At 41.7% G+C, this 243793-nt stretch overlaps 7 protein-coding genes across 17 annotated transcripts; 5 read left to right on the top strand and 2 right to left on the bottom strand.

Annotated features, from left to right (window-relative positions):
* Positions 1-2060: 2060 nt before the first annotated feature.
* Positions 2061-81413, bottom strand: LOC309720535 (signal-induced proliferation-associated 1-like protein 2). 5 transcript variants are annotated; one of them, XM_082557546.1, is made up of 22 exons: positions 81280-81413; positions 48753-50524; positions 44351-44484; positions 43111-43299; positions 38768-38942; positions 38443-38546; positions 36523-36680; positions 35316-35892; positions 29772-30046; positions 24156-24407; positions 21221-21367; positions 19620-19723; positions 19356-19444; positions 17820-18193; positions 14940-15212; positions 13814-13867; positions 11547-11685; positions 8298-8517; positions 6866-6997; positions 4583-4700; positions 4364-4439; positions 2061-3925 (listed from the first exon to the last, which is right to left on the bottom strand). In XM_082557546.1, exons 2-22 carry the CDS (start codon positions 50260-50262, stop codon positions 3779-3781), a joined length of 5247 nt encoding a protein of 1748 aa, XP_082413672.1. In that variant the 5' UTR covers positions 50263-50524; positions 81280-81413; the 3' UTR covers positions 2061-3778. The 5 variants fall into 5 exon arrangements, with proteins under 5 accessions (XP_082413672.1, XP_082413673.1, XP_082413675.1 ...); XM_082557547.1 differs by lacking the exon at positions 81280-81413 and adding an exon at positions 63525-63884; XM_082557549.1 differs by lacking the exon at positions 6866-6997.
* Positions 81414-81954: 541 nt separating this feature from the next.
* On the top strand, positions 81955-84665 carry map10 (microtubule associated protein 10). Its single transcript, XM_082557551.1, has one exon. It carries the CDS (start codon positions 82058-82060, stop codon positions 84530-84532), a length of 2475 nt encoding a protein of 824 aa, XP_082413677.1. The 5' UTR covers positions 81955-82057; the 3' UTR covers positions 84533-84665.
* Positions 84666-85815: 1150 nt separating this feature from the next.
* Positions 85816-90674, top strand: ntpcr (nucleoside-triphosphatase, cancer-related). Its single transcript, XM_082556990.1, has 5 exons — positions 85816-85923; positions 86327-86489; positions 86576-86681; positions 87320-87535; positions 88033-90674. The coding sequence occupies exons 1-5, from the start codon at positions 85890-85892 to the stop codon at positions 88108-88110; spliced, it is 597 nt and encodes a 198-aa protein (XP_082413116.1). The 5' UTR covers positions 85816-85889; the 3' UTR covers positions 88111-90674.
* A 4684-nt stretch (positions 90675-95358) lies between these two features.
* mymx (myomixer) lies at positions 95359-122192 on the bottom strand. 6 transcript variants are annotated; one of them, XM_082558184.1, is made up of 34 exons: positions 121526-122192; positions 120908-120997; positions 119531-119674; positions 116831-116977; positions 116168-116359; positions 115362-115430; positions 115181-115264; positions 114843-114961; positions 114626-114740; positions 114467-114544; positions 114250-114365; positions 113049-113211; positions 109497-109642; positions 109312-109405; positions 108843-108992; positions 108440-108589; positions 107682-107938; positions 106486-106621; positions 105625-105819; positions 105147-105299; positions 104059-104276; positions 103544-103727; positions 103304-103459; positions 102762-103118; positions 98710-100641; positions 98150-98284; positions 97982-98056; positions 97815-97901; positions 97618-97709; positions 97429-97514; positions 97286-97349; positions 96984-97198; positions 96385-96531; positions 95359-96282 (listed from the first exon to the last, which is right to left on the bottom strand). In XM_082558184.1, exons 1-34 carry the CDS (start codon positions 122015-122017, stop codon positions 96017-96019), a joined length of 7104 nt encoding a protein of 2367 aa, XP_082414310.1. In that variant the 5' UTR covers positions 122018-122192; the 3' UTR covers positions 95359-96016. The 6 variants fall into 6 exon arrangements, with proteins under 6 accessions (XP_082414310.1, XP_082414309.1, XP_082414311.1 ...); XM_082558183.1 differs by having other exon boundaries at positions 109312-109408; positions 121526-122191; XM_082558185.1 differs by having other exon boundaries at positions 109312-109408; positions 113049-113166; positions 121526-122191.
* Positions 122193-134986: 12794 nt separating this feature from the next.
* On the top strand, positions 134987-155949 carry klhdc3 (kelch domain containing 3). Of its 2 annotated transcripts, none has more exons than XM_082557169.1 (11): positions 134987-135257; positions 136769-137024; positions 138061-138237; positions 138452-138567; positions 138655-138726; positions 140076-140289; positions 140571-140657; positions 142004-142112; positions 151390-151463; positions 153137-153215; positions 155465-155949. In XM_082557169.1, exons 2-11 carry the CDS (start codon positions 136871-136873, stop codon positions 155529-155531), a joined length of 1149 nt encoding a protein of 382 aa, XP_082413295.1. In that variant the 5' UTR covers positions 134987-135257; positions 136769-136870; the 3' UTR covers positions 155532-155949. The 2 variants fall into 2 exon arrangements, with proteins under 2 accessions (XP_082413295.1, XP_082413294.1); XM_082557168.1 differs by having other exon boundaries at positions 136766-137024.
* A 6504-nt stretch (positions 155950-162453) lies between these two features.
* LOC309719878 (uncharacterized protein) lies at positions 162454-167780 on the top strand. The gene is made up of 11 exons (XM_082556279.1): positions 162454-162539; positions 162699-162820; positions 163757-163920; positions 164112-164257; positions 164361-164460; positions 164815-165076; positions 165156-165265; positions 165541-165679; positions 165769-167205; positions 167309-167406; positions 167695-167780. Exons 2-9 carry the CDS (start codon positions 162720-162722, stop codon positions 166988-166990), a joined length of 2244 nt encoding a protein of 747 aa, XP_082412405.1. The 5' UTR covers positions 162454-162539; positions 162699-162719; the 3' UTR covers positions 166991-167205; positions 167309-167406; positions 167695-167780.
* A 207-nt stretch (positions 167781-167987) lies between these two features.
* On the top strand, positions 167988-172237 carry LOC309719880 (uncharacterized protein). The gene is made up of 7 exons (XM_082556280.1): positions 167988-168121; positions 168397-168535; positions 168625-169538; positions 169644-169743; positions 170306-170463; positions 170655-170800; positions 170905-172237. Exons 1-3 carry the CDS (start codon positions 168046-168048, stop codon positions 169082-169084), a joined length of 675 nt encoding a protein of 224 aa, XP_082412406.1. The 5' UTR covers positions 167988-168045; the 3' UTR covers positions 169085-169538; positions 169644-169743; positions 170306-170463; positions 170655-170800; positions 170905-172237.
* The last annotated feature ends 71556 nt before the right edge of the window (positions 172238-243793 follow it).

Genomic DNA, 243793 nt, shown 5'->3' with positions numbered 1-243793 from the left:
TGAAGATGGCTCTCACACACAGAGACAGACTCACTCCAAACCCCCGAAAACGGTCCAACTTATTTGTGCGTCAGCTATAAACACTTTATTCAATTTCTTTCAGCCATTTAGAAAAGAATCAAGTAAGGGGGAAACAGAAGTGACTAATCTCTCTCTCTTTCCCCCCTTTTGGTCAACAATGCCAAATTACAAAAATCAGTAAAGATCAGTCGTTATATTAAATGTGTTCAACCAAGTGAATTAAGAGAGAATTAAGATACAAAGCACAAAAGCTGCTACAATGGGTAAACTGGATTTAACATAGTGACTCATCTACACAAAAGGAGGTACGTACATCTAGCTGCACTTTTTAAAATTGTTGTTGTCGTTTTTTAAGCAACTGGTTAAATTATGCAAGTTACTTGTGGGGTTCATCAGTGCATGGGAAACAACTGAACAATCTGAGAATAAATGTTCTTAACATAAATATGTATGCTTATAGATAAATAATAATAGTAATCACAGGATTTCATCATCTACAAGAAATGATAACATGAAACGATTAAGAGAAACCTGAGAATTTCTGACACCGAGCACAATAGCCAATAGTGAATGGCCATGATGATGAGACCCAATTGTTAAGTAGAATTTTTTGCACTGACTCAGGAATATTTCACAGTTGGATCTGTTGTAAAGAACAATACAAATACAAAACATGATCCAGCCGTCAGACCAGAGCAGTCAGTGGTGTCGACCTGTCAGCCACCTCAAACATTTGGCCCATTAAGAAAGAAAAAAGTACATCAAATAAGAAGAAAAAAAAAAAAAAAAGGAAACACCCTGAGCTGCTGAACCCCTTTTTCCAAGCAAGAAATACAGAAACATTTTACTTTTCAACATACAAAATGTGTCTCTTCAGTTCCTAAACTCTTACTTAGTGTTGCTGAAAAAGGTGATGCAACACAACCATTATTACTTACATGCAGCATACATGTAAATAATGATTTTCATGATCTGAACATAGATCCACGTAGAGAGCTTCGTACATAATTTAATACTATACTAAGTGTGTGTTAACACTATGACAGTCTGGGAGTCAAATTCATCCCAAGGACCACGCTATGCTCAAAGAAACTAAAAACCCAAGAGCTACATCTCAGACGCTACAGGCCTCAGTTAGCATGTTAAATCTTAAAGTTCATGACACTTTTTTTTTTTTTTTTTAAATCACCTAACAAGTACAGCTCGTTTTGAAGGTTTTTCCAAAAGACAGCTTCTCCTAACTAAAAAGGACATGACAACACAGTTTATGTTTGCAAAAGTGCATCTGAATAAGTTACAAGCTTTCTGGAAAAATGACCTTTGGACAGACGAGACCAAACTAGAGATGTCGGCACAGCACCACGTTTGGGAAAAACCAAATGCAGCAAATCAGTAAAAACACCTCATACCAACTGTCAAGCATGGTGGTAGAAAGATGATGATTTGGACTCACTTTGCAGCTACAGGACTGATGCACATTACGATCATTGAGTCGACCACAAACTCCTCTGTATACCAAATTATTCTACACAATCATCCCAAGCACACCACTAAAGGTACAGGAGAGTGGCTAAACAAAAAGAAAATATAATCAAGGTGTTGCACGGCCTAGTCGAAGTCCAACCAGAGTCTGACTGAAATGCTGTGGTGGGACTTTAAGAGAGCTGTGCATACATGACTGCCTGTAAACCTCAGTGAACTGAAGCGACTTCCATCAGTCATACAGGCGAGCATACAGAATGAGCACTTCACGTTGTTGTAGAAGCACCTTTGGCAGCAAACTACTGAGTCATGCAGTGTGTTTAGCTTTTCACAGGACTGCAGAGAGTCGTGTGACAACTTTCTTTGACTGTAAATAGGTGGCATGCATCTTCTCATCTAACCCCTGGCAAGAGGCTGAATAAGTTTCTCTTATTTCCTGAAACCATTTCTTTGAAACAGACTTCAAACAGCAGTAGCAGTGAACCAGACTGAAAAAACTCAAATCGCTGCTTTGGTACCGAGGCTGGGAGAAGAAAGACTGACGAAGCACAAAAGACTTATTTTTACAACTACATTTATTTAAAAAAAACAAAAACAAACAAAAAAAGCGCCCAATGTCTCACCAGGGATGAGACAGTTCATGGAGAGAGACAGTTTTTAAAAGCATACAAACCAGCAAACTGTTAATCTAGCAGCATCCAAATGTTGGAATCTCCAAAATCATCATTTATATATTTAAATATATAGTTTTGTTGTTGTTTTTCTTTTTTTTTTTGCCCCGGCAAGCTACACACTTTACAACATACACAGAGCTTCATCTCTCCTTAGTGGAGAAAAAACAAAAAACAAAACAAATACCTTTAATAAAATAAACAACTTTAGGTTAAATAAGCTTAAATAATAGTGTTAAATACAAGACACTTCTGTGGCAGGTATGTACAGAAAATAAACACATTTGGCATTGTAAGTGTGGTTCACTGGCGCTTGCTCTAATGCTCTAGAAACCACTGCATAAGAACACATTTTCCTGTGATAAACTACACACACACACACACACTCACATAACCTCTCTCTCTCTGACACACACACATTTTTTTTTTTTCTATCAGTGAGCCACAGACAAGGCGTGTGTTTACAAAAAGGACTAAAAGCAAAGAGAAACAATCCACCGACAACCAAGAGTTTTAGGCACAGTCTCTTCCTCGTTTCATAAATACACGTCAAATACAACTGCGACTCGACAGGAACTCTTCACGCTTGTGGTAACTTCTTTTATTAAAAAACAAAAAATTTAAATAAAAAAACCAAAACAAAACACAGTTTTGTAACTACCACTTTGTTATTGCTAGGACATTGTGACAGTGAAGGGAAACTAGTGACAAATGTGCGTAGGGAAAAGCACCTTTAAAACATCAAAATTACTGCCATGTGACCCTACATTACAACACAGAGGAAAGGAAAATGTGGAATTCATCAGAAACAAAACAAAAACAAAGAAACAAAAAGTCTGAAAAACAGCAAACCTCAAAACTTTTGCGACTTTGGAAACCAGAAAGCAGGAGAAGAAAGAAAGAAAAAAGATCTCAGTTGAGCTACATTCATTTCCCCCCCTCCCCGCCGTACGTTTCAAGAGCGCCACATGTGGATTCCTCTTGGTGCAAGCAGACAGTAAGTACCACTTCATTATGTCCAGTACATTCCTCCCCTCCTCCCTCTCGCCTCGCCCCTCTATACTTTCCTGTGTCCGTGACGGCCGGCACAGAAACAGCTGTGTGACAGTGTGTGCAGTATGATACAGTACGGCTGAGTATACAGTACAGTAGACCGATGCGACATACGTAGCTAGGTAGATTATATGTTCACTACAGTAAATGAGCTTTACATTCCTCTACTGTAAGAAGATCCCGTGGACAGGCGGGGCCCTGGGTCGTCTTTCTTGATTCCTCTTTAGTGCTGGAGATGGAGGTGGGGGTGGTGTTTCCCCAAGAGCCTCGTTCACCAGTTAAATCAGACACGACCCTGCGCTTCAGACAGAGGACGATCCCAAAAGTAAAAGTCCAGATCGGGGTTTCAGGTTTCTCACCCAGGACTGCACGATAGTCTCCAAAACATGGGGTTGTTTGAAAGCGTCTTGATTACTCTTGGGAGCTGGTAATGGTTTGTTTTATAGTTTGTTTGCCTGTAGATCATCTGGGAGTCTTAAGTAGGAGTAGAGTGGGTGCCCGTGAGGAATAAAGGCCATCATGCTTTCTCTCTCCCTCCCTCGCTCTGTGTCTTAGGGTTTCTTGTCGATGGTGTGAAAGAACCACTCTGTGAACTTCCTGAGCTGCGCCGCTGCGGTCTGGCTCTCCTCCTGCAGTCGCATGTTGTCCTGTCTCAGGTGCTGCACCTCTTCCTGTAGCATCGCCTTATCCTCTTTCTCCTGAAAACAGGGCACACACACACACGTGAACACACGCAATCAACGCGAAACACATGAGGCAAAAAATAAATGGATACAAAAGAGGCTGATAAAAGCCCCGCTATTACAAGAACATCCGTCTTTCGTCAGCGTGGTGTAAATGGGAGGCATTAACATGGCAAAGCAGCCCTTCCTCTGTTCTGATAAAAGCGCATTTCCTCTCTCCATTTTAAGCACATTAGTGTAGGTGGGGAAACGTTGGGCTGGGACACAATAAGAAAAGGAAGCGGGATATTGAATTAAGTGGATGAGTTTGTATTACACAGACCTCGGGGCACGCATTACTCAGTGTCTGTTCATCTGAGCTGTGGGACACCGACATGTGTCGTTTGCTAATGTGCGAAAGGAGCGCACCAAGGTGACAAAAACATAATCGACAAAAGGATGACGCGGACTCACCTTTCTGAGGTCGTGCTGCAGCTGCCTCAGGATCACCTCTAACTGGTTGACTTTGCCAGTGAGTGTGGAGGGGGAGCTGTTTGTGGGGTAACACAGAAGAGGACGGTGCCAAGAGTCATTTATTTACACGAAATGAAACAATAATGACAGTTTAGCTAACAGTCAATATTCACTTAGTTCTTGTGTGTGTGTGTGTGTGTGTGTGTCAGTGAAGCTTACTCTGCTCCCAGCGCCGCTCCTTCCGCCTCCACCACCCGTCTGGTCAGCTCTCTCGAGATCTGCAGAGCCTCGACCCGCTGCATGTCAGTCATGGTGCAGAAGGACGCCACGCGCTGGTCTGGGAAAAGAACAGGTGAAGTAATGGGTCATGATCTGCCTTTGACATCGAAAACAGGAAATCTGTTAAACTAAAACAGAACAGATAAACACACTTGCACACGCATTCCCAAGTGGATGGGACGATTCATTCATGGCTTGTATGAATGGATGGCTCTGGTTTAGTGCACTTGCAAAAGCAGTCCTGCTTTGCTGAGAGATCTATAACCGGACAGCAGGGAACAAGGTAGTAAACAGAGCATTTCTAGACTACTACAGATAAAGTCAGTCCCTGGGGTGTTGCTCCAGTGCCCTCACCCCTCCAAGTTTCCTCTGACAGCTGTTTGGCTCATAATGGGCTGGATCCCAGGGAGCTGTAGGACACCAGTCATGCTTGTTTTACCATATCAGGCCCTTAAGCTTTGTCAAAGCTCCATGGAAAACCCAAACTTGGCATGTTACCCTTGGGGCCTGCTCAGTTTTAAGGCCTAATGCTTGTTTCTTTAGAAACCTGTCTTTCTCAAGCCCTTATCTGAGGCTAAAGATGGGGTGGGGGTGGGGGGTGGTTCTGCATATTCATAGAAAAAGATTAAGGAAACCCTTCCATTAATTTAGCCCCCAAATGAAAGCTAATCCACTCGAAGACAAAAGCTGGCCGAGCCCAAAGTTGGTTTTTCAGATGAGTCAGGGACGGGAGAGCAAGTCTTCATTTGCATATGAATGAACATCTTCCTTCATATTCGATGGCTGCATCAGAAAGATTAAAGACTTCTAGGAAAAGCGGAGACAAGTGCAGAAAAGCAGCTTGCCGTTTTTGCGTGAGCCGGGGTTCATACTTACTGGACAGAAAGACAGATTACAGAGAAGAGAATCTATGCTGCACACTGCATGCGAAAGCATTCAGCGACTGCACCAACATGCTTTGTTGTTCAAATCTACAAAAAAAAAAAAAAAAAAGCCTATTTTCACTTCCATCTGCTGCTTCTTGCAAAAGTCAAAGAGAGCACAGTAGTTTTAATTTTTTCAGTTTGTTTGTTTTTTTTATATAGTGCAAGCCAATCCAAACTGTCTTTTTGCATCATAAAAATGAGCCGTCTCTCAGGATCCACATGACTAAGGGTTATGAATGTCGTGAATGCTTTACATCTAAGCCAGCCTCTTTCCCCACTGGCTCTAAACAAAGCTGGTTAAACATACATGACACAATGGCAGCCCCGAGCCACTTTCTGCTCGGCAACAAGGCCCCTGGTTTACACAGCGTTTTTTCTGGGCCAGCGCGGCTGCCGTGACAACTGCCTCGCCGCTGCCACTCAGACTGTGCATCAACTCTGCTGATTCGTCTCTCGTTAAATGACAAGACTGCGGGCCGTGCGGCAAGAAATGCATCAAAGGAGAATCTCCACAAAAGACTTCGTTAATTATGACAAACAAATGATTACATGCTATGTTGCCTGCTCACTGGTCCAGGGTCAAGGTGGAAAAAAAGAAAAAAAAAATACTCATGGCATGTGCGCAGGTCTGTGATAAATGGGAAATACACCGGCATGAGACTGGTCCAAAAAAGGTATTTAAATTAGAAAAGAGATTACGATGCAAATGAGTGGTTTAAATGTACGATTGGGGGGGGGGGGGAATAATCAGCTTTAAGTTTTTGACAGGAAGACAACCTATAAGTCTACATGAAAGCTTCATATCTAAATTTCTCGTCCCAGAGCTGAATACCAACAAACCCCCCGAAATGGAAAAGTCTGTTTCTTTCAGAAGATCACATTCGGACCTGGTGGTCAAGAGGGGAGCATAAATCATCCCAAACTTAACAAACGAAACCTTAACCATAACAGAAAAGCAGCAACACTCTGAAAACCCGAATGATGACTTGCTGGCCTTATGGTGGGAAGATTAGCTCCATGTCAGTGCTGAGAAATGATGGCTTTGTTCTTAATAGGAAATTGCAAAGGGGCCTGGGGTAGAGGTGCAAAAAGCAGGAGGATTCCCAAAAGTAAGCTCCGGAAGCACTTAGGAGCAACTAGAAGAAAACACATAGCTCACACAAATCTGCACATTCAAGCAAGCGGGCACTTGCAGATTACAAAACACACAGTCACACATGCTAAGCAGCCAGGAGGAGGGGGTGGGGAGTAGAAGTGGATTACACAAGGTGCCAGCAGCTTCATCCAGGCTGGTTACCTTCGAAGGCTCGTGCTGCATCAACCAGGTGAGACCAGTCCAGCCCAGAGGCAGTGTCAGGGAGGGGCATGAGGCCCGGGTCGCTGAACTTGGACCTGTCCGCCAAGGAGCCGTCAGAGAACCAAAACTCATCTGCAGAGACAGGCAGGCACGCCGATCAGTGTCTAGGCCTGGCCTGAGTTTAGGGCTAATCGTTGAGTCACCCATCAGTTTGCATCAGACAAAAGGGGTTAGGGGAAAGGAATGGGGAGGGGGACGTGAGGGGGGGGGAAGCCAGAGAGACAATTTGAAGCGGGATGGCTTTTGTCTAGCCTAACTCCTGCCAAACGCCTAATCTATATTCGCTCATCTGGCGAAATCCTCCAGCAGGTTGGGAACCTTTTGAAAAGCCAAGTTCTGGATTTGTGTAACAGCATGATAGGCAAGAGTCACATTAAAACCACCTTCTCTGTGTGGCACTCGCGAGTCGCTGTCTTAGGGGCGATAAACCACTTGTCTAAGTGAATGTCTTCATGTTTCAATCAATAACTCCTTTCCCTCCCCTCTGTCCCTCCTGCCCCCCCTCAGCCCTGAAAGACAGAGAATGCAATAAACAAGCTCCCACTCTGCAGAGAGGCATTTAGAAAAGCATGAGTGGAGAAGCAGAGAAGAGACACAAAGAGCTTGAGGTGACGCTGACACTCTCCTTTCAATTTACCCAGCGTCTTGGAGCTTGAGTAATTCACTGTTTACCAAATTGGGGCTGCTTCAGTACGGGAAAGGGAGAGCCTGTGCTCTCAACTACCCTTCAAAACAATCAGGAATCCATCAGACTGACAGGCAGAAGAGGCCGAAGAGAAAAAAACCATCTTTCCAAAAGCCATTTTCTATCTAAGGACAGCAGCGGGAGATGGAAAAGGGATGGTACGAAAATGAGACAGGAGGGACAGAGAGGGGTGGCTGGCAGGGACTGATGAGTGAATGAAACATTATGTATGACAGACATTGTGACATTCCTCATGGAAAAATAGGCATGTTCATGTCAGAGATCCTAAAGCAGCAGGCAGGACGTCACACCTCTCATCGCTAATACATATTCAGTGGATGCTGGGAGACAGTGGAGCAGGGAATATTAGCCAGCAGTGACAGGTGTCTGCTTAATGCAGACGGAGCGGCAGGTCCCTTGCAAGTAGTGAGCAGCCTCACCCATTTCCAATTAGATGACTATATTGAGGAGTGCTGCTGGAGTGTGTACCAGTTGTGCTTATGATATCAGCAAGGACTCAAGTGGCTCTTTGAACGAGTCTCGATATCCTGGCTCTTATCCGGTGCCAGAGAAGAGGATTGATAATCCAGCAGCGTCACTGAGAAAAGTGTGTATTAGCCTTCCTGTCTTCTGTTTGTGTGTTTTTTCAGCGAGCCGGCCCGTCGAGCGTTTCGTTGGTGTACTTACTCCGCAGGTTGGACGCGCCCTGGTTGTGGATCATGCGAGGCGGCAGCGTGCTGTGGTAAGGTGGGGTGGTGCTGAATAGGATGTCGTTAGGCATGGCTTGGTCCAGCATGGAGCTGTGCGAGCTGGCGTACGACGAGCCTTTCCGGTTACTGGACACGCTCTCGTCGGACAGCGTTCGGTACAGCGAGCGTCTGGGGGACAAGCTGTCCACTGCTGATACCTGAGAAGATCAGAACAATTTGTCAAGCATTACTCATAACAAAGAAAACAATCCTAGATGCACATTCCCCATGCTCTGCCTTTCCTCGGCACAGGAGGCATACACGATTGGGCGACTGGGTGGGCTAAACGGGGAACATCCGGGGGAGAGGTGGCAGGAATCATTTACAGTCTATGCGTTCAGGAAAATGCAGTTGGATTGAGCACAGCTGGAGAACGTCTGGAAGACGGGGAATAACAGGGCTGGAGGAGGTGGTGACAGAAGCCACTGCACTGTGGCAACAAGTAGTCGCTGAGTTTAATGCTAAAGCAGAGTGCAGGTTTCACAAAGCGAGACGGAAAGGAAAAAAACATGAGGAGGCAGTCGAGAAGTCTTTAAGATGGTGAGGAGGATACAGACAACTGGGTGAACTAACCACAGTGTCGTATACATGTGTGAGACTGACATCTGGACAATTACAAGGATAATTGTGGGTAATTTAACTTAAACAAAAAAGCAAGTATAAAACAATATTCTGTCTTGTGTTTGTCTGCACATCTGAAGTTTGCCTGCCTTCCAGTATTTTGGTATAATAGTGCAATTAGAGAGCTCATATAGCAGAGACAAGCAGGGGCCAAATCAGAACGATGCATGCTGTGATCAAAGAGAGCATGAGGTCAGAATAAACAATTATAAAAGCTGTTAGGGCTTGAAAAGTAGCATCACCCTGAGGGGATGTCTTTTGGAGAGAGAATTACATGGGATATCACTGCAAAGACACCACTGTGTTACAGCTGGCCACAGTTTTGACAGAGCATCTCCTCTTTAAACCCAGAAAACCACAAAGCCAGATCCCATCCGTTATGTTGCTGTTCAGCTAACATAAATGCAGCAGCAGTGACATCAAAAGTAGCCACAAATGATATGCGGAGCATTTGGCCAGATGGGTAAACGTCTCCCCTTGCTTCCCAGCTGTAACCTACACTAGACTAGTAAACCCGCAAAGCCAACACCCAGCCATCTCCATTTCAAAGACAAATCCCACGGTGAGAATTTAACAAACATCTTGTCTGTCTTTAAAGTGAGAAATATATACAGGAATTCAAAGCAATGCACATCTACTGCCTCTAAAGACCACCTCAGAGGCTTTAGCTTGACAAGGTTGTCTCTTATTGCAAGTTTTCCCACCCAACTTTACAAGATTAGACTCCCGAGGCTCTCGCTCATCAAAACAACTTTAAAACAGGATTTGCTGATCCTATATAAAGCATAAGAGCGCAGATTTAGAGCACCCATAAATGGAGTCACGGCAAATGAAAGCAATTCCAATTGGGCTTAATGTTTTTCTTTATAAAGCAATCTATTTAGTACATCAAAACAAGCTCTCTGAACACATCCTGGCACTGGTTAACTGTACCTGCTGTGCACATTTGGAGAAAATACTGTATTAATAAAACCTGCAAGATTATTGACTATTATAGTATGCCTAAATCCACCTCAGCTGGCAACAGTCTCAGCCTGCTTCGGGGCTGTACGGGCTTTGAATTCTTTTGTAGAGCAGCAACACTCTTATCAGTCAAAGCAGCAGTGGCACATCCACCTAGATTTTCCTGATTTTCCCGACTTTTTTTTTTTTTTCCTTCGCTGCCCGCACCAAACAAAGACCCAATGACGTGCCACTCGGGAGGATGTGTTGGACAACCACCTTTTCAGATCGTTCTTCTTTCTTTCCCACAGGAGGTTCAAAAGAGGAACACTGTGGGCAAATAAGCTGTGAACGGCCTTTCCTTTACGTCAGCCACACAATGGTCTGCCTGTCCATAGAAGGTCGTCCCAGCGGACACTGTGGCTGGCAAGGAAAATCTGTCTGCACCTGCTCAGCCACACAAACAAAGGCCACGGGCGAGTACCGGAAATGACACATGCGTTAACCTTTACTATAGAATCTGTTTCATTAACTGACAAATCATCAGTTCAGACTGTTTTATATAAGAATTAGAAATAAACCAACCGTGTTTCCAGCACCATATAATTACTGTGATTTGATGACTTTATGTGCCAGCTGATGACTGAAAACACAGTGAAGCTGCTCCCAGAAAAGAACAGTATGTGTTTATTGGGAACATATGTGTATATGCTTTGGAGTGCCTGGCCCCCGTGCCCTCCCAGATTGTTGCTCCGCGCACTACATTATCACACCGAATCTGACAGGAGAGTGTGACAGCAGAGGTCCTGTTGCTCGGTGAATCTGACAATCAGTGCACCTTTGTACTGGCTACTTTCTTTATTCGTGGGAAGCAAAGTTACATCAATATTATGTGTATCCAAACAAGCTCAACACGCATGCTTTCATTTGAGACAGGTGCTGACGCTGCCTAGTTGTCTTGCAAGCGCCAGATTTTGTAAACCATAAGCTCGATGGTTGGAGGCAAGACAAACGAATCAGTGGACTGCTGCTTCGTGTTAGGGACGAGGCCTGTCTGTGACAGAGGACATGCCCGTCTTCTCCGGGGAACTGAAGTGCATTTGTATTAGAATTGAGCAGCATCCAAGAATAACCCATTTGTACATCTCCAGAGTCCCTTCCTGGTAGATAATGGATGGGGGGGATGGTGCAGGGAACTCGAGATGCAATTAATAGAGACTGCAGGACCCAGAAACATCAAACATCGATGTGCTCTCTGGAACTTCCTGCCTTTAATCCATGACATCCCGACTGAGTAAACTCAGCCCCTTGTTAGAAATTAAATTAACCAAACACTGTGCCAGTCAGTGGTGACTGAAAGGGTCCTGTGTCCAGAGAGAGAGTGAGAGGGAGGAATCCTATCAGCAGTGCCAGCATATGTTTGTCCTGCTTTCACTGGATTCCCAGCAAGAGATTTTCAGGTCTGGTTCTGCACTGGATTTATTCAAAAGGAGGAAGTCTGAGGTTTTTGTAGATACATCGTGTCAGTATAATAACAGAATTGTGAAGTGACATTTATTTGCATATTACACAGGACATCATAATAATGATAAATTAGAGGTTAGGGTTTCATTAATGCCCTCACCTTGCGACTCCTGTCTTCTCCTGGCGGGCTGTCGGGCAGCATCATTTTAACGTATTCCTCTTTCGAGAGTCTCTGCAGAGATTTTCCATCCCGCTCAGTGGCCTGGAGCCGGCATGCGGCCTCTTGTGCGTACAACTGCCTGTAGATGACACAGAGGGCAAAGAAGAGCATGGCTCATCACTAGGGTCACACAAAATACATCCCAAGGGGGGCAGCCTTGGAGCCATCACAGCTTGGGTTCAGAGGTAATCCCAGCTACTTAGAGAACAGGGACAGGGATCCGTCTTATCATGCCAACATCAGGCGCTTCCCTGCTCCATGCTAGTCAGGTGAATGCAGGATAACGGGGATGGAAAAGGACCAAGGGAGGGAACTTATTTCCAAATCTTACCCTGTTCCACATCACTGTGCCAAAACCATGATTACACAGGCTGCAAATAAAATCCAGCCAAGCACTGTGAGAGGTAGAAGGGAAAACAAGGGTTTGGGACAGAAATGACTTCCAGAAACAAGCGGAAAGCACCAACTAAAGGAGTGTTCACAACAACAACAACAACAGAGGGAGACATGAGAGCTGTTAGACAGGGCTGGAGAAGGACCCACAAGAGGTGACATGTTTTGTTAGCAGTGTGGTTGTCAGCAGGGTTTTTTCTGAGAACATTTAAATGATTCTGAGGGTGTGGAGAGTTTACGGGAGAGGTTACAGGGCACGGAAGATGTGCCCGACCAGGCTGGTGAAGTCATGTGGCTGTGAGACCTCTGCTTTAAGTGAGCAGCCTGAGCTTGACACACTGAGTGCTGTTGGCAGGCTGTTAGGTGGCCGCAGGGAGATTCGCTAGATGGTTAGACGATGGGACAGCCTAGTTATGACGGCTACCTCCAGACACTGTTGCTGAGAGCCGCACTGTATTAAGCTTTTGGCAACACGGAGAACAGTTCCTAAATATATGTACCGTGTTTGCTCTATTGTGTTTGGCAGAAAAACAAGTGCAGTTAACTGAATTTTGTACACTCGTTGTTTGATGCCAAAAACTGCAGCAAAAAGTCCTCTGTTTTCCCACTCTACCTTGACCTGTCCATTTTCGCCTGAAGTAATTGAGCCATAATTATGAGAAAACTGGAACAACATTAAAGCCCTCATCTTTGGAGTTAAATATTACTCTGCTGTGCACTGGCATCTGTTAAATGCCTACAGTATATAATTAACTTCTCAAGGGGCAGTGAAAAAGAAAGAATGTACGTTTTCATCCACCTGTTTTTAATACAAAGTCTGAGAGCTTGTGAAAAAGATGATAAAATTATTTTAGACTTAGTCCAGTTAGAAACAGCAGAGAGATCCAAAAGAGAAGGAAGTATAAGTGTTAATAGCTGTTTGATGCTTAATATTGTGATGCCTTCTTTCGTTTCTCCTATCATGGACAAGCCATAGATGCAGTGGTACACAAGATTCTTTGTTTTTCTTTTGGGCTAAAGACTCTTAACAGTGGAGAAAAATTTTAAGGACCCCACACATAATGTAACCAGCCATCCAACCATTCAATTCATTGTCTGTCATGCCAATGTGAGGTTGTCATGGGGTACACAGGGTACACAACCTGGGCAGGGCGCTAGTCTGTCGCTCCGCTAACAGAGAGAATGACAATTTTTACACCTACAGCTATTTAAGAGTTTGCTCTGGATTTGAACGCAGGGCCTCATTCTTGATGTGAGGTGACGCTGCTAACCGCCACACCACCATGCCTTCCAGTATCTGGACTGACTCAAATATTTCTCCACGCTCATAGGTTAGCTGGCTAATATGCCGAGCTAAAATGTAGCAGAAATGGTTCACAGCACTCATAGAGAAGCAAATAGTTTAATCGCAGATAGAAAAGTGTTTCTATTGGCCTTCAGATAATGTGAGGTGGAGTCATAGCTATAATATGCATGTATAAAGCTGGGAATACTCTGTCCCAGACGAAACATAACCAAAGGGAAGCAATTGTGATGATAGCTTTGGTTGTGGTTATTAAAATTAAACTTCTAATAGAGATTTAAGCAGAGAGACTGAGAAGATATTAGATGGACAGTACACAGCAGTATGAATCTGTAGTGGAAATGTCACAGTCACTCATGCACAGCTGGTTGCTGTCCACTTTGAGCATGGTCCACAAGGCAGAACCAGCACTTGACACCGGAGGAGTGGGGGTACAAAGAGGGCGGGGCAGTGTGCGGGGTAAGCAGGCGGTGTCAGATCAGGACCACAGGGTTCACTCTTAACTGTGTACCTTGAACGCTCAGACAGCATTGTGAGAAGGAAGGTTAACAAGCTTTCCGCTCCTCTGAAACAAGAAGCAGAAGCAAGAAAGAAAGAGCCCACGGTTAGAAGCACCGTTACACATCCAGCCTCACACACAGCGTTAGAACAAATGAGAAAACTTTTTAGAATTGGGGGGAAAGAGAAACTTCATTATGTTAGGACAATATCTGTGAGTAATATTAGGCCATTTATCACGAGGCGCTGTTATGTAAGATGAAATAAAACGGTAGGAATATATAAACAAACAATGGGGTGGGTAAACTGAATTACGGAGCTTTTTCATAAGTCGGCAGAAGATGACTTCAGTGCATGCGATCAATCACACAACCGTAAGTAGCAAATTTCACAGCCTAAATGAAATTACTTGGGAGCTGGAGCACGGGGTTCCTTCCAGGGCAAAATCTCACACTCTCTCTTGCAAAACACGCCCCGCTCGCAAACATCCTCCAAATCAGTGCACACAGACAGACACACACACACAGCTACACTCACACCGTAAAAGCTGTTTCGCTTTCACCATCAATGGCTCTCTGTTCTCTACAGCAAAACCATTTAATCACCCGACAGATACAGTCAGTCATCACTGCTCACACAGACTGAGGATTGCATACATTCCTCTTCTGTGCGATACAGGCTATTGTGCAGATGGGCGTCCTCAGACTACATGTGCGACTGCGTGCGTGTTCCTGTGTGTGTCTTGATGCTTGGCTCCCAGCAGAGATGGTCGAGCCTGGCGATCCACAGGGACGCGGCTTCACGGGAGCGATCATAAACCGTAAGTGACATGTGCCAAGTGTATTATGTCCGCAGCTTCACTGAGCTTATTTATTTTGTGGCTGTCTGCTTCAATCAAGGCCACTCTGTGTAGGCTGATCGTGGCGTTGGGTTTGAGGTGGAGATGCAGCAGTAAGACGGAGAAAAATGTGCTGACAAGAGCGCGATTAAAGGGTGTTTTATTTAAATGTGCCTACTAGCTAGTGATAAAATCGCTGTGAAGCACGTGAGCTGAAACCTCTTTGTTTTTGTAGTTTTTTTGCACATTTGCTGATGTTCTCACACATGCTCTTCTTGCTTTCACCCTCACATACACTCACCCACACTCTGAAATGTTGGGAGGTTCCTCAGTGCTGTGGGCGGCATCATCATCATCATCATCATCATCAGTCGCCTTCGCGCCCACTGTGAATTTGCAACTGGACTGTGTGCGTGCCTGTCCACAAGCCTCTGAGCCGGGCCCAAGCCCGGACCCCTGTACCAGCTCTGGCCCTGAGCTGCTGGTCTGGGGGATGGTGTACACCTTGGAGGAGTCAGCAGACATACAGTATCTGGCACCACGGGCCAGGGGACTGCCAGAGTGGTGTGAGCCACTGATCAAACAGCAGAAAGAAAAAAAGAAACAGAAAACAAAAAAAAAGGCATAACATAACTCAAAAGTGACCACAAAATGAATGAATTTAAAAACAGAGAAACAAAAAGAGGCAAAATCATAACAAAAACATAAACAAGCATTAGCAATAGAAATGGTGCTAGAAACATGTCAGACGTAAAGAAACGACCTATTAGGATGACTTCTTTAAACGGAAAATGGTTTATGAATGGTCTCCATGCTGCCGGGGTCGCTACGCTTTTCCTTATTCTCTGTCATTTGTATCCTGTTACAAGGGTGAACACATGTAGGCTCAAACTGTGTTTCTGTGGGGCAACAGAGAAAGGAAGGAAGACTTTGGCTTTTACAGAGGGAGGAGTTCAAACAGCTCAGACAGAGGATCAATTTAAAAGGCACTAAGGCCCGATATAAGATAAGTACTGATTATGAATATTTTGAATCATGTGAATCACGCAAAGATACTTGCGTAGTTTCCTAAAAAATATGGAGCTGTTCATGAGGGCAATAAGCCCCCTTTTAATCTAAAAACATCAAATTGCCCTTCAACCTACACTGGAAGAGGATTCGGCTGCAGTTTGTCATGTGAATATTCCCCCTGAACTTTGTCCTTTCAGTATTTAGTCAAATATCAACTGACAAAACACATTAAAGGGTCAGTGCACTCAAATCACTGGAGGCATTTTCTGCTTATTTACAATGCTGTGCCTTAGGCTGATTTACAGGCTTACTTACGAGCAAACACAAAATAAAATAACTGCATGCCACGAGGAAAATACTATTATTTTTGTTAACTGGGGAAGGTGACCCTTGAAGTTATGATCAAAAGGTCAAATACACACAGCTGTACAGCATTCATCTCGACTGAATGGTGTTTTTATATCACTTTACTTTATGTGATTCCTCGAATGTGTAAATGCTTTGCCTCTATCCAAATAATAAGCAAGATGATAAAGGATGGCGATGTCACACTCTGCAGTGATGTGAAAATGAGCCATGCATCAGGTAATGAACGCTGCCTTGCTTTGCTTTCTTTGCTCCTTTATCTTCCATTGGCCTTTCACATTTAAGCACTCCCCCTCTCCATACACAGTCTCACATCTGCTACAGCGTCCTTCATTATTTCCATAATTAATATGAAAGTGAATCGTTTGTGTGTGTGTCTGTTTTTTTTGTTTTTGCCTAATTAGGATTCATCTATTAGCTGCAGAGATGGACCTCAGATTTAGGTCCATAAAAGACGTTAGGGTTTTGCTACTCAAACATTCTTCTAAAACACCCTAAAGACATGAGAGCTCGCTTTGGCTGGAGGCACAACACACTGCTTTTCCATATTCATGCCCATCTGTGCCACACCCTGCAAATGTGCTCCTGCTGCTTCACTGTTTGCTCAGATGACACTCGGGTGTCAAAGACCATTACATAAAAGGTGGGAAGCATCAGAGCAGTCAAGGTGATGGCATGGGCTCTTTTCTCATTTCTGAGTGATATCCTGGCACGGTTACTTCTTCATACCCCCAAACAGGTCAATGATCTCAACAGACTGGGGGACCATAATCCTATATGACATCAACAAATGGTCACCCGTGCTGCTTCATACAGACAGACTGAGTGGCTTCAGGGCCGACCTTCAATGACACCATTTCTCTTTCCCAGATGGTCCCAGGTCAGGTAAGGAGGACTTAAAGGATAGTGTGATGAGCCTCCTGATGTTGCCTCGGCCTGACAGCAACACCAACCAGGAGCTTTCAGCACAACTGGATGATCCAGACTGTGTGTCAGCAGAGAGGGGGCACGGCTGGGTGAAAAGGTCAGCTAACAGCCAGAAACCTTCCTTTTGTGCACGTGTTTGTCTCTGCATGTGTTCAACAGATAGTGGGCCTGAAAACATCTACGTGGTGGAATATAGTGGATTTTGCCGAGAGCCATTTAAAAAAAGGGGGTGTTTGAAAGTTCACAAAGGCAAATCAATGACCCCAAAAGATGGAACTAAGCCACACCAGGAAAAACTATTTGACCACAGCAAAGAAAAACAGAGTGCTGTAATTGACTGTAAACTTTTTACCCCTTGAAAGCCTACTAGGAGCTTCTGGACTGAGAGGTTTTAGGTCATATTTCAGGCCTGCTTATAGAACAAAATGACTGTTTGCATCAGGAGTTACTGAGGGTAGTCTCTGCTTATGTAGCTACTATTGGGAAAACCCAGAAACTACTCTAATGGTCATAAAACCACATCTTTATTGGTATGCACGGCGGTGTGAAAAGGTCATCAAATGTCGTCTTTATGGGGGAAAGCGTTAAAGCCTGCTAGGAAGGTGTTCATGCTCCAGAACAACTTCAGCGCTGCGGAGCATGAATCCTTGAAGTCTATCAGACGCTCTGTGTTTTTCATGATGGATTTAGAAAGCACATTTTAAGACAAGCATCCAAAAATCTCACTTAAGTGCTAAATTTGTTTGAGATCTAATAACAGTTAAGGCAAGGTTCAGCGCTGCATACTCAACAACTTCCATTTAAAGTTATCCTTTAATTTGTAACTCACTCAGCCAAAGTCAATTGTTTTGTACAAACGAGGACAAAAATGCTGTACCTGGAGTGGGACGAGATCTCGCTCAGGTCCCCGATACTGCCCTCTGTCACATGGCTAGACAAAATGGCAGAAGCATAGCCCTGCGGTAGGTACATTTTCCCATGATCCTCTTCCGACGCTCCATCCTCGTGGTGCTCCGACACCCACGGGTGTCCCTGCTCCCCGACTCTTCCCTGCAGCAACACTCGGGCCCCGGGGGCCACGCAGGGATTAGTGTCTATGCCGCTGTCAGTGGATGCGCCTTTGATGTACGTGAGGCCGAGCATCTCGGGGTCCATCAGGTCCCCAGAGCCAAAGTGCTTATCGTCACTGTTGCTGGAGGCGTTGCTTGAAAGAGTGTTGCTACTTGAGTGGCTTGAGTTTTTATCACCCGCCTGGCACAGAGAGGGAGAGAGCGAGAGGGGTGAAGGAGAAAGAAACACAGTAAATCAAACAAGGTCAAACAGCAGCTGCAAATAATTCTTACGGATGCTTTAACATTCTTGCCCTACCAGGCAAGGAGGGGGTTTACCCATCAGGCTTCCTCACACGGTCATGTGTCCCTGACTGAGGCAACAGCTTGTTTTCTTGAGGCCCATTACACTGTCAAGTAGTTGACAGTAATATGTAGGCAGGAATAAAAACAGACTATGCTGAATGTCACATACTTTGCGTGCAAACTCTGAAATTGTGATACTTATTTGAGGAATCCAGATGATCATAAGCTTTGTTTTTTTAGCTCTTTTATCCCTCAAGCTCAAATACATTTAAGGTCACACCAACTTATTCCAATGTGCATCATCAGTTTCAAACCATGGGGATCAACAGCTACGCCTTATTTTAGAACGTAAGCCATGAATTGCAAAGGTTTGTTCTGCGATGTCACCTTTACTATGATTTACTGCTAAATTATTGATGCGGTTTTAGTCACAGCATAGAAAAAACAGTTGAAAAAGCAGGCTCAGTACATTAGAGATGTACAGTGCCAAGAAAATGGTTAAATTTTTTATCCACTTCCAACAGTGGTGGAAAACACCAAAACATGTTGTTTAGGTGCATTAGCCGGCCTCCAGCATCTGAGGAGAAAGAAAAAAGGAAGGCAGTGCTGGGCAAAATAACCATAAATCAGAGGGAGTGGGGAGAATATAGAGAAAGGAGAAACGAGGGGCTAAAACACTTAATATATTCAACCTTCAAGGAAAAGGTGTCCTAGAAACGCATGAAACAACCTGAAACAGTGATGAGATGAGATTTCCTTTAGCATGCTGATGAAGGGAAAGCGATAACTGCAAAGAGCGTCTAGAGGGGACAACATGAACATCTGCCCCAATTGAACTGATTGCAGCAAAGCCCAGAAACAAGGGCAATCTGAGCTCAGCCTGAAACAGTTGTGGGATATAGCAGGTCTTACACAGACTCTAATGCCAGCACAGCACACTTCAAGGCTGAATCAGACCAAGTATACGAAGACCTTCCCAAAAGTCGCAAATAGACTTCCAAACTATATTCAAGTCACCTGGTCGGCTTCAATAAAGTGAAAGTGGATCAGACATTTACCCTGGACAGCTTGTTGGGCGAGTCCTTTCCTCCTTCTCTTTGCTTCAGAGGGTTCAGGATCTTGGTGGAGGGGATGTGCCATTTGGCCTCTGTGGAGCCAGAAGTTACTGTTACTATAGAAGCAGATGGCATGATTCACAGACTGTATGTAAAAGATGGCAGCAAGATATGTGGACAACAGTTTGTGAGATTTGCTTTGGTTTCAGGATTGTTACACTCTTGCTATACAGACATGCATGTTAACAATGACTACTTCAGACTAACCTGCAGACCTAGTCCTCTCCAGGGTGGGCTCTCTCTCTCTGTGGATCTCTCCATCCCCTCCCTGGATGTCCCCTACCCGCTCATGCAGGATAGGGGAGGGACACCTGATGGGGGGAGAAAAAAAAGAAAAAGGAGAAAAAGAGGGCAGGAGGGGGAAAATGGGCCATAAATTCGTTTTTCTATAGAGTGTGCTCTCTATTCAATTAAGAGAAAGGCTTCAATAGATTCACCACAGATGTACAGCAATTAGCTCAACATCATTTAAGGTCAAAACACTTGAGCTCATAATAGAATAAAGAAGCTGCCAGACAACGCTGACAAAAGACCTTTTTTCATTGGACTCAGCTTGCCGAGTGCTTTTTACCTCTTGACAAAAGGGTAAGAGCAGCAATTTTTTTTCAATGCGCGTCTTAGTTAAACCTTTTAGAGCTAATAAAGTTTACAGCAGATGAACAGAGGCCGCATTGTCTCCTGATCTCCGACAAAGCCCGGCAGATCAGTCGACATGTCTGCCGTTCTGCATCGGGGCAGCTCTGACAGGGCGCAGTGGTCCTCGGGTGTTCAATGCACATCTGAGGCCTCTGACAGAAAAGGCAGCAGTGGGGAGCTAAGCCTGTTGTCATGGTCTGTAACCACTTACAGACAGACGTCGGTCTCTCATGGATTCTGCTCATGTACAAGAATCAGCCTGACAGATGTTACGCCTGCGCAGTCTACAGTCTGGGCTGCTCCGTGACATCGTTATATAATTGACGAAATGATAAAGACCAACATGTTGAAAAGAACATTGTAAAAAAAAAAAAAAATTGAGTAAAATAAGTGAACTGGAAAATTTGATGACAAGAAAGAATTTGTTGTGGCAATAATTAAGTTGACAGATGATACAAAGCCAAATACTCTGACTCTGAATAATTTCTCTCTTTTGATTATTCATTAAACCCTTTAAATTAAATCGTTCTCCAAAATTCTGTCATAGTTTGTTAGATCGCCACGTCAGTCAGTCAGATTCCTTAAAAATGATTTCCAATTACATTTAAGTGCCACCCATTCTTTAATTTACTGAATAGCATGAGAAGTACGCGCCCAAAGTAAGAAAAACACTTCACTTAGGTGGGATTTTCAACAGCCTTTAACCGCATGCTTCAAATTAAAAAGTGCCCATTTACATTCGAGGTAGCTTTTCTGTTCGTCTTTGAAAGACATCTTGAAAGTAAAGCTTTGAGATGACTTCACGGAAACTATAATAATGCATGTTAAATAAAACTCATCTTCCATCTTCTCTCCATTATGTTCTGGATGTGGTATTAGACCATGACAGGTGTAATTTTATTGTTTTGTTAGATTACTTCCTAGAAGAAAGAAAAAAAAAAAAAAAAAAAAAAAAAAGCATGACGACTGGCCAAAAGTGCACTGATGATTTGGTCATTTCATGTGGAAAAATTGCTGTCATTTTGCAAAATTGCAAGTTCTCAGAAATAGTGCTGGGACTGATTGGAGCTGCATTCATTACTGTAAAACCGCATAATCCTGGAGGGACTACTTAAAGGTTATTTCCAAAAAACTAAAAAAAAAAAAAAATTGACACTGCTGTGGTCCTGTACCCATCATATCCAGGCTGCTGGGACCATGTGCTGCTGCCACAGGGCCCTGGATCACTGGAGGACGACTGGTTGCTGGGGGAACTGCGGTAGTGCTGGTCTCCCTTGTTACATGAGGTGACCTGGGGATTCTCCATATCCTGCACAGTTCTGCAGAAAAAAAAGAGGGACAACAGACAGGAGTGGTTAAAAATGATTACAGATAGCCCATAATATATATACAGTTGTAGTTCTAATACCAACAGTTTATTTGTTTATAAAGTGCAGATAATATCCTAAAATTGCACTTTAAAACAACAAAAATAAAAAGTCCACAATGTATAGGGACATAAATAGAGGGGGGTATTATCAAATGATTGTTAAATGATCATCATCAAATTATCATTTGGAAGGACTGAATCTTAAGGGCATCATTAAAGGCTTTCAAAAAAAAAAAAAAGAAGAAAGAAAACTCAATGTGAGATAATCAAAGGAGCTTGCAAAGAAAAGCGTCTGGACTTCAAGAAGTCCAGACGCTTTTCTTTGCAAGCTCCTTTGACTACGATGACCTGGATGACTGAGAACCTTCACAGACAATGTGAGATAATGTTAGAGGAGGTAAAGGTGTCTCATTTTCAAAGGCAGAGAAAGAGGTTAATTATGGCATTAACCTCATTCAGCAATCCAGATGATGATTCTCTGTGCGATTCCTCATGCTTAGCTTATTACTGAAGTTTAGTCCTTTCACCTAGTTTGACCATCACAGCCTCTGAGCTAATACCTTGAGATAAGATGCTTTGCTTGCTTTTGTCTAGCCAGGAAAAACTTGTGGACGATACAGTGAAAAATACACACTGAATGTGACTTATGTCTGCTGCCTTCCCTTTAACCAGCACGCCAAATGAGGTAAGATGAGCGGACGGAAATAAGACTGCAATAACACAGGCAGTATGGCTTTCACATTAAAGCGTAAGCCAAGTCTTGTCGGTTAGCCTATACTCCTTATATCTGCTTCTTTTGTCCTTATACATTAGTTTGGAACCAGGTCTGAAATGACTAAATCTTTATTAAATGCAAAGCCAAGAGAGATTGTCACCTGGATCAGGTATTCAAAGATTGGAAATTTGCAGATAAGCGACTGAAAATGATCCGGTAGAGCTCTGATTCAAAAAATGCAAGTATAAACATTCACAAGGCGACCCAAATTAAACATCAACACTTTCTGCTTCCTTGTTCGGTTTCCTTTTTCCCCCTCCACAGGGAAATAAACTGTCAGTATCTCAGTTGTGCCACACATCATCAAACACTCTGGCCGGATCGCTGTTTTCTCTCCGGCTGTGTTAGTCAAGTGTCCAACTAAGTCCAGGCACTTCAATTTGAGACAGAAGCGGCTGCTTTTCGTTCTCCTTTTTTCTTCTTCTCCTCATGTTAAGGAAAAAAAAAAAATTTTTGAGGTGAGCGATCAGAGGGTTGGTCTCATTTGGCTGTGAAGCAGTCGTCATATTTTATGGTTGCAAGTCTAAATCCAGCTATACGTGTGATGAAATGGCGCTTTATCCGAGCTATAAAGATTCTCGCGCGGCCTTGCGAGACAAATGGGTCCATGCCCCCTCAAAGCCTCGTGAGATGAGTAATTTAGTGAGACCACCTGTCAGGCTCCATTTTTGTTCATTTAAATTTAACGGGAAGGTTAGTGATTCGGTTTTTGTTCAGACCTCAATCAGAGTATGTGGATTTTTAAAAAAGGTGCTTTTTAAAAATAAAATTAGTTGAGCAGCACAAACAAATGTCCGGCTAACTCATTCTGATTTATTCCTACAGATCCTGCGACTTTATGACACAGTCTCGTCTTCCTCCCTTCCCCTCCTCCTTCTCTACTCCCACTCCCTCTGGGGCGCTTCATATCGCGGTCTAGGGAAGAGCACTCTCTTTGTTTCTGCAGTAATTGGATGAGATGAGCGGAGCTGTGTCAGTGTCCCCATCACCACCTCCTCAGCAGGGTGCAGGAAAAGGGAGGGAGTGGGGGAGTTGGAGAGTGAGAGAAAGGAGGAGGGGAGTGAGAACGGAGAGCTCCGACTGCTAGGGACTCCAGGCAGAGAAGGCGGCCATTATCCCAGTATAGTCAAAACAGGCAATACTGGACGGGCGGGTGGGTGGCGGGGAGTCGGTGTGACACACTGGAAAGGTTATCGTGACTGTAGGGGTTTCATTAGAGTGAACAAATCACTGCTTTACATGGCTCAATGGAGATGTCCAAAAGAGACAGAGCCGAGGACGGGAACAAAGTCTGAGCGCAGCCTTATCATCCAAAGGGAGATGAAAGCGGAGCCATGAATTCATTTAACTAAAATGCGCCATTTATATGTATGCAAATAACCGAGCACAATAACAGCTCCTCAAAGTGTAACTGCAGCTCTTTTCTAAATAAGAAAGGCTGAGAGTTCAAAGATTTCATCTGAAAGGACGCCGTCTTTACACTGTCGTGTTTGATGACGAGCCTCCGTTTCTGAAAAACCTTGAGCAGAAAGTTTGTGTGTTAAAAAAAAAAATTAAAAAATGTCTCACAGGATCATTTCTTTTCTTAATTTGTTTAGTTAATGTTTTTTTTCCCTTTGCCTTTTTGCACAACTGTGACATTATGTAAATTTGTCCTGGCATGTGTGCAATGCTTACACATGAAATATATGATAAAACCATCAGTGGATAACCACATTCATAAAGACAGAGTGGAGAAGCTATTTTCTTTCAGCGTGGATAACCATTTAAGCTCCTTTATTTGTATGTGACTCAATATTAAGCAGTGAACAGTGTTTTTTGTCATTGTGCTTTTGTAATGCAGCCTCTCTACCGTACAGTTATTCGATCGCCCATATTCAAGCGTTGCTTTCAACCCTTAATAAGTGCCAAATTGGGCATAGGCAAACAACCGAAGAAAACTGAAGTGGAGAATAGTGAGCACCTGGAACCATCTGGCAACTTCCTATCAAAGGAGGTGCTTCGCGGGATAGCTGCCTGGTGCTGCTGGAGGATCTGCTGACACTGCAAGCGGTCGGGGCCCTGAGTGGGCGAGCCTCGGGATAGCGCTCCGGCAGCCGTGGGCACACGATGCCAGGTGGTATTTCTCCTGAAGGGCGTCTTGTACTCACACGGCGTACCCTCGCTGTCCACCTTGTACTCCACCATAGGTATGCGGTAGAGCTCGGAGCAGCCCCTGAGAGGAGAGGGGTGAGAGGGAACCAAGGGTCAAAGTTCATCAATGAACAGAAAATGACAGGAGATGACGTTTTAAGTTATGCGAATGATTAATTAGCAGGATTGAACCTATTAATTTGACCTATAACCTCACATCACAATATGTTAAATATTTTAATATTTTTCAGCCATGAAACTGAAAATTTCATAATAATCTGTGAAAACCAGGGTGAAGTGTTCTCACGTTGCCTCTCCAGGACCCTGCTGAAGCACACAAATACTTTTATTTACCCTGAACCAGATCTTTAGACTTATATAGTGTTTATTTCTGCACTACTGACAACAACAGACCCACAAACATGTTCACACACATTTGCAAGTGTAAGCGGAGCACTAACATCACTTAAAATAGTTTCCCACCATTTCCGATCATTTTCACAAAGCTAAAAATCTGAGCTCGCCCGTCGGCCAGTAATGGGTATTCCCCGAATTGCTACACACTGGTAGCTTTTCGGTGCACCGTCTCCATCCACTTACTGCTAACATCAGTGAAGATCTCTGGGATGGACAAGGCCTGTGATGCCATTTCATGCAACATTAATCACCGAGGCAGCGGCTTGGTGCGTATGTTTGGAAAGAAGGGGAGGGATGGGGGTTAAAAAGTGGGTCAGGGTTAAAAAGTGTGAACACTCTGCTCACTCTCCAAAGGCATATCAAGCATGACCCTAATGATTACACTTGCCAACCCCCCTCCCCCCCCCTCCCCACCCCCTTTAAAGTCCATTTTCCAGCATCCACTGGGGAGTGGAAAGCTCTGTATACTTTTGCTGTGGTCATAAATGTATACATAGAAGGGTTTGAGGAGGGTGCACTGAAGGAAGGAGGGGGGAGTAGTAATCCTTCTCAGAAGGACCCTTTCATCAGTCTGGGCCATGGGTGGCTGGGCTGTTTACACCAGACTTCCCACTGGAGCTGCGGGTGTTATAAGATATAACTAGAAGATCATCCTTTGCTTCTTCCTCCGTGTCCTCTCACATCTGGTTGATGTCACCGCCAGCTGGCCTCATTCATGATGAAGAACTACATCCTGCACATCTTACGGTGTACATACTTAATTGTTTTCACAATATGCATGCTGCATGCATCACTGGTTTGGTATATAGGACAGTGAGAGTATTGAGCACAAGTGAAGCTGTTGTATGCGTAAAAAAGCTTAGAGATGAGAACATTACCTCTTTACACTCAATTAGCTCGCCGAGGTCTTTCAATTATTGTTCCAGACACAAAAAAAGACCCAAAAAATAAAAAAGACTGCTGGTCAATTGTTTTTCAACATGGTTGGCACTAGCTTGATTAACTGTGTGTGTATATGTCTGTGTGTGTGACAGAGAGAGAGCACATGTGTGTGGTCATAATAGGTTGCCACACATCATTACTCTACAAAGAAAAGAGCTATCCCCCAGCTAACAGCTTGTCAACAGTGAAGGTCTCAGCTTTATTCTCTTGCTGTGCTTTTTGCTCCAGAATGACCAAGAAGTGACAAAGTGATTTGCCCATATGATCCAAATAATCTCCATCAGCAGTACAACTGCAGACTTAATGGGAACAGCCTTCATATTCATGTATAAGGAATGTGCCTCTTGTATAAAGGCGACCCGAGACTGAGTGTATAAATCATAAGGAAACGGCAGGAAACTGGTGTTTGGTCAACAGTTAGAAAACTTTACCTGGAAGCTGGTGTTGCAGGAGAAGCTGTCGGACATGTCCAGCCAGGCATGAGCAGAGGAGGAAGCGAGTGACTGGTGAGAAAAATAATAACCGTCTTTTTCCTCTGATTCCAAAAAGAACTGCTGCGCCTCTCTCCCAGTTTAATGTGAGTGGCTATAAATTATGCCACAATGGCCTACATAAGCTTAGAGAAAACTACACAACTGGAGACAATGCACAACTAAAAATAAAGCTCCGGGGGGGGGGGGGGGGGGGGGGTACTTTGACAACAAAATCTGTTAGTGGGTGATTGGTGGAGAACATTCAGCTCCTTCAGCCATGTCACAATAGATCAGTGTGACAACCGGACCTTAGACCTGAGTCAGAGAGCTGTCAGTCCAATGACAGGGCCAGCAAGTGAGGGGGACATGCTAATCCATTCCCACAGTCATAGTCCTTGTCACGGCAAAGAGTCACAGAGGTCGTGACCTCCACCAGTGCTGTGCAGACTGTTGTCAAAGGGTTCATTAAACGAGGTGTGCTGAAGACTTAAAGATGGAAAAAAAACAGACTGATCTTTGCAGAACCCCCCCCGCCCCAGCTCCTATGAAGAATGCAAGGGGATTAAGTAGGACAATTTGTGATGCAGTTTCTAGTTTCTTTGGGTTTAGTGGTGCTCCATCTTGGGTGGGTGCTGGCATGGGAAGTGAGAAATCCAGCTTTGCTTCAGTCCATATGAAAATCCACAATGACAAGTCTGATGGCACTACAAAGGAAAGGTCACAAGTGGCCATCTGAATGTCATCGTCAACACTGTGACACAGGCTGAAGACACCATTTCAAAAGTAAATCTTTGCAATTAAAACCTAAAACGACAATATGATATTAAAAAAAGAGAAACAAAAAGCCGGGACTCAGCCGGAATAAATTTCAGGGGAAAAAAATCCTTACTGGCCACGTAGCAGTTGATGTTCTGCTTCTATTTGTATGTCTTGTAATGAACATACATTTTAGTCCATATTGTACTGATCCTTCTGTTTATCCTTACATCTCTGATGACCGCATACCAAAACATACAATCTCTACCATGTTCTGTACATCGCATTCCTGTTTCAAAGAGCTAATCTTTTTCATCTTTTTCTCATTAGTTTTGATCCAAAGCTAACATGCTGAACTTGTTTAAGGCTTTTCAGAGTGATGATGGAAAAGCCTCTGGTACTGTGCTGAGCTATAACCACATCCTGCCCCCCAGTGTAAATAAATACAGTACTAGGTAAGGCTAATATTAGAGACATCTCACAGCTTCAGGCAGAGCAGGGTAAATCCATTTAGGGCATAAACAGCTTTAGGAGGTTTGCCACAAAACAATGCTACACTGTATAAATGATTCCTTGTTGCAATCTAATGTGACATAATCTTAGCAACAAGATGACAACATCACTCCTCGCCGAATCACAAAAATAGGAAGCCTAAACAATATTGGAGCGATTTAAAAAGAATAAAGAGGAAGCTCCTTCCAGCCACCGCATGTACTTATGAAAAATTTTTCCTTGTCATGGTAGCAGCGTGGAGCCAGGGTACATTGTTTGAAGGTCATGAGACTCTTGTCCATTGTTGCTAGATTAGTCCTCATCTCTCTGGCCACGGGGGACTGACTGGGGCCTTCGGGCCCCCTGCTGAATTCCTTTCCTTTGAGATAATGCCAGAGAAACTGGAGCACTTATTGTTGACTGCAACACTTTAGCAACTCCAAGACGCAGCAGCGAAAAGTGTTGAGGGCCCTCGAGATTCTTCACCTGACCTCTCACCTCTTGATTTGTTGGGAGTCTTGGGAGAATATTCAGAGGAGCTTAGATGGAGGCGTTTGGTTCTCATGGGGGCGGCGTTGAGGAACTGTGTTTCAGTGGGGACGGGGAAGGCTCAGCAGCACTGACCAGTTTGCCGTTCTGCTGCTACTAATGCTCACTAATCTGCCAGATGCCTCTATTAGCAAATGCGATATATATGGGTCACACTCTGTTCATAACGCGTCACAACACATATTATACACATTTAGTATGACGTAATCACTGCACAAGCTTCTGTTCATTTATGTTTATTTCTAACCCCATTTCTTATTGGCTGTCCAGGCTCCCATTAAACAGTCACTTCAGTGGTTTCAGCTAAACCAAGCCAGAAGTCTTCACCTGGCACAGATGCCACACCAAAAGCTCTCTCTATCTCCATCCTGTAAATACTGCTCTGATAAGCTGGACACATTTGTGGAGACAAAACCAGTTTCGGAGGATGTTCCGTTTTATCTGCTTCTTCCGTCCCCGGACCGCGACTATGATTGCATCGTCGTGTATCATCACAGATCGTGGCGAGAGGCTTAGACGCCGGTTCTGCCAGAGAGGCTGCTCTGTCGGCTTCAGAGACAACACACGTTAGCTCGCCATCTGGGGGAGCAAAAATGTTGCTCCTCTGTTGCCAGACCGGAAAGCAAAAGTTAACTACTATGCATGCTTTATATTTTGATGCACACATACACACAGCTGTTTAATCATATATTCATTCAGAACATTAAGCAAGGCTTGTCATTATCATTATTTACCAAAACACTCACCCATCAGGGATTTATCAAGATATTCACCAATCGCCACTTTACTTCATGCGTTTAGAAAGCACACAAATACAGTCAAAGAATGAAAATACACAGTGGTTCATTAATTGCTGTTATCTATGTGTTATTACCTTTAACGATTAGCTGGTATATTAGCATTACCTGTAACAACACAAACAGAAAAATGGGTTTGTATTGAAATATTCTTTCTGCACATTGTCAAGCCATTCTGTCGTGGCTGTCTGTGACAAAGTGGAACCAGCATTTTCCTGGTACATAAATCTGTCAGCCTGAAGCCGAAGAAAAACAAAGATGTCGAAAATGTGAGTGTGAAGGAGTGTAGGATACGATTTCACAGTGCTGTCTGTCTCGCACAGACAAAACAAGCAGATGTGCTTTCAGAACAAGCATTTTACGCAGACCTTCGTCTCTTCCCATCACGCACACACAAAGGAAAAAAAATCATTTGAAACACGCTCCCTCATTTATTTCAAGGGCGGTGGACTCTCTACGTGGGAGTGTGTCCCTAAAAAAAGGCACACACTCCCATCCTAATTGCTGAACAGAACGTTGAGCGAGGTTAGAGAAAAGCCATCTACAAATGTGAGCTGTCAAACAAAGGCAGCGAGAGTTGAGCCATTAATCAAAAGCCTCTTCTCATTATCATTAGTGGGAAATGCTGACTGTCCGTGTCTGCGGCTCCGCAGGCCTGCTGAAGATTTCTCTCGCAACAAAGAAAGACTATCTCCAGAGAAATCAGTGGAGGACGACATCATCTCCGGTGCAACACAAACAGTATGTAAGCATTTCTTTATGCTAATCGCCTCAAACACGAGAGCAAATGTCAAGCTAATTTACACCACCTGCCAGGAAAAAAGAAGTAAACCAAACTACTTTTCTGTTATGGCTTCATTAATTTTGGGGGGAGCACCTGCTTCTGTCTCGCTAACCGCAGGACAACAGGAAACAACAACAGGAAATCTGCATTTGATTTTAAGTCATTTTGGCTTAATTGCTGTAACAAAAGTGTTTGCACCGAGGTGAAAATGAGACGACCAAAGAGTGAGGGTTTACCTTCGGGGAGTGCCATCTTCATAAGGTTGAATTATAACCACTTTGACGGTGACTGAGGTGCGCAGCAGGTCAATCATCTGCTCGTGAGTGAGGGTAGCAACGGCCACCTTGCAGATCTCCACCAGTCGGCTGCCCTGTCTCAGTCCTGCCTTCCAGGCGAAACCAAAGGGCTCCACGTCGGCTACGATGCCCTCGAAATTGACGTGGAAGCCGAGCTGGCCGAGGCCATTCCGGCGAAGTGTCATCTCCGTGGTTTCGCACCCTCTGGTGGCGATCTGGAAGCAGAATGAAAACGGCCGTTTTTATAATCTACGATAAAAGGCAGGTGAATTTGTATTTCACGGCACAGATCCTGAGCTTTAAAAACCGAAGGACTTAATAGATACTTTAGCTGGAAACAGAATGCAATACACATGACAGTGAGGAGATGAGACAGAGAGAAAAATGAATGATCTTAATATTCTTTAATAAGAGCCTTCAAAGCTAACAGAGTATATTCCAACAGCGAATGGTTTGCATCATTTGTAAGATGTGTGTGGGTTTTATTACACATGCATGCACAAGAAAAATACTACCAAAGCCTCCAAAGCAGAAGCAGAAGTCCTTAGGCAGCAAGCCTCCAGCATGTTTGTTTGGCTAATTCAAAGAACCTTTCAAACTTGAAGTTAATAAGAGGCTACATCGCACGGCTAACCGTCTTGCCAAAGAGCCGCACACAAATACACACCTGTCTCTGTGGACAGTAACTACAGTAGCTCTTTTCTTCATGCTGCACGGGGAACGCAGATCTAATTGGCCCCTGAGACACGGACATGTCCACAGAGCCGAGTCTATTAGGTAAAGTCAGTGTCAAGGGAGAAGTTTGGAGCGTAATATTTATATACAAATACATAATCTGCATCAACTGGCAGTTAATTAAAGCACTTCCCCCCCCCACACCCAGCATGAAAAGATGACTCACTCACTTCACCCTCTCTCGCCATTGTGCAGACTGCTGCCAGAGACGTGACACTTTCCCTAAGGATTCTTGGTGGACAGTCTCTGCTTGTCCAGTTGTGCTCTTGGATGAAAATGAAAGTTGGGTCTTGTCCAATTATGAGCTTACATGCAAATTAAGCTGCTCGCTTTGCTCAGTGGCGGCTTGGCATCATCCTTCGCTTTAATGCAACTCCAGTTCAGTAAAAGTTCAGGCAACCTACTTGCTTCAATGGTTTTATTTCAGCACAACACAAACACAGCAAAGTAAGTGGAGTAGTGGAGCACCTATTTGCACACTGATGACATAAAATGACTGACTACATTATAGCTACACTGCGAGAACACATTAGGACTACACGGTTTATGACAACGAATGGGGAATAAAACCTCACGCTACATCCAACGAGCTTTAATCACCCATTGGATTAGTCTCGGTTCAGTTGTGGGTGACTGCCTCCATTTGCTTCAGAGTGGCAACTAGCTTCAGGGACACATTAACACAGACTATGGATTGTCAACACTCCACACCAGATTCTCACGTCAGCAGAACCCCATTATGAACCATCATGCAATAACTGTCCTCTTAATAGGATACAACTGTAAAATTTCAGCAAAGGAGCCCATCCAGTAATTATACACAAACACAGTCCCTGCTTTATGTGCTAATAAATAAGAAGCCAAAGATACTTCGGGTTCAAAATCTAGAGAAAAGACGCCAAAAACTTAGCAATCATTTTAAATTTCCAAAAAGAACTGGAAATATGAAACATAAAAGTTCTCCGGGGTAAAGTCTGGACTAAATGGTTTGTGTATGAAGGCTTCTGCGTTTGGGACCATGAATCAAACACCCCTTTTTCAGAAATCCATTAGGCCTAAATAATAGCTTTCTAAATGCTTTCATTAGAGCCCTTTATTCAGTCCAACCACCAAATTAATCTGCTCAGGTTCTCCTACGAGCTGCTCAGATTCATAACGCTTGACTCTAAGAGTGCATCCATCATCTCACAGGAGGTATTTGTGGCCTATGAAGATACTTGGATGAGAAAAGGGACATAAAGTCAACATGTGTGCACGTCCTGCTGGCCAAACCAATAACAGACTAATAACCGGCCATAAAAACTACAACAAACATTATCAGCCTCAAATCTGTTGTAACTACTGTTGCCAAACAGTGTTACTGGCACTGTTCCTCAGTGATAGGTCTGACAGTCGGACACTGCTCTGACACTGATGGCACCGTCTGCATGTTTCTCAGACATGACAAAACCTTGTCATTCTACTGGAAGTGCGGACTGGTAAATCTGTGGCCGCTTTATACTTCAGGAATCGGCATCAACGTCATGTAGCTTCTTGTGTGATTCTGAATATTTTAGCTTAACGGAGCTCAGCAGCACTGTGGGACTGCAGGAGGTTATCAAAGCTTTTACTTGTCTGTAACAAGATGTATGACCTCAAAATGGTGCTAATGAGCACTAATTAAGAAGCTCTTTTATTGATCAACATGCTGCTTCTCTCTGTTATATGTGCCAGTAAAATTGCTTGTTGCTTTTTGGATTGTTGTTTGAATAAAGAAATAATCATAAAGGCTACCATGGCATTTTACTACCGACAGCATAAATGATAAGGAATCAGAAAATTGTTTACAAATACAATTACAAGTGTTTAAAATGTCATCATATATCAAATAGAAAAGCAATATAATTGCAAGGTTTGGAGTTAGGAGAATGATTAAAAACTTATAACTAATTTAATACATATTTAATCTAGATAAACACAATATAGTATTATAAAACTATTCCAAATTATTTAGTTCCAAAACATGCAAAACAAAACCCAACCAGACAAAAGAAAGTGGCATATGTGGCACCCGAGCAAAGAGAACATGCATCGTAAAAACTGAACATGCGGCCAACCAGCTCCGCAACCCGGAGAGCAGGACGCTTTCACAAAGCTTTTAGTTGCGCTCTCACACTGGGCTCCTCTGTGTGTTACAGTTGGCAATCTGTTCACATTACATCACAGGTCGGGCAGCCTGTAAATCCCACCAATGAAATTTGATTCGAGTCAACCTCCAGGACATTTGGGAAAATGCAGACACCTTTGGGAACAAGTATGCCTGGTCAGCTTATACCCAAATAAATGTGCCTACAGCTTGCTGCTCCATTGCCTGTATCACAACACAAACAGAGATCCGTACTAACTTTATAATACTTTATAAAACTGGGCTGTGGAATATTAATCAGGAATTCCTTGGAGAAGTGGACAGAAAATGTGAGGGGAAATTAGCATAGCGAATGAGGAAGTGATGTCCTTTGGCTAATCACGAATGCTAATATATCCCGCTCTGTCCTTCCTTAAGATGAGTGTGTGTAGACGCTGAATGACATCCGTGTCCTTTAAAGAGTAATTATGGGAAAGACTTCTTCAGGTTCTGGTGTGGCTGTTTTTTTTTTTTGGTAAGGATATGCAGAATCTTTGTGCTCAGGTGCACATTTATTCATTCTCATTCAGAAGCTCTTCTGAGAGTCTCAGTTCATTGCAAGAGGTGATAATAAAAATTATCCGAGCCTCCTTTAATCCTCAGAAGAATCTGATCCTCATTCAGGTTTTTAGCAGGAAATTGGTTGTTACTTGTTGGCTGAACAACTGATTCGCTGGCTAGGGTCTGCTGCAAATTTCAAAACTGCTGATGCAACTGCCAAAAAGGGACTGTGCAGGATAAGTGCCGGAAAGCACACAGCCAGGCATGAAAAAGGTCAGGCACAGCTCAGGTTTGGATTTTGGGATTCAACCACGATGTTATTTAAGGAAAACAAAAGGCTGCCTGATTAGAGCTTCACTTAACAAATCATGGAAACTAGAATAGGAAAAGCAAGAACCTGCAGGTACACAGGAAGCAGAAACAAGGTGTCTGAGGACAGCATCTGGGCTGTGTAGCCAGGTGTACACCATTTTCAAAATTTCAAGACACCTGGACCCACATAGCCCAAACAGTAACACAATGTAGCTAAGCTAGAATTACAAAATAGGGATGCGAGGACTGGGACTAAGTGGGGAGCTCTCAATAGGAGTAAAGTAGTAGTATGAGGCCACGTGTCCTCTATTCTTAGTCTGCCAGACCCCCAAAAAATAAAACAAATTGCCTCCGTTTCCAGCCTTCCCCTTCAAAACTGGGTTGGTGTCCTGCTAGAAAGAGTCTCCCTGTAAACCTGCACCCAGACAGTCCCCATTTCAAGAACGCCCCAAAAAAAAAAAAAAAAAAAAAAAAAAAAAAAAAAAATCACATTTTCTCTAATCTTTCAATCCATTAAATGAACTGTCTGCGGTACTGAGCTGCTTCGGCTTTATTTATTTGGTCAGTTTTTGTGAAAATTGCGTGATATGTCATAGTGGTTTATCCTGATCAAGGGCAGGACATCTGCAACTGTGTGACCCGAACGGTCGCCTGTGCACCTCTGCCGAGTCTGTGATGAGCCAAAGAAAGCTTTCAACAGGAGGTCTGTAATCCTCTCTGAACTCTGATGGCTCTGCTTTACAGTTTCACATTCCCGTTAATGCACAATCAGAAAAAAGAAAAAAGAGGGAGCCGCCTGAAAAGCAAGTGAGGTTCGGGTTAATTTAGTGAGATATTTTCACTGCATGTGTGTGAGGGAGTGGAGGCCAAAAAAAAGGGGCCATTAAATCTCTATTGCTCTGCAACACATGAGAATTGACGGCACGAATAAAGGTTAAATGAGCAACAGTTTTGCTGACCCAACCGTGAAAAACAGAATTAAAAGGTTTGTGGTCAAGCATTAAAGCTGCAACTGCAAGAGCAACATTTGCTGAATGCACCGTTTCACCGCAGAGCCCACAAGTATCCAAAGTACAACGCTCCACTGCCACATTAAAAGTAAACTTTCCTTCACATGCACTTCACTTTTTAGACACGTGGATTAACCACAGTCGCCCAAATAATGTATTTTGCAGGCAACAACATGCAGGTGAAAGTGCAGTAGCATGCACGGGGGCGGGGAAGAGGCCCTGATTGTGTTTTATGTGCATTGTTTACAACATGTTTAGAAAATGTGAACCTGTCTCTATTTCTAGTAAAACCCAATAAGTGCCATATCATCATTATTTTTGGTGCTGCTGATGCTTGGCTTTTATTTTTTAAATCTTACTGTAATTTTTTATGTTTATGCATTAGCGCCAACAGCTGCACCTTTCCGCGGAGCTATTAAAACTGTGTTACGCACTAGTAGTAGACAGCATAATTGTTTTTACTGTAATGTGCTCATTATTTCACAAATAAACTGGATGTCAAATTTATACAAAAACCCCTCAATTAAACAGACAGGGCAAACAGAATGAATTACTAGCTCTGTGAGGGGGGTGTGGTGTTGGAAACTGATTCATCTAATGTCTTTTGTTCTCTCAAATCTCTACATATGGTATGATTAGTGACACCGAAGACGAGGTGCTACAAAAAGGATCATCCCACTGGCCTTCTGTGGTCTAATCCAGCAGTTATTGAGAGCTTTGGGATGACAGAGATTATTCCAATGCAGACACGAAGAGATTTACCTCTAGTCTCTGCACCATCTCCCGGATGTCTTCTCCGCAGTTGTCGTGAGCAGACAGCATGACACACTCGCCCCGTTCATAGAAAATCTTAATGCTCATAATCCCTGAGGTCCACCCGATGACGTCGCGGCACGAACAGTTGAAGATCACATTTTTTGATTCCTCCTCAATGAGCACAATGAACTCATTGGATATACCAAGCAAGCAGTCAAAGTCCAGCGACTGGCCAAAGTCCCGGGCACGGACGCTCCAGGTGATCGCTCCCACGCTGAACAGATGCGCGTCCTTCCTGGGTTTCACCTTCTCCTTCTTCTTGCCTCCGAGGCTGATGAAGCTGAATTTGACAGCTGAGTCGATAGTGGCCGTGCTGACGAAGTTCTCGGCTAGGTCCTTCAGGTACTCCTGCCGCGTACGAGTCGCCATGGCCCGAAACTTCTCCGACTTGTGTGCTGCGTTCTCCCCGTTGATGACCTTGGCAAGCAGGAAGTCCCTGAAAACCGCAGACTTTGGAAAAGTTACAGACTTGGGAATAGGGGGGCCAAATGGAGGCACGTCTTTAGATCTGGACACAGCCACACTGGAAAAAAATAAAATGCGGGAGTGACAGTTAAGAAAAAGAGGAGCGTAGATATTGAAATGAATGAATAATGAGCAGGCGCTGAAATTATATGCCTTTTGGTAAAATTATTTCTGCTGAGACTAATCTTTCTCCCTTCAACAAATGCTATGTTATTAGCAAGAGTCGTCTTGACTTCAGAAACTCTTGAGTCGTAATTCATAAGTCATAATTTCAAGGTGTCTCTGAAGATAATAACTGCATCATCACTGAGCAGATGAAAAGAGCCCTGTGATTCTGGCGCATTACTATGAAGTCATAAGAGAAACCACAGAAATCACTGAGCAAGCTATTATTATTATCCTTTTAAATTAAGTGCTCTTAAAAGTTCACGCAGAAGAGCCACTTGACACAAAGACATCTATGAAAAACACATCAGAAGATCAACACGTTCGCCTAAACTGTCTCGAGCACACCATTTCGCTTCTTATCCCGTGGTGTAGCACTCTAATATTTAGTGGTTTGACTCAATGCCACCAAACTCAGATGTTTTTCTACTTTCTTCTACCCTGCACGCTTTTCTTTACCAACCAGAGTAAAAAACAGTTTTGGGAGTGCCTTGCAGGCGTGATGCATGCTTGTTCCATTTACCTGTAGCAGACGTTATCAGTGCACGGGTTGTGGACTTTGACAATGACAAACACATGCTGGAAATGAGAGCGGATGTTTTTTGGAGTGAAAGGAAGGGCCCCGGGCTCCTGAAACACTATGGTGACAATGTCATTGCCAATGTGCCTCTTCCTTAGCAACTGCAAGAGAAAAAGGAGAAATGGAAATTAAATTAGATAAAAGATGAACACAGTCAGGTTAGTTTAAGAGTACAGAAGTTTGGAAAACACATTATCGCTTTAAGATTTCAATTCGAATGAGAGCATGCGAGTGTTTTTCTGAACAAAGGCCAGCCGTGTGTCAGTTGCAGTGACTCAACAGTCACACAAAAACTTCTTTCTCAACTTAGCAAACATTTGCTAACATTAACCATGATAAGCCACCGATCAATACCAGACAAACTAAGGTGTAGCACCAAGTGCTCATATGTACTGGCCCTTTTATTACTTAGAAATTTTCCCAGCAAACCTTAAAGTATCATGCCTATATCCAAGAAAAACAAAGAATTTTGGGTGGCAAAAACGTCCTCATTAATGGACAGAATGGACATCTCTTATAAACCAGGAAATGATACAAAAGCATTTTTTTAAATGCAACAAGATATGATTGACAGCTCTGATAACAGCCATAAACCACATGTCACAGGACTTAAAACAATTGGGCCTCTGCACAATCTTGTGGCGTGTACGTCACGTTCTCAGTAGGACATGGTGTGGTAATTGAGAAAATGAGGTTGTCACCGTTTATGTTTCCTTCCCACACGCCTTTCCTTTGGAAACAATTTTTCAATCATAGACTCATGGGTTGCAACAAGCTTTGATACAACTGATGGGACAAAACATGTTTAGCATCATTTTCCTGGATTAACATTTGAGCATCTTTATTACACTGAATGCAGGGACGGGGGGCATCAGTTCATCCCCTGCACGAAACAAAAAAAAAAATCAATCCTTTGAGTAAGCTCTCACATTTTGCCCTTCTCCTCGACAGAATCACTGTTCCCGGTTTGGATACAGAAACTTTACTGGACAAAGGGATTTTTGGGTGGTAGAGATATCAACTAACTCAATTTAGGATTTGTGTGTGAAGGGCACATGTCCACTCAAACCCAATTTATACTGCTTGTATTGTTGGCCTGTGCAGGTCATTAACCCCCATTCTCTGGTTGGTGTGAGCCTGTCAGTCAGGGTCGGTGAGAGCCCGAAACAAGCAGGATTAGAGGGTGCAGGGGTGATTTGGAAATGATGAAGGGATGAACAGGTCAAGCTCTGCTTGGCCCTGCTGGAATATTACCACCAGGGATTAAATCAAACAGTCCCACTTTATGAAATACAATTGGATGAAAGGTAAAGAGAAAAAAAACACCACCAATCATATGTTTCTACGCTCACTTGTTAGATGTTTCTGATGTTTTAGACTGTACATCCAGCCTCCATCAAGGTATTCTAATCTCTACAGGGTGGTGCCCACAGGTTGTATTATGGACTCAAAAAGTACAACCATGTGATCGGCATAGAGATTAATACAGTGAATGTCTGTAATCTTATCTTTAGAGGGCCATTGTTCAACAGTCCACTGCTACATCCACCTAATTCCACTTGTTAGCACGGACAGACAGAGGTCCATCTAATACCGCGTCTGCTTCAGCCCCTGGGGAAGCACTGATTAAAGTCCTACTATGGGGTACCGTCACTATGGCAATGCTCGTGCTTTCAACTGATAGGTCATTACCGTGTCGAAATGAGTCTCTGGGGAAGATTGGCAGTAGTCAGGATAGGTGATATCCTAAAAGGAACTTGCTCAGGGATTTATTAAAGCTATTAGACATCAACTGAGTACACAGAAGGGCAAGCATGGTGGTGTGCTGCAGAAGATAGAGCCTGAAGGGTACAGTTTACTCACCTGCTGCCGGTTGTTGGGTGTGTAGGGGAGCATGGTGGACACGTGAAACATCAGTTCGTAGTCTTTATAGGTTGTGTAAAGAGAGTGCGTGCCTGTGGAGTCCGCTATAAGAGAAGACAGGGAGGTCAGGGTCTCAGGCCAGATTGCAAAATGTAACCGAGTTAGCTGATCTGATGATATCATAGAACAAAAATTAAGATTGAAGATGCACTACAGTCCCTGTAAACACATACAGCGGAGCATCTGCACTCAGCAGGACTGGAAATGTGTGGGTTAGCATTTGTGGATGTTTAGCTTGGCGAGTGTGTTGTGCATTTTATCTTACTCTTGTTATCCAGCTGAGCTCTGTACTTGGTGAAGCCTTTGAGGCGCACCCTCTGACCAAGCAGATCCAAGAACTCATCCAGCGCTGGGCCGGCACTCTCGTTGTTGTACATCTCTTCCTCTGTGCTCTGGCCAGCCTTGCAGTAGAGTACTCCCACCTTGTGCTGGAAGCTTAGCTGGAATGAGGAAAATAGACATAGACACTCAGTGAGTACCATTTCCTGTTGCTGATCGGTATCACGCACACCACACTCATACATACTGTATATTAAGCACTGAAAGCATGCAAGTGCCCACTTTCCATCATGTCACAGCTAATGTGAAGGCCTTCATAACCCTTCTTGGGGGGGAGAGAGAGCTGAAATCCCCTTTTGTGAAGCTAGGCTATGAACTCTCAGGAGCACTGTGCAGAGTATAAATCAACCTGAGCTATTAGCTGCTACTTAAGAGCAGCTGTGGGGCGACAAGGGAGTGGATTACAGACATACAGCAGAACAGTTTCGGTTTATGAAAGAAAACGGCATAATCTGCCAACAACAGTATTTCAATACTTTCTAATGGACCTCTTCCTTAGGAGATACTTTTGTAGCTGTGAAATACTAGGAAGATTGTTTAACAAATGTGTCTACATACAGATGTCTTGTTTATTGAGAAGACCATCTAAAGGCATAGAAAAGGGAGCCAAATCTCTCAAGTTTCCACCACAAGCGTTGCTGTAATTCAGAAATGTCTGATATGAACTCATCTCCTCAAGAGACAGGAAGAAATAAAACATCTGGAGTGATTCTCTTGTGAGATTAGTGTGAGAGCATCTCTCCACTACATGAGTTCTAAGGCTTACACCCTCCCAATGATAGCAGAAGATGGAAAGAAAAAAAGGGTCAAGGGTGGAAACAAATAGATGAGGAGGCAGCCCCTTGCGTTTGGCACCTGTTGCCCTTTATTCACAGCTTCACCTTCATCTTGACCCAGAGTCAATGTGTCGGTACGGCGGGAAGAAAGGGTTTCTCTGAATGTGAATGCTGACAAATGGTCTATATACTGAAACAAATTGGAATTGTCTTTTTCCTCCATTACAGGTTATGATTTCCCGGTGTACTCCTGACACTGTTGTCATGGTGACTTCCTCCCATCAGGCAGTCTGTTCTGCACTAAAGCTCCTGCGGTTACCAAAAGCTATTATACCATCAAGCCCCATGGAAATGGCATGATGTGCAATGATGTGGCCTTCTGTCTTTTATCCTGTGTGATATGGACTCGCTTGACCTCCAGCTCCTCTTAACAGCCTAACCGATAGGGAGGGTAATCACATTAACCTTTGGGGCGAATTTGAAAAGTGCAAGCACACAGGACATATAACAAAGATACAGATGAGTAGTGCTCCTTCGGTGAAGCTTGTTGCATCACCGTCTGTGATGGCTCTTTTTGGAGTGGCATTAGCTTCTGTTAAGGTGGAGCTGTATCCCATTTAACAGATCTTGCCAAAAATCTTAGCAAAGAAAGCATCTCCAATTTTTCTCCATCTGTCCAGAGCTGCAGGGCGTTGAAAACTGAACTCCTGCTCATTCATTTAAACAAAAGCTGAAACTAAAATAAGAACGCACAAACAACAAAAGACACATAATGAGTGGAGAAAGAAATTGGGACAGTGTTTCCCCCGGAGAGCTCTGAGTGGCTCCTGAGGGATGGCGTGGTGTGACATATGTCTGCGCTGCAGTGTCCTGATGCAGCAAAAATCCAAAATGTGGCTACTTAAACCTGGCTACAATCACCACGCACCACTACACAAACATCTGCTGGGGTTATTGCATTAAAGTGTCACTACAGAAACTTCTCCAACTTTCAATGTAAGGCCAGGGGATTTTAAAAAACGCAGTGTTTGTAATTGCAAAGTTTCCTGCACTTATTCTTTGTTTATGCTATGAATGCGATCACTGCAGGGAGATTAGCTTTCTAGGTTAGGGAGAATATCATCTGTCAAACATAACTTAGAGGAAAAGGTCAGTAACTGTTCTCTGACCTCCTCAACGTTGTCATTACTGTCATGACACACTCATATTTTCCTCTCACTTTCAAATTTATGAGTATTACCAGTGCTTGTAAATTCACAACTTTCATTTTCTAACTGACACAGATAATAATAAACTAAAGAATTTTAATTTTCCAGATTTGAGTCTTTAGATTGAAACAGCAGATACGCATTGAAAAATCAATGGCTTACAAAAAAAACAAAACCTAATTTGTAAATTTCTTACTCAAGATCGCATCTCTAAATCTCATTAGCTGCCAACTCCTTTTCCACAGTCCATCTGCGCACAGTCAATTCACTGTGATCTACAAAGAGATCTAAAATACATTCACATATGCTCTCTTCTCTTCTTACGTCCTAGGCAGTCTACAAGGCCGCTTTCAGGGATATTCTTTTTGCAGATGCAGGAGACCCTCTCTGACTCTGTTCACAGCAAGAGGAAGCATTTAACAAAGAGACTAACATCTAACATCTCCAAAGAATTGCGCGCGCGCACACAAATCCTCAAAAATATGCATTTTAGGGGGGAAAAAAGTCAGGCAGATCATCAGGCTGCAGTTCTTCCTGTCCCGTATCAGCTTCCTCACATAAACACATTAGAGGGGCGGTCAAAGTCCAGCTTGGTTAAAAAGCAGATTAAGGAGTGCCTGACATATTGAACATTTGCCCGGCAAGAATAACATTAATGATTATAACAGGAGTGTGCAAAAATACTGACATCCAAATATAAAACTGGCTTCCACTGGGCTTTTGGTTTGAGGTCTGCGCAGAGGAGTGCCAACTGGAAGAGCTTCAAGCCCCACTTAGCCTGGGCTCTCCTCCTCTGAAGGCAGTTTCTTGAGATTATTTTATTGCTTTTTTTTTTTGCCTCCCATGTGTCAGTTTCATCATCTATCAAACTCTTTATCTGCAGACATGGGGAGTCACATGGCAGGTGAACAAACCCCTGTAACATCTGGTGGGAAGAACTTCCTCAAAGCACTTATTTACAAAGTTACTTTGACATAATTGGACACATAGAGCCTGCCACCGTGAGTGCATTTAACTTGCTTTAGAGAGGACACTTCATTGCTCTTGTTTATGTGTGTAACGAAATCCTAACACAGAAAAGGGTCTTGGCTGACACTTTCTATTATAAGAACCTTTCCCCTGTCAATTGGAAGGATGGGCGCACGCTAACGAATGTAATTAAACTAATAAGCAGACAATTCTCTGATGGTGAAACAAGTATCACCCCTGGCTAATCCTTCCGCTCTCCATTCCATCTTTTTTTCCCCAGTTTCATTACATGAGAAATTAAAGGCCTTCCGATCACGCAATGAATCTGTGACAGCTGTGAATATAGAGAGCCCATATCACTATTAGCAATTTTATTCAAACAGAGATAATGCAAGATGACACCCTCCACCGTCTGAGCAGCATACCAAATCTCCTGCTCTCAGGCAAAGTAGGCTGTCAAAAGTAAGTTACTCTAACTTGTGTGCAAGTGTCCTATCAGCACAACAAGTGTGCCAAAAACAGATGGTGCTGGCTACAGAGAGTACAGGACTTCTATTGATTCTATTTAAGCGTGATATTGTCTGCACCTCGGCCCAGGAGTCTGTGTTATCTATCTATAACAAGCAGCCCGTATATAGGACAAAGATTCCTGCTATTTGAAGTTAATCCCTCCCAGTTTCCTTCTATAGCTGAGGTAAATGTCACAAATAGAGACACATACGCCTGAAATATGTAGCGTGATGTGCTAATGCAGTCAAAACAATCTTTCGTTTCTGATATGTGGCTGCGGTGGCTTTAAAATTAAACAGCTGGCAAATCTCTGGACAGACGAGGCTTTCTTCCCTCCTCAGAGAAAGATTTCACATACAGAGACGCACGTTTGTTAACCTGCTGTACCTTGTTAGCGTAATCTGTCTAGGTTTTGTGAAGAGGTTGTGTGATTCACTATTGTTTGTCCAGATGCAGTGACCTCCTGGAGTGCTGGTTGGCAGCCTCACAGTTATGACTCCACAGTGAGTCACTTCGTCTCAACAAGTAGTAGTCCTGCATGTAATGCATCACCCCGTAAAACTACAAATGGTAGTATTTACGCAATTTTTTTCTTTTTTCCCTTTCTTTTTTTTGGGGGGGGGGGGGGGTTGTCTTAAAGAGAAAAAGGAAGAACCATATGTATACATATCTTAAAATGCAAGACACCAAGTATTAATCATCAAGGCACTGAACCTCAGATTACCCCGTTAAATCAGCAGCAGCAGCAAAAATCTGTGGTAGCACTCAAAACACGGTTCAAGAGGACATCTCAATGTATTATTCACCCCTTGCTCATCCAGCTTGAGGAGCTGTTCCGCGACTTTGGGAGAGTTCATGGCCAGCCTCAGACACTGGATATTCAGCTCAGGGATGACGTATTCAAGTACTTCTTTGAGCGGCAGCCCGCGGGCCGTCCCGTGTCTCGCCGTGGATGGAATGGCATCCTCCAGGATGGCACCACGGAGGGTGGTCAGCTGGCAGGAAAGACAGATGGTGAGGATTTGTCCAGTAAAGTTAACAGTCATATAAACTCCTACTTGTACAGTGTGATAGGGTTGGGTCAGGCATGCTTCCATATGCTGACTGGTGTTAAGGGTAATGACTACATTATGACTCTGGACAGCATTAGGGAACTCAAATTCTAAATAATTGAGACAGGCTAACTGAATACTAGATGTTTGTGTGCCAGTAAACACTTTCAAAACAACAACATCCAAATTTCCATTTGCACAGCCTGTTAACATGTCAGCAGTCAACTGCAGTCCAATAAAAAGGCTTTCCGAAAAGTAGACTTATATAGCAGAGGAAGGAAGAGAGAGCGATGTGGGGCAGGTCGCGCAGAGAGAGCAATGAGGCTAAATGACAGGAGTACATGCAAATAGATGCTCCAGCGGTCGAGGAGTTAAAACACTGCCTGCGTGCCACTTGCAGGGCTACCATGACCCAGATACATTGTTTTATCGTGGGAGTGGTGCTTTAAACCGAGAAGGGCACTGGATATCAGTGACATTTTCCTGCCTGACGCATCTGTTGCACCTGAATTATTCAGTGAATGAGACAAGCCAGCATCAATCAAGACGATACGGTCCCACCAGGGACACCAGGACTCTGCCTCTCCGTTTTTTAGGATTAATCAGGTTGTGTGTTCATCGGGGTGTGTGAAAGTGAGCGAAGGCAGGCAACTACACACCTCTGATACACTGTATCAGTATTTGCATTAATGGCCAACTGAGTCACAACTGGCACCGAATCACTGGACACATTAGTGCAGATTTAAGAGGGCAGAGAAGTTTCCTGTTGTTTTCGGGGGTACTGAAGCATTCCTGGACTCTTGTACTGCTTGACTGAGCCGCAGGCCGAGTGACCTTAACGTGTCTCACTGAATGTGATATGAGAAATATGAAAAATCCATGTTCGCGCTAGTAAACAATTCTTCAATAAATTGACAGGTCATGAAGGTTCTCCAATCATGCATCCATAATGTAAGCAGTGAGCGAAAAGTGCACATCAGTGTATTATCGTTACCTGACTGGTTCTAAAGGTGACCCGATAGTTGTACTGCGTCCCTTCCTTATCCCTTCCATCGTCTAGCTTCTCCCTGCGGATGCTGACTGCCACGGGTCCAAGATGGTCGTCTACACCGAAATAATTCTGATGCTCTGGAGGGAGAGAAAGAGATATAAAATTAAATGAGAGTTATGCATGTTATCAGACATTATGTTAGCTGGTGAAAGAAAGAAAGCTTAAATATAAGTAATAATAAATTACAGATTTTTAATAAAACACGTAATCAAATTACTGCTGTGGTTTCAGTAGATTATCTGTTTACCTATATACACTCACAGACGAGCTGATTAGTTACATCTGTTCAACAAAGATCTCATCAGCCAGTCACATAGCAGTAACTCAATGCATTTAGATATGTATACACGGCAAAGACGACCTGCTGAAGTTGAAACTAAGCACCACGATGAGGTAAAAGGTGATTAAAGTGACTTTGAATGTGGCATTATCAGAGCTGGGATGTGTATTTGTCAAATTATCAATCTACTGGGATTTTTTCATGGCCATCTCAAGTGTTTACAGAGAAAGGTCTGAAAAGGAGGGGGAAAAACATCGAGCAAGCAGCAGTTTCTGGGTGAAAAAGCCTTCTTGATGGAAGAGGTCGGAGGAGAATGTTCAGAGCTGACAGGAAGGCAACAATAACTCAAACAACCACTTCTTACAACCAAGCAATGCAGCAGAGTTTCTTTGAACGTACAGCACATTAAACCTTGAAGATGGGCTACAGCAGCAGAACACACCGAGGGCCACTCCAGTCAACATAAAACTGAAGCTACAGCCTATTACGCCATCCTGCATTATCTCAAGTGGTTCAGGCTGGGGGTATGTGGTTATTTTCTTGCCATATTTTGGACTCCTTAGTACCAACTGAACATCATTTAAATGCCACCTGAGTGTGTTGCGGATCATGTCCATCCCTTTATGCCCTACAGCGTATCCACCTTCTGATGGCTGCTTCCTTTAGGATAATGGATCATGTCACAAAGCTCAAATCATCGTAAACTAGTTTCTTGAACATGACTGAGTTCATTCAAATTGTCTTTACAGTCACCAGATTTCAATCCAGTAGAGCAAGAGCAGAGTTCACATCATGGATCTCCAGCTACTGTGTGATGCTGTTGTGTCCCTGAGCCTGAGTCTGCCAGCAGTCTCTTTCTGATAAAAAGGGATTTTTTCTTCCCCAGCATCACCAAGTACTTGCTTATATAGAGTCATTGGCCATTGCTTTGTAATAAAGCACTGATAAGACTGCTGCTGCAATTCGGCACTAAATAAATAAAACCCACATGCTCCACGTGGCATTGAGTTTTGCACAATGCAGACACATGCAGACTGAAGTACAGACATGACATAATGTCTTAATATAAGTCTGCATCAATACATTTATGAGCTTAATAATCAAGAAATTTAATTCAGTTTTCTATTCTGAAGTGAAGTGCATGCATGACGCATAACATTCATAACTGAATGAAGCAGACGCTCAGGACGCCCACAGAACATGCAAACTTTTTTTTTCTCTTGTTGTTGTTCTGTCATTTTAAATTAATGGACTGTTCTGCCCCATAAGTGATGTTCTCACAGCTACTACTACGACTACTACTACTGCAGCAGCAACCCTTGACTTTGTTCTCATGCTAGAAATGAATGATGCAGAAGTCGAGCTTTGCACTTTATAAATGGCATGTACTCGTATGCATATTAGATAGATGACCACGTGGGTAAGAATGGTGTTAGAAAAACACCGCACCAACATTCAATACTGGTAGAGATTGGATCACATGACTGGGGGGGGAATCACTGCGAAGATGTTGGTCTATATATCCATCAGTTATATCAACAATCATGGCATGAAAACTAGTAAATCTGGTGTAATCCCAGAAAAACATTTATTGCGTGCACACTCAAAATTTCATGTTTCGATCTACTTTGCTCAAAAACCCAAGGCAAGATTTTCAGGAAATTTCCAGGGGATTTTCATGGCTTTGGGTAAATCTGATGTTTCCAGTAACCTCCTCACCCCTCCAGTGTGCTGAAAATATCAAAATGTGATGGGCAGATTCTCATTACTTTTCCTTGCCCTCTTTATGGCCCCTGAAGGATGAATACTTTTTTCATTTATGGACAGTCTGTGGTTGTTTCCCCTTTGACACCCTGAGGTCTAGACATAAATTTTCAGAGTAAATTAATAATAATAATGATGGGCAGAATGCCAGCTCTACTCCTTATAGTATCGCTCCAAAGGAGTTGAGTCTTTTGGCCAAATTTCTTATACGGTCGTTAATTCTTTCCATCAGTTATTGTGCTGATTTAATGAAAAATTCACTACACGACAAGGATTACTAGCTGGGCTTTAGTCTTTTCAGCTCTAAGCACCATAAGAACCAGTACTAATTTCTTTGTTGACACACAATGCATGCGTGCGTACATGTGCATGTGTGTGTGTGCGCATGAGTGTGTGTAGGCACACATATAAGAGGGCCTTGAGCAAACACTCCCTTAATCCAGGCTAAAGCTGAGGAGAAAGACCTGGATTCAACAGCTAAAAGAAAAACCTCAGCAGGGTCCACAAAGCAGTGACATTAACAAAGAGATTTCTGCAGAAGTTTTCGATATTACATCCACGCCATGCAGTGCAAGCTGTGTTAAATAGCGTGGTTCTTGTCACTGTAGCATAAACAGTGGAGCAAAACGCACATCGGCATTAATAATAAATTATCTGTATGGAGGGAAAGTAGGGTTAACTGTCTGACGAATGCTTGTCAGGGACAGAGTTCTGCAGGGAAATGTAAGGCATATGGTCAAATGGTGGTGGGGGGGGGGCTGTGTAGCAATGGAGGTCTCAAGGCATCCAAATACCAGGAGCACAGTGAGTCAGACAGTGCTGACTTTAGAGGAAAGCTTTTTGTCAACACATTTCTTTAGCATGTCAGCGGTGCCCATCACATGGTGCTGACAATTTGCCAAAGGTTGCAAATTGGATGACTTTAATTTTTCATGTCAAATAATGCCCCCTTCTCGTTTTGCTGTTAATCCACACCACAGAAACACCTTAAAAAAAAATCTTTGAAAGTCCAACACTGTGAGCCCCTTCTTCTGTACATTTAGTGCTCCAAGCTTAATTTCAAGCCTTGCATGTCAGTAAGAGATGGTTTACATTGCCCTCTGCACATCTCAGTGTCAACCCAAACACCTAATGTGACCATGACCTGTACATAGTGAAGCTTGACCCATTTTGTGTGAAGGAAGCATTGTGTCCATTAGGGGAAAAACCACTCCGGTTGCTAAGGGAAGCAGGGCTTTAGGCAATCAATTGGATCAATGTTCAGTCCAGGTTGATGAAAGCCTGCTGAGAAATAGTGACACGTAGTCATGTTTGTGTGAGTGTGTCTTTGCTGTGAAGCGCAGGTGATGACAGACCTGTCTAGTCAATAAAACACCTTATTTTAAAAAAATGAAAAAGGCAGTGGCTACATTTCCATACTGTGAAAGAGGCATCCTACCCTAAAGACTAAGGTCTTCATGAAAATGCCCTGTTATACACAGGCCTGCATTGCTGTGAATGCAGGCTAAATAAATGCACAACCCAAATCCAGAACCCAGCTTTGGTGTGAGTATTAGCAAGGCATTTGAGCAATTATAAACATGTCTCTCAGAGACAGATTTTTATTCAGAGTGTCTTTTTGAAGAGGTTAAGGCATCTTGGAGTGTGAAAGGTGAAGCAGCTGTTTTCTATGGTGGGGGCAGGCTTAAGACGGGGTAACTCTATCTGCTGAGACCAGCGAGCACAGATTGCACAGAGAAGTGGGAAAAACAGATATGTATAATGCGGCGATGGGTCGGGGTCAGCACGGTATTTCCAGCATTCGTCTCGTAGGTGTTTTAATGAGGAGAACTGGGACCTTGGCGTAGCTCTGCTGACCCTAAAGTTTCATATGAGGAGACCTCGTACTCTCTTAGTCCCTGCAGGGAACAGCTGCAGTACACCCTCTCACTCACCTCTCTCTTTTTCACATGACTAATCGCAGTTTCTCCGCAGGGTTCGGAGTAATATCAGAGGGAGGACATGACCGCTCCTCTGCTGAGGAAGTGAAACACACGCCCTCGCACCCAACACAAGCCTGCTATTGTTCTGGACTTCATTTCATGTGCTTGTACAAAAAACAACTGGGACGTTGAGATATTTGACCCTGTGAGATGAGGCTGTTCCATCTGGGAACTAGCTTCCCCACAGGTGACTGAAGAAGTCTTACTTTATAAAAATGTAGCTGGCCTGGAAAGTTTAATAGTCCTCAACAGTGAGTCACACAAATCCTGCTGCATCATCACTTTTAACTATCTGTAAAAACAGAAATTAGCTCCTTACCTCTCCCGTAGAAGAATTTGTGGTAGTAGTATGCTCCAAGGTCAATGTGCTCGATGATGTAGCGTTTGACCTTTTCCCTGTGGATTGGCTGGTTTTCTCGAGGCACCTCCAGCACAGAAACTCCTGCGTTGGTGCAGTGTGAACTTAGGGATGACTCGAAAGAGCAGCTCTCTGACAAACCGCTGTAGTTGACACTGTTGGCTCTGGAGAGGGAGATCTTCCTCTCGCTCTCGCCACCAATCTCATTGCGAAAGTGCGGGCAACTCAGCACCAAGCTGTTGCTCTTCCCGTCCCCCTCGTCTGCATCCAGGTTCTCCTTTGGGTTCAAGTCCTCTCTGCTGCCCAGTGGAGACTCAAACATGGGGGTATTGGCACTGTTGCATCCTGCTGCTCCACCATCGGCTCCTGCTCCAGGTCCAGCACCGCCTCCAACTACGGACACTCCACCAGCTCCGGCTCCAGCTGAGGCGGCCGAGGCACCGGTAGTAGTGTTTTTCCTCTGGCTCAGGTTAGCTCTGCTCGCCACCGCCTCGCTGATGTTAAAAAGCACACTCTGCACATCGTAGTGGGCGAAGCATTTTTGGAAGCTGAGTGGTCGCCGGTCGTCCTCGATTGAGAGCCGCAGTGCGTCACTTTCACTCTTTATGGGCCGAAGTTTCCTGAACAGTGATGTTTCTGACGACTCCGATTTAAGACGTCTCATGAAGGACTTCTCCCGTTCCCGGCTGTAGAGTAGGGAGCTGTCTATGTAGTCATAGCCTGGAATGTGGACTATCTCACCCCTTGCAATTTGTGCTGCTGTCTGCAAGCTGGGGGACAGCGAGGCATCACAGCGCAGCAACTCGGGGAAACCCAGAGGGGGTATACTGCGGTGGTCCAGGGTTTCAACTCGGTAGCCCTTAAGCATGGTGAAGAAGCCATCCCCAGTCAAGCCCTGGCGGTCGATGGAGGATGTGCTGCCGTACTCGCGGTGCAGCGAGGCTCCAGTGTTTGGGTTGACGGCATTCTGGTCCATTACGTCTTCAGAGTCGATGTCACTTATGGTAACGTCACTGTTGCTCCGCTGACGGATAGGGTGCAGACCCTTCAGCGGAGAGTGGCAGAGAAAGTCACTCAGCGTGTATTTGTCAGTGTAGTCCACCTCCAGACAGACTGCTTCACCTTGCTCTAGTATTTCCACAGTGTGTTCCTGCTGGCCGTTCTGAAACACGGGTATCACACTCTGATAGTTAGGCGAAGGCCGCCCGTCCCATCCGTCTTTTCTTGGCGGCCATTCTGTGACCCTGGCCCTGACACCCATTTTAGGCATTGCCGGAGTACCATTTGTTTTGCCTGCACCATCAGGTTTCCCCTGCATGCTGGAGGCTGGAGGTCCCATGCTATCGCTCAAGGCTTTGAGCTTCCTGCTGAATAGCTCCTCTGACTGCATGACTCTGGAGTATTCTTCTGGGCCTCCCACAATTCCCACAAGGTTAGATTTGTTAGCTGTCACAGGGCTCAAAATACTCATATCCTGCTGGCAGATTCCTTGAAGAGCAGACTTCCAGGACCCTCCTTCATCATGCGACTTGCTCACTGGTGAGCCAAGGAGGAGCCTTTTTCCTGAGTCAATGAAGCTGCCGTCATAACTCACAGAGGACGGGTGGCATGACAATTGGCAAACAGCATTTGGGCGTCAAGGACGAGTGAGTGGGGCGCGCCGTAGCACAGCAGAGCGGAGCCTTCTCTCACAGCGTGTCGCCAATGAATAACGACAGCTGGAGGTGGTAGATCTATAGCACAGAAACACAGAAGAAAGAAAAAATATTTAGCGCACTGCGAGCAGGTTGAAAGGCTTTGAAAAGACATTTTCATTTAAAACAAGTATTTTATTTCTCAGCAGGACTCCAAAATATGGCACAATCAGCTAAGCTAAAAAGAAAAACTGCTGACCCAAATTGTCTGTACCTAGTTATCTTTGTAATAAACTCTCACCACGGGCTACGCTGGGATCTTTCAGGTTTGGAACTACGCCGAGCTTATCGCAGAGTATGAGTAATTTGCATCTTTGGGAGTAGAGAGAGTGCCATTATAGGTTTATAACTAGATAGATGTATATCATGGATGGTGCTTCTAGCCTATATCTAACAGATGGAGGTGAAGCAAATTACAGCAACAAGAGGCAGATGTTGAACTAAACGGTCGCATGTACCAGTATCTGATCCAACGGCTTGCAGCATCATCAAGCCGGCAAATTATACAGGAGGGATAGTTGGAGAACTGATGCATATTCAACACCAGCTCCACTTTGCCTTTTTATCTGATCTGGTTAGTAGGAAAATTAACAAGGACTTGATGAGGTAAACTGGCTGTGACAAAAGAAAACAAACGAAAAAGCAGAGTAGAACTGTAAGACACACACACACACACACACACACACACACACACACACACACACACACACCTTCAGAGGGTAAAGTTTGGCCTATGCTAATTCTGTTAGGGAAGAAAAAGCTCATATCAGATTCAGCAGACTGAACATTCAAGGACGGAGAGAAGGAGAGTGAAGCCACTGGGTATTTCAGATGTTAAAAATACACAAACACGTGGCTTCCACTTAATCTGTAAATAATGCTGCAGAACATCGACTATCAGACTTTTAAAAGCAGGTACGGGTTGGGACAAAGTAATAAAGATACTCATGAAACTCCAAGAAGAAACAAGCAAGTTTCTCTCATCAATCTCATCCCATGCTATGTGTTGTGTTGTAGCTCCAGAGGAGGGGGTAGGTGACGGAGGTGTTATACTGGATTCATCTCTTTACTGACACCGACTTCTGCATTGTAGATCACACTACACTGCAGTAGAAACTGCAAGGCTTTCTACACTGACCCAAATGCGTTTTTCTTGTTCTTTGGGGCCAGTGCTGTGCTTCATTTCTTCTGGTACTGCACTCATGTGAAAACACCTTGAGTTATCAAGTAAAACCCTTGCCATCAAAGAGAACATGGACCAAATCCCCAATATTCGCTTCAGCGAAGATGGGAAGCTCTGTTAAAGCGTCTTTCTTTGAAAGGTTTCATTGTGAACATGATAAATGATGGTATATGGGCCCAAGGTCCTAGTCTTTCTCTCAGTTCCATCCGCTTGGCCTTTAATATGATCGCTACAGCTTCCAGACAACTGTTTACATTTCTCTGTCATTTACTGCTAAGGAGGGGGGCTAAACTATTTTAGGAAGAAAATGTGGGCCACATCAAGATTAGCTGCAAGCCAGACTAGACCAAATACACTTGGGACGAGTTGGAAACATTTTAATAATAAAGTATTCACTTCTGCCTGGGCCGAATACAGGTTAATGCATGCATGACCTAAATGTGTAGGAACAGGCTGGTAATGACGACTTCTCAGTTACAACAACAGCCAAACTATGTGCAGCCCTCCCTCTCCCACCGGGGGCTTGGGTTGTTATGAGAACGGCTTTATTAACAGGAGCAGGAAAATGCATGTCGTGTCACTATATTTAACAAGGGGCTTAAAGATGAAGGCAGGAAATTGTGTTGCGTCATGCATAATGTAGTGAAGAGAACTGCTGTGGGAAATATGTTTGTCCGTTACAAATGGCAAATGATGAATAATGAAGTATGTGTCTGACTGCCGTGTGGTGAACAATAACAAAGCCACTTATTTTTAATCACAGACAACGCCCGTCTTCAAAGAGCCAAAGCTGCAGATCTTGTAGCAAATATGACTTTATTTCTACAATAAATCCTGAGCTATAATTAGACAAAGACATTGTAGATCAAGGTGCATAGCAGTACTTCCATGTGATCCTGCAGGAATTTTTCTGTAGGCCAACATGGAAGTTTGCATCACCCTGGTTTCCTTGACAAACAGCCAATGGGATTTCTTAATAGGCTTTTATGGATTACTGCAGGGAAAAAGCGACTCATGGGTAATAAAAAGTTTGTGATACTGGCATTTTGTTCAGCAACATAATCTCCAATTAATGCAACTTTTATGATTTTTTGAAACAAATGCAATTGCCAGAAGTAAAATGCTAATGCTATCTTATAAATGAACTACATCACAATTTAATGACTTCATCTTCCCCATCACTGAGCCTCCAAAGCTGCTGAATGTCTCAGGCAATTTTCTGCAGTCTCGTTAGCAAACAAACATCTCCGAGAGACGTAAAAAGCTTTACTTGCATATTTTATGTTTTAGAACAAAATGTGATGGTTTCAAAGGCATTTCTTAACCACATCCCTTTTCCCCCCCTTCAGGCATTTAACTAAACACTCATTCAAAAGGCTTACCAATGTCAAGTGCAAAATAGCAAGTCATTTCTGAGTTTAAGAGTCATTCCTGTATATTCCTCTTGCACTCAGCATCATGCGCTTTGCTCTCATGCTGCTCAGCACGTAAACCCTCACTTCCTGAGAGCTGTGTTGTCAGTTTGAGACATTATAATAACCCCCAAACCTCATTTAAGGGAAAGTAGGTAACAATGAATATACGCTAAAAAGGATATTACATCTAGCAAACTAAAACCTTATTTTTACACTTTAACTGGGGGTTATTAAATGTCCTTGGGCACTCTCCACCACCAAGGGTTATGCATACGACTACCACATTTCCCTTTCACTTATATTTTTTCTTATTTGGCGTCGTCTGCTTGCATACTGCAATATTCTGCTGGAAATGAATAATGAAATGCACGTCTGCCTGCAGTGTAGTGACAATAACAAAGTCTGGAAAAGGTATGCGTTGCACATACCACTGTTACTGTTGCTTGTAGTTAGGTTTCACTCCTACATCACACTCTGTGTACTGAATAGCATGTTAGCATGCAATCTTGGATGCAGCCTACATGCGTAGATCTAGAGCAGTCTGTTTAAAGGCTAACTTTATCCCTAAAGTCTTTGTGAATTGTAAGCCAATACTTAAGAGATATCCACTGCTTTGCAACACTAAACATCCATTATCTCAAGACAACATGGGAGATATCCCCTAGCCAAAACAAACATGGAACCTCGGGGGAAGAAAATATTAAGTAGCTATACCCATATTTCTATTCCTGCAGCAAGACAGCCATTTTAGATTTTTCCTGGTCAACCAAAATTAATACCAAGTCTCCTTTAAAGGCATGACAGGGAGCAGTCTCCTGACCAACACCCAGACGTCGACTGAACACTGTTTTTTCACACTCGCAATTAGAGCGAGTGACAGCAAAATGCGCCACCTGCACAAACAGCTTTATCAGTGGTGACACTCCAATAGACGCTTTTAACGGATGACTGAGGACAGGAGGAACAAAGAAACTGACATACTGTAATGTCAGTGCATGACAACAAAACAGCATGACTGACTTCTCACTGTAGTCTGAGAGAGAAACAGACAGAAATCCTGTCAACACAGACAGAGCAAAGAACAATCAAAGCCTGACGTTTATTAGCGCTGTTTGCAGCATCGCGTCTGCACTTGAACAACTAAAAATGTTGAGGGGCTAAAAATAAGAGGACAACACCTCATTTTTAAACACTTAAAGGAAAAAAAAAAAATCTATTCTGAGTTTTTGTCTTTCAAGCCAGTCTCTTGAAACAGCAGATTAGCCTATTTAAGTTCATAAAGTCCAGACTCTCCTTGTTTGTGTTGCTGCTTGGGGTCAAGCCAGGGTGAGCTGCCCTGGACAGGATAACCCAGTGAACATGGTGGTCTGTGTTTCTCTTTACTTTCTTCTATTAGCCAATTTCCCTTTGACAGTGATTAACGACCCGCACCATGTCTCGACCCCCACCTTCCTCCACCAAGTGAGGGTGCCACAGGCGACTTGGTCAGCAGAATCCGTGCTCCTGTGTGACCTGCTGGGAGAGTGTGTGTTTTCTGTCCTCTTTCTCTCCTTTCTTTTGTTTTGGTCTCCACAAGTGAAACAGCAGATGGAAAGGGGTGAGAGGTCTGCTTTCGCTAAGTGGAGTAATGCATCGCCATTATGGGCGTTTAAGACAAAAGGCCTGGTGAACAGGAGGAAGGAATGGCGAAGGCGAGATGGGAGAGAGGCCTAATTACAGTAATGAACTCATTTTCTGTCTGATGTTGGAGAGTCTGTCTTTCATCTTGGTTCATCCAGAGAGGAGTGGCCCAGCGGTTCTGACAGGTCTTAAAATAATCCTCTGACACTGTGTCCTGATTAAAGGCCCGCCAGATATTAATACGCTGTCAGAAAAGTGAACGTGTTCTGTCCACCACTCTGAGATTAATACTCTTCTTTTGCTAATAGGCCATTTCACCCGAGTGACTGACTTCTGCAGTCACTTGTGCAGAACTGCCACTGCGAGCACGGAGAGGAAGGCTCTCCGAGCAAAAGCATGAAGTGTGCTTTTGTTGGGTTTTGGTTCCAACTCTGCAAATGTTTATAGTTACAGATTTATCTAATGGACTAGTAAGGGCACGCTGAGTGAAACCCTGAGCTACTTGAGCTAGTAATGAGAAAACCGGAATTTTGCAAATGGTATTTATGGAAAAAGAGTCACAGTGCCAGGATGTTTGACAAAAACAGCACTGCACACATCAACGCTGAAGCACTTTGATGCCAGTCGCAAACACTTTCTGAGCGCAACATTATTAAGACTAATCCACTCAGCACTGACAGCACTTCAGGAAATTAGGAACATAGCGTGCACGTGAAAAAAGCAGAACCGTGTCATTAGCCCTTAAAAAAAAAAAAAAAAAAAAAAAAGTTCTTGAGAGGAATACTGCATCTTCGCTTACCCGATTTGTTGGCATCAAAGCTCATTTCAGGTAGCAATTGATTCCTGAGTAGCTAAACATGCCACATAATAGCACGCTGTTAGGCCTGGAGTTATCTTTGAAAATATCATGTGCTGCTTAACCTTGAGACGCTCTGCTCGCACGGGTTGAGTAAATCGAGTGTTGCAATTGCTGAAAAGTCACCAAGAAGTCACAATCATTTCAGCAAAATATCAAGATTTGCATGTGTTTGAAGATCACAGGCACAATTTACCTTCAGGTTTTGCCCAGAAAAGACATTTGGCATGATATGTAACAACACCTTCAACTGAGATAATAACCGTCAAAGCAGGAATCGAATTTTCACATTCCTATAAAATGTGGAATCCTCCTGTGTCCAACCTATTGCACCTCAGGTCAAAGTCAGACGTGTTTACTTAGTCCCGACCAACCTGCCTGGCCACTCTTGCGCCTTTGGGGTGAATGCAGGCCTGTAATTATGGCCAATTATCTTTAATAAAGCCTTGTGTAATTGAGCCACATTAATGCTCCTCTGTTCTCTGCAATCAGGAAGTTGTAGCTGGCCTCGTCCCCAAGAAGCCTCAACCTCAGGAGCCGAGGCCAAGCTGCGATGCAGTCATCCTCTCCTCTCCTCCTGCAGCCAAATTAGGGTGCAATGTAGACTAGAGGCCAAGATGATTACATCAATTTTCCAGCTCATGGACTTCATCATAAAACGGGTGAGGCAGTGTTGTGATGTGAATGAAATTTACAAGTCCTTCTCAATGAATTTGAAACCTTTTTTTTTTTTAACCTGCCTTCTGCCATTTTACACTGACATGCTGCAGACAGTCAGACATTAGGATGTGTCTCACTGTGTTCATCATTAACAAGGAGGAAGGGGGGATAAAATCCAAGCGGAAAGCAAACAAACCTGAAGGGACGTTTCACATGCTTCACTGCCCTCCGTTTGATTCCTCAATAAACTTAAAATAAAAACAATAAAATCGCGTTCCATATCACTCCGCACTCAAATGCAATCAAATCAGCGCTGCATACTGTGTTGGCACTTCTCCCTCCAAGGAGTTGATTTAAAACAACGTGGGAGCTCTGATTTCAATCCTCCATTGTCAGCAGCTGCTTGCAACCTTGTGCTGAGAATGGGAGGGGGGCATGTGCTGGTTTTAGATATTAAATTCATCAGACTCGCAGCAAGAGAAGGTTGGGGCAGAGATATCTGCAACCAGACACGGACATCTCCAATCTGATGGAGGAGAAAAGGGGGGGGGGGGGGGGGGGTGTAAAAACAAAAAAAACTTGTAGTCCTGCTTCACTGGAGCGATTCTTCACCTTAACTGGGTTGTTACAAAAAGAAGAATGAGAGGTTAAGCAGAGAAGGAAAAAAAATAGAATGGGAGTTTTGCCAAAACCAAGCTCAAAGAGATCGGTGCAATTAAAACCACAGAACCAATTAATTGGGCAATGTTATCCTTGAGAGTTCATTACTGGGGCCTGAGAAACCAGGCATGGCACCTTCCCCAAGGCCCTCCGTAACCAAAAGGACACTTGTAAAGAGGTGTTAAGACTGTGTGTATGCGTGTGCGTTACTGATCACATGAACTAAAGCTATGAAAGTATGGACCAAAGAACACGAAATGCACCATTCAACTTCTTCCTTTTTCATCTGCTGCTCCCACAATTCAACCACACAACAGGGAATAATCTCCCACCACCTCACACTCATATTAAGACTGATGCTAAAGCCCTGCCATTAATGGCCGAAGCCACTCCTTCCTCAACGCGGCGATAGAGCAGTGTATCTGAGCCGGTAAGAACCCAATCATCAAACTCCACCTTCTCTTATTGTGCTTAGACCACCTACCGAACACCGTGATGTGCCAATATTGCCTGCAGGGAGTAATGCTGAGATTTTAATGGCCAGTGTGAATGGAGGGTCACACCCTCAGTGGGCGGTAGGGAAGCTAGTAAAATGAGTCCCAGCCAGCTGCCTTATCAAGCCTAACATGATGAAACTACAGACTATATCAAGCCTTCTTATCCTTTAAAATATTCACATGGTTTGGAAAACACATAAAACAAAATTTAACAATATTTTAAAAAAAACCTCATAAATATTTAGGTTAAGTAGGGTTACGCAAGAAGTAAGCTACGGAATTAAAAATATTACTTCAGCAGGGACCAATTTCACAGTGTTGTCCATCAGCGAGGATAGAGGGATGTGACTGTCACTTACCAAACAGACGGTCAAAATCATCCTCCATTTACCCACTACTTCCCCTCCATCCTTTCCTCCTCATAAGTCACTGTCACTCAAGGCTCTGGTATACTTGGAAATCAAATTTGGCATGTCTTCAAAGGCTCTGGGTGTGTAACTGGGGGTCTGCAGAATTTGCAAGTCACACAGAATGAAGGCCAGAAATCCTGACAGTTGTGCTTAAAATGAACACACACACACACACACACACACACACACACACAGAAAGAAATGGATGTGGTTCTGCATTACAACAACAATAAGCAAATGAGGAGAGGGCATGTTTGTTCTCTTAACCAAACAAAGAGATTACGCTTTTCTAACAACACATCAAGAGAAGAAGAGCTGCTGAATGCCAGCTTCCCCTTGAATGACATGCCAAAATGAGTGAGCCTATTCATTAAAAACAACCTCTCTTTAGCATTTAACACTTAAAAAAGGTAATACTTCAAGAATGCAAATAAGTAAACTTGGGGTAACTTATTTCATTATATGAAATGGAGACAGCTTAGGGTCCTTCTGGTTTTAATTTGGATCATGAGTCATTGGTAATTGCAGGTCAACTCAGTGACTAAATAAACAATAGGTTGCATGGTCCACAAAGTACATGCACAACAAAGACCACATCTTTAAGAAGAAGGGAAAAAACCCCACACACAGAGCGGAGACCGTTAACTAGCTAGAATTGCTGTGGACAAGATTTTGCAAACATCTCAGCAAGTTCTGACTTGTAGCAATCAAAGCCAAACGCTGGGCAGTTTATTTGTCGCAAACTTGTCCTGTTGACTGTGAGAACATTTGTCTATGAGTGTACCATCAGCACCAACATCTTTTAGTACTAATCTGCCATCTCATTTTTCTGTCATAGTCCCCATATGTGTACTGTGCACAGCCTCCGACACTGTAAAAGCTCAAACAAAAACAAATTAAGAACTTCAGTCAAAGGGTCATTGTAAGCTTGCTAACCCTCTCAAGGCAGGCGTTGCAGATTTGCAACAGTTAAAAACTAACAACCTGATTACCCCACATACATATTTTATGAGTTTTTTTTTTTACTCAGAAGTACCACTGCAGGACTTGGTTGTGCATTAGCAACAAAAAGTTTAATTTGAGCCTGAGAGGGTTAAATTTAACGTCACTATTCATATTTAGTCATGCATCTAGAGTAGCAGCACTTGCGATACTAATTTAAAAAAAAAAAAAAAAAAAACAACAACATCCCAGGTGTTTTATTGCAGGGTTGGATTTCAACTCATAACCTTCTGTTTGATAAGCAAAGATGATGTACTGCCATGTGATGTGCTAACAACCGCTGTATCCACTTCAAGATACGTCTCAAAAGTACTGTATTACTTTACCCATTGGGTCGCTGTGAAAAAGAATGTTCCACTTACTTTCTTGTTACATATTTAGACTTGTTTCCATTTCCTTTAATGTACTATTATCAGCTAGGGACGGGTATATATACACAGTTGGTACACTGTGTCACCCCAAGCTTTCTGGAACCAACAGTTGCTGTTGTTTCTATGGAAAATACACAACCTGCTATACCAGATTTTCTCAACTTGACATTTACAGTTGATTTCACCAGTGTTTTCAAACACAGAAGTTGTCTTGACAGGCCAGCTATACTAATAATGTCAGAGTGCTACTCTCTTTGGCAAGTGTCATTTTTTAAATATGCGCCAGAAAGAATGACACCATCCATGAAGTGATTTTCTGAAGGACAGTCCCTGGACTCCTATTTTTCCGTGATCTAGCTCCACATTTAGACTGAATTCAGTCCAAGATTGTTGACTCACTTGGTAACTAAACTTTTAGTAGAGGAAACCTGATATTTACCCTTTTAGGTCATATCAGCTTAGAAGAAATACATCTAAAAAACACATACACACAAAAACATTCATTTTGAATTTGGGCTTTTTACAGTGCAAACCATCTACAGAAACAAGGGCATCACCGCTGAAAAGTCTGACAAAATCCAATATGCCTGGCACTGCCCATAATTACACAACCACACAAACACATGCAGTGACCTCATGAGAGAGTGATGATTGGCATGACAGCAGCAGCGGAGATTAAAGACATAAAATGTTACAAAAGAGTGGAGCCTGAGTTCATATGGGTGTGTGCTTGTGGAGAGAGAGGCTCTGAAGCGAAGCAACTTCCACAGGAGCATGAGAGACAATTAGAGGTTTGTTTTCTTTTTTATATCTCAGCGCATCCAGACCTTAGTTGAACCAACAGAAGACGAACAAGTAGGAAAGATTTAAAAGAAGAAAAAAAAAGGAGGTCAGACAGCACAGAGTAAACTATACTCTCACCCACTCACCCTTCACCCAGCCTGACAATGCACTGTGGGAAATGCCCACATTTACTAATGCCCAGTCAGTGCCGCAGGTGCACAGGTTTTAGGAGTAAAGAAGCTATTGGAAAGGGGGGGAAAAAGACCAGAAAGCGCCCACCAAAGTATCTGCAGGAATCTAACCCCTGGCATAAGTGCAGCTTCAAAAGAAGTCTCTTTATGCTCTGTCTGCATTTTGATCTATATAAAACTCAAGTAAAAATCCTTTCACCTGTTTCCCTTCTGGATCAAGTGGACTAGATGGGAAGCTTTTCAAAGAGGAAGTTGCTTCATACCAGAATCAGACTTTTATACTTCCACAGCATCCTAAAATTGAACGGCTTTCCACAGACACAAGACGGAAAACGGCTGGAATACAAGTGGCAGTAGAGACATTTTCCGAGCTGAGCCGAATCTGATAATCTGCTTCTGTGGCTGCTGCTCTAACCCGAGGTGACGGTCCTCCAGCAGTTACCGAGCCACACCTCATCTGTCAACAGCTATGCTCTCACAATGTACAATTAAACAAAAGATAGCAGTTTGCTTCGCTGTGGAGTTTGCGGTTTGGGCCGGTGGTTATTTGTAGCCTTAGTCTTATCAGGGAGGCGGCTTACATGAACATGAACACGCAGTCCGTTTTCCTACACCAGCGCGCCCTGAAGCCTGCTCTGCTTTGTGCTGGCTGTAGCTCCATCTGGAATGTGCTGGCTACAGATGAGTCTGAGGCTCAGGGGTCAACCACGATGTGACTATTTCACTTGGTTGAGGGAACAGTGAGTATTTATCTTACAGAAACTACAAAAAAAAAAAAAAAAGGGAATTCTTTTCATTTCCTGCACACTTTCAAATCCCGTAATATCTACCATATGCTCCACTATAGACAAAGAAAAAGGCTCCGCCAGAGCAAAGTGGCCTAAATAATTGTGAGTCTGTAGAGTGAACTTTGGCTAAGGGGTAAATACAAAGACAACACAATTACAGCTAACATAAATGGAGTCTTAACACTTTGGAATTACCAGCATTTGACTCTTACAGTGTAGCCTGATTTTCATCTCAGTCACAATTAAAGATAAAAATAGCGACACTAACAACACCCAAGCTTTTTAATGTCAGCACGTCAAGTAACCGCTTACAACCTGGCTGGAAATTTTTTAATAAGTCTTCTCTAAGGAGATGACAAAGAATCAAGAGCTAAAAAGTTTTGGTAGTTACAAATTTGGCTTTCTCTCTTACTCGTGGTTAAAAACCAAACACCTGTAACTCACTTTAAAAGAAATGAAGCTGAGGGGAGGTTGGGTGATGAACAATACAAAGACATAGAGAGTAAAAGTAAATCAAGACGTGAATGGTTTAAATAATTAAAAAATTAAAAATTAAAAAAATAAAAAGGCTCAATAGAGAGTTTGCAGAAATATACAATGCAAGAGTCAAAAAAAACAAAAACAAACCATGACTGCGCATTGATTTCTTTCATATAAACATGGCTTCAAAGTCACTGTCTGCATTGCAAAGTTATAAAGCATGTTTTAAATTGATGTACGTTAAGAGCCTCTAAAACAATCACTTAGTGTTTTTATATGCTGTAGGCTCATTAAACATCAAAACACATCCTCTTAAAGCACTTCAAAAGCTCTGAAGCTTGGTTGCAACTAAGCTGACAGTTCAACCCTCAAGTAATTTGTCATATTTCCAGTGCAAGTATAAAATACCCCATATGAATTTGCTGCATGGCTTTAAATTCCACTGCCAAGTACTGCATTACGGATGACAGCCATTGATAAAATTACCACTGCAGCACTAGAATGATGACCTTTACATGCCAAGATTAACATAATTACTAACAGCAATCCATCAAGGAGTAGCTTAAGCGCATCACATCGACAAGGTGTGGAGCTGAGCTATGCGTCAAAGCTATGTTCTGGAAAAGAGCCCCAGTTGCTCGGACTAAAGCTCATATAGAAGGAGCACAATAATCATGGTGCTGGCTATAAGCAGTGCAGGAGAGGCAAGCCTCCTCTTGGTTCTGCTTGAAAATGGGAGTCTCCTACCCAGTCGCTCTGCCAGCTGGCCGTCTGCCCAGCGCCTGCCGGGCAGCACACTGCCATTGTCCTTTAGTTGTTTCAGGGTGATCTGAGAATTAAAATAGACAGGACAACAGATTCTCCCTGTTTATTCGCATGGAAACAAAGAACAAGAACTGCAGGAAAGTGACAGAAAGCTCACAATGCACCAATTAAAAGATTAAAGCAATGTTGCAAACTTGGCTACGGACAAAGACAAAGAGTCCCCCGTTCTCTCCTCTGTTGCAATACTAAAGAATACTGACTAATATGACTAATTGAATGCAGTGTTATTGGAAATCTGACTAGCAGCGCATTCACAAAGCACTTATTTAAAGGTCATTCAAAATTATCAGCGTCACAGTCACACTCCTAACATGCATGCAAAGTTTTAGATGTCACTTCCTGAATCCATTAGGTCTCACAGACTGAAGCTCCTGAATGTTCCCAACAGAAGGAGACCGTGTTTGTTCTTGGCTGCTCTGGTGGAGCCCCATGAACAGAGACCTCTGTGCTGTGGCCCTTCTCCAAAAGGGACCATCTGTCCCCCGCAAACTGGGCCTAACCACAGCGGCCCTCTCTGCTATGGGGCGACAGAAAGGGACATGCAGGGTTGATGTGGCCCAGCAAGTCTCCAGAATAAACCACCACCTATTTCCATCAGCACACATCATCCCCCACCCCGCCACTTCCCAGCAGCCTGCTGCTTTCTTAGCTACAGCCATACCAATGGCAGCCTGTTCAGAAAAGTACACTCTCTCTGGGAGAGGAGAAGAAAAACGGTGAGAGGAGAACTCTCAGTTTGCAAAAGGAAAGTGTTCAGCTCGAAAGTAGGTAAGTAGGTGTTTGACGCAGTTAAGACAGAGTCAACACACTGACGCAAACACATTCACACGCATCAGCTGGGCAGCAGCACTTATGCAGCCTGACAGCAGGGCGACCTCAGCACACCTTTCCCTCCTTGTACTCAGTGCAGCAGCTTTTTATTTCCTTTTCAAAGTTTCTTCCTCACCGTCAGCCCGGTGCTGCTGACAGAATTTTGGTGTAAGAGAGATAATTTGGACTTCAGGGCAGCAGCTGCAATCTCTGCTGCTGACACAAAACCATGTTCAGTCAATCAGTGGATGTGAATGAAAGACAGGAGCAAGCACGGATATACAGATGAATCACTCAGTCACCTCACAAGAACTGTCTGAAACACAGAAAGGCCGTACTCCACTTTTTATGAAGCTGATGCTGCATATAAATGCGGCTCAAACAAAAGTTCATGTTAACTAACGTGCATTATTTAGCCTTTACACCATTTTCCTGTGTGAGGCCATTAAATGAAAAAGCAACAGTAGATAAATAGTTGCCATGCTTACCTGATTAATAGAGTCCTTTTTCATCAGAGCCATAAATTCTAAGAACAGAGACCTGTGAGCTACTGTGGTAATGAGCTCACTGTGGAGATGCTATCCAAGTGCATTAAATCCATCAGCCACTTGTTGAGCACAAGCCACCCAAAAGCACACAAAGAAAGAGAGGAACCCGACACACTCCACGGCAGAAAGCCTCGAAAAATAAACTGCAGCACCTTCCTTTTGCTCCTTTACTAACAGCTAGCTTGGAAAGAAAAATGGAGAAAGGTATAAAGAAGAGAAGGAGAGAGTAAAATCAGGACAAGTCTGGCAGCTATTTGGAGTCAATTTAGTGAAATGCATACAGCTGCCCCTTAATGCACACAGCCCTCCCCCCTGTGACAAAGCCACCAACAACTGAATGAGGCTGCAGCATTAGCATATGTAAGGGAAAGTAGGTGGCTGTGTTGGCTAAGAGTTGGGGTGGGGAGCAATGCTGAGTGTTGGTGTTGGTGGTTGGGGGCAGGGAACGGACCGTGACATTCAGAGCTTCTCGGGCTGACAGGAAGGACAAGAATGGAGGGGAAAAAAGAAGAAAAGAAAAATTGGGGGGGTTAGCTATTGTTCCCAGAAAAAGATCCCCAGATCAAGCCTGTGACCTTCCAAGTTCCTCATGATGGCTGACATTTGGAGTGATGGGAGATGCAGGAATCCACTTATCCATTCTCTCTTATGAACTACAGCTTGGTACAAAGGTCTGTCTGGCAGACAGAGCTAGCAGCAACCACGACCACCTTAAACACAGAGATAAGCGGAGAAAGGCCCAGGAGGAGGCATGGTTTTTTTCTTTTTTCTCCCCCAAAAATGATAATCCCTCTATCCACATGCCATATGCTAAGCACTGCATACTTTTTCCCATCAGCAGCAGAGACTGCAGCAACCAGACACGAGGGGAGGCAGGGAGGGGTGAGGTTATGATGGTCTTCAGAGCAAGAAAGGAAGAGAAATGTATGAAAACAGAACTCTGCAGGACACCCCTCTCTGGTGTTTTGAAGCAAACAGCTGTGGTTTTAAGGTTTACACACTCTCCCGTGCACAAACACACACACACCAACCAACAAAGATTAACTTATGTGCTGCTTCATATCATCTCATAAAAGTTGCACAGTGAACACTACAGATGATCACTTCTCTGTGCCTGCCAAGTTGGTAGTCCATTTAAAAAAAAGTTTCATATGGCACTGTAATTTTCACTTTCGACATTAGGCTGCCATTAAGTGTTTGTTGATGAGAGTCACCCGTGGTCAGCTTGCTGTGTCAAGGCTCTAATATGGATTTAGTGAAGGAGGCTGGTTGGAAATCTGTAAAGGAGCGGCTGAAATATGGGTGTGGAGAGCAATAACTGTGACCTACACCACTGAGGACAGTACTGCTGCAGAAGAGTGGCTTAAAAACTGAACTTGTGCCTTTTTAGTAACTACAACCGACTATTTGTAAATATGTTTATGTAACTGAAACTATTATTTCTCAAAAAGTCAGCCTTCCCGAGACACAGGAAGGCTACAGAAAGAGCATATAATGTTACATAATTAAGCTTCAGGGGATTTAATTGAAAGGACCCAAACATAGTGACAACTCTAGCCACTTCCTGATAACGGCTTTGCTCAGTTTATGGTTGGAGGTAGGAACGTGTTAATAGCAGGAAATGACAGACTTTAATCAAGTTGAATGAATGGCAGCGGGTACAAGTCTTTGTGCCACAGTCTTCCTTTGATCCAGCCTCTGCAGGCAGGTTCTCAGCTTTGATTTGAGTTGAGGGGAAGGAAAGAGTTTTATTTGAAGAGTGGGAAGCCCACAGGAGGTAACACTTAAGAGTTCTTGTCACTGCATCCCAGCAAACAGACAAACTATTCATCAGCCTACACACATGTGCAAGCAGGGCCTGTGGAGAAACGCACAATCCCACAAACGCTGCTCGTTTGCACACTGACGGACGCGTTTGATGGGTAATTTACATAGTGAAGGTAGTCATTACACAAGCGGATACGCATGCAGAACAGCATACATTCACAAAACACTAAAATAACATATTTTCTAAGCTCATGTTTCAAACACTCCAGAAAGAATTTGGACTCATTTAAGGAAATATACTGAAAATTGGGGTCTAAGCTAGTGGCCATCTGGTCCATTCTGAATGAGCTGAAATATAACGAAATAATGTAGTTTTAGTGGCAGAAGAGACACTAATTCCTGTAGAAAATTGCAATCTGGTCGAAACTGTTGATTTCCTGAGTTAATCTCATAAACTTTTTCAACTCTTTATGTAGATTTAAAGACAAGCGAAGCATTCTTCCACTTGTAGCTAATAACTTAATATATTGCACACCTAATGAAGTTTTAAAGGAAATAATTTTGCTAGCTTTTTCTCCAGAGAAGCTAAGAAAAAAAGGTGTTTTCCAGGTGTTACCACAGTGGTTGGAGCTGCACATTTGATTTGAAACAAAACATCCGATTTATTAGGGCGAACACTTGGAACACACCAGCTTGTGTATCCCTGAGACTGGGCTTGTGTTTCCTTCTGGTCTCAGACAGGGCATCTACACCATGTATGCCACTTTACATAAAAGAAAGTGAATAAAAGCCAACTAAAAAATAAAATAAAATTTAAATAAAATAAAACAGCCCAGACTATATCATACCTATGGCAGAGCAAGGGTAGGATTTGTTTTGTTAAGCTAGGCGTGGTTAAAAATAAACAAAAAAGGTTGGGCTAAATAAAGCTGTCTATACAGCAGCAGCACTAACAACTTAATATCAACCCTTTTCATCATATTGATGTCAAAAGCTTTGGAGCGTTCATAAAACGACTCGATGGATAAAAATACTAATTCGACACTGAGATTATTTGTGTCTGTGAAGCCTTTTGATTCTCAGCAACCTTGAGTGTGACTCGTGTCATTCCACAGCCAACTTGCAGCTTTCCTCAGCATGGCCGTGAGGAACCCATTGAGCCTTGCTATATAATTACAGTAAACAAGTTAACAAAGGGGTTTGCCTGATTGCTTCCACCAGGGAACATTTAATAACCCATAGAGAATCAAAGGTACCTGTATCTGCTGAGATTGAGCCTCTTTTCATGAGCGTGTGACGATAGCCAGGCATGTGATACACTTGCTTCTCAGTATTTTTAGTCTGGCTGATAACAGCAGGCTGTGGGAGCACAAGTTTCTCTTTTAGTTATGTACAGAGGGTACTGTAAGGAAAATGGCCAGTTTCCCCTGCTGAGAGGAAGGCAGGAATAGCAGCTGGCTGGCAACAGTCAGACACATCATCTCTTGAATGTCACTACTCCCCTACCATCTCCCCGCCTCCTCTCCTTTCCCTCTCTCCACCTTCTCTCAGTTTATTCTGTATCTGTTGTCCAAATTCACCAAAGAGCCAGAGGCTGCGCTGCCGCCTCCACCATCCATAACACTCCATCTATACAACAGGGGAAGACAGCGAAAGAGAAGGGGGTAGTGGGCACATGAGGTGAGCGGGTGGAGAGTAAACAGCAGCTCTGCATCCCTCTATGTTGTTGCTAGGCAACTTTTTCTGCACATGACAGCCTTGAGTGACAGCAGACCTCCCTTCTGAACAAAGATGGAAACTTGAGGGAGGGAAAGGAGAAAGGAGGAGAGAGGGGCACAGAGATCAGCGGTGAGTCAGAGAATTCAGGGAAACACGCATTATTGCTTCAGGCAGTTTGAGGCAAAACAAACACAAATGAAACACAAAGAGAAAATCAAATCAAATCAAATCACTTTTTATTGTCACATCACATGTGCAGGCACACTGGCACAGCACATGCGAGTGAAATTCTTGTGTGCGAGCCCCACAAGCAACAGAGATGTGCAAACACAACAACACAAACGAGCAAAATACAAGAATGGCCAACCTGAAACTAATAAATATATGTACAATATATAATAGTGTATGCATTTCTGGATGTGTATACTAAATATTTTCCTACGTGTGTGTGTGTGTGTGTGTGTGTGTGTGTGTACACATTTTTACAAATTAAATAGTAAAAAAATAAAATAAAATAATAATAATAATAAAATATATAAAATATACAGAGTTGAATATGTGCAAAACAAGTGGCATTTATATACAGTGTGGAGTGCATAATGTTGAAATAGTCTATAAAAAGAGGGGAACCAAAAAGATGCCAGATGTGCAAGAGAATATCAATGTAGCTGTGATGGTTTCAAAGCTCTCAAACAGTTGTAAGATGATTAACAGAAGAGGTAAATAAAAAATACACTAAAACGCTATTTTTTTTTTTTTCAAAATAACTAGACAACTTTGCCATTTGGATGTCTAAATGATTGAAATACATCGCTAGATGGTCAATACTATAAGCTGTATATAAAATATGGACGCAGTTGCCATGGCGTCATCTCTGGTTTGTGAAGACCCAATTTGAAGCATCGAATTTCACCTTATGGCTTTAACCACATTTAAACAAGACGGTCGAGTGCTAGCACTTGTAGTGTAGTGTAGTTGGGGTGGTTGTAGCTCAGGTGGCAGAGCAGGTCAGCCACTAATCAGAAGGTCGGTGGTTCGATCCCAAGCTGCCTCCTGGCTGCATGCCAAATATCCTTGGGCAAGATACTAACCCTGTGTTTGCCTACTGGTGGTGGTCAGAGGGCCCGGTGGCGCCTGTGTCCGGCAGCTGTGGCTACAATGTAGCTTGCTATCGCCAGTGGGTGAATGACTGAATGTAGTGTAAAGCGCTTTGGGGTCCTTAAGGACTAGAAAAGCGCTATACAAATACAGGCCATTTACCAGTTGTGGTTATTAGCTTGTAGCTTGTAGAATGCATCTTGTTAGCCAAGCTAGCTAGCTTGGTTAAAAGAGGACAACTAGAACTTCACTTACACACACAGACTTCTTTTGTCTGCTAGTATGATCAGCCACACAGCCATCCATCTTCTTGTCAGATAACTGGATTCAAATGCTCCAAACAACAAGACAAAGGTCCAGTTCAGTGACTCAAATTAGCCTAGCAGACAGCTAGCTGTGCAACCCCCCCGTTCCTTTGACTTCCCCGTCACTCAAAATGGCCACAACTTTAATAATCAACATTAAATTTGCCTTTTAAACTTTTTAAAAGGATGAGTCAGACAACAACACACCCCTCTACATGTTGTCATGAGGAGGGAAATGCTCAGTTCAGCTGTAAATTGAGTGGTCGAGTGGTTGTTCAGGGAACTTTTGTTTTCAGCCTCTTAGGCAGTCCTTACAGCCCAATACATGGGAGACAACAAATAATGCTTCATTTAAAATCTGAGCACCACATTTCCCAAATCATTTGCTTTGCAACCGTATCTCTGTTTATACCAGATGAAGAAGACTTCATTCCCTGCTGCTATAGTCACACTGCTGAGCAAACCCATAGATTAATTTTTGAACAGTACAACATTGCCACTGGCTTGCTGAACATATCTTATCTGAGCAAGTTGTTTTCATTTTTTGCACACAGTATATCATTACCAATAAACATATGACTGGGATCTCCTGAGGCGAGCACCCATCCTAACTTTAGTTTGGTAAAAAAAATTGGCCAACACCAGTGGTTCAGGTTCAGTGCATTTTGTGTGCAGCACAGATGACGTCCTTCATCCATAAGGGACATAATAAGGGTTTGTGACGAGTGCAGTGGTTAAAATTAGCAGGTGAATGATAATCACTGGCCAGAGAGCTGCTTTTCATTGGAAGTTTGGCAGGGGAAAGAGTGCAGATGCCAAATCAGAGGTGCTGCGCTACGGACGTGTGCAGAGGCATTAAAGTAGCAAAGGAAAGCTGACACTGGCAACTTTGCCCTGTTAACGATATGGTTTCCAGTGTTTTTAAAGGACCGCAGAAGATGCCAGATGCCTGCTTCACAGCTGGCTAGAGAAGTTGGGTGTACGCTACAAACAAAACAACTGGTACAGCAAAAGCTAAGTGATCATATGAATCCAGATGCTGGAAATGTCGTAGGTGCTGAAAATGAAAGTCTACTACCAACGAGATTGGAAGGAAAGAAACATGTAAGATAATCTAACTACAACACTAAGAAATAAAAGATTAACTTTTTTTTTTATAAAAGTGAAGTCTGTGGCCATCTGGAGCATATGTTCCAGCAGAACAACTTCCTTCTGTAATTAATGAAGTTATCCAAAGGGAACAGGCTGATTAAGTGAGAACTCTGCTTATTCTCAACAGGCAGTGTTTCCAGGGCTCAGAGAGAAATGGCTCTGATAGAATTCCTGAGGACGAGGCGGCCCTAGTTTGTCATGCAGCTGGCATCTCTTTTATGGAGTCGCTTTCAAAGCTTTTCCCCCTACAAGTGGCACCAAAAACATCTGTTCCCAGGACAGCCACCCACATGAGAGTTTGCCCTGCGCTAGCAGGATGGCCTGTAGATGCAGGCAACAACCGACATGCAAATCTACATGTAAAACCCCAGACAGCAACATTGCGACAGTTAAGACAATAATATGCAAAGAGTCACAAAGGGGAAGGGAAAGATAAAGAGACAGGACAAATAAGAATGGGCAGAGTGGGCATGGGAAATAATGACTGTATCAAAAAGTAAAAAATAACTTGAAAAAGCAAGAATGAAAGAAGGCAGAGAGACCCTTAATAACAAAAGATGATAGGTAATAGTGAAAGGGGAGCACAATAGCTTGTAATTCAGAGTCAGTATCTCCTGGCTGTGTAGTGGTACTTCAAATCTCAGGCAGAAGACCAATTTGACCTCCATCCTGTTCAAAGCAGTCCTGTTAGTGGAGGGGCCTGGTAATGTCTGATGAAGCAGCAGTAGCACAGCTATATTAAGCCTGCAAAGACCAGGGTGTACGAGGTGCACTCTGCGAGTGCTCGGAGCTGTGTAAAACACTCGGTATCATTAAAAGCAGTGTGTTTAGGTACTGTCCACAGCCCTGTAAAGAGACTGCAAGTGGGGGGAGGATGGATAGAAGGAGGAGATGGGAAATGGTCCGAGTTATTTCCATTCCCTCAGCCCGTTTATGGAAACATTATGGGAGCAAGGTTCAGTTCTCACGGAGGAGGAAAAGATTTGGAGAGTGAGCGGGTAAGAGCGAGAGACATGAGAAAAGTGAAGGAGTGAGTGAAAGCGAGGGAAAGGAGGAGGGACTGTAGAAATGCTGCTTTTAACCATTTTCTCTGGAAAAGACCTCGCTCTGTGTGTGTCCTGCATTGTGCAGTTCTCCCTCTGGCAAAGGCCACAAAAGCCTCCATTTATCTCTCCTGAGCATCTAGCCTTATTGAGAAAAGGCCCTGAAAGGCAGGCAGCCATCACATGTGCCAGGGTGACATGGCTTTTCCCTTGTTAACACTTTAGTCTTGCACCCAGAGTGCACCCAACACAATTTCCACCAGAGTGAGAGATTACTCCTGCCGACAAACGGGGGAGGAAGAAAAGAAGTAGTACATCTGTTCTATATATTTGCATTTCTTTGGTTGAGATCACAATGCACCACTTGACTCTGTGGAAAGCGAACATTCCCAGTCAGGCATGAGAAACCCACCCTATCAATGAGGCCTTTTTCCACCCTTTGGTTTCTTTAACCGGGTAACGGCACATCACAAGGAGCAGCTCGCACAATCTGTCAACTCGGAGGCAGACGGGGCCAGTTTATTCGCGATTCGCTCTCATCGCTTTCCATTTACTCAGAGTTCTCGGGAGCAAGAAAGGAGAGCAAGAGCAATTTTAGGACATTGCAATGTGTGCTATTCAGCAATCTCCAGCTCTAATTGCAGAGGGAGAGGAATTTTGTACATCTCCAGCATTGAGGCACAACAGCTGCAGCTGGCATGGCATGTGGTGGGTGTGTTTAAGGGAGGTGTGGTGGCTACAAGTGTATCAAAAAAAAAAAAATAACAAACAGAAAAAAGCCACCCACACGCTCACACCTTTGCATAAATTTGCAAAAATGCATCTTTGTCGCATCATGCCTCTGCACTTTTTGTCTTTAATACTGTGCACACCTTACCATACTCGAGGGAAATTACTTTGCTCTAAATCTGTTACGCTCTTTTCTGCCGCCCGTCAGCACCACGCTTGATCTCACTGATTTAGACGGGAGTCAGCTGCCGTAAACAATTACTGCCTAGATGTCGTATACGTTAACTAACCAGTGAAACCAGCAGGTCAGATCCACGCATGTCTGACTTTTATAAAATGTCATCACTTCATCATCTTATCCTATTAGACATGTGAGAGCGCTTTTGTCACAATCAGTAAATGAACTCTTGACTTATGGGCAAAAACATTTTTATTTTAAAACAGCGAAGCATCACAAAATCCCCTCAGGCTTTATTGTGTTCTCAAGAAAGGATGTGCATGAGGTCACAGACACCTTGATCTTTCACCAAACCTAATCAGTCCTTCCTTTAGTCTGAGTGATGAAAAACGCACTCCAGCGCATATCTACATATCGTTTTTGCAAGCCATCATCAACCTCTACTAATTGTCTGGATTTATATGTTCACATATCTTATAAAACGTTAAAAACAAAAAGTGTGGAGAGGAGGTTGGGAAATTATTGCTTTTGCTTTATTCGGCTTCCACACAGTCTGCTTTTTTTTTTTTTTTTTTTGAATGGTAAATGAAGAAAAGTGTCCAAGGAGATGAAAACAGATGAATTAATTCCTCCTACCAGGAGCCTGGTTTACTGATAGGACCTGACGTGTGGGTCCTTGGTGATTGAGTGACCTTTGAGCTTCAGAACAGATTGAGGCCAACGATCTGATGAGGTGCCCTTATGAAGGAAGGGAGGGAGTGAACAAAGAGTGGAAATAAAATCCCAACAGTCATAAGGAGTACGATTCTACCCCACACCGTAGCTTCTCTTCCGCTAGTGAATGCACGTCTTTTGACATCAATATTTATGCAATTTCAGATTGACATACACAGAGCCGGAGCTAGAGTCTTTAATGTACTTGACCTCAGTCGTGCAGAGATCAGTCACAAGATGAAGATTGCGCACAGGAAGGTGACTGTCCTTAATCACAGCACTGGACAGACTTTACTATTCCTCACTTCCTTATCTCTAAACTGCAGCAGGCTCCCAAGAATTTCACCAAGATGGCAGCATTTGGAGAAATCACCAGGCGCTGGCATCAGTATAAGTTACACCGACTCAGTGGAACAGAGGAAAGCCTTGCTTTTATTTTGGTAGATTGCTGGACTATTTCCAGCAAGGGCTGATAAGATGAATGACTCCCACAAGCTGTTCCTACACACCAAATCTGCCTGGTTAATAAGAGATACACATACTTTAGAACTTTGTTGGAGTCTGTTGGATAACGTTTGCATCTGACCTTGAAATATTGAAATACCACAGACACTAACACTATTCGGTTCAATATTAAATCAATAATAAGCACAGCCCACAATGAGACTCCTGGGGCAAAATCCTATCATGCTTCTTTTCAGCACATTTGATTTTCAGCACATTTGATTTTGAAATGACAAACCCCACGTCTATATTTCGTGCACCACATTCATACGGGATAGTGGTGTTTATGTTTTACTGGAATTAACAGACATTACCCATTGGATATGATGTCAGAATAAATGTTGAGCATACTGAAGAAAGACAGCTAAATGTTCCTTACCGCATGCTGCCTCACATCCATTTCATCATCCTTTGAGATTTCGCTCTTCTAATGGATTTGAGCAGGCTCTTTCTGCAAATGGGTCTCCATGCTGTGTAACAACCTGAGCCCCGTGAATGTGCACTCAAAAAGCCAGTGCAGCCTTTAAAAGATGGAAACAGGCCGAAGAAAGATGCTGAGAACACACACACACACACACACACACACACACACACACACACACACACACACACACACACACACACACACGGCAAAAAGAGAGAAAGCAATAATAAAAAGGTACTGATTTGCACCACTGACATTATTACATTGTTTGGATGTGGTTGGTAGCAGAGCAGGGGATTTTTACTTTAAAACCATGGATGTGGCCGAGTCACATGGGATTAAGGTCACAGAAGACCCTCACAGTTATTACAAAGAGGCTATTACACAGTTATTACACTAGCCTGATAGTATGGAACCTTTGTCATTTGTAATGATTACTCTGTCACCTCTGATCTTGCTCCCATGTGTATAATTTATAATGGAAAAAAACCCACACATGTAACCTAACCTGTACTCTGTGTGTGTGTGTGTGTGTGTGTGTGTGTATAAAAAAAAATTCTCCTGTGCAAATGAATATCTTGTTGTTGTTTTTTTCGTTCCCTTTGGTCCTTCATTCAGTCTCTTTCCCAAACAACAACTGTTGAGTTTCCAGTGAAAATTTGAAGCCTATACAAAGAAAGAGCAAGCTCATATGCATAAGAAGAGCAGACAATTTTCACACATAATCTTTGGTGAATGAGGCCTTACTGTACACCACCTTGCCATGGGCATGTTGTCTATTCTGCAGGACAACAGCAAATATATAACAAACAAGTCAGCATTGACTAAACAAGAAAACGTCTCTGTGTGAGGAAAGGGAAAAGCAAGACCTCTCCTCAGGGACCCCCGGGCTCAGACTGCCTTTCAGTGGAAATTAAGCAAAATGACAGGAAATAATTAACTGACACTAATTTCTCTCGTTATGGACCCCCAGGATATGTCAAATGTCATCACCTGAGAGATCTGCGTGTGTGACCTGATGACTAGCCGTGTAGCTAGCTTAGCTTTCTGTGAGGATATTGAAGTAAATGCACTACAAACTATCCATCAAAGGTTGGCAGCTTCCTCTGACCTCTGTCCTTTGGTATTTGTGTTTTCTTCCCAAACACAGATCATCTTGAGACAGATGAGAACAATGTAATTATACAGCTGCTCCTGCGGTCAGATATACAGCACCTGGCTGTGCATCTAGCATTTGTGTGTTCATTGGTTCGTTGTGTTTTGGCTCGAGCTCATGCAGCTTAGCGCTGAACTGCCTGTGGCCCTACAGTCCTGTTTACATTTCAGAGAGCTTCCAAAGGCTTCCAGTAAACATGGCCTGGGGAAGGTAAGCACTGAATGAACACACAGCTGTGGAGCTATGTAAGAATTACAAATACACAAATCTCCTGTCGGGGTCCTAGCATAGTGTCTGGGACACTGTTTGTCCTGATTGTGTTATGTAATCTTATTTTCCTCTTCTTTTAAAGGCAGTAAACCCATATAAAGACTAGCACTCAGTGCTTTCCCTCTAGCTCTGCATTCTGCATCTTGCCACCCCCTGTGGCTAACCTCCAAACATCAACAGCAGCTTTCAATACACTCCGCTGCAGAGGAGGTGGAGGGGGCAGTTGATCTCCTTCACAGTGACAAACAGTGCGATTACAGAAGAAAGAAAAAGGAAAAAAGAAAATCAGGGCACTGTCACTCAAGATCATTATCCTCCATCAATAATCTCTACAAATCCCATAGAAGCAGGGCTAGACAAAGAAATAAATAGGAAGGGAAAAAAAGAGATGGAATATAATGTTCTAGCATATTAGATCTGCTTGGCTGGGCCGGTGCTCCTTAATTAAACACATCATACCGCTGCTGCCCCAAGAACAAGGAAAGGCCAAGCTGACTGTTCAGCTTCTTTCCGCTTTAGCCTTCCCATCTACTTTGTGTAAAAGGTTTCCCTGTATTATCTCAGGCTTGTCTAAAATATTCAGACTATACCAATTTACAAGAATAGGCCAAAAGCAACATCACGTACAGCCATTTCTGTGCTGTAAATGACTTTCTTTAAAAAAAAAAAAAAAAAAAGCTTCACAGTAATGTCCCAGTAATGTCATTCCCATGAATGAGAAAGTATCTAAACTGAACTCCAAGAAACCAAATATTTATATTTAAAGGATTTTGAAGACACTATGATGTTTATGTGCACCAAATGGAGCTTGGAAGAACAGCTCTGACCTCTTCGAGCCAACACTTAAGATTTTAATAGCTTTCCGCTTGAGTCGAAAGAAATTACACAATCACAATAACGCATTGCATCACACCACTTCAAAATTCGCAGTGACAATAAAAGTACAAATGGCCACATTTGTTTTAGTTTTGGTGATTCCCAGGGTAGCTAAACTCATTATCATCTGATTTATGGAGCAGTGGAAGCACAAACAAGAATAACATCCTCCTCCCAATATGTCTCATCAGTACTTTTAAAAACACAATGACAGGCTACAGACCATGACTAGACTTTCTAATTTGTCTCATGTCATTGATCTGGGAACATGAAAGGAACCGGCTATAAAAGGGAAAAAAAAGCAACACTCTCTCACAATTGACAAAGGGCTGTTTAGGAGAAAGTTCCTTCCTTTTGAAAAAGGCTGATACACAACAGAAATCCTGCACATACCACTCTGCAAACAAGGCACAACAGGGCAACACACAGAAAAACAAAATAATCCTATCATATAGCGAAAAGGAGTTAAAATTCTGCATCGCTGTCTAGACATACATTTTATATTTCTAATATTAAAACTTGAGCCTTTTGTTACCGCTTAAGCTCTACAGTGCGATATTCATTGAAGCCATCCTCCTACCAATGTAGATTATAATGATTTTTGTCATAACCTTGTGCTCAACAACAGTGTAGAAGCACTGCAGTGTGCTCACGAGGTTAAGTGAAGGATACTGGCCCCAGCAGCAATGCCTCAGTGATTCACACACACACACACACACACACACACACACACACACACACACACACACACACACACACACTAAAGCCCGAGCACTTTATGGCACATCTGTCACGGATCTGCTCCATTTCAGTTGTTAATTACAATCATCCTCTATCAGAAACCAGTCGTGCACTTTTAACGCTTAAAATGCCTTAGCTTATCCCAGGTCGATCTGACAGTCAAGGACACTGATGCATGCACGGGAGGGGCTTTGTGTCACTTTGGCCCACATTTTAAGACTACAGGAGCAGTTTTCTGTACTTTCAAGGAATACCATGATGACTATTATATACATTTGTATCAGGGAAAACACAATATCTTGAGTAATATGGGAAAACAACAGGGAAACGCTGATTCTGGATCTCTGGGCTGATACAATAGGTGTGCGTGCATGCAAGACAGAGAGATCAGATTCCAAGTGGACAGCACTAAATACAAAATCATATGCATCGTTCCTACAGTTGGAAAAAGCCTTACTTGCATATCACTGCAGTTGATTGGTCTCTGCCAATCAAATTTGACTGATGATAGGTGGAAGAAGCAACTGTTTACGGGGGCCTTTGACTTTCTATTAGAAGTAGTCAAATGACACATGACAGACACAGGTGAAAAAACTACAACCAATTTGTGATCCAATCAAATTAGACACACATTTAATCAAACAGAGTAAAAGCAACATTCCTAACAAGTAACCGGTTCCACTTCCTGTGTGTGACACATGTGATATACTGAGGTTCCAATAAACAGACGAAGATAGAAAAGTGTACAGAAATGACATCCTGTCTGGACTCTGTCTGCATCATCCTCACCCAGTCATGTCCATTTACTTAAACAGGGCTATTCTTTTCCACTAGGGAGGAGGTATGCACAGGGGCACCAAATCCTCCTTATCTCCCAAAGGGGGCTGGCTGCAACAACAGAGGTCAGCTGTCCCGATTGTGCGGGCCTGTCGGGGGAAACACAGACTGACTTAACCTATGGGTCACTGCCGGTCTTGGCTCCCATCAAGTCAGTGACTAGCCAGGACTTATCCTCTCCATTGCAGACCAGCGACAAAACATTTAGACAAAGCACATAAATAACTTTCACTGGCATTTCTCCAGCCTTTATGGTACAAACACAGTGAGTGTGAGCATAGCTCATTGGGGCAGGAAGAAGCATTCGCCCACATGCTTCTCAGCTGCAAATCTATAATGTACGGGACTTTTTTAATTTTCGTTTTTAAAAAGTCAATGTTAAATATGAGTCTGGTGAAACAACAACCCTCACAACTCTAACAAACCACCATACTGACTGTATGGATAAACCTGTGATTTGAGGTGAGGGAATGGCTAATAAGTATGGCAATGATATTCCTTCTATATTAAATTATTAAGTCTTTTATTTAAACAGGCAGCCTCACCGAGACCAAGAAGCCCCATATTTCACAATTCTGTCTGGCATGTGGACAATTAACAATTTTCTTTCAGACAAAGCATTGTTGTACAGTCTGCTGTCTGTAAACCACTGCCATGTAGTCAACATCACATCTGTCTGTCATGCAAACAGGATACAGCCTGGTTTTGAAAATTATGTGGGGGTCATGTTAAACGGTAAGGTCAACGCTGGTTAAGCTGGTCTTCATGACAAGCAACAGTAATGTGTTAAGCATATAAAATGCAACATGCCATTCCTTAGTCACTGTCTGACTTAGAGCCAAGGAGCTTCAAAACATCGTATAGCATCCTTCACTCCTGCTGACGCTATCAGATGCCAAAGTAAGGTCAACAAAGATTAACAAAGGATACATGTCCCAGACACCAAGGCTATTACCATGTTCCCAGGATACAAACCGCAAGCCATAACGTCTCAATTGCCCATCTTGCATAAGGAGTGGAAATATGGAACTAGGAAGGCCTGTTCTCACAGTGATTTCCTGAGATGAATATTGGCACAAACCACACAAACCAGTGACTAAGCAAGAAAATTAGCACCTTAATACTATTACAATGATTGCACATTAAGAAACCATACTGTGCACAGTGCAGACAAAATTGATGAATAACCCAATAGGAAAATCACCATGCTGATCAGCAGCGAGAACAAGATATCTCAATACTCCTCTGAGAACCATGTGGAAGGTTTATTGTTTACCAGACAAATGAGGGGTACTGATGATAGTTCTGGTGCTTTTACCCGATCATCAGCGACACAAATTTCATAATCCCAAATTAAAAAGGAAGCTTTTGTCTACTCTGGGCACATTATGAACAGTGCTTAGTGAATCACCCACATCCATCACAAACAGACCCCAAGTGGAGCAAAGACTAAATTCACAAAAAACGACAACAACATTATCCTAATGACTTCATCTATGCTGTCCTGACAGCGGTGAGTTGACTTAAATCCTTCCATAAATCCAGACCGCAATCAAAACAAAGGCTGGCAAAAAAGGTGGAGAGAAAGAGTGGCTCTCACAACATGAGCAGGCAGCATGTGATCCCCTGTCTGCTGGTTGGTTGGTTTTGAAGCAACAGGATTTGGTTGGGGAGACCCATTGTGACTCCTAGCTAGCCAGCCAGCCAGTCAGCTGGCACGCACCAGACGAGGTTTCTGATCCTCATCACATGAAAGGGGTGTGGGACTGGTTGGAAATGGTTGCAAGAGAATCCTTCAATGGCGGGAAATGCATCATCATTATTAAAAATAAAAAAAACCCTGGTTTAAACACAAGACCTTTAGCAGTTTTGTTTCACTTCTGCTGTTTTCCAAATTATGACTTGTCAGCATGCTGGTAGGAAACCACCGTGGGAACAGAAACAACAGAAAGAAAAGAAACATCCCAAGCAAGCAACTGATGTGAGAAGACTGATATCCGCCAACACTGTTAAATAATCAATGTGTTACAGTAACATCTTCACAGACAATTTCTGTGACACAACCCAAGGATAATGGCTGTAATTCTAGTTAGGCGACTCCAGGCCCAGTAGCCCGGAAGACATCCTAAACAGCTCTGCAATGATAACAACTGGATATGGCCCACGGGCATGTCACAGGAAGCCGTTTCTCTGCCAGACCTGACAGGTGCCTTATTGTTCAGCTGCGCACATAACTTTATTTTGAAAGACATATCTATCTGGCTCAATTACCCATTGTCTGGTTAGTCATGCAGAAGGCGCTGTTAGAAATAGATGAGCACATATTTCTTCTTTGGGGCCCTCTCAGCAACCTATTGATGGCAGAACACAACAGATCCCTATTCAAATTAAGATTGAAGGAGTTACCACGGCACTGTCATTATTGTGGCTGCTGAGCAAGTCTTGCTCCAGGAGTGTGCCAATGACAGGGGGTGAGATGGGGTACCCAGGACCCTTAATCTCATCTACATTATCTTTCATCTTTTATCATCTGAAAAAAAACCCCTACATTTGCTTCTATAACGTAACTTTCAAATGTAAAACTCAGCAGCCAGAAATTAACAAAAGACATTAATCCAACCTAGAAAGGTAGCCTAATAGAAATATGTGCATGATGATAGCGAGAATGAGAAGATAAAAGGGATTAGGGTTCCAATATGTACAAAGAATAATAACAATTGACTATTATGCATAATATTGCTTAATATTCCACACATCATTACAGACATCTTTGCACCCGTTCAGGTTGCTTCCCCAACATGCAGACCTATGACAGCTGCAGTTAAGCCAAGCATTTTTAGTGTTAAAAGGAAAGAAAAAAAAGTTAAACATTAAAGCAGGCCATGAACATACCATCTTAAAACACTTCTCTGTCTACTTAGTTCGGCAAATCCCCTGGAAAACTAATCTTTCCCAGACTCAAAACCCTGTGAAAAATAATGGTGCCTTATTGATTTTAAGCGTTCCGGGAGCAGAGAACTATGTATGCTTGATGTGGTCAGATGTAAGCTGCAAAGACAAAAGGAAACGCATGCAGAGGACTGTAAATTAAGCAATAGAAACTCAGGATTTACACTCCTAGCACCTAGTCGTATCTGTAGCCTTCCATCAGCAGAGAATTGGGCCTATTTATTTTCCTTTATTGGGGATTTAGTTACCGTGGAGGCTCAACTTCCTGCAGGAAGGATACGGTGCTTAAGGACAAACAACACTGGACTTACTTTCCCAGTGGAGTATACAGTGCAGTGTATGTTGAATAGGTCACAGAAGCGGCCAGCAACCAAACAAGATTGTATATGCTGTGTAGAAGCTGGCTGCCAGATATTATTTATGAAGAAACCAAACAACCGGGACTGTTGGAGGGGGGAACTGTCTTTTGTCTGCTCATAATAACAACCTGCTGCAAAGTAAAACCACAAAAAGGACACAAAACACAACAGCAAATTGTTTACATTAAAAAAAAAACATATCCCACTCAGGTTCTCGGAGGAAAATATTAAATATGGTTGGTGAGAGCATATGGGCTGGTAAGCAAGTGAAGGCTTTATTACACACGGCCAGTTGGACAAAGCTGCCTTTATCGCCCCCCACCGTTTTAATGGAAGCACGCCACTCAAAACAGATTCATTCAAAAATACTCCAGTCCACTGTGCCCCCACGTCCCCCATCACAAACCATCACCACTACCACAAGTAAACGTTATCAAACACACAGTTCCTTCAAAATCACACCGAAATAAGAAGCTTGCACTCTGTCTCCAAGAATGTTAAAATAAAGATGTTTTACGCTGAAACTGCTTTATTTGTAAAGCTTGCAATGTCCTGAGTAAACAAACAGGAATCCAGTTAAACTGACCAGCAGCATAAGTCATAAGGAACAGAGACAAATATAGGTTATATATATACATAAAGTCCACTCCTGAAACATCATAACCTCCACCCCTCGCTCGGACTGCACCACCATCGGTGCTTGAAATCAACTTTATCCTTTGTGTTCACCATTACCATCGACGTGCCAGCTGAGTTTGTACGCCTCTGCCACTCTGCCCGTGTGCAGCGCTCCCCGCTTTTAGTTCCCCAGCTTCACTTTTTTACTTTGTTGCTACCTTCAGAGGTAGAACGAAAAAGGGCGTGCAAGCCTTACCTTCAAATCCGAGCCGGTGTCCTGTCCCGGTTGTTAACGGCGTTAGTTATCCGTAAAAGGTAAAACCAGCTGAAGCTGCCGTAGTCGCTCTCACATCTCCCCCTTTCAGTCTCCGGCAGACTGAAGTAGCACGGACCATAGCGATACCCATCCAGCACCTTTCTGCGTGATGACGACACGCAGCGAGGCTCCGCCCACCGCTACTCCGCTCCCCTGTGATGACCTATACATATAGGTTTGTAGGTTAATATTGAAGGAAGACTACCAGATAAACCCTAACCCCCCACACGAACCTAAAGGCGTCTAATGAAACTGTCCTGCAAACTAAGTCTGGTGGCCTTGTTGCTATTTGCCACGAGTCTATTTTAGGGTATAAGTCCAATAAGCCCCACAGTGGCACCATCTGGTGAACTGCAGGAAAGTTACTCCCTCGAACTACCTGAATATCGCTTTTCTTTCCGTGTCTATCGGTTTTTGTGCTTTCTATGCTTCTCGATTTAAACTTGTGAACAAGCGCTCCAAATTTAAGTAATAGCTATTTTATTGAAAAATAAATAAAACGCGCAAAAAAACCACCTCCCCCGAAATTGTCGACTGGCTAATTAATTAAGTCCGTATGTAGAGAAACATCATTTCCCACAAATCTCGCGCTCTGACGTAAAACCCTTGCGACAGCTGTTTCCATGGAAGCCGATGGAAGCTAAAAGCGCTTGTTAGCGGATTATCTGACGTCTTGATAGTTAGCCCTTTGGTTCTCTGTGGCCAAACAGCTTTCGGGATGTCGGGACAACTAAACAGCGATCATCCAGAGACTCTGTTTTCATTGGAGCTTTTAGTGGAATACATTCGAGTAGAGAAAAATTGTAAAATCCTTAACGAGTTGGCTCTGGGAGTCACACTCCTGAACTTTCCGACGCTGCTAATTTATCAGTCACAGCAGCAACACCAGCAGATCAGCGGGAGCAGTAACAACCCCGGGCACAATGAAAAGGAGAAACCTGGAATGTTCGCCTTTAACAGAGGAAAGTGTTGTTTCTTCAAAATGGACTTAAACTCACTGCACGTACAGCTGTCCAACACCCCGCTGTATGGTATGGTGCTGGATGTTACAGAGGAGAGTCCCAAGTTAGTCGGCTCCTGTATGATATCACTGGCTAAAGCGATGGACAGAATCAGGCAGGATGTGACTGAACGGGGGGTTTCTAGTCCCTCCTATCACATAGAAAGGGGGCTTGTTGTCTCTATATGCAACCTCGCGGGGGAGAAAGTCGGAGCAATGTCCCTGAGTTATAAACTGTTATGTCTAGGAGCGAGTCTGCTGCCACACATCACAGAGAGGGAGAGAGTGCCTGGAGGGCAGCAGGCACAAGAACATGTCAAGGAGACAAACAAGTCTACATCGCAGCCTCCTGACTCTGGAAATGTCTGCTCACCAACCCCACAGTGTAGCGGAAAAGCCCAAAGCAAAGGGGAGGTAAATGCAGAAGTTTTGTTAAGTAAAGATAGAAAGGAGGAGGAAGGCGATGACGTGTTTGATGGTACTGAACACAGACCACAAGACGAAGCTGAAAATGATTCTGAGGAGGATTTAACTGTATTCTGTCCCCCACATCTTTACTATTCTGCAGAGGAAAAAGGAGTAAATGAACAAGGTGATTACAAATCATGGACTCTGGATTCAGAAGCTCCTGTTTTTGAAGATTCATGTTCAGAGGAAGAAGTGGATGAAAAGGAAGTGGAAAGTCCAAGTTCTCCAGTGATGCATTCAGAAGTGAGACACGATGCGAAAATAAGAAACCAAGAAACAAGCACAATGCCTCCAAATGTCCTCGGGGAAGCCTTACAGCGGATGCCTTTGCTAAACGCTCTGCTTGTTGAACTGTCACAGCTAAACAGCAACCAGCCCTTGACTGTTCACCCCAGTCTCGCTTGGATATACAGGCCTGCTTCTGCAGAGCTTTCAGCTAAAAACACACCACAGAAGGCACAAACCAAATCCCTGAAGAAAACCAAACAGGAAACTTTTCCTCATCTGAGACGCTTTCATTCCTCCAGAAATGTTTCCACACATATAGTTAGACCTGATTCTGTAAAACTAAAGGACAAAAAAGAAAATATGTTGCTTGAGAATAAAAGCTCATGTAAATCACCCAGGAAGAAGCTTGTGTGTGGAACAACTAAAACATTTAATCTAAGGCTGAAGCAGATTTCTCCTCTCAGAGTAAACCGTCGTGAATGTGAGGAGTTAAAACAGAATAAAACACAAGTAAACGAAAAGACTGGGTTAGGTCATAAAACCATTAAGTCTGGAAAAAGGAAGTCGGTAATAAAGAGGAGCTCTGATTTTAATGAAAATATTGAGACGCTGATGCAGAGCATCAGCCGGGATTCTGCGCTACAGGAAACAGTCACACTAAAACAGCATGTGAAAGTCGAGGGTAAACAATGCAGAGGCTCTCCGACAACTTCAGAAAAGGCTCTTCTTTCTGAAACACTCTCGAAATGTATTCACATCCCCAGCGTGGATACTGACAGTGTTCCCCAAAGCAAAGACAAGAGCGAGCATCACAGCGAATCAGATCAATCACAGTCTGAATCTGACAGGCGCGGAGATAAAATTGAATCTTCAAGAAGCCGCAGACGCAGCAGCTCAAAGTCTTCATTTTCAGACTCCAGCTGGGCTGGAAATGAGGAAGCAGACTATGTTGATGACTTTAACAGTCTCGAGCCCAGTGATGCCTACTCTCCTGACCCTTTGAACAGCCCCGAGCCCTCCAGAGCAAAGACTCCAAAGTCTCCAGTTCGCTTTTGGAACTCTGATTCGGAATCCGACAGCGTCCAGAGAAGATCAGCCCCCCTTCCTGTGCCCATCAAAGCCCCCAGCTCTCCAAAGCATACTCTGAGGGGTACACACATCATCCGACCTCGTACCCAAACCTCTGCCCTCAGCTGTTCCTCTGATGAGTGTGACAGAGACAGGTCAGCCTCCCTGCAAAGTAGAAAGCAGATGTCAGCGAGTGGCAGAGTGGAAATGACTTCCTGCACTGAGAGTTTGATGTCATCAAGAGGTCAGACGAGCGCGTTAGCCAACCACAGCATCCCCATTCGAGGATTGTCTGCAGACTCTGTGTCCTCCGTTGAACCCCAGGAGGTAGAGGAACTGGAGGATGAACTGGGATCTCTGGATTTCAGGAAAGAGTATCAGCATATCTCTGAGCTAGTGGCCAGCAAACTCCCTGGGTACACTATGTAAAGGGGAAAAAAGCATATAAATATACCCTATGGTAACATCAAGAATTGTAGTATTGTATGTAGCAAAGAAATCAACTTGTATATTTAATTCCTTTTCATAATGTCTGCAAATGCTCTTGAATAAAGACGTTTTTGGAAATTTTGTAGTCATTTTTTATCTTAATCACTCAGTTAATACTGGAGCTACTAGATAATTGCATTAAGCTTTGGGCCATGAGTCTTTAGATAACATATAAGAGGATGAAAAATCTCTATAAGCGTGCCATTTATGCAAATCATTTAGCATAAAAGCGCCAAATCAGCAGATTTAGTCACAAGCTGAAAATCTCCAAGTCCTGTAGCAACTCCTGATTTCAGGGCATTTCCTTTAAATTCCACCTGCTACTTTCCATTTATCCCCTCATATCATTTGACAAGGAAAACAAAGACTGTATGGAAATAATATTTATATGTATACAGATAAATTATCAGGCATGATACAACCTCATACCACTTTCAATTATGTCTTTTAAATTACTATCTGTTTAAATTTCTTTGTTCATACGTATTTAACTATTATTTTTCTTTGTATGTGTCATCCTATCTAGAAGTTGGTTTATTTCAATATTTTCTTTCTACATTTCATTATGTGTTTCTGTTTTCGTGTTCAGAGGGCAGGCTGTCAAAGTGTGTTGTGAAGTCAAATTTTTAAATATTAATCCATTGTTGTCAGATCCACAATTGAAATGGCTGTCCTAACATATCTGAAGATAATCACAAACACACGAATGCATACTTAAACTAATAACTTTGCAATGGATAAAACTGAAAAATTGGAACGTTATCAATAGGGGAATGAATACAAAGGCAAAGAAATGCAACACAAGTTCAAACAAATAGTAATCTATATCACATTTTAGACTTAAATACACGTTTTACTTAAATTGTGTTTTTGATGGATTTCAAGCAATATTATTTATATAAGATTTGGGCAGTCTTGGCATTTCACAAGGCATCTTGCATAAAAGAGTTAACCAGCTGCACCTTAATAATTCGGAAAATGTTAGTTTTACTCAACCGTATACTTCACTAACTTTTACTTGGAAATGTTGGACTTGTTGATCCACTACTCTATAACTCTATATTAAAGTTGTACAAAACCCAAGTTTTATTTTTAAAAGAAAAATAAGTTGTTTATGGCAAACATTTTCTTTTATAAATGTACCCATTTAACTTGTCTTTTATAGATGATTTGGTTTTTAAAAAAATCATTTAAAAAAATCGTTAAATGTGCCGTCCTAAGTTTTACCTCTTACTGCGCATGCGTCAACTCTGTGTCCGGAAGAGCTGCAGGAACACGTTGGACGGTGGAAACCACAATGTTCAAGCACGTATTTCTGACAGGACCTCCAGGTAACAGTCAGCAGTGAGTGCACCCAGCTGCTGAAGCTAAAGTCGCTGTAAATCTAAAGCGGTCAGTCAGCTGTTTTAAGTCCCAGCGAAGAAAAAGTCAGTCTTAACGTTGATTTGAATGAAGGTTAGCTTATTCCAGTTACTCTTATTCGGGTAACAAACCCAATTAACGTTTCAGCCTTTTTTGTTTAGTTTAGTTTGTGTTTATTATTCTTAGTATTATTATAACGATGGAGTGACGCCATATTTTTGATGATTTACATAAATATATTATGCTACCTAATCGTCTGAGAGCTGTAAGGATTAAATACATTGTTTTACCATAGTAATACTTAAGGCAGGATCCCTCCGCTTGAAACGGTGATATTTCAGTTGTTCGACAGTTTGTCTGTTTTGCCTTCAGGTGTGGGGAAAACCACCCTGGTCCAGAAAGCCTGCGAGGCTTTAGTGTCATCAGGAGTGGGAGCTGAAGGCTTTTACACGGAGGAGGTCAGGGAAGGGGGCCGGAGAGTCGGCTTTGATGTGGTCACCCTGACAGGAGCGAGGGGCCACCTGTCCAGAATCAGGTAGCGGTGTTGTCATGCAGTCTCACTCAAACTGCCTGCTCTCTTTTTCTCACTTTGTTTTGACTCACTTCTTTTTTAACTTGCAGAGACAGTAGAGACAGCCAGCCTCACGGCAGGCGGGAGTACACAGTTGGCCAGTATGTGGTCGACTTGCCTTCATTTGAAAATCTGGCTCTCCCCCTCTTCAGAAATGTAAGTAAGCAGCACATGGGCTTTTTTTAAAGCCACCCTCATCAGTAGATCACAGCAAGCGAAAGATTCCCTTCTCCCCTCCACTTTGATTTTTTTTCCTGAAAACTGATGGAATAATTGTAAGCTTGCAAACACGTAAATTCCACAGTGACATTTTTAGTGTTCGTGGTGCCGTCTGGCTGTCACTGACCGTGATTAATCCGGCATGTAAAGTGAACCTGGAGTGACGCCTACACATGCACTGTAAAGAAAGATGTCTGTGCCTCGGCAGCGCGTGGTTCACTTTCATCTCACTCTCTCTGTAATCACAGCAGATCTGCAGTGTAGCATCACACAAAACGCTTTCGGTGTCAGTCATACGTGAAATATTAAAACGACGAGCGTCTGCCTGTAAAAGATGTTTCCCTTAACTAACCAAACTAAGCATCCAAAATAGTCTTTAGTGCTTAAATGAATAGATATCTCCTCCGATGGATTGTGCTTGATTTTAAGCAACTAGGAAATTTCTCTTTTCTTTTTTCTGGTGTTTTACAGACCAAAGGATTGGCTGACATTATAATTAAAGATCAATTGGTGACAAAGTAATCGTTAGCTTGAGCCCCACTACTCCATGTAATGTCTGCATCGTTCATCTCCAGATTGGTTCGGCGGATGGAAGCAGCAGCAGCAGGAAGGTGTTTGTCATCGATGAGATTGGGAAAATGGAGCTCTTCAGCCAGTCTTTCATCAGGGCAGTGAGACAGACCTTAGATAGCTCTTCCTGCACCATCCTGGGCACCATCCCCATCCCTAAAGGTAAACCCCTGGGGCTGGTCGAAGAGGTGCGGAACAGGAGGGACGTCAAGGTGTTCACTGTGAGTATAAATAATCCTAGTATGCTTCCCCTGCTATTTTAAAACAGATTTTGATAGCTATAGGATTCTGCTTAGACTGCATCCACTTGGCCTTAGGAAGCAGTCTGTTCACTAACATACAGGGGCCATGCCCTGCATTATCCCTCCTCTACGGCAGGATTAACTCTAAATCATGCATGACTGATTTAACAACAAAGGGAGGGCTTAAATGTCAAAATAATTCATCACGGAAGACTCAGTTATGGATTTTGTCATGCAAACTACTCACTGTACTCCCTCTCAGGCTGGGGGAGTTATTGCATGAGGCAGAATGAACTTAAAGACCTACCATTGGTAATTTTACTTGTATTACAACAGGTCAGATTAGGCATTGGACATTATATTCTATATTTATTTCATATTAATCTTTGTATTTAATGCATGGCTGTATATTCTGCTCACACAGGCTATAAACACTTTCTAAATTCTATGTTTACTTGTTTCTTTTTCCCATTTAGGTGTCTAAGGAGAACAGAAATGCTATTCTACAAGACATCTTAGAGACACTGCAGGAATGTTTAAAGTCGAAAGCCTAATATTGAGCTTCGTATGGAGCCACTGAAAAGGAAAAAACCTTGCAGCTCGCGTGTGGCTCTTTGCTGACTACAAGTTTTCTAAGTGTCAGCGCTGGAACAGTTCAAACAGCCAGAGACGATTAAAAGGATCTACCCGCGCTTTGCAACTGGGGTTGCAACCTGAGCTTAGAGGCATCCCTGGCTGCTGGGGGAGTTGGTGTGTCGCATGCATTTATTTATGTTAACAATTAATTTTTTTCCCCCCTTTCTCATACAGCCTCAGACTGGTGTGCATGCTGAATAATTGATTGAGAGATGGAAGACAGCGGGGAAATAGTTCAGTTTCTGGGTGAATACGTCAAAGCCTCAAAAACAGGTCTTTATTGTTTAACTGATTTATAGAGACATCAGAAGGCATTTTTCTTCTGTTAGTATAAAATATCATTTTATTTTCCCCACAAAGTCAGGTGGTGCTGCCGTTTTTAATAAAGGGGCGAACGAAGCCGTGCCCCTGTTGACTCATTTAGCTCTTTGCTATGCGAGCCTCCGTTTGTCTCATCAACCTGAGGCTGTTCTCATTGAAAGTCGATCAATATTTAACGATGCAGCCCATCCTTTCATGGTTTATTCATCGTCTAATGTGAACAGAAAATAATTAAAAAATAAACAGTTTGTTTTTCTCGGGTATTTATTGTTCATTTTCTTTACTGGCAAGTGTTTTCGTGTTCTCCGGCGCAAATAAATATGTTGCACTTTGCGTGGATTCCACACTCGGTCATGCGATATTCATCAATATCAGTGCGTAGTCAGATTAAAGTGAAGGATAAACAGCATCAGTGGATTTAAGGTTTTTGAGATGTTGGCATGCTTTCACAAAAAAGCTTCAAAGTGGTTTATGAAGGCTTGCAAAGGTAAAATGCATATTTTGATTACAAGTAAACAGATATTAAAAGAATTTGGTGAGCTGTGCCAGTGGCTATGAGTGAGGTGAAGTAGCTCAAGTACATTCAAAGTTCCCGAGTTTGCTGATTGTTTGCATCAGCTCGCTGCAAGTGGAATCTCTCCCTCTCTCTGCGTGAGCTCCACAGTCTGGCAGTCGCATAAAGGTTTTTAATAGAAACCCTCTGGCAAAGCTGTTTGTCTCAAAACCAAAGCATCTTTGGGTCGTTTCAAAGTGAAAATACTTTTTTCCCCCCCTTTAAAAAAATAAATAAATAAAAACAACGCTTGTATAACTGATGTAACCTGTCAGGCTGGCTGCAGAAAGAGCTGCCAGCTGTGATGTGCGTCAGACACGCTGCTGCGCCAGCATCTGTTTTGTGGGCTCCGCTGACGTACGGCTGGATCCGCTGGCACCAGCAGCAGTCGCTGAAACGGCTTCAAAGTCAACATTTCACTGGTCGCATCTTTCAGCAAGCATGGCAACATGATGTTGCTGTAGCTGCTGCAGAGTGGACGGTGCGGTTCAGGGCAGGGCAAGGCAAAGCATAGTGTAGCGCCGAGGGAGGCGGCTCTCCTGACTGGAAGGTGATTGTCAGCACCCTGCAGCAAGACAGCAGATGGATTATGTAACAGTAGCCAAGGCCTTGCCAGTTGTACCAAATCAAGGGTGTGTGTGGATGCATTCGATGCGTTACGATGTAATTAGCAACCATGCTGTCCAAACTGTCATGTTGTGGGCATATCATTGACAGAAGTGATTCCCAGCCGGGGGCACTTGCTGGCAGGGAAAGCACAGAAAGACTGTGGGTTACTTTAACAAAGCTCAGCTGTAACACCTGAACACCATGTGCTGAGAGCACAAGAGCATGAATACAGAGCTAAAAATGGATAAGCAGTGCAAACAATTAAGTGAATGCAAGGCACAGTAGTGATAACTCGGTTAAAGCAGCGAATAAATGGTAAAATAGATAGTTTGGTAAGGTTGGTTTTTTAAAATAATGATGGAATGGTTGAAAGAGCTGAAAGTACTCGACAATAAAGAACGCAAATCACCCAATAACAGGATTAATATGTTCTGTGTGAATGTAACTCCAATGTATGACTATGTATAAGGGTAAAAATGTGTCAAAATACACACACACAAACCAACTATGTTTTGTTCCCAGTCTTATGGTAATGTTATGATATATGGTTATTGTGGTTTTCTGTAAACACCATGATTTTGTTCATATACAACCACTGTGCAACTGGAACAATAGACATATTGCCAGGGGGCTTGAAGGTACTGTATTAATGTGTACTGTGAGGATTGTTCCATCAAAGGCAATATACAGGGTGGGCCATTATATGGATACACGGTAATAACATGGGAATGGTTGGTGATATTAAAGTCTTGTTTGTGGCACATTAGTATATGTGAGGGGGCAAACTCCTCAAGATGGGTGGTGACCATGGTGGCCATTTAGAAGTCGGCCATCTTGGATACAACTTTTGTTTTTTCAATAGGAAGAGGGCCATGTGACACATCAAACTTATTGGTAATGTCACAAGAAAAACAATGGCGTGCTTGGTTTCAACGTAACTTTATTCTTTCATGAGTTATTTACAAGTTTCTGACCACTTATAAAATGTGTTCAATGTGCTGCCCATTGTGTTGGATTGTCAATGCAACCCTCTTCTCCCACTCTTCACACACTGATAGCAACACCGCAGGAGAAATGCCAGCACAGGCATCCAGTATCCGTAGTTTCAGGTGCTGCACATCTCGTATCTTCACACCATAGACGATTGCCTTCAGATGACCCCAAAGATAAAAGTCTAAGGGGGTCAGATCGGGAGATCTTGGGGGCCATTCAACTGGCCCACGACGACCAATCCACTTTCCAGGAAACTGTTCATCTAGGAATGCTCGGACCTGGCACCCATAATGTGGTGGTGCACCATCTTGCTGGAAAAACTCAGGGAACGTGCCAGCTTCAGTGCATAAAGAGGGAAACACATCATCATGTAGCAATTTCAAATATCCAGTGGCCTTGAGGTTTCCATTGATGAAGAATGAACCCACTATCGTTGTACCTCATATACCACACCAAACCATCACTTTTTTGTTCCAACAGTCTTGGAGGGATCCATCCAATGTGGGTTAGTGTCAGACCAATAGCTGTGGTTTTGTTTGTTAACTTCACCTTTCACATAAAAGTTTGCCTCATCACTGAACTAAATCTTCTGCGTGAACTGAGGGTCCTGTTCCAATTTTTGTTTTGCCCATTCTGCAAATTCTGTGCGCCGATCTGGGTCATCCTCGTTGAGATGCTGCAGTAGCTGAAGTTTGTAAGGGTGCCGTTTGTGAGTAGCTAATATCCGCCGAAGGGATGTTCGACTGATGCCACTCTCCAGTGTCATGCGGCGAGTGCGTTGCTGTGGGCTCTTGCTGAATGAAGCTAGGACAGCCACTGATGTTTCTTCGTTAGTGACAGTTTTCTTGCGTCCACATTTTGGCAAATCCAACACTGAACCAGTTTCACAAAACTTAGCAAGCAGTTTGCTAACTGTAGCATGGGAGATGGGTGGTCTCGTAGGGTGTCTTGCATTGAAATCTGCTGCAATGACCCGGTTACTGCGTTCACCAGATATCAACACAATTTTGATCCGCTCCGTGTTAACCTCTTCGACATGTCAATGGCTGTGAACAAAGAGAAACTTGTAAATAACTCATGAAAGAATAAAGTTATGTTGAAACCAAGCACACCATTGTTTTTCTTGTGACATTACCAATAAGTTTGATGTGTCACATGGCCCTCTGCCTATTGAAAAAACAAAAGTTGTATCCAAGATGGCCGACGTCTAAATGGCCACCATGGTCACCACCCATCTTGAGGAGTTTGCCCCCTCACATATACTAATGTGCCACAAACAGGACTTTAATATCACCAACCATTCCCATGTTATTACGGTGTATCCATATAAATGGCCCACACTGTAGAACAATTTGAATGAATATGAAGTGAACTAATCCATAATCCATATCGCAGAGATGCATTCTCACCATATCTCTGTGACAGATGTCTGTGTGACACCCTCCACCCTTTATCCAGCACATGGAGGGCACAGAAATGCAAAGAGCTTACAAACAATCCAGGACAAAAGGGAGCTTTCTGGTTGGAGGGAAGGGTTGGGGCTGTGTGAGTGAGAGTGGGGGAGCTGGGGGCTTAGATGAGGAAATTTCTCCCCACTTATTGCACTATGTGGCACCAGCCCAGGAGGCACATTGACAGCTGTAGAGGCGGGGAGTGTATGATGTATTGTCCGAGAAGCCCTTGGCCAAAAGGCCAAGCACTACTGATAAGAATCTAACATATTGTTCAAAGACCATGTGGGAGATAAACAACAAGTCCAACTTTCTCCCAAAAAAAGAAAACAAAAAACAGATCTCAAATTCACTATTTATTTCCCAAGATGACTATGATTTATTGTAAGATGTGAGGCTAAAGCTTCTTAACATCTGTGATGTCAGATTTCTCTGTGCCAAAGCCTGCACATGGTAAGTACTTAGCAATACTCCCCTTAAATCAAGGTCATTTGTCAGTGTAGCCTGGGTATGTGAGCTTTAATATTTTTCACTGGGTTTTTTTGCCACTAGGTTTCACCTGGCCCCCCCAGAGTATTACAACCAGACTTTGCAATTTCAGATATATTCCCAGAAAGCTATCTGAGCTTTAATTCACCTTGCAGAAAGCCTTCTGGCAGCGTGCTCATTAACAAGCCAAATATTCACATAGCAACGGCCAAACAGGCTCCACAAATATCTGTGCCATGCAGTTCACTCAGTCGGTTGTTTACCCAAATAAACCTGAAAGGCTCTGTGCACAGATAGCAGAAGTGGACTTCTTTAAAATTAGTTTCTACTTCTGCCACGAGTGAGGAGCCTTAGGTGCTATAACTCAGCTGCATGGGGATTATCATTAGACTGATTAGAGATTTGTGTAAAAATCCACACACACTAACCACTGAAACTACTTTACTACTACTGCTACTGTTCTATCCATCTCCACAGCCTTGTATTGTGACAGGATGGATAATACCAAAAAGCTATCGTGTCTGTGTATAATGCCTTAAACCCAGCAGTAATCCAAGTCACAATGGGTAATCCAAGTCCACTGTCCCCACACCACATAGTGGTAAAAAAAAAAAAAATCCTGAGTCAGTCCACACCTCACTGTGCTAATAAGTATGGCAAAAGTCTGCGGATCCTGACAGGTGGGCAGTTAATGTCAGAAAGGATCCAAAGCCAGTGGAAATTACGCTGTTTGATCCGGGCTCCTAACCATTATTCCACCCTGCTGCCCACCGCAGATAGCTCCTAAACCATTCTTCCCATTACCTCACCTTCATGGGCTCCCCGGGGCTGCTGGAGGCAGACAGTTTTGGATTTCAAAGCCTGTGCCTGAGCTGCCAGCATACCTTTCCTGCAAAAGCTCACTTTACAGAATGAAAGACAAATATAAAAGAAAACATGAAATAATGGCATAAATAAATCCTTCCACGATCTCAGAAATGCACATTTTCCCCTTTACTATTCATACAATGGGTTGCACAGCTGTATATTTATTTCAATGTAACAGTTCTGTGTTGTTCAAGAGAAACCACTAACCTATTTCCTGTGGGAATGTGTCATGTGTGAGGAGTCATACATCCTGTAAGAGGAACATGGTCAGTTTTGCATCAGCTGGCTTCACCTTGGGCTGGATATATCTTGTGGTCAGTATCTAGTGGTTAGATAGAGGAAACGTATCAAACAAAGAGCGGAGGTGCATGCGTGTGAGTTGGTGTCCATTGCTCCGCTACATGATCCTAAACTCAAAGCCTCCAGAAGCATCACTGTGTCTTCAGAGGAGGGTTAAAATAGCCCCTAGGAGCTGTGGAGGAAGGAGCAGGAGCTGTCAGTGGATGATACGTAAGGTCAGAGGGCAAAGAGGACACAATGATCTGGGTTATGGTGAGCCATTGATTGGCTGGTACTGCTCCCCTCAGGGCCGCTGAGCTGATGTGTCCGTCATTCCAAAACTTTACAAAAGAGAAAAAATATATAGAGAGAGTAAAACCCTCAAACGTTTCTACTCAGTGTACATCAAGAAAATAGCTGCCATATGTACATGCAGCAGCTTTATGCCATATCAAGAATGTCACTGTGAATCATTAACTCCTCCACCGCAGAGTGCTCTAATGACATATAGATTATCGCAGCGTTACATAAACTGAACAAATATATGGAGAGCTTTGCAGGATATTGAAAGGGTCGAGTCAAGAGGTATTCATCTCTACAGCGTGTGGATAATGATTCACAGATTGTCGACCTGCTGTGATTAATGCCTCTGTTGGGTGCTTCTGACAAATTTACACCACAAATGCAAAACTGTTCAAACTTTTTTCCATTGCACACGCTACTGTAGCTGCTCTGTGCATGTGTGTATGTATAGGTATGTGCCAAGACCACAGTGTGACTTTTGGCAGCATGGTCTGACTTAAAAGTTCACAACTGTTTTGTTTTGGGGGGGGTTTAAAGTCAGTGATAGTGTTACTCAACACAAATTTTATTTAGTGGTTGCAGGGTAAAATGATATAGTTTAATGTGTATGTGCAGGCCTAATGGTACAATCATAGTATGTTATGAAGGTCTGCATGTAACTAGTGCATGTTGAAAGTTATCAAGGACAGAGACTTCAAGCTCAGCTCAGCTAATGTTTCCACAGCTTAAACTGCTCCCAAAAACAGTTCAGCCATGGTAGTCTCTTCCACTTGAATTAACAGTTCAGCAATTTTTAGCCTCTGCATGAAGTGTGAGGACTTTCAAATTTGAAATTAAAATTTCAGACGCAGCATTTGCACCTCAGCTGATATGAGCTGCTCTTATAGATCAAACACAGCCCATGCTCATACTTATGTAGGTCCTATAGGTCATCACACATGGAAATAATTAGCATTTTAAGATATTTTTTGACTTTGCAGTTTTCAGTGTATTTTCATGCGCACTCTGTGTTCAAAGCCATCTGTTTGAGGCATCTTTTAGGGAATCAGTAGATATTTTGTAATGCTAAACAGTGTTGCAAATGCTTTATGCATGACTAATTATGCAGCCATGTCTGCAGAGTTCCTGGATCTGGTGCTTCTGAATGATGTCAGGTTTACATATGCAAAAATAAGACTAATGATCTGAGGATAATTTTAGCCTAGCTTGGCCTTTAATCTCTCTATTCATCTAATCCCTTTTCTCTTCAAAGCCTCCCGAGATGACAACAAAGCTCCAGCAACAGAAATTTTAAGCAAAACTGTCTTAGAAATGATTTCTTTTAATCACAACCACAGCAAGTTTTTTTTATGTTTTATTATTAATAGTCTCTGCTACATTAGTATCTGTATCAAACAAGCTCGGCAGTATCAAACTGCTGATCTGTGGTTATTAAGTAAATTAGTTTGGTGCACCACACACACACAAACTCATACACACAAGCGCACACACATGAAACATGTGAAACAGAGGAGCTATAAAGATGTAATAGTACAACGAGCATCGTGAGTTGAGGATATGGTGAATACTTGGTCATAACCAGGTCAAGATGATACCACTGGGATTCTAAACAGACCGTCTGCTGAGCAGGTGGGTTTCTATACAAAGATTACCAAAAAAAGAGAAATACTACTCAAACAAAAAGAAGGAATACAGATTTAAATCTGCAACTACACAGTGCACACATACACTTTTCTTCTTTTTGCTTGAAAAAGAAAAGCGAAAAAGAATATAAACACTCATAAAAATGATTTAATATAAGGACTTTCAAGCCAGCTAAGTGATTTCTATAAAATCCGTCAAAAATAAAACTGTGGTATGTCTTTTAATCATAAATATGGTCAGTAGTAACTGTTTTTAATATGTGCACTGCACATTCGAAACTATTTTTTCAATCTCTATAAATCATCATCGATAAACTCAGAGGTCCCTTTTCCCAAAGAACTTTTTGAAGACAGACTTGTTGCGTGGCCGCGGCAGGCTCACGTAGCTCCTCAGAGCTGCGTCCTGATATTTGTCCTGCTCCCACCCAGCCAAAGCCAGCAGTGGAGGCTCAGAGCTTCTGCTTGCTGATGCGCTGTCTGTTGACTTGTCTCCCACCACCAGAGTCACACAGTAGTTGGAGCCTGTTTCCAGGCCTTTGCCTCCAGGGGTGCGCAACATGGGTTTGATCTTTTGGTAAGTTGCTGCAAAAAACACCAAACAGAAAACATTAGAAGACAAAAAGAAATAACACAGATATTATAGATTATAAATGCTAAAATGTATTTTACTAGTTGCATACTAACATGAAGTAAAGGAGTGGGAGCGACGCTTGCTACTTAGCCAGTCCTGACCGCTGCATAAAGGGGAGTGGGGAGAGGAAGAGGCGTTGTCTTTGAAGCCTCCAGAGAGTCTGTGAGTCATCATCTGCTTTAAGCTGCCTTTATCAACATCTAGGAAGGGCCAGAGAGAACATTAAAAATAGGACTAAAGTGACAGAGGAGCGAGGAAAAGCAAAACCCTTTATTGTATTAACACCAGTCTTAGTTATGTTGTTTTAATATGCAAGTAGACAATACTTTAGCTCCCCCTAGTGGTACCAACTGTACCTGCAACAACCATTCACTAGTTCTTTGGTTATCCAAAGCCGTGAAATTAAATCTTTTATACTACATTAGCTGATAAAATCATTGCACTTAAAATAAATCAAATGTAAATTGTACGTAAAACAATAAGTAACAGAGTGCATCCTCTAACCACCAGCCCAGTGGGACTAATCAGAAGCCGGCGGTGGAGAATGGGGTCTATTTTATTCTGTATTGCCGTGTGCGAAAGTGGGGCAGAGGTATTTGTTAAACTGGTCCCAGATAAATGCAGCTTTTGTCTGCACAGCAGAGGCTCTCACCGCAGCAGCCCGCATCTGAGGATGAGATTAAATGTTCATCCAAACGCTTGAAGTGACTCTGTGTCATGTGATTTAACTCTCTGGTGAGGACAACAATTTCTTTGGTCTGGGTGGTACCCGGTGGGTTGTGCCTGGGAAACAGTTGGGTGACATCATGTTGAGAGGAACAGTGGCAACCGTCTGGATCATGACATCCAAAACAGAAGGGGGGCTTTCTGTGGACAAAAGAATTGCAAGCTATTATTTTACAGAAATTAATATCAAAGATTTTGTGTAATTCAAATTATATGAAAGCATCTTACAAGGAACTGGGGAGATCTTCATTAAAAGGGACACCTAATATTGAAGACCTACACACTGTCTGACCTTTAAAAACACACACAAATGAATTAGAATAATAATACTGAACATTAATTCAGTGTGAGCTGTGAAATAACTAGTTTACCTGTGCTTGCTTGTATCTTCATCATCCATTTCTTCATCATAAAGCGTGAAGATGCATTAAGCAGATATTCAGACCCATCACGGAGCCTAAAGATCAGAAAACACGATTTTTACCGTTCCAGCTGCTGGAAAGGCATCACTGCCTTTAAATCAGTATATTTCTATTAAACAGCAGCTGCTACAATCTGACCTTAATCGAAAGCAGTTGGGTTTTTTGGTGTATTCTGGGAAAGGTAAACACTCTGCTCCCATGAGGTTCAGTGGCAGGCCACATGCAGAACTCTGCAGCACAACACAGTGTAATCATCAGTGACCACATTCTATTTACTTCAATTATTAATCCTCACTTTTCTCTTGGGGTCCTTTTGTCGTGATTTCTTGGCTTACCCTCAGAGTCTCCTTTCTATCCTGGTAGAAGCACAAGGTGTGTCTATATAGGACAGCGTGGTAGGAGTTCCAACCTCTGGAGGGTGCCTGTGAAAATAAGATAAGAGTGTGTAGTGCTGACTGCACGCTTTACATTTGCTGACTGTGCTGGCTTAAACATTTCTTACTTTCTTCCCTCCCAGCTGCAGCTTGTGCTTCCTCTCAAGCATCCCCTCCATAGACTGCAGCTCAGGTTTTCCACTCTGAAGGGAAGTGAATTAATTCAAAAAAATCAATGAAAAAAGAAAACTCATAGAAGAGCCCAGATTTCCATTACAGACTGCAGTAACACTCACTGAGGTGAAACAGTGCCACCCTGAGGCCACATGCTCCTCAGGTTTCTCCAAGTCCTCTTGGCTCTGTGAGGCTTTCCTTTGCTGACAGATCCCATCCAAACCCATATGAACTGACAGGAGACTCACTGACGGGTCCTGTTCAGGGTGAGAAGATATAACTTTTTAATGTAGCTATACTGCCTTGAATACCTACAATGCAACTGGGGTGAGAGCAGTATACATGCACACAGTAACTACACATAATGTGCAAGCCATATTGACATACGAAAGTATATAAAGTATATGCCATGTTTCTACTACATCTACTACCATAAAATCTACTATCCTGCCTAGCACTAAGTCTCTAGAACTGCATATACTTCTGCTTTGATTTACTTTGGCTTTGAATTCATTTGTCTTTGTCTTTTCTTTTACATAATGAAAAAGTAATTAAATCTATTCCGTTAAAAACTGTTGACACACTTGTCTGTCTGACCACCCACCACAATGTGTGAGAAAAAATTCTTTTTGTAATTTCAGTATAATCTCAGTCATGTGGGATCATCACACCCTGACCTCACCTTCAAGCAACCTGTGTGCTCGTCTGCCTCCGCCCCCACCTTTGCCTTCTCTACCTCCTCTTCCTCCTCCTCATCCTCTTTGTACTGATAAATGTATCTCTGATTGTCCCCTACATCAGGTAGCTTCACTGGATCTGAAGCAGTCTCGTTCACTGTCACTGAAGTTTTGCTGGCTGGCTCCCTGTTAGGAAAAGCTGCCCAGGACCTTCTGTCTCCTATAGACAGTGGAGGAAGGTGATCTTTGGGACTCTGGCCCTTTTCATAACCCAGCAGGTTCTGAATGTGGGTGGGCAGTTTGAATTCAGCCACAAGAAGGTTGGGTGCCGAGGCAGTGACGAGGTTTCTGTAGAGCACAGTCGGGGTTGTATCTGAAGGTGTCTTTTTGGCTTTGTCTAAAGGTTCCTCATTGGGCTGGTACATGATGTCTGAGCAAATGCTCTGCCTGTAGTTAGTAGTCTGGTTCCAGATGTCCTCTAGCTCTTCCTCCTCTTCCTCAAACTGCTGGTGATCAAGGTGGACAGGCTCTGTTTCTATCACTGTTGAGCGTGAAGGTGGACCTGTTGAATCATTTTCTCTTATTTTAGTGCACTCTGTACCTCCCACTTCAAGAGATATAAGCTTCCTCACCACTCCTTTAGGCTGCATGCTATCAGAACGTGGAGCATCATCTTTGCAAAGCTTGAGACTGCTGGAGGTGGAGATGCCAGAGTCCTCAGAGTCCTGTCGAACACTCTTTGTTGACTTCAGATTGACTCTCATGAAGGAAGCTTGGCTTGACTGAAGTCCAGGACTCTCTTCATGAAAACTGTGGGGTCTTGCACATTTGTGGTACTGATGTCCATTTAAGTCTCTAATGAGTGTATGAACACTAAGACACTCGTGTTTATGTATAGCTGTAGTGGAGGTGGAGGTTTGGTTCACATAAATATGCAACTGTGAAGGCTGGACAGTCCCATCCTTCTCAGCTGTGCTGGTTTTAATCTCTGACAATGTTTTGTCCCACTCCTGTTTTTCCTCCTCACAAAGAGCCACCTGGGTTTTAGATAAATCATTACATTGTACAGTCTGATCCTCATCTTCCTCCACAGAAGGAGAAGGTGGAGGTTGTAAACCGCTGTCCACACCAGGAAGATGTTTCCCAAGAGATGTAGATAGCTGTGTCTCAGCAAAGCTGCTTTCAGCTGAAGTGTCATGCGTGACAGTGGGAGTGGGTCTAGTCTGTCTGAAAGAGCTCAGGAATGTTTGTTTGTGCGAGTGAGGGTCTGGATCAGTCCCGGCTACTTTTTTTGATTCTGGAGGGGCAATAGTAATGATGTCCTGAATGCTGGGAATGAGATTCATATCTTTAGGTAGATCAAAACTCAATACAGAACCCAAGGAGAGGAACCTGCAGTGGCTTTTCACCTGACCTGCTGTGGGTGTAGTGGTGGGTCCTGCTGAAACAGCATATGGAGTAATGCTGTATTCCCCTGAACACTCTGTATCAATGTCCTTCAGCAAAGGATTCTTCATATAGGCAATGGCTTCTACTCCATCCCCATTCTTCTTCTTCCTTCGACGTTCCTTCAGTGGCCATGTATGTGTGTCGTATGTGATTGTCTCAGAGGTACAATGAGGCATCCCATCTGTTTGCTCCTCAACTCCCATGATTTTCTGGATAGTGTGTCTACGCGCGTCTCTCTTCCTCTTCCGCTTCTTGCCCATTCTCTTGATGCTGCTGAAGATGGAGCTGCCTCCGTTCCCTGTCGTGTTGTGGAAAGTTACGTTGGTTCCCTGAAGTGCAGGTGCTGAGGAGGATGGCAAAGAGGAGGATGGCAAGAAAGTCGGGGAGGCTGAGGCTGTGGAGCGGCTTTTTTGGCGGGGCAAGGTGATGCTCTCATACACAGGGGCCGCAGCCAGGTTGTTATCCTTGACATGCAAGTAGGTACTTACCTATTAAAAAGAGAAAAAAGTATATTAGGTATGTGTGGAAGCTCTTATATTAGTGAGATTACTGTACTAAAAATGGTTAACCATAGACTCATGCGTGCTGCAGGCTGAAGCCTTGCAGCCCTCTGTGAGAACAAGAGCTGTTTTATGTGTTACAGATGGACGATGACATGAGAGCAAAATTGACTAAGACAATGATCGCACACATCCAAGAATACAACGGATTCAGGAATGCATGAATCTGACACAACAATGTAAATGTATTAAAAAATTATCGAAGACAAAAACATTAGATGTAAGGACAAAGAACATGAACATTATTGCAACTGCACACTTACAGGACTTAATCAGAATCATATGTGGCTTCACATGCCGTCATACGCAGCTGTAATGTCTTGACCTTTCAACTCTGTGACTAATCTCTTGTTTCTGTGGAAACCCCAGACTATAAATCATGGTGTGCAGTCTGGGGGCTTTTCTTCGAAGTTCAGCAACAGTTCTCTGTCTAATGACTGAACCTCTGCTGGCACTTGAGAGAGCACTCATGCTGCGAGTCATTTTGGAGCATGATTTTCATATGAAGAGAGGATGAGGTCACTGCTTTCAAACAACTTTAGCACAGCCGCGCAGTCAAACACGACCAGGTTTATATCAGGCTTGTAGTGAAATGACAGCAAAGAAGAGAGAGCTTCTGTCAACGTTCACTGTAGGTAGAAGACTGATTGTGCTCTTCTTACTCATCACCCTCATTCTGTCTCTGTCAGCAAATCTTTTCAGTTTTAAATCCTGGCTCATTTAACAAGTTGTGGCCCAAAGAAGTTTAACAGTAAGAAAAAGCTCAGGTTTTATTGTGTGATTTTCTGGTGGGAACTTAACAATTCATCTGAGTTTATACAAGATGAGCTGAAAAGGCACGATGACTGCTGACAGATTACTGCAAAGACAGACTTGCCAAAATACACAGATTTGTTTTCAGTGCATCAAGATTACTGAGATCATTCCTCTTGCTTTTAAGGCTGGAATGCATGATGGAGAGCAAAACTGCTTTAAATATGGTAGTGAATACTGCAAAGATAACAGTTTATTTTCGGTGTAAATTCCCAAGAAATGTAAATCAACTGAAAAACTTTTTATACACAGATTTTGTACAACTTGTGGTTTGGGGTGTATTGTTATAAATCTATTGCAAGCATTAAAGTAAATTATAAAAGTTACGTAAATACAATATTTTTTTCCTGAAAACAGAACATTATTGTTCACCTATTGAATGTCAGGTAGATCACTTTATTCATTACGTTTATATTTTTACAAATGGATTGTAAAAGTAGCACCTTTCTTTTCACATCCCATTAAAAATCATAACAGAAAGGACTACATTAAAAACAGAATTTATTTGGTTTTAGATTTTCATTTACGACTCTAGTTAAGTGGGGAAACTCTGAGTTTTAATAGTAAAACAGTTTGTTTTCTTTTCTCACTTTTCTCATGTTAACTATAAATTTTCCAGCCACAGCGACTTTGGAGATGGTGTCAGTATGAATATGATAGCACCTCGGCCTGACTTATTTCCCGTTACTCTTATGTCTCACTTACAGCGAAGGAAACAAGCCAGGGAAGCTGCAGACTGGCTGTGTCTTGTAACAGATTAGTAGAGCATGCTCCCTTAAGAAAAGAGCTACACACGGCATGCAGTCCCAGTACACTTCGAGATGCAGCATGCAATGCCAGTTCACACCGCGCAGTTTACCTCATTTGCACTCTGCCGATAAATCTTTCTCTTTCGCTTTAAACTACCCAAAGTATTTTCCAAAAGCCCCTGGCAGCGCCTCCAAAAGTTTTTATAGGCAGAAGATTGAGGCACAGTGGGCTGAGGGAGAAAACGGGGAAAAAGGAAGATGTGAAGGCCAAAGGAGAGAGGGGAATGAACAGCAAGACAGTCAAGAAGGGAGATCCCATGCAGTGTGGTTTCAGGGAATGCGTGTTACTGCATTAACCTTCAGGAACAGTAACAAATATCATCTGTTTCAGTGCTTCTGGGAGAGAAGTGAATGTGGGCATTAATAGTGACGCCCCATATTACTGTGTAGCTGCTTATAGTGTGAAATGATGAGTGCGTCTCTCACCCTGTGGACAGGCTCAGAGGTCTCCTCCACTACCTCTTTTGTCCCAGCAGGCAGGTCAAGTACCTGAACCTGGCTGTCCCCTGTGTTACCAAAGCTAAGGATGAGGTTGACTGTTCCCCCTACAGGAGGGCTGCTGCCCTCTTTAAGCACCAGCACGTTGGCTTTAGGAGGATCATCCTGGGGTCCAATGCTGTTCATGATCTCATACCCATCTTCTGATGGCTCTTCTTTATGTTTCTCAGCATGACTGGGCACCAAACACAATGGCTGGCTATTTCTTGCCTTTGTTGTGTCTTCAGTAGGGGTGACAACTGGGGATTGATGAGAATGGAAGGGCTCTGGCTCAGGAGCTGAATTCTATGTATCATGGAAAGAGAACATAAAAACACAATGGTTTAGAAACACTTTGAACTACAAATATTTGTCATTTTATATTACAATTTCCACTTGTCAAAAACATACATGCACTGGTGCTATATTGTTCTCCCCAGCCTTCATTCACTCATTCTGTCTCTACAGTAAGTGTCCCTCTGCTCATTTACCTCTGTTGATGGCGGGCCCATTGTCGCCTCAAAGTAAATGTTGTCCTGTGAAGGTTCCTGTCTGCTCTTCTTGTGGAGCCACTGTTGCTTTTGAGCCCTCCAGTGTACCAAGATCCACCCGAGCATACTCCTCAGTTCCTCCATACGCTCTCTTACCTGTAAGACATTAGAGTTCGTAAAGTAGAACCAAATAAAAACAAAAATATATTCAAAGAAAGTCACGTGTGAAACCCTGCTCACCATTTGTGTGAGGTGGTGCTCCTTGTCTAAAAGATTTTTGCCTGTGGCGGCCAGCTCATCAAACTCCTCAAACTTTTGCTCAATTTGCATATCCAGCTCTGCAACCAGTGATGTCTGCCCGTCTTTCCCAAAATGCAAGGTGGTATCTGAGAAAATGCATGACCTGGTGTCTTCTGTCCATGAGCTATTCAGAGATCAGGTTGGGGTGGGAGGTAGTGGAGGAGACAAGCAACAGGGCTGTGAGAAAAACCATACATTCACAAAGCATGAGAATGACCAGGCTCTCCCTGGTAGGACAGACATTCATTGCCCTGTCACACTCAGCCCAGGAAACTTGCTCTGACCTTCTCAGCACATCTTAAATTATACACTTCCCCAGGGACCTGTGCTTGACAATGAGAACATCCTGTTCTTTCCTTGATAGATGTTGTAAGGGGCAGATGTTCTCACAAAAGTTGATTACGAAATAACTTGAGGCCCAGAAAAGGGTCACAACATCCTCACGCCCTGCTTACATCATGGCAAGGTAGCTCCTGAAGAAGTCCTGGAGCTGCGCAAACTCTTTCAGACGTGATTTGTTCTCTGTCACGCTCTTTCCCAGCTCGTTCCAGGCCTGCAGTGTAGCCTGAATTTTTGCATCTAGTACGTGCACTCTCTCTGGGCACAGATCCTTCAGTCGAGAAGCCTGGTCCTGCAACTCCTTTACCTCCTCCCTGATGATTTCGTAGTCAGTCTGTGGAGAATCACAGTAAGAATCTATCATCTCCCATCAAATCCACTCACTCAAACAGCCTGTACCAATTGTATCTCTGACTATGACCTCATCTCCATAGCTTAATGCATATTATTCAGTTAGAGGCCCATATGGTCTACATATGGGCTGCCACGCTATAGCTAGCTTGCAGTCGGAATTTTTTTGTCCTCCTTTTGACGAGGCAGTAATTAATAGTGTTGAGGGTTCTCTGGGACCACTACTTCATAACGTTTCTCAGCTACAGTAAGCCACAAGAACACTGAGTTGTAGATGCTTGTCTGCTGACGGCACAGTTATTTCAGTTTGGGAGATTAGGTCATTTCTGCTTTTCAAAGGTATCAAGTACAGACAGCTGTGTGTGCGTGTGATAAACATAACACTGCCCAGAAAATGACTCACACAGAACTTTACCATCCCCAACTTCACATCTCCAACCCTGTGAACCGTGGACACTCATACACACCCTACCAGATTTGCTCATAAACACACACATACACTTTGAGAGCTAACACAACAGTGACTCATGCAAGCACAAATAAATATCCCACGGGAATAACAAACTTTTGCTTGCTCTATGTAGCTTGCTCATAGCACAAAGGAGAAAAGGCAGGCTTTTTTTGTTGTTGTTGTGAAAAAATATGTCACAACAGGAAACAGACTGTGGAACAATGTGTTGGAGGTGACTATAAGACAGTCGGGGTTGGGGGGACTTCCCTTTTTTTAAATACACAGGGCAAACTGTCCATAATCCAACATCAGTGTAATGGAATACTGGACTGCATTACCAGAAATGAATCATTTCAGATGTTTACAGCATAATCACAACATGTGCCGGCATCTTTCTCTCACCTCCAGGTGGTCCTGCTCCTCCCGCAGAGCCTCTAGGCCACAGCGATCTGGCTCACACTGAATGGCCATGTCTGTCTCCTTCTCCAGGATGTCCAGGCTCAGATCCTTGCTGAAGCACACGCACTCCTCCACGCGCACTGCCAGGCTGGCATGCTGGCGATGCACCAAGTCATCATGAGTACTCATAGGATGTTATTAAGTCATTATACTTCAGTGTACATTATTTGTTTTCCAATGAGAGCCACATTGCAAATTAGTTTAAAATGGTGTCATGGATTCCCCTCCAGCCATCTGCGTATGTGCTTTTTTCAAATGTGTACTTTTTTTTTTTTTTTTTTCTTAAACCAAGAGTAAATTGAAATAACACAAAAAAACACATGTGAGGGGGAGTGGTGGCCTGTCTTGGGCCTATTAACTCATTCACTGCCATTGTGTGTGTGATATATATATATATATATCTAAAATCTCCTCTTCTTACCTTGCTCATCAGCTCCTGGATAGCCTGGTCGTGGCTTTGTGACCGACCTCTTTCTCTCACTGTGTCATTCAGCATCTCTACAGCCTCTCGTAGCTCTTCCACGGGGTCTCCCATGGTTTCTAACAGAGGCTCACCACTGCCGCTGTTCTGAAGTGTCAGCAAAGTAGGAGCTGGGGAATTTTCACTGTGGAGAGGCTGTTAGGTACAAAAAGAGTTACTATTCATTTGCCAAGTTCAACTGAATTAAAATGGTAGTAATGTGAATGAGAAAAAGTAGTAGTGCATTGCAATACTGCCACTCCTGAATTTATAATTTAATCTAAAAATTCTTATACTATATTATTTTGATTAATTCATAGAACACTGTCAACAGTTTTGATAAGGACTGCTTTTAGTTTAAAGCTGTTGTAGAGTTCATAAAATGGATTTATATTGTGTTTGCAGTGTGGCTGTAACTCAGGTGGTGGAGCAGGTCACATACTAATGGGAAGGTTGGTGGTTTGATCCCCGTCTGCTCCAGTCTGTTGCTCTCCAATAAATCCCTCAGAGTTTGAATGTGTATGAATGTTAGATAAAAGCACCTACATAGAAAGAGCTTAGAAAAAAGTGCTTGTGCGAATGAGTGAATGAGGGAATTTGTGTAAAGTGCTTTGAGTGCTCAGATAGAGTAGAAAAGTATATTTAAGAACCAGCGTACTTACCATTTAAACTACAGATTTTCAGGTAGAATGCAAAATTTGACAACAAACTAAAGCTACCTGTAATGCTAAAACTGGCTACACATGCACAACAATATATTTTTTTTATTAAAACTTTTTACAAGCGTATCCTTTAAATGCCACTATTGAAAAATTTACCTACCTGCCCTAATCTGTACTGACTGCCACTGAGATCCTGGCTTTCCTCCAGCTCCACACGTTCCAGGAACTCGGTCAGCATGCGCGTGTCCTGCAGCTCAGAGCTCTGCTGGGTCAGGGCACTCTGGACACGGTGGTACCTGGGAAACACAAACACCAGCAGGGATGTTATAACCAAAAGTTACACCTAAATTGTAAACCACATCCACATATACAACCTTGCATCCTTCAGCAGAACCACATTACAGAGACCGCAAGCATCTTACTAGGTGACTCGTACCGTGCTAGAGCACTGCTTATGTTATCATATATCATGTGTCACATAAACATATCCTGTACTTTAGTGCACTGAGGTACCTCCACTGTGCAGAGTTTATATAGGAAATGGTAAAGGGATCTTTTTGAAAGGGTATTTTTCCAGAATAAATGACCCTTACATTGCTTGTGTGCACTGTTAAATAATGACATCATAACAAGTGTCTTTCAGCTGCTTAGCGAGAGCCTCCTGCATCAACAGGACCTCAGACTACACAAGTGGCCATCCCTACCCCATCTAACACCCCCACCCTGGAAACACTTAAACTGAGACCTTTCCACATCTGTATTTTCTTTGGTCAGCTTGGTGTTCTTTACAGAGTCTGAACTTCTGTTTATAGACACAGGTATGTTGGGTAAACCAGCCAGCATCATAAGTTTTAGTGAGAGTCCATGGCAACAACCTGTCTTTCAAGGGCCAACCAAAAAGAGAGGCGTCATCTTGCAAACACGGAATGGGTGACTCTGACACACACTGACAAGCTGTGGGTAAAGTGCATGTCAAAACTCTGGGGTAGACCTCACTAAGTGCTGCATGAATCACAAATGAATAAACTTTGGCCGTGAAATGATGAGCACATGGAGAGATATTTTTGCCAACTTAGAGAAAAATCTATGGATATATTTATATATATATTTGTGGTTTATGGGGTGAAACTGTTTGTCTTAAATAAGAACTGGGGAGCTTTATGAACAAACTCTTCCATGTTGGATTACAAACATGGCAAGCCCAAACCTGTGACCTCTTGGAAACACTGACTTCCTTTATTTCCTGACCACAGTGATGAGAAAAACCACCAGAGTCTCATTGCTCAGATCCATAACATGAACTTTCCATGATGACAAATATCAAAGGGCTACCCTTGACCTATCTTTCTAACATACTTTTTCTCCACCTCCTCCATGCGTGCCGGTAGCCCTCGTGTACGTGGGTGGCTGTGACTATGAAGGCGGTCCACCTCCTGCCTCAGAGCACTGAGTTCCAGGCTACGGGATGCCACCTCTTTCTCCAGCAAACGGCTTTCCCTCTCAGCCATGCTCATTGTTTCAGGGTCACCGGCTAAGACAGATTCCTTCATGGAAAGCTCCACAGACTCCAGCCAGGCCTCCAAGCTGCCAAGGGCCTGGAGCACTTTCACAACCTGTACAAAACAGACATGGAGAGGTTGGGGGAGTGCAATTTATGTCTCATGTTATAGAAGTTTTCCTGCTTTAATTTCAAGGTGATTTAATGCACAGTTTAAACTACCAAAGGCACTGTTCAAAGACAACAATAATACGTGGAAGTAGTTGCTAAGACTTACATGACTCATGGTTTCCAACTAGGTCATCAATCTGGATTTGCAGCCTCTTTCCAAGTCATAATCAAATTATATCTGAGCACATTTTATATTCCTTGGATTAGCCTTCATAAAATGTTGTGACTACATCTCAACAACTCAGCCAATTAAGGTGATAAAGTAAACAAGTTTCTAACCATGAGTGCATGCATACAGCTCAGGATCTGGCTGAACAGAAAGCTTTTAGTAAGGATAAAAAGGATCCAGGATAATTTGTCATAATCATAAATTTCAACAGAGAAGAGAGAACAGCCTGTGAACTATTTTCTTTTCTTTAAAAAAAAGAAAAAAAAAGAATGTTACCCTAAAACCCAGCTCTTCTGAGGCCTGGAGAAAGACAGCATTCCTTTGGTGTCTCTTCCTCAGTTCTTCCCACAGGACTTCCAGCTGGCCAAGGAACTCCTCGATCTTTGTGCTTCCCGGGTGCTGTGCCCGGACCAGCCCGTGGCCCTCCTAAGGAAGGTTCATTAAAGTGATGAAAGAAAATTATGAATAAGAAATGAAGTGGATTTTATATTGTAACTATAGACTAATCTAAAGCTTTGGGTAAGTAAAGTTGTCTCAGACGTGATGTCAGCTCATTGATTAATAAACCAGACCTGCCAAGAAACCCAAGTTGCAAAATGTGGGGAGATTTTTTTAAAGGAATTCATTCAGTGCTTTATTTCAAGAGAAACTGTGAATGTGACAGTGGGCTTCAGTTTACCTTTTTGACCACCTCTATCCTGGCTCGGTTGTTAAGGATTTCCTGCTCAACGGTTTGCTGACACCTCTTTGCTGCTTCCAGCCCCTCAAAACTGGCTATTGAACACACCTGTGTAGCCATGGACACGTTGTCTTTGAGCCATGACAAAGTCTGAGATGGAAAAAAAGCAAAGAGAGTAATGAGGAACAGTTTACACATATGATTTAGCTGCTGAGGCTACAGGAAACCACATAAACAACTTCTAAGTGATAGATATGAGTTAATGCAAAAATACATGGCCATATTGCGGAGTACAAATGCTATGCTGACAATTAACAGCAATCACTTCTGATGTTGAAGGCACAGTCCTTACTGCCAGCTAACCTGTTTTTGTACTTTTAATTGTATGTGTGGAGCATGGAAACAGTTTTGCAAATTGATTTCTATTGTCGGGAGAATAGTGGGTGTGACTGGCAGGGGAAGTAGTCACCTTGTCAGCAGACACAGTGAACCTCTGAAGCTGTATGTGAAGCTGTGGGTGGCCTGGAGAGGGGGTGGCAATCTTGGGTTCTGTTCTGGGCTTCCTGCTGCAAAGAAAACATAGACTCCAATTATGACTTACATAAAGACCTTTCATTATGTAAGATGGCGAGAGAAGCCAGGCAGAAACGTCACCTTTCCCCCTTCAATTGATTTCCGACGATAGCATCATCAATGCAGACAGGGCTGTCTCTCATTGGTAAAGAGGTGTGGTTCACTGATTGCTGCTCCTGGCTTTGGCAGCTCTGTGTTCGTCTACCACTCCCACCGTCAGCAGTACTCTGTGGACAAAGGAGTAAATGTCTGTAGGAAAATCCAAAAGATCAGCAACATGGTGTGTGAGTAATGCTTGGCCTTTGCTGAATTAATGCTGACAGGATGATTAAACGTCTCAGAAAAGAGGATTTCATGCTGTGAACAGTCACTAGACAATGAGGCGTTGCTGTAGCTCAGTACTAATGTGAATGTTACAATGTGGCTGGACGCTGGACAACATGGACAGCTGCCCGGAGTTTCTCCTGTAAATGACACAAAACATACTCACAAAGGTTCGCTATTTTTAGTGAAACAGCCCAGACCAGTCTCAGAGTAGAAGCTATTTCTGTTTGACAGCATCAAACTTTTTCAATACTAAAGATGGCAAGAAAGGTTTAAAAATGTGAAATTACAAAATGAATGAGCACAACGTTACTAACATATGTTAAACCACTCTGATCATAAAAAGAGCCATTGTAGATAGAAATATAACCCTCAAACTCCCATGCCCCTGCTCCCATTTAAAGCAGCAGTGTTGTTTCAGCTTTAGACAGTGATTTCCATGGTCATCCACCCCGACTCTGTTGAGAACTCTGGAGTTTTTAGAAAGGTCAATGCCACAGCGATCAACCTTGTCTACGGGCAGAAATATATTAAAGACGTCAACAGCCACTAAGCTACTTTTACAACCATATGAGCATTTTAAAGGTTGGCCAAAGGGCTCTACTGAAGAGTTTCCAATGAGAGCCACAAGTATCTGGACTGCTACATTGGGCTATCCTGAGTGCAGGTCTTTTACCTTCTTCATCCTGCTGCGAGCAGCTGTGTACTACAACAACATATTTTCTTTTAAACTGATGTTTTCATAATTATGTATATGTATGTATACAAATATTTAATTCAAGTGTTTTAGGCTGTTTTTTATTGCTTTATTCGGTAATTACTTCTTGATGTTGGTGCTGTTTCTAACTATACAGTGCTATACATGTAAGTTTTTGATTGCTTCTCTTAACTAAACCAGATGATATATACTGAATATGAAATTATAAAGTTATGGAAGCACTTAGCAATGTGCCATAGCAATTATACAAAAAATACAAAAAATCCATTTATAACAGTGTTTTATGGAGGGCCCTTAATTTAATCATATTATTTTCTGACTGGGCTTATAGAAAAAGTGAGGCAGGGAGCAAAGAAAAGTGTCGCCTCCAAAATTATGCAAAGTGCAGTAAATTGTAGGGGTCTAACATCATTTACCAACATGCCAGTCATTTTATAGGCCAGGCTGAGTTTCATAGAGGCAAATTATAGGCCCATTTATGTGCTAAAGCAGTAGAGCTAAAAACCTCGTGTCAAAGAATTTATAATCATTGCTAAGGTCTCCTCTGCAGACAGGCATTTGCTTCTGTCTTTCATTTTTGCAGGGCACTCCACTGTAAACATGTCGTGTCGTTTCACTTTGGCAGAATATCAGCTACAGAAAAAATAGCCGTTTAACAATTTGGTATGTCATATTTAATGGTATTCTGTGCTTTACCATCTTATCCAATCATTTACCATTTCAGCATACTGTTCACTCTTCCTTCCTATCCCTTTTCTGCTAATCTCCTCTCACCCTGTGTGTCTTTCTGTAGTGTGCTATGATGTCAGCCAAGAACTATCACTTAGCAGCAGACCCATCTGGTCTCCAGCAGTAGCATCTGGCTACAATTAGCCAGAGAAACAGATGATAGCCATGTTTACCTTCAGAAACAAGAGGCTATATACGGCTAAAACAGACATGGATGCATATATTGAAGCACGTACAGACACTAAAACCTTTACAGCTAATTGACTGAATTATTGCAACAGAGAGAATAAATACATTGTGTATGTGCACATGAACACATATGCAAATGTGCAAATAATTCACAGTCACTATTAACCTAAAGATCCATGTAACTGCGTCATTGCACCCTTAAAAGTAATGGGCTCAATTCCATACACTAGGGTGCTGTGAAACTATGTGACAAATTACTCTTACTGTTTTAACAGGTACCTGTGCTTGTGCTTAGCACTGCGTTTGGCCTTTAAGGCTCCAAGCTTTTTCATGGAGTGTCTTTTTAACCCTTCCATAAAACAGTGACAAGTAAAGCTCCCATAGTCAGTGTACCCAGGCAACTACTAACTCCTAGTGCAATAAAGACCATTCTAACCATTCACTCAAGGTCGTCCTGCATGCCATGGCAACAAGATCAGTGTTTGTAGAGCAACAACTGAGTCAGGTTTGCTGCCCTGATGGGCTCCTGTCACAGATGGTGAGATGCGAGAAAACATGAGTAGAGAAATTTACTGAAATAGTAACATGAGAAGAATGGAAAGAATGAAGTTTGCTTTCTCAAGCATCTGTACTTTCTGGCTTGACAAAGTTAGGACATGGGCCCAGCAGGGATCAGAAGTGCTCAAGGTCAGCGATACAAGAACAGCTTTGCTCTAGGCTAAACTCAAACAGCCACTGTAATCAAAGAAATGTAATGCGCTAAGTTTAAAGACTAAATATTCACATAATTACTGGTTTTAACCACACTTACATTTCTGGATAATCAGACTTTCTGTCAGGTTTATGGGCAGTGCGGTAACTATAGGAGGACCCGCGAGTTCAATAAAGTTCCTGTAGGCCTCCAAGACAAGGAATGTCAAGTCCAAGGAATAAACATACTCTCTAGAATATTCACCCTGGACTGAACTATGGACCCTCTGTTAATATAGTATTAATTCAATGACTGTACTTTTGTTAGAATGGTTGAAAGCCAAGATATTTTTCTACCATGAAGTGAAATTTTGGAGGGAAAGGCTTATTTGCTCTGGCGCACTGTTCAACCATGTTGTGCAGTCAGGGCTTGACATTTTTCATGGAAACTTATGTAATTCTTGTGCCAGCACAAATAACACCTCTAAAAGCTCTTCCTGTGTCTCCTACAGGGCAATATTTGCAACATTTGAAGACTGGGGCTCTTGTTAGATGATACAGAAGGTGATTGGCAAAAAATAGAAAACACAGTTACATATTGCTTTTTTTCTCTATAGCACTGATTTAAGCACAAAATTGGTATTTTTGCAAACCATCTTATCACGGAATTCTCCAAAACTGGGACATCCGATGATATAATTAAGTAGAGGGAAGATGGAAAACAGTATTTTGGGTGCCAAGAGTAGAAGCCACTGCTTTACAGCACATCTGTCAAATTCTATTTTGGAAAACTGTGCTTTAGCTGTATATCAGGCAGTTTCCAAACCAAAGGACGAAGTGCGTCACTTTCTGAGGCCACAGATTTTGTAGGACTGAATGGGGCTGGTGTCATCTTTTGCCAGCACTGATGGAGTTGTTCTCTCCTACTTGGGAACCACAATGTGGTTTCTCCAGTATTACAGTGAAATACAAAAGCTACTTACAGCACAGCCTTTCAGATGATTCTTCTCCTCCTTCACCTCCTTTCCCATGATACAATTTGCCTCCATTCCCATGTTGCACTGGGGTTCTTGGGCCAGTGTCAGGAGGTCAGAATCTTCCCTGGTGAAAGTGGAGCCAGAGAGAGAGAGCGTGGTCTTGTCACTCCTGCAGGGTGAGCAGACCAGGAGGTTACTGTAGTACTGACAGCAGGGCTTCAGAGGCCAGCGATTCTTTCCAATTATGGCTCTGAAGTTTCATGCCAGTGTTTGTGTTGTTTGATTAAAATAGTCTTGAAAAGCAGCTGATAAGAGACGGCATGATGTAATATTTGGATCTAAAGATAGGCTACTAACATGAGAAAGTTTTTGCACATGGATGTCAGAAGCTCTGACTCGCACAATTTACAAATTTTGCAATATTATGATTATAATCATTATTATTATGATTATTTCACCAAATGGAGTAATACATCTGTTTAACCTAATGGCCTTCTGATACAAAAATTGGGAACTTGAAACAAAATATCAATGATTTTGGTTGTAGTCATTAATTTGATACAGCTTCTAGCACCCTAATCAGTCTAAGGATGCAAAAGTCTGGATAGTTAATAAAAAGAAAAAAAAAGTCTGGCTACATAGTGCTTGTAGTTACAGTAACAATAAATGTATTTTACACATTCTATAAAAAAATAACTAAATATGCTTGTAAAGAAGTTCTACTCAGATTTAGCAGACTGTTTCAGATGACATCAGGATTTTAATAGTAAGAGGTGAACAAACCACGTTTTCAACTTGCAGTTTTGCCAATACATTATTCATGTTGTACACCTCTCCAAATTCCAAATCAGCACAGAAAACTTCATATTCTAAACTGAGAGGTAAATGGTAAATGATAATCTGTGTGCTAACTGGTCAACAGACATGGCAGACTTTTTCTTTGCTTGTAATTTTTCACAGATTTAAACCAAAATTAGACGCGGATAATCAGAATGAAGAGAAAACTCTTCAGGCAGAGCTCATTTTCATTTGGAAAACTGTTTGGTTCTCCCAGTGCATACGTCTGACGTCAGTAACAGTAGGGTAATGACAGAAAAAACAAAGTTCTAACTCACTGGGTAGTTGTAAAGGACCAATTATTGAGTGAAATGGTCCACATATTTAAGGCCACCAAAGTTGTTAGGGTATCCTTGGCCTGTTGGCGTACCTGAAAAGCTTCTGAAGAAGTGCCCAGCAATCCTTCACCTCACTCTGCTTCCGTGTGACACTGGCAGCCAGGGTGGGACGGAGATTCGACAGCTGGGATACACTCACATCAAGCATCTACCACACACAGGCCTGCAGGTTAGGTAGAGAAGGCTTCTGCAACACACTTTCAAGATCTGACAAAGCAGTGCTGCTTTAAGTGAAAAGACACAGCTTACCATGATCTGACTGGCGATCTCACGCATTTCTCTATCTCCAAAGCTGTCCACGTCTTTCAATACAGACATGTTTTTCCTCTAAAAGAAGGGACACTGTGAGTGGAAGAGCCTCTCAGATCTAATATATGATAATATAATTAGGTTTTCAGGAAGTTTTACCATGCTGTTTATAGCAAATAATATATTATCAGCCTGCTGGTAAAATGAGGACACTTCCAGGGCCAGATGAAGATTTTCATGGTAGTTTTTCAGATGCGACTGCATCTTCAGCCACCTACACAAACAGCAGACAGCAGCATAGAGAAACTCAGTCTTCAATTAATCTTTAGATTGGAGGTGTTTCATGCAATTTTTCAGTCAAATGTAAGTGACAAACATTTTATTGATGTGTTTCCTCCTGCTGGATATGTTTTTGCTATCTGTCTTCCCTTGTTTCTCCAGTTTCAGTGCCAAGTTGTTGATTTCCTCATGGAGATTTCTGTGTAGCTGCTCATCCTGCAGGGGAACAGGAGAACACAATCCAACTATGACCTCAGCTGTCTTTACCATACACTGATGGAGACAAATTACAGGCAGCCATAGATAAATTACTGGAAAACCTCTACAAAACTGTAAAGGAAGCTATTAACATATGGAAATGCATATATTTTTACCACAGGAATGTTGTTTATAACACTTTTATCAGTGTTCGGGTAATTATTAGTAGTAGCTCACCTGTTTCAGATCTAAAATTCTTCTAGTCAACTGCATTTTGTCAACATTTTCCCCCAGGACATTCACCAGACACTGTTCCTCTTCCTGCTGGCACACATAAAAGTCAGTGTTTATAGCCCCCATTAGTTAGGAACCCAACCATTATTTTTTTTTCAGAGGCACCAGGATTAAACCACATTACCTCTGCTACCAAGCAAGATGCTAAACAGAAATAGCCTTCAGCATGCAGTGAGGAACTCTGAACTTGATACTAAGGGACAGAGGAAAGGATGAGTGGAACGTAATGGAGAATACGTCTCCTAGGGTGGATGTTTTATAGACTTCATAACCAGCATCCTCCATTACAATCCCACAGGTCCATTATCAATCATCAGTTCCCTTGTGCCAGACACGGACATGAACAGAGAGATAAACATAGGCCTAAAATGAATTAGATGATTGCTTTTTGATAATGACAGGCAGATGTTTTACACCGGTGAACATACACAAACCAGAGATGTCTTCAGGATACTGAGCTAATTTCCTGTATTGGAAAGTGCTGTTTTTGTGACTAATATCTTGACAAATGTTGATTGGAGCTGCCTGTAGACTCAGATTTGCCTCTGGGCCAACTGTTTTGGCATAATTGTTGAAGTTGGAGAGCATTATTAACTGCTGTTTTTTAATATGTGGATTGCCTGCTTTGATAAATACGAAGGGGAAAGAGAAATGTAGGGAGATTACAAAGGTGATGTGAACAGGATAAGAAAAATGAAACATGTTCAGGAATTAACAGTGAAATACAAAACATTGCAAAAAAAAAGAAAAAGAAAACGTAAATTACATTTTACCCTGTTGGTGTTGAATTTAAGAAAATAAGACATATTGAAGGAAATACCTGCATCGTAAAGACAACCAATATTACAAAATACTTTGAGTTTACCCAGTAACCCACAAATTTTAGTTGTATGTAGTATAAAAGTAGAGAAAGACTGATATGTTCCTTACCTTCTCTTTAACCCATGCCTCCAGCTTGTCCACCTTTTTGTTGAATTCCTGCAGGTTCTTGGCTCCTCCTAGGGCCCTCATCTGATTTGCAGCCATCTGTTTGAGGGTCTGCCACTGGTCCCTGAGCTGACTGAGCTGCTTCTTTACCAAATCAGATGTGGGATTCAGTTTACAGATCAGCTGCTCACCCATCTTTTAAAACACACAGAAACACAAAGACATTGTTCATTTGAATTGTCACCCAGAGCAGAGGCAACACATCTGTCATTCGTGTTTTGGATATACTCCTGAAAACTCTCAGAGTTCTGCTTCTGCCCTTGCCGGCCTGTCTGCCGAGCAATGTTAATTATGACCAATGCACAATTTCCAAACATTTCTCCTGTGGGAGAAAGTATAAACTGGCTTGACAGAGTCGCCTGGAATACTGAGGTTTCCTCTTTTCTCTTGCCTGGAAGTGCCTACCATTATGTTATGTGTTATATGATTTGACAGGCTCTTTTAACACCAAACGCAGTGATTAATGGTTACATTCAGATGCCCATTATGTGTTAAAAAGTTAAAATAAACATTTAATTTTGGACATAGGGTGCTCAGATGTGCTTGTTTTGGTAACTCTGTGATATTTCAGTTAGTGTCCAGTCTCATCTTGAATAACTTTCCCACCTGGTTGAGTTGAATCAGGGTGTTCTCAAAGTCTTTAAGATCTCTCTGAAGTATTTGTGAGGCGTCTTCCCAATCCTCCAGGGGGCAGCACTGAATATTACATCCGTCCTTCAAATCCTGTAGCTTGCCTTTGATCCACGCCTCAGCCTACATCCAAATTACAAACACAGGCAAAAATGTCTCAGTCATGCTTCACATTGTTATTCACTAATATGTTTGCTGACCTGAATCTGAGAGTGTGTGAGACTGCTTTACACACTTCATGCTGGTTTAGGGAGCATGTATTCAGTGCTGTTTGGCCAAATTTTCACAACAATTTGGTGATTTTTGTGACAGTGACAAAGTACAGACATGACAAAAACTGATTTTGGACCCATAAAAGTGACGCGATGCTTCCTTGTACATGTGAAAATTAATGGTGAAGACTGATTTGTACATTTGGACCAACAGTATATTCTATTTTTTTCTTTTGCAGCGAGTCATTTCACACCTTAAGCTGATCTAGAGCTTGGATTGTGAGATATCATCTGCATGAAAGTACACTAGACAAAAGCAGTCATCATTTTACATATCTAGCAAAGACCGAATTTTTTTCCCCCCGTCTTATTGTAATACAGCATACAGCACATCAAGCACATCAAGACCAGCTCTTTGTTCTCCAGTGTCATGTTATACAGAGCAGAAGTTTCTCTTGGCAAGGGCCTCGACTCCATTGCATAAGACTTTGTCTTGCAGAGCAGCCTTTTCTGGCAGCCTTCTGTATGGAGTGAGAAGGCCAAACCAGGTGGCCAAAATCAGAAAGCGTTGGAAAGTACGTGTTTGTTTTCTGCAAAGAACACAGCATGGAAGTCAGTGGCCCGCCTAAGTTACAAAAACTAATAAATCAGCTCAGGTTCTTCTACTTGTCAGACTGATCCGGACTTTTCTTTTTTTCACAGCGCTGCTTTTGTGTACGTCAACTGACAGTTACACACACAAATAAGTCATCATACCTTGACATTACATCAGAGCATTATTTCCCAAGGAATTCGGTGCGACTGACATTGAATAATAAACTCTGTAGCAACTCCACTTTAAAATCAATGAAACATCAAGACCGCACATGACACATCCACCAAACAGCTTTTTGCTCTAGATTAAAATATGATGTCACTGCTCCCCAGAGGAGCAAGTCATTAACTTTACAAGGCCCCCAGGGTAACGGGCGTATTTCTGGTTTCAACAGAAGGAAAAGAGCTTGACAAAACAGGCCTGCCCCTATCTTCTCACACTGGCTCCCATGGCATTATAATGACCTCATACAGGAAGTCTATGATTCCCTTGTTTCTTCCTGTCCACTCTGCACAACAATGGTCTGTTCAAATCATACAGTTGGGCCTTAGTCTAGCCACAAAGAATAGAAGGACTGCAGTTTAAAAAAAATATGGCCACATAAATAAACATTGCAGTTAATACATAACAAATTTTAAAATAAATATAAAAAGTTGAAAGAAATCTGATTTTGGAATTTATAGAGAAAACAAGGACAGTTGATTGACAGTTATAAAATATCTATTAACGGGCCACATTTTTTACCTCTTTTGTAATGCAACTTGGCCCAGAGAACATTGTGGGGGTTGAAGTTTCTCTATTTCTCTATCTTGAAAATGAAATGGTGAAAGGCAAGATATGTTGCAGAGCAGCCTGGGAGACAGATGGCTCTACACAAAGTCCTGCTGCACCATGTTGTGACCCGCTCCGATCCCCTAGCTCGAACCATCGGGGGCCATTAAAAGTCTCTCCCTGGAAGGCTCACTTCCACTTTGACAGAAATGTAATACTATAATAATACATTTTCATCAGCAATAGCAGTCAACCAAATCGCTGTAAAACAGGCAGGTCCCCAGGTACCTAAACTTCCACTTTTATAAAGCCAATTGTCAAAAACCGTGAACATACAAAAGCATCCTCCACTGTGTCCAATGGGTCTAGTAAGCTTGTTAATGTGCTACAAAGCTTTTAACACATACATACATCATATTCAAATGTAATTCTTTTTTTTTTCTCGCCTATCACTTGGATGGTTGCTCGACAGAGGTCTGATGGCAAAGCCAACTGCTGGACAAAAATGTCCCTCAGCCGAACTCGCTGAAAAATGTCCTTGTGTGTGCTGGGGTAAACGCAGCAGTGAGATAACACAACCAGTTGTGCTGCTTGGCTGAGTCTCTCTGAGCAATAGGCGTGAAGGGATGGAGCCAAACAATGATCTCATCCCCAAATAATTGCTTGTGGCGGTTTCCCCTCCCTCTCTTCCCTCAGCCGAACACAGCTCATACAGTTCTTAGGGACAAAATAAGAATCAGTACATATTTTGTTCTCCTCTGAGGGTCATACAACAGGCAATTTCCTTTCTGATTTTAACTGAACAGCATAACATGTTTCTTTTGGGATCAGCCCACTGTAGCTTGTGGTCTTTGTAGCATTTATAGATTAAAACAGATTCTGATTAATTAACTGTAAAATAAGAGGCTGCAAATTTACGAGAAGCTCCATAGAAAAAGTATCTCTTCAAATCTTTCCTTATTTATTAGACATTAGAAACAGACGGAGAGCAGGAAAATAAAGCTTGTATGTCAAAGAGTGAAAAACAAATGATAAACCCACTGAAATACCACGAGGAGCTACTGATGCTAATACGCTGGTATGCCTTCCTCGTGTTACCTGCAGTACTTCCTTGCTGAAGAGTGAGTTGCGCTGAGTGAAGCAGTCACTTGGAGGTGTAACAGCTGCCGACCCTTCAATCGGTGTGCGTGGATGGCTTTCTTTCCTCTGAGGCTCATCCTCCTGCGGTTCAGGTACTGATATCTGTGTGAGCATGCAACACAGAGAAAGTGTTGAAAACACAAGAGCAGTTTGTCTCCAACGTAAACCTTTTTTTTTAAACAGATAAAACCATACACCAGATGATGATTGCTTCTGACAAACCTTTAAGAAAGAGGCACAGCTCTCCAGCAATATCACTTCACAATCAGAGGATGTCTAAGTGTCCGCTTACGTTGATTATACCTATGTTCGCCATCCAGGCACATTAGAAACACATGGCAGACTGGCCCCAAGGTCTCTCTTAACAAAAACCTACTGTCAGCACCACGTAGGATGAAATGAACACGACTGGCACAAGTTCACTAATGGACATGCATTCCTGCTGGTCCCCAATCAGGAAACATCTGGGCACAAGAGGGAAGCAGGAACAGGCAGATCCTCCAATGTTTTTCAGGCTTATGTGTAAACATGTCATCTTTAAAGAGCCTTGACAGATCACGTTCGCTCATTATTACCTGCACAGGTACAGGCACCAAAGCCACTTTATCTCTTGTAATAAGAACATTTTGACAACGTGGATGAATAATACATGAGCAGAGTAAACTCAAAGTATTGTTGTGGTAACAAAATAGGAAATTATGTGAAAAATTACTCCTTGTTTTGTTCTTGAAGGGGAATTAAGGCCATGGCAGTCTGTGTATTATTACAACCAGCCTCCACAAGTACTTCAGCTAGCCTTTTCTTTTGTTAACATCTACTCCTGACTTCATGTTTTCCAGTGGGCCCTGCCTCTGCAAGCTCTGCTGTTAACACAGCACTTCATCCGCAAGACGCAATGACTTCAGCTTGGAACCGGCCAAATCCAGCAGCCCACTAGCTTTACACAACATCCTACAAATATACTTTTAGTGTTTATTTGTTCTGTATAACGTGTCTTAAATACACGACAGCAAAATCAAGAGGAAACAACGAGTATTCTGGGTAGCATTCAACCAAAACACACTGTTCTTATAACTGGTTTTCCACCCCTGTGTCACTTAGCTTTAAATTTATAATATAAAAGCAGCTAGCTATAAAGAAACCCCCAACAAGGGCTAGCTTTCCTTTAGTCTAAATAAAACACTAAAGACAGCTGCTCACAGTAGCACAGTAAGTAATAACAAAATATTTTAGCCTCAAAATTCCACTTCTTTTACCACTTCTTTTACTCTAAAACATGTCTTTTAAATAATGCTAACTATTTGACATTAATTTAGCAGTTAGCTTGCATCTTACCTGTTGTAGGGATTTCTCTCTGTTCGCTTTCGGTCTGGTTTGTCCCTGCATGGGCTGAAATTCATCGCTGCTCTCTTTTTTGAGTAAAACCTAAAATATTAGGATAAAATATGCAACCGGGAGGGACGAGAAATGTCAATAATGAATGAAAAAAAAAGAAAGAAAGCTAGACAAAAATGAACGCTGGTAATTAACGTTTTACACGATGTGAAAGCGCACGTGCTTGTGACTAATTCCAACAGGCCTTTTCGGTTGGAGCTAGTAAAACAAATATATCTTCGATTAACAGCCATTTCTTTAATAACTTTCTGTTTTTAAAAGATCATGTTTAGATCATTTTCATATTCTACTGGAAATGTTATAATTAAAGCAGAACAGTGTTGGAAAACTGGCCTCTTCAAGTTTAAGGTTAATTATTTTGAAACTCTTTAAAATAGCCAATTTATCAAATATCCTTTATGTAACTAAAGGTATGCTACACATATATTTGACAAAAAATATTTATCTATATTTAGACTTTTTTTTTTACCTTAACAACAGTTTTAATGCACTGCCATATTTTTTGAGTCATATTTTTTCTTTATTGTTAGAATTCTATGTGTGCATGCAGTCTTGTACCTTAAATTGAGAAGTGGGCTTATTCTCACAGCTCACACCCACTATCCTTGGCAGATGTACTTCTGATGTGCTGCTGATGTTGTTGTTGTTATTGTTGTTTTCAGATGTGCACCGTGTAATTGCAGGCTCTGCTGTCATCTTGTTCTCTGGCCTGTCTTTGTTCCCAGAGATTGTGATCTTCTTTATTGATCTGGAGACGGCAGAGGCAGAGGCAACATTCTGGTTCAGCTGGTCCTCCGCTGCCATCCGGTCTTGGTTGTGTTTCACGGGGGCTACCTGCTTGACAATCGGCGAGACGAGACAGGGTCCATGTGCACACACCTGTGATCCACTGAGGTAGAGCGAGTTCAGATTGTGCTGCAGCACACAGTTATCCAGAGTCTCGCCAGGCAGATAACTCTGTGTAAAATCCTGACATTTTGCCACAGCAGGAGCTGACAGCCTTGTCCCAATGGTAAAGGGCTGCACCTTCCTCACAATACTCTCAGACATGACTAGTGTCCCAATAAGAAAACAAAAACAAAACAAAATTGCTTAGGTCCAAATGAGCTCTGAAAAAAAGTCTGTTTCATCCCTTTGTGCGCTCTCCTGACTAAACAGTTGTCCAGTCTCAGTTCAGCAGTCAAGTGGAGGGTGGAACCGAAAGTGGAGAGAGGGAGAGAGAGAGCTCAATTCTCCACCTTCTTGTGCATGTTGAGAATGCACAGCACACAGCCCAGGATGGCTTCCTTGGACTCCTGGGATCGAACACGGTCCCAGATGTGGCGCAGTGCTGTTCCAAGGTGCGTAGCTCCTGTTGAGAGGATTCTCCTGAGATATTGTGCCACTGAGCCTACCAGTCTGCTACTGAGGAGCCTGATAACCAGGGACCGCAGCAAGATGAAAACTGCTGGCATGCTGCCTGACTGTGCTGCACTAAAGTCTTGGAAAAAAAAAAAGAAAGCTCAGAAAAGGAGGGGGAAGAAGGAGGGTTGGTTAAGAGAAGGGATGAAGTCACCACCTCTTCTCTCTCGCTTTCTTTCTGTCAGGAGCAACAGGGGGGGCTGTAAAGCCTGGCTGTCAAAACTTCCCCTCTGAACCCTAACAGAAAATCTAGCAAGATAAGAGACCCAGAGTAATGGAGTCAGAGGGAGAGACCTCTGTTGGACCTTTTCAATCACAGCTTATCCTCTATGAGGTAATATCCTCGGCTGAGTCACACTCACACACACCCAGACTGCCTCTCCCTTACCTCTACTTTGAAGTGCAGAAGAACTCATTCAGCTGTAAGGCATTGGGATCTGTCCCAACACAAGAATTACAAGACAAAAAAAAGTCTTAAAAATAAGAAGGATCACTTTCAGAGACTCAACTTTATGCTGTCTGTCCAGGAGCGAGAATGATTCCCTCAGGTCTAAGTTGAGCCTCCTCTTTCTCCATCAGAGGGGAGCAGTTGCCACACGGGTTACAGCTGAATGAAACAGACCAAATCTGTCGTTCTGCTCCTTAAACCTCAGAGCTGCTGACATAACAAGTGTGTAAAGGAGGAGGGGTGCATACGGAAGTCAAGCAGATGATGGCCCCCACCACTCCTTGATGGTGGCAAAAGGTTCAGCAGAACAAATGTTGGGATGACTGATTGGAATGCCAGGACTGGCGTGCTTATGTCAGGGTTGGTGGGGGGGAGAGCAGACAGCAGAGAAAACATTTGCAGAGGAGCAGAGGGGAGAAAATGCTTTCACTGCTGAAAGCTTTTCCCTTACAAGGAACTCTCGCTCTTCTGCTGCCCACTGACTTGACCCCTGCACCTGGTCCAGTGACTCTCCAGTGCGGTTCAGCTCCTTATAACAAAACTCAGGCAGTGTTATGAAACTGATGTTACTGCATGCTTCATTTACAGCACAGCGCTTGTGGAGTCAGTGTTCTCTAATATTTGACCCATGCGGTGGTATTATGTAACGTTTAGAAATAGAAACATAAAAAGAAAAAAACCCAAACATTATTGCACATGCTGTGAAGTCTCCAGTGTTACTGAGTTTGTCAGAGAAGGGTCAAAACAGCCAGCAGTGGGACAGCGTTCACTCAGCGGGGCTCCGTATGACAAATGTATCCCCAGAGTCGTCATGGTTAATAATGCTTTTAAAAGAGCTCTAGTTTCATGATGAAGTCATCTAAAGCAGAGTTTTTAATGTGTTGCAGCTTGAAATCAGAGATAAATTCTGCACAGGCTGAATGGGTGGAGTTCAAGGGGGTTTGGCTAACTTTAAAATGACATTTCTTCATATTGTCGTGTGAGCGGCTCTTAAAGTCTGCAATTTATGTGCGCAGTGGTTAAACCGTGTGACTGTGAACCCAGCAAATGATAAAAATGTGATGTGTGTTCACTTAGAAGTTGCAGTCATTAACAAAATTAAGTGATTCTTTTCAATTTAAGACTATTTTATATACAATTTAAGACTATTTTATTTCATCATGCTCACAGCTGTCTAAAGTCAAATGATTTACTCCAGTCAGGCCTCAGTCACACAGACATAGAGACAGTCAGGGGGATCAGGCAACCACTGGTCGCTAGGGAAAAAAATGTGTGTTTCGTGACGAGCTGGTGAGTGGTTGCTGCTGGTTATTGGTTACTGCAAGGTGACGTCAGTCACAAAGAGGGTGCTGTACCACAAACCTCTGGTGATTGCTTTGGTCACTTGTAGTCTGCTGCAGTGGCCCGTAGATTGCATTGAACTCGCCTGCAAACACTCATCATTTGCTCTCTAAGCTGTAGCGAAATTTGAAAAAGCGCAGAACAAACTGGCAACGGAGAACGTTTGCCTTCAAAGTAAAAGCTGCACCTTTTGTGAACAACTAAGAGTGCGAGGGGGCTGCTCAGGTTTTTATAGTGTGATCCAGGCAAACAATTAGCAATAAAATGTACATGTTTTATATTTTATGAGTGAGATCATTTCACTAGAGATTCCTTAAAAATTCTTTCTTTTGACCTTTAAATTTTTTTGTCTATCTTTTGCCTCTTTTCCACATAGACTATAAACATTTATAAAGGACGGAGAGTTGTTTGCTCAGAGAGTTACCATCTGATTAGATTTGAACCAGGTGTCCCACCTCTGCCAACCGAGTCAGATTAGGCTACTGTAACACCTTCCTTATGTTGTTTACCCTGGAAGTGCTCCCTCGCTCACCCTGCATTCGCGTCTTGTGTGTAACATTTAAGCGCTCTCACCGCATCCATTACAAATATTTTATATGTCAGCCTTGATGTGATTGCCCTCTCTATGTCTTTGTGCACACCTTTGAGGATGGATATTAAAAGACAAGCTGGTTCTGGCCTGATGGCTGATATCATTGCCTCCCAAGACGATAATAAAAACCTGATGTTTTCTCACCACAGGCCCTGGTTAGTGATTGCCCTTGTTAGATATCTTCCATTTAGTTAGAGTCAGTAAATACAACTCAGAGGACTTGTTCAAGGGGTGATGTCACCGAGTCTGTCCGCATGAAAGGAGGTTGATAGCTGCGGCGGAGGAGAGAATATACATGTGGGCAAGAGGGGGGGTCTGTACTTTTCCACTTGGTGTATGTCATCACAAAGGCATGATTGGCCTCCTGGTCAAGTTTCAGTGCAGATAAGACTGAGTTTTTGCTCTAAATCCAAAAAAAGATTAGGTTTTAGAAATTGTTGCTATGAAAGGAATAGAAAAATTAGGTGCTATGTCAGCCCTGCTTGGCCAAAACTGGACTTAAGATTACATAAAAAGTAACCTTTAGAGAAGCCCAATTTTAATCAAAAGCCACATGTTAAGTGATCAGAACCACCAAAGTTTTAGTTATGTCTAAACTGTGATGATAGTGTTTGTAAAGTTTTAAACCAACACAGTCATGTTTAAACCGGTTCACTTTTTTGTTTAAATGGAATTAAAACAACAGACTACAAAGAGGGTGGTTTGTCTGAATGACAGTGAAATAAAATCAAAATGGCAGGGAGACAGTTCCAGTGAAACGGTGAACTCCTATTTCTGCTAATGCTTATCACTGTCAATTCATTTGTACTTCACACACAGCTTTGAAGCTACATCTCGTCAGTGACCTGGCTCGTCTCAGTTGGGTCGCCTGCGGGATTTTTGTACATCATCTGCTGAGTGAAAGTGAAACGATTTGTGCTTCAAAGGAACAATGCAGCATCTGCAGTTTATGGACAGTGCGTAATATAAACACATTATAGAAGACACATTTTCAGCGTACATGGCGCCCACATGGGATTTACCCACCCCAGATCTCTTGGAGTGGGTTGCAATGTAGTTTTTAATTTCAATTAAGTCTTCTTGAAAACATAAAAGCTGCAGGCTGGAAAGCCAAAAGCTGAAGTTCTAAACCCTTTAGTCATCGATTTAATAATGAAATGATTGTGAAAACCACCTGAGGCAATATCTGACCTGGTGAGACTGCATGCTTATCATCTGACGCTCCCACACACCTGTGGTACTTCATGCCAGGAGTCCTGTTTCTCACTTTTTTGAACATGTCCACGCTTATCACAGATATAAAAAGGCTAAGCAAATTAAAGTGTTGGATGACATCGCTTGCAATAAAGTGCCAAGTTTGTCACAGTATAAGGAGGCGCAAGCAAAACAATGAAACTTAACTGTCTGCCATGATGCATATCGGGAGCATTTTAAGCTGAAGCAGCAATCTTCCATGCACATATGTAACCTGTCATATTTATAATATTTAAACACCAGCTTTGGTGGCACTGTAGTATTGAGTGAAAAAAAATATGTTGATGTCTGTTAGTAAGTGCAGTTTGTAAAACTATACAGGCAGGAGTCAGACCTGGTTTTAAAATAAGAGAGTCTCCTAACATCTTAGCATAACAATTGATCATGACATTAGAAAAATACATCAGACAAAGGAGCTGGGGATGTTTTATAGCTGGGGAGGTTTGTAGTTAAGTTTGTTCCCAACAAAAAGCTTTGTCTACCTAATCAATCAAATGATTTGAAAGGAAGTTTTCAGATGATCAGCTGCATCCCATTAGTGTTTGTGTTTAAACTTCTGATTTGTGTTTTAACTCAAAATAGACTTGCATTCATGGACTCATTAGCTGTCACGACATAATGTTCACTGGAAATCTGGCTGGATTAGAACATTTCTGGATATAAATGAAAAGATTGAAGTTTTACCCAACATGCCCATCTCCCTGGTTGTTATTAGTAAAGTCAAAGGGAAAACAGGTTTGTACCTGTTAGTATTATTAGAGTTAGCATGCTAGCATGCACGTGTTAGCTTATAGCAATGTAATTTTAGCTTTTGAATCAAATCTAATAATCTACGAAGATCATCTGAACATTTCCATGTTTTAGTGTAAGTGTAGGGTTCAATAACCTTTACTGTCAATTATAATAATAGTTACACATCTTATTAAATACAAATTAGCCCTTTAACATAACTAATAAAAATAATTAAGGTATACATGCAAATAATTAAAATCTTTGACTAGTCTGAAGTGGCCTATTAACAATGATTGTATGACACTTTCACATTGCATTTTCAGTACAATATCACTATGACTTCATTGTATTTATAAAATTAGAGAATTGAAACAATGATTTGTTTAGCCTATTTTTTTTTTAAATCTTTATTACCAACAAATTTGAACAATTAAATTTTCCTATCTGTTCAGGAAAATTAACCAAATTAACAGTAGGCAGCTTTGATAATAAATTTTGTATTTATTTATTTTTTTAATTATTTATTTGATTAGCATTCAAATATCTCAGTGAATTCAGAATAAAGATCTACCACAAAGCAAGAAAGCACAAGACAAGGCTAATTAAAAGGTATTGGCTGAAGCACATGCTTATTATGCCAACCCTTTTAACAAAAGATCTTTAGCATGCAGAAATGCATTATCTGTGCCATTTTATATTAAACAAAATCATAAAATTTCAGGGTATTCAAATTAATAAACAAAATGTTAGTTGGCTCTATATAGTTTGATTGATTTATACTTCTTATAGCTCTTTTTTGTAACAATAAGTCATATATGGAAGCAACAGAGAGCAATAAATACAATACAAAGCTGCCTAATAGCTTTAAAAATAGTAAAAGTTAAAAGAAGAAATAAGAAAAAGGTAGTGCTACTTTCTAGTGACACTGCTAATATGAGATATTGCTAGTGCTGTTGTTCATGGGTATTGCCACCTGATGCAAAGTGTAGCTAATTTGCTTCAGTAAATCTTGCTACTTCCCAGGGTGAAAGTATTACTATTCAGTACCTGCAATAGCTACAGTACAGTATTGCTACTGCAGGGAACCTAACAAGCAGTGACTGCACTTTAATCCAGGACTTTGAGGGAACGTAAACATAGTAGTTAACAGGCTTATGTGAGAAGAAGAAGCTGGCTATTTAGAGAACTGTGGTTATATCGATAACATTAAGCTCCAATGAAAATTTTAGCTGAAAAAATATTAACAATTTTTAAATGTAAATAGAGAATAAAAAGCAATGATAAATATGAATATGTAAAAAAAAACCCACTACTGTTAATTTCCATATTTATATTCACATAGTCTTTTTTAATCAAAGCCACAGATGCTGGGTAAATGGCAGCACCGTGTCCCAGCAGTTCTCACTGTTTCCTCATAGCAAGGACTGTTTTGTGTGGAATTGGCAGTCTGCTTGTGCCTGTGCACAAAAACATGCTAGGTTAATGTTGCCTATATCAACCTGGACAAGCTTGCAAAGAGGATTTTTAATCTCAGTGGTTTCACTTCCTGTTTAAAAATAATAATAAGGAACCTCGTGTGGCTGCAGGGCTGCAGGTTCAAGACTCCCCCAGGACAAGAAGATGGACACACTGTATCAGACAGATTGCACCTTCAGGTAGCAGTCATACTGAAAGCTGGGATCAGGTCCCATTATGTGACATCATCAGTTGACTAGGCATCTGTGCTCCAACAGCAGGAAGCAATTTTCCCATATCAAAGGTTGAATAACAGGAAAAAAGCTTTAGCTTATTTTTGCCCTCTCCGAAAGTATCAATCTCCTTGAGAGGGACGCTTAACATCTGACCCCTGATGTCATTTCAGTGCCAAGCTGGGTGCCTTTAAGCTTTTATTTTGAAGCTCAGTTGACTTGGCAGTGTGATTTATTAATCAAATGCAAGAACTTTAATCATGTGATGCAGCTTGCTTAGAGTATACTGACAACATGTGTACTTGACATCTGAATAGGCAACTGTTGCTAAGTGGACAGGTTTGTTAAAGTCTGTCAGCACAGAGGGAGTAAATAAGAAGACATCAGCCTTTATACTGACATTTTGGAATAAATGTTTATACATACAATCATTCAGTGGATCTGTAATCATCATGCACATTAAAAAAAAGTAAAAAAGCAGAAAAAAAGTCAATTTAATCCAAGTGTTTTAGGAAAACTGTGAAATATAGACAGGGAAAAGAAGATATTGAATTATCCTATGAATCCCTGTTGCAGATTAGTTTAATGCTTCAGTAAGGGTAATTATTTTTGTCAGTTTTTTTATTGGATCCATACATCAATAAACACACAGACAACTTGGAAAATGTCTCATTTGTTTTTTAATCTTCTTGAAAACTAGTTAGGGCAACACTCATTCAGTCTTACTTTGAAAACGTCATTACACTTCACCTCAGGAGTCTGGGTTTAACATAGGAAAGCCAAATGTGATCCCCCACTCCTGCTTTGACAAACAAGGTGGCCTTGAGGCCTTCACATAACAAGCTGGACCTACCTCAAAGTTCTGCGTTATTGTTTGCCTCACTCATGTCACCTCCTGTTAGAGGAATGAATGAGCTCATTGCTGACACCAGTCTAAGTTATGCATGACTTGTTGATGATAAAAAATCAACTGACATATGAACAAAGCACCGCATTGTGGTATATAAAGCAGAGTGACAAGACATGGGTTGTGGGTTCCCAGATTGTACAGACAATTTACAATACATAAAAGGACAAAAAGGATTTTAACCAACCGTTATAAAATTCTGAAAATTCAGTCACAATTTGTAAGCCACGGCAAAACATTTGTGTGGACACGATAACACGAGAACCCAGATTATGAGCCTCTTTTGGCATATTTGTTGCATGGATGTCAAGACTCACACATATTTTTATATTATTCTAGGTCACCTGTCCCTTAAAGAAACAGTAAATGACTAAGTTTCAAAAGACCGCAGCGCCAAACTATTTTTAAGCATCAAATGAGGATGATGGGAGGTTCAAGTGTTTAAGTGTCTTCAGATATGGTGTGGGAGAACCACTGGGGCCTGTCACTGACTGACTCAGAGATCCCCAGGACATCCAAGGAAAGTAGCAGTCACTGCCTTATCCAGCCCTTACCCATGGATGATAACAACAAGTGGGTTTTAAGCAGGTGCTGTGCAGTCTTCAAAACAACTGTACCAACTGTATGAGAAGAAGAGGGGTGAGGTTAGGGCAAAAATAGAAAGTGAGCCACATAATTGAAGCGGTTCAAGTGAAAATATGCCTTGCAGACAGTTGCCTGTCCCTGCTGTTGCAATCCAATCTGAAAACTCTGTGGAACGATAATTATTTTATCCTACTCCTAAAAGCACAAATAACACAGGACAAAAAACTCAAAAGAAGATAAAACTGCTGTGGAAGAACATGAGAGTGTAAGAAATTACGTGTACTTTCATATCTGCTTTATTTTGTGCAGTTGCATTAAATCCAGGAAAACTTCTGTCTTTAATTGTTGGGATTTTTTGTTGTTGTTTTTTTTCATTTGGGAGGTGAGAAGACCACAGACAAACTTCTCACTATTCTATCCAACAGCATCACTCAGACCAACCTTGAAAGAGATAAAGAAGCTAGAGAAAACCTTCAGAAAATGTGCAGACTGTGGGCATATGCTGTCAAAGAAAAAAAAGATTACAATCAGCATTCTGTATTAAGCGATCTTCTTCCCATAGAGAGGATCTGAGGTGAAGTACAGAATGGTCAGATCGGTTTGATCCTACTCTTCCCCCATCTTGGCTGCTGCCAAAGCATTTTTGCGTTTTTTATGACCAGTGTGGAAATGATAATACGCTATTAAATCACTCATCTGTTTAGGATTTTAAGCTTTGTCCAATAACCCGCCTCCCTGCACCGCCACATGACTTTCCTTATAAAATACAGCTTGTTACTTAATTGGTAATTGGAAACACAGCCTAACTAATAAATGCTGCTACAAAGTACTAATTTTTCTCTTAATTCAGAGCAATTCAAATGAACCATAAGCGAGAAAATTACCTAAGGCGCATACCAATCGTCTTCTTTAGAGACTCACAGAGAGGAGCTCTGTTCATTTAATAACCCTGAAATTAAAGGAAAATGTATGATTCAGTCATCTGGCCACAGAGTTAGATCATGCTCTATGACATCATTCTGGACTGCTCAATACTGCTTACCTAATCGAGCTACGGCGGAAGTCAAATCCGTACGTTAAACATCCGGAGATCCTGCCTGCACTCTGTAGCAAAGCACTGATAGCTTGCGGATGCATAGGATTGGACATTTTGGGACAATGCTCAAACAACACTATAACTGTAAGAATGTTCCTTAACTTAGACCCATGCAGCGAAAACACGTAGTGGAAACTATGAAAGAAGATCAGGAGCAGGTCCGTAATAATGTAAAACATATTAACATTTTCTGGCAAGACCCATGCACTAATTTAACACAAAAGTGAGGCAGAAAGGAGTAATGTTACAAAAGTATATTAAATTAGTGTTTGTTTTTCAGGTCAACATTATATTAAAAAAAACCTTCTTCCCCCTTTCCTTTTATATAAATTGGTTTATTTTGCATGGAGCTGGTTTTACTGTTCATAATAACAGCACACTTAGAAGTTTTATACCCCATGGTAAAGAAAAAGGTTAACCGAATGAGCTGCTTCTACGCAAAAGCTGTATTTTTCTCGGCCACAAAAAGCATTGCAAAGCTCTTCCATCACCGGGCCTGCCCGAGAATAGCGAACAACAGTTGGGTTTTAGCAGTTGTTGTTGATTTGCGGAGCTATGCTGCAGTTGGGCAACTTCTGTTCCCTATGTCAAAGCAGACATGCACACACACATGTGCTGGCTATAAAGTTTGTAAAGGACGCCACTAAGCAAATGTGTCAAAGAATGGCTCAGCAGGGCAGATGGGTGACGCAATCTGTGCAAACGCTGACAGGTGGGATGGCAGGCTGGGATTTTTTCTTCTTTTTTTTAGGCACGGCAGACTGGGTGTAGCTGCAAGAAACACTTTCACTAGGGTGGGCTCTCTGTTCACTTAAAAAAAAAACAGACTACGTCTAGAACACACACAAAAACTAATAGTATTCCTCCATAGTATACAGGCGTATTGTTTTCCACAATATACAGTATGAAGGTTGACTGTAGAAGTAGAAAAATAAAACAGTTACCTTACATGTGCTGCAGACATGTCATCATTTCAAAAAACAGCCAAGTTGAAATTCCTGGGGCTGCTTCCAGACCATAACATCATCTAGCTGTAAATGTGTAATGTCAGTCAGAGCATAATAAAGAACTGCCGAGTAGACAGCTTTCAGGATCACCAGATCAGACTGTCAGATTTCATTTTAAAGTTTTCAGTTGCATGTAACAGGTCAAGATAAAGGGGAAAAAAACAGTATGAAATATGCTTTAATGTCAGCTGACAAAATTACAGCAGCAACAAAGTTTCAGATATCTCTCTAATCACCTATCAGGGCTCCAAAGGGCAGCCATGACCAGCTGTCTTTGGACAGCCGCAGGCACAATCTCACCATTGTGCGTGACGTGCAGCTGGCGCGGTGCTGGAATGCCTACACACAGTGAATCAGTCAGAGCCCCTCCTGAGTGGACTCGGACCTGGGCAGTGATGCGGTCAGATCCGTAGCAGCTGTAATATGGATCCTCAGTGCCATAATCCTTTTATGAGACTCCTTTCATATCAGTCTGAACATTTGAAACCAAGCTGATCACACTTAACCCACCCCTGTAATTCTATACCTTTGAACATTTAGGCAGGATAATAAAATTGCATAGTGTGTCATAGTCACAGTGTAGACGTGTGAAACAGGCCGTTTTGTGGGTTTCAGTAAAATTCGCTAGTATATATGATAGGCTGAACATACCAAAATAGCAAGTTAATTGCTCACATTTACCCCCGGCCCCATCACCTGGCCCTCAGTTACAGTAGGAATTAAGTCAGCCATGCCCATATGAACCTCAGATGAAAGCTATTTTGTTCTCTAACCCAGGCAAGCTGCCCAGGAGCACATTCTTATTTATCGACAGCATTGACTTGGATGCAGTGCTTGCAAGCTGCAACATGAAGGGCTTTTCTCTATATCAAACATAAATAGATATGCAAGAACTCACCGATTTGACCACATTATTATATTGGGATAAGCTGAGGTTGTTAGCCTTATTTTGTGGTTAAGTACACTGGTTTAGTGCCAGGCAAGCTGGGTTTCAGCCATTGTTTATATGTGACTACTATGCTGACAGTGTAACACTGAGATTTCCTGGGATGCTCCATACAAAATGCTCATGCTCTGCCAGGCCTTATGAATGGCTGTCACACAAACAGTATCAAATTATTATTATCAGATTAAATTTGCTGCCCAAGAGCTTCTCAACCAGACCCAATGAATAAGCTGGTCACAATATATGACCAAATACTGGGGTAGGAACGGTACACTAGGGTATGACAGGGATTCACAGTCTTTTGGGCAGGAGGCTGTGTGATGGGTATCTGTTAACCTTGCAATTCAACAGTGCCATCTACTGCTCTAGTCACGCTACTGTGCATGTCACATAAATACAACAGTATCAAACACAATGGCGTTTCATCACCTTGCTAGTTCATTTTCAGTTGCAGTGTTATATTTGTTTAAAACAGCAATTCCACATCATTTGTATTTATGACACCTAAATTATGAGCTAAGAGCATTTAAACAAAAATCATTCAGAATTTGTAAATTGTTCAATTACAAGGATTTCTAGAAGCCTTTTTATGAAAGGACAGATACTTGCTTAAAAGTTAAAAACAGTCTGTGACATAAATTTACAGTACTTTAGAAAGGTCTTAACACACCTCATTTCTTTATATATTGCTAGGAAAAGGGGAACTAGATGCAGTATTTATTGAAATATGTATAAGCATGCCGGGCTGTGAAAAAGTATTTGACCCATTCCTGGCGTCCTTTTTTTTAAAATAGCACTTACATATTTGTGGCATGATGCGGTGCTTGTTGTGATTAACTTTGTCAGACAGGTTCTATTTAACGATTGCTAATCAGGCCTGGGTGTGGCTAGTGAACCTATTCATTTCAGTTCAGTTTTATTTATATAATAATTGAATCACAACAGCAATCTGTAAGACCTCATAAGATCCCCTATGAGCAAGCACTTGGTGACAGTGGGAAGAAAAACCCCCTTTTAACAGGAAGAAACCTTCAGCAGAGTCATGTGGTTCAGGGATGGGCAGCTATCTGCCACAACCAGTTGGAGCAGAAGACAGGACAAAGGACACACTGTAGAAGAGCTTTCGGTCTGGCTCTTCTTTTGTCTACCATTTTCAATTCCCTCAAATTTTTAAGGACACACTGCGTTTGTTTCTTAAATTAAGTTATATGTAGCAAACTGCAATGGTTCATCCCTTGAGGCTTCTTGGAAGTAAAATGTAAAGAACTGAGGGTTGTTTAGCATATTAGGAAAGTACTCCTTGATAAAGAGAGATATGAAAATGTTTTTGAACCAAAAATCAAACTTGTTTGGACACAGTAATACAAGCTGCAAAACATAGTGTCAAGAAAGTCTTGATTGTTTTGTTATTAGTATGTTCAAATGTAAGTATGACTTTAAAGGAAGTTTTATCACTTCTGACAGCGAACTTGCCAATAGCAGGTTGAGTTTTGCTCTTCTGTTTTTCTGTTTCTTGTTTAAATTATTCCTCCGGCCTCCCTCTGTTGCACTGGGAGAATGGCCAAGATTTGATTGTTGGACCATCAGACTGAAAAAGACAAACAGTGAGTTATTAGACAATACACATATCCATTGCTGTTAACGGGTATAGTAGATGGATACACATGAAAAAAATCCAGTAAATGTTTTACTGTTCAAATAGGAAGACTGCATTTGCTGAATATATTTTATATTTCCGCATTCATGTAAATTTTTGAATGGAGTGTGTCAAACAGATATCCAACAGATAGTTAATCTTGATGAGAGAGCCTTTAAGCAGTGACTGCAATGAACCCTAAAAAAGAAAAATCAGCTTTCTTGGATGACATTGTGATTGCAATCTTGGCATATTTTCATTTACATGTTAAAAATTTGCATTGTTATAGTAACTGGTCACATTATTATGTGATCACACCACGTGGATGACAAAAACGTTAAGCTTCTGGGTCACCTAACAGGTTAATCCGGCCATTCTGCATAACATCACAGTTACAGCAAGACACTCAACTCTAACTTCTCTCTGTGCTATGCAAAAACGGTGCCGAAAAATGCAGCCGCTGACCTATTTTGCACTTAGCACGGCAGTTAGTAAATCCATCTGTTTTTAAAGCAGAAAGACTCACGTGCGTGTTTTCCCCAAGTATAAAACAGCCGACAGGGGGTGCTCGCGGTAATTTCTCATTCCATCACGCTTGGTAGAGGCTCTCGGGGGATAGCCCTGCCTGGCTGCCTGTCAACCACAACCGGCTCGAAGGTAGAAAAATTGAACATATATGAATGTTATTCTGTTTCACTTGACTAACTCGTAACTTTGCCAAAGCTGGGAGTGAATGTCTTTGTGTTACAAGTTGTCTGTCGTTTGTTTAGAGTTTACGTTAGCTTGCTAACAGCTAAATAGTTAGCTTCGACTGTTTAGCTTTAGCCTAGCCTCTCAAAGCCTAGCACCTTGGCTGTCAAACAGCTGTTTGCAGTAGCACCATATTCGTTACTGTGGTGATGATGTTGAGAGATAAGCGACCGCGGCGGCTAGCCAGTGCGCCACAAAAGGTTGTTGTTATGCCTGTTAACGTTAGCTAAAGAGCAAAGCTAGCTAGTGTGTGAGGCGTCCACTGGTTGTTATAACTGTTACAGCTCAATGTCACCAGCTTTAGATTAGCTTCATCTGTCAACAGTTTGTGCTTCAGTCAGTCGAGATCTGTGCAGAAGTATGCACCCATTTACAAACGAGTCTTATTTACTTGATAGCCGCTGTGCACTTTGAAGCACCGTTGTTAGTCATCTGATGTCAACAGTGCACTGTTCAATAGGACAGGGGGATAGAAGGTGCTTTCTACTCAGCTCGGCTCTTGCAAAAATGTTCATGTTGTCTAATTGTATAGCAAATTATTCGAGATGAGTATTAAGTATGTATAAAGGAAACTGTGTGCATTTATACTGCTAACTTTGAATAACCTGGGAAAGGTTAAACGGTTTAACTGTATTTGCATGTTGGGGTGTCAATTTACCCATAGTGCACATAGTGCAATCATCGAAAATATTGGCTCCAGTTAAGGTTCACATGCCTGGTGACTAGATTTGTGCTTCTGTTGCTCCTCATAGATATGAGGGCTTAAAATAGGTCTATGTTAAATGGTGCTCTAGGGGTTTTTTATTTTTAACGGTAATCAAAGGTTGGAGGTCAGTGGTAAAGTGTGTCACAGGGACAGAATAAGCAAGGGGAGAGGCAGAGTTACTTGTGTTTAACAAGTAGTGTTTTATGTCACTTAATTTCACTGTTCAGAGCTGAAAATGTCGCTTTGGAAATGTTTAATTTCCCATTGAGCTAAGAGCTGCAGGTGTACTTCAGTTTTGTCAATCATTATGGATAAAATAGGCAAATTATGGTTGTATTTGTTTTTAAGAAAAAAACAATAGAAACACTCACAAATATTAAATTGGCAGGATTTCAATACTGTGTATAGATTGAGCAATCTCCTTGAGTAGTGTGGCAGTGTTTTGTGTTCCTATAGTACTGCCTAAAGGAGGCACATGTTTACTCTGACTTTAAACTCATTGTAGTGCAGTGGGTGGGTACAAAGTGAAGAGTGAATAGAAAGGCGTGGTAAGTGTAGGTCTAATCACCTCTTAAAATACCCTGCAAGCATAGATACAGAGGCTTGTACCTGTCAGCAACAGCAGAGCTGACGTTAGCCCAAGGGAACAACAGTTACCCTTTGTTGTCCTTGATTGCCCCCTCACAACTTACCCTGTTGTTCTCTTTAGCAGAGTGCTGCTACTACCCTTGTTGTGGTCACAGGTTTTAATGGCCTTGGTTTGATGGGAGCATCAGAGTGATGGTCTAAGCGCTCACAGTCACAGAAGTGGGGAATGTTGCGCTGGACTGTGCACCTAGAAGGAGGGCCACGGAGAGTCAACCATGCTGCTGTGGCAGTGGGTCACAAGGTGTACTCCTTTGGAGGCTACTGCTCCGGGGAGGACTATGAGACACTTCGTCAGATTGATGTGCACGTCTTCAACACAGGTATGTGGTAAGTGTGTGTGTGTGTGTGTGTGTGTGTGTGTGTGTGTGTGTGTGTGTGTGTGTGGAGATCAATTGTTTCATTTGTAAAAGTGTTTAAGTTAAAAAAATATATAAATTAAAGGATATTCTGGAAAAAGACTATATTGGTGTTTATGTAAAATTGATTCATTCACTTTTTTTTGTATCTTAAATGGGTGGGGAAAAAAATCTATTTGACAGGCAGGACAGCACTTCTTCCCCCCCCCCCCCAGTGTATTGAGAAAGGTTAAACTGTTGTAATTTGTTGAATGTGCACAACTTTACTGAAAACTCACTCAGGTTGGCAGTTAAACCCCAGCTTTTCGTAGCGGTTTGCAACAATTTTTTTTTTCCAGTTGTTGTTTTTCAGTTGCTATCAGACAAGCACAGCTGTTTTCTTTAAATGGGTTAAGAGAAACACCCTTAACTCATTTTGCATGGTTTTTCCCCATTGTGTGGTCAGCCACCTGCTTTAGGGTTTTACGACTTCCCAAAGTAGATAGAGCCTACCTGCTATTGGTGTATCATGAAAAGATCTGTGGAACTAATGCTTTGAGTGTAATGGAAATGGGACCTCTTTAACTACAGTTTCCTGCCATCTTGCTTTGTCCTCCTTCCCCCATTGGCCCATTTACTGCAAAGACTGATTCAAATTTTTTTTCTTTTCTTGATGGTACTTTTTATTATTAAAGTGATGTGAACTGTACTGAAAACTCACTGTGAGAGAGTTGTAGGCACGTTAACAAATTTTACATTTTTTAGCTCTCAGAGCAAGAAAGATAATAAAATAAATTACTGACTACCAACCTAATATCCATTTAAAAAATAAAAAAAAAATATGCGAATAACTGAATTTGTAGAACTTCCTTTGTAACGCAGTAAGTATCAAGTAAAATTTGTCAGGCAGCATTGTTTTTGTGTGTGTTTGTTTTTAATTGAATTTTAAAAAAAATGTTCTTTAAGTTTTTATATTTTATTTTTTTAATAAAGGAAAATGTTTACTTTTTGTGTTTTTTAGTGTCATTGCGCTGGATGAAGCTGCCTCCAGTGAGGATTACAGGACTTGAATGTGCCCGTGAAGTGCCATATATGCGTTATGGCCACACAGCTGTGCTGCTGGATGATACTATCTACCTCTGGGGCGGGCGTAACGACACAGAGGGGGCCTGCAATGTGCTCTATGCTTTTGATGTCAGTAAGTAGACCCTCGTCTAACTCGTGCTGCTGAGAGTTTCAGGGTGTATTTCCTTTGAGATGAACCTGTTTGAAGTTAAAATTGTGACAACAAAAAGTAGAGGAACTGTTTTATATTAAGAAAGCTGTAGCACCTGCATGCGTGTGATAGTTTTCCATTGCATGTAACGCAAGTGCTCTGATCTCAATATTGAACAACTGCGACTGCTTCACAGATACTCACAGATGGTACACACCCAGGACTTCAGGGACTGTTCCAGGGGCGAGGGACGGCCACTCTGCCTGTGTCCTGGGAAAGGCAATGTATATATTTGGAGGATATGAGCAGCTGGTGAGTTTGATTTTTGATTTATTTTTGCTTACACAAACTTTCTCTGTGAACATTAAAAATGAATCTTTTTTTATTTATTTATTTTAGGCTGACTGTTTCTCCAATGACATCCACAAACTGGATACCACTACCATGGTTTGGGCACTAATTAATGCCAGAGTGAGTTAAAAGTCGCTAGCTGTTGCTTTTCAACCGTTGCTGGTTATTCCTTGACAGTTTTTCTGTATTGAGCATTCAAAATAATTCTCCTAACAAACAAACAGGAAACCCTCTCATAAAAAACAAAGATGACACAGCTGAACATCAGCAACATAAGTTATCTGTTGGTGTATTGGCATGTTATAAAAGCAGCGCAGTATGGAATTTCAAAGCAGCTTCCTGCTAGGAAAGTTCAAAAAGCCTCACACTGGATTATATACAGTCTCCTTTTAGCAAATACTATTTTTGTTTATGCAGTCAACATGCTCATGTGATTAAACGCTTGTAAAGTATATTTTAGTCATCATATGACGGAGTTACTGTGGATTAAGTCAATCCATTCAGTTTTAGTTACAGCCATGTTGTCAGTAAGGAGATTTAGCGGTGCATGTGACTGAATAATACTTAGGATTGCATTCCTCTTTAGGAAAATGAAAACTTCTGTGCTGTTACTCACTTGCTTTTTTCCCCCTTTGAACTTTGGGATCATTTAGCTTTTGTATTTTTACATTTGCATGTGTAAAACTCACTTTTCAGTATTGGTTCTGGTATTCTTTCAACCATGTTAACGATTTACAAAGCCCCCCTGTCTGCATAAAGTTCATGGTTAGACATTGGCAGCACATTCCTGAAAGGAAGGCTTGTGAAAGACTTTGGCATGACTACAGGGCAGTGACATGTAAAGTGAGTCGAGGTTTGCCTCTGTTAGAGTTGGTTGCAGTATGTGAGAGCAGGTCCTGTTTCAGTCATATTTCTGGTAAAGTTCATATATCTTGATTATGATTCTGTGTCTTGCTCCAGTTAAATTGTTTACACTATCCCAATGACTGGGCTGACTGGACAAGGAAGGTTTGGGATTCACTGTGGTTTTGTAGTTGGAAAACTGATCCACTAGATGGCAGTGTTTACCTGAAATTGCTGTTTTGTTTTTTTGTTTTTTTTCCTGGGCGAAATGCCTGAGATGGTTGATCATTTATATGGAACGAATGAGCTTCAACACTGTCCCTTATATTGAACGTAAGAATTGTTTCTGACATGTAATGGTTTAGTTTTGAATATTAGGATTTTTTTCTTATCCCAGGGAATAAGATCTGGAATATTTTAGGAAGACGAATTCCATACCAAGGCTTATGATCAACATAACTTGATGAAATTTTAGATTTAATAAAGACAGTAAATTAAGTTTTACCAAAAATGTTCTCAATAGCTATAACTTCAGTGTCTGAGTAGACTGCTCTGCTCTCTCTTCACTAAAACTTTGAGTGTGGAAGAGTTTAACAGTAACATCGTGTGTTGTCTTTGCTCTGCAGGGAACTCCAGCACGCTGGAGAGACTTCCACTCGGCTACCATCATTGGGACAAAAATGTTCGTGTTTGGAGGAAGAGCAGATCGTCTTGGTCCCTTCCACTCCAACAATGAGGTCTACTGCAACAAGATCAGAGTATTTGACACAAAGACTAACTGCTGGCTGACCACCCCTTCAACACAGCCACTACCAGAGGGACGCAGAAGTCATTCAGCCTGTAAGGCACAAAATACACGCATAAAATCGACTGTGTTATTAGACCAGTATCTGATTAAATTCTTTTAATTTGAGTTCTGTTTGTTCCAATATATTTACAGGCTAGGTGCTAATCTTTTATATGCATCTATGTGTTGGATTAGTGTTGTGAGAACAGTGTTGTCAAATATAATCTGCCAACGTTATTCGATTAAACAAATCAAGGTACTTTATCTGGGTCAAGTGGTTCCTTATAGTATACTTCAAATATCATTAATCTGGACTTTTTATTTATTTTTGAAGTTTCCTACAATGGAGAGCTGTACATATTTGGAGGATACAATTCTCATATGGAACGACACTTCAACGACCTTTGGAAATTCAATCCAGGTAAGTCTATATTTACATCATTTAGATTTGGAAAACCTGTCCTGTTGCTGTAGAGCACTGCTACTAGAGGGTTTAATTCCTGGTAGCTTTATTTTTTAAAGAGTTCTTTAAATTCCACCCTGACTATTTACCTCAATACAAGAAGTGCAGGACTAGCTTGTGTTGACCTACTTTTCTCATTTCTTCATGCATAAATAACCGGTCCTCCTCCGCTGCATAATTGACATTTGCGTAATGGTGATTGGCTGCTTCCTTTTTCACCACAAAGTTGCTTTCTGTATTTCATGTTTTGCAACACAGATGCTGAAATGACAGCCCATTCAGTTGCTGATGAATGTTACCTGATTGCATTTCAAATTGGTTTAGGAGGTTTTCTGGAAGAAAGCCTCAGGCTCTTGTTACATGCTAAACATAGTCACTGATGAAGCAACACACCTGTGGTAAACTCGTTGTGTCCTAAATGGTGTTAGATAGCACTATATTATCTGATACTATCTTTGTGTCAGGAAATAAATGACAAAGGTAATACCAGGCACTAGCTAAAAGACCATTATTTTAATTAATTTATGTTTAATTGTCTCCCAACTGCCATTTCTAGTTGTAACTAGAGAAAACCATTGTGACAGCAGTTGCACATGGTGTTGAATCATATTAAAAGTAGATCATTAATGTAGCGATGTGTTGGTAAACATTGGCAGGGAATTTGGACAAGGACAGCCATAGCTGTTTTCTAAACTCTTCTCTAGTTTATTTGAGAATTTGGTCTTTTTTTGTAGTGGATATGATCTTATGTGCCTGTGCTATTTAAAGCTGATTTCTTCAGTTGCCATCTAAATGTGCTCTGCAGTTCGCTAGGTGGCAGCACTTTAATTTTAGTCATAATTATCTAAGGGTCTGAATGGCCTGTTGCTATAGAGATGCAGTGATGCTGTTTGGGTCTGAGACAGTTCATCCTTATATGGAACAAGTGAGTGAGCTTCAACATCGTCGCTTACGTTGCATGCACTTCATAGAGGACTTGTTTCTATTTTTGAAATGTAAGATTTTGTGTTGAAGGTTAACCCCCCCCTGTCTCTTTTTATTTTTATTTCTTTATAAATATTCCTTTATCTTAGAGCCTTGCGGTTTAATATTTTTAGGAAGCTGAATAAACAGCAGGCATAGTGAGAAACTCTTCTAGTTTAGCTGGTATGACGTAACCCTGTTGTAGTTTAGATTTATTGTGCTCCAGATACATTTCCAAAGAAATCTCTCATTGTATCTATGCCCATTCTTTTTATCCTTTTTATATAAAATATAACTTTTAATATAATCAAAATTATTTTTGCCTTGTGTGTACACACTAGAAAACTTCACATGGAAGAAAGTTGAACCTAAAGGGAAAGGCCCATGCCCTCGGAGGCGTCAGTGCTGTTGTATGGTTGGAGATCGAATCATCCTCTTTGGAGGAACCAGGTGAGGCACAAAATATTAGTACTTGACCTAGATTTGAACTTCAAATATTTATTTATTTTTCAATTAAATTGTCATCATTTGTCAATCATTTGTATATTTACATCTCTGCCAAACATTTTGTGTGTGCTGTACTCATTAACTCATTCCCTAATTCAGAAAGAAATGCATGTTATCAAAGTTTGCCCAGACGTTCATGTAATGACACAATGTAATAGACACATGGATGTCAGAGTCAATATGATGGAAACTTTGTATCGATGTTAAGATTTTGAACATTTACAAAAAATCCCCCCCCCCCAAAAAACATAATCAGTTTACCTGGGTTCACCTGATAAACTCTGAGTTCACAAAAGGACAAAAATCTGGTCCGGTAGCCTAGCACCTGAGAAGTCCTTAATAATGATGTGTACACCATCTGCGCTGGTGAAGGTTTCCAGGCAATTAGAGTCTAAAAAAAAAAAAAAAAATACATGTCTTACCTCTACTTCTCAGGTTCATTTCAGAAAATGCACCAAAGGACATGAAATTAAGCATGGATGGACTTCAGTCGCTCAAATTTCAGTTGTTCTTTCAGGAAAAATCACAATGGCTCCTCATTGCACTAAAGATGACTGCTTAAGTGTTCTTTTGTGTCCTTGCCTTCACAGCTCTCATAAAAAACACTAAATATGGGCTTTTTGCACTCAGTTTTTTCAGTGATTGTCTTTAGGTGGGTGGAGGGGGTGGCAACTTTTTGTGCATCTGACCATTTCAGGACAGACGACAGTCTTCTCTTTTCAATATGCCAAACACAGTCTGGATCCTGTAGATTGCTGTCTACAGTAGTGATAACCAGGGGCTTCGTAGCTGGTTAGGTGCCGCTGAGGTGGTGACGTTCTTGTGATAGGCCAGTAGCCGCTGGAGTAATGAGGTAGCTTACAGCATCGTTCAGGGTAGTCCATGTCCTGGGGTACTGTTATCAGCAAGACCCTGTTATCAGGAGAACTCCACTGGGATAACCTGATGGTAGGATCACAAGGCTGTGGATAAGGCTACTTTCAGACCCTCTACGTCTACGTGCCCTGTAGATTTTGAGCCACTGACTGTTGCTGGATGTGTTTTGTAAAGCTTCACTTGCTACCACATTGTGCTGTGCATCACACCCCAAAACGCGTACGTGTGACACACATTTCAAATAATATGCAAAAGCATAATACAGAAGAGTTGTCTCTCTAAATTTGTAATCATTAGATATTCATGTAGTACTGAGAAGCTTATAATGAAAATGACAAGCTCGGGAGGAGTCTTAATTTTTGAAGGTTATCCTTTGTTTAGGTACTCACTGGGATTAGTCCAGAATGGAGTCATGATTTCCTGTTCTGAGCAGATAGGGCTGGAAAAGGGAGTGTCACTGAGCTGATGAAGGGTGCAGAGGAAGAAATCAAACACTACATAATATCTCTGACATCCTGTTTAAAAGCCCAAGGGCACAGAGGTTAACATATTCATGAATCTATCTTTAGAGAAAAACTGCTTTGTCTATTATGTGCTTGGTAGTTGCTGTGTTCAAAGTCTGGAGAGGGGTTTTCTGTTACTGTAAAAATTGGAGCATGATCCTCACAGGCTCCAAGTAAGTTGGCCACACAGGTTCTCTTGGCCAGCATTGCTCATTATTTTGTTTTTGTTATTTTAGAGCACACTTAAGCTTCTTACACGCAGGAACTCCCATAAGCATTTGCACACAAACACCATCCAAGCAGACCTAAATTCTTTTTCGTCTTTTGACTAATAAAGTTGTAATTTTAAGATTTGAACAGTGTTTAGGCTTTGTCTTGACTTGCATTGATAAAGACTAGCCTGATCCAGTTTCATTAACTAATTACGTTTGAACAGTCCCTTTAAAACCAGCACCTCTTGTGTTTATTTTTGCACGGCCTAACAACATGAGGGCTGTTAACAGGGCTAGAAAGTTATTAGTGTCTGTCTCAATGCAGTTGACGAATGCTTGCACAGGCTGCCATGAATTATTTGCTGGACACCTTGCTTGTGTTTGTTGTGGGGCTCCTCATTTCAGTAGATCTTCTGAGGAAATTGTGTTGAAATTTATAGTCCAAATGTTGTTTTCCTGAGTTGGTTGTCCTTTCAGACTGATCTTAAACAGAACCCCTCTGATATTTATTCCCAGTTTATTTTACCTGCAGGAATTTGTTCAGAATAATTTATCACTTTAGTGAAGGACTGTTAAACCATTAGTTCAAGCATGACTGCTCTGCTTTCCAAAGGGTTGTGCTTCAGTCGTCTTGCAATATGCTAAAATACATTCGTAAAATAAAATGTAGGAACAGCTGAATGAGACACACTGCTGTTAGCTTAGAAATTCCAAGTGTAAGTAAGATTTGAAGTCAACAAGCCTGGTTTACTCTAATTTGGTGCTGTTAAATTTGGATTCAGATAATCCTTTTTAAGTGGAAGATACCTCTATTTTCATACATGCTTTCACTTTGAAGGTAAATGAGCAGACTGTGTGTGAAAGACGGGCTGGGCATTAGTGGCAATGTGTTGAGTACCACTTGCGTCGGTGTAAACAGGACTGCTGAGCTGCAGAAAGGTGCGAAAGTCTGCCCCATCTCTGATTTATGACCTTAGGGAGCATTCTTTCTCACAGAGTGCAATTTGATATACCCCCAGTGCCTCTGCTACACTCATTTACTGAGTTCTGCTCACTGCCCCACGAAGGACGACCCGTGCATGACCAACTCCACCTGTACCGACCTTCACCTATGCATACAAGCAATGAATAGTTAAACCCTGTAAATTTTGTTTTCTTTTTTATTTCTTGCTTTTTTCTTTTCTTTTTTTCCTTTTCTTTTTTTTTGTTCCCCGAGGAATGAAGCGCAGCTCAAGTTGAGTTGCGTATGAAGGCAGAGCCACACAGTGCTCATGTTGTCATTGTTGGCTCTCTTCTCACTGTGTGTTTAATTTCTTACGACAAACCCAGGTTGAGCTAAATCAGGAAGCATTTCAAGCCTGGGAACAGGGCATCCTATGAGGGGCAGGAAGTGAACAAGGACATGACAGCTTGGCATGCTGGGAACAGACAGCTCGGAATCTATGAAGGGAAATCTGGCACAGGCCTCTGAACTACTTGGACCTGATGTGCATTCATTCCAACAATGCTTTTAGGGAATGTATTTTTACCATGACGGCATTCATTCATCTTTGAATGATGACAGACTTAAATTATCTGTGTGTTTAAATGTTAATCTGTGATTGAAGGCTTTTTGTAATTGCTTGATCCTTGTTGTCCTTTGCGCCTTTTTTAGTCCTTCAGCACCTTTTTGTGTATACTGCTGATAATTAGTTTTTTCAAAAGCAGGTATAGTTTTCATACACCTAGGATGATATTACTGTGCATAAGTAAGAGCAGGTAATACATCTGACTCTTACATATTTCAGAGATTACAGAAACCTACTTATAATCTGTATTTACATTTACAAATCAAATACATGATGATAAATATAGTGTGAGTGCAACTCAAATAGTTAATAAAAAAAATAATACCAGTGTCAAGATGATATCTAATAAGATGAAAGTGAGGTGTATGTTTTTCTTCAAAAATAACTCCTTCATTAAATGAACTTTTTTGTTGATTAAGGAGAATCATGCAACTCCTGTCTTGAAACTGCTGGTCGTGTCTCCACAATTGGGTGATATTGAGCAACCTGGGATATTTTAAGGCCTTCAAAATCTAATTTTCCCATTAATTTACTTATTTGCATCTGAATGTCAGTGCTTAGATATTCTACTGACTTATGTATTTGGACACTTAGTGCCTTTTCTGGTGGTGTTTGCATTTGTCTGGATGTCTTCACATGACTTAGTGAGTCACAGCTCTTGTTGGGCTTACGTCAGCGTGGTACACACACTCTGCTGTGCCAACCTTAACACATTTGTTCCATTTTGGAAATATGCAGAGTCACTTAGTACATTTAGTAAAGATGGAAAGCATGCTGACGCCATTTCTAACATTAGGATGGAAAAAAACAAACATTTTTAATATTTCTGGCTTCTGTCGAGTCATTGCACTGGATGAGTGGGTTGAAAGCTCTAAATATAAGACTCTGGGTTTGAATTACTTGATTCTAAAACTCAAACAGATCGGAGTCGTCTGATCTCCACTGAGAGTGAATTGCTGCTTTACGTAATTAGCAAGCGGGAGACCACATAGCAGGTAATCTTGCTGGTAGCCAAAACATTCCAGCTCCAAACCTCTAGTTTAAGCTACCAAAATCTCACTGGGATATTTAATCTGTGTGGAATTTAACAGCTCATTATAAAACTGCAATTTGCTGAGCCAGAGAAGTCCAGGGGTTTTTGTTTAGTAGTCCAGGAAGGTCAGAAGCCTGGTGCCTCTATATCTCGGACACGGCTGAATTGCGCCTTTATCAATAGCTGAAGTGGCAGCTGTTACAATAGACATCTGGTTAAAACGTGACTTGTTATCACCCTGGAACCTGCCTGTCTAAATGTTAGACTCAACACAGCATGGGTCTGAGAAATGATAGTCCTCTCTTGCCGGGTATTGTACCAAAACTAAAAAACTCTGCTTGAAACTTTAATATTTTTAGCTTCATTAGGCTTGCTACAATGCCAACTCAATATCTTAGATCTGCCAGAGTGGAAATCGACTCTATAGATGCACGCCTGTCAGCACAACAGATTTTGATACCACACATGTTGTCTTTTGGCCTTTGGTGTCAAAGGGTACCCTGCAGAGTTTTCCTTTATTATTTGTCTGTGTGTGTTTAGTATTCCTGAGACAAAACCTGTCAAACAGCGAAGGTGACCCCATCAGGATATGGGGCATACCGCGCGTGGCAGGACAAGACCTTGGGGGAGCTCAGCTACACTGTGATTTACTCTTCAAAGACAAGCTCATGATAGTATTTCATCTGCATCTTAACCCTCCTTAACCTGCTAACGGTCTGTATACATTATGGTGTCGTAGGGGTTGAGTGTTGCACAGCAGCTCAAATAAACAGCCTTACACAGATGATGCATTGTGATGCTGTTGTCCATGTCAGTAGACATTTCTAAATAGTAGTATTTTTGAGTTAGTGCTGTCATTACAACTAAAACACCTCTGTGCTTTTTGGATTAGTAGAATAACGTAAGACTAGCAGATTTCACGCATGCACAACATACCTTAAATTTAGACATTAGAAGATGAGCTTGCACGTATGTCTGCATCTGAAATTTAAATGCTCTGTGTAAGTCTCTGCAGCCTAGTACAATGTCTGTTTGACAACACGGATTTACACTCATGTGAGAGTGGTGCTGGGAGGAGGCCAGGGAATTCACTCGACAAGTGTTACTTGCCTCCTGCACACACTACTCGGGCAGGTCTGCCATGTGCTACATGTGAGGGGAAAAGACAACTCTGGACTGTGATCCTTCTTACATTGTCTGGAGTTTGTGCTGAAGCTGTTTAAGTAGTAAATTACAAGAAAAGCCCACCAGTCAACTTGTGTAACAGGATAATGTCTGATGTTTTAATCAGCAAGTCGTGTTTTAAACAGTGCTGCTTTACGTTAAAATTGATATTTCTGGAAAATGGAGTACTCTTATAGCAGTACTATAAGAACTAATTGCTCAAGCAGTGCACTGATGGAAAGTTAACCAGTGAGCTAATACATGTTATAATGATCTATGAGAACTGTGTTTATTAGTATGTAAATGGCAGTGTATCAAAATCAACCAAATAACCTATTTTTCCAAAATGAATCTGGCAGTTAAACATTTGACAAACCCTTTGAGAACCAGTTATGTTGAGAGCTGTGAGAAATGCTTTTTTTTTTTTTTTTTTTTTTTTTATAAATCACCCTAATTTTGCTAGGTAGCTAGGTTGATAAGAACCTGTCCTGGGACCAAGGGACCAAATTACTAACCACTCTGACTTTGCAGTGCCTTTAAGTATTATCACTAAGTGCAATTATATTTTATCTAGAGAGACTGAAATTTGAGTTGCATGCTTCATTAGGGGTTGGCATCTCTTCTTTCTAATCTAAAGTCAGTTATTTGTCTCACTGGGAGCCAGCTACAGGTTGTATCTCACCCTCTGCATGGGGTATAGGTCTGGGCAGCTCTATGTCTTAATCCACTGTCCAGCCACTGCCCAGGAGGGGGCACAGATAGCTGGGTAAGACGAGTTGAGACAGCAGAGATTAAGCCAAAAGCATTGAATAGAAATCTATTGAGCAGTGATAACCAAGACCATTACAAACTCTTGCTGGAATCTTAACAATCCTTTAAATTCCTATTGGATAATGTCTATATAGATTGTTTCATTACATTTTAAATGCTTTTGCTTTTTACCTTGGGTAAGGTTAATAGACATGACCAAGCATTGCCTATACTCTTAATGTATTGAATTTTAATAATTTTTAGCTTGTACTGTTGTCTGAATGACAGTAACAGTTAAAGCTTTTTTTTTTTTTTTTTTTTTAAACAAATATAACCCACCAGTGAGGACCTGGGTTGCCCATCATATCAGAAGTAATTTTAAAATGTTGAAAGCGCATCACAAACTGTTCTCGCTGCTTTCATGTGTTTTCAGTCAAGGTGTTTCAGCAACAATGTGTAAGTCTGGCTCTCCTGATAAAGTCCTCTACAGGAAGTTGTAGTGGATGATGAGTTCCTGTGAATTAGATGGTTCTGATGGACCAAAGTTCAATAGGAAGTGGAGAAAGGAAAGGGATGCAGATCATATCATTCCCAAGAATGAGGATATGCCCAATGAAGCCACTTAAAACATGCTTACGACAGGTCAGGTTCCAGGTATATTGTTGACTCTATTTGTTTTGAGATAGCAGAGGTGTCATTAATAGAATTTCTATCAGATCCAAATCTTTTCTTTGCCACTTCGTTTTCAGTGTTGGTTCTGAAAGTAAGTTGCAAAAATTGTGGGCAATTAACTTCTTCGACACTTTGAAATAGTCCTCGGCTCTTTGGTGTCTCTTCATTAGTTTTAGAACTGTAGCTCAACTCTTTGTTCTACACTTTTGAAACCTTGGTGTGTAAGATAATGAAGTGGAGCAGGTAGTGCCTTGCTAGAGAGGACCGGCAATTAGGTGATTAGACGCCCTCATTGAGTGTTGTTTGAAATAGCACTCAGTGTTGTTTTAGTGGGGGGGCGGCATCACTCAGGCCTCATTCAGACTGGGAACCACTATGCTGTAGGGGGAGGAGCACTTTCACACATGGTGATACTTTGCTGATCAAGTAACAAAGTGGCCCATCAAACACCAGGATGCCACATAAAGTCACACACTGTGACTTTCCCGTTTCCGAATAGTGTGTCAGACAGCCATTATTGCCGCTGCCTCCATAGTCTGCTTCAGCCCTTTCTCTTTGTTGTGACCCATAAAGTATTACCATTCCCTAATTTTCTGCTGAATTTCACACCCTGACTTGCATTATCCACGACCATCCAAAGAAGCCATATCCCAGTGGATGCAATCTTCATCTCTGTGGTTGCTCGTGTTAAAACATTCCCTTATCTGTACTCTTTCACGCGTCAGCATCCAAGGCCGATGCCCTCCCTACGGGTTTACACAGTAGTTCACAGCTACTGCGGGGTGCTCTTTAGATAGAGATGTTGCTTTTCATTACTTCTGTTGTGTAGCCAGGTTGCTGATATTTGTCCATTCCACACATGTGGTATCTAAAACTCCCAATTCACTGAATATTTCTATATCATACTATTTCTTACGTTAAACAAATGCTGTTAGCTGGCTTAACTTGAGAATGATGCACTTAAAAAAAACAGGAAACTGTTCACTGAATACGGCAATGCCACCCAACAGCATGGTGTTTTTTTTTTTTTTTGTTTTTGTTTTTGTTTTGTTTTTAGGATGTTTGGGGGAAAAAAAAAGAAAAAACAAACGGCTGTAAGACTGATTTAATGAGTCATATCAAAGCCATTTGTTTGGTTAAAATTAATCATCAATACTAATTATCACATGAGGGATGTTTGTGCTAATTTAATTCCGGTGGCAGTTTTAAAGTTTCAGGTAACTCACATGTGTGTCATACATTAAAGAGAGTGTTTCTCACCACTATTGAAATGTACCCTTTCAATCACCACAGTAATGTTAGAGCTTGGGTGAGTATTCTGATAAAGGCTCCCACTTTAAGCCCGGGTGGGTCACCTCCTGGGGGGCAAGGGGCGTAATGACTTCCCCAGCTGGCCCCCTGGGACGACGGAGCTCGTGCTCTGCATCTCTCGTGGCTGCTTTAAGCCACCGCCGTGTTTGTTTAGGGAAGATTAGCAACGTAAAACCCTTACAACATCCTGAACACGGAGCGAAAGGAAGATGCGATGGAGAAGACAGCAGGAAAGGGTGAGAGAGATTGATGGGTGGTGGCGAGACGGTGCATTGAGATCAGCAAGAGGATGGTTCAGGGCAAGAATGAAAGACGAAGAGAGTGATGAAAATCGTAAATGCAAAAAAACTGCAACAAATCTGTTGCCAACAATTTTATTTATTTTTTTCTTCCTGTGGTAATGTCTGGGTTGGTTGGACACATGCCAATCGCTAGCTGGTCCAAAAAGCATCTTGATTTTACTCTTAAAACTTGGCTTCTGCATTTTACACTTTCTCCTTAATGGTTCCATAGAACGCAAACGGCTTGGTGAATTTAAATGTAAAGTGTAGTTTTATCTTCTAGATGAGTTTTATTGTTACATTATGAATATAAAGCAGTCGTGTGCAGCATGCATTTGGAAAGCTATATGTACTACCTTGCTATATGTGCGAATAAATCTGAACTGACAGGCTACATTACCTAGAAAAGGTAATTAAAAGAATGGTTTAACAGGTATATAGTTTGGGCTTGTTCAGCTGTGGTGCACCAGGTGTCACAGGTGTATGTGCTTAACTGTGGCAGGAAACAGATGTGCAGTGATATCTATGGCTGCTCAGGTCTGGGAGACTATCAGCATTGGCCAGTCTGTCTTACAAGACTGCTCCACTTCCTGTGGACCTAAATCATGCAACGCATGATAAGGAGAGCTGTGTGAGAGCTCTTATTTAGGATAGTCTGTGGCTCCCTGATTATGGTCCCAACTGATTCATGTAATAAGATAAATAACAGAGTCCAATGCTGGAATTCTATGGTGTGTGTCGCATTAAGTAGTTGAGTAATGCTTACGGTCTTTGTAAGCTGTGTGAACTGTGCTCATGAAAACAGGAAGTTTATAGAATCGCTCTAACCCTATTACTTTTCTCTTTACAGCCCCTGTCCAGAGCAAGGAATGGGAGATGAATTTAACCTCATGGATCATTCAGACCTGTATATCTTAGACTTCAGTAAGTACTCTTGTCTTTATTGGTATCTCTCTTAGGATTCTGTGTTGTTGCAGATAATGCACCCCCCAAGCAATTTTTGACTCAATGACATAAAGAAAACATTAAGATGATCTCAAAGGAGTCACCAGAATCGATGAACTGTGTTATAATCTGAACCTGCACCTTCATGGTTTAGATGTCATATCTATTTTACTGCTTTAGTTCAGTCCTGCTGCTTTAATAGTGAATTATCTCACAAAATCCACTGTACTGCTTCTCAACAAAGGGGTTGGCAGCAACTGGCTGGTAAAGTGCAGGTTCTGCAGCTAAAAAGACAGTAGGTGGTCTCCACTAACTGTTACAAGAGTTAAATTTACAAGCCTGGCTGCACGCTTCCAGAGTCTTTACCATTATGAGTACTTGCTGAGCTAAGGGTTTGTGAATTTTATTCATTTACTTAAACAAAAATCCTACAAACATATATTTTGACTTTTTTTTATATTATACATATCAAAGCAGCTCAACAAAATAAAAGTAAAAAAAAAGGCAGATGTTGTAATTAAGACTGTTTTACCTGTTCAACTGATATTCATCCATTTATTTCAGCTAATTATAGATTAATTAAACCAAAATACGGTTTGTCATATGTGAACGAGATATGATGAAGAGTTAAGGACATAAAATCCCGGGTTTTTTCTCATTACCCACTCTCGTGTGTACAGGGACATCTCTGCCAGACAGCTGTTCGGATTGATTTGTGATGCGTTAATTAAGTACAACATTAATTAGAGCCCTACGGTTTTTGCCAGTTGAAGCTGCTGCAGTTAACATCTTTTCTGGCATAAACTTTGCCATATGGCCAAAAACTCAAATTCAGACTTGAGTACAAACAGAAGCCAATGCTGGTCAATAACTGTTGTGAATTGTACAGCAAATGTTTGTCAGGCAGCCCACAGATAACTTAAAAGGGAATTATATTGACTTTTCTGTTAAGATGTCAGAAAAGCAAGCTAAACAAATGATTGTTTTTAAAATAAGATTTGGGATGGTTTTTTTTCCCCTTCTCTGTAATAAATTATGAAATGACTGCTTTATTTCTGACCAGACCTAGTATACTTGGCCTTGGCCCTGCACGGTGCTGTCAAATGCGGCACTTCCGTCTCTTGGACTACCAAATATGGCAATATCCTGCCTGCACTGGGGTAGCCTGTAATGCTGTCAGGTCACAGTTAGGGTTTGTGTAGGTGGGCTTACACAGGGACCTTATGGGACTGGCAGTACCCAATGACAACCCCCGTGGCCTACGCTTCCTCGTGCCAGTCACGTGTGCCTTCACGTGTGCCTTCACACTGTTTATCACTGAACATATGGTGGAACAGCCTTTGCCGATGATAGTAAATGAGAGGGAGTTTGTACGTATTATTAGAAATCTGGCTTTTAATAAGATGATTTGTGTACTGAAGTGACTTCCACACTCACGTCATCATGTCCTGCTTGTTCTCATACGTGAACACTTGCTTTATTTTCTTTATTTTTTCCAGCTATTGATTATTTTTGCACCCTTCCATCTACAGATTCTTTAGATCTGAGCTGCCTGGCTCAACTTTGAATTCCCACAGCTGAAATTGATATTAATAGCTTGAGTATGATTAGTGCCACTGATCATCCTATGACTCACTGCACTCTCTTTTCAGGCCCTAATTTGAAGACTTTATGCAAAATAGCTGTCATTCAGTACAGTCTGGAGCAGTCGGGACTCCCACATGATATCAGGTCAGATGAGCATCCTCCTCTCAAACATTAGCACTGTTTTGTCATAGAGCTGACATATTGTTGTTCGTGCTGTTTTTATTATGCCAGTCATTGTAGCCACTACTCAGTCTCTCTCTAATTAGGTTGTTTTTCAAAAGAGGCAAATTATGATTCATTATCCTTCATTTAACTAGTGGCAAGTTTTACTCTGGCTTTTGTCTGACTTGGCTTAGGTCCTCGCATGTAGAAATCATAATTATAGATCTAAATGCATAAAGGTTCGAGTACAGAAGTCAGACAGCCAGGAACCATTTGTATAGTGCTGCTTTCAGTTGCTTCATTGTCTGTGATCACATGTACAGCTTGTATAAGATCCTTCCCTGTGATGTAGAGGAAAGGCCAAAATACAAATGCAGTACATGGTGTGCAGAGAGTACCTATTCAGCCTTTAAAGAACTGAAATTAACAATAAAGTGGACTACAAAAAGTAATTTCACTACTTTGTCCTTGGAAATTAAATATAACAAAATCTTAATGCTAAAACTTTATATCTTTGAGATGATTAACAGTCATTAAACAACTTCAGGTGTGGTTACAAAGTAGCAACATAAACTAATCAAGTGAAAAGTTGGCTTTGACTTAAATTACTTCTTGTCCACCTGAAAGGTTTTGAAATGGTTTAGGATTGCTTAAAATTAATTAATTAAAAAAAAAAGAAGCTTAGACAGTTGTGCTTGATTATTTAAAAAAAAAAAAAAAAATCTGACCGTGAAACAAGCTTCTGTGCCAGTTCAGCCAGCCAGCATCCCAGTCACCTATCAGTCTAGTGATGACTCAAGGTGAAATGATTGGCAATGTCCATAATCCTCACTGTGTAGAAAGAGAGCTTTCCAAGGTTTCTTATGAAAGACCCTAAATGGTTTAATTTAAATGAATAAAGCTTATGAGCCTTTGAGAAAATGTAGCGTCTGCTGAAAGTTTTTTTTGGTTCCCCCCTCCCACCGTGTGCACCCTGTTTGACTTGGTGATATATAGGAACGTCATAGTTACACCACACTGCTCATGGAGATCATGACAGCATGAAATGCTATCGCAGTTCTTCTAGTTGAATATCCTGCACAGGAGTTGGCACACAAGTGTGTAAAAAGTCTTTTTTTTTTTTTTTTTTTTTTTTTTTTTCCCCCCCCCCAGCATTTTGAATTAATAACACATAATTTTCCCGTCTTGCTGACTGATATCAAATTGTTTTGACACATGACTAGCAAGAGACTCAATTTTGACAGCACTACTTTGATTTGTTGTGAGGTTGTAATGGCAGGTTTGGGAAGTTTTAATAGCTGCATTTAAGCCCATGTTTAATGCATATAAAGGTAAGATGCATTAAAATAGACTAGCTGTCAGAAAATGTGTATATATAAATTGCAGAAAAGCAAATTAAAGTACATTACTGTTCCCCTAAAACCTTAATTCATAGATTCGGGCAAGCTAATGGAGATCATTAGGAAAGGTGTTTGTCTAAAATTGAGGACTTCCACTAAGGGGATTTTCGTTACACGTGGACCCCCTGGAACCTGATACTAATTACTCCTCTTAGCCTCTCATTTCTCTTGCACCGTCACTGCCACCTTGCATGTTCCCCACTTTGGTGTTTGCAGTTGTGTTTCTAACCTTTTTAGAGGGTTTTCAGTTGGGGTCACAAGACTTTGGTTAACTCCTTTTGCCCCTCAGTGGCATCTCCAGGTCCTGTGCCAATCTCCCCTCTTAAACACACATGTGCACAACAAAAAAACGAACAAAGCCGTTTGATAGGGAGTGAGTGTGAAACCAGACCCAGTGATAACAATCTGGAGCTCAACCTCTGACCTGTCATCAGGTCAGCACTAGACCCTGTTGTCAGCTCCTGCTCCTGATGCTCATGTTACAGCGGGGGCCACGATGTAGCCCCTCACGTGGGTAAGGTGGGGTCAGGGGTCCAAATATAAACTACTTGATTTAAAATATAAAAGGATTCTGCAAATATAAAATTGTAGACAGCTTAGCATAAGGCTCAAACCTGCCCATTTCAGTTATTTTAATAACTGAACTATAAAATTGTGAGCTAAAGAAGCTTAAAAGCAAAAAATTAAATCCAGCATGAACATCATGCCTATTCATATTTGGCACTAATAACTTTGGGTTTTGCACTGGTGCACTTTAAAATCAAATTAATTGTTTGCTGGTGATTACTAAAGCTTTTTTGTTTGTTTGTTTTTTGTTTTCTTTAACGTCAGGTGGGAACTGGCAGCCATGACAACCAACAGCAACATCAGTAGGCCCATCTTCTCCTCCCATGGCTGAAGAAGCTTAAAAGTGAAGCAGAACCCAGACTCTGTTTCAGGACACTGGGCTTTTATCTTTCTAAATCGAGGACTGTTTTTGTATAGTCTGGATCCGATTTATTTTACACATTCTACAAGTTGAAACTTTTACTGACCAAAACATCCCGTATCAGACTCCCTTGGACACCACTGGCTTTGCCCTGTCTGGGGATATTTTAGCCCTTAAGATGGAAATCGTTGATGCCTGTTCACCTTTTTTCTCTTCTTTCTAGCCTCTCTAGAAATTCAATCAGCCTATGATAATCATAGACTTCTAATGTTAAGCACAGGAAGAGACAAGAACTTCAGCCAAAGGTTTTGAGAGCTAACCTCTTTGAGGATTGTCATCCAGATGTCACACTCATACAAATGTGAACCTTCTGTTTCAAATGCAAATGGTTATTTCACTTGCAGCGTTCTCTTACTTAGCCATGTGCAACTATCAGGTTCGTGGGCAGATAGAGCTGGTGCATGTTGAATGAAAGGAGAAGATTCTTTACCACAATATTGGAATATGATCGTTACAAAATAAGCTGGTTTTCAATGCTTTGCCATTTCCCTTCATTGTAATTCTGTCAGTACCCTACTTAAGTGGCTACAAGGTGATTTGCAAGGCAGCCAATGAAAATGTCTGCCTTGTAGAGTGGAGTGCTTCTATCTCCCTGAACTGCATGCATCATTGGGCCTTTAAGATTTCCCATACACTGAATCACTAAAGGAGGTGTTTTGCAGGGAGGTATTTGTGTTCTTCCAAGAAATGCTGTAGTTTCACTAAAGGGTTCACCTGCCCACCCCCCTTTAATATGTTTTACAGTGCCAAACGTGGAAGGGAATCTTGATGCAAAGTGGTCCTCGCCCACCTCATTTAGTTTACTTGTTGTTGAGGAGATCATCTGATATGCATAGTGTAGTTTCTTTTTAGAGACAATCCCATAGTTTAACGATGTGACCCTCTTATGTTTGTGCATAATGACAGGCAAAATTGCAGATGTTTTAAATGCACAATGGCTGTTGACAGATTACATGCCACACTGCTTGAAAATGACTTGGAAATTCTCAAATTGGACATTTATTTAGGTTGTGGGTTTTTACATTTTATCTGACTTTTCAAAACTTGATTGGTGATGGGCTTTTATTTAAAACAAAATAAATAAATAATCACAGCTTCACCCACATTAGTGAATGAACAAGGCCGTTTCATTTTTTTTAATATATATTGTCAACAAATTCCCTATAAAGACCAAAACAAGCTGTGTGTCTGTGCAAGGCCTTTGTTTCCACTGCATGCTCAGTAAACCCACATGGCTCTGATGGTTCTGTCACTGATACACAGATATAAATTTTGTAGGTTGGGTGATTTTTATTTTATTTTTTTGACAACAGTAGTGTCTCAGACAATCTTTGATTAAAATTTAATACATATTTTTGGTTTTGGCCTTTGTTGACAACATCAGACTTAATGAGCATAAATTCATAGGTGATAAAGTTATTTTAACCATGGTTTTACTTTAATCTGGTCCTGGGAAGGAAATGCCTGAGCTAAGGTGGGATTGGAAGCTGTGTAGCCACACACTCGTGAGGATGTTTGAAGTGCCGGTCCTTGGGACCAAGTGTTCTGTTGCTTTCAGTCTCTGATTAGCTGGTCGACATTTAAAAAACCAGCAGGGCTCTGGGTCCCAAATATTAGCGTTTAATAACCTACATCCTAAATATTTACAACTGTGTCATATAAAGCAGTGTTCTTAAAAAACAAAACCCCCAATCTTAAACATTTAAGTAGCTGGATAAGTGCACTATAGCCATGGGACGTTTGACCTGACGGAGAGGAGATATGTTGATGCTGCGTTTGCCTAAACAGACTTCAAAGTTTGGGGCATTTGGTTGCTCTAACCCCTTTACAGACCTGTGGTGCCACTGAGACTCTGTCACTCTTAGCCCCTGCACACGCATGCATATTGACACACTCTTGATATTCCTCAGATATTTCTTTCATTTGTTTTGTGTAAAGTTTACAGGTGACATTTTTAGTAAGGACCTAAAATTAATTGCACCATAGTGGGATTAAAAAAAAAAAAAGTACCTGCATAACTTTCCTAGATAATAGCCACTCTCTTTCCTCCACATAATGAAGTGTCCTGCTCCACCACCCAAATATTTTTGCGTCACATGTTTAATTGGTTAGCGTCATTTTACTTTGAGTTGGATTTACAAATGAGTGATAAGCTTCTCGTGGTTACGCTTGCTTTACCATCTTTTGTGTCGCGGACAGAACCATGATAAAGAGATTGTATGCAGAAAAAGTTTTCATACCAGTAAGTATATCTTGAAAAGTTGTTTAATTTAAAAGCAACATGGTTTTAAAAACAGAACAAAATCTGGAGTGTGTTTGGATTCCTTTTACGACTGTGGGCTCCTGTTGCTGATTTGTTTTTATATATAATTTTTTTTTTTTTTTTTTTTTTTTTTTTAAAGTGGGTCTCTGTATCTGGCAAAGTTGGTCAGGACTTCCTGTGCAATATGCTTTATAACTGTGTCAATAAATCTGAGACAGTCAAAGTGGTTACTCTTTGTATCCATTGATTTCTAAAAGTGTCCAGAGTTGTTGTCATTCATATACTGCTCTGTGGCAAAGGTGTACTGTACACCCTTTTAATTCTAAGGTTTTACCCATCAGGACCCAACAAACCATTTGGTTCTTAGCTGGTCTTAAAATTGAGTAAATGCAACCTCCGATGAACAACAAAACATGACGCATTATCCTCCGTTCACCAAAAACTAAGCCAAAATGCTCCTCCACCACCGCGCTTGGCACATAAGGTGTTTATGCTGATATGCTGTGTTTGGTGTTGGCCAAAACATTAGTTTCTGAGCATTGCCCGATCTGACCGTGGGGTAAATTTGCTAAGGTGTCCATTTCTTGGCAACTGAATGTTTTTCATTTGTGAAAACATTCACACTGATGTGCTGCTTTAATGCTGCAGACCAGCGAGCTCACAAAACATTTGCTTTTATTGAGGTGCTCACACTTCAGCGGCACCTGACTGCTACATACTGTCTTAAGGCTCCTGTTGATTTTTGAACTTTGACTTTAGCAGGTTTTAGTTACATATGTTGCATCTGTGTTTTTAAATGTCGTCCCTCATACAAATATTAGACTTAAGAGATGGTTACTTTCTTTTTCACATCACTGCACATATTGTGTCATAGGACTATAATAACGTGCTCTTTATGCTTAAACTTTGTTACCTCTCAAGGCCAGTATTTGGCATGTGGCAAGCTGCATGATGCAAACGTGTTCTAAGGCCCTCACCACCTTTGTTAACCCAAGACACTGATTTTTTGGGGGCCTGTTTCAGGCAGAGTGAACAATTTTGTCTTTTGAGATCACAGGATGAAGTGAATTTAAATTTACTGTTGAAAGAAAACAATCTTTTATGTTTCTGACCACTTCTCTGCACCAACAGTCCTTTGTCAAAGGAATGGATTTGATCACTAAATAATGAGCATTTCTACTCACTGGAAGGCAGAGCCATGTGTGTCCAGGTTCCACCTCTTTGCTCTACAGACTGATAACTCCCCTTTGAGCTACTGTATATGGTACTTAATAGTTAGCAGGACTTTGAAGCCTCCACTTCTATATTTTCTGTTTCCTGCTTAAAAACCATCCACATCTACCCCAGCCAGCCTGTCTGAGACCCCTCACCGTCTACTCGACTGGGTTACCGCCTAACCCGCTCCCCCCCGCACCAGTCTGCAGACTAATGGATTGTGTGTGGTTGCTTTTTTGGTTTCCATAAAATGAGCATCTTGCACTGAGCCTCAGCACCAAGCTCTGCCCCTGCTACCAGTGGTGTCCTGGCAGTCTGTTCCTGTCTGTCACCAGCCCCCTGCTATAAAGCCAGTGTTATCTTCAGTGTTAAGTGCACGCCACAGACGGAGGGTCAGCTTAAAGTGAGGCAGCAGAGACACCCTGTCCCGCCTGGTCCCACCGCACACAGGAAGCAGTGCTTCGCTGGGTCCCCTTTGTCTGGCCCCGGAGCCTGCTTCGAGCTGTGACGCAGGCGCTAATGCAAGGAGACACTCAGCCAAATTACGCTCTAATTTCCCCTCAGGACTCAGACGGTCCCACTGGCCCTTGAGAATTGGACTGAGGATTTGTTCAGAGTGATTTGTTTTGTCTTGTCCCTCCCATATCGATGTCCCGTTCGCTCACTCAAGTTCTAGTTCTCTGGTAAAAGGCGACTAAATTGGGGATTTGAGAATAGAGGGATTCAAGGAGCATGAGTCCTTAGAGGATAGGAGGCATAGCTGTTTAAATACACCCAAAGAGAAACAAAAGTAGTAATTTCACTAATGAACACGAATAAACGTGCAAACTAATCAGCAGTTTCGTATGCAGGCATCACTTGCCATCACTCTCGTCTTAGATGAGTGTGAGAATTTGGTAGACTTCTAAGTTTCTAGTATGCTTTAGTCATGTTTTGTGATGCCCGTAATCTACTCATCTGCTTAAAGAACTAATTTTGTGTGAGCCGCTCAGACTCAGTGCGTCATATTTGTAGACCTGTAGCTTAGTTCCCTTCCAGCAGGGGTTTAATTGAGTGACTAATATGCACGCAGTCAAAGCCCTTTGAAGGCTGCCATAACTCACTTCCTCACAAGTCTGTTCACAGATTAAACAATGATGCACCAAACTGGTTTTCTGCTTCAGGTTTGAATGGCTTGTGACTTTGTGCAAAAGTCTTAAGCCAGTCCCCATTTAGACTGCGGTTGGAAAAATGGGAAATGGATGCAACGATTTGAGATGCGGAGACACAAAAATACTGTACATGATGCGCACACACAGTCTGTATAATTTTAACAAGTCAATATTTAGTATGATGACCTTTGTTCTTCAACACAAGCAAGATTTCTTTGGATGTTGGCTGCCTTTTGTTCTGTTCTCTGTCAAGATGATGCCACAGTGCTTCAATAATGTTCAGGTCCGGGCTCTGGGGAGGCCAATCCACGGCTGATTCTGCTTAATTTTGTTTTTTATCCAGGTGAGCTTTCACTGTGTTGGCAGTGTGTTTGGGGTCATTGTCGTGCTGAAAAATAAAGCCGATACCAATTAGACACTTTTATATTGTGTTGCATGTTGGATCAAAATCTGACTACTTTTCTGCGTTTATAATTCCATCAAATTTGCCAAGATCTTCAACACCACTGGCTGAAATGCAGCTCAGAGCCTGCAGTGAGTTTTATAGATGGCTGGAGACGCTCACTGTTGTACCGTTCTCCTGTGCTACATACATACATACATACATACATACATACTGATGATCATTAGAAGCGAAACAAATCAAATTTGGATTCATCACTGCATAAGACTCATCAACACTCATTTTCAGTCCAGTTCTTGTGTAATTTGGCATACCTCAACTTTTTCTCCCTGCTTCCCTTCCTTAAGAACGGCTTCATGACAGCCACACTTCCACTGAGACCATTTCTGATGAGGCTTCAGTGAACAGTAGACGGATCAACTAAAGGGCATCTCTCAGGCCTTTTTTTTGGATTCTCTCAATTTCTTAAAGACATGACTTTCAGAAACTGTGCATCTGCTGTAGATAGTCCTCCATTTCCCTAGTTTCTTTTTTTTTTTTTTCTTTTTTTTTTTTTTTAAGGACAGCACATTATGTCACGAGGTGCCACATTTTTGATTAATACCTTTTGTTTTTGAGAATCACCTTGTTTGTGGACAAATGTATTTTTTTGTTAACTTAGGTATTTTTTTTTAAATTCAATGAAATGAGAACAACATTTTTGTGACAGTAATACAAATATTAAATTCTTAAGTGTTTCTTTTTATATTTCAGTGACTCATACCTCAGCGTTAATCGGCTGAATAAATAAATAAAGAAAACGAAAATGTTCAGACACAAGAACTGGACAGAAAATGAGTGAGAAAACCCCCGATACAAACCGTGGACAACATTTCTAAAGTCTGAAGAATTATTAAGGATGACTTGATATATAAATAAATAATAGTTACAAGACAGTCTGATTCCTTGAAAGCAAAAAATAAAGAAATAAAAGTTAACCAAAGACTTTTTTCATACTCTAAAGCAGCACAGAAAACCATCAAATGCGGAATTTCTACTCCACTGCATTTCACAACAAATGCTGGAGTGAGTTTGTAAAATCCAGCAGACTCAACCGCTGGTTCTTAATCTTTCTGTCCTGTGAGCGCCATCTGTAGTCGGTTCTCCTTTTAACCCTACAAAGCCCGAACCATGAAAGTTCCCAGAAAAAAGTTCCCACTTTTTAAACGTATTTATTTTACTGGAGCCTTTATTAAATCGTGTGACAAAAGTAAAAATGAATAAAAATAAATTACATATAAATGTACACGACTCATTTTTGCGACAGTCGGTGTTTTTGTGCACTTATGGGGGACAAAAATCACGTTATACGGTTAACAGGTCTGAGTTCCTGCAACACAGAAAATAGATCAACACTAAATAATAATAGCCAATAATTTACAAAAAGGTAAAAGTATTTTACAGTGTGGTGTGATGTTCTGAATTTCAAAGCTGTTCCAAGATGGATTATCAATTTTTCCCCTTCAAAACAACAACAACAAAAACAACAAAAAAGGACTGCTTTGTCCGGGTGCCAGGAGACGTCCTGATTGGCCAGGGAATCGCAGTTTTCTTAAAATACCACAGTGTCTGCACATATAAGAGGAAAGTTTCAAACATTTTTTTTGATGATTGCACTTTAATTCATCACCGCTCATTCTGCGTCCTGTCTGACGGGTTATTTTTAGGGCTCTTTTCACCAAATATAACCCGCCTCGGTCGTTTGTCATCGCGTCACAACAGGTAACATTATCCCATTTAGCCTTTTCCTCTTCCTCACTGGCTGGGTCGGAGGAGAGGTGTGGGGTTTGGGGCTATAAAAGGAGGGACGGTCACAAGTGCCTGACACTCATCTTCGGTCTGCTGAGGTAAGAGATGAAGACGCCTTTTCTTTTCACCTCACAGGGGGCTGCTTTAAATACTCACGATAGAACTTCTTTAAAACTTAAGAAAAAAGAACATTTGATTGCCTTTTTAAAAAAGCACGAGCAATGTCTGATCGTTTGCAACCAATGCTTATTCGTTAGGTGGAAACAACGGCGACAAAAATGACTATTTGGTGCAACTTGTGTAAATGTCACGTCAGTACTCCTTGCACTTCCCACCATCTGCCCGCGGATCACCGGAGCCCAGTCTACAGGAGGTTCAGGTCAGTGATAACTCTTCTTTCCCCTCCTCTCTGCTCCACGTCCTCTAGCGGCTGAATCAGCGCACGGCTGCTGGGAAAATTTGGAATCAGCTGTGCGTTATAGTGCATGCACGACGGGGAGCACTTAATCCCCTCCCATGTCTACAGCCTAGTAGCTTATTATTTGTGATACATACTAATCCAGCCTTGCACATGATGCCGCCAAAATTATGCTGAATCAAAGAAAACTCTTTCAAAGTGATTCTTTTAATATACATATATACAGGAAATATGGTTCTGAATATGACATAATAATGGAAATTCATAGTGTGTCCATTTGAAAGGTTATAACACATAAGCTAAGTCCAGATAACTGCCCTAAAAAGTCCAGTTGTGGATCTCTGATTAACTCACTGGGATACATTGTGATATAATTCTCCTTTTGTGGCACTTTCTGAGAGCTTGTGACGTGGGGCACCCCACTCAGAGGACACCCACTTTATAAGGCAATGAAGGGAGCATCAGAAGCCCAGCCTTCCCTGTGTGACGCCCACGCTGAAGCCTTGGCAGCTATAAAAACCCCAGGCTCTCCGTGGATGGGTCCAGACAGATACTGATCACGCAAAGTCTATCGAGAGCCCTCATTTCTGTTGGAGACGCACAACAGCCTCTCATATCAGCAGTTTCCATAGGAACCCTTGATATTCAAAGTCAGCTTTGGCTTGTGGGGAAGAGATATCAGGCGGGGTGAACTGTGGAAAAAAGAGGCAGGATCAGTTCAGAAAACTCTCTGTTAGGTTTTTGTTTTTTTACTCTACACTTGCCACTTAGACATCTTTTTTTTTTTTTTTTTTTTGAAATGCGAGTGATGAAATAGACAAAAGTTCGGGCTCACCGGATTTACTACTTTAGTTTTCAGTCCAGCCTTCTGACCTCAGTGACCATGGTCTCTCACAGATCCACCAAAGGGGCATCCAAAGCTCGACGGGACCACATCAATCATGAGATCAAGAACATGCGTGCTCTGCTGCCCATCACCCTGGAGGACCAGGAGCGACTCTCGTACCTTCACTCCATGGCTGTCATCTGCACCTACATCAAAAAGTCTGTTCTCTTCCAGGGTAAGTTTTCATACTGCAGTCATCCTTTAATGCCTTTGAACTTTTAATCTGCATTCAGCCTGCATCGCTGTCAAACAAAATGGGACTGAGCATGAAGGCCTCTAGGGACCATATCAAAAAGTAACAGATGTGATAACCCGCAGAGATGCATGCTGTATAAGCAAGGCTGAACTCACTCTTTCCTCTCTAAGGGCTCCCAGCTGGAGAGCGATCACACTGCTCTCTGCCACATGAGGTCTTTCTTCAAGCCTTGCACGGTTTCATCCTCGTCTCCACCGCACAGGGCAGGCTGGTGTATGTGTCAGAAAATGTAGCCGAGTATCTCGGGGTTTCCATGGTGAGCCTTTTTGTTAGCTACATTGTGTTTTCAGGTGTAATGTTGCAGCACTTTTAGTTTCTGAATCTTTGGGAGCTAATGGGAAATTGTGTAACTTTCCCAGGTAGACGTGCTGCAGGGAGACACGATATATGATATGGTGGAACACTCTGATGTCGACATTGTTAAATCAAACCTGGACCTTGAAAACAACTCAATGTCAGGTAAGAAAGATTTGGAATTCAGTTTAAAATGATATGTATGGCATTTGAAACGATTATAGTGTTATCACATGCTGGTTGCTGGTACTGTCACAGATATTTCTACTGTGAGGAAAAAAAGTAAGCCGGTTTCCTTGGAAATTCAACTTGGTTTGATGCAAATCCAGTGAGGACACTAAAGAGGTTTCAGATCTGCAGAAAATGCCAAATTTGTGAATTGTGCTACTGATGCAAAATCCCCCAAATGCCCCACAAAGCCCTTATTTTAAGCCATTTTATTCATAGTGAGTTTTAAAACTTGCCCAACCTCTTTTTTACAAACATGAAAGACTAAACTGTTACGTTTTCTTTCCCCAGAGCGGAGCTTTATATGTTGCATGAAAACCTCCAAGACCTTTAAGTTGCAACATGGCAGCTGTTCCTCTATACTGGTCAGAGGAAGCTTCCAGTTCTTCCCTCAACCCTATGCATGCTCCCCTACCACTACAACCAGCGAGCCACTGTTCGTGGCTCTCTGCACCCCAACAGTGAACTGCCTGAGGAGCACCGACTCTCACTTCTGTCACAGCTTCAACAGCACACATGGACTGGATATGAGCTTTATGAAGCTGTCAGATGGGTACAATTGCACAACTTCTTCTGTGAGCAGGCATAATGAACGTTTTCCTGTTTATTGACATTTTGATTTTCCATTTTAGCGTGTCTCCTTTGTTGGGGTATTCAGCAGAGGAAATGATTGGTCGATCATGGTACAGCCTCGTCCATCCTGAAGATCTGTCGCTGAGTGCAGATTCTCACAGAAGTTTGAGTAAGTGAACAACAGCCTTTAAGACAAAGAGACAGCTAAATGTTAGGATTTCAGTATTCACTGGCACATTAAATAGCTGTTGTCATCTATTCACAGCACACTGAGCACTTTAGCTTTCAGTTGTTGAATGATATGAAATAGTAAATATTAAGACTGTTTAGCATCATTCTCTTTGAATGCAGTTCTTTAGTTCAGCACGTTACATATTTATTTTAGCGTGTGCGATACGTTTGAGGTTTTGTGTGCACGGTTATAACCATGAACATTTCCTCCAGTGCACTCAGATGACGGCTTCCAGGTGGAAATGGTGCTGAGACTCCAGCGCATGGATCTGTCGTGGTGCTGGATCTACAGTCGAGCCACCAAAGTCTCTGGGGAATGCCAGACCATCAGCTGCACCAACTTCATCATCAGGTATTATGACCTCCTCTGGAAAAACTGAGCACATGTTTCAGTGTTTTCCCAGTAAAGACGCTGACTTGTTGCACGTTGTGTTACTGCAGTGAAACTGAGGCCAGATTTCTTCAGAAGAAAATCAGCAGCATGGCCTTCAAACCAGCATTTCTGCCAAATTCCTACCCCTGTGCTCAACACCCTCAAAGCTCCAACAATAAAAGTCAGAGGACACCCAACAGCCAGAGTGAGGAGCCTGGTGCCAGAGATACGAGGGAGTCTGAGCACGACACAGACTGTGTGGTGAGCGGCTCTTCCCCGAGCTCACCTGCCCTTCTGGGTGATAGCCCTGCTGTCCTCATCCCTCCATACAGCCCCGCCTCCTCCAGCTCCTCTCTGCAGCAGGAGGAGCTCAGCCATGACATTCTGATGGATGTGCATGTATGCACAGATCAGTGGCTGTGCTCCCCTGAGGCCTCTCCCTCCCATTATTCCTACCCAGAGACTGGGCTCACCTGTCACCATTCACCCTCAGACTCCCTCCCTGCAGCCACTCAAACCTTTGACCAGCCATCCTTTGGCACGCTCAGTGGCCACACTCCACCCACCTCATCATCGCCATCCTGTGATTTCAGAGATTATACATCTGACGCTCGCTTAGTTCCAGACTGTCTCTCTGTGTCCGACATGTGTGAGAGCCCAGCGGACTGTGCTCTGCATCCAGATGATTTCGGCCTTCTGTTGCAGCCACAAGAGGGCAGCGTTGTCCAACTGCATCATGATGCTCCTGACTTATCCACACATACCAGTATTTTTAATCCCAGCCAGTCTCCCACATCCCTAGAGCCTAACCAGTATAGCGAAAGTGAGCAGGTGGAGATCAGTATTCTGGCCCAGCAGATCTCCTCGCTGGCCAGCAGGTTTGACCGGCATCACACTGTGAATCCCTATCAGCATGTGGTCCAAACTACAGCCACCAACACGATGCCCTCAGCCTGTGACTGGCCCCCTAATTCTCCTCCCCCCTCAGTTCGTCTTCCCAATCCTGCGCTGGTTCTTGATGTTGCCATGTTTGACAGCTTCATGAAAGATCTGAACATGTTCACAAGAAAAGGCAGCACATTGAGCGATACCAACTACCAGCAGGGCTTAGTGTGCAGCAGGAACGGGCACCATCCCCATCAGGAGCAGCAGGAGCACATTGGCTTCATTGCAGAGGAGCTGCTGGCTGCAGAGCACTTCACCGTGGGCAGCATCGCCATAGATCCCATCAGTATGCAGCTGGGATGCCATGATCAAACCACTGGGTTGCTTCAACATCATCTCTACTAAACAGTCCACCCTAATGAGATGGCACATGACAGTTGTCGGGTACAGATGGTGCTGAGACTCCAGTTCGTGGATCTGTCATGGTGCCGGATCTATAGTGGAGACAAAGAGTGAGTGACAGATCAGCTGCCTTGCATGGCTTCACCCTCATCACCAGCACACAGGGCACGCTGGTCTGTGCTTGAGAACGTGTAGCTGAATATCTCGGGCTTTCCACGGTGAGCCCTTTTGTGAATTACATTGTCATTTTCAGGTGTAATGTTGCAGCAGTGATGGATTTTGAATCTGTTAGAACTAACACCAACTATGACACTTTCGCAGATGTATGTACTGCGAGGAGACACGTTATGACATGGTGGGATGTTCCGATACTGAGATTGTTAAATCAAACCTGGACATCGAAAGCAACATATTATCAGGTAACCAAAATTTCAAATGATGCGCGGCATTTAAAATGACTGTATAAAACGATCCCCCTCTTTTTGCTGTAATATTACTGACATTGCTGCTGTAGGTGGAAAAAATGAGCCAGTTTCCCCTGAAATCTGTTTATGAAATCCATTACTGATGCAGCATTGTGCTACAAAGCCCTTATTTTAAGTGAATTTCTTCCATTTAATTCATAGTTGGTTTTAAAACTCGGCAAAACTAGTCTTAAATGTTTTAACAAACATGAAAGACTAAACTGACGTGTTTTCTTTCCTCAGAGCGGAGTTTTATATGTTGCATGAAATCCTCCAAGACCTTTAAGTTGCAACATGGCAGCTGTTCCTCTATACTGGTCAGAGTTGAGGGAAGATCTGGAAGCTTCCTCTGTGTGTCCTTCCTTACCACCACCACCACCACTGAGCCACTGTTTGTCACTGTCTGCACCCTAGCAGTGAACTGCCTGAGGAGCACGGACTCTCATGGACTGGATATGAGCTTTATGAAGCTGTCAGATAGGTACAATTGCACAACTTCTTCTGTGAGCAGGAATAATCAGCATTTTTCTGTTTATTGACATTTTGATTTTCCTTTTTAGTGTGTCTCCTTTGTTGGGGTATTCAGCAGAGGAAATGATTGGTCGATCATGGTACAGCCTCGTCCATCCTGAAGATCTGTCGCTGAGTGCAGATTCTCACAGAAGTTTGAGTAAGTGAACAACAGCCTTTAAGACAAAGAGACAGCTAAATGTTAGGATTTCAGTATTCACTGGCACATTAAATAGCTGTTGTCATCTATTCACAGCACACTGAGCACTTTAGCTTTCAGTTGTTGAATGATATGAAATAGTAAATATTAAGACTGTTTAGCATCATTCTCTTTGAATGCAGTTCTTTAGTTCAGCACGTTACATATTTATTTTAGCGTGTGCGATACGTTTGAGGTTTTGTGTGCACGGTTATAACCATGAACATTTCCTCCAGTGCACTCAGATGACGGCTTCCAGGTGGAAATGGTGCTGAGACTCCAGCGCATGGATCTGTCGTGGTGCTGGATCTACAGTCGAGCCACCAAAGTCTCTGGGGAATGCCAGACCATCAGCTGCACCAACTTCATCATCAGGTATTATGACCTCCTCTGGAAAAACTGAGCACATGTTTCAGTGTTTTCCCAGTAAAGACGCTGACTTGTTGCACGTTGTGTTACTGCAGTGAAACTGAGGCCAGATTTCTTCAGAAGAAAATCAGCAGCATGGCCTTCAAACCAGCATTTCTGCTAAATTCGTACCACTGTGCTCAACACCCTCAAAGCTCCAACAATAAAAGTCAGAGGACACCCAACAGCCAGAGTGAGGAGCCTGGTGCCAGAGATACGAGGGAGTCTGAGCACGACACAGACTGTGTGGTGAGCGGCTCTTCCCCGAGCTCACCTGCCCTTCTGGGTGATAGCCCTGCTGTCCTCATCCCTCCATACAGCCCCGCCTCCTCCAGCTCCTCTCTGCAGCAGGAGGAGCTCAGCCATGACATTCTGATGGATGTGCATGTATGCACAGATCAGTGGCTGTGCTCCCCTGAGGCCTCTCCCTCCCATTATTCCTACCCAGACACAGACCTTGCTGCAGCCACTCAAACCTTTGGCATGCTCAGTGGCCACTCTCCATTTATCTCCTAATCTCCGACTAATTATTTCAGAGCGTGTACATTCTCAATTCTGATGCTCGCCTTGTTCCAGACTGCTCATTTGTATCCGACACGTGTGAGAGCCCAGCGGACAATTTCGACCTTCAGGTTAAGCCACAAGGAAGCAGCGTTGACCAACTGCATCGTGACCCATACGTACCAGTCTCTTTAATCCCAACCAGTATCTCACATCCATAGAGCCTGACAGCAGAGAAACCAGTATTCTGGCTTAGCAGTACGGCTTAGTGTGCAGGATATATGGGCCCCATCCCCATCAGGAGCAGCAAGAGCACACTGGCTTCATTGCAGAGGAGCTGCTGGCTGCAGAGCACTTCACGTGCAGCATCACCATAGATCCCATCAGTATGCAGCTGGGACGCCATGATCAAACCACTGGGTTGCATCAACTCAATTCACCAGCTATATGCAAAGCAGCATTCAGCAAGGTACTTTCTACTAAACAGTCCACCTATTTATTGATTTGCTGCTTTGGTATGTAAGCTTTAGAGATATTTAATTAATGTCTAATTTTATTTTCTGTCTTTCTTTAGGTGGAGCTTGCTGAAGAAAACCCATCCTGAAATAAGTCTGAGACTTAACTGGACGACCACTTGTATGACATATTGTCATAAACCTCCACTGGATTTAAAGGCGAGTGTGAGTAAAGACAACTAAAGGACATCTTCTCAGATGTTATTTTCATATGCAACACTTTCCCATCCTGAAAAGCTTAGTTAAAGCTCATGTAGACATTCTTTTATTTTTCCTTTCTGCAATTTTGTCAGCTGGGTTTTATGTTAAAAGTAATAAAAGTACTTTTTAAGAATCTGACAGCATTTACACTGCCATAGATCCGTTTATCTTCTAATATTGTGACAACATTTTAAAAATGAGCACCTAGTGCCATTGTCACTGCAAATATCAGCAGTTTCCATAGGAACCCTTGATATTCAAAGTCATCACCTTCCCACAAGCTAACGCTATAAGGCAGGGTGAGCCATGAAAAAGAGGCTGCATGAGTTCAGGCCAATTACTCTTTTTTTTCTTGCAATTAGATTTTCATTTAAAAAAAAAGCGCACTACACTTGGCAGTTACACATCAGAATGATCTTTAAATGCAAGTGTGGAAATAGACAAAAGTTCGGGCTCACCGGATTTACTACTTTAGTTTTCAGTTCAGCCTTCTGACCTCAGTGACCATGGTCTCTCACAGATCCACCAAAGGGGCATCCAAAGCTCGACGGGACCACATCAATCATGAGATCAAGAACATGCGTGCTCTGCTGCCCATCACCCTGGAGGACCAGGAGCGACTCTCGTACCTTCACTCCATGGCTGTCATCTGCACCTACATCAGGAAGTCTGTCCGGGGTAAGTTTTCATACTGCAGTCATCCTTTAATGCCTTTGAACTTTTAATCTGCATTCAGCCTGCATCGCTGTCAAACAAAATGGGACTAAATCTTCAGTACCCTTGAGACCAAATCAAAAAGTAACAGATGTGATAACCCGCAGAGATGCATGCTATATAAGCAAGGCTGAACTCACTCTTTCCTCTCTAAGGGCTCCCAGCTGGAGAGCGATCACACTGCTCTCTGCCACATGAGGTCTTTCTTCAAGCCTTGCACGGCTTCATCCTCGTCTCCACCGCACAGGGCAGGCTGGTGTATGTGTCAGAAAATGTAGCCGAGTATCTCGGGGTTTCCATGGTGAGCCTTTTTGTTAACTATTCGGCATTTTCAGGTGTAATGTTGCAGCACTTTTAGTTTCTGAATCTTTGGGAGCTAATGGAAAATATTGTCTTTTCCCCCAGCTAGATGCACTGCAGGGAGATGCAGTATAAGACATGGACTCCAGTGCATGGATCTGTCATGGTGCTGGATCTATAGTTGAGCCATATGGACAGTGCCAGCCCATTAGCTGGAGCAGGAGGAGGTCAGCCATGACATTCTGATGGATGAGCATGCATGCACAGATCAGGGGCTGTGCTCTACTCTCTGCTCAGAGACCGAGCTCACCTGTCACCATTCACCCTCAGACTCCCTCCCTGCAGCCACTCAAACCTTTGACCAGCCATCCTTTGGCACGCTCAATGGCCACACTCCACCCACCTCATCATCGCCATCCTGTGATTTCAGAGATGATACATCTGACGCTCGCTTAGTTCCAGACTGTCTCTCTGTGTCCGACATGTGTGAGAGCCCAGCGGACTGTGCTCTGCATCCAGATGATTTCGGCCTTCTGTTGCAGCCACTTTGAGGCAGCTTTGTCCAACTGCATCATGATGCTCCTGACTTATCCACACATACCAATCTTCTACAGCCACAGAAGCTGGTTCTTGATGTTGGCATGTTAGACAGCTTCATTAAAGATCTAAACATGTTCACAAGGAAAAGCAGCATATTGAGCAATACTAGCTACCATCTAGCAGCAGTGTATAACAGGAATGGGGCCCCATCAGAAGCTGCTGGCTGCAGAGCACTTCACCGTGCAGCATCACCATAGATCCCATCAGTATGCAGCTGGGATGCCATGATCAAACCACTGGGTTGCATCAACTCAATTCACCAGCTATATGCAAAGCAGCATTCAGCAAGGTACTTTCTACTAAACAGTCCACCTATTTATTGATTTGCTGCTTTGGTATGTAAGCTTTAGAGATATTTAATTAATGTCTAATTTCATTTGTATGACATATTGTCATAAACCTCCACTGGATTTAAAGAAGAGTGTGAGTAAAGACAACTAAAGGACATCTTCTCAGATGTTATTTTTTATAAGAAACTTATTCCTGAATGTAGAGCTAAAGCTCATGTAGATTTTGTTTTCCTTGGGCTTCACTCAAAGTATTGACAGGTGTCACAATCCTGTAGGTAGCAAACTGAAATGTCATATGTGCCACCAGCTACAGGCTGAGACATCCGTCATCTTCTATTCTTCTGATACATCAAGAAAACAAATATCAGTAAAAGACATTTCAAGGAAACCTTCACTAAAATGTCGTGTCTGCAAGCAACTTATGTGGGTTTTATACTGTCCCAACACTATGGATAAAACCTGCTGTCAGCTGAGTTTTGTTTTGCTAAAGTCTTTTTTTTCATAAAAATGTACTTGAAAAACAAAATAAAAGTAAGTGAGATCATTCACCCTGCTTTATCGCCATAGTTTTTAACACAAATTGTTTTTTTTTTCTTCTTTGTATGCCATTAAAACTTTCATACTGTCATAGTTAAAGATGTTAGACAAGATGAAGCTACCTCAGTGGTACAGCTAAATCCATTCAAAGTCTGAATTTTGTGCCTTAAATTGTGTTATTCCCTGCATATTCAGAACTCTGAGTCATTCCTGCGGTTTGCTTCAGAAATATTTGAAATGTAAATAAATCTAAAGAAAATCAGAGGCTTTGTTGTTTATTCATTATAACACAGAGTTAATAAAGAGGACTGCCCACGTTCTCTATAAGGTTTTGCTGAATGCGGTTAAGGGGCCTATAGTAGATATTTAAGAGGTAATATATAAAAACGTTGAAACTTTATTTTTAATGACAGAAAGACGTTGTGTGCACATTACTGAGATGCCCTCTTACACATCACAGGTCGCCCTTCTTTATTATCAGAGCTGCCTGGGGTAGCTGGACGCTTGCAGTGACCTGAGTGAACCAAAAGCTTTGTGTTGTAAAAGATACTGAAGCACCCTTTACAGCTGGAAAGACTGTTGATTTGGAGGTCCATCACCAGAAATGACCTTTCATACTACACTTTATTATGTAAGCCATCATTATAAAATATTGACTAGTGCAGGCACAAAACACATCTTTATGGAATAACAGTTATTTATCACAAGAGGGCCTACTGAGTACTTTGTAGCCAATCAGACCACAGCACATTGTCTACTGGGCTCTTCGGGGCTCCATTGATTTTTACATCTTGTGGGCAGTGACACCAACAAGAGCACATAAACTGTGCACAGTGAAATCAGTTACGGATTTAGGTTGATGTGCAGAGTCGATGAATAAATGCGCATTTAGGCGACTGATGGATCGCGGAGGTTAAAAGCAGAAAAGATTTGCATGCATGCACAAACGTAGGGGAGAAAGCTCGCGGGGAGGCACTACAGGCATGCAGCTAATACAGTGTTCATGTTTCTGTCATGAGACTTAGAATCACCACTAGATGGAGTGATAACTCCAACACCTTTGTCTTAACACAGACACTACGTGCTGTTGGTGTGACACTACTTAAATAAGCAAATAAAGAGGAGTGTGCGTGTCTCTGTGTGTGAGTGTGTATGGCAATGAGAGCACAGAAGGACATCAGTTCGGTCCATTCATGAGCAAAGAGTCCAGATGCCGAGCGTTATCCACGGAGACCCAATTAAGAGGGATGTCTGTTGAAGGGTACAATGGCAAATAAAGTTCCTAACAAGTCTCCACATCTGCTGTGCTCCAGTCTCCCCGCATTACTCAGCAGCACCTGAAACATCAGTGATTTCCCCGAGGCACGGTGACACTAACATCGCGGCTTTGGCGCATTTGTCCACACCAAGGAGACTGCAAAAAATATAAACCCTTTTCATTTCACCGACACACACAATGAACACTCCAAGCATTCCCATGTCTCTGCAGATTACACAGCTCAGCAGTAAAGTCAGTTTGGCACTCTTCCGTCGCTGTGGTTACACACTTCCAATAAGCTCAGGCTGTGCGCTCTGTTTTTATTCCATCTGTAAAAATCGTCACAAACAACATTATTTTTATATTATTATTATTATTATTATTATTATATTATATATAAAAGGGAGATGCAGTTGTAATATTAGATTAGTGTCTCATTGTGTGAGGGGAAATAGTGATGCAAAGTAATGGCACACGCTGATGATGTCAAAGCAGAAGCGAGAGAGATGAAAAATCAAGACGCAAACACGCATATACAGACACAGGCTATAAGCAGGGACGCACTCACTTTATCTATAACTCGGATCACTTAATCACATAGGCCACCCTGCTATCTCTCTGATATTAAATTAAGATGAAGAGTGGTGAAATTAACAGAATCCATGCCTCACAGGAGTGGTGAAGTAATGTAGGTGTCTGGCAGTGGAAGTGAAAGATGAAACACGTTCGGGAGATGCTGTGATTCATATCTAGGATCTGAGAGTGTTACTGAGGCTGGAGGTACCGCACGGTGGAACTGACAAAAGAGAAACGGAGGCAAAACTGTCATCTGCCTTACTTCAGTAGCTCATAAAGTGCTTTCTCAGGTGGATGGCTGGAGGGCGGATGCTTGGAGGCGGGTAGGCGCAGGGGTGCATTTGAACAAAGCAACTCATGGATGGGATTCGTCTCCAATCCGTGCCTCCCACAGAAAGCCAGTTTCTCATATCCCCCCTCACCTGTGGCTTCTCACAATAATTGCCTCGTTTGCTTGCAAAAGAAAAAAAAAAACTCTCCAAATTGAAACTCTAGCTGATTCCAGGAAACAGGGCCTCAGGTGGCATGGCCGTGTCTTCGTTTATTTACAGGCTTTATGCTTTTATTGTTGCTGCAACCAACGCTCGAGAGCTCTGTATTGGAAGCTTATCTCTGGCAATACGTGTATTTTGAAATAGATGAGGATGTGGCGAGCCACCCAGCTACGATGATTTGTCCATTTTGCTCTGGGATTGTTTGGCAGATGGAAACGGTGACACAAACCGAAGCCACCAAGGTCACAGAGAGGTGCTGCAAGCTGTCTTGAGGGACACCCGTGCCGTTATTACGTGTTAACCCGAAACTGGCTTTTTATTCTAGTCTAATTTATTTTCTCTTCATCTCCATGTACGAAGCAGCTTGCTATTGTTTTGACTACATCACATTTTCATCTATAACACTGTTGCCCCATATTTCAAAAAGAGGCAAAATCACCTGACTGGTCCTGGTTCAGTCACAGGCAGCACACTGACACTGTAACTGGGTTAAACAAAAATACTCAAAATAGACCGCAGCCTGTTCCTTCAGCACTCCCCTCCCGTTTGTCCTGTTGCTATGCCTGAAACCACAGCTCTGATTCAACACTGGATCCCAGTCATGAACAGTCAACATATCCTGCTGATATTCAACAGAGAAAGGCCAACCAGCCGGGGAGCAGAATACAAATGGCGGCCTAACAGTGGATCCTACTTGCATATGAATGATTGTTTCATTTTCTACTGTTCTCTTTCAGGGAAGAGTTTGCTGCTCGAGGCAGAGCACCTGTCCTCAGAGGAGAGATAAGCATCCCATGGCGGCAAGATTTGATAAACATCTTATTCTTTGTTGATGGAAATTCTTGTGTACTAAAAAATAAAAATAGTTCTCAAAAAAATTCCATTAGGGAATTTAGAATACATGCATAGATAGTGTATAGTGCTTTACAGCAGTCCCGTGGAACAGATTTCCACGGGTTTAAATTTAAGCTCTTTACTGTGCAGAAGCAATACTACTGGTATTAGGGAGGTAAGGTCTCCTGGTATATTCTGTATTTACCTCCAAAAACTCAGACTCAAGCATTCAGAAAAGCAATGATCTGTGCAGGAATTTCAATACACATTTGCTCATAGGTGGATCTCCACGATACAGTCTGATTTTCCGAGCAGCACCGTTGTCCTTGCAGTAATGTGGATGTTTGAAGTAAGCGATGAAGATGCTGGTAATGCTTGTAATTTTCCGCATGTGCACCACGCGTATTATATATGTACACAGGGCATGCATGATTAACGAGTTTATCCCTCTACCTCTTCACAATCTCAGGGGTCGAAATAAATAAACATGAAAGAGTGCATTTTTTGCAGGGTTCACAGAAGCTTGAAAGATGATTTTAAAAGCAGTTAAATGTGATGCAATTAGAGCCTTAACATGAGCTAGTTCATTTTTAATGAGAGTTGAATAAAAAAAAGGAGTCAAAGTAAAAAAAATAAAATAAATAACTCATGCATAGCTAAATGTATTTAATCAAATAATGCAAATCAGTTTCATAAAAGAGTTACTGTGGACAAATTTATATAGTGCTGATTAAGAGTAATCAGACTACTTTCAGTGATGTTGAATTTATTCATAAACAGGTGGAATGAGTTAGTATATTAAGCTGTGCACAAAACCAGTAACTTTCCGAAGTTCCGAAGGAGTAGCTCCTATGGCAGGTTAAGCTGTTGCAGAGATTGGGTGTAATCACTGTAAAATCTCAATTTTTGTGTCTGGGGTATCTAAGATAATCTGACTGATTAGATGTAGCTCTCTAACTAGGGAATGAAAATGCAAGAGTTTGGCCAAATATGGTAGTGTCATCACCTTTTAAAAAAAGAAAAACACAGCCAGCGTTGATAATATAATTGCTGAAACACAAGTGCAGGTTGAAGTCATATTGGGATGGATGGAAAAGACTGAAGTGGAAGCATGCTGGCAGCAGGAAAACTGATGGTGTGGATCGTGGGCAGAATGGGATCCAGGGACCTGGAAGTTAAACTACATTGGAGAAGCAGACGGGTACTAGAAGGACTGTGATTCAAGCAAACACAGGAGCAGAAGACAAAATGATAAGAGCTCAGATGATGGCAAGAAACGTGACAGACTGCACAAGCGTGCTGGTATGTGCTAGGGGGAAGAGCAGAGTATTTGAAGCAGGCTTGATGATTGTGATGTAGTGCAGCTGCTGATTCTCTCCTCCAGCTCGAACACACCTGTCTTCACTCCTACAATCAAGCGCACAGATGAGAGAGGAACTCCAGGCAAGCGTGGAGGAAGTGGAGGCAGAGGATGTAACAATAAAACCTTAAAATCAATCCTGAAACAGACAGGAAGCCAGTGGAGGGAGGATAGCACTGGTGCCTCATGGTCATACTCTTGTTGTAAAATGAGCAGCCATGTTTTGTGTCACCTGTAGACAGTAGGGAAATCATTACTTTGCACTTACACACACAGGATTACAGAATTTCACCTCTGTGAAAAGTCTTAACAGAAAACAGCAGCGCTGACAAGTGATCTGATCTGTTTATTGACTTTGAAGGAGGTATTGCAGATCATGCCAAGGATTTTCACAGAATATCGATCGCATGAGGCCAAAGGGCCAAAAATCAGACAATATATCAGATCAAATAAGGAAAAAGCTCTAGCTGTTGATGAACACAACACTAGAGTTTTAAAAAAGGTCATCTGCTTGTTTTCTGCTTATGTGTTTACTGCTTTAAAAGGCCATAAACTAAAGCTGAAAACATCAGACAGTGTTTGTGAAACATAAAGCCCTCTTAGCTAATGCAGCTACAATAGTTAGAAGGTCCCAAGGCCCAAAAAAGCTGCACAGTGTTGCTAAAGTCAGCCTATACTTTAACTTAAAATAATTCCCCCCAGGGATCAATAAAGTATTCTGATTCTGATTCTGAACGTAAACTCTAAAACATTGATGGGTAAAGCTCTTTCACCATCTCGATTTGTGCTCCTGTCTTTCCATCATAAGTCTCGCTTTCAGTCTGTTTCAGTCACGAGCTATAGCCTACCTCTTCCCTGACTCATGTTCTCAATCAGTTTCTCCTTTGGTTCAACTCTCATTTCCCATTATGTACTCCTGTGTTTGCTGCAGTCATTATTCACTCCCATGTGTGGTTCAAAGAGGAAGCAGTTTTCAATTCATATCTGAGCGTGGAAGGAAAGAACTAATTCTTGCAGATAATATGTTAACAGATATGCTATTTCATTTGAAGACGTACTTATAGGCCCGTGGTATTTTACCATTCATTTTTACACTGACCATTTTATTTAATCACTGTTTGTGTTTTGCTGTCCTTAGATAATTATTTTATGGTGTTTAAAATTTAGTTAATTGCCCCTGACTCAAGTTAGGGTGACCAACCGTGTGACATTTTTTCTTTCACCATTCATTAACCAGACAGAGAAGGCATTGTTAAAGTTTTCTTTAGGCAACCAGTATTAATAAAAAAAATTTTTTAATCACTGAACCAAGTGTCCTGTTTTTTGGAAATCAAAATATGGTCACCCTACTTAGGTGCACATATATTGTAGTTTCACACACAGTCTGTAAAAACAAACCGTCAAGAACTGCAGATCCTTAGGAGAAACTATTCCTTTCAATTTTTTCCGGACTTCTGAGCAGTTTAAATATCTTTACAGTTGTAAGCTTTATTATAGGGATATGATGGTAGCATTCTGTCAGGACAAGAAAGACAACCAGAAAGCATCTCTCCTCTTTCATCTCAGACAGCGCTGCCATTAAACTTGTCTGTTTGCCTTCATCCTTTACATTACTGCCATCTTGTGGCCACAGTCTGCTATTGTTGCTGAAAGCTGCACTTCTCTTGTGCTTATAGGAAACTGTAGCTGTCTCTGTTTTACAGGCGTGTCCTTTTCCCATTAACAATGAGCAGAGATGCCAGTAACTTTTTTTCCTGGCGGTTTTTATTATGTGCATTTCTGTTTGCCTTTCTTTAAAAGTCACCGCAGACGCAGGAAGATCGTGAAGGACCTCAGCCATCCCAACAACAGACTGTTCTCTCTGTTGAGGTCAGGAAAGCGATTCTGCTCCCTGAAGACCAACACAGAGAGACTGAGGAGGAGCTTCTTCCCGCAGGCGATACGGTCTCTCAATCACACCACCACACAGTACTGACCCACACATACAGTTCTTACACACACACTGGACATTCTGGACTTTGTTTTCACTTCATCACTTAAATCACTTTAAGCATATTTGCACTGTACAAGACATAATGTGGATTGCACAACACTGGACATTATATTCTTCATTTCCAGTTAATACTTGTACAGCTGCTGTTATTGTGTATATATTTATTTATATTTCTTCATACATTCTTATATAGTTCTATATTGTGTATTTTGTTGTACAGTTATTTTATTTTCAACTTTAATTTATATATTTTATCTTATTCTTTCCCAGTTAAATTTACCCTTCATTCTAATTTGTGTTGTACAGTTATTTCATTTTTAACCTTAATTTATATTTTATTCCTTCCTAGTTAAATTTACCGTTTTTAATTTTTCATATTTATTTCCTATCTTATTCATAGCCTTTTCCTTTTTTGTTTTTCTTTAGGTCACGAGCAGTTGTCCAAGCATTTCACTACATATCGTACTGTGTATGACTGTGTACGTGACAAATAAAATTTGAATTTGAATTTGATTTGAATTTGACCGCTGGGATGTAATGCTAAAGCAGCGTTAGCCTTTCTCAAGTAAGCCTTCTTACCATTTTTTCCATCTTTACTTGCTCTAAGACTATTTAGCAGCACAACTCGGGTTGTAGCTGAAATTCTATTGCATGACATATAACACAAGGACTAAAGGGCAGGCTAGACAAGCACAGAAACCTTGCTGAAGATGTGATTTGCCACATCTTTAAAATACTGCTATAGCATTATTTTAATGCTCTAGCGTCTTCTTAATGATAGTAATGTGTTGTGAAGTCTTTTTGTATTCTTGCCAGTTTGCTTTGTTGTATTTGAGTAACCGTAGCCTACAGTTTGTATTGTTATCTAGTAATTGTGTGACAGTGGATTCCATGTCACAAAACACTTAACTAGTGTAACGAGTAGTGCACTTACTTTCTCATGAGCGTAATTAACTACTTTTAAGAAAAGTAACAAGTAATGTTTAATAGATTACCCGTTTAAAAAATGACCTGACACTGCACGTTGTAAAGGTTTTTTACTCACACACTGATGCAGTTCTACAAGTTCAACCCTCCACGTTGCCGCTAGGCAGATTAGCCTATTTTAGCCTTTCTAAATAAAATAAGACAATGTGCAGTGGGAGGGGAACTCAAATACTAACCAATGAAAGCATTCACACAAAAATCGATTTCACTTTCATCCAGATAATTATTTACAAATCAGTCACCATCACTGGGAAGTAAAGAAGTAGTTTTCATGACATATCATCAAATATATTATAGGAAAGTACAAAAAATAAATAACCTGTATGTTACCTGGGGCAACATTGTGCTGTAATTGCAAAAGACCATGGAAGAAGGGCACAAAGTTAGCATACAATGTAAAAATATATTGTATTTGTAAGGAAAAGAGATGGAATTATCCAAGAGTGTTTTGTAATGGATTTAAAATAATATGTAATTCCCATTCTCTACTCGCACATATTAGGGAATGGAGTGATGATGAGATATCATATGGTGATGAGGAAGGTGATTTTTGTGTATATGTTCATGCAATTAAATGTTGCTTTCATTAAACGTGAAATGTGCAGCACATAAACAAACAGTGTGTCTAGTTTTTAATGTGTTTGGTTAGAACAAAAATTTTCTTTCAATAAATAGAAATCTTTCTTCTGCATGAACAGATCAAATGTTTCAGTTTGTGCATTATGGTATATTGTTGCCTTGAGGCAATACATTTTAAATAAATGTAATAAAAAAAAGATAGATATATATTGTTATAGTGTTATAGCTATTTTTACAACTATGTTTCCTACTGCTGTTATTTGTATTGACAACATATAAGCAGGGAGCTGCGTGACTGCTATGTAATTAATATATGATACATAAGGAGTGATATATGGGGATTCTAAATAACGCATTATTATATTATGACTTTGTTATGTACATTACAGTGACAGCTTATGACCGTTTAAATACATAACAATTTGAACACATTCACAATGTTCCTGAATAACAAACAAATTGTGTTCCTTTTTCACAACTGTTTTCTTAACCTCTTATCTAATTGAAGGTCACTGTGGGCATACAGGGTGAGAGGTACATCCTGGGCTGGTTGTCAGTTTGTCCCAGGAGCAGAAGTAGAGATTGCCAGGGATGAAGCTAGCTCACAGAGTCACATTCACATTCCTGTACTGTATGCCTGGTTTGCACCATCTCAAACGTCTGCTCCCTCTTTGCCATTAGTTTGTACTTTCAAGCACGTTTGGCATTTTATGAGTCATTGTCTCTGTTCTTAATCCGCCTTGACTGGCAAGAGCGTTCTTTTTTTTGCCTTTCTTCTGTGTGACTCTGTGGGTGAGTGGATGATTCTTTGAAATTCACCACAAATCATGGGACCCCTTTCGACGCCCAGTTATCTTGGGTTTAGCTCTCATTAATAATTCTGACGGTGTATCTCACTCAAAGGGCATGAAGGCTCAGCTCATGCATAACGAGACAGTATTCAAGTCAAATGTTTCCACATTCTTATTTTAGAATGAATTTTTGTGCATAATTCTTCTAGCTCCAGTCCTTTTAATCTTTTCCTTTGACTCTCTGGAAACCTTTTCATCTACACATTTGGATTTTTCCGAACTGGCACAAAATCTCTGACTTCTGTGTCCATCAGCTGAGGAGTTTTGTTATTATTGAAGATACACGGAGAAAAGAGAAATCCACTGGCTTTTCAGAAAACCGCATTCTCTGCAGGCTACTTTGAAGTTCCGGGGATTAACATATAATGTATGTTTTGTGTAGATGTTAATATTTCTGAATGATTTCAGACAGTGCTCTGTAAAGTGTAGTGACACAGTAAAACAAAAGGAGCCAAAATCTTCCCATTACAGAGAAAAAAAAGCCTCCCCATCTGAGCGAGCTCGGATCAACCACGAGAAAAACTTTGGGTGGCAGAGGGGACAGAGGAAAGCTCTTGTGGTTTCAGCACTCTGCAAAACAAACTGAGCCTGGCGGTGGTCGCTGTGTGACTGTGTGGGTGATCTGAGAGATGCTGAGAAGACAATGTGGGGAAGAACGTCCCTGTACCATAATGGCACTCGTACGTTTTTTTTTTCCCCATTTTTTTCTTTATTGCATCACTCGACCTTCTGCAGAACATGTAAAACTTCGCTCCACTGCTGCTCAGCAGGGCTTGATGCATCCATTTTTTATTTTCTCATTTTTCCTCTAAAACACACGCTGGGCAGCAGTGGATGAGAGTAGGGCTGCCACAAACGATTATTTTGATAGTCGACTAGTCACCGATTATTTATGCGATTAGTCGACTAATCAGATCATCATCCACTGGACGTAAAACTACAGCTTATTGCACCAGCAGCATCTGCTCTTATATAACTATCATTAGCTTACAGCTTTAAGCTTTTAAGGTGCTAACTAAAAATAAAGACAAGATGATAGTTTATTAAATTTTAATGAAATTTGCAGATTGTTTCGGTGAAGTTTAATAAACTCCTTGCTATCTAAAATATAACAGGACACCAGAGTATATTTTCCAGCATCTCACACTTCTGATAATCAGCTGTCTGCTTGACGTTTATTCAGCTATGTAAAAACTATAACTTTAATCTCAGACAAACTGATTTACTCAGGAACAAATAAAATACAAAAAAAAAAAGCCAAACAACAACATTTTTAATTTATCTAAGTGACTCATATATTTAACCTGAGTAGCGAAAGACGGCGGTGGGTTTGAAAACAATTTGCCGGGAGTCCGGTGTTCTCACCGCGCTAGTGACCTAGCCCCCGGCTAGCTATCGAGCTAGTGGGTAACAGACGTCTCCGAAAACGTCGGAGCGCTTTTGAAAATATGTGGTGTCCTGATAAACTGAGCCGATATTTGAGGTTTACACAGCTACATTCTCGCCTGAAAATATGTTAAACGTTTATTTTGTGACCCAGAAAGAATAATAAGAGTAATATTAAAACTAACTAGCTGCCGCCATTGTTGGAAACTAAGCTGGGCCGCGCTATGAATTCTGGGACACAGCTGCTTCTTCTTCTTCTTCTTCTTCTTCGGGGTTTAACGGCAGCTGGCATCCTTGTACATGCAGTGCTGCCATCTTCTGTTTCAGTCCGTTATTACACTCTTAAATCCTGCTACTTATTCCTGCGTCTTTTGCGATCTTACAAAGCTTCAAACGACGCGTCGACTATTAAATCAGTCGTCGACGATTTTGATAGTCGACGTAATCGTGACTAGTCGACAAATCGTGCCAGCCCTAGATGAGAGACTCTCGTAGTGTTCCAGATGAACATTATTACCTTTTTACTGTGTCACAATAAGGTATTTCATCATATTGCAATCACAAGTGTTCCTGAATTCAAGCACAAAGAACATTGACAAATATTACCATGGAAACTGTAAAGCACTCACACCACTGTATATACAGGTTCATAGACTTATTCTTGGTAGCCTGGACTACATTAATATTATAGATTATCCTTTATGTTATAAATAACCTGATTTTATTAAACAAGGGAAATCCGGTCGTTAAGTGATGACGTGACGAATCCTACTTCCGGGCCTAAAGTAGTCTGCGTTTAATATGGCTTTTGTGTTGTTAACATGTTTAATGTTTTGTATTTTCTTCTATTTAATCTCAAAAAGCTCCTAAAACAGTCAGTGATCACTGTTGACCTCCCTCGGCTTTTATTACCACTAATCATTTATTTAAGCTCAGTTTTTAAAACCTTAGGATGTAACTACAGCCCAGCCCATGCAGCAGTATATGAATGACTAACCTCGTATTGTGGATGGATTATCTCAGTTGTTCTCCTGAAGTCTGGTCCCTTTACAGCATCCTGCCATGCGATTACATTTGTTCCTGACCACCGAGAACACTCACGTTAACTTTTATCGAGTGGAAAAAAAGTTAGCTTGTTTAAATTATGCTAACATAGCTGTGTCGCTAGCGATCACATAGCACATCATTATATACAAGCTAGCCCAACTTCAGTAACCCTACAAACGTCACTGCTGTTTAGTTTTCTGTCTTCATTTATGTTGGAAGTGATAACAGAGCTGTACGTTTTAATTTGTTTCCAAAACCCCGCAGTCAGGACATGCTATATTGTATTTAGATAGAAGCTAGCGAGCTAACTCCCTGCTAACTTCTAACTCCGTTAAATGTCATAAATTCCGTTTTCATGGATGCCTGGATGTTAAACTCTATTGTTACACCTGGTAGAGCAGAACTCCGATCATTTTATTAAAGATGAAAGACTTTAGACAGTTTTTCAACTCTCAGTAATGCCATAGTGATCGTTTGATATATGGACCTGCAGCGGAGTTTAGGCCCAGACACGGCTAGTGACGTCAGACTGAACAACCGGATAGAGAGGATGTTGATTGTTCTTACCTTTGAGCACTAAAGTTCATCTCTTGAGCCAGGAGCTGCTATGAATTTTAGCAGATACTCTCTATAAAATGTGTGCTACTACTTCGTCATCAATCTTAGATCATAACTGGAGCCATAATATGTAACCTTAATGTAACATGTAGAAGGATTTAAAAGAAGAAGACCCGTCCATTTTGCTGATGAAGATTTTGCTCACTCTGTCTCTCGCTAATGGTGATAATTGGAGACAGCGCATGCCTGGGCGAGAGTTTGGCAGTGCCCGCTCATTGATTCATTCATTTTACCCTCAGATTAATGCGTTGACTGTGACCCTGGTGACCTCTGGTCTGCAGGGAGCCCAGTCACCTGCTCAGGTCACGCATACCCCTTCTACAGTTCGTATAGTTGGCGAATAACTGTACTACAATCAAAGCTATGTGCAAAGAAAATAGAGTGAGTGATAATTTAGCTTGGGTCGGCTGCCAAATGGAAAATAAAGATGTAATTAGAAATTAAAATGAACATACTGTAGATTTGCTATAGTACACATTTTTTATTGTGCAGTCCCAGAGCACACACTTACACACACTCACACACATGCACAAACAAATGGCTCCGTGGTCTAACAAACAAAAATCAATAACTGTTTCACATAGCTAATCAAACACAATCTGTTTGGATTTTGGACGGCAAAGAAGTTGATTTAAATTGAATAAAGCCTATCCAGTGTTAAAGCAGCAGCGTTACCCTCCTCTCTCTTTCTGAGCTCCATCAGGATATCTAAAATGATTACAGAGCCTACCACCGCGCTCACTTTTTAACATTTCTCCACGCCACCTTGTTGGTATGTTGTTGTCACTTTACTCCCTCCTTGTTCTCTTTCTAATCCGAGGTTTATGACTGCGAATGCACAGTTCGGACGTCTATTGGGAGTTATGATTATAAACACTGAGGCTTTGACACTAGGATGATTTATAGTACAGTAGTCAGTGAAGGTGTGCTCTGCTCGTGCCACCCGGGGAGATGCCTTCCATCACAGCTCATTTGCATTCACTCGATTTCTGCAGCGACGATGACTCATACCCACTAATGAGGCACCCACAGGACAGGAGAGTGCTCAACCTAGAGTTACACTATTGTTTCATCCTTCACTGAAAACCTGCACGCAGCTCCTCGCCCTCCTCAACTCTCAGTTGTGGAAAAGCAGTCATAACCGTTCATTTCAGTCTAACACCCCATAATACCTTTGCCTCTCTGTGAGGTGTGCTGACTGTTCCCAATAACATTACAAAGCCCTGTGGCCCAAGACGCCTTAAAATGTTCCTTTGCCATATTTTGATGTCTCATTTCGCCGCTCGACACTTGTAAAGTCACTGCACCTGATGCGTTCGGTCACACTTTATTTATTTCCATTAAAAAGTGCAGGAGTATCCTTTCACTGCGCTAATTTATAACAATTTAATCCTCCAATCTTACAAGCAAAACGCATTAAAGTTCAACACAAATGAGAGGGGGATGTGTCGCCATCAGCGATCAAACCGTCCACACTCCTTTAGAGGTGTCGACTCCAGAAACTATAATTGTCCCAATGACTCGTGACCACGTAGGACACAAATTTTTATTTTATCACAGTAAAAAAGCCACTTCCAGTGTAATGAAATAGAAAAGAAGTAATAGAGCAAAAGGAACACGCTTCTGTATATTGAGTATTGCTGGGCCAGTTAGAATTGAGTAACATTTAAGTGTTTTTGCATTAAAAAACTGTCAAATTTACACAGATTCTGTTGATCTTTTATTTTCCTTTTTCGCACGTTCTGTTTGTGTGTTGGTAGACAGTCATATCCAGGCACTGTGTACACTTATTTCTTACTTTTCACTTTAGGGATGTCAAAATACATGCTGTAGATAATGAAAACACTGTACTGGCTGTGGTACATTTAATGGAGTCAGCGAGCTATGAGACCTGACTGAATAAGCGGTAAAGAACTTGAATGTAATATTGTTCCCACACCAGAAAAATCTCTGTGCCGGCATTTTTCTTATAACTGTAACACCTTTGCAGAGAGGCAAAGCTGTAAGTTTTTCTTGACTTTTCCAGAAAGAAAAATAAATATTTCTCTGCAGTTTGGCATTTGGTTTCACACTCAGTAAGGCACACAAAAACTGACGCACGTCTAATTGTGTTTGTGTGAATGGAAAATATTTAATTGATTTTCAGCCACATTTCTATGTGCAAAACTAATTGCAATATGATATTATGACTTTCAGTCCACCAAAAGCAAATTTATTAGTTTTAAATTCAATACGTTGGCTAAAAATAATTCATATGACGATGAGTGCTGAATTTGTGCGTTATTTTTTCTCGGAGTTGTATGTCACAAACAACACTATCAGTGACACATTATCTGCACAGCAGTGGCAGAATGAACAGGAGACAAAGGCAGCGGTTTAATCACTAGAAACCTGTGCACTTTCCCCCTCCTTTGTTCTGTCTTTCTTTGAGCTTATTAAATTTCGCCCTAATTATCAACCAGCTCACAGCCATAAAAAAAACTCCACGAACTCAAAATGAGTGTGTAAATTTATATTTCCGAGTCTAATAACAATGCACTGCGTCATTTGAATAATTTCCTCCTCGTATTCTTTTTAGCAGTGATCCTCGGGTCATTCTTCACGGGGGAAATGAGCGTCCTTCCTCTTTCTCTTTGAACAATAAACTCCAAAGGCGAGAGCACATTTTAAAGCGTCTCGGTGGGCATTACACGTTTCCGTCAGTGATTTATCAGCCAATAAAAGTAATAAATCAAAGTGTTTAGAAGCATTTTGTTACAAAACACACACACATGAACAACAGTCCAAATAAAAATGGGTTTGTGAAGGCTTTTATGTTCTTAAAAAACCCTCTAAATTTCTTCAAACTGTACATAGTTGGGTTGTCTTCCTAATTTAGGCATCATGTACTGTATCTAAACTGATTTGTGCTCTCCTGCTGTGTGTGGCCTTTCAGTCACAGTGCCATTACTGGAGGAGAGCTGGCTGTGACTGACAGGTGTAGTGGGTGGTACAGATGTGCGTGTTCCCCCGAGCGAAAACTGCAGCAGTCCCCCCCCCCCTCTTTCTCTTCCATCGATCACAGGCAGTTAGAGCGTGTCTGTCCACATGAAAGGTCACAGGCTCCTGACAGTATTAGCTGCTTACATACATAAAAGCCTGAGGGGAAGCATGTGATGCTCTGAATGTTCACCTTTAGTGCTTTATACGCCACCATAGGGACTGAGCGGAATGGCTTTGGATTGCCTCACCAACAGCGACTTATAAAAAGCAAATGGCTCCACTGAGAAGGGAAATACGGAGTTCATATTACCCTGCCATGTTCTAGCGTTGATGAAATTACTCTGTCCCCTTCAGTTGGCAGCAAGAATCAAGTATTAATTACAGTTAATCAAACTTTGCAGATTATAGGGGAACGTAGAGAGGGTGAAAAATTGGACGGGTGCTCGCCGGCTTCGTTCGAGGCATGTTGGTGCATTTTAAAGTGCTGAACGGCCTTTTTTTGCTGAGGTTGGAATTTTGGAGTATTAGCAAGTTATTAACTTTCTCTAATAGGAAAATCCAGCTCTAGGAATGCAAATGAGGTGAAAGAGCAGTAAGGTGACAATGAGAGCACTGCTCAGCTGCTCATGGGATAATAATGATGTGTTCATTCATGCACAGGGCGAAATGGCCTCTGTGCCCTTCAGCGCCAGTCCAACACAGACTTGTCAAAAGTCAATCCAGAAACTTTTTCTTTTCCAATCAGTCTAGTTATATAATTGAATGTCACGGTCCATAAACAGTTCTTATTTATTGGGAAAACCACCAAGGGATTCCCATATGAGGCTGACGGCAAGGAGATTAGGATTTGGTGTCACCACCTGTATTTGTCTGATTCAGAGTAGTGCTTCTACTCATTTCTGCTCGCTTTATCATTGATGCTAATCAATTTGACTGTTCGGCAACCTGGATATGTCCTTGTACTCCGACTGTGTCTGTTTCAGGAGTTTGACCAGTGTTGGGTGTAACACATTACTGTAATCACATTACATTTTTCTTGAACTCAGTAACATAAGATGGATTCTTCAGCTATCTGCAGGCGGATAGAAAACCTGTTCACTTATATTACAGTCAGCTAACTTGAAGCCACATGCAGAGAGAAGATGAGAGCAATCTACAATTTTTGAGGAGTTGAAAGACCCCAGAGGGATGTTAAAGCTGAGTGCTGCCAACGCCAGTCAAGAAGCCAGAGTAACAAAGGCAGTTATGAACAGCAAGGCTTCATTTCTACAGTAACATCACTGCGGGCTGGTTTTCAACATTGCTGTGGCTCTGTGTTAAAACCCAGACACATAAAAAAATATCCTGTGTCTGTGCGTGGGACTGTAGCCTAAGGTCTATATGGGTAAATACATATAAGGCCAAGCTGTTAAATAGCACAAAAGTAATGTAACAAGTTGCTTTTTCTAACTAACAACCGCAACATGGGGTTTGCTGTATAGAACAAACTGAAACATCCTGCGTCTGTTTGGGGAATAAGTAAAAGTAAGAATATTGAAGTCGCCAAATCGATAAATTGCTTTGGATGCCCTCATATTTATTCTGCTCAGGCAGCTGAAGCTGTAGATATTTAATAAAGTTAGAAGATAGGTCTTTATGCACACAGCTAAAAGCACCAAATGAATCTTGATCTCTTGTTAACATTTAGTTAAAAGCCCAGCTCACACTCATTTGTGAGCTTCATTAATAACCTCTTGCAGACAGGTCTGTGTTTACTCCACATATTTTGTCTTTTACATGACCAGAATGTTTATTGTGTCTATCTTGCAATAATCTAATGGTGCCTATTGTAGTTGTTGTCCATTTCAAACTTTAATAATCCATCAATCGATGATTGATGATTGATGATTGATGATTAATGATCCTTAGCCTATTTTGGTTGCTCCCTCCTTTGGGATCTGGTGCCCTACACACAGAAAAATGGTGTGTGTGTTTGTAGCTGTGGCGTTGCTCATCAGGGTTTGGTCATCTTTATTCATGTTTTTATTGATTTTACAGGGATGATTTATTTTGTAATTGTGAAAATTTGCAGCGTCAGGTACATAAATCAGTTTCCTCCACACAAAAGACAAAAGCCACTTGACCAAAATACTTCTATTAGGCATCCAAAATCCTGCTGTCCTCATGGTCCATTGTTTCATGTAAAAAAAAAAAAAAAGACCCTTCTTAGAGGAGTTTTAGTATTGTATATCTCTGTATCATATATATAATTTCTTTTAAAGAAGCCCACCCTGAACCCCTCTTTCTACAGAGCCCTCGGGGTGTAATATATAGAAGCAGGTTGCTTTTTATCTGTCTTGCTGCTCTGTGTCGTTAGGCAAGAACTGGTAGTCAAGGCTGATTGCAAACAGTAAGCAGTAAAGAATAGCAACAGTACAGCTACTGTAGCTATACTCATAGTGTCAAAGTGTAGTGTAGATTCAACTACAAGTACAGCTATAGTCGTGCATCAACCACAAGCAGCTGTGCTTACAACATTGCTGCAGTTTGGTATTTTAAAAGGATGAACAATAAACACTTTATGCAATGTGTGTCTCATTATCTCTTTCTATAGCATCTGCAGAGATTTTCCCTAAACTTAAAGTGCATTATAAATGGACCGGACCAAAGCGAGAACATTTCCTTTGGTTCAGGGAAATGCAGTAAAAATACAGAACAGGAAAAAAACACAACATTGGATAAGGCAGCATTTATTAAAGTTGTAGAACATAAAAGGTTTTGTAAAGTAATGCAGAAGTGTGTGGAGGTAAAATGTAGTGCCTGGGAACAAATATCGATAGCATCAGTACCAATGCTGGTATCGCTGTTGGATTTATCCTTTAAGTTTAGTATTAGCACACTAAACTGTGTTAAATTAATTATTCCTTGGAAATGAAAAATGGGCATGTTCGCACTATGAAAAATGACTGAACCTTTTTGTGTTGACTGTCACGCCTATTTTATTTATAGCCTAAAGTGCAATAAACAAAAGAAGTTGACCCAAAGTGTTTTGGAGAAAACCCCAGTTTCAAAATACACGAAAAGCTCAAAGTTGATTTAGGGGTTTTGAATCAAAATCTTTAAAATATCTTTGCAAACTGATGAGTTTGTAAGTGCCTTTATAAGTTAAAAGTATCGGTATCAGCACCGGCAACACTGACGCTGTATTGACTTTGTATCAGATTGACACAAAGTTTTTCAGCACTGTTGTCTGCTGCTGAATATCTGCTGTTCAGTTGACAGAAATGTTCAAATAATAGCATGTGAACAAATAAGCTGACATGTTTTATTGACACCAAACACAGCATCCAAGACACTGAATTAATGAATCAGTTAATGCTGCAACTGGAAGCTCATCAAATCTGAAACAAAGCTGAGAAAATCAAGACCGTAATTAACAGGATTAGGAAACACTGTTCAGACATGATAAGGTGTCACTAAGTGTCTCTTTTACATGCCGCTTCAAATGTCTGGGAAATGAGGTGTATGACAAGAACAACGTGAGTGAGATACCAAACAAACACACAACAGATGGAAGGGGGGCGGCATCAATTAGCAGACATGTTCCAGTCCACGTGCCGCGATGTTTTTTGAGCTTTCTGGCATGCTCGCCATGCATCAGTTGGCCCCATTACAAATCCTCTCAGAAATGTCATTAGAGTCAGTGACCTTTCAAATAGCAACCAGTGTGCTCGAACACAATCCTTTAAATGCTCAAAAGCCCAATTCACATACCTTTGCGACTGTAGATAGATGTTTTTTCCCTGCTCGACTACACTATAAATGATTTGCACTTGCAGTTATGCCACCCTTTCGACTGAGCTAGGTCTACAAAGTGCTTTGTGTGTTTTTTCATTCACCTATTCACACATGCAGTGTGTTCATCAGCCATTGGGAAAAACTTGGGGGTATTGCCCAAAGACCTGTCAGCAGAAGGGAGGCCAGGGGTGGGTGTGTGATGTAGTCACTGACCCTGGCTCAGTACACTGGGTTCAGAAAATAATCAGCGCCCTTTATGTACTCTTCATTGTGATGCATGCTGTGCTGGTTAACACACTATTGCTATATTGTGCAGTTTTTTACGGTGGCCCTGGGAGGCCAAATGGACTGCAATTTAAGAAAACACCATCAGTAAGAAAAACGCTGCAAAAGCACACAAAACACAACGGAAATAGGAAAAACAAAAAAACAGATTTCCAAAAGCACAAGGGAAGTGTTTCTGGGGAGACAATAACCCGACGGACCAGTTGCAGGAACCAAAATATGCTAGGTGAGCGTGTTTTAATGTCATGATTCATATAATACTGATGATGGATTTTTAGGCTAATAGTTAGGCTAACACACTTACCTCTCATCTTTTCTTTCCTCACAAAACCGATAGATCCTCCACTTCTTTTAAGTGTCTCCCAGCGCAATTCTTAGCATATTTTGGTTCCTGCAACTCGTCCGTCGGGTTATTGTCTCCCCAGAAACACTTCCCTTGTGCTTTTGGAAATCTATTTTTTCCTATTTTCGTTGTGTTTTGTGTGCTTTTGCAGCATTTTTCTTATTGCTGGTGTTTTCTTAAGTTGCAGTCCGTTTGGCCTCTCAAGGCCACCGTAGTTTTTGCTTAAACATAGAGCTGGGCGATATGAGATTTTTTTCATATCACGATATGTTTTTTTCATTTCAGGCGATAACGATATCTATCACGATATAAGCCAAATAACTATATTTGTAAGATTTAAATGTGCCGTTGCTCACAAGTAAAATGTGAAATAATCAGCAGCTTGTTTTTATTTAAATATTTATTTCCCATAATAAGTTCAACAGGGTAGATGTACTTAAGGAACATGAGACTTTTTCAGATAAATAAAGGCAAATATTGCAAACTACACAAAAGGCAGCCGCTAAAGCGTTTAAGTTTCAAAATAGAAGAAACGAAACAGACTACTAAATTGTCAATTCCACTTAGAAACAAAATATTAATTCTAAAAATAAATCTTAGTTTGTTTTACAGAAGAACAGACAAAACTGACTAACTTTTGTCAATATCAAATAAACTGAGAACTAAAAGGAAATTCTCAATCTCTCCTTGTTGTATAGCTGAGCTTTTCAAACAGTTTTAACAGTTACTTTAGTCTGACAAAAGCCGAACGACGAATTAGCGCTTACAGTCAGAGATTGAGCATGCACCGCTTTATTGTATTTCCAGACATGCTTTCGGCACAATTTACAGTGAACGCTACTCTGTTTTTGTCAGACTTGAAATAGCCGAAATACCTTCACACTACGGAACTTCTATGGCTCTTCCGTTCGACAATCTCTCCGGCATTGGAACCATCATCTGTTTTCTCTTCGGTAACCTTCGGTCGTGCTCTCGGTTGATTTTTCTCTAGTCAGTCATTTCCTCCATTACCGCTGGCTGCTTCCCAAACAAATACACATGTGCGGCACGTAACAAGTCACGTGACGTAACGCTGCGGCTGTGATTGGTTCGGCTCTGCGCTACTTAATTTGGATTGGCTGTTGTTCTTTTTTTTTTTTTAAAGAGGACAAGAGAGATGAAGCCTATCGCAATAGTTTAACTTTTCTATCGAGGAAAAGTTATTTTGCAATACATATCGTTATCGTTCTATCGCCCAGCTCTACTTAAACGGGAACGAGCTTTCTCATCTTTGCATCGTTAGTGACTGGAGTCCGCCTGTGGACAGCTGAGTTGACTGAACATACAATGTCACAGAAAGATACAAGCGCGCATAAATATGAAACAGTAGTTAACACCTTGCTGTGGACCTCTGCAATAAAATGTGACTATATAATTCTGACTTTAATAAATGGTGTGCCAAACCAAGTGGATCTCCATTATTACCATGGGGGCATACGCCTGTGGTTTGGTAAACAACTACCATTAACGGACATAACAACTGCAGTCTACTCCCTCTCCCATTTTAAGGCCCAAAAGCAGCATTTTTTAAGTCCTGATGCCACACGGGGGTGTTAATTTTATGAATAATTTGGTGTTAATGTGTTGCATGCTGGCTGTACACCCAGCTGCCTGCAGACAAATTACTCCACTTTGTCCGTGGGATTGCTTTTTAGTCAGCAGCTAATGTGTTAATAAACTAGACTGCAACGACAAATAAATGCTTTGTTTAAAGTGATTCCTTCTCCTGCGGGCAATGTTTTTATGAGATGTGCGCCGCTCTCGCTGCTAGAGCTCACTGTTGCTGGCTTTTTCCCTGGAAAAGTAGCACATCCTCGGTTATGGTCTAGTCAAGGAAGTGACTAAGAACACAGTAGTCAGGTCTATGGTATCCCAGAGTGTGGCCAGAGTCAGAGGCTGAAAGAAGAAAGGCTTGTGTGGAAGCATACTTGAAATTTGACAACATTTCAAGGACTCTGAGAGCATGAGAGAAATATTTTCTCATCTGAACATACAAAATTGTATTTTTTTTTAACCTAACATTGTCAGGTATGGTGGTGACATGTAATTTGTAGAAACTGTGATCATTTACAATATCCTATCATCTTTAAAAGAATAAAGTTTGAAAACAGAATATATCCTAAAGCCAGTATGTCTTTGTTTCATCTTTTGGCAGAGGAGACAAAAATCTGATTTTGATGTCAAGAGACTGGTAACAGTTCCAGCAGAGTTAGCACAGTCTCATTCATTAATCTCTGCTGGCACTTGGTGTCCTCACCCTCAGCAGTACCTCAACCTGCATAATATTGTCTGTTCTCTCTCTGTCTGTGACTATGTCTCTCTGACCCATTGAAACTAGTCAAGAATAGCACTAATTGGTCAGTAATTAGGTCACATCATTTCTTCATAGGCATGCAGACACACTGTCAAAAAGTGGCAGATCTGTTGAGCATTAATTTCCCTCATCCTCAGACCTGATTCTTTTGTATCACATGTTACTTTGGGGTTTCATGTTTTACCCAAGATACTAGCATTTTTATCCTTAACATCAAATGGAAAACTCAGGAAGTGAGTTCATCATCTGTGTTTCAGTCTTAAAATGTGACATCTAAAGAGAGTTTGGAATAGCATGCTGAGAGCATGGAGAATCATTGTTGACCATGGGGAAATACGCTCTCTTTGTTATTCCAAGCACAGAGTCTACTCACTTTGCTGCATCCAAATGTCCTAATGAGGACACACATTTGATCTTTCTTTCAGTATTTAGGTATGAACACAAAACCAACAGCACAAAGCAAAGATGAAAACCAGCACAAAGACACTTTAAAGTGATCACCACAGTGATTCTACTGTAGAAACACAAACAGGTAGAAATGGAGGCTGCAGCCTGACTGCCCATCACTGTTTTTGTTACCTGTTGAAGTTCAGGGTCTGGCTGCTGGGCCGGCGTTGGCAGTTTGGACTCTCGTCCTTTTGTGCAATAAAAATAAAAGTAATGTCTATGAACACACTTGAGAACGCGCCACTGTTTTCCTCTTCCATCACATAAACTGCAATCAGCTAACTGTAGCAGTAGTGCAAGTGGAACCAATAAGAGGAATTTATGGCAAGCAGACTAACAATTCATCATCAAACCTCCCCTTTCTAGCATGCCAAAGGACTTATTAAAGTTCCTGAAATCACCCACTGGCCCATATGTTTGGTTTCATCCCACATCAAACATGAATCCCTACTTAGCCCCACTTCATGTCCTGCATTACGTTTAAAAAAACAAGTACCTCAGTATCTGAGAGAAAACTGGCTCTATGTAGGTCAGTGTTTCACTCTCTGTGTTTAATATGGCAATTTTCCTTCACTGAATCTGGCAAAAGTTGATAAAGAGATAATAATAGTCTGTCCTCGTGTTAACGGCATATTTCACCCATGGATCAATTGATAGATTGCCTTGTAATTTCCCTTCTTACCATGAGAAAGAAAGTGTGAAACAGAGAGGAGAGCATCCTAATCTGCTCCAAATGGCTCCCTCCGGTGGCTTAGACAATGCTGATGTGTCTCTAATTGATTTCCATGGCATCCTTAGATGAGTTGCAGAAGAAGAGAAAGAAAAGCGCACTGTCTGTTGCACATTTACAGGTTCCCACCATTAAAGGGTATGATGATTAGGGACTGTACGTAAGTTGTCCTCTGTTCTCCTTCACATCTAATCAATCATACCAAAGAAAGAAAAAATAAGGAAAAAATGTTAATTAACGATAGCATTTATTAAGCGTCTCCACATCAGCTTAGCACAAGAGTGTGAAAATCGAGCTTCAGTGGATGCTGACAAGAATAATGAGGGAATATAACCTTGTAATTTGCATGTCTCTAGGTTTTAAAACACACTGAGGCTGACTGATTGCACTTAGCAACTGAATCATCCTGCAATCATGCTCAGCAATAGCAGATTAGATAGAACAAGTTATGACTTAATGATTGGAAAAGTTTATTTAGGACCAGGTTTTTAATGCTTCCAGTGTCCAAGTGTTAAAATAAAACTGCAACATTTTTCAGCCTTATTTGTCGTCCCGCTTGACCATCCAACTCTTGTCTTCAGCCAAAGGACTGGGTAGACCTGGGTAGGTCCTCTTTAACCCTTACCAGTGTCATGCACACAGCATTTATCTCCATGTAGTGATTGTGGACTGCAAAAGATTTAGGAAGGCTTTGCTCAATTCATCAAATTGCTAGAAGCTCTTTTTGTTGATCAAATGCTTGGGCTTTGAAACCTTGCCAGCATGACAGCAAGGGATGGATACTGTGTTATGTTTCATATGTCGGGTTGAGAAATGTATAGGAAAAATGAAAATATGCTCATGTCTAAGCTTGCGACATGTTCGCTATTTTTGTGTTGTAAGGCAAGGTGAGAGACGTAAATTCTTTTTTGTATTCAAAACGAACAGAAGGATTAACAGCAGCTCTTTTTTCATGTGGTTCATCAATAAAAGCAATAGCATGTTGTTGCCAATCAATAAGCACCAACAGACAAACCTTTTGGCAACGACAGCCGAATCAACAAGAGCCCAGGAGATTGCTGGAGTCTCACTTCAAATTAAACCTCTGAACTCTTCACCTTGCATTCAGCACGGGCCCAACATTTATCAAAGATTTATAGCTGCAAAGCTATTTGCATCAGCACAACACTTACAATCAATTCTGAGCCTCGAGAGAGGCTTACCAACAGGAGGGCTGTCAGCTATTCAAAGGGTTCTGTGTGTACGTGGAGCAATTTTCATGAAGTAATTCATTTATTTTTTTGTATTGCCAGTGTGTAAAAGGATTGTCGCATAACTTAAGAGAATAAGACTTTCTTAGTTGTAGTCATCACCAGAAATTAAAGGGCAGTAGTAGAAGTTCACCAATTCAAAACAAGCAGACACACAACATCTTGTTACGTATACTTTGATGGGTTGGACCCAGTTTAGCATTTAAAACTGGCATCAGAGATTTTCTCTATGTTGACATGATAGCTTCCCTGATTCATGATATGAATCCTGTTCCATCAAATCCCAAAAGTGAAATATTAGAGATCTGCTGATTGAGTTTTGTGGCATGGCGTGTTATCCTGCTGAAACCAGCCGTTAATGGACGGGCACACTGTGGTCATAAAGGGGGGGACGTGTTTAGCAACAATACTCAGATGGGTTGTGGCTCAAAGTGTGCCAATATCCCACCAATCAATACCATACCATCTAAATGCCGCAGCAGAGATTTCCTGTTTCAAGCTCACAGGAGTGAATGGTGTGATCTTCTGCTACTATAGCTTCATCTGCTTCAAGGTCCAACAAGTTGTATGTTCAGAAACTCTGCCTACTTGAACAATTGCCTTCCCATCAGCTAATAGCAAGGCATGTCATGGTCTCCCTGTGCTTCTGGTTGGCTCGCTCATTCCACTCTTTCTTCCTCCTCTCTCTCTTGTGTTTGTGCACGTGTGTGTGTGTGTGTGTGTGTGTAGGGAGCTCACCTGGCTCACCTCTTTTGCTCCACACCTGTGCAACATTGCTGATTACACATCTGATTGCTGTTGGGCTCATTACCGGTGCCCTACTTAGGATGGAAACCTTTGCCAGATTGTTGCAATGCTTGTGGTGAGAAGGGAACTGTGTTTTGGAGAGACGCTGAAGAGTGTGTTGTTTAGGAGCAAGAACAGAAAAGTGAAATTTGGGGAGTTGACGAAGAAGCCAGCTGGACACCACTCGCCTGCCTGCCCTGCCACAGCGTTCCTTGGAAATCCATTATCATCCCTGCATTCTCTTATTACTCAATAAAGTGCCTAAACTTTTACTCCTGTGTTCTGTGCTTGTGTCCAGGTTTCTCACTAGTGCGTGACAGAATGACTCCTCACTGGATATTTTCTCTCTCCTTCTTCTTAATCCTAAGGATGGTTTTGTGGGAAAATCCCAGCAGATCAGCAGTTTCTGAAACACTCAGACCAATCCGCCTGGCCCCAAGAACCATGTCACGTTCAGAGTCACTTAAATCACATTTCCTCCCCTTTCTGACACACATTGGCTGATTAGATTAGGCTTAACAAGCAGTTGAACAGGTGTACTTAACAAAAGTGGCTGTCAGTGTATATTTTCAATAAGATTTTAGACAGCATCCCAATAGTCTTTTGACAGTGGTTGTGTATATATAATTAATCTAGAGGGCTCTTAATTCTCCCCATTCAGTCTTGTAGCACTTCAGTCTGTTTAGTGACACGTTTTTTCTCCTTTTTGTAAACATAATTGTGTCATTCTTTCACCTCCCGGTGAAGAGCCACAGATTTATATTCTCAGTTTATTTTTTACAGCCCTTCTGCCATATTCATTATAATCATCCATAAATATACAGGGTGACACACTGAGATGATTGTTTCATTACCTCTAAATAGCTATTACAGATAAATGGAGTAATTGCAAACTGGACAGTAACCACTTCACCAGAAATAGGGTCATTGTATGTGTCCATGGGGCTTTTATTAGCCTAAATCCACTTTGTGTGCCTGATTCACATTTTGGCAGCCCTGAAGAATAGTTATATAGCCCACATACACCTATTATTCAGAGTGGTGCTCTTGCTGGCAGCGAAAAACATGTAGAACAATCCCAAGAGTGGCATCAGCTGCAAAATGAAGGGATTCATTGAAGCAAATGGAATGAAAATGTTTGGCACTGACTGTACAATAACTCAGCTAGCATACAGTTAATTGTGAATAGCAATACATAACAGTGAGATCCTGATGATTCTGGAAGAACACACACACAGATAAACCTACACAGTGACACGAATCACTGTCATGGTCTCAGTGATGGAGAAGCTAGAGGGAAGAAGAGGAGGGCGTCCTCAGTTAGGTGTGTGAGTCTGATACTGGTGTAGCTTCCATTTTTCTGTTATTAAGACAATATTTCCAAAATACTGCAGACACACCGAGCTGTTTATTGACATTTGGTGAGAAAGTTCACCAAAATGAAGGAAATGAAGACCCCAGAGCTCCGACTTTGAGAAGAATAAGTGCATTGACGTTAAATGCTGCAGCAACTGCTGTAAAAGCCATCCTACTACACAAGGACTGGAACACATTAGTGTCATGAATGTTACGTGATTCTTTATTATCCTTTTTTTCTGTCAGGGACTGTTTGCAAATATCTCAGAGAGAGGAGATACCATCATCTGAACAGAGACTCGACCTGCAGGTCGCTGATCGTCTGATGTAACCTCCAGTCTTGTCTCCGTGTCTCAGCCATGGGACATATTTTCTTTTACTAAATAATGACTAAAAACTAACTCCAAAAAAGTAAACTTTCTGGCAGTGTCCACTGGTCAACAACAGCTTTTGTTGCTAGGCAACAGGAGCGGCATTTTGGTGATGCAGCAGTTTGACAGCTTTTTTCTATGTGGGCGGGGCATGCATCTATGCCAGCTGAATTTGTCTGCGATACATTCATCTCTTGGTGAGTAGGCTGAAATGAACAAGCCAAGATCTACAAGTGGATCGGTGAGTGCTTCACCACAATCCCAGAGCTGACGGAGCTACGAGAAGAGTTGAAGGAACACAGGCGAAGGATTTTAAATGAAAAGAAGACCCACGAAGATCAGTGCAGACCGTGGAAAGAGTGCTCGCTGACAAAGCATATTTGTGCAGTTATCTAGACGAGAATAAGATATGAAATTAAGGATGAAGTGAAGGAAGCCATAAAGCAGGACGTGCTGAAAATCCAGAAAGGAATCCAAAAGGGAAGAAATGCAAAGAAAGAAGCAGAAAATACCAAGAAGGAATTACTGGAAAAAAGAAAAATGCAGGAGGAAACAAAAGAAAATGCTAAAAACCTCAAAAAGGAATTGCTGACAAAACAGGAGGCAAGAAATGAGACTTAAAACGCCAAAAAGGAATTGTTAGCAGTTCAGAAAGCACAGAGAGAAGAGAAAAGTAAGGAGGAGGCAACAAAAGACATGGAAAAAAAGAAGAAATTTCTTAAAGTCCAGAAAGCACTGGAAGAGGCAAAAAGGAGAAATTTTCAGGCAACAACAGAGCTAAAAAAGTGAAGAATGAATTGCTGAAATTCCGTGAAGCAATAGAAGAAGAGGAAAATGGAAAATGGAAGGCAACAAAAGAAACTGAAAATATAAAGAAAAAAAGAATTGCTCAAGGTCCAGAAAGTATTTGACAAAGAGAAGACTGAAGTGAAGGTATTACAGACAGAAATGGCGCACTCAGACAACCGAAAAGGCAAGAAAAAGAAACAAAGGAGATGCTTAAACAGAGAGTAAATCTGGTAAGGAAGAAGCTAAAAGGGCAAGGAAAAGATGCAGGTGAGCAGCTAGAAAAGAATTTAAACGAGCTGTAGACGATAAACGTACAGAACAAGAACAGGAGCGGCATCTGGAACAAATTCTTAAAGTGAAGAAGTCCCAGCGACACAAAGACACTGATTTTGCCAGGGACTGCTTGCAAATATCCCAGAGAAAGGACATGACAGCATCTGGACTCAAATAAGCAGCCTGCTATGTCCTCCAGTTTTCTCCACCTCCTTTCATCCTCCCTTTTCCCTTTCACAGCCACAACAGTTTAAGATCATGCCAAAACATCTTAATTGACTCTGGACACTCCAAAACCTTTATTTTTGTTTTGTGAGCTATTTGACACAGAGAGGAGATGATGTACATAAAGATACAAGAATAACAGAGAAGAAAAGGTTCCAGCAGGACGATGTCATGCAATCAAAAGTCGAGAAGCACGGTGTAGCGAGACCGAGCACACTTATGTTACACTGCTGTACTTCTACAGCCCAGCTCGCTCTCTCTGCGGACAGTTGGGGCTCGAAGCTAAAAGCAATTATATGCAAATTGACTCATAACTTCATCGGGTGAACTTTAACAACTTTCACAGCTACATGCAGAGAAAAGCTGTGGAAGATAAAGAGACAAGAACAGCAGAGAAGGAGCAGGAGATGCACTCGGATCTCAAAGATTTTAACAGCCTCAATTTGATTGTTCCTTGCGATCATTTTGGTCTTCAGGCCGGCGATCATGTTAAATTCATGCAATTCTTTGTGAAAATCTATGAGATGTTACTCTGGCCTAATGAAACCAGCAGTCATGTATCACAGAATTGAGTTTTGAATGTGCTGTGATGACAAACGGTCTAGTGAATGAATTATAGCCTGCTTTACTGTGATCTCAGTGAAGGATTTGTTGTCAGTTTAATGCACCACAAAACATCTTGTTGCTCTTGTAGAGGAGATGGCATTTCAGCAATGAAAATCTCCGCAGCATCGTTTCCCGTCTTTCCCCCGGAGATCGAGTTTAAATCAAATTTAACAAGGTCCGTTCTTTGAGGCCAACTTTTAATTAGTAGAGAGGGTCAGTGTGGCTGCCGGGAGTCGCTCCCTGAGATAAGCTCTCAACCAAGTCTGTATCATTATCCACTGTAAAAGTTCCTACCTTCCCTGGCTGGAGGGCTGCCAGCAGAAATGGAGCTGCTGTGTGTTTTTGGGATCTTCAGAGTTGTTTAGAGGCAAAGCAAGTCTCTGGAGAAATGTGCTGTGTGCCTACATTGCAGAATCCATTTGTTACATTTTTATGGGTTTTATTTGGGCGTCTCCTTTGAAATGGACATACTGTGGTTGAGTTTATGTATGAATGCGTTAAAGACACGTGGCAGAGAGGCAGAGAGGGAGAGCACAGAGGGATATAGATGAAAAACAGAGAGTGGTGTCCCAGTCATCACCTCTGCTGCACGGTGCATATTTCCAGACAGCGCTGTCTATTAATTTTATGCTACTTTTATTTCAAAAGCTCTATAAATATGCAGAACAGTCAGATGATAAAATTCCTATCCCAGGAATTGCAAGGTAAGAGGAACCGCGGAGTCGTCCTGAGATGAAGACAAATCCTGATGGATTTTCTAATTGACCACGAGAGAACAGCAGGGAATCACCTCTAGCTTTTTAGATCCAGCCAAAGGGAATGAGGTGAGGCTCTTAGCTTAACAGTGTTAGTGTAATAGCAGTTGACATGGACTACCTTAATACCAGCACGGCATGCTCATCCATCCAATTATGTGTCTGCAGTGAATGAAACGGGTCGCCATGTTTCATACAAATGTGCCTTCTTTTCTTTCTTTTAATATTCATAATATAACACCCTCTGAAATTTCCCAGTGCTGTTTGAGAGTGCTGCTGAACAGCACTTAGATAAATATGCAAGAAGTTTCTCACTCCATAAGGAGGAGTCTAACCTTTACTTGACACATTTTTGCTCCGGAATATTTCTTACAATATTGCAGCGCTTATGTCGCAGATTTCTGTGAACACTGTGCATTTACTATGTCCAAATGCACTCACTCGGCTCCAATTTACTTTTTCCTTTTCGCCCAGAACATGGTGTTTTATTCACAGGCTTCTCCACAATAGAGAGGCTCGCCACCTTTACTCGTGCCTCAGATGACACTTAGGGCTGCGTATAAGTTTTCTTCGGTCGTTTGTGCATAAATTAATTAACAGTGACGCTAATTTCAGCAGCATTGCAGCAAATCCTCCTAAGGCGGGCAGCTCTCTTTCCATCTACTCAGCGGAAAGCGCATCAGAGTTGCTTCCCGGACTCAACTTCACAGCATAGCAGCCACAAATGTGATACAATAACTTCGTGAAATTAAACGTACATGTTTAAATCAAGTGGAACTCTTGCGAAAAAACCAAATCTTTCACTTTCTCTGAGATTCTCAAACCCATATATAGAAGCATATACTTCTAATGCTCTGTTTTCTCGACACCCTCTGAGGACAGCCTTTGCATGCCACTTGGTGTTTGCTGCAGGGATTAATATGGAACCTAATATGGTGATTTCAGCAGGGAATTTATACAAAGGCAGCACCATAAGCGTCCTAATACAAAGTGCAGGTGTACTAATCTCCTGGAAAATGCTAAGGCATGAAGCACAGAGATCTCTGCTTTGAATTGGCCCCTGTGAGTCACCATGGCACTCACGAAAACGTGGATTACACTCATGAAGGTTGCGTAACACCCCTGCAGTCTGCGTAAGCAGCTCTATAGAGCATAGTTTGCCCGAGTGCCTATAGATGTCTCCTAGGTAAGACATAATTTCTCATTTTAATGTCATTTACCAGCAGATTTGATTTAAATGCTGCAGATGCGACGATGAGTTCTACAGCAATCTTTTGTGGCAGCAACAAAGTGCGTGCACTCTTTTCAATGCTAATTATCCCCTCAATCCCCCTTTCAAATCTTTGGTCACAACATTTTTAATGAAAGAGCATAATGCAGGAATTTCCAGTTAATAAAGCACAATAGAAGGTTCAGAAGTCCCTGTTTCACTTTGCTGAAAACACAGAGGGCACAATGTAACCCAGAAAACTCTTTCTGCCTATTAGGAATGTGCTGCACTTTTGTTTTTCGAATCACACCCAGTCTCACGCAGAGGATGTGCATAACGACGACTGCAACAAAGAAGAGTCTATGAAAGTCTGAATTCATGAACATTTAATTTCTGCATTCCCTCAAATGCAAATCAATGCACGACTCTCTTAAAACAGTGATATCATAAGGTTTATGATTTCACTCCACCTACTGGTGTCAGATACGCCTCTGGTGACAACAAAACATTATCCTTGTAAAGACAAGAGATGCATTTAACGTGTACTTAAACTTCCAGTGTTCAGGCTGAATGTCTCTGCTGATGAATAATATTGATTGGCAAATGGAGGCCTCCGGATTTTACATTCAGCTCATCATCGTGACTCATTTTGCTCTAATCGCTCATCAGTAAACGCTTCGGTCAAGATCCTCAAGCTTGAAAGAGAGGCAGGTCTGGGAATCCAGCAACACTCGCCTCCTCCCATAGAAAAGCGACAGTTTTGTGGATTTTAAGAGTAAACAACGTCTCCTCTGGCATATTAAGCCAAGTGCGGCGAAAACTGAGGTCAGATCTTGATTTAATTATTGCCTGCAATTATTGCTGTCATCTTACATTCGCTCACTTTCAGCCTCATGAGGTGGGCGAGGAGGAGGCTGCGTGGGTAACCCATCTTTACAGAGTCATTTTTTTAAGCATTAAATGTTCTTGTCTGCTTCATATGATAAAGTCATTCATTATAAAATATTTAGCTAACTGTCTTCTTAAGGGCTTCTGGCTCTTTAGTTGAAGAGACTGTTATTGTGCTGAGCTTTTACACATCTTTAACAAACATCAAGCACATTTAACACTTTAACAATAAACATATTCAAACATTTTCTTTTACAGAACAATATGAAAATATTTATTAAGTATCAAATATTCATTAAATCTGTACATTTGTGTGTAGAATATCAGCATATACTGCTTACATGGATCACTTATAACATTTTGACCACATGCCTAATGTTGTATTGGTCCTCCTTTTGCTGCCAAAGCAGCCCTGACTCATTGAAGCATGGACTCCACTAGAGTCCTGAAGCGGTGCTGTGGTATTTTGCACCAAGATGGTAGCAACACATCCATCCATCCTTTAAACACTGTAAATTGGGAGGTGAGGCCACCATGGGCTTGATTTCTTTGTCCAACACATCCCAAAGATGCTCAACTGGATTGAGATCTGGGGAATTTAGGGATCAAGTTAACACTTCAAATTTGTTGTTGTGCTTCTAAAACCATTCCTGAACCATTTTTTACATTGTGGCAGGAAATATTATACATGTAGTGGACTGAAAAAGTGTTTGCCCCTTTCCTGATTTCACATGGGTCTATGTAGGTTTGGATTTTTTCCCCTTAATCATAAACACCTTCATTTAGAAGGTATTTTGTGTTTACTTGTGTTAACTTTGTCTAATATTTAAATTTGATTGATGATCTGAAACATTTAAGTGTGACAAACATACAAAAAAATAGGAAATTAGGAAAGGGGGCAAACAATTTTTCACCCCACTGTATATGGCGAATGAGGCCACAGGGATCAGGCGAGACCGTTTCAATTACAGGGTCTACATAGTCCTCAACAATGCAAAGGTAGGTGGTACGTCTCACGATAGATGACAGGGCCTGATTTTTCTCAGCAGAACATTGTCCAAAGCCTCACACTGCCTTGACTGGTTTTCTTTCTTCAAAGAGAGCATCCTGGTGCCAGGTGTTACCATATTAAGTGACACACACACACACACACACACACACACACACACACACACACACACACACACATCTGTGATTCATCAGACCAGGCCACCTTCTTCCACTGCTCCGTGGTCCAGTTCTGATGCTCTCATTCCCATTGTTGGTGCTTTACGCAGTGGCTCTGCATCTCCAAACACAACAAACTGTAATGCTCTGTGTATTCTGACACCTTTCTATCAGAGCCAGCATTAAACCTTCCAGCAATATGAGCTACAGTAGCTAATCTGTTGGATTGGATCCGATGAGCAAGCCTTTCTTTACCATGTGCATCAGTGAGCGCTGTCGCTGGTTCATCACTGTTCCTTCGTTTGACCACTGCTGACCAATGTAGACGTGTAAAACCCCTAAAGAAGTGCAGTTATGGAGATGCTCTGACACGGTCGTCTAGTTGGCCCTCAAACTTGCTGAAATGCTTACGCCTGCCCATGTTTCCTGCTTGTAGCACATCACCTTTAAGGACAAAATTTTCACTTTCTCCCTAAAATAGCCCACATCAGGTGCCATGATGAAGAGACAATCAATGTTATTCACCTTACCTCTCAGTAGTCGTGATGTTACGCCTGATCAAGTATTTATCTTTAAAGTATCTATCTTTAACTTGTTGCTTATTGCTCTTTTTTCCTCAGTAACTTAACATCATCTAATAAGTTATTTTTACTGTTATTTTACTGAAGACTCAAGCGGCCTAAAGGAGAAAGTTGAATGAAATCGATAAAAACAAATGAGAAAGTGACAAATTTATTCACTCCAAGCAGATGCAATTTACTTCTCCTCTGTTACAGTGTCGAAAGAAAAAGTCACAAAAGGCAGAAATCAAGAATGTTGAACAAGTTTTGTCTACACCGAGTGTAGATCATCATAGAGTAAGTACAATAATCCATTTTGAGACATGATAAATACATCTATCAGCCACAATATTAAAACCTCCTGCCAAAGGCCTCTCTTTGTGTAGCCAGCGTGACCCAGCTGCCACTGGGCTGCTCACCAGTCTGCAGGGCTGACACAGAGAGACATCCACTCACCTGCAGCAAATTTAGAATCACCAATTAGCTTAACATGCATGTCTTTGGACTGAGGGAGGAAACAGGAACACCCACTGAAAACCAATTAGGAACAAATTCTTTTCTTTACAATGGCTGCCCAGCAAAGTGTCTTGAGGAAATGATGGGGTAAGGGCTAAAAAGAATTCTCAAAAATGAAATGAACAGCACACGTACACAAAAACATTTCAATCCATCCACTCCTGACACACCACCGCAACAAAAATAATGTGACAACAAACTACTGTATGACATGCAGTCTAAAACACAAAAGCAGCAGCAGCGGTAAACAGGAAATGCATGGGATGTTAGTGAAAAGCAGGCAAAAGTAGAAAATGTAAGTGGGTCGTGTCATTACACATGACATGGATTTTATTGTGTGCATTGTGTTGTGGGGCCATTACTGAGCAGTTTTTTAGGCTGCCAGGGAGTAATACTGTTGCAACGGGGGTGTGCAACAATATTTATATGTGTCGCATGTATAAGAGCCATACAAACTCCACAACCTCAATTTAATTTCAACAAGACAATCAATATATTCACCTGTCATTTGTTTTAATGTCGTAGCTGATGTGTAATAAAAGAAAAAAAAAATACAACCCTTCATTCTTCACCCTGATTACATTAGTTGATCATGTTCTGTCCTTATTGTGCGTCCCTTTGCCCAACTTGACAGACAGCTAACGGATTCAATGAACATTGGAGGCGGAAGTAAGTTTAAGGCTTTTTACTTCGTCAGTAGTTCAATGATTGATATTCTTTTCTTCCCGTAAAACTAAAAACAAACACAAAGTAAATGTCACAAGATGTCTTTTCCTCTTTACACACACTTCTAGGATATGAACTATACTGTTATATAGTATGTGTAATCAACAGCGACTCAGTATTGATCACAATACAACTTAGCGAGTTTAGCTTCCTCAAAGATAAACATAGCACATGAAATAACTGGTTTCTAAACAAATCTATGTAATAGAAATGCACCAAATAAACTTGTAAACATGTTATACATTAATACTCACAAGCAATAACTCTCCAAGGCAGAAACGTTTTAAAGAGCAACAACATATCCTGCAGGCTAACAAGTGACCAGCTTCCTGTTTCCTCTACCCACAGGAACACAGAAAAACCCCACCAAAATAAAAGCAGGTGAGAATTCCCATTATGACCAGCAGAGGGTGCTGAAGAGAAAGAACCTATGCATGTCATAACACTCCCCGTCTGGTATTGTAAAATACCATTATGAACCAACTGAAACATCATAAACTGCAAGATTTTACAGATTATATCTGAATACAATGTTTACCATCATGACACACATACTTCTCAGTCCTTTGGGGACATCAATAACACTGTCTCTGACACAGGTCTCAGGTAAGTATTAATAGTTCCATTTCTTGAGACCCTCACTTCAATCTTCCTGACCCTGCCATCCTTATCCGGGAAGATCTGGTTGACAAGTCCCATTGGCCATTCATTGCGCCTCGCTTGTGCATCTTTGATGAGCACCAAATCTCCCACCTTGAGGTTTGCATGGTTACGTTGCCACTTGTTCCGGCTTTGCAGTGTCCCTAAGTACTCCCGTCTCCATCTGGTCCAAAATGTGTTTGCAAGGTGTTGAACTTGCCTCCACTGCTGTCGATGGAGATCCTTCTCAATAAAACTTCCCGGAGGGGGAAGAGGAGTGCACACCTTCTGAGTGAGAAGCATGGAAGGTGTCAACAGGAAGGGTGTGTCAGGATCTGTTGTGATAGGAGACAAAGGTCTAGCATTAATGATGGCTGTTACCTCGGCCATTAGAGTAGAAAGCACCTCATGTGTCAAGTGAGAGTGCGGGGTTTGGAGAAGCATTGCATCCAGGATACGTCAGGACAATCCTATCATACGTTCCCAGCTTCCTCCCATATGAGAAGAGTGAGGTGGATTAAAGATCCAGGTGCATCCCTCTTCTCCCAGGTATGTTTTAATGCTTGACACGTCGGGGTCTGTCAGTGTGAAACCTAGCTCCCGGCAAGCACCAACGAAATTAGTCCCACAATCGGATCGAATCTGCTTAACAGGCCCTCTCAAACTGAAGAATCGACGCAGGGAATTGATGAAACTTGATGCGTCCATCGACTCAATCAGTTCAATGTGCACAGCACGTGTGCTAAGACACGTAAAAAGAACAGCCCACCTTCTGCTATTTGCCTGGCCTCCTCTTGTGCGCCTTGTGACCACAGACCAAGGGCCAAATACATCCAAACCCACGAAGGTGAAAGGAGGTTCGGTGCTGATACGATCAGAAGGCAGATCTGCCATTCTTTGCTCAGTTGCTTTCTTCCTAAGTCTGTTGCAGGTGATACAGTTGTGGATAATCTGTTTGATTAGCCTCCTTGCTCCTGTAATCCAATATCCAGCAGTACGGACTGCACCTTCTGTGAACACCCGTCCCTGATGCATTACTCGCTGGTGATGGTGTTCTACTATCAACTTGGCAACATGGCTACCACCTGGAATAATGAGAGGATGTTTCTCCTTGTAGTCGATGTTGGCGTGTTTGAGCCTTCCACCTATCCTCAAGAGTCCTTCATCATCACAGTAGGGACTGAGTTTTTGTAAAGAGCTGTGTTTTGGTATGTCTTTACCATTAGCAATACAGGCAAGTTCCTCCTCAAACATTTCCTTCTGCACACTTTTGATGACGACAATCTCAGCCTTTGTCAGTTCCTCTGCTGCGCGAGACTGTTTGCAATGATGCCATGAACTGCAAGAGGGACCTTCATCTTTGCTCTTGAAGACCTTTGCAATATGAATGAGCAAACTAAGGGCCTTGAGGAGTTTTTTCAAAGAGGAAAAACGTCTGAACCTTTGTGATCCAAGCAGAGACCCATCATTACTAGTGTGAGTGACAAAGCTGCGTATTTCATCATCCAACTCGGGGTCCACAAGGTCATAGGTTTCAGCTTCTCTTGTAACACTAGCTTGTAACAAGAAGGCAGGTCCTTTAAGCCAGGCACTGTCACCAAGCATGGCGGCAGGCACCGAGCGTGTGCCTATGTCAGCAGGGTTAGAGCTCGTAGGGACATAGTGCCATTGTTTTGGTTCTGAAATCCTCCTGATTCGCTGCACCCTGTTGCCAACATATACATAGAACCTCTTCGTCTGGTTGCTTATATAGCCTAAAACCACACGACTGTCTGTGTAGAATTCAACTGCCTCAAGATTTAGGTCCAGTTCACTTGTGATGACTTCAGCAAGCTCTGCAGCTAAAACAGCAGCTCCCAATTCCAGTCTTGGAATTGTATGAGCAGATTGTGGGGCCAATTTTGCTTTCCCTAGAACGAAGCCCACCTGATGGTTCTGATTTTCGCCAGTGGTCTTTAGGAAAGCAACTGCTGCAATGGCTTTAGTGGAGGCATCTGAAAAGATGTGTAACTCTTTTCTGATTGCTGTTGACATCGTAGCAGAAGCTTAGGTCCTTGGAATATGTACATTCTTGAGATCGACAAGAGATTCTTTCCATGTATCCCACTCGGCCTCCCTTTCTCTAGGCAGTGGAGTGTCCCAGTCTAGGGCCTCACTTGAAAGTTCTCTCAGCAGCATCTTTCCCTGGATTGTAACCGGTGAAGCAAATCCTAAGGGATCAAAAAGACCATTGATTGTAGCTAAGACACCTCTCTTTGTAAAGGGCTTCACTGTCTCTGCTACTCGAAAGGTAAAGGCGTCTTTCTTTAGGTCCCATATCAGACCAAGACTTCGCTGTGTAGGTGTCACATCAGTCTCCAGATTTAGCTCTTTAAGCCTCTTTGCACGGTCATCTGGAGAAAACGCATCAAGAACCTCAGAGCTGTTTGATGCTATTTTATGCAGGCGAAGGTTAGATGTGGCAAGAATTTCCTGTGCTCTCTTCATTAGATCAATAGATTCACTGGCTGTGGGCCTTAACATAAGCGCGTCATCAACGTAGAACTCCCTCTCAATGAAGCGTCGTGCATCTGATCCGAATTCCTCTTCACCATGAGCTGCTGCACATCGAAGGCCGTATATAGCTACGGATGGTGAGGGGCTGTTGCCAAACACGTGAACCTTCATTTGATACTCACAGATGTCATTGGCAGGATTGTTGTCTTCATGCCAGAGGAAGCGCAAATAGTTTCGATGGTCCTCTCTTACAATGAAACTGTGAAACATCTGTTCAATGTCAGCGGTTACTGCAACAGTTTCACGTCTGAACCTCAACAATACTCCCAATAAGCTATTATTGAGGTCAGGTCCAGAGAGGAGAACATCATTGAGAGAGACGCCATGGCACTTTGCACTTGAGTCAAACACAACCCTGATCTGATCCGGCTTCTGAGGATGGTACACCCCAAACGTAGGTAAGTACCAGCACTCCTTGTCCACCTCAAGTGGAGGAGCCAGTTCAGCATGGTCACGATCAAATATGTTCTGCATGAAAGCAAAGAAATGCCTCTTCATTTCAGGCCTTTTTTCAAGGGTGCGCTGAAGAGAGGATAAGCGTTTGACGCCCTGGTCGCGATTGTTGGGCAGCCACTGGCGAGGTCCCTTAAATGGAAGTGGCGCCACCCAGCTGTTGCTGTCATCTATGAACATCTCTCTCTTCATGACCTCTAGGAACAGTTTGTCTTCAATAGAAAGGCCGATTTTGTTATCGTCCTCGGATGTATCAAAGATGGTGCTTCCAAGAGTGCATGCCTTAACTATAGGTGTTTCGGTGGTAGGGAAGGCTTTACGCTCAGACTTGGACCCATAATTCTCTTTGATATGAACCATATTTGGACATGGTCTGAAATAGGATGGGCGATTGTTCTCAAGCACATTAGTGTGATAGGCATCCACAGCTGCAGGCTTATGAGCATCACCTAAACAGACGTCACCAATGATGACCCATCCCAGGTCCAGTTTCTGTGCATATGGGGCATTGTGAGGACCGTTTCTATGCTGCCTCGCTTTGTGGACACTAAGTAGGTCACGTCCAAGTAAAAGGAGGATCTCAGCTTTGTGATCAAGTGGTGGGATGAGATGGGCTATTGGCCTTAGATGAGCATGTTCTGCTGCCACCTCAGGGGTAGGTATCTCAGCTCTGTTACTCGGAATGTTATTACATTCAATTATTGTCGGCAGCGTGACTGATGTGGCTCCGTCTAGTGACTCCACTACAAAGCCTGTAGCTCTTCTACCCATCATTTCTGTTGTTCCCGCACATGTACGAAGTGTGAATGGAGACTCTGACCCCTCTATGCCATAAACATCAAAAAACTCTGACCTGGCAAGTGACCGATTACTCTGATCATCGAGCACGACATAAGCCTTTGTCACTCGCTCTGGCTGCGCTTTTGGGAAAACCTTTACCAAGCAGATCTTAGAACAGGATCTTCCTCTCTGAGCTTCTCCACATACTTCGGTACAAGTCGATGTTATAGCAGGCTGAGTTGTCTCTTCTGTGCCCTCCCCGCCATGACCAAAGAGAGTTGCAGGAGGTGGTCCTGGATGAAGGGCAGAGATATGATTCCTGCTTTCACATTCTGTACACTTGATTGTTGTGCTACAGTTCTTGGCCATGTGACTAGTGGAAGAACAGCATCTAAAACAGATACCATTGTCCTTGAGGAAGGTCTTACGCTCCTCAATGGGTTTATTGCGAAACCCTCTGCAGCGCTTGAGGGGATGTGGCTTTTTATGAATAGGGCACTGCCTTTCCACATCACAGGTTTGCTCTCTCACGCTGTCTTGGCCAGCTTTCCCCTGTGATATTTCCGTCTTGTGAGCAGAGACCAAGCCCTTATAGGTCTTCCTCACTGTAGTATCTGATCTCAAGTGGTCTGTTGTAGATGCTAAGAGCCTGAAGCCTGGATCATTGCGGGCTTGTGCCTCTCTGCAGACAAAGTCACAGAGAAAGGAAAATGGCGGAAAAATGACACTATGGTCAACTTTATACCTAAAACCCTGAGAGAGCCACTTTTCCTGGATATTGTGTGGTAATTTGTCCACAATTGGAGCGACACCACGTGCAGTGTCAAGATAGCTTAGCCCTGGGAGATAACCCTCTGATTTTGCTGCCTCAACCTCCTGCAGCAGGTCACTAAGCTCTCTCAGCTTAACAGGATCTTTGCTACTGACCTTTGGGAAGTTTGTAAGCCTGTCGAACAGTGTTTTTTCAATTATCTCTGGAGAGCCAAAACATTCCTCCAAGCGCTCCCAGGCTTTGTCCAGTCCAACTTCAGGACGACAGACATGCACCGTCTTTATTCTTTTCACATGCCGTGCTGAGTCGTGCCCTAGCCATTTAATAAGGAGGTCCAACTCTTCACTGGGCTGAGTTTTAGTCCACTGATTGCATTCAGAAAGGAGGATTTCCACACCCAGTAATTTTCAGGGCAGTCATCAAACTTTGTGAGACCAGCATTAATAAGATCCCTCCGTGCCAAGTACCTTGCTATATCACCCACCTGAGCACTGCCATCTGGTAGGAGTTGAGGTGTGACTCGATCAGGCGACCTTTCCCTTGTGCTCTCTGGTGGGTGCGGTGTTGAGTGGGGATAAATACCAGACTTTGGTTCCTGAGATAGCCCTGATGTTGGAATGGCTTTGTTTCTCATTTTGAACAAGTGAGATTCAACATATGGAGTACCAAAGCTTTGCCTGGGTTGAATCGTGGGCTTCAGCTCATGAACAGTTGACTCTCTATGCTCTTCCTCTGGTTTAGCACTCTCGGTTGGCTGTAGATGCTGCTCCACATACTGCCGTGTCCTTTCAGCAGTCTCTTCAAAGGCTGGTTTCCTTTCAGTTTTGACAGACTCCTCTGCTGCAACCTCAAGGATGCTGGCTTCAGCCATAGCTGCTGCTACCTCCTTTTCATACTGTAAAGTGTTCAATTTGGCTTCTATGCGAGCCTTTTCAATCATCATTTCTGACTCTATTTTGGCATAATCGGCTCGTGCGCGAGCTGCCTCCAGTTTAGCACGAGCTGCAGCAGCGGCTCGACTGGCTGATGATCCACTCGATGCTATAGAGGCCACTGACCTGGTCTCTAGAGCCGACAGCTGCATGATTTCTTTTGTGGCTTGTGTGTCCTCCATCCCACAATGCTGCTGTGTGGCAAGCGTAAGCAGTAGTAGAGATGAGACGTGCTGGCAGACGAAGTTGCTGTCTTTGATTATCTCTGCCTGCTGAGAAGCTGCTTTTTTACTGTTCTGTCCTTATTGTGCGTCCCTTTGCCCAACTTGACAGACAGCTAACGGTTTCAATGAACATTGGAGGCGGAAGTAAGTTTAAGGCTTTTTACTTCGTCAGTAGTTCAATGATTGATATTCTTTTCTTCCCGTAAAACTAAAAACAAACACAAAGTAAATGTCACAAGATGTCTTTTCCTCTTTACACACACTTCTAGGATATGAACTATACTGTTATATAGTATGTGTAATCAACAGCGACTCAGTATTGATCACAATACAACTTAGCGAGTTTAGCTTCCTCAAAGATAAACATAGCACATGAAATAACTGGTTTCTAAACAAATCTATGTAATAGAAATGCACCAAATAAACTTGTAAACATGTTATACATTAATACTCACAAGCAATAACTCTCCAAGGCAGAAACGTTTTAAAGAGCAACAACATATCCTGCAGGCTAACAAGCGACCAGCTTCCTGTTTCCTCTACCCACAGGAACACAGAAAAACCCCACCAAAATAAAAGCAGGTGAGAATTCCCATTATGACCAGCAGAGGGTGCTGAAGAGAAAGAACCTATGCATGTCATAACAGATCATGATGGACAGCTGACGAGATGTAAGGCTGCTCTCTCACTTCAGTGTCAATGTGTCAGACACACTGATTTCTATTCATTCATTCAACAAACGCAACTTCATTAATGTCATCAATGCGTATGGACAACAATCACAGAGCTTCACTTATTCCACATTTTGCCATGTAACAGCTTTATTCCAAACTGATTCAAATTATTTTTCACCTCAAAATTCCACACAGGAGTCCACCTGTGTTAAATTCAGTTGATTGGACATGATTTTCAAAAGGCACACACCTGTCTATATAAGGTCACATCGTTAAAAAGCAAACCGTGAAGTCTAAAGAATTTTCTGTAGATGTCCAGGATGGGACATGTATTGAAGTCCAGATCTGGGGAAGGGTACAATCGGAACAATTGGGGTAGAGGTGGCTTAATCAGGCAGGTGACCAAGAACCCAGTGGTCACTTTGAGCTCCATTTTTACTTTGTGGAGGGAGGAAAACTTTCCAGAAGCACAACCATTTTGGCAGCAATCCACCAATCAGCCCGTATACTACAGTGTCCAGATGGAGGTGACTCCTCAGTAAAAGACGCATGAAAGCTCACCTGCAGTTTCCCAAAAAGCAAATGCAAGACTTTCAGAAACCAAATTCTTTGGACTGATGAAACAAATACTGAACTCTTTGGCCTGAATGCCAATCATCATGTCAGGAAGAAACCAGCACCGCACATCACTTGGCCAATACCATCTCTGCAGTGAAGCATGATGGTGGCAGCATCCTGCTTAGGGGATATCTTTCGCCAGCAGGACCTGGGAGACTAGTCAGGGCCAAAGGATAGATGAATGCAGCAATGTCCAGAGCCATCCTTCATAATAACCTGCTCTGGATCTCGGACTGGTGCAAGGTTTATGTTCCAAAAGGACAACTACCCTAAACACACAGCCAAGATAACAAAGGAGTGGCTTTGAGAGCATCCTGGGAATGTTCCTGAGTGGCTCGTCCAACCTGATGGAGCCAGAGAGATTCTGCAAAGAAATATCTGTGCCAAGGTTGTAGAGTCATACTCAGAAAGGCTGTAATTGCTGCCAAAGGTGCTTCAACAAATTCTTTAGCAAAGGTTCTGTATGTCTGCAGAAAGTTGCTTGAATTCATACTAAATCTTATATTTTTATTTGGTCATCGAATACTCGTAGTTGTGTTTGTTTAAAAGAGGAATAGCATGTCACTATCAACCATTTTAAATTAATGTGTAGTGGCTGCCAGTAGCTGCCTCTACATACCCCAAGACATTTTGTTTTGACGGGTTACACATGACCAAGCAAGCAAATCCTGCTTCTTGAACCATGTACGTTTTTGCTGTATGATCCAGCAACTAATTGGCAAAGTTTGGGCCGTGTTGGAGAAAATCTGTAGTCAGAAACTGAATATTTAGGCAGTGAAGTTAACATGATTACAATTTCCGCTAGAGTTAATTTATGCAGTGCTGTTTCCATTGCTGATGCTTCTTTTCAGGGTAGTTATAGTGTCATTCAAAGCTGGGAAATGTGCAAGGACGCCATTTGCAGTGTGCCTTTCTTTTCTTTTCTTTTTCAGCCAGATTTCTGGGATATTCTGCACAGCTGTGCTTGCCCGCTCCAGAAAGCATTAATATTATTGCGGTTCCAGTGATCCTGCAGGTAGGGCTATACCTCGGAAGACTTCTCTGTTTAGTGAGCTGGAGGAGCAGATGTTTCATCTGCACACAAGGGGTATAAACACACATTAGTCTGAGCAGATGAGAAAATTGGTCACTTAAACATACTAATGGATTGATGTAATTAATTTGCCAGAGGGGAGGATAAAATTGTATCATTGTTGCCTTCCAATACTTTTTGAATTTGTAAAGTTAACGATCAGATGGATATTAATCCCAACCTTAAGTACTAGAATTAATAAAAGAAATCACCACAATGTAAGTATCTGTTGTGTAGATGATATTTTACTTTTCAGGTTTTCAGTGCAGTTTAATTGAAATCATCACTTCACCCAATGCAAGGCAGAAATGTTTGAATCCCCATGATAATTCAGTCACACTGTCCATCTATTCAGTGATCTTTTCACTGTGTGCCGTAAAAAAGTGGAAGGGGACTGAACTGCAATCTGTTCATGGGCAGACTGGTTTGATACGTTTCTGGTGGTTTAAGACTCGGTGCATAATTTTGTCTTCTTTCAACAGAAAGTCGCTTTTTTAGATTCATGGAAGGAATCGGGTTTTCTGACTGGAACCAGACAGTAGAGCGATTTTATCTGCAGCCTTTCTCGGGCTGCCTCATTAACAGAAGACACAAGCAGCTCTTTTAGTGTGTATCAGTAGAAATCATTCTCTTGGCTCCCTGTTTCATTTGTTTGTTTGTTTACTTGTATTCATTGATGTAATCCTGAGAGTGGATAGCAAAGAGTCTGCGTGAATGTTCCTGGCCTGGATTATTTTCCTGATTTGAACTCTCTAACATATTCATTGCTACCATTTATAGCATTGCACAGAAAAACCAAAGCCCTCTGAGGAAAGACTGGAAATGAAAGACACATCATTCATATCAGATGAATGACAGTTTTAATCTTGTATGTGTGGATCTGTATTCCAAGGAATCCAACAAGGTTTTTTTTTTAAATCTGCATATATGCATTAGTTCCCTCAATCTGGGAAATTGTATATTTGCTGCATGCAAAATACTATGTTCAGATTTTTAAAAATATAAAAACAAGCAGAAACATTTATTTAAAAAACAAACTTCATAGCTGCACGTTCATCAGAAAATCACAAGATAGGACATTCAAAGTCAGAAAATGCAAAGTCATCATCATAAAAATGACATATTCTGTCTTTACTTTTGTTGCAGAAGTAAAACACCACAGTCCCCATGTGCACCTCTTCAAAAAGTATTGGAGAACTACTTAAAAAGAGTAAAGGAACAGAAGCAAGAAAGCTGATGGGGGAGAAAAGCTACATTGACTGACAAACAAGGAGAAGGGCAGAAGTAACTAACGAGGGTGGATCAAACTATCTGACGGTAAGAAAAAAACACTAAATCAGGACCACAAATAGAGGTGGTAAACAAAATAAAATATTCAATAGCAGAAACTCAAAACCACTGAGTGTGAATGACCTTGCGACAGACTGACATGCAAATGTTTCAGAAGCTCAACAAATCAGACCTCAGTTGGCACCTTGGTTGAGAAGAAATTGTGAAACACAGTGAAAGTAATTCATGCCACTGAATGAAAACAGTATGCAACGTGCAATATTTATAATCTGTCCGCACCTTTCTGTGACTGGTTCTGGATAATACTTGTAAGGTTCACCAATACAGTACAGCAGAATTTACAGAATTACTATACAGCATCATATTTCCTCTTTTAATGTGCCTACGTGTTTATTTCATATTAATGTGTGGATTTTAAGAGACACTTGACCTCATCAACAGTCATGTGAGTTTTCACGCAACTAGATGCAATCCTGTGGGAAGAAATCTTACTGCTTCCATAGGAATTAAGAGGGTAAGTAGATATCAGGTGCTGCTAATCCAGTGCACCTGATTGGCTGTTCATCAGCAAGTAGGAGCAGCAATAAAAGTAGAAGTTTTGGCAGTTTGCTGATCTAGAGTGTTTAGTTGTGTGATCTGTTGTTGTCCATCAATCCAAACAATTCAAAGTCCATCATTCTACAATGAGAAAGATTATTGACAAGTGGAAAACATTCAAGACAATCGCCAATATTCCTAGGAGTGGGCCTCCTATCAAATTTACCCCAGGGTCAGACTGTGCAATGCTCAGAGAAAGTGCATTCAAGAGTTACATCCCCAACTCTACCGGCTCAGTTAGGAGTTGCTAACCTCAGCTGCGAAATTTTAAAGTTGTTTAGAGTTGTTGGCTTGTTTGGAATGGCTACCAGGAGAAAGCCTCTTTTCTCTAAAAAGACGATGCTAGCACTGCTTAAGTTTATAAAAGTGCATCCAAGCAAACCACAAGACTTCAGGAGGAATGTCCTTTGGAGAGACCAGTAGAAGTTTGGCCATTATGCATCCACAGGACCTTGGTACCTTGGAGTCACCGAGTTAACCATGAACTCAAATATGAGCCATCTGTCAGACAGCTAAAGCTTGGAAATTGGGTCATACAAGAGTACAACTGCCCTCATTTTTTATATATGTGTAGAAACCTTCTCACTCCGCACAAAAGCACAAGTGGCCATGCAAAATTCCTGTCTGATTTAAGAAACCTGTAAACCAGCCTATTTTTTTTTCACATCTTCATGTTTAAGTCAGCAAGTCAGAATCATTCTGAACAGACAGGCTCAAGCAATCTACATACTCTCTCCATACATTCCACACTCCCATTACTCTATATAAGGAAACACATTTGCCTCCAGCTGAAGCTGAGAGAGTGAAGATGATGTTGCAAGAGAGAAGCCTGCACTTGTAAGACAGGCTGGCAGGAGAAAGCCCAGCTGTAAAAGTCCAGACCTCTGCCTCACTGAAGTGCTATGCTTTCAGAAGAGCTGTGCATAAACAAATGCCCACAAACCTTAATGAACGGAAGCGACATAAAGGAAAGTGGGTCAAAATTCCACTACAACGATGTGAGAGACTGCTAAAGTCACAGACAGAAAATGATAACTTGAAGTTGTTGCTGTTAAAGTTTCTGATGGATGATAGGATGCGTTTAGTTTGTCCACACTGTATATATTTTTCTTTTGGTACATTTTTCTATGTAGATTGTTTTGATGTAAGCTGCTCAGTTTGCCGTGAGGATGTTTGCCTTCTATTGCAGTTAATTAATATAGGAACTGTTTTCTCTCTACATGTATGTGCATCTGTCAACCAAAAGAAGCGTGCAGCTAGCTCAGCTGATGAGGACTGCATTACTAATTATATGCGGCCATGCCACTACTAGCAAAAGCCTCAGATCTTGTTTATTTCTAGAACATTTCTACAGCAGATATCCACATCTGGGCATAGGTACATCCAGGTCAGAGGACTTTTTTGGGCTGTTCCTTTTGGTGACATGAACCTAAATCTTTACAGGCATTTGTGTTGCTTTTTTCCTCATCCAGCCTTTCATTCAGAGGGAGTCCTAACCTGATCAGGATTCACGCCAGGATGCCACGTCCAGAGTGTTGGGACACTCTGTAACAATAAATGGTTTAATTCATGCATCCAAATGATGTTTATTAACTTTCTCCTCACAGCAAAACACATGATCAACAAGAACATAAGCATGCTCAGTCTGAAATGAATTATCAATTAAAAATAAATACAATCCTAGGCTCCCGGTTGCAATAATACATGTAATTGTGAGGGTCAGACAGGAGAACAGATATGAGTAATGTGGAGGGACCTGATTCACGGTTATGAGGACAGAATGGAGTATGGACATGAGAAACAACGGTGAGTAAATGGGGAAATGTCAAGTTGGTAATTTTAGTTTCAGTCTTTAATAGCATCCTCTGTCTCAGTACAAATAAGAAGTGACAGGATGCCAGGCTTTTATTGACCAGTTGACATTTAAACCATTAGAGGATTCCCTGCCTTCTCCAATCATACCCTCTACAAACAAGCGTTTCCATGCAATTCTCAAAACATTCGCCTCCCTCCTCCCACCCCTCGCTGTCAGCCTTACCAAATATAAAGTGTTACTGCTGCTGACATGCATGCACACTTTCTCAAGGGCAAGGACAACAATTTGAATAAGGACACTTCTCTCTATATGCTGCAGGGCTTTAGTGGCATGCAACCCTGAGACGCACTACTCTACAATAGTGAGTGGGGGAAAAAATCATTGTAGACAAGAGAGATGGATTGTTTTGTAATGTTCGCGATAGACTGAATGTGCTCAAACGGGCAAAGATGCACTTTCCCCAGTCATTTCTTAAATGCAATTAAACACAGTGGTCTATCTCAAACTATGGGGCCTGAAATGGAGATTTGATAGCATGGCCACTGCGGTCATATTTCTAATCACATGAAATGCATCACCACAAGATGAAGAATCTGCTGTTTACCAACCATACTGAGCAAGCTCCATATGGTTATTATGACGCATGAAGCAGGGATAAATTTGCAACATGCCGCTAATAATGACAAAAACAGGAACTGTTGCCAATATGCTGAAGTTTTACAAAGCCAAACAGATGGGCTTCAACAGACTGTTACGCCCTATATCTATGTCTTCACAACATTGCTAAACTTTCTTGCTCTTCAGATATTAGTGCTCGTAGTCTGTAAACGTCTGTTTTTATGCAACTACCCCTGAATACCTTGATTATTAAATACATATTTTTTAAGAACTGTTTGTGATGAGAGTTTTGTTTAGCTTTAACAGGCAGCACAGAAGCATTTTGTAGTGTGTATCTCAGCCATATACTAGCCTTACAGAGCTCATCTGTTGCAGTCAGCAGACTACAGATTCATATCTTTTGGCAATATAAAATTAAGACGGAGCCACGGTTCATTTATCAGATTCCCTTGTCAATTTTTGGGTCTAACTTAATTCTGTTCCAACACACTTGTCATGTGGAGGAAACAATCTTATTATTTTATGCTGTGTTTCATTTATTGTGTGACTTATCATTTTATTATATTATATATTTGCTTACTTTTATTTTGAAAGTTGCTTTCATTTTTAATTTGAGTGGTTTTACGTCCTACCTACCTCTTCCCTAATCAAGGAAATTAATCACATTTTCCGAATCCACTCTTTTTTTAAAAGAGGCAGCAGCACGGGAATGCAGAGAAATGAATAGAGAACAATGGACAGCAAAGAAACATGGGACTGGGAGGCCATGGCAGATGTTTTCTCATACATGGCACAGAGGAGGAGCCAGATCTACCAGTAGCAGGTGACTTGGAAAGAGACAACTGAAGATGGAAAAGAGGATAAATACTGCTGCTCATGCTGTTTGGACTGTTGAGCATTATGTTTTGCTTTCAGAGACTGCTGTGACCACAGGTTTTGTTTTTAGTTGCTCACATTTTTAAGGAGTTTTAGGTATCTTACATTTTAAATTTTACTGCAAACTACATTTTTAATTAATCCTCTGGTCTCTGTTGTCTTTGGTTACCATCCAGAAACTAGTGTTTATTCTCTTTTTAACCTCATTTTTAATTCCTCAGGCCATTACATACCACAAATTACTCATGCAATGGTTTTTCATGCCCAGAGGCACTTTAGACAAAACAGACTCATGCTGAACGTGCGTTTCACTGGTTAAAACTGGACTAACCATCATCTACTGAATTTAGTTGTAAGTGAATACAGTAACAACTACATTTTAAGAGGGTGACTTAGTGTTTCTGCACACTCGTAGTTTGCAGTCAACAGCATGTGCTTATGAATCAGTTTGTTGCTTTTCTTAATTAGTTTTTTTTAAAATTTTGAGTTAAAAAAAAAAATCTTTCTCCATGTGTCTGTCTCCACTGTCTCAAGTTTCACCCTCACTTCTCTCTCCGCTCCAGCCTGGAATCACCAGACAAATGTGCAAATTAGTCTGAAAACTCTTAGTTCGGTTCAATTACCAAGAGCCGTTATCATCAAGCACAGACCAAAATACCTCTGGAGAAATTAGGGTAGAATACAAGCAATCAGAGAAAAAAAAGAAGAAAAAGAGGGGGGGGGGGAATCACGTGACTTGTGTTGCAAAAAAAAAATGCAAGCAGGCTACAGAAATGCCTGTCACTGTATCGGACCTCACAGCTAATAAATAAATGGTGGTGATTGGCCTGGCAAGAGCAAGGGCACTTGGAAATGTTTGAATGGGAGCGGGAGGAAGGCCAGATGCATTCTACCAGAGCAAATGAAACATGAGCCCTCAGATTTGTTTGGTTCCAAGGCTATCTTCGCTCTCCATGTCCACCCAGTCACATAGTGGGAAGCCTTAGGTTAAAAAAAAGCTCATTTTAACTGAAAAGTGGTTGGTGGGGTGATAGTTGGTACAGTGCTACTAATGTGGGGACAAAGTTGTCCAGACGTTGTGGTGAAACTAAAAAAGAAAGATAACTTGTATTGCATTAATTAGGGTAAAGTCTGCAAAAGAAAACTGTGTGAACGATGTAAACAACATCCAAGAACAGCAGAGAGAAATATTGCTGCATTAGTTCAGCTGCTCACAATCCAACTGATGGATCCATTTCAGTTTTTATCCACTAATATTTGTATAGATACTAAAAGACTCTGAAGTCTGTATATGGCACAAGCACAGCAGAGATTATGAAGCCTAAGTTTACCTCTTACTGCTCTTACTCTTGTCCCCATTATGCTTCATCGAATGAGATACATAACCAACAGTGCCTTTCTACGCTAGTTCAATAAAAATTCAAAAAGGAAACCATTTAATCTTTTATCCAACCCTGACATCAGTCATACAAGAGATGGGAGCAAATGCATTTTTCACTGTCAAACTGACTGATAGTCCTTTAAACACAGCGACTGTGTGTGACAGCTAATCATGTATTCTAAATTCACGTTACAGCTGTAAAGCATTTCAGTCTGCATTGTTTCAATTTCCCCTCTGGACAAAAAAAGCATTTCTACCGCATCAAATACCACAAAATGTAAAAAGCATTTTCATCCCGAGAAGCAGGATTAAAAGAAAGAAAAAAAAAATACACATATTGGGGCTTTTAAGGTAATACATGATATCGATTTTAAAGCTCAAACCTTCCCAAATTGCACCCCCCTCCTGGCAGCATTTTTCACAAACTAAAATGAACCCAGCAAACAGCCAGGGCGGTCACCACTTTGTGGCTTTTTCTATTATATCAAAATAGCATTAATTCTGAAAAAATACCGGCACCATATGGTGCATGAAAAGTGCAGAGACAAATGCTGCATGCCGTGACATTTTCCAAGTGAATGAATTAATAAATAAAAGAAAATATAGAGAATGCAGAATTTTAAGTTTTCCACGAGGTTAATAAATAATTCACCAGTACAATTCATGCTAAATTATGGCATGATATATTTCATTTTTAAGAGCCTATTATTACAGCCTTTCTGTTGGTATTTTAAAGGAAGCCATCAGCAGTTTCTAAACTCCCGTCCGTGCTATAACTAGATATCTTTCACATGAGCTGTGAAACAACAGCCAGTGTTTCATACAAGCACACACAGATCGCTCTGCGATGCCTCAGGGATTTAGTTACTTTTTTATTTTTTAAAGAAAGACCCAAAGTATCAATTTATATGTGTGGCTTCTTGCCATATAAACTCTGGCTGTCACAACCTGTAAGCTTGGTGCATTTGAGATGCTGTTTCTTAAAGCCGCAGAAGCGCCTTTATTAGGCACTGTTGCTTTTTCTCTCCTGTCAAACAGTGTCACCGAAAAAAAACACGGATGGCTGAGGGATTTTTGGCTTATTGAATCCAGCCATGATAATTTGTCAAAACTGTAATTGGTGTTATAATCGGTGCATTAGATTTAGATTTCTTTTTCTTTTTTTTTTGGATACTGCAGGTGCAAGGCTGAGAAAATACCCCTTTCTCTTTAGCTGCTTCTTTCTCAGTGACAGACTCCCTTTGAAGTAAATACTAACCCACATGTTCGGGGTAAAGAAAAAGGGATCTCACGGGGAACGACAAACTTCACACTCGTTGGAGCTTATTAAAATGTCATCATTTTAATGAGGTGCGTTCGTACCAGCTCCAATAAGGCAAATATTGTCCACGTTTCCATCCACTTGTGGATCATTATGAGAGGATTACTGCCTGATGTTTGTTTCTTGCAACATCAAACATCCATTCTGACAGCGTCTGCAGCAACGTTAGTACCAACAGCTTTACTACATCTGCATCCTGTACTTGTTTTTAACAAGGCTTTCTTTACAAGCTGATGGTGCTGGATCGGGATGCTCTTACCACACGATGAAAACACACACCTTAAGATTATGGTAGTTGCTGTAGAAGCTCATTAGCTCAGAAAGTTTATTAAATGAACATTAAATGATGACGCATTTTCTTGCACGCGATCAGTTTTGGCCACTTGGAGATAGTGCAGTATGCTTCAAATGCAATATTCGAATATAAAGATGGCAAAAAAACATTTTCAGTGTACGGTTTAAGTCTGTTAGTTGGTTTGTACTGAACACTGTCACTTGTGCATTAAGCTTTAGTTTTAACCTGCATTTTTGCTTTCAAACTTCTCAGTTTGACTATAAATACTATGGGATGGTGGATTTTTGATCAGTGGCAGATGACATCAAAGTCACCAGGGGGTAAAATCAATATTTTCCCAATCCCGTAGCTAATTTTGCTCATGCTCTACAGTATTACCTGACTCGACCCTCATAACAAAACAAATTCTTATGCAGTAACTTGAACTGTTCTTCACCAGCCAGCCATTTCATGGAAAAATACAGTTGAGTTTGCACTTGGCTTTACCCTGTGTTCATAATGAGAAATCCATTCTCGGGAAAGTAAAACACAAAATTTGAATCTTTTCCCACAATGTGACAAACATCTTGAGCGTGAGGGAGTGCCAGTTAAAGATGAAAATATGACAGTATTCCTTCAGCCATTTTAAATGTACTCCAACTTCAGCAGAGTTTCTGAAAAGTGATAGATGCTAATGATCCCCTGGCAATGCTGAGATAAAATTGGGCCACTGTCTGTTGACATGTTCTGGCAGCTCCATTATGAAGCAGATGACTTGACTTTGTTGGAGGATTATACCGCGTGTATCCTGCAGCACCGAATGCTGTGCAGTGAAGATATCAATAAAGTGCAGCAGGCTGGAGTTGGACTTGATACACAGAAATGTCGCTCTTTAGAAACTCGTGAGCGCCTTTACAAATCCAGTCGCCGCAGACTCGCTGTGCGCTGCTGATAAAATCTTACACTGATAAGAAACAGATGTATTTCATTGGATGAAACAGCTGAGCTGATATGAGCACTCACACTTTTCTGACCCAATATTGCGAGTCAGAAATAACCAGCCAGCGTAGCGTGTGTGACGCAGGCAGTTTCATTTTTGTGGCTTATTTATCATAATCCATCTCTCTACACTTACTCTTCATCAATAACTCAAAAGACAAGTACGGCTTATTCTGTCTTTGAAGCTTCCTTGGGAAGGCTTGACAGGTTGTGTGAAATATCACGTCATGGGCCTTATAAAATATTGCCCTCTGATGAAATGCTGTCACCCTGTGAATCATTGGTTCTCCGTGCATTTGTGATGTGACCCCCAGCACACCAGTTACCCACGACTCACTGACCAAAGAGGAAAGAGCTTGCTGGCTCTCCGTGGTGTATGTGACAGCAGTGGCATGCATCATCTTGATCTGTTTTCCCTTTCAAAGGAAACTTGCACATTAGCAAGCTAGACCTTGCTTAGCTTGCAAGGTCTGCCCATTTTTTCTGGTCATAAATAATAAATTGATTAAAATGAGTTGCATTATATGACTAAATGGCCGGTAAATAGTTTGAATGTAAACATCGGTTCCTGCTCCATTTATCCATTTATAAGTCTAGCAATAAAAAGCAAACACAACTCATGAGCACTCAGCTCAAAAAAGTGCTGTGCTATAAAGTAATGCAGGCAAATATTCTGCAATGAACCAGCTACCAAGGCTTAAAGATGACAAAAGCTTTATAATTTGTTCAAGGCATAAAAACTGCATTACTGGTGTCTTGTGGTATGTTTCACATTACTTTGTAAATGCAAAACACTGAGGTGCAGGTCACACGGGAGCTCAAATAAGCTGCAGCAAATGCAGAAAACCATCCAGTGATCCATCTATTCTCCAGGAACATACAGTACATCAGGCTATTGTGGTGCTTTTTGCACATGAAGATATTTTTATTGCAGCATCTTCAGCTGTCTGTCTGTAACGCGCACGTGGGTGGTTGAACTATGCTTAGGTCACAGCAGCACTTAAACTCTCTGATGTATGAAGCATCAGCAACGTGAGTCAATTATTTGCAGCACGATTTGAGGAGTGCAGGTGTTGACAGGAGCTCCACTGCCTTCACTGTGCTCCCAGACATATTGCGTGCGTCACTGTAAGATAAATATACTGACTTTATCTTTTTGTTGAAAAAAGACAGCAGTGTTTAGAGTCTGTGTATCTGCAAGGTCCTATTAAATGCCATCACTTGGGCTAAAAGGTTGAGAAGCTTGAAAGAGTTATTCTTCTTTTTATATAGAGACATTTTTCAAAGTATGCTTTTTATATTAAAGCAATAATTTGACATGATTTTCTCAGTTCTGAAGGCAAAAGGGATCCAACTCAGTATTAGCAAGACATACATTTGCAGTCATCGTGGGTTGAATGTCATGATAATTTGGGAAATTTTCATTATTTGTTTGAACTGTTCTTTTTCCAGGGTGTTACATCTTTAGTTACTTTAAAGAACTGGGTTAACTAGTTTGAATTTTTATTTTTGTTATTATATTGTCTCTAATCCACAGAGAGAGAGTATAGATATACTCTCACTAACATTTGGCTAAATGTCCCTTAGCAAGTTACACTTTGACCAGGCACTTTTGGTAGCCATCAAGAAGCTTGTGGCATTATTTTAGCTGGATATCTGATCGCTCTTCTTGGTGTAATTGGTAGAGTTCATTTAAATTTGCTGGTTTTAAGACTTTTAAGCATAGTCCACAAATTGTCCACAAATTTAGGCTTTGAGGTCGGGGCTTTGGGAAGGGCACTTCAGACGCTTAATGGGCCATTTTAAAATTACTGTGGAGTTCAAGTTACTTGGATATGTCATCATTCTGCCAACGCCTGCAAAAGACCCTCTGGGAGCAAACTGGTTTAGGATGTTCTGGAAACAACCCAGGAACCACCAAGGCTCCCGCCTGCAATGGATCAGAACCCGCTGGAACACCAGCGTCACTTTTTACAGTGACGTTTTATGTTTTTACATCACCATGGACTGTGGATCAAGAAAGAAACCCCTACTTCAAAACGGACACTTTAAAGCTCGACTGAGATTTGCAGCTGCCCACGTGGACAAGCCAAGTGCCTTTTGGAGAAAAGTTTTATGGCCAGATGAGAGGAAGATATTTGGTGAGGCTGTCAAAACCTAGTAACACTGTAACAACTGTAAAGCATGAAGTTGGTTACATCATGCTCTGGGGCCAGTGGTACTGGAACATTGTACAAATAATGGAGACCTTAACCCTGTTGAAACTTTTTGGACTATGCTTAAAACCCATCTCTGTTGGAGTGGATATATACTTTTGATTTTAAATATTGTTTATTAAAGTAATTAAAGATGTATGCTGTGCAGTTGCTCCAATCGGGAAAAAGAACTGTTTAAAGAAATTATTGAAAGCCTAAGATTACCAAAACAATCATGCCCATGATACAGACTCGAAAACAGATCACAACTAAAGTGAATGTACACCATTTTTTTTATTACTCATAAACGTTCCAACGCAGTTCTCAACAAATATCTTAAAACCTTTTCTTTAATAATCTTAATGTTTTGTAAGACTTATTATGATTATAAAATTTGTGAAAGTCTGCAGTATAGGTCATGGCCAATAACTGTGTGAACTTTCACAATAACATAATTTCTAAAGCTACCAAACAGAGGTTCACAGGCACAATAATACATCCGTGACTATTTTGACGTGTATCAATTCACAGGTTTGGACCTTGAAGGTGGAAGGTGGTTGGTTTTTTTTTTTTTTTTTTTTTGCCTGTCCCGTTTGGCTCTTTTGCCATCAGAATTGTTGTCTAAAGGCAAAGAAAGATGCCCAACGGATTTACTTTACCAAACTGACCATCCCAGCCTTGCCGTAATGGTCCATTTGATTCACCTTTTATTGTTTATTTTATTTTCACTTACTGAATACGGGACAGACTTGACTGGGGGAAAGAAGGGGAGAAAGAAAGAGGGAAAGAGAAACAGCTGAGAAGAGGGACGGGGGAGAAGGGCAAAAGACAAAAACCAACAGAACGGGCAGAGAAAAAAAAATGCATATATCAATCACCTGGATCACCTGCTGAGAAAGAAAAAAGAAAGCAAGCAGAAGAGAACAAGAGTAATAGAATAAACAACATCACAATGATATATGGGAATATGACAGTAAATACTAAATATTAAACATTATTGTGCAGCACATAAGATCAACAGAACACAGTGTGCTTTGAGGTAGGAGCCAAAAAGGGTGTAGTTTGTGGGTGTGATCACCCGTGTGTACACCTGTGAGCATGGACGCGCTTGTTTTTTGTTTTTTTAAAAGGTTCCTTCATGTAATAATCTGCTAGAGGGTGTGGGGGGGCCACAGCCCCGTCCTCCAGGGCGTGAAGCAGGTGTGGAGGAGATCAAAACTCCAGACATCCAGAGGCCCCCAGAACACAAGAGACCAAGGAAGACCAACAGAGGGGCAGCTGCGCCACTGTCCCGGAAAGAGCTGAGGAGAGTCCCAGATGAGGGCTCACTCAGCAGCCGCGGAGCAGAAGCCAGGGGGAGTTGCAGTGACGCGCCCGTGAGCTCCGCCGGCAGCCAGCTGTGCCTGAGTGACCGAGCCCCAGGCCGAGAGGCCAGGGGCACCCCACCTCCGAAGTGGCCCGAGCGAGCCCCAGGCTCCAGGCCCCGATAAGCGGCCGCCAAGGAGTGAGCCGGTGTGTACCTGGACGCCCATCCCCGGACACAAAGAACCACCAACGCACCGATGTCTGAGGGGGTCCGCCACTGGCAGGGGAAGTGGTGGTAGGGGGAGATAGGCCTCCAAACCTTGGAGGGCCTGAGATGTCCCCAGAGAGGTGGCGCCTGACACCCAACCTGACATATAGACACAGACATACAGGCACACACAGATACAAACATCCATTCCCACCCTCATGCTCTCATATGCACTTACTCCACACTCAACCAACGTGGAGACAGACATAAAGAGACGTTGTACACACGATCACACTCCCCAAGCGTACTCTACAAACCGGGTCTAGGTGCCCTCGCCCCTGGAGGGGGGAACTGCACCCAGACCCAGGTGGTGTTTCCCTTTTCCCTGCGGTGGGGGGAGGCAGACCGCCCCGACTCCGCAGCAGCAGGAAGGCTCCACACTCCAGACCGCAGTCGGACGGCCAACTCCTCCTCCTAGCCCCCCTGCTCCAGCAGGTCGCAGAGAACGGGGGTGAGAGAAGACTCCGAACCTCCCTCCACCCGCTCATTGTAATGTTGATGCATGTGTGTTCTAAGGTGCATTTAAAACCCAGGAGGGCTTGGAGCTACCTGCCAGAGAGCAGCAGGTAAGCGCATGGTCCCTCCTGCTAGCCCTCAATGTCTACATGTATTTAAAATTGAGAGGTGGGCAACGATGCCAGGGGTGGGGTGTACACCCTGATGGTACTTTGGACTCCGTGTATCGTGCCCACCCCCAAGATCCTATATGTATGTGTAATGAGAGTGTGAGTAATGTGAATGTCTAAGTTGTGGGATAAAATTGAGGCAGAGGCAGCCAGAAGGGGACAGAGGGGGGGTAGCCTCCTCTGCACCCTGGTGACATACCCCTACTCCAAGGCCCTGCATGTGTGGGTGGTTGTGGTGGAGCGGGAAGAGGGAGGCAGCTGGAGATGGGGAGGGAAGGAAGGGAGGGGCAAGTGACCCCTCCCTGGGGCCAGCTCCCCCGCTGACCCCAGTAGGCACCCCCATACTCCGCGACCCGCCAGGGAAAGGGGGCCCAGGCCCATCCAGACCGGGCCCAGTGCAGCAGCGCCGCCCGGCCCCACAGAGCCCGGGACAGTCCACCCAACCCCACCACAGAGAAAACTGCACCCACCCCACCATCCACTCATCTTCCAGACTACATAAGACAATAAACACCCAGGCTGAGATCTTCCTCCACCTCTCCTGTATCTCCCCCTCCTGCAGAGGCAGCTCCTGAGGAGAGGAAAGCTCCTGCAAGATGTGACAATCTCCCCCACCAGTTGAAGAGCCCCCCAGGTGGCTCGACGCACCGGCGGCACCCTGCTCCAGGGCTGGGCCCCCATGCACCCACCCGCCCACAACCCCGGCAACACACCAACCAGGACCCAAGCCCCCGAGGCCCAGTCCGGGTCCCAGCCCAGAGACGGAGCGCCCCCAGAACCTCACGCCCATCCCGGACCCACCCAGGGCCAGCCAGGCTACCAGGTCAGTAACCCACGTCCGTCAGCACAGACCCTCCCCTAGCCCCGCTGCACGCAGCCGCGAGGAAACAGTCACCGGAGAGCCAACAGAGCCCCTAACCGGACATGACCGCTACCCCGGGTTGAGCCCCCCAAGGAAGATGCCTCCGGGGAACCCCCCGACGCCCTAAGCCTGTCCCTACCCCCACACCAATCACAACAGTGAAGGCGGGACCAAACTATGACCCCCCACCCCCACTAGGTGATGGAGCTGATCAAAGGAGCCCAGAGCAATTGATCTGATGTGGTGGCAGAGGCTGTATCAAGACTAATGTAATCTAATAGATAATTTCTATATTGGTTAGAATTAAGATTATTTTTATTTTTCCAGTTCATGAGGACTGTTTTCTTGGCTATGCATAGGGCAGTGAAAACCATATGGGCGATATTCTTTTCTGAAGTGACATTATCTAAGCTGCCCAACAAACACACTAAGGGGGAAGTTGGAATGTTACATTTCAGACACTTCGATAAGTCTTCACATATCTCGCGCCAAAACTTCTGAACTGGTGGACAGAACCAAAGAGCGTGGATATAATTGTCCGGTGAATTGGTTTGGCAGTGTGAGCAGTTGTTGGTAGACGTAAAGCCCATCTTGAACATCCGATGACCTGTATAGTGTACTCTATGTAATATTTTGTATTGAATTAATTGAAGACTGGGATTTCTAATTAGATGAAAGGTTTTTAAGCAAATCTGAGACCAGAAGTTTAGGTCTAAGTTAACTGATAAATCCGCTTCCCATTTTGCAATAGGAAGTGATATTGATTCATCTGTTTTAGAAAGCATTCTGTATATTTTGGATAGTAATTTGGGGGGTTTAAGAGTAAGAAATTGAACCACACTTGGTGGTGTTTGTAGTTCAACTTGACCCGGTTTAAATTTCTTTTTTACTATGGATTTAATTTGTTGATATTCTAAAAATCTTTTCTTGTTGATCCCATATTGTGTAACTAGTCCGTCAAATGAAATAAATTCTGGAAGGTGGTTGTTACAACCCACACTAATGTCTGTCTGTGTAGGTTCTCAGTCATCCAGGTCATCGTAGTCAAAGGAGCTTGGAAAGAAAAGCGTCTGGACTTCTTTAAGTTCTTTAACTTAAAGAAGTCCAGACGCTTTTCTTTCCAAGCTCCTTTGACACACTAATGTCTCTTATATGAAATATTTTAATTGTTTTGGGGGAATGAAAAGGTCCCTGAGACTGGTTCATATGACTCAGAAACGACTGAAGTGAATTTTTGTCTGAGTGGCAGCTCCTCTTGGCAACATGTTCCACTCCACCTACACGTCTCAGAAACCACAGATCTGCTTCTGATAATTATCATGCATAAATAATATGTAATTAGCAACCAGATATACTAATTACTGAAATCCCTCTATTTCCATTTCTCATTTAATTTCAATTCTCTAAACAAAAAGCTTCATATCAGCCAGTGTGCGTATGACAGAAATGTTACTGAGGTCCTTTGCTTTTAATCATGGGTTTACCAGTCGCAACAACAACTAATGGAATGGTTATGGTGCAGTGAGTGTGTGTTGGAGTGTATATGGATATAATTGACTGATACAGCATGGCCCAAGGCTTCGCACTACCTCCTGAGGATTTGCTGCAGCGGTTAGTTATTCAGTACCACAAACTGGTGTCCATTTGACCATGAGGTGAAGGAATCTATGACTTAGTCCTGGCTGTTGCTTCTTCAGGTCCATGAATCTGTCAAACAAACATGTCTGGGCTAACATCAGGGGGGGTTTGGGGATCCACTTCTCTTGTATGCTTGCTGAACTGCTCTCTCAGTTCCAGCAGCAGTGCTGACAAGTATGGCAATCTCTGAACTAAACAGCTAAGACAGGTTTGAGTAGCTGCACTCTGAAACACCCCAGGCTGTGTGTTGAACATCCTTCCTCATCCTAACTCTCTTTAGTGCTGAAGGGTGTGAGCAACAAACTTAAAACCTGAAATTAAGCGCGCTGCTGCTGCTGTCGTACAGCTTGGCCAGGTAGGTTGCCTTATATGATATATCACAAGCTGTGCTTCTGTGCTGCAGGTTTTGGGTTTCTAGTGTCGCCAGCAAAATCCCAAAGCTCGGGCAGACAAGAATAATTTATCCCAGACTGTCAGGGAGCATTTAGACCTTTAAGGCAGCTGCAGCTTTCTTTTGAGAATTCTGAGGTCGCTCTGAATTTCTATGTTGAGGTTGGTTGTTTGCTTTCTTATTTTCTTTTTATTGTGTGAGATGTCACAGTGTACACAGCAGCAGCAAAAATGTAGGGCATCCTGCTGATGTCTCGATTACATTTGAGATTAAATTTAGCCCACCCAGCAGGGATGTGCTAGGGCCAAAGAGTTTGTACAATGTATTTATTCAGTGTTCATCTCACATAGTAAGACAAGAAACACTGAAATTTCTCCCATTGTGTTTTACTTCCAGTTCTGCCAACTAGGTACAGCGTGCAAAATTTTATAATAGTAATGAACAGTTTGGACTAAATGTTCACAGGTGGCGAATGTTAACTGTGGAGTTTTTCTTTTCAGTTGTTCGGCGAAGCTTTGAGAGCATTAGTACCTGTAACTGCAGCTGCTAAATTCAACGGAGCCATCATTAAATTCATTATTTACCCCTGTGCGTAGTTTGGCACTGATATGAAAGCTGGGAGAATCAGCTTGACGTAAAACAATTTAAAACTGACGCACAGCTGTCTCGGCTCGAGCAAAGAAATCAAAGGGAACACGCACGCAAAACGAGGCACACAACAGCATAAAGAAATTGTTACAGTGTCCAAGAAATGCAGGGAAAACAAAGAAAGAAGGCAAAAACAGGAGACCATTCAGATGAAATCAATAACAGGCAGAGAAAACAAACAGGCTGCGGATGGAAGGCCAGACAGCACAAAGACAATCTGGCTGGATGGTAAAACTGTGGCGTAAGAATTCGTGAAACTAATTGAGGAAGCAGATGCATGGGACCAGACACTGGTCTGAAATAATAGGAGACTTACAAACGCCATACAGACAACCATAATGCATAATGACAAAAAGCCAAACTGTGTCACAAACCACCTGAGAGATTCCAGGAGACCAACAGGGAAGCTGCTGCATTGGGCCAGAGACAATTCAACCAAGAGAGTTCTTTGATTTGTTGTTTTGGACTATGTAGGAGTTTGGGACGTTGCCATCCACTTTTTAATAAAACCAAAACAAAATCTGAAATAATTACATCAAAAGCAGAGTTGGAAAAGCCAGAGTGAAATGGAAACACACAATTATTATTAGTGTTTTAGGTGCAGGGCCTCTAACGATGACAGAATTTCTCTTAGCTGCTTGGATTTCAGAGGCTTGGTGTTGCTCACACCGCCATGGTTTCCCAGGAAACCAGAAGAAGATATTTTTCCTACTGTGGCATATCAAAATGTCTGTGGGTAAGTTTCATACTGAATTGCATTGGTGGCACAAATTTTGATGTAGTTTCAGTCCAGAGGGACATTCCAGTGCACCTGATCCTGCCTGGTAACTTTAAAAAAATAGTTCTTTATTGTCATTGTGCATGTACAATGGAATTACGGGAAAACGTTTACTAATTGAATTTCATTTAAGCTTTATTCACATAGTACCAACTCATAACAAAAGTAACTTCAATGCACTTTCTGTTTTTAAGTGCCTTTAAAAAACCCTAATCTTTATTATTAGACTATTTCAAAATTGCCATTTATAAGCAAATTATTGGGGGGGAAATTGTTGGAAGTCATATCCTTATTATGCAAATTACAGATTTCTGAACCTTTTCAATCTGGTTTTCAAAAGCAGCACTCCACTGGACCTGCTCTTTTAAAGCTCTATAATGATCTTTTAATGGCATGTGGTTCAGAGAGCTGTTCTGTACACTGAGATCAAGTAAAATTGTTCATTTTACTTGATCTCATTGCAGCCTTTGATTCTGCTGACCCTAGTATGTTACTTAACAGGCTTAAGGTTTTGGCTGGTCTCAATAGCTCAGCATTAAACGGATTTTCCTATTATTTATGTAGCCCAGCCCATAAGAGACTACGGCAAATGAGCAAATAGTTTAAATGCTTAAATAGCTCAAAGTTCATTTTAAAGTGATACGAAGTTCATAAGTTGATTATATGTGTTAAAACAGTGGCTGACAAAATTATTTACAACATTTTAATAAAACAGATTACATCTTATATTAGTTTATTTCTATGCACCTGAGAGTGATGTGCACAATTTGTTACCTACCCTGCTGAGCATCAGACTGCCAGTCTTGATTTTGTTTATTGACATTTCTTATCTGTGAATTTTGGACTAATTGGGGAATGTGAGGCAGGAGATGAGGGGAAAAAAACCTGACATATGTACGGCAAACGTGCTGGGTGAAAACTGCTAAGAATACCAAAGAATAAGTGCCTATTATCTTGGTAAATACAGAGTTTGCCACTTGGTTAAGGACTTTGAAGGTAAATAATTCCGAGATTTGTTTTGAACTGTTTCTATCAGATTCAGTGTATTATGATGTTAACAGCGGATATCATATTAGCAGCTAGAAATGTTAGCACATGTATCACCTGTAGCTGTGTATGTTACTGTGTGCCGAAGTCACAAAAAGCTCAAGAGAACTTGACATGAGTTTAAAAGGCTTTATTAATAAATGGACTGAGATGTTTGTGCATGCTCGCTAAATTATAGGACCAGAAGGCCATCCCTGGACTTTCTTTTCCCCTGGTTGAGCATAGAGGAAGTCAGATGTCTGCTTTCTCCTGTGGGATTTTGGTTGCTTGGCTGCATTTGTCTCACAGGACTTTCTCAGTTAGGGCAAGCCAGCTCTCTTCCACCACTGTTTCTCTAACCCTTGGGATTCAGCAAGGTTCAGCCTTGGGCCCATTATTGTTTTCTTTCCTTTGCCTCTCCAACAATTACCTTGTTTTAGATTCTAACAAGACCGAAGCAATGATTATAGCTCCTCCAAGTCAAGCACTCGCTTCCTTCTGCTCATCTGCTAAATTCTGTTTGTAATCTTGGCATAATATTTGATTCTTCCCTAGGCTTTGACTCTCGTATAAAATCTGTTCCACATTCCTAATTCTTTCATTTAAGGTGCATTTCTAAATTGCGCGCTATAGTATCCTCAACTGAACTGGAAAGAATTGTTCATGGATTTGTGCCATTTTGTCTAGATTACGGTAAAGCCCAGCGTAGACAAATCATCTTTTTCACCCCTCCAAGCTGTAGAAAAATGTCGCTGCCAGACTGCTAAGGCCTTCTACTAAGCAAGCTCACATTTCTCCTATTTTAAACTCTTTATATTAGTCTGTTGGATTTGTTTTAAAATTCTTGTGGTTACTTGAAGAGCACTAAAAGGACGACAAGATTAATTATCTCAGCTTCTTATTAGGCACGCTGCTGTTTGCAATCTTCAGTTAAAGGCTCTGAATTTGTTTGTAAGCAAGCCTTTCAGTCTTTGGCCCCTAAACCTTGCAACAGTCTGCCATGCAAACTTCATTTAGCTGACTCTGTGGATTCCTTTAAAAATCAGTTCAAACCTTTTTTGTATAATAAGGCTTTGTATTGAGATTTTTTTTACCCAGTTTTTCACCTTTTTAATGGGCTTCAGGAATAATTGACAGGTCTCCTTCTCTTGTAGATGAAACTGCCTCAGACTGAACCTCATATTCTTCTTATACATCATTAGCCCATTTTTGTCTATGCATGGGACCTTCACCGGACATTTTTGAAAGCTTAACTACATTTTAGCTAGGGTCTTCTTTCTGTCAGAGACGGCAAAACCTACATTTGGTGAAACACAAGAGAACAAAAAGGACGAAGACAAATAAAGATCAGCATGTAGTGTAACAAGTGTTATGTTGTGAAATTTCTGTCAGCCCAGTTTGCAAGTGTTTGCATCTGACCCTCCCCAATCCTTTGTTTCAGTAAAAACTAGTTTCGAGCTAATACCCTGTACCTTTCAAAGAGGGCAACATTTACTGCAATGAAAGCCACAAACATTATTAGCAGGTAGTTGGGTGATTTGTGTTGTGAAGACACTTTCACCCTCATTAAAATCTCCCAAATCACCAGAGTTTAAAACAGGAGGACAAAGGAGGGGGGAACAACTAAGCTGTAGTGCCTCTTCACCTCACTGTACAATACCTTGTGCAATACTTTTTGTAAATAGTCAACAGTGCAATAGACTCAATACTTGAAATGTGCAATTCACTTGTATTTTTATTTTTTATTCCTATTTATTCTATTTATCCCCTTTGTATATTTTATTTATATTTGTCTCTGTATTTATATATGTGTGTGTGTATATATATATATATATATAACAATTCTGTAACTGTAACTTCGGTTGTTGCTGTGCTTTTTGGAAGTCGAATTTCCCAGAGGAACCCACCCGAGGGATTAATAAAGTTCTATCTTATCTTATCTTCTCTTAAATATCAAAACAAGGAGCGATAATGAGAACCTATACGAGCTCAGAAATCCCAAGCGTGTTGAACCACAAACATGCAGGAAGGGACCAATCAGTGTTTGACGTTCCTCTTCAGACCCAACAGAGGCCAGACAGCACATCCCACTCTCACCTAGGCATCACGGACACCAGGAAGCAAAACCCACAACACCACAATATCCATACAATCCCACTATTTCTTTCATTCTATTTTGTTCTGTGTTTAACTTGGTTTTATATTGCTGTTAACTGTATTTTCATTCCATATTGTAATATTTTGACTGCATGTCTGTGTATTTAGCACTTTTGTTGCAATTATCAAAAGTTACTAATGACTCTAACATTCATACAGTTTTCTCTCATCCATGTCTGTCATTCAGTGATCAAATTGATCCATTATCAGATAAATGCTGGCACAACTCAGTATGCATTCTGCAGAATCATATGTATATCTCCCCGTTTTAACTGAATGGAAGTTAATTTCAGGCCATCTGGCTTAAATGATTCTCACCAGCTGGTTCGAGCAATAAGACTTCAATCAAAAATCCATCTACAATCCTTCTAAGATGCATTTACATTTGGCTTTTTTGTGCTTAAATAGCTATGTGATCTGCGTGGTGACTAAATGTAAATGGGTTCTAACCTGTTTCTTCCAGACTCGGGAAACAAAATACAACCAGCTGGTGAAACTGCATATTCTCACACCACATCTGCAACTCTCAGATTACTTGAACATCAATTTATACCAAAACTACACAATAGTGTTTGCAAAGAAGTGGTCAGTTTTACACCACTTGGCTGCTGCAGCTGACTTAACATAACAATGGTGAGGTATGCACAATTAGTGAGTGCAATGACAACAAGTCAAACAATACAAGGCCCGTACAAACCACAGCTCTATAATGGTGTTTCTGAGCGAGGTGGCTGCGCTCTGTTACAGTCCTAATGATTTGTTTCATTACTGGATCATCACTGGAATTACTGCATCGCATTGCTCCATCAGATTAGTTCTATCTATGATTGGAAAATAAAACATTTTGCTAAATTACACTAGCTTATGTAAGACTTAATGGTCAATTTCTTCCCAAATGTAATTGGAAGAGGCTTATAAATTGCCACAGGCAGATTAACATAGAATATAATGAAGACAAGCGATGATGGCAAACTGTTCAAGGAGGTATTTTACAAACTGAAAATCTGAGGCTGGAACAAGGAAGGAGCTTCATGCATTTACAAGTCTTAACACAATGCATTGGAATTCTGTTTGTTATTCCTTTTTATTTTACCCTCTCGTTCAGATCTTATGTTTTATGGATTTTTAAAGAACTTTCCCTCAGGTCTGCTTTTCTGTCTTTTAATTCAAGTCTGATTTACTGATCTAAGGATTTACTGTACAAAACTGGTATTCGCTTCTACAAATTTCCAAGAGTAGCTATGTTACATGAAACACATGTCAGCATAAATACAAATTCAAGTGGCTGGTTTATACTTGTCTTGACTGTTTTGATTTTAGTCTATCCCCCAAGGCTTTACTTTTGCTCTCCTTCTTCCCTGATTTAGTAAACATAAAGCAGAGCTCTGTATCACCCTCAGCAGTGATAAATGAGATGGACTCAAGGAACTGCTAGCAAGCTACAAAGAAGCAAGGTGTAAAGGGGCAGATAATAATGAAATGTTTAATGTTTGAGTTAAATGGCTCAGGATTTATTAGACCCGAGTGAACTTCTGCTTTTGTTTTTGGTTTTGTTGAACATCCAGAGGAAACCGCATGAAGGCTTTTCTAGAAATTTAGTGAAATAAGCACAGGGACTTGAAATGCAAATGCTTTTTGCACAAAAGTTAACAAAAGACATTTGTTCCACCTCATAAAGGATTCGTGAGCCAAAAAAAGTTTGCAGTCTGACAGTGAACTCTGACAGTGAGATAATGTCCTGACCCCAACGACGAAGTTCTGCCCATCGATTTAAAACGTCCACAAAACAATGAATGACACAGCGTGTATAGTTGGACTTTTAATGAATGAGCATCCCTCAGGTAGACAGTCCTTCAGCGAAACAATCATATCAGCCTTTTGTTCCTACCATCTTCTACAATAAGTGTATTAAAATATATATGTGCAAGCATTTAGCAAGCAAGAAAGTATGCATAACAATGCAGGAGAGGCAGAGTGATGCCAGACTAGTTAAATAACCAGTTGGCATAAAATGTCTTTGAGGATTGTTCTGCCTCGAGCATCTCCTTTCTGTCCAGATTAGACCATCACACATAAGCAACAAGACACAAAGCATGCACAGAGCCCAGGAGCTGTCAGGCTTGAGACAGCACTGCTGGAGTCCTTTGGACAGGGTGCACCGTTAACCAACAAAATGAAAGGAGGCGCTAGTCAATACCTTTAGCCTGAGGTGCAAAGACAAAAGGGATGTTAGGGAAGAGAAAGAGTGCAGCTTTTATTCATCACCTGCCTCCAGGTATTTCCTTGTTCTCCCCCCCTTTTTTTAAAAGGTTAAACAAAACAGCTTCAGTGACTGAAGCTGTCATCAGTCATGGACTTTTGTGTTCACCATATTATGGATAATCAAAAGACAAGTTCTTTTTGGGCCAGACATGTTTTAGCAATGGCAGATCAAAGTCATCTTGAAATGTAGAATTCAGCCTTGATTCACTGATTCATTTCCATCTACCTGCTGGCTGTTGGCCCCTGTCACTCACAAAAATTGTCTACAAGGTAATATTATTGATATCAAGGTTGTCATGCCCCGTGGGAAGGAAATAACCCAATCAGACGTGGTATTTGCGATCAAAATGAAAAACACAATTTTCTCTCTGTAGAATCTCCGCACTGCATCGCTGTGTTTTGAAGCCCTCGGGTAAACTTTACTAGATTGCTCAAATTGTCTTCAGCTGTTTCTTTCATTTGCATTCATAAGAGGGCATCTGATAGTTAAAGAGGAACTGATAATCTGAAAACTTAATAAATCCATCTGCCTGTTAGAAACAGGGTGTGTCTTGTAGTGCAGAGCTCAGAAACACATCAGTCATGTTTATGCCAATCTAAAATACCATATTACAAACATGAAGTATCTGACATTTGAAACTGGCTTCTCTTAATGTTAAAATATGTCCGGGTTTTTTGTTTCTCCAAATCAAAACAGCCCAGAAAGTTTTGCAATTGACTTTCTGGTCACTCTACCAAATGCTTCTTTTTTGCTCTGCCATGGCCAAGGCATGTAAGCAAAATATTAAATAAATCAGCAGTGCTAAACAGTTTTAAAAGGTTTCTGAAAAACAATTGTATGATATCCCGTTAAATTAAGAGATGAAAACTTTTGATTTTTTACACGATTTAAAACCAGGAACTACTCTAATACTCTTATTTTTGGCTGTATGGTTTCTCTAATTTCTCTAAAGATGGCAAAGTTTAGTTGTTGCTTGGTCAAATATTTTCATAGACTGAAATGTTTTAAAGAAGTTCTTGTATAAACACAGCCTCCACAGAAGCAGGATTTGCAGTGATCACTGGCTTTTGGTGTGGTGCCGCCGTGAGACTGCCATGTGGCTTAAGTGGAATATCTCTATTTGGATTGCTAAGGGATTTGAAATATGCATCCCACTCATGTAGAATTCTAACTTATCGCCTATCATTCAGTGTCAATTCTTTCTCATTATGACAAAACACATTTATGAATTTAACATCAGCTGCAGTTTGCACTCAGTGATTTTTAGTATTTCAGCATGTCAGTGTTAGGATTGACATGTCTGTGACTGTGATCATGCTGACATTCATGATGAGTGAGAAGCTGGAAAAGACCATCAGTAAGCTCTCTGTGCTTGACTACATAGTCACGGCTTTTGAAATAAACACTGATATTTTGACACTTCTGAATATCAACTTAATATATCAACACAATGTTTAGAATTTAACCTGTTTCCCATCAAAAATACTTTGGTAAGAAATAGTAATAAGCAATAATAATGCACTTATTATGAAAATGTAGGAGAAAAACCAAATGACAAATAGAGATTGACCAGAGGAGCAAAGCTTTACTTTATCTTGCAAGACTCGAGAATTTTAAAAGTGCATTTTCACTGACATTTCGGTACTTATTAGCTGATCTGCTTTCAGCATATTTTCCACAAGCTCAGCATAATTCTGCCTTTTTTGATTGCCAAAAATATCTGGACAGCTTAATTAATAAGCACGAATGTCTCTGATGCTGCAGATTCAATTGGCTTCAGTTTCCTTCTGAACTCCTCATCAACAAGCATCAGGATTTCAGGACCAACAAAAGCACCTTCTTTAATTTTGGCTTCACTTTCCTGGAGACCAGACTGTGAATGTGCTGTGGTCTGTGGCTTTTGTTTTAATTCTCATTTATGTATTTGAGTTTCAGTTTCTGTTGTTTTAACTCTTGAGGTTTTTGATTCTTGAGTTTTGGTATGTAGAATTTTTCAATACCCTGTTCTTCTTTCGCCTGTTCCCTGTAGGGTTGCCACATTGAATCATCGGTCTCCATCTCACACTGGCATCCTCTGCTGTCACACCAACCCTGTGCATGTCCTATGGAAGTCTCATTCTTAACGATCCACATTTTTGATAATGCAAAGATTCTACAGTATTACTGTAGAAATACACAACCTGGATTCCTTTATTGTTTTACACTCTGTTTGTTTTTTTGGAATATTATTAAGGCTCTAGTTCCTGGTTGAATTTTACTTCCCTCCTTGTTATTGTCTTAATTATATTCATCTTTTCTTTGTTCTCCACCTGTTTCCACTTTCTTAATTAGTCCAGTTTATGTATAAATGTCCTTCTTATGTCCGTTTGTCCTGGTTTTAATGCCTGGCTGGAGATGCTGAATTCCACTTTCTGACTTCCTTACTGGGTTTCCTGGCATCATGTTTTCTGAAACTTTTATCAGCTATTAACAGCTCACTTTTTGTGGGACACCGCGTCTGCATCTTAGATCGTTTCAACGCAGTATCTGTGTATCAAGGTCCTGTTGCAATCTAAGGGATGGTGGCTGTGGAAAGTTTTAGAGAAATGTTCTCAAGTTGATAAAGAGAATGGGGCAGCTGCGTCCACATGCAAGTTTTGGATGACCTGAAAACAGAGAAATGGATACAGCCATGCCTATCACTTTTGTGCAATCAAAGAAAGACAGATAAAAGAACATTTGTGAGGAATAGAGGTTTATTTTTTCAGATAAGACAATAACTGTATAAAGTTTAAAATACTGTCAATTTAAAGTTTCTTACAACACAGTTACATACCCTTTGCCCCGCATACACACACGGTTTATTTGGAGAACTTTTGCTCTAGATCAATAAATGTTCTTCCATATAAACATGTGAATTTCTGCTGTATGGTCTGTCTGCCCTCTTTCCAGAGGGGGTTGATGTTCTTTGGCTCATCTGTATTTCAGAGCAGCTTGTTATTTAGCACCATGTGGTCCAGTCTTACCCTGTTCCTGGATGTGGAGAAGCACTCTTCCTTCTCACTCCCCCCTGTTCAGTCTTACCACAGATGGATCAAAACATGGGAACAAAGGTTCAGTAGAGTGCACCTACACAGCTGCCTTTTGCTTATTTAGGATTTTATGGATGAGACAGTTTTACCCAAGAACATATTTCACATTATGTGCTGTAGGTCACCAGCTTTACAGACATTGTCATCAGTTTGTATCTGTGATAAAACAAAAGCAATGGACTAGAGGAATTTGTAATCTTTCATATTTGGTTTGTTTAAAAAAAATGCATATTTTTAATAAGCAGAAAATGAGAATATTTTTAATGTTTTAAATTTGAAGTTGCACTCACTGGTAATTGGATAAGGAATAAATAAACAACAGCATGTTTGATTAAAACCACTATTGGGGGAAAAAACAAAATCTATTTTTTTACCAAATACTGTGCCAAGACAATGAAAGCAAAATATCTTACTTCAAATTATCTTGCAAAACATTAGTGAATTCGATCTGATAATTCTATAGCTAAAATGTTTTAATCTTTAACACAGATCAATCAAAAAGTTGACAGTTTCTCATCTTAAGTATTGCCCATGCTCTAATGGCACATCTGACTATATGAAAAATCTGAAGGTTGAATGGAGTATCTGTATATCTGTATGTGTCTGGTTATAGTGTGTGTGTGTGTGTGTGTGTGTGTGTGTGTGTGTGTGTGTGTGTTAGCAATTGTTTATGTTGAAATGTTGCTATGTACTGTACATTGATGCAACGTCACAGGGCCCAGGAAGAATGACTGTTGATGTAGCTAATGGAGAACTAAAGCAAATACTGGAGGAGTGCTTAACACCATCTGCCAGGCATGGTTTGAAGATATATGGTGGTGGTAAACTTTTTGTGTTGGTAAACTTCATTTTTGCAAGGCCCTAGCATACACAGTGCATGCTTATTTGGAGCCAGTGACACAGAAAGTAGCTCCACACTATTCAGCCAAGAAGCACCTGGCTTATATTCAGTCCGTCCACTGACAGAATCTCAAACCTATTGAGCAGTCTGGGAAACAGCTCGACTGTATGATACAGAAAAAGTTTCCATCCAACCAATCTAACTTGCAAGTGGCGCCTCGGCAGGTATGGATTGAAATCAACAAATTCAGATAGAATGTCAAAGGTCTCCAAGCTGTGATTGCTTTTCAAAAAACTGCAGCAAAGTTATTATTGTCTGACCACTGCAGTAACCACTCGGTTGCATTCATTCAGATAAGAATGACTTATGTCACCAGGCAGCTTCAAATGTTAATTAGATGATGTGGTAAAGAAAGAAATGAAAGATTGAAAAGTAGTATTGAAAGATTCATATTAAGTGTGTTGTATTCCTCTACTATCCTTTATACATCAAACCTTCACTAAACTAAATTATACACATTTTAATAGTATTCAGCCCGTTCCGTCTTTCATTATTTAAAGCATGCAAATTGAGTTCACTGCGAAGTACACTCTCAAAGTTCCTCAGCAGAGTGTATAAAACTCCAAAGAGCTAGAAAATCAGTTTGTAAAAGGTCACAGTCAACTTGCAAGAACACAGTGCTTTCAGTGGAAATATGAAAAAAGGAAAGGTCATATTCTGTGACACCACAGACGAACTCTTCTGATTAATATGTTAAAATATTTTTTGCATAACAAAAGTGACAAAGTTAAGGTGTTTTAATTTGGTTTGCATATGGTGTTTCCAAGAGTGTTTGCATGTATTATCATACAGTCCCACTGTGGAGTTTGAGTATGTATACTTAGTTAGGAGGATTAATTATATTGATCGTGCGCCAGAAAAATAGCTAAGAGTGTCCAAATTAAAAAGTTTAAAATCCTGTGCAGCGTATCTCATCTTCCAGACAGTGAGAAGATGCAGCAACACCTTAAATTATTGGTAAGCGAGGACGGACAAGGTAAGCGAGGACGGACAAGGTAAGCGACTCATGTTGTAACTGACGTCAGACGCCGGAGATTTTGGCGGAAAATTAAAGCAAATGGTAGTTTAGATTTGAACAAATTCATTTAAGCTTCAGCATTACCAAATACACTTATCAATTGTCTTATAACTAACACTATTTGTCTAAATAATCTCCAACACCCTGGAG

The sequence above is a fragment of the Aulonocara stuartgranti genome (genome assembly GCF_965226115.1).
Source record: "Aulonocara stuartgranti genome assembly, chromosome: 13".
Lineage (NCBI taxonomy): Eukaryota > Metazoa > Chordata > Actinopteri > Cichliformes > Cichlidae > Aulonocara > Aulonocara stuartgranti.
Note: the sequence above shows the minus strand (reverse complement) of the source record. Positions and strands in the feature narration are given on the sequence as shown.

Excerpts from the sequence above, each read along its gene's own strand:
- mymx (XM_082558183.1), bottom strand. The coding sequence starts at position 122,017 with ATGTCTGAGAGTATTGTGAGGAAGGTGCAGCCCTTTACCATTGGGACA. Across the intron at positions 105,820-106,485 it reads GTCAGTACAGATTAGGGCAG|CCTCTCCACAGTGAAAATTC; the intron begins GTAGGTAAATTT and ends TGTACCTAACAG. Across the intron at positions 97,199-97,285 it reads GAAGATCTCCCCAGTTCCTT|AAAGCCCCCCTTCTGTTTTG; the intron begins GTAAGATGCTTT and ends TTTTGTCCACAG.
- klhdc3 (XM_082557169.1), top strand. The coding sequence starts at position 136,871 with ATGTTGCGCTGGACTGTGCACCTAGAAGGAGGGCCACGGAGAGTCAAC. Across the intron at positions 140,290-140,570 it reads ACGCAGAAGTCATTCAGCCT|TTTCCTACAATGGAGAGCTG; the intron begins GTAAGGCACAAA and ends TTATTTTTGAAG. Across the intron at positions 142,113-151,389 it reads ATCCTCTTTGGAGGAACCAG|CCCCTGTCCAGAGCAAGGAA; the intron begins GTGAGGCACAAA and ends TTCTCTTTACAG.
- map10 (XM_082557551.1), top strand. The coding sequence starts at position 82,058 with ATGTCGGGACAACTAAACAGCGATCATCCAGAGACTCTGTTTTCATTG.
- LOC309720535 (XM_082557546.1), bottom strand. The coding sequence starts at position 50,262 with ATGAGTATTTTGAGCCCTGTGACAGCTAACAAATCTAACCTTGTGGGA. Across the intron at positions 38,547-38,767 it reads AGCTCAGCTGGATAACAAGA|CGGACTCCACAGGCACGCAC; the intron begins GTAAGATAAAAT and ends CTTCTCTTATAG. Across the intron at positions 4,701-6,865 it reads TGCAGCACGAGCCTTCGAAG|ACCAGCGCGTGGCGTCCTTC; the intron begins GTAACCAGCCTG and ends TTCTTTTCCCAG.
- ntpcr (XM_082556990.1), top strand. The coding sequence starts at position 85,890 with ATGTTCAAGCACGTATTTCTGACAGGACCTCCAG. Across the intron at positions 85,924-86,326 it reads ATTTCTGACAGGACCTCCAG|GTGTGGGGAAAACCACCCTG; the intron begins GTAACAGTCAGC and ends TTTTGCCTTCAG. Across the intron at positions 87,536-88,032 it reads GGGACGTCAAGGTGTTCACT|GTGTCTAAGGAGAACAGAAA; the intron begins GTGAGTATAAAT and ends TTTCCCATTTAG.
- LOC309719878 (XM_082556279.1), top strand. The coding sequence starts at position 162,720 with ATGACTATTTGGTGCAACTTGTGTAAATGTCACGTCAGTACTCCTTGC. Across the intron at positions 164,461-164,814 it reads TGAAAACAACTCAATGTCAG|AGCGGAGCTTTATATGTTGC; the intron begins GTAAGAAAGATT and ends TTCTTTCCCCAG. Across the intron at positions 165,266-165,540 it reads AGATTCTCACAGAAGTTTGA|TGCACTCAGATGACGGCTTC; the intron begins GTAAGTGAACAA and ends CATTTCCTCCAG.
- LOC309719880 (XM_082556280.1), top strand. The coding sequence starts at position 168,046 with ATGATTGGTCGATCATGGTACAGCCTCGTCCATCCTGAAGATCTGTCG. Across the intron at positions 168,122-168,396 it reads AGATTCTCACAGAAGTTTGA|TGCACTCAGATGACGGCTTC; the intron begins GTAAGTGAACAA and ends CATTTCCTCCAG. Across the intron at positions 168,536-168,624 it reads TGCACCAACTTCATCATCAG|TGAAACTGAGGCCAGATTTC; the intron begins GTATTATGACCT and ends GTGTTACTGCAG.